The sequence below is a fragment of the Dromiciops gliroides genome, chromosome 3 (genome assembly GCF_019393635.1).
Source record: "Dromiciops gliroides isolate mDroGli1 chromosome 3, mDroGli1.pri, whole genome shotgun sequence".
NCBI lineage: Eukaryota > Metazoa > Chordata > Mammalia > Microbiotheria > Microbiotheriidae > Dromiciops > Dromiciops gliroides.
The window spans coordinates 296,582,163-296,825,955 of record NC_057863.1 but is presented as its reverse complement, the minus strand read 5'-3'; the positions used below and the strand labels follow the sequence as shown (position 1 = coordinate 296,825,955).

Here is a 243,793-nt window from a genome sequence, read left to right as displayed (position 1 = left end):
GTGAATATTAAGTTATAGTGAATTTGAGGCCTTTCTTTCTGTCACTGGTATATACTCCTAACAGTGGGACCTCTGGAACAAAAGTTACATATGTTTTAATCCCTTAAAACAAAATTTTTAGCAGTTTTTCAAATTGCTTTCCAGGATGGTTGAACTAATTCACAGCTCCAGCAAACATATACATGCCTGTTTTTCCAATGAATGTGTGGATCTTATTCAAAAGAAAAAATAGTTAAAAGGTGGGGTGGGGTAGCATTGTATTGAAAAAGGTATATTCATGTGGAAAATGCAGGAACCAGAGAGGAGATAAATGTATGCTGGTGAGCATTTGGGTGAAGATCAATGGAGAGAGAAACTGAAGAGACTTACTCATTGTCACATAAAACCGACCACTTGAACAAAAAGAGGAAATAGATGTGTAGTTCAGGAAATATATGAGCCTGGCACAGAGTATAGCAGTGATGGAGTCCTTCAACTATTTAGATATTTTCTGGAATTCTCTTGATTTGGCTTAATGATAATTTCATCCTTCAAAAGAAGGAAGAAACAATAGGAAATTCTAAATTGAGTCTTACTAACAAGAAGGTACTGGTTGGGGGCAGCTGGGTGGTGCAGTGGATAGAGAACCAGTCCTGGATTCAGGAGGACCTGAGTTGAAATCCAACCTCAGACATTTGACACTTACTAGCTGTGTGACCCTGGGCAAGTCACTTAACCCTCATTGCCCCACCAGAAAAAACGGTACTGGTTGCTGGGGCTGAAATAATGGGAACTTTTGGGGTAAGGAGGAAAAGGAGGGGAAAGCAACTAACTGGAATTTGTGATGAGAAGAAAAACTAGATTCTGAGAGAACATATTTAAGGGGGAAGATTTATGTTCACAAGAATATGATTCTGAAGACCCAGAGAAACAATTTCAGTGAAAAGTTAAAAAGAAAGTTGCCTGACAAGACCAATGTAATTATACAGGAAATTCACCAATAAACCTTTCTTGAGATTTTAAAAAGATATTTACAGAAGATAAAAGCTAAGGAATGAAACTGTGTGTGTGTCTATCTATCAATCTACACACACAGGGTAGACCAAAAGTCATGAAGGTGTTTCAATATTTAATAACTCCTTTATTTTTTGTTTCTAATTTACAATGCCATAGCATCATATACAGTATATATAGGAAATGAATTTACATTATATATGAAAAATCAAATCTCATAAATGGCAAAAAATAAATAAAAATAATTTTCAAAAAGTTATTTAAACATTGTGACTTTTGGCCCACTGTATATATGAATACTGTAGTGTTATGTAGAAATAATTAGAAATGCTAATCTCAGAATGAGCTCAGTCTGGTGAGGAAATCTAAGGGGGGAAAAGTAATGGATTTTTTTTTTAATCAGGGCAGTTAGAAGGATCAAAAAGGGATAAGACTGTTCTTTGGGATTAATCAGATGATGATAACTGACCATGAAAAAGAGGCAAAGCTATTTAATTTTTATTTTGCTTCTATTTCCTTTGTCACAGAGAATAAACTTTGCACTGATAACAGAACCCAAAAAAAAAAAAAAGCTAAGGGAGGATTGATAACCAAAATAAGGGGAAGTAATAGCACAGCTAGTTGCCCTTGATAAACCTGGCCCAAATTAACTACATCCTCAAGTTCTGAAGGAAAAACCCATCCTGGATGTGATTTCTAGACAATATTTTAAAAACTGGGTAGAATAGGAGGGGTACTCCAGGGTTGGAAAAGGGCAAATGTTTTTATTTTCAAAAAAGGGAAGAGAATAATGTTTGTAAACTATTGACCAGTTAGCTTGACTTTGATTCCTGTTAAAATTCTACAAGAGATGATTAAAAAGATGAAAAGTGGAAAAGGAAGCCATGATTCCAACCTTTATGCCATACTCATGTTGGATACCATATTTCTTTCTTTGACTGGGTTACTAAACCAGGGGAATATCACAGATACAGTACACTTAAATTTAGAGATGCGTCTCATGCTATCCTTTAGAAGAAGATGGAGATATGTGGACTGTGTGATAATATAATTAGATGGATTAGAAATTAGTTGAATTGCTGGACTCAAAATATAGTCATTAATGGATTGATGCCCAGTGTGGCAGGGGTTCCTCAGTGGAATGCCCCAGGGATTTGTGCTTGGTCCTGTGATGCTTAATATTTGTATCAATGACTTGTTTAATCAAATTTGTGGATGACACAAAGCTGGAAGGAATAGCCAATACAATGGATGACAGTCTGGATACAAAAATATGTTGATGGGCTAGAGTATTAGATAGACTAATAATATGGAATTTAATAGAGATCAATGTAAAGCTTTATACTTGGGTTCAAAATATTAACTTCACAATTATAGCACAAGGGAAGACATGTTTAGACAGCAGTTTGGCTGAAAAAGATCTGGCTTTAGTAGGGGCTAAGCTCAGTGAGTCAGCGATGTTATATGGCAGCAAAAACAAAACAAAAAACACCTAATGCTTTGTGGGGACAGGGCTGTATTAAGAGAAGCATACCTTCTAGGAATAATAAAGATAAAATGTGGTGATGATACTGTCCTCAGAACATATCCAAAGTACAATGTTTAGCAATGTGAACCACAGTGTAGTTATTACATTGATAAGCTTGAATGCATCTATAATAGAGGGATTAGGACAATCAGGGGCCTTGAATCCATGTCATATAAGGGTTAGTTGAAGGAACTGGGCATGTTTTTTTTTTTCCTTTTCTGGGTCAAATATACCTAGTTTGTTCAACTGATCCTGTGTAACTTACAACCTGGAGGCCTCTGGAATTCTACATTGTAGAAGATGAACTATGTAAACTGTGATATAGGAGGAAGAATACTTCAGCACTTGGAGGGGCTTTACAAAGTACAGGGCCTCACTGAATCATCATTCTGACTTTAAGTTTGGAAATTTACAAGTATTTTCTCTCAAGAGTCTTGCTAAGATGACCCTCCAAGCCTCAGAGAAATCACAGCAGGACCCATATATACAGATATGTTTGTAGCAGCTCATTTTGAGGTGGCAAAAAATTAGAAACTGAGAGGATACCCATCAATTGGGGAATGGCCAAACAAGTTGTAGTATATGAATGTATATGAATACTATTGCATTGTAAAAAATACTGGAGGGTTTCAGAAAAGTCTGGGAAGATTTACATGAACTGATTCAAAGTGAAGTGAGCAGAACCAGGAGAACAATGGATAAAGTAACAATATTGTAAAGATAAGCAAGTGTAAAAGACTTAGCATGACAACCCACTATAATTCCAAAGGATTCATGATGAAACATATTATCCACCGCCAGAGAAATTAGGGACTTAGATTGCAGGTTTAAACATAGGTTATATCTTTCTCTTTTTATTTTTTCAGAACATGGATAATGCAGAAATATATTGTGAATGATTTGATATGTATAATTGCTATTATATTTCTTGCCTACTCAATAGGTGGGGAAGAGAATTTAGAACTTAAAATAAGAATAAAATAGAATTTTAAAATATCATAGCTAGGAGGAAATTAGGTAATCTACACTACATCTCCTCCAGTTGAAATTATACTTGACCAGCCTGGATATCACCAGCTCTTCCTCCTGCAGGAGCCTTTCAGTGAGCCTTTCTGCCTCTGGTGAGAGTATAACCAATTCCCTTTGAAGAAAAGAGTGTAATTCCTTGGTGACATCGAGGAATAAAGACAGTAAGCTGTACCAGCTGTTTTGACTCATTTATTTTATCATTTTGAGCTGGGGCCTCTAAACCTGAACACACAGAAGCACACTTTTAAGAAAAACGACAGCCCCAAATGTGCAATTCTGCATTCATTTGTTTATAAATTATCTGGAGATTTTGTGTTCCATTAGGGAGCAGGAGTACAGAGGGAATGCAATTCCAGTGATGTAGGGTGTACAGCACCAGGACAGATGCTCAGGCTTTAGTATTACATTAACCCAGACAAGATCTCAAGTATGACATGTTTTCATTTAAATATGTGTGTCTATGTATATAGATGTGTGTGCACATGGGGGTGCATCTGCGTGTCTATGGATGTACTCCCTATGGCTTTGTCCTTGGATAGATCACAGTGACTTGATGAGAAGCTCAAGTCTAGAGAATGGCATGAGTAGCAAATGACACATTTTTTTTTTCTTTAAAGGACCCAATGTCATTGTTCCTCAAACCAAAACCAATATTGAACTGATGCTAAAGAAATATGGCCGTCCCCAGCTGTTTATATCTGGGCTCATGAAATTCAGCTGAAAATAGTCTTAGAAATGTAGAGGAAGTTGTCCAGGTGCTTGTCCCATCCCTCCCCCTAAGGATGGAGTTACAGTAACTATTCACCTAAGGCATAGAGAAAGATTGAATAATAACTACTGTGCCTGTGTTTTACAGAGAGTAGTCATCAACCAAACAAGCACAACTTTCATATTCTTTTCACTAAAGAAAGAAATTAGCTTGCCTCTGACCCATAAGTCTTTCTGATATTTCCTGTGTTAAGGAGGCAAGCTAGGCTGCCCTCCCATTGGCTCCCCAGCTGACAAGGAAGGGGTTCACTATTGTAACTATGAAAAGCTAAGTAAAAGGATGATGGTGGAAAAGCAAATGCTTGCTTTGTAAGACTGCAAAGGATATGTGCCAAGACCTGGCGTTAATGATTCCCTCTAAAGTTCATGGAGCTTTTTCCAAATAGCAAATAAGCTAACCATTCTTAGACTAGGAAAATCCAGAATTCAGTTGACTGAAACACACACACACACACACACACACACACACACACACACACACACACACAGAGTCAACATTAAAAACCTCACCATATTCTTGCCTGCTTTATTTTTTTTCCAAAAGCAAGTCCTCCATGTTTATTGTCCCATACATAATGAACCTTTTAGCTTTTTGTCTACTTCCCTTCCCCATCCCCATCTCCTCTCCATTACTCTGTGTCTATCCCTTCTGCACCACAGCCCCGTGTATTCCATAATGCTCCCCCTTCTTCTGCCTCCCTCAGTCTGAATCCACTCATTTCCTGGCCAAGAAGCACTTCATTTCTTCCTTCTCCTTGATTTTTCTAGACTCCTATTTCTCTTTTAGTTCTTCCAACCTGTTTCCTATTTTATTTCCTCATTTTCTTCCATGCCACCCATTCTTTGCTCTTCCTTGCCCTCTCTGCCTAAGACAGGATAAGATCAGGCACTCTAAGGAAACACCGATGCAAAAAACAGTGCCCCCATGCAGACAACCCCTGAGAGCTCAAGTTAGTTGGAAGATAGCTAAGCCAAGGTCAAAAGACGAGATGAGTAGAATCCTCCTCCCTGAACTTGTGCCCCTTCACCCACAGTGGTGCTGGAATAAAGAAGGCAGTATGTGGGTCATCATCGGATCGTCATCGTTTTAAGATCGAAAGGATATTAAAATCATACGCTCATTTTGTCAATAAGGAAACTGAGGCCCAGAGGGGGTAAGTGATACACAGAAGGTCACTCAGGGAGTTATGGGACTGAGATTCTACGGCAGACTCTCTGACTCCAAATCCAGTGTTTCTCTCCCCTACCCCGGACCCCACCATTAGGTTCTGTTTTAGTTCTCCCCTGGATCTGCCGTGGAGCTGCTGCTCTCCACAAGTGGCAAACCAAGCTTGGCACCAGACTTGCCAAAACATTCTTATGGCCCCTGTCTCTTAGGATATCCATGTGGTCATAACACCATTTGCTTCAAAACAGAACCGAGAAATAAGCTGATCTACCTTGAAGCCCTCCCAGGGTCAGGTTAGTTATTAAAACGTTTTAGTGACTAAAACCAAAAATTTAGTGCTAAAATAGGAAAAAAAACTCTTTGTAAGGCAGCTGGTCAGGAAAATGTAGCCACCCCATAGACCTTGGAGCCAAGAGAAGTGAGGCTTTAGGTGGCCTAAGCTCCTTCCCATGCCCAGTTTTTCTTCTCTGTTTCCCTTTCCTCATTTTCCTTTCTCTTCCCACTTCCCTTTTCCTTTCTTGCTACTATCACTCCAGCTTTTTCAGCTGACTCTCCTCCTTAACCGTTTGCTTGGCTGAAGCTTTACCCAAGCTGAAACAGCAGGCAGGGATGGCTGCAAGGCCCCTAAGTAACATGATGGAGAAGGAGCACCTGGGAGTCCTTGGCCCCTGTGATTTTTTTTTTCCTTGCCAGTGGCACTATGATCTTCACCCTCGTCTACAAGTGGAGATTTCACACTAAGCCCATTCCGTTGGCTCGACATGAGGGCTGAGTATGCGGTGCCCACCCACCCAGCACAGCAATGAGAACATGGTAGGAATGAACTAGGCCAAGTAGGTGGGCCTTTGTGGGTTTAACTATTCCACTCAGAGGCCTTCTCATTTTGTTTTCTAATCTCACTTCTCTTCAGGTGAGCGGAGAGGTAGCTTAACCCCATTGTAGCAGGGAGTGCATCATGCCATCTTTCTTTCAAGGGCGGGATCTCCCCAATGTGTTGAAGGTTGACACTCAAGAGCTGTGGTGGAAGCTACATCACAAGAGGCCCTGGACTTCCTCTGCGAAACTGCTGGTGTAGACCATTGCTCTATGTGCCAACTTAGGCTCTGGTTTTCTAGAGGCAGCCAGCAGGGCAAGCCCATTTCTACCCAAGGGCTGGAAATTCTAAATGTTTTCCCAATCATCAGTTTTTAGGAAGCAATAGCTTCCTTAATGTCAGTGCTATATGGGAGAAAGAACACAAGAGAATTGTTTCAGAGGACATACCTCCACAAATGGCCACCACCAAGAAGAGAAAAGAACAGAAGTGCAAAAAATGCCTTCTATTTCAACACCCCCAGCATAGGAATATAACTACACCAGCACCTGAATTATCTAAAAGGTTAAGATCACAACTGAGGTCCCAAAAAAGGAGTCATGGAAAAAACACTTCCTTTGTTCCTTCTGCTCAGATATCTTAAAGCAGTTGATCTCATTTCTTTGAAGGACTCGAAATAGCAAAGGACCTTCTAGTTTTGCCACTGAAGAACCGGAATCAGGAGGGAACCAAGTTGTACTTTATCCCAAGGATTCAAGCTGGGTCTAATGGGTAGGGTAGAAAGCAGGGGAGGAACAGCTTATAAAATGCACATACCTCGATATTCATATTGCATATGGGATACACCTAGATGGTGTACATGGTGCATACATAGAATAGGTCATACAAAGTCCCCATGCCCTGATTTGTGCACTGTGCCCAAAGAAAGCACAATTTCTCTTGAGGTCTATCAGGATGCCTGATCAGTCAGATGGGGAGGAAAGCAGCCTCACTCCAAAAAAGGCATTGCAGATGAACTAATGACTTTCTTTAAGGAGCTGCTCCAAGAGATTTTCAGTATCCAAGAAACTCAGATATAGTCAGATCAAAGTCACTTCTTTTGCTTAATAGTTTAACTTCCCCTTTGTATTTTCCAAACCAGAAGACCCATATTGAAAGTAACTTCTGAGAAAGTATTCCATACCAAATACGTGAAAAGAAAAAACCCCACAACAGGAGGGTTTAGGTCCTATTGGAAATATCACTTAATAAAACTGTGATTTCTGGTGCGGGGGGTGAGAAAGAAAGATGCTTCATGCTATATGACCCTTGTTGTTTGGCTTGAAGAGTGAGGCCCCTCCAATGGGCCATATTCACAACTGGAGAGTTGACACTTCTACAAGGTCAGGTCCCATTGAAGATAGTGGACAGTTGAGCTCGACCACTTAGCCTTTTTCTTTTTCCTATTTCTTGAACACCTCTGAAGGTTCTTGCGACAATGGTGGGACATTTCCTTATTCTAGTGAGCCTTGGGTCTACTAGGGCACCCAAGGAAATCCAAACACAGCCTAAAGTGGTGGGTGAGGGGAAACACTGTTCTTCTCAGTAGGCTGTTCATTAAGTTTGGGTCAGCAGAAAAAAAACAGAAGCAGAAAATAGCTCTATTCAGTGCAAATTCTTCCTGGTTCTCTCTGCCTCCCACGATAGTGATTAAAATAGCGCTGATGACTGTCCATACATTACGGTCAGTTCTGAGTTGCGACTGGCCAACTCCATGCTGAGCGTGTGCCTGAGGATGATGTAGAAACATGAGGGAACAGAGCTATTACTGAGATTCCTCCCATTAGAGTTCCAGGTCTCATCTTGATCCTTCCACCTGAAAGATGCTCACTTCAGACACTTGCTGTCAGTCCTTCTTGACCCCCCCCCCTCCCTATCCCTCTGTGTGCAAGGTCCAGTCATCCTTCCCTGTGGTTCTTGTAGCCAGTTTGCCAACAATCATTGCTTTACTTCTCATCCTCATCCCCCTCACTCATGCTGCTGATGGAGGCTGAGGCTGCTTTAGGGGAGGAAGGGGGAGAGGTTTTGTTTGGGAGCCATGGGAAAGTGGGAGAGGGGGAACGGGAAGGAGACCGCCCCCTTGTTGGGCTGCTTGTTGGGCTCTGCCTTGGCGATAATGCCTGTAGCATCCGTCCACTACGTTCTTGGAACATCTGTTTCTGAAAAGAAATTTGAGAGAAGGCACTTGTTATGGAATAGTTGAAAGTAATGGAAATAGGGGCAGCTAGGTGGCGCAGTGGATAGAGAACTGGCCCTGGAGTCAGGAGGACCTGAGTTCAAATTTGGCTTCAGACACTTGACACTTATTAGCTGTGTGACCCTGGGCAAGTCACTTAACCCCAATTGCCTCACCAAAAAAAAAAAAAAAAAGTAATGGAAATAGAACTTGGGCTTATAGAGAAAGGCAGAAGGGATGTATGTCTTCCCTTATGGATAGAATTTCAAGAGAATGTGTGTTCCTTCATACCTGCAGATCAATGTACCCTTGCATTGAATTCATTATATTTCATCACTTTATTTATGTTGATTAACAAAGTAAGATTTAGGTAGAATGAAATATTGATCTCTATAGTAAAATGATTATGTTAAATGTGGTAAATTGACCCAAAGTCCCAATGTCCCCTGAGCCAGTATCCATAGTGGGGCTCAAACATGCAATACCTGTTTCTTGCATACAACAATTATTTTCCACCTCCCATACCTTTGCATAAACTGTCCCCCATTCCTAGAATGCCTTCCATCCTCACTCTTGCTGCCAAGAATCTCTAGTTTCTTTTAAAGTTCCATTCAGGTCTTGCCTTCTAGCCCAGGCCTTTGCTAATTTCCCCAAGTACCGCTACCATTCCCCCCAATTTACCCTCTTTCTCCACAATTATTGGCCCACTCTTCCTCTTTCAATAACTTTGTATTGTTTTGTATATATAATATGTATTCACTCAGTTGTAGACTGATTGTCTTTCTTACTCTCCTTCCCTCACCAAGCTCCCTGAAGTCAGAGACAGTTGTTGTTAGTCTTTGTATCTGTACCTAGCACAAATTTCAGTGCTTAATAAGTGTTTGTTGAAATGAATTGAATTATATTGAATTGTACTGAATTACAATGCTGGTGTTGGGACTGAACACTGCCTGCAGATTAGTTTATGTTGGGCACTCACTGTATGAGAGGAGAACAAAGTCTGATCTCTATTAAATCCAGATCAGTATACTAATGAACCCAGTTCTAGTACAAGTTGTACCATATTTAATCTATTCCATACTGTCAATAAAAACAAATTTTACAGAAATTTATTACCCAGAGGTCTAACTGGTTTTCCTCTACATAACTGATACGGAAGGGGCTTCTATATCACCACATAAAGACTAAATTATATTAGTGTAGGTTGTAATTTGCTGTGTTCTAATTTCTTAAAAATCAATCACATTTTTATATTTTTTTAGCCAGATTATTTGACTAACCAGAATGCCTTATTCCCTGAAAATATAATAAAATTGTACTGAATATAGCTTTATCTTCAATATCACAACTTTTATTTTGTATTTTAAATGATGCTTCAAGTATTATTATTCCCATTTTTCAGATGAGGAAATTAGTACTCAGAGAGAATAAGTACTTGCCCATGGTAAAATGGTAGCTTGGATGAAGAGAGTGCTGGACCTGGAGTCAGGAACACCTGAATTCACTCAGGTATGTACTAGGTGTGTGATCCTTAACAAGTCACTTAACCTCTGTTTTCCTCAGTTTCCTCAACTGTAAAAATAGAGATGATACCAATAACAATTACCTCACAGGGCTGTCATGAGAATTAAATGAGATAATATTGATAAAAGCACTTAGCACAGTGCCTGGCACATAGTAGGTGCTCTATAAATGCTTATTCTTTTCCTTTCTCTTCCCTGTCTTAGTCAATGATGTGAAAATAAATAAAACATTTTGAACAGAAACTTGTCAATCTTCTGTGTTTCTCTTCTAATGTATGGCGTACTGGGGATTGGCTGATTTGGGAGAATGTGTTATGAGCCCAAAGCAAAAAAAAAAAAAAAAAAGTGCCTTGAAGTATTACCTTCATGTAACCTGGCACTCGCCTCCTGCCAGAGAGGTGATAAATTTAAATTGAAAGGAGACAAACATTTTCTAATGTGACTAGTGTGGAGATTTGTTATGTTGATTATGTTTATTTCTGTTGAGGCTTGTTCAGGGTTTGGAGGTGGGGTGTTTATTTGCTCAATGGTGTTGAGCAATGGGGGAGGAGGGATAATGGGAAGAACAAATAAACAAAAGAAAAAAATAAGTAGTTGAAAAAGAATGAGGGCAGTGTCATCAAAGACACCATATTTTGAGAAATTTTAAACCAAAAAACTAGCCCACTCAACATGTTAAGATGATTATTATGGTTGTTTTTATGTTATAAATATCTACGTGTTACATTTTATTTTATGTTTAAGATTGGTTTTCATGTTAATAAAACTGTATTAAATTCCAAAAAAGGAAATGAAGGTGATATAAAAACAAATTATACATATGTATACATAGAAATGTCAATAAAATGTTTAAGAAAAAATTTCATCTTCAGATGAAACATTTTTCCCTCCTCTCAGTAGAGGTGATGGACCACAAATACAGAATGACGCATACATTGTCAGATATGGATGACACTTGGGTTTGTTTCCCTTTGTTACAATGGAGGGTTCTACAAGTCAAAAAATATTTATTAAATGCCTACTATATAGCAGGCAGTGTGTTAAACACTTGAGATACAGATACAAAAAAAGAAAGACAGTCCCTGCCCTCAAGGAACTTATAATCTAATGGAGGAAGACAAAGCACAAAAGGGGAAAAGAGGGTGAATACCTGAAGTGGGTACCTATAATGTGGATGGAATTATTGGAAAGGGACAATGATGCTAAAGAAAACAAAAATCATCATTACAACATTTTAACAATGTGTCTTCTCCCTACTTTGAGTTGATGGAACCCAATGAAGGGGTATATATCCTTTGAAGCAGTAGTTGAAAATTCATCCCCACTTTATTGGGTCCTTTTATTTTCCATCCCAAGATGTCACATGTACAAGAGCTAGCCTTCAAAATCACAGAATGTTGAAACTAGACTTTCTAGATCAGAGGAAGAAACTGAGACCCCCCGGGGCAGCTAGGTGGTGCGGTGGATAAAACACCAGCCCTAGATTCAGAAGGACCTGAGTTCAAATCCAGCCTCAGACCCTTGACACTTACTAGTTGTGTGACCCTGGGCAAGTCATTTAACCCTCATTTCCCTGCCCCCCTCAAAAAAGAAAGAAAAAAACTGAGACCCACAGAGTTTGTGATTTGCCCAGGCCACATAGCTAGGTAATGACAAAGAATTCTCCCTCAATAGGAAAATACCAACAAAAAATGGAAACCAGTGATCCCATTTCACTTCCTTGTCCAGGCCTATTAATTTCTCTTCTTCCCTATATATTTCCTCCTATTTTCATCTTATGGACTCATGCCAGCCTCACCTTAAATCTAAGGGTAGCACGGCAATATGGAATGAGCATTAAATTTTCAGTCAGGAGACTTTGGGAAAGTCACTTTACTCCCCTGAGCCTTGTTTCCTTGTGCCTTGGGGGATAATGAAACAGGCATTATTTACCCCTTATGGCTATGCACTGTTGCAGAAAGTTTTTTTTATAAACTATAAATCTCTATAGAAATGTAAATTTTTGCTCTTGTTATTCAAGATGGCCAGGTCATTACCCTGAAATGGCCTAGTATACCACTGTGTATAATTCTTCTTCCTAATGGGACAGAATGACCACTACAAGTTTTGTACCTTAAGCCCAAAGCACAGCTTCAAAATTAGTGACTGGTCTTTGGAACATAAGACACCCTCTTTATTATGCCCTAGTCCCTTACTACTTAAATGGCATCCAATCTTCAGTAACTGGTACAAGACCACTTCATATGAAGATGCTTGGTCATTTCTGCTAAAAGACGACAAACTCATCTAAGAAAATCAAATGGGGAAAAAAAAAACCAACCAGTGAGAGTGGAAGAAGTAAGGTACAATGGTATTCCTTCATGTTAAGTCCATTTATGAGACAAAATCAAATGCCAAAAAGATTGGGTGGCCTATTATTAATATGAGCTTTCAGAAGCCTTGAACTTTTGGAAGGCACTTAAAATATGTATTTTATTACTATAATCTTTGTGTATATTTTTTCATGTCAGCCATTAGCCCTCCACTGCGAATGGATTTGTCAGCATTTCCATTAGCAACACTCTTTTTTCAAAAGAGAACTACATATAACTTGTTCCTGGCAGTTTGACTCAAGACTCTTGGTGAGACTGTTCTGCTTAAGAGAATGAAAGAGTTTGAATCATTAAGAAAACAACAGCATGGGACTTGCATTTACTGTTGTATTGGTGCCAAATATTTCTCTAAATCGGTTTTCAAGCACTTATAACTGATTTCTTCCTAATTTATTTTTGCAGTATGGGACACATAAAAAGCAGATGAATTGAATGGTCTTCAATGAGCTTCCTGGATAAAAAAGCATTTTATAAATGTAAAAAGGCAATTTCCTATGCCTTGATTTCTTCATCTGTAAAATAGATACACTGCTTCCAGCACTCCCTACTTTATAAGGATATTTGAATGTTCCTTAACTATAAGATAGTTGACAAGAAAGTGCTTTTGAAATGGGTTTTGAGTTAATTTAACTTTTTTTTTCCTTTATAATTTTATGTTTTTTTGGTTGTTTTTTTTTTGGGGGGGGGCTGTTGTTTGTTCTTTGTTTGTTTGTTTTACCATTTAAAGGCAATGATCAAAAGCCCTGAACAGGCAGGGAAGAGGCCAGGGTTCAGATACCAGCTCAAATGTCTGTTACTTATTTGATTGGGGAAGGGAGGAATCGTTTATCTCATCCTACCTATTCCAAAAGTTCTTAACCTTTTTTGTGTCATGGACCCCTTTGGCTAGTCTGGTGAGGCCTATGGAACCCCTTTTCAGAACAATGTTTTTAAATACATTAGAATACAAAGTGTTAAGGGCTAAAATTCTAGCTAAACTGTCTAAAATATCTAATGAGTGGATGCCAATAAATTATAAGCTTTAGCAAGCATTAGAGTTTTAAGCATTTATTAAGGAGAATAAGAATTTGGTAAAGAGAGAGAGAAAGGCCTAGAGTCCTATCTATTAAAGGGAGAGCACATTTCTAGCTCCGCTCTCCACCAGAGTCCAGAGGAAAAAAAGCCAGACAGAGCGCTAGTCTCTTCCTTCTTCCTCCCACTACCCAATGTCACTTCCTGATGCCAAAGAAAAGACTCCTGGTCTTGCCCTCAAAGACCTTCGCTTCATGGGCGGAACTCTTCTACAGTAAATCTCCAGCAAGTGGTGTCATTCCAATTGTTACAAAAGGAAATCAACTACTTTGAAATATAGTTATAAAAAAATGTTTTAAATATAAGGGCCCCAGGTTAAGAACCCTGGGCCTTAGTTTCCTCATCTGTAGAATGGGGATGATAATACTTACACTACATATCTCAGAGAGTTATTGTGAAGATCAGATGATATGATTTATGTGAAAGCCCTTTGTAACCATAAACCATTATATAAATGTGAATTTTTCTTGTGGTTACTTTCCAACCGCCAAGATATGGGTGGAGTTCTCTGAGTTTGGATCTGATACTATCTAACTCTGTTCTGACGGTCCCTCAGAGAAATATTAAGGTCCTGGGAAGCCTCCTACAAGGTTGAGCCTGTCTGTGGTTCTCTTAGAGTAGAAGCCTGTGCCATTATAGAATCCAATAAATGTTTTATTTGCGGATTTAGGAGAGGGCTAATTGAGTGTCTTACACTTACCAGGTGCTCAGTGACAATCTATTGACTTGAAGCGGATGACCTGGAAGCTCTGCCCGACCTTGTTATCCGCATTACACAAACAAACAAACCAACCTACCACTTAAGCATTCTTCTCAGCCTCAGAAATGGTGTTTTGACCTTGTCTAAGAGCAGGTTATTTTTGCTGGCATTTTATTTGCTGAGAATGCAGACCCTCTATTTTAAGAAGTGAGTCCCAGCCCCAAATCCACAAATAAAGAATTATTATAATAATAGCATATTCATGAAAAGCAAATTACTTATCTTGGAGTTTAACATCCTTGTAACTATTCCTGTGCTTTTAATGTCAACAGAAAAAGCAATGTCGAACTCTGGTTGATATGGCAAATTAATGTTAATAACAGTTTTGACATGAATAGCACGTTATTTAAAAAAAAAAGAAAGAAAGAAAGAAAAGCCTCTTATCTCTAAGCTGGGTTTCTTTCTTTCTTTTTTTTTTAATCCCCTCATCTCACAGTCAATGAAAGTTTCCCTAGAACAATGCCTGGTATGATTTTATCCTTCCCTGTGTGAATAATATGTGTGGTCGGTGAAATCCTGCATTCCCTTTCTTGCCTGAAGTTTGCATGTGGAGGGGTGGAGGTGGGAAGAAAGAACCCACCCCCTTAAGTTTCCATAGAGAAGGCTCCTCGCCAGAAATACATTTCATTGCCCCTGCCAGTCAACCCAATGACTATGACACAACTAAAAATGAATTGCTGTTTCTTCAGTGTTTTAAAATGAGGTGTAAAAAGCGTAGGTGTATATTATGCACTCTGGATAAAAGGGGGATGTTCAGGCCTGCCAGGCTTACCTAGGGAAATGCTTATCTCCACTTAAGCCATACCAACCCCTCCGGAACCCTCCAGATTCATCCTCTGCTACGTAACTGCTACTAATTTCTATCACTCTATTTATTTATTTATTATTAATTAATTTATCCATTCATTTATTTATTTTTGCGGGGCAATGGGGGTTAAGTGACTTGCCCAGGGTCACACAGCTAGTATGTGTCAAGTGTCTGAGGCCGGATTTGAACTCAGGTCTTCCTGAATCCAGGGCTGGTGCTTCATCTACTGTGCCACCTAGCTGCCCTAATTTCTATCACTTTAAGCTGGCAAAGTGATTTCCTGAAAACAACTATATGAGTTGAAGGGTAGAGAGAGTATGACTCCCACTCTACAGATGAGGAGATTGAGACTTAGAGTAGTGACTTGCTTACAGTTGCCCAGTTTGTGATTGGCAGAACTTATATCAGAACCCAGGTTTTCCTACTCTAAGGCAAGGGCTCTTCCCATTTGTTAAGTACCTACTTTGTGATGGAGCTGTAGTATAGTGGATGGGGAGCAGGCCTCAGAAGCAGGAAGACTTGGACTCAGCTTCCATCTCTGACACTGTAAGCATAGCATCCCACCTCCTAGAGAAAGCCTTCCTTAACCCCTCAATTCCAATGCTTTTCCCTCTTTTAGTTATTTCCCATTTATCTTATATATAGATTGCTTGGTATATATGTGTTTGCATGTTGTCTCCTCCTTTAGATAGTAAGCTCCATGAGGGCAGGGACTAACTTTTGACTCCTTTGTTTTTGTAACTCCAGCTCTTAGCATAATGCCCAGAACATATTAGGCACTTAATAAATGTTTATTGAATTGAGTTGAACATGAGTAAGTCACTTAACCTCTAAGAGCCCTAGGCAAACTCTGTAAGGCTATCAGGAGATGATTGAATATGGTCTACACTGATAGAGGGTGTTTCCTTATCAAGATTTCCCAGTACCAATCAAATCACAGCTGCTGTCTAAACATATTGAAGGTGTTACATCACACTGTCTTGTCACACTACAGGCATGACCTTGGGCAAATCTCTCCTTTTATGAATCTTGGGTTCTTCCTCTGTTCAATGAGGGGCTGGAAAGCTGTATTCAATCAACATGGCATTCCACCTCAGTCATTCCTTCTGTAATCCAGGAGTTTCATGACTTCCAACTCTAGAATCCTTGTTTTTGTCATTAGTGAAATGTTTTACACTGAATAATCACCTAATGAATGATCTGAATCAGCCAGGAGACAGCAGTGACAATCCATCAATAAAATAATGAAGCTCAAACAGATTTTGTTAAGAGACTTCATGTGTCATAATAGGAAATGTAAGATGACTAAGGAACTGGAAATCAAACAGGACCACCTCCTTTTCTCTCTCTCTCTTTTTTTTTTTTTTTTTTTTGCGGGGCAATAGGGGTTAAATGACTTGCCCAGGGTCGCACAGCTAGTAAGTGTCAAGGGTCTGAGGTCGGATTTGAACTCAGATACTCCTGAATCCAGGGCCAGTACTTTATCCACTGCGCCACCTAGCCGCCCCCACCTCCTTTTCTCTTAAAAGTCAACTCATGACACACAAAAAGTACCTTTGCAAACAGTTCCTATCAATTCTGCTGCTAATACCTGTCATTTTCTCCAGAGATAGAAGTATTATCTTTAGGTCTGTGAGGACAAAAAGGAGAATACAGGATGGCTTCTAAACATGTCCTTTTCCTCTTTCCTGCTCATTACCCAAAGTAGCCGGGAGGAAAGATCCAAGTAAGGGATCTCCCGCTTGAATTTTTTTTTTAAATAAAACATTTTTTTCCTCAGGGTTTGATACCAGGCCAATGGTTCCAACTTTCAGTGTTTTTGAGCACAGTTGTGTTCCTATGATGTCCAAAGTGAGGCTGGAAACATGAGGGACAGGGTATCACACCCCCAGGGCAGCATCCCATCCTTCCACCACCCCTCTAATCTGCTAGTAGATACATGTAAGCTCATCAGTTCCCTGGGGTCCAATGATCATCTTTATGCAGATGATGCTCACATCTATTTTTCCAGCCCTAAACGCATTCCTGATCTGCAGTCTTACATCTCCAGTTGCTTATTGGATATCTCAAACTCATAACCAAAACTAAACAAATCATTGTCTCCCCTAAACCCTCCTTTCTTTCTCTACCTTCCTCATTATAGAAGAAGGCACCATTTCTCCCACTCACTCAGGTTCTTAATTTAGGATTATTCTCACTGTCTTTCTCCTCCCATATCCAGCCAAGTTGTCAAGTCCTGGCGTTTCTATCTTAATAACATCTCTTGTATGCATGCCCTTCTTTCCTCTGACACTGCCATCACCAAGGTTCAGACCCTCATAACTTCATGCCTGAACTGCAAAAATCTGCTGGTTGGTCTCCCTGTCTCAAGTGTCTCCCTTCTCGAGTCCATCTTCCACTCAGTTGTCAAATGGATTATCCTTAAAGACAGGTCTAAAACTCCAGTGGCTCCCTATTACCTCCAGAATCAAATATAAAATCCTGTTTGGCTTTTAAAAGTGTTCCATAGGAGCAGCTAGGTGGCGCAGTGGATAAAGCACCATCCCTGAATTCAGGAGGACCTGAGTTTAAATCTGACCTCAGACACTTGACACATACTAGCTGTGTGACCCTGGGCAAGTCACTTAACCCTCATTGCCCCACCAAAAAAAAAAAGTGTTCCATAACCAGATCTCTTCCTACTCTTCCTCCTATCTTCTGGTAACTTATTCCCCTTCAGGTACTCTGTGATCCAGTGACACCGACCCCCTTGCTGTTCCTTGTACACAATAGTCCGTTTCCCACCTCCATGAATTTTCACTGGTTGTCCCCCATGCCTGCAAGTCTCTCCCTCCTCTTTTCTACCTCCTGACTTCCCTGACTTCTTTCAAGTCTCAACTAAAGTCCTATTTTCTTCAACAAGTTTTTCTCATTCTCTCTTAATCTTAGACCATTCCCTCAGAGGTTAGCTGGATTCTATCCTGTGTGTATATATGGTCTGTACACAGGTGTTTACATGTTGTTTCCCCCATTCATCCCCCAGTCCCTTAAGAGCAGGGACTGATTTTGACCCTTTCTTGTACTCCCCAAGTGCTCAGCCCAATGCCTGGCATATAGTGAGGACCTAATAAATAATGCTTGTTGACTGATTGGGAGAAAGGAGCACTCAGTTCATAGTGAGCTTCCACAACTGAGTGCACAGAGGGGGCATCCTGTCCACACCTGCCCTATGCTGGGCAGACTGCATAGACCCAGAATCCATGTGTGACTCTTTAGCACAAGGGTTCTTAGCTTTTTGTGTGTCATACACACCTTTGGCAGTTTGGTAAAGCCTATGGACCTCTCCTCAGGATAATGTTAAATGCGTAAAATAAACACATAGGATTGTAAAGGAAAACAATTATATTATAAATTGGGGGGGGGGGGTGTTGATGGCGATTGGGATTAAGTGACTTGCCCAGGGTCATACAGCTAGTAAGTATCTGAAGCTAGATTTGAACTCAGGTCCTCCTGATTCCTGGGCTAATGTTCTATCCACTGTACCACCTAGCTGCCCCCTATAAAATATTTTTAAATGAACCCCAGGTTAAGAATACCTGTTCTAGGGCAGCTAGGTGGTGCAGTGGATAGAACACCAGCCTTGGAGTCAGGAGTACCTGAGTTCAAATCTGGCCTCAGACACTTAACACTTACTAGCTGTGTGACCCTGGGCAAGTCACTTAACCCCAATTGCCTCACTAAAAAAAAAAAAAAAAAAAAAAAAAAAAAGAATACCTGTTCTAGCAGTGTAGTCCCCACAAACACACACATATAAATGTCCACACAATGTGGGGCCTTTACCTCTGCCTCCTGCCTATCTGTATTCTTCTTGCTGATTTGAAAAAAAATGGCAGTCTCACAATGAGGGCACAATGATACCTATAGTGTTCATGTCCTCTCCAGGGATGAATCCTTAGCCTTGCTCTGTTGTGCAAAAACAAAACAAAAAGTATCCCAAATTGCTGCTTAACCTAAGGTTGCCTCAATGCTTCAAGGAGACAGGATTTCCTTGATGAGTTGGATCCTACCACTGTAACTCACAGCTTTTCTACACTTTATTAGATCACCTTTGTGAGTGAATGTGGCTGAAAAGATTCATTCATTGACCAACCCTGGGATGATGAGCCCCTCCCTCTCTCTACTTAACTAGGCTTGCCCTCAGATGAGAGATAATGCAACCTGTTGTCAGCCTGTCCTGGGACCTTCCAGAGGTTTTTGTTCCATTGGCTCAGCCTTCTTGAATCCAAGCTCACCTCTCTTCCAAAATGAGGCATCAGGGGAGGACTTCGGTGGAAGGAAAGAATTTTATTCCCAACCAACGATATTGATCAAATTTGCTATTACATGTCTTCTTCAACTGAATTGGGCCAAATTTCCTTTTCTGGACTCACTTTTTGTATATTTAGATTCCTCTTTCTTTTTGAGTTGAAAATGAAATTAAAATGAATTGGTCTTATTGGTTTGAAAACCTCACATAGGACAATCCCAGGCTCATCAGTATAGGTTGGGAGAGTTCCTAAAGTAGTCCTCTAAGAGAAACACCCCAATAGCCAAGATTTCCCTGTCCTGGAAGGAAATCCTACCCGTACCTAAAATGACCATAATAAACAGATTTTATTTTTAGTGCATGTAGTAGGAAAACTATATATAGCCTCTCAAACCTGTAACGATTGGAATGATGCCACCTGCTGGAGATTTACTGTAGAAAAGCTCCACCATGGCAAGACCATGCATCTTTTCTTTGGTGTCAGGAAGTGACGTTTGCTTGTGGGAGGGAGAAGGGGGAGGCTGGCGCTCTGACTCTCTCTCTTTCCTGTGGACTCTGGCGGAGAGCGGAGCTAGGAATGCTCTCTCCCTTTAATAGATAGAGGAATCTAGGCCTTTCTCTCTCTCTTTATCAAATTCTTATTCTTCTTAATAAATGCTTAAAAGTCTAACTCTTGCTAATGCTTATAATTTATTGGCAACCACTCATTAGATGTTTTAGACAGACTAGCTAGAATTTTAGCCTTAACAAACCCTTAAACCTTTTTGTTTCCCCAATTCAATCCTCCCATGGTATGCATAGGCTTTTTCTGAAAAACTGTGCCATCACCCTTCTCATGAAATCAATGGAATATATGTCCTGCAAGTTCCTCCCCTAGAGAGAGAAGCCCTTGGGGTACCATTCTCAGGGAAATATATGATGCAAAGATGAAATCAACCACCTGATTTCCAATACAGAGGTTATGTGTTGTAGGTCTGGCCTGGATTGGCCTACTTTGGTGCTTCAAGTCACTGATTAGGATGAAATAATGTCCTTAATAGGACAACTGTAAATAAAAGGAGACTTATTAAACCATAGTTCAGAAAGCATACTCAGCAAGTGTACAGCACTGGTTCAGGTAAATGAACCTCTTCTACCTCACCTTGTCTCCATATAGAAATGTGTATGGTCAGCAAAGTATGTTGGATGTGGTGATTTGCATGGCAGTGGGATAGCTGCTGAATTTGAAGGCGCTAACTCTTCCTGTGCTGAACTTTTATGCTCCAAGCAACTGGAAAGATGAATCAGTGGGTGCAACCCTAGTGCCCTGAACCAACCAAGTCTCAGGGATAGCTTCTTTTTAAGGAAGCTTTTAAGGAAAAAGAAAAACTGACCTAGCCTATATGGCAGATGTTGCTCCTACCACACTAGGTATATGGCGGAGTAGAAGTTTCACTCATGGCCTCAGTGGAGAGATTACTTACCCAAGCTCCATCTGGTCCAAAGAGTTCTAGAAAGTTGCCAATAAACTCTCGAGATTTCTCTTCCCACTTCTGAATTAAATCATGGCTCTTTTCTTCCACCTTATAAACAAACTCCTTTGATTTTTCTTCTACATTCTTGACTTTTTCCTTCATTTTATCTACTTGGTTCTGGAAACGGTACTTCTTCTCCTGGTGAAAAGTATAGAGATTTATCCAATTAATCCAATATGCATTCAATCCTGGGTGTATTGGGACTATACAGAGACAAATCCCAGATCTAACTTTTACCAGTTTATGCCAAATGGATGTCACTTAACCTCACTAAACCTCAGTTTCCCCATCTAGAAAATAGACACAATAATACTGGTGCTACCTGCTTCACAGAGTTGTCATGAGGAATGTGTTTTGAAAGCCTTAGAGCACTAGAAAAATGTGAATTATTACTATCACTGTTACTTATACATCAAGGTTCATGATTATTTTATAGATGTGGGTCCTTCCTCTCTTGATTCCCTCTATAAAAGAAGTTCTTGGCGGGACAGGTAGGTGGCGCAGTGGATAAAGCACTGGCCCTGGAGTCAGGGGGACCTGAGTTCAAATCCAGCCTCTGACACTTGATACTTACTAGCTGTGTGACCCTGGGCAAGTCACTTAACCCCAATTACCTCACCAAAAAAAAAAAAAAGTTGTAACTTGGGGGGCCATGGACTTGTTTTTTAAAAAATACCTTGACAACTGTGTCTCAACATAATTGGCTTCTTTCATAATGCTAGGTATTTTATTTTATGTTTTTAAAACATTATTCTGAGAAGGGGCCCACCTAAAGATTTTACCCGACTGCCAAAAGAGTCTATAACACACACAAAAAAAGGTTAAGAATTATTTCTAGGGGCAGCTAGGTGGCACACTGGATAGAGCACTGGCCCTGGATTCAGGAGGACCTGAGTTCAAATCCGGCCTCAGACACTTGACAATTACTAGCTGTGTGACCCTAAGGAAGTCACTTAACCCCAACTGCCTCATCAAAAAAAACCCCAACCCCCCCCCAAAAAAGAATTATTTCTATAACTTAGAAGGTAATCTTTTTTTTTTCTTTTTTGAGAGTTGCTGTGGCCAAAAAAAAAAAAAAATTGCATCCTGTGTTGGCCAGTCTCCTGTTAATGAACCTTTCTGAACTTAGCATGGCAAACCTTGAGATGACAGAAAACGAACATCACCAGGCCCATGCTTGGTGTCTCTCTAGCTTGGTAAGGAACTTGTACTTCACCAGGGTAGCATTTAAGGAATCCAGAAATACTTCCACGCTGTGGTGAGGTTTTGGAGTAGGTCTTTAGTGCATGTATACAGTATGTGGACATTGTATTTTAACTCTCACCTCTTCCTAACCTTAAAAAGATGCACTCAGGGGCAGCTAGGTGGTGCAGTGGATAAAGCACAGGCCCTGGATTCAGGAGTACCTGAGTTCAAATCCGGCCTCAGACACTTGACACTTACTAGCTGTGTGACCCTGGGCAAGTCACTTAACCCCCATTGCCCCGCCCCCCCCAAAAAAATATGCACTCAGCTGTCAAATTGATCTTAAAATGCAAGTTTGATCATATCACATGCACACACACACACACACACACACACACACACACTCCTCATTTAATAAACTCTATATCAGTGATACAATGATCTAAGACAATCCCAAAGGACTATTGATGAAGCATACCATCCACCTCCAAAGAAAGAACTGATATTGATGGAACAGACTGAAGCATGCTATTTTTCACATTTTTACATTTTTTTTATGATTCAATTTGCTTGTAAAAAGTGACAAATATGGAGATGTTTTGCATGATCATACATATATAACCCATATTAGATTGTTTGCTGCCTCGGGAAGGGAGGGAAGGAGGGATAGTGATTGGAGCCGAAAACTATAAATAAAATAAATAAAAATAAAATAAATAAATAAACTCTAGTGTCTTCCTAAGTACCTACGAGATCAAATATAAAATCCCGTTTGGCTCTTAAGGCCCTTTATAACCAGGTTCCCTCCCTCCCCTTTCTGTCTTCAGATGCCTTTTTCCTCTCCACATAACTATGTGATCCTGTGAAACTGGCCTCCTGGCTATTCCTTGTAAAAAACAGTCCATTTCCCAGCTCCAACCATTTTCACACCTGCAAGTCTCTCCCCCCTTTTCCTCACCTCCTGGCTTCCCTGTCTTCCTTTAAGTCTTAGCCAAAGTCCCACTTTTTGCAAGAATCCTTTTTCAGTCTTCCTTAATCTTAGTGCCTTCCCTCCGAGATTATCTCCAATTTATCTTGTTTATCACACGTTGGTGCATAGTTCTTTGTATGTTGTCTTCCCCATTATACTTTGATCTCCTTGAAAGCAGGGACTGCTTTTTTTTGGGGGGGGGGGGCTTGTTTTGGGGTTTCAAAAAAAATTTCTTTGTCTCCCCAGTGCTTAGCACAGAGCCTAGCACACAGTAGAGACTTAATAAATGCTCATTGGCTTGACTCAATTTGACCATGTGTTGATTTTCTATGAGCCTGGTAAAATAGTGTGTGGGGAAAAAACACTGAAGATTGCCGGTCTATTGAAATATGTGACAAGAAGAAAGAGTTGATTTCTATCTTCTTTTTGTAAATATTACTCCATAAGAGAGAACTCTAAAGCACTGGCTTACTCATTATCATGAGCAGAGACATATTGAAGACATTTCCCCAACCATGGCTATCTAATGAGCAGATTGTATATCCTTTGTTACTGATTGTATTCATTTGGTTATGTATTTATTTTGGTGTGAAACTATGATTTCATTGTGTAGCTCAGCAAGTCTTAACTTTATGAGTTTTAGAGATTTGTTTGAGGCACTGTGAGGCTGACTTGTTTAGCGGTCACACAGTATGTGTCAGAGATAAAACCTGAACTCATATCTGTCTGATACCGAGGCTGGCCCTCTATGTATTACACTATGCTGTTTCTATTGAAAGCATATCAGGGGCAGCTAGGTGGCGCAGTGGATAGAGCACCCACCCTGGAGTCAGGAGTACCTGAGTTCAAATCTGGCCTCAGACACTTAACACTTACTAGCTGAGTGACCCTGGGCAAGTCACTTAACCCCAATTGCCTCACTTAAAAAAAAAAAAAGAAAGAAAAGAAAGCATATCAGCTTCTGCTACAATGACCTCAGAGAAATTATTATTATTTCATGCTGGAAACATATTATGGCATACAGAGAAATCATGATGTAATATAAAGATTATCAGAGAAAAGGTTCTCAAACTTCTTGGACTTAGGAACCATTTTCAGTCTTAAAATTTATTGAAGATGTCAAAGAACTTTTGTGTAGGTGGACTATCACTATTTACCGTATTAGAAATTAGTATTTAAATATTTATTAATTCATTTAAAAATAACAATAAATACATTACATGTTGACATAAGTAACATTTTTATGAAAAATAATTGTATTTCCCAAAATAAAATTTAGTAAAAAAAGTGGCATTGTTTTATATATTTTTGCAAATCTCTTTAATGTTTGGATTTTAAAAAGATAGGTGGTTCTCGTATCTGCTTCTTTGATCAATCTGTTGCAGTGTTGCTTTAGTTGAAGTATATGAAGAAAATCTGGCCTCATACATATATAAAATTGGAAACGGGAAGAATATTTTAATAGAAAAATAATGTCTTAGTATTGTTATAAAAGAAATTTTGACTTCAAAAACTGCCTGACAAAGTCTCAGGGATCCCCAGGGGTCTCTGTACCTCACTTGGAGAACCACTAGAGGCAGTGTGTCTGTGTCTTTGAGAAGATCTAGAGGGGCAGCTAGGTGGCGCAGTGGATAGAGCACCAGCTCTGGAGTCAGGAGGACCTGAGTTCAAATTCAGGCCTCAGACACTTAACACTTACTAGCTGTGTGACCCTGGGCAAGTCACTTAACCCCAATTGTTTCACCAAAAAAAAAGAAAAAAGAAAAGAAAGAAAGAGAGAAGATCTAGAGGCAATGGAGCTAGGTTCAAATCCTGCTTCAAATATGTATTAGCTTTGTGGACATGAACAAGTTACTTAATTTCTCTGAACTTCAGTTTCCTTATCTATAAAATGAGGACCATAATAGAAATGTGAATGATTATGTCAGATACTACTTGGAATATTTGGATCATTGGTGAGATACTAGAGCTTGGAACTCTGGCTATTCCAAGATTCTCCTTATAAAAGTACTCTTTATAAGGTCATTTCCTGGGATCAGAGGATCCTAGATCTAAAACTGGAAGGGACCTTAATCCCTGTTTAGCCAAGTAAGAAAATGTAGTTCACATTATAAAATGAAAGAAAAAAATGCCTCCCATTTTTGCACTGTGCTGACAATTTTATCTCCTAGTCTCTATCCTCCTAATCTTCCAGTTTCATAACCTTGGAATGATCCTCAATTCCTCACTCTCCTTCACTCTACTACTTAATCAGTTTCCAGAGCTTCTCATTTCTACCATCACAATGTCTCTCCCCTCCTGTCAAACAGACACCACCGTAGTTCAGGCCTTAAATCTAAATAACTGCAGCAGCCTTCTAATTGGCATCCCTTCCTCAAGTTTATCACCATTCAAGTCCATCCTACACACTGCTGCCAAAGTGATTTCCCTTAAGCAAATAAGTAACCATCTCACCCTTTACTCAATCAACTCCAGTAGTTCCCTACTATCTCTAGGATGAAATATCAAATCCTCTGCTTAATTTTAAAAATCCTATATAACCGGGGCAGCTAGGTGGCGCAGTGGATAAAGCGCTGGCCCTGGATTCAGGAGTACCTGAATTCAAATCCGGTCTCAGACACTTACTAGCTGTGTGACCCCGGGCAAGTCACTTAACCCCCCGCAGCCTAGCAAACCCCCCCCCAAAAAAAAATCCTATACAACCTATCTTTCCATCATGTCCATTGTTGTTGTTTGGTCCTTTTTCAGTCATGTCCAACTCTTCAGGACCCCATTTGAGGTTTTCTTGGCAAAGATATTGCTGAGGTTTGCCATTTCATTCTGCAGCTTATTTTACAGATAAAGAAAGGGTTAAGTGACTTGCCCAGGGCCACACAGGCAGTAAGCATCTGAAGCTGGATTTGAATTCAAGAACATGACATGGAATCATCCTTACTCCAAACCCAGCACTTAGCTACCTAGCTGCCCTTCCAGCGCACTCAAGGTGGACATCAATCGCCTTTTTGCTCTCTGGGAAGCAGTCAAGATCCAGCTCTCTGTTCCTCTCTTTACCTCTTTTCTCCATTGCTTTTTCACCCACCATTCCATATTCCTGAAAGGCAATCTCTTCTTTTATTTCTTTTATTTTATTTTATTTTGTGGGGCAATGGGGGTTAAGTGACTTGCCCAGGGTCACACAGCTAGTTAAGTGTCAAGTGTCTGAGGCCGGATTTGAACTCAGGTACTCCTGAATCCAGGGCTGGTGCTTTATCCACTGTGCCACCTGGTTGCCCCCAGCATTTCTTAACCTTCACTTGACAGAGTGTCTCTTTTCCTTTAAGGTGCAACTCAACAGCCATCTTCTGCATGAAGGTTTTGCTGACTGTCCCAACTACTCCTTCCCTAACTACCTTGTTGGCTCCTTCCCTAACTACCTTGTGTTTAACTATTTGGTTTTATTCTCTTTGTAATTATAGTGTTTTCACTTAAACATTTATTCATTATTTCCCTCATTAGAGTATAAGCCCCGCAGGAGTATTGTTGCTTCTTTGTGCTTGTGTCCTAAGCACTGAGTTCAGTGCTTGGCACATCGTGAGTGCTTAATAAGTGTGTGTTGTTGTGAGTTCTCCCTCTCCTGACTCCCCCTTAACATTTTTGTGTGTCATGGAGCCCTTTGGAAGTCTGTGAAGACTGTGGGCCCCTTCTTAGAATAATGTTTGTTTGTTTTTTTTCGTTCATAATTTAAGAAAATGCTAACTTTCAGTTAGAGGTTAGTGAAAATAAAGATTTTTTTCCCATCCAAGTTCATGGATCCTCAAAATCTATTTGCAGTCTCCTTGGTCATCATCATCTGTGGACCCCAAGTTATGGACCCCTGCTTAGAAGATAATCTTTGTGAGTAGCTGTGGCCAAAAAAATTTACTCATTAGTGGCTAGCCTTCTGGTGATAACTTTTCTGAGCTTGTTGATAGATTGAGTCCAACTCCTTAATTTTACATTTGAGGAAAGTGAGGCACAAAGAATTTAAATGACTTTCCCAGGTACACAGCTAGTATCTGACCTCCTGACTGTAGTATGATTCTATCCACTCTATCACTGGAAGCACACTGGGATATAACAAATACAGAATGAAGAATCTCATATCCAGGCAACATCTTTTTTCAGTGACATGATCAGAGGCAGTGCTGTGAGGAGGCCTGCATCTCCAGGACAGCCGGCTTTCCTTTCCAGATTACCCTGAGAGTACAGTCATTGTATCATGAAGGCAAGCAGTGATCAATACCACCCCCATTAACCATCACTCATGTTTGAAAAGGACCAGTGATCAATCATGTATGCCATGAGATAATTATAACTGCAAAGAATAGTAGTTTTCTAGATACCCCCTCCCCCTAAACATTTGACCTTTAGATTTTTTTTTTAAATATTGAAACTGGTTGTGGATTTCTTGTTTTAATATTCCTCCAAACCCAGGCAAATATAGCTATTCAGTCCTTCCAGTCCCTCTGGTAGGATTCTAGGCTGGCATCTTTTGCTTTTTAACACCTTGTTTTACTCTTATTATAGCTTGTTTGAACAATTGGTGTTTTATGGGAACAGTTAGTTTATGAGGCAGTTCTATGGGAACAACACAGCAGAAACACAAAAGAAGCCTAGGACTTTAGATTCTATTGAACCAACTGTTTAACTAAACTATGGAAAAACAGCTGAAGTGTCTAATGAACAACTCACTGACCTTGAAAAAATAAAATCAAGGAAGAGTATTCTGACTCATTAAATTCAGAAATATCTGCTGTTAAAGAAAAAGTCAATTCTTGCCCCACACCAATGGGATATCTAAAGGAAACTTTCTGCCTTAATCGGTCAATATGGGAGTTATAAATAGAGCAGAGGCAGGAAACAGGTAATGTCTCTCCTAGGAAGTGATATTTGTTATCAAAGCTTGTTCTAAGAGGGAAGAGGCAAATGTACTTACATTTATAAAACTAACATTCAGCTCTTTGGCTGTGTACCCTCTTTGGAGGTTACGTCGGGCATAAACATCATAGTCACGGACAATTCTGGTGATGATGTCTGATGTCGAGATGCCTTCTGTTCTCTGAGTTGGGACAAACATTCCTGGTCAATGTAGAAAAAAAAAAAGAAATAAATTAGATTCACTTCAGTTTTTGCCATTTAGCTCTAGTTGTTTGTTGGTTTTGTTATCTATTCCCCAGAGAGGCTCAGCATTACATTTTACCAAATGGGGAGAGGGAATCTAGTGCTATTCACTCAGAGTCTGAAATCAAGAGACATAACAGTGGGGTGCTAGACTACTTTCCCTTTATATAAAGAGTTTATTTTGCACTGCAGTTATACTACCCATAGGTGCCTTTAGATTTGATTGCCCATGAAACCAAATACATCCAGAAAAATACAGAAAGTAATAGGAAGTTCTTATAGACATTCTATAAAGTTACCAAAAGTTACATTCTCTATATTTGCACACAGTCATCAATGGGGGAAAACATTGCCAAATTTATTAGTCAGTTGTTGGTGGTTTGGTTGGGTGTGGTGGTGCATGCCTGTAATCTTTGCTACTGGAGAGGCTGAGGATGGTGGATCTCTTGAGCTCAAAGGTTTGAGTGGCAGTGGGCCAAGCTAATTGAATGTCTTAAGTTCAACATCAATGTGGTGGGACCCCAGGAGTGGAGGGCCACCTGGAAGAAAGGGGGACTCTCCCATGCTGGGAACAAAGCAGATAAAAGCTTCTGTGTACTAATTAAATACATGGTACAGAGAGTCGTCCATAAAAAGAAAGCTAATGGTCAAGAATTATGGACAATCAAGATGCCTCCCCCAACATGAATAGACATGTAAAATATAAATGGGGGACAAAGTACCTGATCAAATACCAGAAACCTGTAGAGATATCACTTAATTTGACGCTGCTATGGAGGGGGGAATATGGCAGGGATGATAGCTCCTGAAAGAAGCAGGAGGTCAAAAACTCCAGGATCAAAAGTCCCACATCTTATTTTTGTATAAAAATGTATTTTAAGCTTTAATCTTAAAAGTATTTTATTATTTTCTAGTTACATATAAAGATAGTTTTCAACATTTGTTTTTATATGATTTTGAGTTCCCAATTTTTCTCTCTCCCTCCCCAGGACAGAAAACAATCTGATATAGGTCATATTTATACAATGTATGAAAAAGTCTTCTAGCGACATATCGATGGGAGCAACTTCTACCAGTGGTCCATGAGCTAACCTGCCCCTAATGCCCCACCTTTCTTGGCACAGCAGGAAAGAAAGATTTCCATCTCTCTTCTGCCATAAGCTAAATCGAGCTAGCAGGAGATCTCATCAGGTCTCTTGGATCCTAAAGACAAGAGTTCTCCCTTTCTATGAAGTTGGGAAGTCAAGGTCTAAATAGCAAAAACAAAACAACAAAAAACCCTCTAAGTTGTCTACTGCTACTGCTGCTGCAAATCTGGGGCACGAGAAAAGATTTGCTTTGTCTGGATGAGAGGCAGGACTATGAAAGAAGCAGAGAATACGCTGGTGATATCTTTTTTTCCGAATCCTAATTATTGCTGTGCTAAAAATATTCTGTAATGAGCACGATCCCAGAACCTTTCTTATCATGCTTTGGTCTAGGTAGTTATTTTAGGAAGCAGCAAAGCGCATGTTAATGAAGGGAAACTTTCGATGGTAGTAGGGTATAATAGAATGATGATGAGTAATCTGGACCTTCCAGTCTATTTAATTTAAGCTACCTCTTTTTAGCAAGCTTTGCGATGAGATTCTGACATGGTACTGTGACGAGCAGAGCCAAGTACATTAATCCACATTTCAGTGTCTTTTGCTCCATTTGGAGTGATTTTAGGCTTTTGAATTAAGCCATTATCAGCGTGCAAAAGCCAAATGTGACTACCTGAGATGCTTCTGACTCTTCCCTCACAAATTGTCTATTATGCTCTCCAACAGCTTCTCCCCTGGCTGATCTCAACAGAGACTCGTCATTCAGGTAAACAATTGTGTGGTGCCCATCAGTAGGGCAGAGTAGAGCAAAAAATGTCTGTAGTTGGTTTTTATCTAATAGAAATACTTAGATCTAGGAAGACTCACATGTGATCATATAATCCAAATTATCCCATATTCCTGGGATAAATAATATATTGCTTGACTCTTTAAAATGGAAATAGCAGAGAGGCAGCTAGGTGGCACAGTGGATAGAGTGCTGAGCTTGTAGTCAGCAAGACCTGTGTTCAAATCTCACCTTAGACATTTACTAGCTGTGTAACCCTAGGCAAGTTACTTAACCTGTCTGCCTCAGTTTCTTTGACTGTAAAATGGGGATAATAATAGCACCTTCCTCTCAGGGTTGCTGTAAGGATCAAATGAAATAATATTTGTAAAGCACTTAGCACAGTGCCTGCTGCATAGTAGGCACTAGCTAGTATTTCTCTCATTAAATGGTATTATTGGACTTCTCAGAATTAATAAAATAAAAGAGGAGACCCATCCAAGCCAACTGGAGATTTAAGTACATTTCCCCCAAAGGGAGAAAATATCATTTTTACCATGTAATAGCAATGCAACCATAAAGACAATGGGTTTTATAGAAGTCTTTGTTAATTGAGAATTCTAATTTTTAATAAATTATAGGGTTGGGGCAGCTAGGTGGCACAGTGGATAGAGCACCGGCCCTGGAGTCAGGAGGACCTGAGTTCAAATCCGGCCTCAGACACTTAACACTTACTAGCTGTGTGACCCTGGGCAAGTCACTTAACCTCAATTGCCTCACTTAAAAACAAAAAACAAAAACAAACAAACAAAAAATTATAGGGTTTATCATGCTGTTGTAGCGGGGAATATGTGTGAGACAGCCTTCATGTAATGGCGCAGAAAATATGAGATTTTATTAGCTTTATTTGTTGACTATAAGACAGACATTTGATGTGGTAGAGCCAAACCTTACAGGCTCTTCTCCAACAAGATATCTCCTATGCAAATAGCAAAATCATGAAAGATTTTCCAAAAGATATAATAATTGAAATACCTTTGTTCAATAACCATCTAGTTATTATTATCATCACAAGGCATAAAATAGCAAAAGTTAAGCTCTCCAAAGGTGCTTGGCACTGTCATGGTGGATGTCCAATACTGGCTTCAAATGGAAGATGGATTTATTTTAAGTATTAAGGTCCTCCAGTTGCTCATGTACATGGATGGTGTTGTATTGATTGTATCAATTCCTGGAACACTGAAGAGCCTCCTAACTGAGATTTGATATACCACCCTGAGGTAGTAAGCAGATATAGGTTATATATGTGCAATTATGTAAAACATTACCACATTAGTCATGTTGTATAAGAAAACTTGAATAAAAGAAAAAATGAAAAATAGTATGCTTCAGTCTGTGTTCAATCAATATCAGTTTTTTCTTTGGAGGTGGATAGTATACTCCATCATTAGTACTTTGGGGATTGTCTTTTATCATTGTATTGCTGAGAAAAGTCATTCACACTTCTTCATCAAACAATATTGCTGTCGTTGTACACAACATTCTCTTCTCAAAGTCTCTTTAGCCAAGAAAAAACCAAGTGTATGAAACATGTTTATTGTTCACATTATGAAATGTTGAATGGGCAGTCAATCGAACCAGTCCCTGGAATATAAACAGGGTGTTCCAAAAAGTCTTAGAGAAGTTTTAAATTATTAAAGCTTTTCATTGAAGATTAAAACTACACTCAAATTTTTGGAACACCTTGTACATCTGGGAAAGAGACTGGGCCTAGAATTAAACAGAAAGAGGACAGTGGGCTGAATTGCCTTTGGGAAATGGTACTTTCATTTTAGTGATTCTAATCTTCTACCTTACACAAAGGCCTGTCTGTTTTTTGTTTTTTGTTTCTTGTTTTTTTTCCAGTGAGGCAATTGGGGTTAAGTGACTTGCCCAGGGTCACACAGCTAGTAAGTGTTAAGTGTCTGAGGCCGGATTTGAACTCAGGTACTCCTGACTCTAGGGCCGGTGCTCTATCCACTACGCCATCTAGCTGCCCCTGTTTTTTGTTTTTTAACTTTAGTATGCAGGCAATACTATAAGACTTCAAATGATGTGATATACCATCTCTATAGAATTAAAGTTGTGGATTACTCAAAATATAAGAGATTCGTGATGAGTGTAATTAGGCTGCAACATATTACCAATGAAGTACCATGCAGGAGAAGCTGCATAAAGGATACCATCTTAAGGATGTGTGATGTATGATGATGGAGGCCAATGATTGAATGAGTATTGTGGATGTACACAGAGTGTATCCAGATTACCCGGGGCACACCTTGGTGCAAGAATTGCCAGGAGTCCTTCTCCTTACCTTTAGGAGGGATATTGTATTAGTGCCATTTACAATCTAAATGGACAAATGGTGGTACCCATGACAGAAATAGGGAAATTTGTTAAAAGGAGGTGTTTTGGGAGAAAATGTGGGCCCAGTTTTGGACATGTTGAGTTTGAAATGCCTAGAGGACATCCAATTCACAATGTCCAATAGGCAGTTAGTGATAGAGGACTAGAGCTCGAGAGAGAGACTGGGGCTGGATATGTGTTTCCAGGAGTCATTTGCATAGAGATGATAATTGAACCCTGAGAGAGGATGAGGTCATGAGGACAGATAGAGAGAAGAGAATGACCCAGGAGAGATCCTTAGGATGCAGTCCCAGTTAAGGGGTGAGAACTGGATGATGATCTAGCATGCACATCCTGGGCAAGCATCATCCATTATCCCTAGGGATCATATGGCTTCAGTAGGTCCTGAGAGAAAGTGAGGCTAACCTTAGAGAGGGAATTGCTTGACTTCCTAACAAACCATCATTCTTTCCACTCGGAGGAAGGGTCAGTGGTAATGCTCACCCCAAGGTACGCTGGCACATCTAGGCACACAAGGCTCAGGTTTTATGCATTTATGCTGAGAATTAGGGATGACTCATAGACATTCCACCAATGTCCACTCCATGGAAAAAAGACTAAGAGGAAGTCAAATGGATCCTTTATGAGGAATTTATAGGAAGATACAATAAGAATGACACACAAGGCATGTGTGGGTTGTACAGTTGGATGACATTCACAATGACGAGATCAATGTTTGGTTTTAGTGAAAAATATATTTTATTATATAAGTAGTCCCCAATGTGTAAGTGAATTATGACCTGATGCTCATTTTCAAATCAGTTACTTGAAATGCAGAATGCACTATATCTCATAGAAACAATGTTTAAAATTATAGTCAAGGGGCAGCTACGTGGCGCAGTAGATAGAGCACCAGACCTGGATTCAGGATGACCTAAGATCAAATCCAGCCTCACACCCTTGACATGTGCTAGCTGTGTGACCCTGGGCAAGTCACTTGACCCCAATTGCCTCACAAAAATAATTAATTAATTAATAAAATAAAATAAAATTATAGTCAACAAGAACTTTGGTTAAATAATGAAGGCGCCACAATAATAATGATTCAATGGTCTAGGGTTTCCCCTAGAACATTAGAAATGGTTCATGCCCCCCCCAAAAAAGGCCTCAATAATCATGTAACTAAATTGAATACAGGATGGGGTTCACTTAATACAACAAAGAGCACAGAGGACTTATACCTGGTCCCATAAATTATTGTTTACAATGCCCTTTCTTTCCCATGTAGGACTCTACCTCTGCAGGTACCAGTGTAGTCTTACACTCAGCCCTCTTCACATTAGAAAAGAATTCAGATTTGCCAGGATGCAAAACAATCCATTTCTCTCTCTGGTGAGTCCCACCTAACCTCAAGTTCTACCCAGTACACCTGATTCATAACACAGAGATGGCTTCTGATTGTTTCCTCCATGTCGTAGATCCCTGTGATATCAATCTTTCCCCTTCATGCCACTGCCTGGTAGCAGCTCCTTCTCTCCTTCCACATCTTTGTCTAGAAATGGTTCCGTCTCTTTGCTCCCCCTCAGTAGGATCTTTCTGGAGCCTCCAGTCTCCTCCAGCTCAGGAATAGCTTTCTGAAGTTTCTGGTCTCCTCTCCCTTAGTAAGGCCTCTCTTCACTCGGACATTCTTCTCCAGTCCCCTTCTGTGTCTCCATCCAATGCCAGTTCCTTCATGCAAATGATGAGGACATAGGCCTCTTTCCAGGGAACCAGACCACCTGTGTATATCCACTTTTTAAAGTGCCAGCCCAAGAGCATAGCTGAGGAATAAGAACTAGAAAGAAGTTGAGTAAGTGACAGAACAAACTTGTCATCAGCAGGTAAGGATGGACACAAGAAAAGGGGAAGTTACAGCTTGTTTAGGGAATATATAATTTGTCCTGGAAACACAGGAAGGAAGAGGAGCTCCCCTCTGGGACATGGAAATGAATAATCATTAGAAGATGAAGCAGTGTTTTGGGAGAAGCAGGGAAAAGAGAAGTGATAGCAAGGCAAGAAAAGGAAAAAGAATATTAATGAAACACCTAATAAAACTACATAGAAGAGATCTAAAGAAAGTTCAGAAGGGGACACAGACAAAAGCGATGTTGGCACTACTCTATTAAAAGATGTTTACAAAAATAAAACAAGTTTTGCATGGTAGATTTATGGTTTCATATCCTTTTGTTCTACCCTTTGCATGAAGATATTCCCCTGTTTGTAATAACTGTAAAGTTCATAATACAATTATTTTGTTTTTGGTTTTTTTGTTTTTTAGCGGGACAATGGGGGTTAAGTGACTTGCCCAGGTTCACACAGCTAGTAAGTGTCAAGTGTCTGAGGCCGGATTTGAACTCAGGTACTGCTGAATCCAGGGCCGGTGCTTCATCCACTGTGCCACCTAGCCACCCCATGACCCCTGGTTTTTTTGGTTTTTTGTTTTTTTGGGTTTTTTTAGTGAGGCAATTGAGGTTAAGTGACTTGCCCAGGGTCACACAGCTAGTAAGTGTTAAGTGTCTGAGGCCGGATTTGAACTCAGGTACTCCTGACTCCAGGGCCAGTGCTCTATCCACTGCGCCACCTAGCTGCCCCCATAATACAATTATTTTTAAAAGAAAATTAATAATTGTTGTTTGTGTAATAAATAAATAATTGATATTTGTATATGTTTTCTAAATAATACAAATAAGTGATACTTGTTATTACCACATTGCTTTGTGGTAATTTTCTGTTTAACAGACTGAATAGCCACAGAAACCCATTCCATAATCTTTATGTAAGACGTAGATATTTAATATCTACGTCTTACATAGATAAGGGTTTATTTACATATAAGTACTACTATTACTACTGCTACTACTTTCAATTTTCAGCCTTCTCTTGACTTGTCTATAGTTTGTGACATTGTTAAGCACCCTTTTTGGATGCTCCCTTCCATTTTTGTGACCCTGCTCTCTCTTGGTTTATCTTCAACCAGTCTGACTGTTCCTTCCCAATATCCTTTGCTGAATCTTCATCTAAATCCTACCTCCTAAATGTATTGTACCCCAGTGATGTGTCCTGGGTCATCTTCTCTTCTCTCTATTCTTTCTCCACATCCTGATCAATTCTCAGGGATTCAATTATTATCTCTATACAGCTGACTCATAGTTCTCTATATTTAAATCTATTCTCCCTCTCTCCTTCCTTCTCTCTCTCTCTCTCTCTCTCTCTCTCTCTCACACACACACACACACACACACACACACACACACCTCTTATCACTAACTGCTTATTGGATATTTCAAAAGGAATGCCATGTAAGCATCTCAAACTCAAGATATTTAGATCAGATTCAATCAATTATCATCTCCCCCCCTGCTACCCCCTGCCCCACCAAACCCATAATTCTTCTATTCCTCTCTGTTTCTGTTTTGGGCATCACTATCCTTCCAGCTTCCCATATTGACAACCTTGCAGTTATCCTTTACTCAACCTTCTCCATCACAAATATCCAACCACTTGTTTAATTTTTCTCATTTCTATCTCCACAACATTTTTTGCATCCATTCATTTCTCTCCACTCAAATAGCCATCATCCTAATTCAAGCCCTCGTCACCTCTTATCTACACTATTACAATAACCTCCTAATTGGTCTCCCTGCCATAAATCTCTCTTCTCCAATTAATCTTCTCCAAAGGTGCCAAAGTGATATTTCTAAAGCACAACTCTATGTCACTCCCCTGCTCTCTGAATACCAGTGGCCTCCTAGTACCTTTAGAATCAAACATATATTTATTTAAAACCTTTCAGAACCTGACTCCAATGACTTTTCTGAGCTTATTATACATTACGCCCCTTCGATTACTATAAGGGTCAGACAAACAGGTCTCCTTGCTATTCCTCACTCAACATTTCCCCTCCTATCTCTGAGTCTTTGAACAACCTATTTCCCTCTGCCTAGGTTTTTTTTTTCCAAAAGGTCAATTCAAACACGATCTTCTACATGAGAACTTTTCTGATCCCCCAACTGTGAGTATCTCCTCTGAAAATAGTATCACCTACTATTTAGATATTTACATATATAGAGATATAGATATGGATATAACATATATATGCTATGGATATATAGATATAGCATATATAGATATATAGTATATGTTCTATGTATATATGTATATTGTATATGCATATGTATGTATATATATGTATACACATGTGTGTGTTTATATATATTGTGGTTGTTCAGTTGTTTCAGTTATGTCTGACTCTTCGTGACTCTCTTTGGGGTTTTCTTGGCAAAGATACTGGAGTGGTTTGCCATTTCCTTCTTCAGCTCATTTTACAGATAAGAAAACTGAGGCAAACAGGGTTAAGGTACTGACCTGCATTATTAGAGGGAAATTCCTCAAGTGGAAATTTCCTATATCAACAACATTACAGATCAATCCCTGACACTATTCTTTTATTTATGTGTGCCCATACTGTCTCTCCCCATAGAAGGTAAGTTCCTTGAGGACAAATACTATTTAATTTTTGTCTTTGTATCCCAAGTGCCTAGAATAGTGCCTAGTATATACCAGATACTTAATAAATTTTTGTTGATTGATTGGTACTTAATATTAATAATAATGTTCATTCATATTTATGTAGTGTTTTCATGCTTTAAAAGTTTCCACAGAACAACCTCATGAGATAGTTATTACAAGTATTATCCACACTTTACAGGTGAGGAATTTGGGGCTCATAGAAATTAAGTGACTTTTCTAAGTTCATGTAATAGTAAGGATGAAAGCAAGGATTTGAATGAAGGTCTCTCCTGACTCCAAGTTCAGTGTTATTTCCACTGTGCATGTATATGTATGAGTTCATTTAGTTTAATTTAATTTTTTAGTGAGGAAATTGGGGTTAAGTGACTTGCCCAGAGTCACACAGTTAGTAAGTGTTAAGTGTCTGAGGCCAGATTTGAACCCAGGTACTCCTGACTCCAGGGCCGGTGCTCTATCCACTGCGCCACCTAGATGCCCCTGTATGAGTTAATTTTAAATAATATAGTAGGATTTTTTTAAAAAAACACCAACCACCAACAATTCCCTTTCCCTTATTTTATTAATCTAAAACTCCTGTTTCAGTCTCTTCCCCAAAGCTTTTCCAAACATACTTCCTTGTGGTCCGAGACCCCTAATTTACAAGAAATAGAGAATAAGAGTAGAGATGGGAAATGCAATCACTGCCAGAAGGCCTTTTGCTCAGGGACAGAATGGTCAGGTGACCCTATAAATAATCTCACTTAGAGTCATAATGTCTTACAACTGAAAGGAAACTTAGAAATCATCTAATTTAATTTCCTTATTTTAAAGATCTTATTATGAGATTATTTTCAATTGGATATAGGCTAAATGTTAATGATAAATGTTTAACAACTAGCACTCCGAAAAAGGACACACTTTTAAATTTAATCTTCATTATTAACATTTTCTCTATCACTTTCTTAAGTCTAGACAATCACCAAAATAATAAACCAAGTCCTAAGTTGCTGATTTCTGAGATACAAATGCTCACACTGGAAATTTAAGTCTGTTCTCATGGGCCAGTGTTCCAGCATACCACTAAGCAATAATATCACAATTTCAATTATCTTCCATTAACCCATTTAAGGCAAATGAACTTAATACAATCTGGAGTTTGGAAAACTATTCTAGCAATAACTATTGTAATACATAGTTGATTTTCTGAAGCACCATAATATGAATGATTGAAATCAATGCAGTTAAATGAAGTGTTGGTGAAGCATGTGCAGCAGAGGCTGATTTTCACAAGATTCAGAAAAAGAGCTGCTCTTGTTGGTTATTTTTGCTCTTTGATTGTTGTGCAGAGAACTGAGGAACAGAGAAAACTGGGGCAAAGCATGTGTCGCTGTGTGGTACTCCACTATGCCCGAGGGAAAGAGCACAGCCCTCAGTTCTGTCACCCTAGAAGTCACTTGGAGCAAAAACTTAAGCCACTGAAATGTGAATTGTACAATATGAAAGGAGGTTGAAATGGCTTTGAAGTCCAGTCACAAGAAAACCACCATCAAAGGGAAAGAGTCAGAAAAGGAACAGTAGCAGAGTAAAAGGGAAAAGACTGAAATTAGCAAAGATCTCAGGAAGAAGAAAATTCAATTAATTACTTTGAACACAAGCAGAGAAGATATTAATAACCAAAGGGAATATGGTTCATGCTTCATTTAAGTATGTTTAGACATCTACAAGTAAATATTGCAAGATGAAGGAAAATTAAACAGCACCCGATGAGGCAAGGAACCTTGTGGATTCCCAAAGGAGCATGCAACCATCTCAAGAGATTCCTTAATGATTTAATAGAGGAAGAAAAGGTTCAAAAGAGGAAAAAAAGTATAATAGAAGAATGTGTGACCTGCACTTAGAAATAATTGGCAGAACAGAAGAATTTGAATCTATGGAGACAAGTTTCAGCAAAGAAACAATAAGAAGATAAATGAATGGGAATGCAAATACACAAATGTGAAGAAAGATTTAGAAAAAGCAAAAAGCAATAACATTAAAAGAAAACATGATCTCCACAGAAGCAAAACATATTGCTACCATTCAACATTGAAAGACCCATAGGACAATTCAGAGGAATTGTTGCATTGAAAAAAAAATCCATCCCTTTTGTGGAAGCAGCAAGGTACAAGGGAAAGAGAAACTCAGCCTTTGATGTTTATTATCTGTGTGACCTTGGGCAAGTCATTTACCTCCCTGTCCTCAGTTTATTAATCTATAAAATGAAAGGATTGGATTATAAGGACTCTGAGGTTCCTACGAGCTCTAGATCTATAAATTTATGTTTCTGAAACTGATGATCTCTTAGAGACTCTCCTAGCTTTAAATTAATTTATCATACCTGTTCTTCCAGGCCATCACTTTTCAGCTTCAGCAAGAGAGTATTGTATCTAGTATCAACAGGACTTTGCCATTAGCAGGCATTTATTGCTTCCCTTTGCAGTTCTTGAGGATATTATCATCACATGATTGAAAGACATGCTATAATAAGATGGGTCTTTCCCAAATAATTAGTGTGTATGTCTTTTACCTCATGGGTAAGAAATGAATCTTTTCCAAAAGCATAAAATGATTTATTCGGAGTCTCTATCTCTGCAAGACAGAACAGACTGCTACAGGAAGAAGGAGAATTGTTACGTCTGAACATGGTTAAAGAGAGAACTTTCCATGAGTGGGAAATAAGTGTCTACCACGGCATAGGCCATTGGTCTCTGGAGCCAGGGGACTCAGAAAGGCATTAGCCAAAAAGGGGAAAGGAAGGGAATAAATATTTATATAGCACCTGTTATGTGCCAGGTATTATACTAAGTACTTTTGACAAATATTGTCTCATTTGAAAAAGTTCCAAAATCATAGAGGCCAGAAGCAATGTAGCCATTATGCCCACCTAGTATTACTAGCAATTGTGAAGTAAAAGACAAATTCAGATCAGAAGAGTGTCTTTCAACCCCAAGATCAAATATTTTGACCTTCTAGTTCATCATCTTCTTCCACTCCCAAGCTCAGGAATTTCACTTCACCTCTGTCACTCCCAGGAATGACTGTACCTTTGACCTCACCATCACCCATTACTGTTTAACCTTCAAGATTCAGAACTCTGAAATGTCCTTCTCAGAGTTTAACTTTCTATCCTTCCATTTCTCCCTCCTAAACAATATCTCTTCCTAAACATAATCTTCATCCTCACTGTGGACTCCAATCATTTCAGTCCTCTCCAGTGTCCTTTCCTGTTTCTTTGGACTTTCTTTACCATGCTACTAAGGTATCCACCCTGGAAGTTCATTCTATGACCTCCCAGAACCTGCATTTAAAGGAAAAGTGCCCAGGCCAAGCATGGCTTCCTTTCATTCCTCTCCAGGCTTCATTCTTAACTATCTAGAGTTTCTCCACCATTCTCCCATAAGATTACCTTCCTACTCCACCCCACACCTTCCATGTTATCCTTGACTTCTCATTCTCTCTCCCCACCTACTTATCTAATCAGTTGCCAAATCTGGTCCTTCCTATTTCCACAATACCTCTCATGTCTACGTTTCCTTCTCTCCATTCACACAGCCACTTCCCTAGTTCAGACACCACCTCTCAGTGAATACTGAAATAGTGTCTCAATTGGTTTCGCTACCTAAAGTCTCTCCCCTCTCCAATGCATCCACAATTAGATTTAAATGAGGGAGAGGTCTGCAAAGGTGTCCAGTCCCACTCTCTCCTCCAGAGCCTTCTGGATCCAGAGGCAAGATATATATCAGGACAACTGGAAATAGCCTCTGATGTTTAAGGCAATTAGGGTTAAGTGACTAGCTTAGGGTCACATAGCTAGTAAGTGTCTGAGGTGACATTTGAACTCAAGTCCTCCCAACTTCAGGGGCAGTGCTCTATCCACTACACCACCTAGCTGCCCTAGGTATGTATGTAAGTGGAGAGAAGGGAGAAATATGAGTGATATTGTGGAGGTAAGAGAAGTGGAGGGAAAGAAAAGGGAATAAGCATTTATATATAGTGACTACTATGTGCCAGGCACTGTGCTAAGCACTTTACAAATATTATTTCATTTGATCATTTGATTTGCTAAAAAGGACCAGATTTGACAACTGATTAGCTAGGTGGGGTGAGGGGAAATGAGGAATTGAAGACGACACAGAGACTATGAACTTGAGTGACATGGAGGATGGTATTACTCTCAAAAAGAATAGGGAAATTTGGAAAAAGGGGAGATGGGGGGGCGGAGATAATATAATGAGATCAGTGATACAGATAGTATCTTATTCATGCCTGCTCATCCTGAATAAACTCACTGTCCACTAAAAACTGAGGATAGGAGGATAGAGAAGAGGCAGCTCTTCCTCAGCAGCCTCTATATCAGAGCACAGAACTCAGTACCTGCTAAAGCCACAAATTGATCTGGGGGACAGGATATGGATTTGCCAGGGGAGGGCTTTTTGCTCCCACAGCTGTTGCAGGTGCCTGGGTGGTGACTATAACTGCCGTAATGGGCTAACTCTCAGGCACAGACATAGGAATCCAGCAGTGGGGCTGGGTCGAAGTGACTGAAGAAGTGTTGAGCCATAATGGGAGAAAGGGGTGGTATTATTGTATTAGAGACAAGTTCATGATTGACTATTTCAGGAAGGAGCGCGATGTGACCCACTATTTAAGTCATGAGCAGCCTCCTCTTAGGTGACCATTGCTCTAAGTGATTTTTATCTGGTCATTTTTATATAAATAAGCCTACCCATGAATGTTCAGTTTTCACTTGTAGCCTTTGTATGTGCAAATATGACTGGCACCTTGTGGAAACAAGACCTTAACTGTTGTGACAAAGTGGTATGAATTGGAACAGACGAGAATCCTCACCTGCTTCCTTTATGTGCTTGTAAACATCATCAGAACCAGCAGAGGAATATGGAATGTCATCATGGGCCACAAAATCAATCTGTCCGGGAAAGAGAAAGGGAAATATCACTGCTGAGTTGGAGGGTGGGGGAAGTAGTACCTGAAGGCTTGGGAAGAGAGGAGTTAGGGACTTCCTGAATTTGGCATTAGGCACCTGAATTTGAAATTCATATTTGTGGTCAGAATCTTCTTATCAAAGACATTTTGTCCTCTCTATTTCCATCAACATTGGTGGGACCTAGACTAAAGAAGTTGAGTTTATATTCTCTGCTGGCTCTTCTTTCTCCTCCCACATTATAATTGTGTTCATGGCCAAGGGTTCTGTTCTTGGTCCTTCATTCTCTCCCTCAGATAATCCATCCATTTTCCTGGATGACATAATAATTTCTGTCCCCCATCCCAGAATACTTTCTGTCCTCATCTAACTTCCTGGCTTCTCTTGATTTCCTTCAAGTCCCAGCTAAAATCCAAACTTCTACAGGAAGCTTTTTCTGATCTGCTTTAATACTAGTGCCTTCACTCTCTTGATTATTTTCTATTAATCCTGTCTACATAGTTTGTTTGTACACTGGTTTTTTACATGTTTCCTCCCCCATTAGACTGTGAGGTCCTTGAGAACAAGGACTGTCATTTATCTTTTTTCATATCTCCAACACTTAGCATAGTGCCTGGTGCTTAGTAGGTGCTTAATTAAGTATTTATCAATTATTGACTGACTAAACTGTGAGCTCCCAAGTCTCTCTCTCTCCACTTCTGTCCCCTTTTCAGCCTCACAGCTAATAATAGTCATGTTTCATATGTCTGGACCACATCATACTTTATAAATCACTTTCACATCTGTTTTCTCATTTGCCCCTCACAGAGACCCTGGCCTGTAGGTATTATGCCCATTTTAGAAAAGAGGAAGCTGAGGCTTAGAGAGATTAGGTGACACGGGCCTTGTTACACATCTGGTTGGTGCAGGGAGAAGTAGGTGAAAATAATAGACCGGAGTCTTATGATTCCTGACTTCTCCCATTAGGTGCCACCTCCCTGTCAGTTCTAATTCAATGTGTCAAAAACTGAACTCATTTCCCTGTACCTCCTCTTGCTATGTTCTCTATCAGTGACACAATTATTCTTCCATATGCTCAGGCTCAAAATCTTGAAGTCAAATTGGACTCATCTCTCTCCTTCATCTCCCTCATTTAGTCAGTCACTGATTCCTGCTCATTCTACTTCAAAATATCTTTCTTGTCTATTTTTCCTTTCCAGTCACTGGCACTCCAGTCCAGACCCTCTTCCCGTCATGCCTGAATGACTACAGTGGCCTCCAAATTGACTTTCCTTACTTCTTGTTCTCCCTGTAATCTATGCTGTTTGCTGATGTTAGGAATATGCCTAAAACCAAGGCTTTCTTCATGTCATTCCTTGTTAAAACAAACAAAAACCATTGACAACTTTATGCCTGACTTTCAAGGCCCTCAAAAATCTGGTTCCAATTTACTTATCCCCTGGGCAGCTAGGTGGCGCAGTGGGTAAAGCACCGGCCCTGGATTCAGAAGGACCTGAGTTCAAATATGGCCTCAGATGCTTGACACTTACTAGCTGTGTGACCCTCATTGCTCCCCCCCCCAAAAAAAGGAGAAGACAAGATTGGAAGGGAGGGGGCATAGACCCTAAGATCTTAGTCTGGACATTAGAAAGGACATTAGAAAACATCTAATTCAATTTACTTATCCCATTTTTTCCATTCCTTTCCCAACTTATAATAACTGATAGTTACATGGGGCTTTTTATTTTATAAAACACTTTAAATACATAATCACACTTTAACTTCACAACATCTCTGTGAGGTAGGCAAAGTATCATCTCCAATTTACAGGTGAGGAAACTGAGGCTCAGAGAAATTATAAGATTCGCCCATGGTCACTGAGTTAATAAATTAGAGCACAGAATTTGAACCCAGGGCTTCTAAGTATTCTATCCGTGACACCACACTCAAGATTTAGGATTTTGTTTGTTTTCTTTCTGTGATCTGTCAAAAGCCTACTCTTCCTTTGTGGTCCATATCAAATTCTACCTCATTCATGAAGGTTTCCTAAATTCTCCACTCCTCCTACCCCACCAAAGGTGTCAAAACAAGAGAATGTGTTTTGCATCCTTACTATAGCATTGTCCTTCATGTTCTAGTAACCTGCATACTTAGAAGTAACATGACTTAGTGGATTGAGGGCCAGATTTAAAGCCAGGAAGATCTGGGTTCACATCCTGCTTCCAACTCCTATTGCCATTGTGACCGGGTGAATCACTCAACCTTTCAGTGTTCTGGGTAACTCTCTAAGACTATAGTTGCAGAAAATGTACTGCCCTACACTGGTAGAGGGGGTTTCCTCACCTGGGAGTTACCTGTGGCCATTGAAATCTCAGTGCCTGTCTCAATGCCTGACTTATCACTCTACTGGACCATCAAGCCCAAGGCAGCTAGAGCAGTGAGTGGCTTTCACACATTAAAGCTTTAACCATTTAAATTGAATGAAATTGAACATGTCACGGCTATATCTTCCTTTGCACATGTTGTTTTCCATGCCCCACTTTCTTCTGGCTCCCTACTCAATTTTTACTCATGTTCAATATTTAGGACCAGTCCAATCTCTTCCATGTGATTTTCTTTTTTTTTTTTTTTAGTGAGGTAATTGGGGTTAAGTGACTTGCCCAGGGTCACACAGCTAGTAAGTGTTAAGTGTCTGAGGCCGGATTTGAACTCAGGTACTCCTGAATCCAGGGCCAGTGCTCTATCCACTGTGCCACCTAGCTGCCCCCCATGTGATTTTCCTTGAGTACTGAATGCTCACTTGATCTCTGTCTTCTCTAAACTGTACCAGCAAAATGAGCACACCAGTTGCTTACACACTGACTTGTACTGCTCACTTTTGTTTTGTGTCAATTTTGTCTAGCTAGGAAGACAATAAGCTCCTTGAGGCCAAGGACTACATCTTTTACTTCTGTATCCCCCATCTTGCTGAGCATCTGCTGAACCTATAATTGTGCTAAAGAAATACTCAGGATTGACTGGAGAGAACCATTTTGTAGTTTCCCCTTTTCTTTCCTCCTCACTAGAAAATTGTTTGATTTTCCTGCTATTACACACATTCAGTGCTTGCTTCCCATTCTTTTCTGTGGAGCCAGTTTAAAAATAGACAGATCACTCAAATGGAGCTTAGCCTTATTTTTTAAAAATGCACACAAAGGCAGAGCACAGCTTCTCACATAAGGCTGGTAGGGGGATGTAAACAATATAATTTTCTGAAGACCAAACAAATGTCCCCCCTTTTCTCCCTGTTAAAGAAATCTCTTGTGTGTATAAGCAACTTCCAGGGATGCAAGGTCTTTTAGCATTAACTTGACCTGCCAGCTACCGGGCTCTATAGCTTCCCACGGAGAGGATAGGGATGAATGAGAAATACCTTGTGTTTTTCTAGGAACTCTGGTGTGAGTGTCCATGGAGCATCTCTGATGACTTCATCTACATAACGACAGTGCCTGAGAGCCTCGTATCTTTCTGTTTCATTCATTACTGTGAAGCCTTTGAATTTGTGAGTGAGGTCATCACTGCAAACTGGAAAAAAAAAACAACAACACAAGCAAAGTCATTGAAGATGTTCACAATGTCTAGGCTTTTGCCCTGCTTAATCAGATGTCCTTGAAGAGGATCCCACTAATTTAGCCCCCCTCCAAAAAAAAGGGAGCATCAGAGAACTGGAGGGGTTAGGGTGATCAGCCGCAGCTACCTTACAACCACCTACAGTAATGGAGGATAAGGGTGATGCAGAAAGCTGCAATCTCCTGATGAACTAGACGTCTCATCTGAGCTATTAGTTTCCACCTCATTCCCTGTCAAACCTTTTACCTGAGCTTTTATCCAAACTGCCCAATCTGAGTTTCATAGCCTTTTGCTTCCCCTTCCTACTGTCTTGGAAAATTGCTAATCAGAAAAGAAAAAGGAAAAAATGAGAGAGTTGGCCAGAGGGAGATAGAGAGCAAAGAAAATACTTGACTAATGCATGACATGGATATTCATGTATCATGAAGAATTCACTGCAGTTAGTTCCTGAGCTGTGAGGTGTGCTTCATGTTCACACATATGTACATATGTATGAAGACACATGCATTATATTTTTTTTCATGCTCTCCTTTGCACTGGATTGTATGAAAGAGTGATCCTGACATATCCAAACTGGGCAGCATGATCCAGAACACCAGAATGATCAAGGAAGACTTCATTTGAAGTCTTCAAAGCAAAAAGAAACACATCCATGTTATAGCCATGACTCTGATACAAGTCTCTTAGGTCTCTGGTTTTCAGTTTCCTATCTGTAAAATGGGATTGAGAATGCTGTTCTCCTAACAATCTTAGAGTAGATACTAGGAGGCCATATTTGAATTAATCTTATGAATAAAGAAATTATTAAAATGCTGACATCCACATTATCCAAAGCCTACTTCTAATCAGGAATGAAAACTTCTATAAGGTCTCTAACAACTGGGGAAAAGACAGTTTTAGGACAGTTTTAGAGGCAATAAGGCATAGTAGATAGAGCATTAGACTTTGAAGACAAAAAGATCTGGGACGCAATCAGTGGTACACTGGTCAATTTTTAACCCCCATCTGGAAAAATAAAAGTGCAAGACTGAGTTTTAAATTTAATCTGCATTATTGACATTTTCTACAGCCCTTTCTTAGGTCCAGACAATCAATAGAACACTAAATCAAGCCTTGATTTGTAGCATTTGCCAATTTCTGAGCTGTAAATACTCACACTAACAATTTAACAAGAGCTAGTAAGAGCTGGTCCCAGCACACCTCAGTAAGCATCCTGACTCAGATATTTCATTAGTTGTATGATCATGGGTGTGATAGGACCAATGGCAATCAGGGTTCCCATTCCTCCCACAAAAAGAGTTTTCTCTAAAAGTTGATGAAGCTGTTATCAAACCTAATTGTCCCTAGAGTCCTACTTCTCTTGCCCAAGCTTTCTGGTCACCCCAGGAAATAAAAAGTTCCATCCACCTGGGCCTTTCTTACTTGGTGGGTATCTGGAGACAATGCTAATCATTATATCCTGCCCTTTTGCTAACCTGGCAAGTTTCCAAATGGAGTCTGATGGAGGTGGTGCCCCTTCTATAAAAACCAAATTCCGTTTTATTCTTATATTTCCTTGCTATATTACCAAAAAGTAACCCTCCTTTTGGTAACTGTTTGATGACTACAACTGTCTCATTTCATCTCCAAACGGAACCTGTGCTATTAGGGTGCTGCTGGTTTAAGGTCTACTCCCAACAATGGGCAAGTCGCTTAATCTCTTTGGGGTTCAAACCTATATAAAATACAGAAAATGATAGCACCATCCCAACAGAGTAATTCTGAGTCTTAATCAAGATGAAGTGTCTTGCAAACTGTAAAATGCTTTATAGAGGTAAGTTATTAGCTCACTGGTTCTACTGACATTAAGATCCTCAAGTTGAGCTTGGGACATAGCCACAAAGTATACCCAGAAATAGTCCTACATTGTTTGGGCAAGTATCACAGATATGATTTTAAGAAAACATGATGATTACAATAACTCATATAATATAAATTTAATATTTTACAAAAATAGGTACAAATATAATATAGAAATTATGTTCTACCAAGTGCTTTCTTGACAACAACCCCATGAGGTAATTAGCACACATTTTTACAATCCCCATTTTATTGACTAAAGTAAGACTCAAAACAAGTTAAGTGAGTTTAGCAAGGATCATAGTACAGCCAGGAATCAAACCCAGATGTCTCCATTCTAAATTGATTCCTCTTTTCATTACATTTTGCTGCCATTGTTTATCTAGTTTAACTATTTCATCCATGAACCTGTTAACATCTATTTCTCTGTTCCTTTTGTTTGATGTTTGTTCTGTTTTTGATTTTCATCTCTTTTAGAGGAATGATCATGTTTTGTGTTTTGTTTTGGTTTTTTGTTTTTTTTTGTGGGGCAGCGAGGGTTAAGTGACTTGCCCAGGGTCACACAGCTAGTGTCAAGTGTCTGAGGCTGGATTTGAACTCAGATCCTCCTAAATCCAGGGCCGGTACATTATCCACTGCGCCACCTAGCTCCCCCGATCATGTTTATTTTTTAAAGTAGCCTCAAATCCTTTTTGGAAGTAGGTGGTGTAAAAGTCCTTAATACAGTAAAATTGGATAGTTTTTTGCCTGTTTTCTTGGACAGGTCAAATCTGTCCTACCCCTTGTTGGGATATATCAATTGATTCCAAGCATCTTGTAGCATCAGTGATACTGAAACAGTACAATTCTGATTTTGGTCACTCCTGAGATAAGGCTAAGCACAGAGTTGGCAGTTCTGCAGCTTACTAGAACAGTTGTACAAGTAAGGTCCTTACCAAGTATAATTTTTAAAGTTGTCATTTGTTGCTGTGTAATCCATTAATCATGTGACTCTCCATGACCCCATTTGGGACTTTCTTGACAAAGATCCTGGAATGGTTTGCCATTTCTTCCTCTAAAGATACCACAGTGCACTTAAAAAGCAGTACAAGTAACAGAGGTATCCATGACCAATATGGTCCTTGCATTCTGGTCATATGACAGTAATCCAGAATTCCTTTTGAGCTTTAGCACCTGTTAAGCATATTATATTTTATGGCCTAACCTAAGCCACTGATGCTTTAGTGCACTGATGTTCAGTTTCAAGATGAAAGATGTTAAACTAGATGAATGTAGCTAAAGCAGGTGGGGAAGAGGGCACTCAGGCCTCAAAATCATTCCACGCAGATGGAACAAGAAGTCAGCTCTAGCAGAGATCATGTGGTCCTCTAAAAGCGAACAGACCTATTCACAAGGTAGTATGTTTGTAGCCTTTAAATTAAGCACAGTTTTAATGTAGATAAGAACAAATGTTGATAAAAATGTGGCTATTTACAGTTGGGGTAACAAGTCCACTAGGTGGCAGTAATAGAGTGTCATATGATCCTACTAATTGCAATATGGATTTTTAAAAAGAAGAAATTCAAAATGGTGGAATCACCTCTTCTGTCTGAATGACAAGAATTGATTTTGTAGCATAAAGTGCCCTTCCTTTGCAAAATTCTGAGGACATAAACTCAAAGCTGAATCAGCACCACAAGTAATGGTTTCAAGGGTTACTTGATAAGTTGAAGCAGAAGTTATCAGGCTACTTACTTATTTGGAAGATGGACAAAATAAAGAGGAAGTGTACATAGAAACATAAACACCTGTATGTCTAATGTGTATCGTTCTAAGGAGGGTCTAGAGAGTGCAGGTGAACATTTATAGGACCACAGATTTAGAGCTCGGAGAGAACTTAGAGGTCATTCAGTCCACTCTCTTCATTTTACAAATGAGGAAACTGAGGTAATTCGATGAACCTTAACTGGTTTAAAAGCCCTTTCCCTCAGGAAACTATTCTATCTTGGCTTGGGAGAATTGGTTCTTAACCTTTTGTGTGTGTGTCATGGACCCCTTTGGCAATCTGGTCAAAATAATTTTTTAAAGGATTAAAATAAAATATATACCAACATATTCAAATAAAGATATATATATTTTTCCCTTTTCAGTTCACAGGTCCCCCCAAATATATCCATGAAGTCCATGGACACTGGGTTAAGAACCTGTCATTTAAGAAGGTTAGTCTCAATTCAGTCTTACACATACTCCTTTGGAAATCTTATTCAAATGATCAACTAGAGGACAAGAGTAGGAATTCAGCTTATGACCTGGAGGCAAGATCCTTGTCCTCTTTATTTGCAAAAGAGCTATTCAACCCTTCCAACCTTTCTGGGGGGTGGGGGGTGAGGATGGGAGGGAAGGTCTGTTTATTTTGTAATGGAAAACTTTCCCTTTTACATTTCAATGTCTCCGTCTTTTAGGGACCACAGACCTTCAGTTTTGCAGAAGACACACTGAAATATACAGGGAGGGGGCAGCTAGGTGGCACAATGGGTAGAGCACTGGCCCTGGAGACAGGAGTACCTAAGTTCAAATTCGGCCTCAGTCAGACACTTGACACTTACTAGCTGTGTGACCCTGGACAAGTCATTTAACCCCAATTGCCTCACCAAAAAAAAAAAAAGAAAGAAAGAAAAGAAATATACAGGGAGTCCCTAAAATCTTTAAGTTTTAAACTTAAAACTGCACTAAAACTTTTGGGATACTCTACATATCTGTCTGTCCATCTGTTTATCTAACCTAGCTATCCCTTTATCTTCTATCTTCCTTTCATCTATCTATACATGTGTGTGTATAATGCATGTATATATGCATCACATATGCATCTGTTTGTGCATATATACATATAGAGTGCTTTATAAAAGCACTATTTATATATTAGTTATTATATAAATAGGCCATCTTTTTTCCTAGTTGACCTTGTCTTTGTCCTTAAGGTCTCTGGTAATGTCTTTTAGAGCTGTATTCACATATGAATCACATGGAGACAAGATTTGAAGGAATTGAAGGGATTAGAACACCAAGTAGCGATGAGAATTGAGTGAACCGCCCTGATTCCATCTTGTGACTCAGTTCTGGTGCCAGCTCAGTTCCCTTTCTATTCAATTAGGAGTCTAGGCTAATTTCTGTCCTGTGAGAAAACTTTGTTCTGTTGTGGGAATTGGGAAGAAACTTTTTTGCATTGTTTGAACTTAGCCTTCCATGGCTGGGAAGCTAGACCACTCTACCTATTGTTTAGAGACGCTTAATTAAGGACCTAGGTTATGCTGACCAGAAACTCAGTCAGATCCAAAGACTGATGCGAGGAGTTTTCTCACAATTATACATCTCAAGCAACCCCTGTGTCTTATCTGAAAATTGGCCCCATACTGATCAATCAGTTATTGTTTCCACGTTCTTTTGATTATTTATGACACTTGAAGTGAATGGAACACGACTTTTTCTGATTTCAGGGAACTGCACCTGTTTTCTCTCCCCTCCCGAGTCAGAAAGTCCCTAATCTTTCCTCCCATTAGAAATCAGATCATCCTGGTTAATTGTTTTCTTTTAATTAATTGGTCTGATTTGATTAATTGTTTTTAATGCATTAAAGTCTGTCTCCCTCGAATTCGGGGTATAGTGCCAAAGTTAAGGAATGCTACTGGTCCTGACTTGTTGAACAGTTGGCATGCGTTGCTTAATAAATTGATGTCCTAAAAAGCTCAAACCTTTGTTTCCTCAGTTATTTCATTTTTCAACTGCCACAGAGGGTAGGTAGTAGGTCTGCTTAGGTTTGATACTAGAGTATCCTTGTTAAATATCCTGTCTATGCTATGGCTAAGTAAACTTTTATTTTATTAATTGGGGGGGGGGGGCAATGGAGGTTAAGTGACTTGCCCAGGGTCACACAGCTAGTAAGTGTCAAGTGTCTGAGGCTGGATTTGAACTCAGGTACTCCTGAATCCAGGGCTGGTGCTTTATCCACTGTGCCACCTAGCTGCCCCCATTTTATTAATTTTTTTATTAACTGTTGAATGACCTACAGACCTGAACTAACAGGGTCCTGGTCAAAGGCATGCACACCCAAATGGAGAAAAAAACTCTAAGACTCTCCTCAGTGAGGTAAATATTGAAGTTGGTAGAACTGGTTTCATCATGCACTCAAAGGGAACAAGAAATAGAATTTTATGGGACAGTTAGTCATCAACTTTGCATGAGGATGATAATGAGCATAAGCAGAGATGATCATGAGGATAATTGCAACTTGCTTAACAACATCTGTTTTAGAAGATAATAGCAGAAGACACAGCATGTGTTTGCAAAACACTTTACATGCATTATCTCATTTGATCTTCTCCACAACCCTGTGAGATTGCCTATTCTCATTTCACAGATGAGGAAATTGATGTTCAGATAAAAGAAATGACTTGTCTACAGTCATAGTGTCAAAAAGAAAATTTGTACCTATGTTTCTACTGATTCCTGGGCAGCTAGGTAGCACAGTGGATAGAATACTGGGCATGGAGCCAGAAAGACCTGAGTTCAAATCTAGCTATGTGACTCTGGGCAAGTCATTTATCCCTGTTTGCTTCAGTTTCCTCATCTGTAAAATGAGCTGGAGAAGGAAATGACCAACCATTCCAATATCTTTGCCAACAAAACCACAAATGGGTGTTATGGAGAGTCAGATACGACTGAAACAATTGAACAACAACAAGCTCTGCTGACTCCAAATCTAGTACAGCACCCTTTCTACTACACTATACTGAAGGAGTAGAGAATTTTTATTAAGAATTTGATAAGAGGGGCAGCTAGATGGCGCAGTGGATAGAGCACCGGCGCTGGATTCAGGAATACCTGAGTTCGAATCCGGCCTCAGACATTTAACACTAGCTGTGTGACCCTGGGCAAGTCACTTAACCCCAATTGCCTCACAAAAAACAAAACAAACAAAAAAATTTGATAAGAGTCCCTAAACTAAGTTAACACATACTTTGATATTCAATGATTCAAATGAAAAAATAGATACTGGTTAAAATGTCAACAATTATGCTTGAAGATATGGTTGAAGAACAAGAAATAGAACATTCCTTTATAACATGGATGTTTTCTTCAATAAGAATGAGGTTCCTTTATGTGTCGGTTTGTTTTTTGTTTCTCTGTTTTGTTTTTCCAAGATTGTTTATGGGCTACTGTGAGATATGTTTGCCAAAAGGAACAGTTTAGAATTTATTTTGTCATTTGATGGGTGAGAAAACTAAGGCCTAAAGAAGTTCAATGACTTGACCATGGTCACACAGCATCAGAGATGAAATGGGACTTAAGCACAGGCCCTAAGTGATGCCAAATCCAAATTGCACACCATTATTGAAGTACTTTTTCTCTTTGAATACAGAATTCAGGGAAGTTTGAAGGTCTAATGTTATAAGACTTTTGGTTGTTGTTCTGTCATTTTCAGTCATGTCCAACTATCTGTGACCCAGTTTAGGGTTTTCTTGACAAGGATACTGGAGTGGTTTGCCATTTCCTTCTCCAGCTCATTTTACAGATGAGGAAACTGAGGCAGACAGGGTTAAGTGATTTGTCCAGAGTCACACGGCTAGTAGGTATCTGAGGCCAGATTTGAACTCAAGAAAATGAATCTTCCTGACTCCGGGCCCAACACCCTATCCACTGTGCCACCTAGCTGCCCCTTTTATAGAATTTAGGGACCACCTATTGTTGCCTTTCTTAATGTCTTCAATGAATACTTGGATCCAGAGAAAGATGCTGATGGAATTTCACTGTTCCCCAGGACAGTAGACTAACTATGTGACTTTCCTGATCCCTGATTCAAAAGCTTTAGTGGCTCCCATCATCACTAGGATGCCTTCAGTTGGTATTTAAAGCCCTTCACATGTGGATAGAGCACTGGCCCTGGATTCAGGAGTACCTGAGTTCAAATCCGACCTCAGACACTTAACACTTACTAGCTGTGTGACCCTGGGCAAGTCACTTAACCCCAATTGCCTCACCAAAAACAAACAAACAAACAAAGCCCTTCACAATTTGGCTCCAAATGATGATAACCTACCTATTGAAGTTTCACTGAAACACTTGGAAAAGGAGCAAGAGCTAGGAATCCGGCTGGCTGTGGGCACACAGTCCCCTTTCAAGTATTCTCTAAGCTCCAAGGAGATTTTGGATTTGACCTGAGTGTAAACTATGTAAAGGGTTACTGACCCTGACCTTGGGGAAGGAGCCTGGTGATTCAGGAGAAGCAGATGTGAAAGCCAAGGACACAAGGAATGGAGAAGCAAACAGGAAGGAGAAGGAGGAAGTACATGCCACAGAGAGCAGATGGGAGGTTGAGGATGGCTGCGGGGAGTCCTGATGCAGGGCAATAAGGATGCTGCAAGTATCAATGAAGTCCAGGACAAATCCTAATACAGAGGGCTGGAAAAAAGGGACTGGTGATTTTCCATTACTTTCCCCTCTCTTCCTCCACAAATTAGGGTCAACTGTAAGAGTCACTTTTATATCCCTACCACCACCTTCCCTCCCAGATTGGGAGACATTTACCTTTGTTTTAAATGTTTACTTTCTTTCTTAAGTAGATAAATGTGAAAAGGCTGTTGATCAGCAAAAGTGCTGGCAACGAATCTGGGATTCAGAGAACTCAAGAGATGAACTTGTAAGTCTTTAAGAACAAAGGCTGCAAGAGAAGAAAAGCTCGCATCATCCTTTCCTTCTGTTTTAGCTATGCTTTTTGCCTGACTTTTAAAAGTGGAGGAGGTAAGTTGCTTGAAACGGAAAGCAACACCTCTAGAGGAGCAGCTAGATGCCAGGCCTGGAGCCAAGAAAACTCGTCTTCCTGAGTTCAAATCTGACCTCAGACACTTACCAGCTGTGTGACCCTAGGCAATTCACTTAACCCTATTTGCCTTGCTTTTGTCATCTTTAAAATGAGCTGGAGAAGGAAATGGCAAACTATTCCAGTATCTTTGCGAAGAAAATCCCCAACGGGGTCACGAAGAGTTAGACATGACTGAAGAACAACTGAACAACAACAACAACACCTCTAAAAGGGAGTGAGCTGCTAGGTAAGCTCCAACTACACAAAGGGAGAGAGACCAAGTTGTATGAGCATGCCAACTCAGCCTGCTGTATCCCTACATGGTTGACAGTATAGCCCACCTAGCTCCCCAGTGCTACCTGCTTCCTCCACTACTCTTCTAGACTTTTCACTCAACTCCTCCACATGGAATCTATGTTCGTTCTAATACAACTGGTCTGTTTGTTGTCCTTACCATGAAATGCTCCTCCATCAACCTCTATACTTTTGCCTGGACTGGCCCCCAGGCCTGGACTGCTCCCCCTCCTCACCTTTACCTCTTGTAATATGTTTTGCCAGTCAAGACTCAGATCTGCCAACCTTTCCTAATTCCCTGAGTGGTTAGCCCACCCCCCTCTCCTTCCTCCAAATTACCTTGTATATCATTTGTATTGACTTATTTGTGTGCATGTTATTCTTCTCAAGTAGAATGTAAGCTTCCAGTAGGGGAAGAGACTTTTATTTTGTCTTTGTAACCTCAGTACCTAGCACATAGTAGGTGTTTAATACATTCTTGTTTAATTAAGAGCAGAGAAAAGCTCTTATTAAGAGCATTAGTTTAGGGGGTAGCTAGATGGTGCAATGGATAGAGCACCGGCCCTGGATTCAGGAGGACCTGAATTCAAATTTGGCCTCAGATACTTAACACTTATTAGCTGTGTGACCCTGGGCAAGTCACTTAACCCCAATTGCCTCACTAAAAAAAAAAAAAAAAAAAGAGCATTAGTTTAAAATTAAGAGCAGGTGTTCTTTGAAGAAGCCCTCCCACATATGTTTGTGCATACTGGCCCCCATAAAATAGCTAAATCTCTTTCTCTGACATACTTTGTATAAATATGCAATTGAATTCAAATTGTTATTAAATTCTCAGTTTACACATAGCACTATATTAAATATGTGTAGAAGACAGCTACTATCCTTGCCCACAGTCATTCTGATTATTCTTGATTCTTATGTAAAAAATAGGAATAAGATCACTTTGCTATAAATCCTCTTAGAAATAAAAGATTATGCCTGCTAAATGATTGAATTTCATGGAGAAAGGCACTGTGGAAAGCACAGTTATTTCTGGTGATATTATGATCCCAGGATACTGAGAATAGGTGGCATCCTGTTACCTGATGATTTTTTTTTTTGAGGCAATCAGGGTTAATGACTTGCATGCAGCTAGTGTCTAGGGTCACATTTGAACTCAGGTCCTCCTGACTCCAGGGCTCTATCCACTGTGCTCCTACTGCTCTAGCTACTCCTACCTGATTTTTTTAAAAATTATTTTCTTTTCATAGACTGGACAAAAGAACACGAACAGGTTAGAAATTGTGCCATCACCATGTCACCTGAATTGAAAACATAACAATATTGTATTTTATTTTGTTCTGATGGCAGGCAGGAGATCTACTTAGGAACTACATAAGGGAATGAAGGAAAAGTTCAGGTCTTACCTCCTACCAGCAAGTAACTGTTGGGAAACAACGTTTTAGCCTGCATAAGTGCTCTAGCGTGGCCAGAGTGGAAGAGGTCGAATATTCCATCAGCATACACTCTAACGGGTCTGTCAACTGTGGACAAAAGGAAACAGTAATCAGAAAGGGGAAAAAATAATAATATTTATAAGTCTATTGATCAATAAATATTTGTTAAGCACCTACTATGTGCCAGACACTGCGTTTAGTGCTGGGAATATAGATAACAAAAAGAAACAATCCCTACCCTCAAGTAGCTCGCAATCTAATGGGGGAAGACAACACCCAAAAGGAAGCTGAAAAGTAGGGGAGGGGAAGGGAAGGTACCCTGCTCAGGGGCATGACCATGGAGATGTCCAGAATACAGCCAGGTGGAAGATGAAGAGACACTGGGTTTGGTACCATATTTAAACAGAGATTCTGGGAGGAGCTCTCCACAATCTCCTCCAATCAGAGGGACCCTAGAGGCAGAGAGGATTCTGATGAAGTGTGAGTTCCAGGGCTGAAGTAATCTTGAAGGATGAAGGGACAATTGACCTGGGAGTCTTCTTTGAATGCATATACTTCCACTTTCATAGTTTTATGCCTGTGTAAAGGTTTTAGGCTTGGAATCAGGAAGACAATGTCATGAGTTCAAATTTGACCTCAGACATTTACTAACTGTGTGACCGTGGGCAAGTCCCTTAACCCTCTATATTGAGCTGGAAAAGGAAATGGCAAACCGCTCCAGTATCTTTGCCAAGAAAACCCCAAATGGAGCCACAAAGTGTTGGACATGACTGAAACAACTGCACAACAACAAAAGGTTAACTTTAACAAGATATAATCTCTATCCTCACTGAGCTTTCCAATCTAAATATCAGTATTTAGGCTTTGTATAAAAATATTAATGTTGTTTAACAAATAGCACAGGTGACAGTAAAACACGAACATGGATTTTTCGTAAACATGAGGGAAGCAATGTGGGACAAGTGGAAAGATTACTAGCTCTTGGGTAAAAGATATCCCTTCCAGCTTTAGCTCTAAGATCTTAAGTCAAAGAACAATGCATTTCTATTCTTGTTTTGCTCATTTTTCATAGTTGTAGAGTCTCTTTTTCAACTCCAAATCAAAGCAGGAGAGGGAGACAGCAAGGTTAGAGCAGAAATGGTAGGAGGAGACAGTTGATAAACAGGAGTAGTTTCTAGGGTCCAAATCCTTTTGTCCAATACTCGCCGGTCTCACTTTTCATGGGTTACTCCTGTTAATTTGTACCTGAACAGGAATGAGCAATTGAAGGAGAAACATTTTTCTCCCAAGGACAGGAAGCAAGGAGGCTAAATGATAGAACGGTGTTCTCAAAAGAATAATGCCAACCCCAAGTTAATGATGTGATAGCTGTAGACCATATAATTCTTTCTAGACACAATACAATCTAATTAATTTAAAACACAAGAGATCAGGGGAAAGAATGCTGAATTAACTAGATTCACACTGTTCAGTATCTTTAAGAGCAAATCAAAGAGGACCAAGTCAGCTGTAGAATAGCAGTTACTTCAGATTATACACTATTTTTTTTTTGGCAGGGCAATGGGGGTTAAGTGACTTGCCCAGGGTCACACAGCTAGTAAGTGTCAAGTGTCTGAGGCTGGATTTGAACTCAGGTCCTCCTGAATCCAGGGCCAGTGCTTTATCTACTGCACCACCTAGTTGCCCCCCATTATACACTATTTTAAAGAAACACATATTGGCTTCCCATGACTTTCCTATACTCCTAAATTAGTCATTGAAAATAGAAATTACTTTGCAATATAGCAAAGCACCCTTGATTCCAATCATCTTATTAATTTCAACTTTGATTAAAGACTAATCATTATAATATATATACATGCACATATGCATACACTTCCACACACATATATGGAAAAGACATGAAAATTAGGCAGGATTGTCAGTTTTTTTACTATTGATTGAAAGTCATTGAGATAAATAAATTCAGGAAGCAAGGAATGGAAGAGTAGAACAACGTATATAAAGATATGCAATGTGTGTACAGCCACATCCTAACTTGGAACAGGGAATCTCAATCTCTCTTGAATGATGACAACCTGTCTTTGTTGCTCTGATTTTATATAATAAACTAAAATTGTATGGGATGTGTTCATGTTTTATGTCAAAGTGATTACAATATTTTGAGAATTCTATAATGTCCTTTTGGGTAAATAAGAAGTTCTTGGTGCACCATAAAACCAGGATTGACAATCATCACTCTCAAAACCAAGCAGAGCTTCTCAAACTTGGTAGTTTACTGGTTTACAAACAATGAGAAAAGAAACATAATAGGTTGCAAAGCATTCTTTCCACCTGGCATTATCAAAACAGCACTTGCAGCAAATTCTTGCACACACACAATCATTAAAGATAGGAATCTTCTAGTTAATTAAGTATTTCAGTTAATTTGGAATTGCCATGTATACACAATGTAGATGACTAGTTTTTAAAAACTTGAGATGTCATAAAAATATAATTGCTTCCAAAATAATATGGATCATAATTTCATATTTCTTTGATTCCAGGGGCATTTCAAGATCCTGCTGTACTTAAGGGTCAACGGTCCCAAATTGTGAAGTAGGACAAAATTCAGCTCATTTCAGTTTTCTGGTTTGTTGGATGTCGTATAAATAACAATTACTATCTGCTCATCGGCACAAGGTATTGTGTGGGGTGCTGTATAAAACCTCTGTGTAGTGTGTCTTTACTTCATTAATGTCCTGGAATCTAAGAATACAACGAGGCAAAATAGAGAAAATTGTGCAAATGCTTACTAAATATATACGCTAAAATATCTACATTCTATAGAAGGTTAAAGGAGGGAGTTTCCTTCCCCACCTCTTCTTGCCAAGATGGTTGCCTAAAGAGGAGCCAGGCCACCAGCTCCCATACACCTATACTAGCAAAATCCTGAAATTCATAACAAAGAATAATGATCAAGAAATCCAATGAGAAACTGCAGTGAGTGACATCATCTACAGAACTCCCCACAGGCAATGAGAAAGGGGGCCCCTTGAACAAAGTCAGCACAGGACCAATCAGAGATTGGATACATTGGAGCCTTTCAGGCTCTGGATTCAGGGGTGACAAGAACTAGCTCCTTGGGCTGAAGAAGCCGGATGGTGAGGACATTGGAAGCCCTATCTAGTGGCAGTGACTAGCATGGTGCTGACCACCTTGGGCCAACATGATGCTACAATGCCTAGACTAGAATAGCCTAACTATAAGGGATCTGAGGTCCCTAATGTCCTATACTGAGATGCCAGAAAGGGCTCTGAATATTTAGCATTTGGAATTCCAAAGGTCCAGAAGGAATCTAACCCTAGGAGGAAGAATTCTGCACAAGAACTTAAGGGATGGAAGGTGAGACGAAACAGGGCCCATACCAACCCACCTAACCCCCAAAATTGTATTAGGAGTTGGAACCTCAGGGGCAGCTAGGTAGCATAGTGGATAAAGCACTGGCCTAGGATTCAGGAGGACCTGAGTTCAAATCTGACCTCAGACACCTGACACTTACTAGCTGTGTGACCCTGGGCAAGTCACTTAACCCCCATTGCCCTACAAAAAACAAAACCAAAAACAAAACAAACAAAACCAAAAAAAGGAGTTGGAACTTCACCTTTGAACAAAGCCCTATAAGTCTGAAGAGATGATTAAATCAAAGAAAACATCAATTCAAAGTATTGCAAATCTAACTCTTTAGTAATTACAAGAAGAGACTCAAAAGAAAAGATGGATTGTTCACAGGGACTACACAAATACCTACAAGAAATAAAACAAAAGGTAAAAAAGGAAATAAAAGCTCTTGTGGAAAGAACTGGAAGGATAATGAGTAGTTTAGAGGAGAAAATTGTGTAGGAAAGATCTTTTAAGAAACATTGCACTCCTTGAAAACCAAAAAAAAAAAAAAAGTATGGACCCTATTTCAAGATATCATAAATCAACTTGCCTCAAATATATAGAAAGAATAAACCAATCAACTCATGAAAGGAAACCCCAAAGGAAAGGTCCTGGTACAGACTGGGAATTCTGAAGCTATGAACTAAATGCCAATGTGTAACAATAGAATATCCTTCTTAGACCATGGCAGTACCTGTGAGGCTCTCCTTTGGACAATCAGTGAGGGAGCCTAATATGGGCTCATGGGTAAGTCTATGTCAGTTTTGACTTTTCTTCCCTTGTATAGTCCACTCCTTTGTAGCAAAAATTTGCCCAGAATGCAACAAAAATCATCTCATTTTTATCTGGAAACAAAACCCCTTACCAAAGTACAAGTGTTAATAAACAAGGTCTAGAGTAAGTAGGAAACATCTGAGAGTTTCAGTGAGAGTTCATCTGGCAGCTACAAGGCAAGAAAGAGAGTAGGGAGGGAATAAACTTCACCAGGTACTATAGAGTCGCAAACAGGCACACCCAGACAAACAGCAAATTCTGTGCAAGTACATTATTCAATAAGTGGGCTGATAAGTCAGACAAAGTTCCTACTGCTCATGATTATATTCAATTCAGGGTAGCAGCAGCTCTCACCATTGGTGTACATTCACCCTACACCCTTCTCCTCTCCATCCAGAACAAACCTCTCATGATCTTTCAGTCCCTCCTTCTATTTACCAAAAAAAAAAGATACTTCCAATAAGTCACTTTGCTGATAATAAGCTACACATGTTATCTCTACTGCACTTTCAATGCTAAGTGTAGGCCCTCTTTTGTGGGATTTACCTAGGAGGGGTTTTACTAACTGTTTTTTATAGTGGTGCCTGATATTTCTAATCCAGTTCTTGAAAATGACTAAACTCATCCAAAAGTTAATTTTGCTTTTTGTTTTCCTCAATGACTTTTTTTTTCAGTGAGCATGTGCTGATTCTGCTATGTTAACTGACAATTGATACCAAGAACATTTCTTTTTTTTAAATTTTATTCATTTTATTAAAATATTTCCCAATTACATTTTTATCTTAATGGTATTTTATTTTTTTCCAATTACATGTAAAGACAGTTTTCAACATTCATTTTTGTAAGATTTTGAGTTCCACATTTTTCTCTCTCCTTTCCTTACCCCCCCCCAAGATAGCAACCAATATGATATAGGTTATATACATGCTATCATATTAAACATATTTCCACATTAGTCATGTTGTGAAAGAATCAAAAGGGAAAAACCCCAAGAAAGAAAATTTAAAAACAACAACAAATAAAGTGAAAATAGTATGCTTTGATCTACATTCAGACTCCACAGTTCTTTTTCCTAGATATGGAGAGCATTTTCTATCCTGAGTCTTTTGGAATTGCCTTGGATCATTGTATTGCTGAGAAGAGCTAAATCTATCACAGTTGATCATTGCGCAATGTTGCTGTTATTGTGTATGGTGTTCTCCTGGTTCTGCTCACTTCCAACAAGAACATTTCTAAAATGTTTCACATCTATGAGTACATTTTACAACTATATTCCATCTTTCTAGGTCAGGAAAAAGGTGAGATAGCTGTTGGTAGAGAAATGCTGGACAGTGGAGGCATGGGAGGGGGATAGATGGGATGCTGATTTTTTTTTTTAGAATATCATTAATCATTTTTATAACCAAACTACTAGATTATACATTTAACAATGACAAATAAAAAATCCTTATTGTATGTGAGTCTGCCTCTTAGAGGCTTATCAAATCAATATTCTATTTGTATGTTCTGTGTCACACTCTGACAACTACTACCTCTTATTTCTAAAGCAGTAGTTCTGTTTGAAGAGTGGAGAAGACTGGGGTCATCCAAGAAGTTCACCAGCACATCTACTGAAGTTTATTAGTATTATTAGTAACAATGGCTATCAAACCCTGGAAGTCATGGATCATTTTATATACTAAACACTAGACCCTGAATCCATATAAACAATACAACATCAATTAAAAAATCAATTAATCCATCAAAAAGTATGTAGTAAGTCCTTACTATGTGCCAGGCACTATGCTAAATACTGGGAATAGATTTTCTTTTTTAAAAAAAGCAAAAACAGTCTCTATCTTCAAATAGCTTACATTTGAATATGAAAGATTCTCTCCTGTGTGTGTGTGTGTGTGTGTGTGTGTGTGTGTGTGTGTGTGTGTATATTCAAAATACAAAGAATAGACAGAAGCTAACCTTAGAGGGAATAGAAGCTGGGGGAGGGGGAGGGACCAGGAAAGGACTCCTGTAAAAGGTAGTACTTGGTTTTTGTTTTGTTTGGGTTTTTTTTAGGGTTTTATTTATTTATTTATTTTTTTAGTGAGGCAATTGGGGTTAAGTGACTTGCCCAGGGTTACACAGCTAGTTAAGTATTAAGTGTCTGAGGCCGGATTTGAACTCAGGTACTCCTGACTCCAGGACCAGTGCTCTATCTACTGTGCCATCTAGCTGCCCCCAAAAGGTAGTACTTGAACTGAGTCTTAGAAGAAACTAAAAATTCCAAGAGTTGGATATAGGGAAGGGCAGCATTCTAGGCACAGGAAATGCAAGCAGAATAATGGAAATGGGCCCCTGGAGTACTCTATGAGAAGCAAAGCAAGTAGAGTATGATGGCTGGATTTTGGAATGTATGGAGTGGGGTAGAATGTAAGAAGATTAGGAAGCCAGGTAGTAGCCAGATTGTGAAGAGTTTTAAGTGGCAAAGGAGTCTATATTTGATTATGGGTGTAATAGGAAGTCGTTGGAACTTTGACAGGGGTTAGGGAGTGGGATGGTGAGTTGATCAGACCTACTCTTTTTTTTTTTCCAGGGTAATGAGGGCTAAGTGACTTGCCCAGGGTCACACAGCTAGTAAGTGTCAAGTGTCTGAGGCCAGATTTGAACTCAGGTCCTCCTGAATCCAGGGCCAGTGCTTTATCCACTGAGCCACCTAGCTGCACCGACCAGACCTAGTCTTTAGGAAAATCATTTTAGGGACTTCCAGGGCAGAGCCAAGATGGCGGAGGAAAGGCAGTGAGCTCTCAAAGTCATGACACGATCGCTACAAAAAATATCCAAATAATGCCATAAAACAATTTCCCACAGAAAAATGTGCTGAAAACATCTAACCAAGGACAGCTTGGAAGGTCAGAAGGAGGGAGCTGCTGTGCCGAGACAGGAGTGGAGACCAACCCCACAGTCACCCTGACACAGATCCAGTTCCAGGAAGGCCTTGCCAGAAAAAGAGACCCCCCCCCCCAGAGCCTCTGAATCAGCTGCAGCATCAGTGTCATCTGGAATTAGGGCTGAGCCCTGGGCAGGGGGGAGACTACAGGGGTCTATGCTAGTGCTAAAGCAGAACTTTGGTTTTTCACCCCTGCTGGGAAAAAGGAGGTGGGCTCGCATGGCAGTGGCCCAAGTAGGGGAGGGGTGCAGGCTTGTTGGAGTTGACAACAACAACACACAAAGCTGGTTGATTAGCAAGTTGGTCTGGGGTCATCTACAGACCAGGGAACAGACCAGGCTAGTGAAGAATCTGATCCTCCTTAAATCATACCACCTGGTACCTTCTGAAGCTTGGGATAGTGCAGCCTGGAAACAGTGCCCCACTTTAAGGAGCTAAAAGTCAAGTAAAAGAAAGGCAAGATGAGCAGACAGAGAAAGGTAAAGACCATAGAAAGTTTCATTAGTGACAAGGAAGATCAAGGTGCACCCTCAGAGGAAGATGTCAACGTCAGGGCCCCTATATCCAAAGCTTCCAAGCAAAATATGAATTGGTTTCAGGCCATAGAGGCACTCAAAAGGGACTTTGAAGATAAAGTTAGAGAGGTAGAGGAAAAAATGGAAAGAGAAATGAGGGTGATGCAGGAAAGACATGAGAAAAAAAAGTCAACAGCTTGAAAAGCCAAATTGGCCAAATGGAAAAGGAGGTACAAAAGCTCTCTGATGAAAATCATTGCCTAAGAATTAGGACTGAACAAATGGAAGCTAGTGACTTTATGAGAAACCAAGACACAGCAAAGCAAATCCAAATGAATAAAAAAAAAATAGAGGGTAATGTGAAATATCTTCTTGGAAAATCATTTTGCATCTGAGTGAAGGATGGATTATAATGGGAAAAAAATGAAGCAAGAAGACCAGTTGGGAAGCTATTGCTTTTTAGGTGAGAGGTGAGAGCTTGAATAGGGTGGTGGCTGTGTGAGTGAAGAGAAGGGGAATTCAGAATCATAGGACCTTCATTTGAATCCCAGCTCTTCTAAATACTAACAGTGTTTAATACTAAATTTAATACTAAATACTAACTTCCATATGCCATTAATATTCTCTAGACCTTAGTTTCCTCATATATTACATGAGAAGTTCTCAATCCTAAATTGTATGATCCAAGGCTGATTGACAAATGTAATGAGAAAAATGGGACTGGTTATACTTGTACATTAACAATAATAGTTACAGTTATGTGACACTTTCTAATTGTACTTTAATAATAATAGCTTACTAGCTGTGTGACCCTGGGCAAGTCACTTAACCCCAATTGCCTCACCAAAATAATAATAATAATAATAATAATAGTTTGCATTTATATATCATTTTAAGGTTTATAAATTACCTCATATATTATCTTTTCTAAATTCAATTTCATTCTGAGTTATGAATTATCTCTCTCTCCTCTCCCCAACCCAATGAAAAATAAATGTGTGTATATGTATATTATATATATAATCCTATATATATATTCTAACATATATATTATTATATATTATATCATATGATCTTATATAGATAGATATAAATATGTGTAGATAAATAGATTAAAAATTTACTTGTGTCTTAAAAAGGGGGGTAGCACCACCAAAATGAGCATCAGATATGAATGAGAGCTTGAAAAGTGAGTGTGAATTTGCCTCCAATCTTCATGAGGGTCTGAGGAATGGGACAAAGGAAACAAAAGATTTATTAAGTGCCTACTATGTGCCAGACACAGCGCTAAACACTTTACAAATATTTTCTCATCTGATCCTCACAACAATGCTGGGAGGCAGGTGTAATTATCATTCCCATTTTACAGTTGAGGATATAGGCAGAGAGAGGTCAAGGAACTTATCAGAGACAAAATTCAAACTCCAGTTTCCTGACTCCATGACTAGAACTCTATCTACTACAACACATAGTTGCCTCTATGGACTATAAAGACTTTTTTATGGAACAAATAAAATAATAACTTTAATTGCTTTAAAATATATTAAGTATCAGGGGAAAAAACATAAGCCTAGTCAAGCAAAATGAATGTACACAGTGGCCATGTTTAAAAATGCATACTCCAAAATATCTCATTCTTTTTTAATAGAATTTTATTTTCCAAAATATACGTAAAAACAAAATTTTAACATCAATTTTTTAAAAACCTTGTGTTCCAATTTCTCTTCCCCCCTCCATTCCCATCCCCCACCCACAAGAACTCAAGCAATTCAAAATAAGTTATACATGAGGGGCAGCTAGATGGCACAGTGGATAAAGCACCGGCCCTGGATTCAGGAGTACCTGAGTTCAAATCTGACCTCAGACACTTGACACTTACTAGCTGTGTGACCTTGGGCAAGTCACTTAACCCCCATTGCCCCACACAATAAAAAAAAAAAAAGTTATACATGAGTAGTCATGGAAAAATTCCCATATTAGCTAGTTGTGAGAGAAAACAGTCAAAAAAACCCAAACTTCAGATTAAGGAATTGTCAAAGAGGAAAAGAAAAAAAAAATTTTTTTAATGTGTTTCCATCTGTTTTCAGATACTATCAGTTCTTTCTCTTCAGATGGGCTGCAATCTTCATAAGTCCTTCACGGTTATATTGGATCATTGCCTTGCTGAAAATAACCACATGCTTCCCAGCAGATCATCCCCCACTATTGCTGTTATTTTGTATACAGTACATTTCACTTTGCTTCGGTTAATGTAGGTCTTTCCAGGTTTTTCTGATAGTATCCTATTCATCATAACCTGTATGTAGTACCTTAAGCTTGACAGAGAATTTTCTTCATAAAAGCCCAGCAAAGTAGGTACCATACATTTTGCCATTATCATACCTAATTGAGAGGAGTAATCTATTTAACCCTGCAGGAAAGTAAGAGGGTAAGAGGATAAGGAAGGAAGGGTGAAAAAAGGAAGTGCAGAGCGAGGGAGAGGATAGTCAGAAGTAAAACACTTCTGAGGAGGAATAGGTAAAAAGAAGATAGAGTAAATGTCATGAGAAGGGAGTGGGATGGAGGGAAATAGTTATGATGATTGATTATAATGACTATAAAGACTTTTAAAAGGTGGTACATTGAAGCAGCTAGGTGGCGCAGTAGATAGAGCACCAGCTCTGGATTCAGGAGGACCTGAGTTCAAATCCGGCCTCAGACACTTAACACTTACTAGCTGAGTGACCCTGGGCAAGTCACTTAATCCCAATTGCCTCACCAAAAAAAAAAAAAAAAAAAGGTGGTGCATCATCTCACTAGATCAGAAGTAGAGGGGAGAAGGTAAGGACACTACATACAGTATTTTCACTCTTGTTTCTTTTCCTCTCTCTTCTTTGGTGGAGCCACCAGATGAGGTTCTTCCTTTTCTCTCCCTGACTATGCCAAAATCAAAGTTCTCCTCCAGGAGAGTTGAGAGATATTTACACATTCCCTTCTTTCTCCCACTTGTTTTGAAGTTAGTGGCTCTCCAGACCTTATATTAAGGTATCAAGCTAATGACCCTTGGAGAGGTACCAATCCGTAACTTGATTCCATCTTTTCGTATGCGAGATTTGTGCATCTGCTGCATCTTTAGGGTTATTGTTAAGATTTACAATTCTTTATTTATAGACATTCTAAAAATAGAACTATATGTTCAGGTTAAGCTGTAAATTTCACTGAAAGTGTATGTGTAATATACTTCATTAAATGTCATACATATGTCCTCTCCACCTTCTTAAGGAAAGTAATTTTTTTTTTAATTGAGTGAGAGTCAACTAAATTTTGGATTCTATACTCCCACAGACTTTGTGCTTGGGAAAAGGAGTCAACTGAGTTCTAAAGTCACTTCCCAGTTCAGTGTTGGTCACATGGGCATTGTGCTTCCATGTGTTCATCTTCTCATCATTGTTTCTTCCCCAAAAAAACCATCATAACTGCTAAAACCTCTGAAACTTAATTGTAGTCTAATTAAAGGAGGGATTGGGTTTGGAGTGGGAAGTTGGTGATTTTTGTTTCTGATAATTTACTTATGCTGTTTCATAAAAATCAGATATTGCCTCATTGGTGTTTAATTAAACTTCATCCATGTCATTAATTACGGTAAGCCTTTTTTTTTTTTTTTTGGCAGTAAATTGTGGAAATAGTTGATCCATGTTGCTTTGTCTATTAAATTTTTGTTTTTTTGTTTTTTTTGCAGGGCAATGGGGGTTAAGTGACTTGCCCAGGGTCACACAGCTAGTAAGTGTCAAGTGTCTGAGGCCAGATTTGAACTCGGGTACTCCTGAATCCAGGGCCGGTGCTTTATCCACTGCACCACCTAGCCGCCCCCTTTGTCTATTAAATTTAACCATAGGTGAACAAGGTTTCAAAACCACTGGCTATCCAAACTTCTTTCCCATTGCTATCCAACCAGGGGATATCAAATCATCAGAACTCAACTTTACCCAGGCTTGTCTCCTTACTCCACCTGACACATGCCACATTCATTCCTACTTCGGTCCCAGTTTCCTGATACTATTACCACCATCTGAAAGGCCCTTCCCTTTTCTCTCTGTCTATCCAAATTTTATCTTTCCTGCAAAGGTCAATTTATATCCCACATTCCCTAAGTACACTAGGCCATACTGATCCCTCTATTCTCTAAATTTCTCTAGGACTTACTGCTTGTATCAATTCATTTTGGCAATAAATCACCTGTTGTACTGTTACTTAATTGTTTCATTTTAGTTCATTTCATTACTGTTCACTTAATTGTTTGATTCTAGAATCATAGATTTAGAAGCAGGAAAGGGACCATTTTATGCAAGAGGAAACTGAGAGATCAAATGATTTGTCTACAGGCTATAGCAGAATGGGAATTAGAATTATTCCAAATCTAGTGTTCTTTTTACCACACTATGTGGAGAGCAGCTTGTCTTCATTGCGCAGACTTAGAGGGAAGGGCTAAAGTCATATTTCACTTTTAAAATCCTCTGTGCCTAGCATGGTGATGAATTGAATGTATGTATCTGTTTAGCAAATCCCAAATTTACTCCCCTTCAAGACAATAGTGTTAAAAAATTGGTCCTTTATCTTATACATTACATGCTGATTATTGTGAATTTGTCCTATGTACTCTTATCATTGGTATTCTTCCATGCTTTGGCCCTGAAGTATCATTTATAAAGCCTAAGGGGGCGGGGCGAGACTCAGATAATGACATGCCTTCCCTGTTTTCATTTGTTTATCACTGGTGTCTTTCAAGGCAGCCAACATTCTGTGAATAAGATGAAGTGTGGCCTCACCTGGTGTTCCCAAGCGGGCCTGAGCAATGGTCAGTTTTTCATGGGGGGCTTGGCACTGGCAGCTGGTTTCATCTGCAAATGGGGCAGGTGCGGTCAGGGTCTAGAAGGGAAAAAGAAAAAGGGAATAGAAACTGACAAAGGTCCCTTATAAACTAGCTCCCCTTTGCAAATGTATTGTTATATTAGACCTCTCTGGTGCACAGGTGAGGGAAGAAACATATTACTATGAGAAAGTCAGCTATGATGTTTCTATAAAGGACATGAGCAGGGCTGGCATTGGGTGCTGGACTTTCTGGGCATAAACTTCAGTTATCCCTTGTAAGTCAGTGAGTTTTGGTTTTAGCACTTTGATAAAATCTAAATAACTGCATTCACTAGCTACCTAGGGATCCAAACGTGGAAGAAATTTTCATATCCCTGAGTTCTATACATATTCATGGGCACTCAGTTGAAAAACTTTAATAATAGACAAAATGACCAATACAGAAATGTTTTATATAATTGCACATGTATAACCTATATCTGATTGCTTACCACCTCAGGGAGGGGAGAGAGAAGGGAGGGAGGGAAAGATAGAATTTGGAACTCAAAACTTTAAATTTAAATGTTTTTAAAAAATGGACAAAATGTTTTTAGTGACCTACCCAACTTCAAGATACAAATCTTATACTCTTCAAAAGCTAAGAAAAAAATATAATTTTTATTTTAAAAAATGAATAGACTGGTGCTCAGCCCAGTATTATATTCAGGCTAATGTCATATATTTTTCACTTGATTAATTTGAATAGGAAGAAAGAGAATTCTAGGATATAATAGAGCCATTTTAAAAATAAAGCTTTTTACACTGTAAAGAAAAATAAATAAATAGACAAAAATTAACCCACAAACAAAATCAAACCAATCTGGCCAATATCAATTTTGCTGTCATATCACATGCAGTCTGTCCCATCTGAGTATCTTCCCCTCTCTGGGTTAAAACTGGAAAGTTCACAGTCATTCTGGTCCATAGGAGAAAAGCACTCAACAAATGAGTAACTGATGGAATACCTTGATCAGGTTGGGTTTGGTTGGTTGGGATGTAGAGAGAAGCTAATAGAAAGATCCAGTCATTTGGAAACACTCCCAGAAAAGTGGTATTGCACTTTTTGTCCAACTTCTTAAATAAGAATTTCATTCATCTCAGGTCATGGAATTAGTGGAGGAAATTTAGAAAACTGAAAATTTTCTGACCTACTCAGCCATCTTCCCAGAATCCTCTCCCCGGTCATGGAATTAGGCAAAGTCAACACTGGCTTTACAATTTTAGGAATTATCACTAAAACTGAGTGGTTCTATGTCTCTTATTCTAATCTCTCTAAAGTTCTCATTGAAATAATTGTACATAATTGCAACTCCCAATAGATGATTTCATAAACTGTTGTGACCAAAACAATGCATCATCATCAATTTACCAACTTTTTGGTGGGGCAGCTTGGTGGCATAGTAGATATAGTGCCAACCCTGGGGGAAGGAAGACTCCTCTTCAAATCTGCTCTCAGACACTTAATAACTGTATGACCCTGAGCAAGTCACTTAACCCTGTTTGCCTCAGTTTCCCCATCTGTAAAATGAGCAGGAGAAGGAAATGGCAAACCACTCCAGTATTTTTGGCAAGAAAAGTCGAAATGAAGTCATGAAGAGTTGAACATGAGTGAAACAACTGAACAACAAGGCTATGTAAACTTCAGTGAATATATAATCTCATCAATGTGACTGTGTCCTAAAGAGGTATCAATCATAACTCATCCACTCCTTTCTCTTCTTGTGAGATTTTCACCTTTCTATGCCCCATGGAGAACCTTTTCTTACTCCTTTAACATTGTGGTTGGATGTTTTTATCAGTGACTTGGATAATGCCATAAATGACGTGCTCATCAGCTTTACAGATGACACAAAGCCAAGAGGGATCGCAAGCAGAGGAGGACACAATCAGTATCTGAAATTATTGACAAGTTAAAAGGAAGACGCTGAGTGTAGGATTTGGAATCAGAGGAAATCTGATCAAATACCAGCTCTGCCACTTACTTTCTGTGAGACCTTGAGCAACATCCTTTACCTCCTAGATGGAGACGTGCACAGCATGCTTCATTAGGGTGTGCATGCAAGGACTTACATTTTTCATTTCTTTAAGCTGAACATTTATTGAATACTCAATCAAATCAAACTAAAGAAATGAAAACTTGTCAACTTAACTTATTAAAAAAATTTAACCACTGAACTACTTGAAAATATGAATTTTTAAAAAATGAGACACAAAACACCCATTTTATTTTGAAGCATTGGCACATGCCTGGGTACACTCAGCACACTCTCTGTGTAAACCTATGGTTCTAGATCTATTTCCTCATCTGTAAAATAAAGATACTGGAGATTACTGAAGGGTCTCTTCCAGATCTAAATTTATGATCCTAAGAGCCCTGAACTTTGCGACTTTGGCATCACACTCAACACTTCCCTTTGCCTCTTTCCTCACATTCAATCAGTTTCCAAGTCTTGTCAGTTCTATGTTCAGAACACATGTCTCATCTATCTTCTCTCTCTTGGCCATTGCCTAGTTCAAGCTTTCATCACCTCTCACCTAGACTATGACAAGTCTCTTACTTGAACTACTACTTTACAGTCTCTCCTCTCTACATTCAATCCTCTGCACTGCCACCAAAATAAATAATCTTAAACCACAAATCTGACCATTAAGGTACATTCAAGCCCCTTCTTACTCCTCTGGCACCAGCATTCCTTTCCAGGGTTATTTAAAATTATTCCCCTGCACATGCTTTAGGTTTCAGTCAAACTGGCCTATTTACTTTAACCCCTTCTTAGTTATTCATCTCCCACTTCCATGCTTTTGCACAGGTTCTCTCACATGCCTGTAGTCACCCCCTTCCTTGCCTTTGCCTCAGAACCTGTGACTTCCTTCCAGACTCAGCACCTAGGTCATCTCCAAGAGAAAGCCTTTCCTATTCTCCCAGTTAGGGTTCTCTTTCTCTTCAAATAATCATACCATTCCTATCTATTTATATATTGTATCCTCCCAAATAAAATGTAAGCTCTTTGAGAGCAAAGACTGTTTTTCATTCTGTCTTTATATCCCCTGTATCTTACACATCCTTTTTTTTTTTTTGTCCAGTTCTATGATTTCATCAGTTCAGGAAACTCAATCCTTCCACCAACTGACAACATGCCTATAAGTTCTCATCTAGGAGTGTTACCTAGAGTAGGGCTTCTTAAACTTTTTCTACTGGTGACCTCTTTTCACCTGAAAAAATTTTATATGACCCTGTGTGTATAGGTATGTAAAATAGGTATACAAAACCTTTTATAGTTGCCAAATTTTTTGTGACCCCCCACATTCAATTACACAAGCCTACATGGGGTCACAACCCACAGTTTAAGAAGCTGGGACCTAGGGCACTAAAAGTTTAAGTGACTTGCCAAAGGTCCCACAGGTATTGGGACCTTCTGTTAGAGACAGGACTTAAACTTGGTCTTCCTTTCTCTAAAACCAAATGTTAATCCACTAAGGATGATTACCCTTAGATTAGAAAAAAACAAAAAACAGTTCTAAAATACAAATGGGAAAAGGCATGAACAAACAGCAGGGTTTTTTTTCCTGTTTGTTTTTTAGTGATGGTGTCAGAGGAATAATGAACTGCAAATTCATTTTAAGTCAACAATATCATAATAATAGTTCAGATAGAGAAAGCTACTTTCAGCATGCGTTAACATAACCATAGTGTCCAGGATTAGAGAGGGGATGGTTCTGCTAAGCTATGCCTTGGACAGACCACCTCTAGTATATTGTGTTCGATCGTATTTGATACATTTTAGGAGGGCCATCAATATGGTGGAGAATATCCAGAAGAGGGTGACCATGATAGTAGAGAGCCTTTGAATTATGCCACATGAAGAGTAGTTAAGGAACAAGGGCTGTTTAACTGATACAAGAGAAGACTGGTTTGTGTTCACGTGTGCTGGGCGAGGGGGATGATGGTTACTTTCAAGTGTTTGAAAGGTTGTCATGTGAAAAAGTATTAGACGTGTTCCAGAGGGTAGACACAGTGGAAATTAAAGCAAAGAAAATTTAAGTCTAATATAAAAAACAAACAAACAAAAGGAGTAAAGGGTATTAAAAGGATATGGACAACAGGGGCAGCTAGATGGCGCAGTGGATAGAGCACCGGCCCTGGATTCAGGAAGACCTGAGTTCAAATCCAGCCTCAGACACTTAACACTTACTAGCTGTGTGACCCTGGGTAAGTCACTTAACCCCAATTGCCTCACCAAATAAATAAATAAATGAATGAATGAATAAATAAATAAATAAATAAATAAATAAAAATAAAAAAGGACATGGACAATTGAAAACTATTTTTTGCAGGGCAATGAGGGTTAAGTGACTTGCATAGGCTAGTAAGTGTCAAGTGTCTGAGGCTGGATTTGAACTCAGGTCCTCCTGAATCCAGGGCTGGTGCTTTATCCACTGCGTCACCTAGCTGTCCCCTGAAGACATTTTTACAACATGACCTTAGACATTGCAAACTGAAAGATTATAGCATGCTGACCTGGTCACCATGCACCAACACACTTATTCCCTACTATTATTCCCTAATAGTATATGGTCCAAATGTTAAAGATTCATTCATTCATTTAACAAACATTTATTAAGCACCTACCATATGCAACAATGTTAATAAGATATAAACAAGTACAATATTTTATTCCCATTTTAGAGATGTGAGCAGTGAGGTATGGAGATTTGACCTTTGTAACATCTCTCAAATATATGCTCTACTCTCCTCTGATACCACTCCAGAGCATGCCCTCATCTTCTCATGCTTGGACTAGTACAATAGCCTGCCACAAATCTCTCCCCATTCCAATCCATCTTCCACTCAGCTTCCAAAGTGATTTTCTTTTTAAAAAGCATAGGTCCATGTCACTCCCCTACTCAGTAACCTCCAGTGGCTCCCTATTACCTTCAGGATCAAATAAAAAGCCTTGTTTTGCATTCACAACTCTTTCTAATTTCCCTCTTTTCCAGTCTTCTTAACCCATACATCCCATTCCTTATCCTCCAGCATATTCTTCACTTCAGAGACATTGGTCTTCATTTTCCTGACAGGATATTCCATCTCTACACTCCAGGTCTTTTCTCTGGCTATCCCCATGCCTAGAATGCTCTCCTTCCTCATCTCTGCCTCCCAACTTCTCTGGTGGTTTTCAATTCCCAGCTAAAATTCTATCTTCTATAGGAAGTCTTTCCCAATCCATTCCCTCTCTTCAGTATTTTCTACTTATCACATATATCAGTATCTTGTTTGTATATAATTGTACCTAGTTGTTCACATCTTCTCTTCCCCCATTAGACTGTGAACTCCTTGAGATCCTTTGCCTTTCTTTGTATTCTCAGTACTTAGCATTATTCCTGGCACATAGTAGGAGCTTAATAAATATTAACTAACTGATTGACCTTAAGAACCTCGCACTGAGCGGAACTACCTAAGCCTTGGCTCAAGCCAACAAGTATGTCACTGAGTGTTTTATTAAGCTCAAAGCTATGCTGATACTATAGGAAGAGGTGTCACACATTGGAATGGGCACTGGCTCTGGAATTGAGAGGACCTGGGTTCAAATCCATCTTTCATACTTGCTATCTGTGTGACCTTGAATAAGTGATTTAAGATACATGCATCACACTTTCCTCATCTGTAAAATCAGAGGGTTGTATCATGTGGTCACTTTCATCTCTGATGAAAGTAAAAAATAATTTGAACAAGCAAAAAAGTATAAAATAAGGTAAAGACCACACAGGCATTAAATCTCCTATGTGTGTATGTCTATACATACATACATATATATATATATGTGTGTGTGTGTGTATACATATATACACACATATGTGTGTGGATATATAGATTATTTATGTGTATATACATACATATTTATGTGTGTATATACACATATGTCTAGTAAGCATATCCTTGCTCATATTTTTTTAAGGTTACTTTGGGTTTATAAATTAATTATTTGGGGACCATGAGAAATAAATAGTAGATCTTAAAATTGGTCTCTGGCCCAGTAGGTTCTTGGACTGCAACGGTTTCATATGTGCTAAGAAAACCCAGAATAGCCAGATGGCCGTGGGAACACACTAGCCAGAGTCTTTGGAGTGGAAGAATAACAGGCTTGTTCCAAGGACTTGTGCAAACATAATGTCCATTCTTTAGTGCACTCAGAGGAAGAGATGCTTGTAAACATGGGAAATAAAATCTCAGGTTATGCCTAGAAGATAGGAAACAAAACATAAATCATTTCCAAATGTGTGTTGGGGGTGGGGAGGGGGGAGAACAAGGAAGACTGATTTGAAAATTAACTATTATGCTTTTGAAGGCAATTAGCCATTATCAACAGACTGACTTTTAAATGGCCCTGTGAATATTTCAAATTTGTACTTTTTTTTTTCCCAAAAAATATATCACCAGGGCAGCTAGGTGGCACAATGGATAGAGCACCAGCTCTGGATTCAGAAGGACCTGAGTTCAACTCCAGCCTCAGACACTTAATACTTACTAGTTGTGTGATCCTGGGCAAGTCACTTAACCCCAATTGCCTCACAACCCCCCCCCCCAAAAAAAAAACCCCAAACAAAAAATATATCACCAGTCATGAATTCCTCTTTTCATTTCAAAGCTTCAAAACAATTTCTTTAGGAAATATTTGAGTTCAAAAGGTGATTCTTCTCATAAATTCTTATAGTTACATAAATTAATTTTTTTAAGTGCTGCCATATCTATTTTCATCCTTTGAGTAATCCTGTGAGGTAGGCAGGATAACTACCTCATTTTCCAGATGAAGAAACTAAGAAAAGGAGGTTGTGATTACCTCAAGGTCCCAATGACTATAACAACATATATTTTATGTAGGCTCAAATGGTTTCTATTAAAAGAGGCAAGCGGGGGCAGCTAGATGGCGCAGTGAATAAAGCACCGGTCCTGGATTCAGGAGTACCTGAGTTCAAATCCACCCTGAGACACTTGACATTTACTAGCTGTGTGACCCTGGGCAAGTCCCTAAACCCCAATTGCCTCACCAATAAACAAACAAACAAACAAATAAATAAATAAAAGAGCCAAGCAAGCCATCCTCCAAATTCAATTATACAGAGCATTAGGAGTATTAAAAGCCCCTGGTCCCAGAGCTGGTCCCTGCTAGTCCATTGGGCTCCCACCAATAAGAAGGAATGCCATTTTACCTGGTTCACTGCTGAGAGAGGAATGTGTAATGGATCTTGGTGGCCATTAACCCAGTTACTGGAGATACCCTGAAAAAATGGGGGGTCCTAGCAATCATATCCATAGAGCTTTAAGCCACACGGACCCCTTCCAGATCTTTTTCATTCTGTCTCTTTTGAGGAGTCACCCAAGCCCTGATGGTTTTTGCCCCTTTGGAAGTTTCTCTATATCTTAAGGTAATGCTTCAGGTCCTTGTAAGTTTTCAGATTTCATTTCTGGTGGGATGGTGTGGGCAATTCCTTTCCCAGAAGGGCTTGAGGGAGCAATGGGGTGCAGCAGGAGAAGAAAGTAGAGATCTTTCCCTATGTTGTACTCTCCAAGAAGCACAAGGGGAAGGAAGAAAAAGTGAACCTGGAGAGCTGAGTTCTTCCTCCTTTCTCAATTCTCATTCTTCATGACCTTTCTGAAGACTCTGAAACCATTGATGACTCTCTTCTCCTTGAGACTCTCTTCTCTCCAGGTTTTTAGGACACTCTTCTCTCATGGTTCTCCTATCTATCTGCTGACTCTTTCTCAGTCTCTTTGGCTAAATCTTCATCCAGGTCATAATGCCCTTTAATCACAGGGCTCTGGTCTGGGCCCTGTTCTCTTCTCTGCATACTACTTTACTTGATGATCTCATTATCTCTCACAGATTTAATTACCATCTCCATGCTGATGATTGTCCAGTCTTATTCTGTTCTAACCTCTCTGCTGACCTCCTATCTTGAATCTCCCATTGCCTTTCAGACATCTCAAATTAGATGTCTAGTCAACATTGTAAACTCAATATGTCTAAAACTGAACTCCTTCCTCCTAAACCCTCCCCCATCTTCCAATTCCCTTTTATTTTAGATGGCAACACCATCCCCAAATCCTTTAGGGTTACAACCTAGGTATCATCCTCAACTCCTCACTTTCTTTCTTATCCCCCATATCCAATCTTTTGCCAAGGCCTACAGAATTCACCTTTGTAACATCTCTTGAATATGTCCCTTTCTTTCCTCTAATACTTCTATTACTCCAGTGTAGGCCCTCATCACCTCATGCTTAGACTATTGCAATAGCTTGTTTGTGGGTCTGCTTGCCTCAAGACTCTCTCCATTCTAAGCCATCTTCCATTTATCCATTAACATGATTTTCTGAAAGTGCAGGTCAGATGATATCATCCTGCCTACTCAATAAACTTCAGGGGCTCCCTATTACTCCTCAGAGCTTTGTTTTGTTTTGTTTTATTGATACAAACAACCATGTTGCCTTTCCTCTTTCTTCATTCAAAACCACCTTTGTCCAAGAAAGCTAGCTAAGTTTTCAAATTGCTGACCAAAACAAATCAACACAATATACCCCCAAATGCAAATATTTAGATAAGCAAAAAGAAGGGGATAGTTTGTGTTCCCAATACCTAATAACAGGTTCCAAGCACTGCCTTTCTGCTACAAAAATGACTACAATTGGGAATCAGTTTCCTTTTCTGATCCTACATACTGAAACAGGGATTTCTAGTAGGGTATCCATTACAACAAAATTCCATTACAGCAAGCACTCTGGAGAGTACATTGTTAAGGAAGTTTACTTCCCCTCACTGTTGAGCTTATTAGGGATATAGAACAGAAAGTCTGAATGAGAATGGAAGACTAGCTCAGTTGGTAGTAACCAAGGTGTTTCCCTTCATGATGTTTCGATTAGTCTATTATTCTTATTATTTTCTAAATGTCAGTATAAATAACTCTCCATGTTCTTTTGTATGATGGTCAGGTATTAATCACGTGAATTACAAAGTTGAAAATAAAAATACCAAATCAAAGACTTTGCTGGGAGGGGAGGGGATTACATGGAAATGAATCTCAAGCACCATGGGCTAGCCACGTGCAGCACCACACATTATTACACATGATCACACCTCCAGGGCTCTCTGCTTTATGTTCTAATCACTGTTTTTTCCCTTCTGCCTTTGAGATTGTTTAGTGTGAAACTGTCTCTTTATCCCCAAGCAAGGTCAGGTTCTCCGGCATCCCATAAAGCCTGGTTCATGCTGGGATAAAGAGGAAGGTAGGAATGTTAAAACAATAATGGTTATGGTCTGAGGCCTGTAACGGGTAATCAGATCCTAGCAAGACAGAGGCTGTTTCCTGGGAGATTATTGGAAGAAAATAGGTCTAGCTTGCGATGACTTATTTTGTTCCTACCTTTCTTGCTTTTCTTAACCACTTCCCCTCTTCTCCACATGTTTCGGTGATCAGACAGAGTAAATCTTTCTCTGTATTTACTCCACTGTGGGACACTGAGAAGCTTTGCACTGTCACTGGTAAATGTCATAAAAGCTTCAAAGGAGGAGGCTGACTTGCTATGGATTGCCCTTTAAACCTCCTAGCCCAAAGCCTCCTAGTGACAATCTTACTTTTATAGGATCAGATGGGATTGAATGAGATAATATTTGTAAAGTACTCAGCACAGTGCCTGGCACATAGGTGGTACTTAATAAATGTGTATTCCATCCATCTAGATAAGGAAAATGCCCTGGTAGTAAACCTGCAATGTTCTCATTGATTTAAGCCTAATATGACTGAGTGCAAATTTACAAAACAGATAAATTGGGAAGTGACTGTTTGCATAATGACAGGACTCATTGGAGAGTTCCCTGGAATGAGCAGCACACTCAAAATGTGATTCAGTTTACACGCCACTTCTCAAGGACACATCCGATGAGCAAAGTGAGGTACCTCAGTGATGGCTGTCGGAATAATACTAATGATGCGTGTTTCCAAAGTGCTTCACAAACATCCATTATTCATATCTTGTCAGTATGTTTTTTATTCTCAGGCTTCAGATTTGTTTTCCTTTCAAGTTAATAGCACCTGAAGTAGGTGTAGGTTGGGGAGGGAAAGGGGACACAAGTTAAAAGGGATAAACAGTTTATTGATGCAACAGGTCAAACACGGTCTTATGTTGTTCTACGTTCTATGAGGATAAAAGCAAGATCTCTGCATCTTTAGGAAATTGAACAGAATACTGGTAATTTGGGTTCATTTACACACAATTTTTTTTTTCCCTGAAGATGAGGTGTAACAAAGGTACTGTACCAAATTAGGAGAATTATGAGTAACCATTTCACTTTTTACTATATTCCTTAAAGAATCAATAATAATAACATAATGTTTATTATTTATTAAATTCAAAACCATCCTTTGGATTATGGTGGGTCGTGTAATAGTTTCTCTTCCAGATTATCATTCATTTTATTATTGATGATAATGCTAAAAGTTCATGTTTTCATAGTGTTTTATGATAACAAGATACTTTTGCATTTTACAGATGAGGAAACATTCAGAGAGTTTACGTTGCTTAACAGAGGGCACATAATTCACAATTGACAGAACCAAGAATTTGGCCCAAGTCTTCTGAGTCAAAGCCCAAGGGCTCTTTCTAGTTTTTCTACTCTTTTTCCTTAAAATACAACTTAAATTTCCAACATTAGTATAATGTCATGAATTTGAATTAAAAGGGAAATGTATAGCCTGAGTTAATGAAAAGTCTGAATCATAGGTTAGATTGTTTGGGGTTTTTTTTTAATGAAATGAAGTTTTCTTACTTTCAGGTATATATAGGAACAAAGTAAACCACATGTGGTCTATTTGATGCCCTTTGAGGACCTCCTTTAATTGTTAAATAGATGAATAGCTTGAAATGAGTTTATTCACAGTGTCTATGTAAAAGGATTTTTTTTTTTAAGTTTCTGAGGATATTTAAAAAGTTTCTTTTCTTAGGTATTTTAAACTGATTTAAAACATTACTGCGCTGGGAGATCAGAAAGCTAGGGGACAAATCCATAAAAGGAGAACTAAATGATAAAGGTTTTGTAGGCTCCATTTGGATTGTGCCAGTGCAAACTGTCTGGGGCTCCAGGATCCCACATTTATAGAAATAAGAGATTATTTGAAAGCTAGAGAACAATCCCCAGGAGTTATTACTAGTAAATTGGGAGCCAGTAGTCACTCAGGTGGTTAAAGAAGGCACTTTTTTTTTCCTTTCCCCCAGAAAGGAGCATACTCACAGGACTTGAAAGAAAAACCACGTCCGAGGAAGGGAGAGAATTGCTAGGGAGACTCTACAATGGGAGGTGGGAGTGAGTTCCCCAGCCATATAGTCAAAGCTCAGGGAAGATTGTCAGCTTATTATGCTTTGTCCCCCAGCAGGGTATAGAGGCAGGAAATGGCAAGTTTGGAGAAGAATTTCTAGGCTTATTTATAAGTCTGGAATGTAGAGTGTGTATGTAGGGAAAATGTAAAATAGTATATGAAAATTAATTCATGAGGGTTTTCTAGATTAACCATTATGTGGTCCAATAAAATAACCATATCCTCTGAGAACCATTGGACACAGTGGGTGAAATTTTACTTCTGAAAGACCTAAGGGGAAGATAGATTTTCATTTGTCCATCTTCCTGACCTGAATGTTATAACACTCATTAATGCATTCAACAAATATTTTTGAGCATTGATGTGCTAGGTCATGGATCTCAGTACAAAATCTCACATTAACACAAATGTAATAGGATTCATGACTTTTCAGTTTCATCAAGTGCCCAATTCCTACAAGTCAATCTACTTCAGTTAATCCCTGAGCAGTCAGATAGGTTTTTGTGGTAGGGGTGATGGGATAGGGATGGAGGTAGAGGTGGAGATGATTTGGTTTAGAGCTCTAGGATCCATATTGGAACAGTTCTAACCTACTTGTATCCATTAAGATACCAAACCCTATATCTCCTCTGGATCAGGAATGACCCAGTGACCTAAGATTTGAAGTCAGATTTCCCAAGATAGTTTTAGACTAGCTATGGGACTGAGGATGGAACCAAACCAACATCTTGGAGGAATGGACGGATGTTACAAAGCATTATGTTTTAGAGCATAGAGCACTAGATATGAAGTCAGAGGACTTGGATTTTAACACTAGTTCTGCTACTTACTACCTTAGTGACTTTTGACAAGTCATTTTCCCTTCCTGGGCCTTTCCTGTTTTGTAAAATATGGGATGTTGGACTTTATGATCTCTAGAGCAAGAGTGTGCTAGAACCAGCTCAAACCAGCTCAAGAGAGCAAATTTTAAAGTTTTGGGGCATGAGCAACCTCAGAAATTGGCAAAGAATATGTCAGAGTTTGATTTATTGTTTTGTTGAGTGTCTAACCTTAAGAAAGTGATGGAGAGGGGCGGCTAGGTGGCGCAGTGGATAGAGCACCGGCCCTGGAGTCAGGAGTACCTGAGTTCAAATCCGGCCTCAGACACTTAACACTTACTAGCTGTGTGACCCTGGGCAAGTCACTTAACCCCAATTGCCTCACTAAAAAAAAAAAAAAATTAAAAAAAAAAACAAAGTGATGGAGAAAGCATTAATAATACAGATTAAACTAAAAAAGTATATCCTAAGTTTTGGGCCAGTTGTTAAATATTTGTCAGAACAATTCTATCTGTAAGGTAGGTATCTTCCAAGCCCAAACTCTATCATCACAACTACTACCTGATAGAACATTCAGTTCCTGGCCCTTCACGTTGACCCTTCAAATATGTGTTTGGAGGCAAGGGTTAGCATTATAATAAGCACACTACCTAAATGAGGGTGGCTTTATCACAGAATCTGGAATTTCCTTTTAAAATGTGAATGTAATCTGGATAAGATAACATATTAATGCAATATCTCCTGTTAATACCTTAGCCCAAATAAAGAGAAGATTCGTGAGCATCTAGAAAATGAAGCAATGATCAATGAAAACCATTATGGCTTCATCAGGTATAGGTCATGCTAGACTAATCTTATTTCTCTTTTTGACTGTTCAACTGTTAGATATGGGGAAATGATATACAGTTTACCCAGCTTTTCAGCAAAACATTCAACCACGTATTCCATGTTACTCTTATAGGAAAAGTGGAAAAATACAGGTTAGTCAATAGTTCAATAAATGGATTTACGATCAACTGAAAAATTGTAAAGAATAATTATTAATGGTTCTATGTCATCTTGGAAAGAGGATTACAGTGGAGTGATGGATGGATTTTTGTTTCTGGATTCAGGTTGTTTTTTGTTCTATTAATCCTTGTGCCATCACTGTAACAACATTTTGATGGACCCCACAGGTAGGAAGGGTTGTTATTTATTTGCAAAAATAGTTTAGACCTACCTAAGCATGCCATAATTTGCAATTTTGGGTCATCTCACTAGCCAAGCAATCTTGAATGAGGTAAATCAGAAGGACATGTGGAGAAGGAGAAGGGCCCAGAAGTTTCAATAGCCACCTGAAATGAAAGTTTCTCTTCCCAGGTCATAGCACAAGGAAGTCAAGATGAGGAGGGGATGATCAAAGAAATATAGACTGCTGTGTTCCTTTATTATGCTAAAAATAGTGCTTTGTGGAACTAGTTTGACATATCAGATTTTGTGGTGAAGCCAGGCATGTGTATTTCTTTGTATTCATTGGTTGGCAGAGAAGTAGGTAGGGGACAACTTTGGAAGACATTTGGAAGATTAATGACTTTGTCTAGACATAGTGACTTTTCCTAGATATAAAGGTTTTGAGTACAGGTTTATCTGTTACACAAGGATCAGGCTAGCTAAACACAGAAAGATTGGTTGTACACTGACCAATTCTCAAAGACTACCAACTCATTAATTAATTAATTAATTAATTCATTCATTCATTCATTCATTTATTTATTTTTGCAGGGCAATGGGGGTTAAGTGACTTGCCCAGGGTCACACAGCTAATAAGTGTCAAGTGTCTGAGGCTGGATTTGAACTCAGGTCCTCCTGAATCCAGGGCCGGTGCTTTATCCACTGTGCCAACTCATTTATAATAATTATTAGTATTTGGCAGCTAGGTGGTACACTTGGAGTCTGAAGACCTGACTTCAAATTTCCCTCAAATAATTAGCTATGCTGCCCTGGGCAAGTTGCTAAAATTTTGTCTGCCTCAGTTTCCTCATCTGTAAAATAAAGGTAATAAGAGCATTCAACTCATAGTATTATTGTGAGAATCAAATGAGTTAAGATATGCAAACTGTAAAACAACATATAAATGTTAGCAATTATCATTATTCATAAATGGGTCAAAATCTTCTGGTTGAAGGAGTACCCACACTTGTGAAAGTATAGCTTTTTGAGGATAGCTAGGTGACAAAGTGGATAAAGCACTGTCCCTGGCTTCAGGAGGACCTGAGTTCAAATCTAGCCTCAGACACTTGACATTTACTAGCTGTGTGAACCTGGGCAAGTCACTTAACCCTCATTTTCCTGCCAAAAAAAAAATTTAGAAAGAAAAAAGTATAGCTTTTTTTTTTTTTTTTTTTGCAGGGCAATGGGGGTTAAGTGACTTGCCCAGGGTCACACAGCTAGTAAGTGTCAAGTGTCTGAGGCCGGATTTGAACCCGGGTACTCCTGAATCCAAGGCCGGTGCTTTATCCACTGCGCCACCTAGCTGCCCCAAAGTATAGCTTTTTGAAATATAGAAATAAACTATGAATTACTCTACAGGTGTTTGCTTTTTGGTTTTTTTCCTAATTCCTCTGTCCAGAGACTGGGAATGTCTGTCAAAATTAAATGTTTATTCACACAACAAGGATTAAATATACTTAATTCCTGAACTTCAGCGGTATGTTGGCATAACCTCTTTTAACCCAAGGCTACCTGTAAGCCACAATGGAGTGCTGGAGGAGGACTGGCTATAATTTACATTTATAGTTATTGCTGTGCCTCATCCTTGTGTGGAAAAGACCCTGTGTTTTCAAAGGCTTCGCCAGCAGAGCACAAGCGCTAACAATTTCTAAAAGCTGGAAAGGCTTCATGCATAACCAGACAACATATCTTTCTGCTGCTAGCAGCCTCAGGTGATGACTATTTCAGCAGTGGCAAAAGGAAGGGGAGAACTACCTCAATAGAATCACAGGTCCTTGAAGTATTGACATGTAAATAAATGGTGTGGCCACATGCTCTGACTTGAGTGAAACACAGAGAGCAACTCAGCTTGCATTTGGATTGCTATCCTTATGGGGCACCTGTGCCAGTGGATATAAACCACCACCCTTCCCTATGATATAACCTTAAAGGTGAAGGAGGGAATTTGGAGAGACAATGAATTCTGGTACCAAAATGTAGTAGTCTGTCCCTCTGCTGCTGTCAGCATTCAATTTGTGATAGTCAGGCAGTAGCCTCTGTCTGATTCGTTAGAACAGTATCCTCTTTAGGTGCTGGAGTTACAAAGAAAGATAGGGGAATGAACTAGACTCTGGATCAGTGTTCCTGGTGCCCTGGACCTGGATCTGTCACCATAAGAATCACAGGAATTTTCACAGAACTTGTTCATCTTGTCATAAATGAGCTGCTGTGTCCTGTTCCTCTTTCACAAGTTGGTGGGACATCTACTAAGAGACAGTGAACCGGGGGCAGCTAGGTGGCACAGTGGATAGAGCACCAGCCCTGGAGTCAGGAGGATCTCGAGTTCAAATCTGGCCTCAGACACTTGACACTTACTAGCTGTGTGACCCTGGACAAGTCACTTAACCCCAAATTGCCTCACCAAGAAAAAAAAAAGAGACAGTGAACCTTTGAACAGCATGCTCTGTCATTCCTGTGCTATGTTGGGGACCCCGAAATGAGGAGGGAGTTGAGGGAATGTTCAAAAAGAATTTCTGCTTTGGGAGGGCTAGATTTGGAGAATGAATCAAATCTGCAAACCATGTTACATGCAATTGATACTTCTACATTTGCTATGCATTTACTAGTCTAATTAAATTCTATATTTAAACTAGGATCTTGAGTGAAGGTAGTTGGAATCTCTTGAAGGTATGAGAAAGAAAGAAGGATGCTCGAGGTGGGGACTGACTCAGAACGGTTGACACAAACTCCTAGGTAAGACCTGAGCACTAGTTGATGTACAAACACATGGCTTGGAGTCCTGACTCTGTAAAACTCAAACTTTTATATTTGTCATATACACTTACAAAACACTTTGTATATATTAATGTAATCTGAGAGATCATAATGTAATTATTCTTCTTTCTGCATTTTATAGGCTGAAAGACAAATTTCCTCTTATCTCTGTTTTTTATAGGTTGTGAGAGTAACTTACTTCAAAGGTAAAACCTTTTATTCCTATTTGATTTTTTTTCAAGTTATCATTACATATAATCCTTACCTAGAAGGAGAAAAACAGGGAAGGCAAACTCCAATGTGATGCTGTGTAAAGAGCATTGGCTCTGGAGCTATAGGAAGGAGTTAGGTTCTGATCCTACTTCTGGCGATTATTATCTGTGTCCTTGGGCAATGAAACACTCAACCTCTCTGTGCCTCAGTTTCCTCAACTGTAAAATGAATAAAGTTAACCAGATGGCCTTTCCAGCTCTAGATCTATGATCCTATGAGGACCTCAAAGTACTTTTCCATCGTGATTTGTGGTACCATAGATGCTGGAAGAGCTGAGGATAGGCTACTCTTGGATCCCGGTTCTCACTGTATTTTGTAATGAAAGAATGCAGCTGAGTGCTGTGTGACTGATTATGAAACAAAGTGGAAAAAGTGCTTTAGTCAGGAATGAGTAACTAAAATCCAAAATTTGAATTTGAATAAGGGGAGCGTGTTAATGTTTTAGAATGTAGGACCTAAAGCAAGTTGGGGGGAAAGTAGATTGGGTCCAGATCATGGAGAAAATGGAATGGGTGGACATCCCCAACTCACCATTCAAACCTCCATCTTTTTGAGAACTTTCCCTCTCTTTCTTGACCAAATCTTTTATTTTGCTCCCTACTGTGGTTAGTGTGGCTATACTTAAAAACCTGGTTAGCAACTCAGGATGCTTCTGACTATGATATTAGCCTAATGATTATTTTGTATTTATTTATAATACACACTTCTATAGAAATGGGAAAAAAAGGAAAATGAGACTGATCTGAGAATCACTTCCCTCTCTGCCTTCCTGTTATCCTGGTTAGGAGTTTAATAAAGCTTTAAATAAACAGTTAATAAGTGAATGAGTTTAGGAAAGGTAGATCATGGAGGCTGAATGCTTCAGACCTGTAGCTTGAAAATTATAAAAAGCATAGTTCATTTTATGCACTAGAAATTTTACTGAAAAGTTTTGCATCAACTGAGTTTTGATACATTGAATCATATTTTAAATGGGGGTAATTTGCTAATTAAAGCATTTCTGTAATGAAACCTTTTTCCAATTGAATCATTTTGTATATGAAGATGGATGGATAGATAGTTTTTAAATTCAGATTTTTCATATCTTGGGTTTATTTAAATCAGGTACACCTCTTATTCATTAAGTAGTAAGAATTTTCCAGGGGCAGCTAGGTGGCTCAGTGGATAGAGCACCGGCCCTGGATTCAGGAGGACCTGAGTTCAAATCCGATCTCAGACACTTGACACTTACTTAGCTGTGTGACCCTGGGCAAGTCACTTAACCCTCATTGCCCTGCAAAAAAAAAAAAAAAGAAAAAGAAAAGTGCCTACTGTGTGCCAGACACTGTGCTAAACACTGCGGATACAATTAATAAAAAGACAGTTCTTCCCCCCTAGGAGTTTATAATCCAATGGATTTGCTCCCCACTGAGAGTAGCTAGTGTGGCTATGCTCGGAGAGCTCATTTTAGCCACTCAGGACGCTTCTGATTATAGTATTATCCTAGTGATTACTTTGCAATTATTTATTAGTGTATATGTTATGAATACACATACATATACCCCAGGCCAAGAGGGTGTTTTCTAAGTCCCTAGTGGGCAAGGATTCTTTGGTTTTGTCTCTGTATCCCCAGGTCCTAATACCCTTTTGTTGTTGATGACTTGACCTGTGAATTCATCTGCATTGGTAGTACCTTGTTAGAAACTCCCTTTACCAAAGCAGATTAGAACCTTCTCCGTATAATCTTAGAGAGTTGTCTCGGCATTGAGAAATTAAGTAATTGGCCCAGTGTCATACATGTCATCATCTTGGAAAGCAACTCCTGTGGAGAAGAGGTCGGTCATCCTCATGAATTGCCAACCAAATGCCACCAACAGAGCAGGCAAGCCAGCCTGGCAGAGGTAAAGGGACCCCCTGAGGGAGAGAGAGAAGGCAGCATATGCCAGGCAAGCCAAACCACCAGTACAGCCCCCTTGGTCACCATATCCTCTCAGATCCTGATGGAGACAGTCCAGGATCGTGAACCCAAGGTCTTTGGGAATAGAAGTGTCTCCCTAACCAGAGATGTCAAACTCACTGCCTTCCAACTGCTTGCCCAAATCAGATTCAAATGTAATTGGGGGGCAGCTAGGTGGCACAGTGGATAAAGCACGGGCCCTGGATTCAGGAGGACCTGAGTTCAAATCTAGCCTCAGACACTTGACACTTACTAGCTTTGTGACCCCCGGGCAAGTCACTTAACCCCCATTGCCCCCCCCCCACAAAAAAAACCCACCGAACAAACAACAAAAAAAAACCCAAAAACAAAATGTAATTGGGAAATACTTCTCACAAAGAATACAATGTAACACAAATAATGCTTATTTGTGGTTTTCTAAATAAATATGTAGGGCAGCTAGGTGGTGTAGAGGAGAGAGCCCCAACCCTGGGGTCAGGAGGACCTGAATTTAAATCTGGTCTCAGATACTTCGTACCTGTGAGACACTGGGCAAGTCACTTAACCCTGTTTGCCTCAGTTCCTCATCTGTAAAATGAGTTGGAGAAGGTAATGGCAAACCACTCCAGTGTCTTTACCAAGAAAATTCCAAATAGGATCACAAAGAGTCAGATCTGACTGAAACAACTGAACAACAGCAACTAGCCTGGTGCCCTTAGCCATCATCCTGGGTAGCAAGCTCTAGAGAGATGCATTCTCACTACTCCTGCAAGTGCCATCGTCATAGCTATTAGACTCCACTATCTTTGGCACTATCAAATGGTTTGATAGCAAAAACCTATAGGATTTTATCAGCGAAAATGACATTAAAGAAGCATTAACATCTGTTTTGCTGCCGCATCCCAACAACTGTGGGACTTTTCCATCCAGATGGAAAACTTTCCAGATAATGTCTCTTCCATGAGAATGAGAGTCCCTTGGCAGCAGAAACTGTCTTCCTTTTCTATTTTTAGCCCCACCACTTACAACAGTGCTTTGCACATAGTAAGTGATAGAGAAGTACTTCATTCATTCATTCATTCATTCATTCATTCATTTCTGAGAAAACCTCTGAATACAGGTCTTCCTTATCCTGAGGCCAGATTAGCTCTCTATCTAACCCAGACTACCCCAGACTATCTCACTACCTGCTTGGTACATAGTTAAGGCTTAATAAATGTTTTTTGAATGAATGAATAAACCAGAATAAAAGATAAACCAGAAATTAATGGATAAACCAGAAACTTACTTCCTGGTTATGATTAAGTTATAATTTATTTGAGTCCAGGAATTGTGTCTTTTATGCCAACGAAAATGAATGTATTAAGTACCTATTATATGCAAGGAACTATGCCAAGCATAGGGGACATAAAGATGAAAAATAACATGGTTCCTAACCTCGAGGTGCTTATGATCTACTCAGGGAATATGACATGTTCACAGATAAGGATGATATGAGGTAGAGTATTATGGGGGAAAAGCAGAGAGAAAAGGGCAAAGTGCTTTAAGGAAAATGTGTTGAGGGAAATATCATTTTCTGAAGAGATCTGAGAAGGCTTCGTAGAGAATCTGGCACTTGATTTGATCCTTGAAGAAAACAAAGGATTTTGAAAGGTGGAAATGTGGAAGGAGGCTATTTTCGCATGGGCAGGGGTGGTGGGGGTGGGGAGGGGGATAGGATGGCCTTTACAAATGCATGGAGGCAGACAGATGGCATGTGAAGTTCAGGGAGGACTTTTTCCATCCATTAGTCCAGGTTGGCTGGAACACAGAAATGTAAAATAACATAAAATAAAACTGGAAAAGTAGGTTGGATAGAGATTATAGAGGGTCTGACAAATCAGCCTAAGGACTTTGCATTTTCTTTCAATGGCAATAGGGTGCCACTGGAGTTTTTTGAGCAGATGAATGAAATAATCCATCCTGGCCTTAACAATATCATTTTGATATATAGGGAACTAAATAAAATTTGTAAGAATGTAAGTCATCAGGGGCAGCTAGATGGCACAGTGGATAGAGCACTGTCCCTGGATTCAGGAGTACCTGAGTTCAAATCCGGCCTCAGACACTTAACACTTACTAGCTGTGTGACCCTGGGCAAGTCACTTAACCCCAATTGCCTTACTAAAAAAAAAAAAAAAGAATGTAATTCATCCCCTAATTGAGAAATGGTCAAAGGATATGAACAGGCATTTTTCAGATGAAGAAATCAAAGCTATCTATTGCCATATGAAAAAATGCTCTAAATCACTATTGATTAGAGAAATGCAAATTAAAACAACTCTAAGATACCACCTCACACCTATAAGATTAGCTAATATGACAAAAAGGAAAATAATAAATATTGGAGAAGCTGTGAGAAAATTGGAACACTAATGCATTGTTGGTGGAGTTCTGAACTGATCCAACCATTCTGGAGAGCAATTTGGAACTATGCCCAAAAGGCTATGGGACAGTGCATACCCTTTGACCCAGTAATAGCACTACTAGGTCTGTATCCCAAAGAGATCATAAAAAAGGGAAAAGAATCCACATGTACAAAAATATTTATAGCAGCTCTCTTTGTGGTGGCAAAGAATTGGAAATCAAGGGAATACCCATCAACTGGAGAATGGCTGAACAAGTTGTGGCATATTAATGTAATGGAATACTATTGTGCTGGTAGAAATGATGAGCAGAGGGGGCAGCTGGGTGACGAAGTGGATAAAACACCAGCCCTAGATTCAGGAGGACCTGAGTTCAAATCCAACCTCAGACACTTGACATTTTCGAGCTGTGTGACCCTGGGCAAGTCATTTAACCCTCACTGCCCCGGAAAGGAAGAAAGAGAGAAAGAAAGAAAGAAAGAAAGAAAGAAAGAAAGAAAGAAAGAAAGAAAGAAAGAAAGAAAGAAAGAAAGAAAGAAAGAAAGAAAGAAAGAAAGAGAAAAAAGAAATGATGAGCAGGAAGATTTCAGAAAAACCTGGAAAGACTTAAGTAGACTGATGCTGAATGAAGTAAGCAGAACTGGAAGAACACTGTACACAATAACAGCAAGATTGTGTGATGATCAGCTGTGATAGACTTAGCTCTTCTCAGCTAATCTCCACATCCAGAAAAAAGAACTGTGGATTCTGAATGCAGATTGAACCATACTGTTTCTACTTTTGTTCTTGTTTTTTCTTTTTTGAGGTTCTTCCCTTTTGTTCTGATTCTTCTTTCACAACATGACTAATTCAGAAACATGTTTAATGTGATGATTGTACATATATAACCTAAATCAGATCGCTTTCTGTCTTGGGGAGGAGGGAGGGAAGGAGAAAAATTTGGAACTAAAAATCTTATGAAAACAAATGTTGAAAACTATCTTTACATGTAACTGGAAAATAATAAAATTACTTTTATGATTTAAAATATATATATATTATTTTGGCAGCTTTGTGAAAGATGGACTGGAGAAGGGGCACTGTGGAGGCAGAGAGATGTCTTAGAAGACTCACAACAGTCTAGAGAAGAGCTGGTAAGGTGGTGAACTAAGGTGTGAGTGGAAAGAAGAGGACAAACAGTTCTTTTTGCAGTGGCTAAGAATTGGAAATCAAAGGAATGCCCATCAATCGGGGAATGGCTAAACAAACTGGTAGGTGATGGAATATTATTGTCCTATAATAAATGGCAAGCAGGATGACTTCAGAAAGGCCTGGAAAGACATGTATGAACTGATGTATAGTGAAGTGAGCAGGACCAAGAGAACATTGTGCACAGAGAAAGCAATATTGTTTGATGAAGAACTGTGAATCACTTGACTTTTCTCAACAATACAATGATCCAAGACAATCCCAAAGGACTATTGATGAAACATACTAACCACCTCCAAAGAAAGAACTGATATTGATGGAACAAACTGAAGCATGCTATTTTTCACTTTCTTTCATTTTTTTCTTTTAATCAAGTTTTCTTGTACAAAATGACAAATATGGTAATACTTTGCATAATCATACATGTATAACCCATATCTGATTGCTTGCTGCCTCAGGGAGGGGGAGGGGAGAGAGGGAAGGAGGGATAAAAATTAAAACCCCAAACTATAAATGAAAATGTTTATTAAAAAAACAAACAACCCCCCCAAAAAAAAACCACAGAAAGAAGAGGACGGATTTATAATGTATGCAAGATAAGGATGCAATAATTTGACAATTCTTTGGTGTCTTAATTTTAACAAATAATTTTCCTCATGGCAACTCTATGATGTAGGTAGTCTATGTATTCCCTTAAAGATAAAGAAAATGAGATTAGGAAATGTTAAACTGATTTGCCTTAAGTGACAGAGTAAGTAGAAGAGTCAAGAATTAGAACTCAGGTCTCCTAAATCTAAAGTCAATATTTTATAGAGTTGTAATATCACCCTTCTTCCTCCTGCATTAGAATGTAAGCTCATCAAAATCAAGGATTGTTTCATTTTGTCTTTCTTTCACCCAGAAGTGTGGTACAGTGGATAGAATGCTGGCCTTGCAGTTATGAAGAATTAGGCTTAAGCCTCATCTCCAGCACATCCTGACTGTGTGACCCTAGGCAAGTAATTTTTAACCTCCCAGGGTTGAACATATCTTTTTTTTTTTTTTTTTGGTAAGACAATTGGGGTTAAGTGACTTGCCCAGGGTCACATAGCTAGTAAGTGTGTAAAGTGTCTGAGGCTGGATTTGAACTCAGGTCCTGAATCCAGGGCCAGTGCTCTATCCACTGCGCCACCTAGCTGCCCATGAACATATCTTTCTAAAGACTATAAGTTGCAGTGGAGGTTGGTGTCAATTTGCATTGAGAGGGGATTTTTTTCATTGAGAATTCCCTATACCAATGGACCAGAAGTCTAGTGCCCTACCCCCTCCACAGCTTCTCCCTCCTCTGACCTCTCCCCGGCCCCCCACAAAATTCCCATCATTCAACACATTGCTTGCCCCAAAGTAGACATGGTAGATAATTAACTTTGACCCTGGGCAAGTCATTTAACCCCAATGGCCTCACCCCCCCCCAAAAAAAAAATAATAATAGCATCACCATTTCATGATACTCCTGGAATCAACAGAATTGGGCAGCTTACTAGTGTGTGTGCATCAGGGGAGACCAGAGAGTGGTAAAGCAGAGGAAAGACTAGACTCACTAGTTTCTCCCAGGTTTCAAGTGTAACGATTGGAATAACGCCACCTGCTGGAGACTTACTGTAGAAGAGTTCCGCCCATGAAGTGAAGGTCTTTGAGGGCAAGACCAGGAGTCTTTTCTTGGGCGTCAGGAAGTGACGCGGGCTAGTGGGAGGAGGAAGGAAGAGACTGGCGCTTGGTCTCACGCTCTTTTCCTGAGGACTCTGGTGGAGAGCGGAGCTAGAAATGTGCTCTCCCTTTAATAGATAGGAATCTAAGCCTTTCTCTCTCTACCAAATTCTTATTCTCCTTAATAAATGCTTAAAAGTCTAACTCTTGCTAAAGCTTATAATTTATTGGCGACCACTCATTAGATATTTTAGACAGACTAGCTAGAATTTTAGCCCTTAACACAAGCCTGGACACTTACTAAGAAAATGATGATGCTCCCAGCAATAGAAGATGTGACCACTTACTTCTTTTACAATTCTCCCTAGCACCTAACATCAGACTCATTGTAGATCTCATCCATCAAGACATGTCACTAAGACTGATAAGCTCTCCATTACAGGATAATGTGTTTCATACTACAAAACATATTATGATCACTTCATTATCTGAATGACAAATAGACATTGGATGTCTCACACTCTGGACCTTGCCAAAAAGTAAACTAGAAACAAGAAAGAGCATGACTTAGTGTATAGGGAGCTGGCTTCAGTGTCAAGAAGAATTGGGTTCAAGTCCCATATCTGGCACATCTCTGACTATGCCACCCTGAGTAAGTTTCTTAACCTTTCTATGTCCTAACTCCCTAAGACTATAAATTGCAAAGAAGATATTGATCTGTATTTTTAGGAGTTTCTTCACTGGGATTTCCATCTATTAATGAAATCTCAGGTTTAGTTCCCCAAGTCCCCTAAAAATAATATGTGGGGGGCAGCTAGGTGGCGCAGTGGATAGAGCACTGACCCTGGATTCAGGAGGACCTGAGTTCAAATCTGGCCTCAGACCCTTGACACTTACTAGCTATGTGACCTTGGGCAAGTCACTTGACCCCAATTGCCTCACCAAAAAAACCCCCAAAACATTTCTAAATAATAATAATATTATGTGGTTGCATATGATGTGGTCAAATGGGCAGCTAGGTGGTACAGTGGAAAGAGCACCAGGCCTGGAGTCAGGAAGACCTGAGATCAAATCCTTGCTAGTATTCAGTGTTTAGACACTTATTATGTGACACTGGCAAGTCACTTAATCCTGCTTGCCTCAGTTTATTCATCTGCAAAATGAGCTGAAGAAGGAAACAGCAAACCATTCCAGTATCTTTGCCAAGAAAACCTCAAATGTGGTCATGAAGAGTCAGGTGTGACTGAACAAAAACAAAAATGATGTGGTCAAAGGAAAGGGGAGATACAAAGTGCTTTAGGACAAATGTGATGTTGGAAAGGTCATTTTTAACTGGGGAGATCACGGAAGGCATTATGAAGAATGTTGTACTTGATGTGATCCTCAGTCAATCATTCAGTCAAATAGCATTTATGAAGCACCAGTTTGATCCCAGACGTAAATGTGAATGAGAAATTGAGTATGACAACAAGGTTGTGAGCTTGGGTGATTAGGAGGGAGGATGGTGGTTCTCAGCAACAAGAAAGTTTGAGAAAGGAGAGGGTTTTAGGGAAAAGATAATGAGTTCTATTTTGCATTTCCAGCCCAAGATGCAAAAAAAGCAATTGAAGTTATGAGAATGGAGCTCAGAACATAGTTTACTTTAAAGGATCCGGAATGGTAAGAAATTAGGAAGGAGTGTATTTCATTATACTAGGATGTCCCAGATTTGTCATGAATTAGATGTTTATTCCTGGACAAATGACTTCCTTCATTTGGTTCTTAGTTTCCTCATCTGTAAAGCAAAGGAATCATACTAGATGATCCCTAAGCTTGCTTGTACCTATAAAAATGTTTGGTGATGTGGTAAAATAAAGGAATTTGGCAGACGCCCAGGGGTCGGACTTGATTGATCTAGTAGTGTTTGAATTGGGTGTGAATGAGAAACTACTAAATACCCACTTAAAAGGATTAGATTTTGAGCCACACCGGGTCCACCCTGTTAACCTAGTCTAAACTTGGCCAACCCTGAGAAGGAGTGCCCTCAGAGGCTGTGGACTGCATCATCAACAGGGAACCAGTCTCAGCCACATAACTTGAAGGACCTCCCCTTTGGGGGAGGGAGAAAAAAGGTAGAAAAACCAGACTCCAACAGGAAGTAGCTCTCTCTCTGGCCTTGAAGGAGCTTGGAGTGGACTGGAGACTGGCTCCCATAGAAATTACAGACCCCTGGTGGTTAGTTAATAAAATCCAGCTCTTTGAATTAGCTGAACTGAAAGTGAGTTTGGGTTTGAGATAGCCTTTGCTAGAGCCAGGGAGATTATCCATTTTCCTCTTTCTCTATTCCCTTGTCCTAGACCTTTTTTTTGCAGGGCAATGGGGGTTAAGTGACTTGCCCAGGGTCACACAGCCAGTAAGTGTAAAGTGTCTGAGGCCGGATTTGAACTCAGGTACTCCTGAATCCAGGGCTGGCACTTTATCCACTGTGCCACCTAGCCGCCCCATCCTTGACTTTTAATAAAAACCTGATTTGTTTGTGGAAAAGAGTCTGTTAAGCTCCTTTCTTATTGGCCTGGGAGAAATAACTAAAAAAGGCAGTTCGGAGAGGAGGAAGCTTTGGACCTAGAAGTCCCTCATTATTTTCTGAACCCCAATATTACAGCGAGCCACCCAATTAACTCTCCCCATATTAAATTTGGCGCCTACAGTGGGTTGTTTTTTTTAATGTCTCTACCTCATTTTATAGCTGAGTCTAGTCTACTTAGATTACTACTTCTCCTGGAAAGAACTATAGCATATGGTAAAAAAGGGTCAGGGAAGAGGCATAGTAATTACACAAAACTGAGCAGTAACAATAAAAGTAGTTGATAGTTCCATGCCCCAAAGCTCTATTAGGAACCTATAAAGCATGAGTTTTGCATCTGATCAAGATGAACTGAAAGACAGCTAATTATCACTCCTGAGCAGAGGTCAAGTTAGCAAAAGTAAATGCCAAAGGAAGTTCTTTTTTTTTTACAAATTAAAATGTAACCAACATACCAAAAAAAAGCAGTACCCAGAAGGAGTGGGAATTTTTTTTTTTAACTTTTGAAGTTGAAGTAGTAATTATACCAAGTATCCATATCTCTTGACCCCCACCCCCACCTCTCATACAGGTCACAGGCTACAGTGGTTAAGTAAGTAATAAGAAAAGGAGAGGGTAATGACTTCTTTCTTTCTTTCTTTCTTTCTTTCTTTCTTTCTTTCTTTCTTTCTTTCTTTCTTTCTTTCTTTCTTCTTCATCTTCTTCTTTTTTTGTGGGGCAATGAGGGTTAAGTGACTTGCCAAGGGTCACACAGCTAGTAAGTATCAAGTGTCTAAGGCCAGATTTGAACTTAGGTCCTCCTCAGTTGAGGACCAGTGCTTTATCCACTGTGTCACCTAGTTGCCCGCCATGACTTCTTTTTAAAAACAGAGTCCCTCCCTCTCAGGCTCTAGTCTGGTGTGTCAGTCTCCTATCTATTGACTGCCCTGTTGCCCCTTCTCCTAGATAGCAGTATCTTGGCACACAGCTCTCTTTTGAAGCAAAGTCTAAAAAAAACTTATGCTAATCTGGAGTTTTGACCCTGCCTAGTCTATTTCAAGGGCCCTTTTAGTCCATTTGTGACAGATCTTCATCTCGTAAATTGTTGCTCACTTAAATTATAGTTTCCATTTTACAGTAGAGGAAGTCCTCAAAGAAAGCCCAAGATCTTTGCTTAAATAAATCCATGGCCATTCCTGGTTCGTTGTGGATCTACTTTGGTCAAAACACAGTACTAGGCATTGTCTGGAGTTTATCAAGGAACAAAGAACACAAGCTCATGCCTTCAAGGATCTAACAATACACCACAGTTTTTCCTCTAAGGGGAACCATTGCATCACACCCAAGGGTTTATCTTCTCTGGAAGCAAGGCTCTGAATCACCTTGCATGGACTGCATAATCAGAGAAATAACAATGAATTGAAAACTAGGAAAAGATCTAGAATAAAGGCTGTTGCAATTAGAGAGAATTGGCAGAACCCTTTCAAGTCAGTGCATTGGTGATGAAATCACCTTTCTAGAACTGCTAGTTCCATAACTTTCTGCCATTCTGGATCATTTTTCATAGTTTTGTTTCACATCTTCCCTAAAAAAAAAAAAAGCTTATTCATGTGCTTTTTTTTTTAATATTATAGACATTTACAGGTTACTTCTACTTTGTGAGAGGTCTCTTGTAACAAAATAAAGCAATTAAGTAAAACATCTAGTACAGTGACCTCATCTGAAACTGCATGCAATTCACATCTATAGCACCCTCCCCCTACTCTCTCTATTTTTCAAAAATGTATAGAAATTGAGGCAGCTAGGTGGCGCAGTAGATAGAGCACCAGCCCCGGATTCAGGAGGACCTGAGTTCAAATCCGGCCTCAGACACTTAACACTAGCTGTGTGAACCTGGGCAAGTCACTTAACCCCAACTGCCTCACCAAAACAAAAAAAGTATAGAAATCGATTGTCTCTCCTTCCCACTTCCTACCCTCCTGGAAAAGAAAAAAAGAAAAAACAGATTTCTTATAATAAATATGCATATTCAAACAAAACAAATTCCCTCAATGCCTGTATGCAAAAATGTCTCATTGTACACTCAAAATCCATCATCTATGATGGATAGTGTATTTCATTATTGATCACCTGGAATCATGAAGCTTTCAAAGTTGTTTATTTTTACAGTGTCATTATTATTTTGTTTTAGTGAGGCAATTGGGGTTAAGTGACTTGCCCAGGGTCACACAGCTAGTAAGTGTTAAGTGTCTGAGGTCGGATTTGAACTCAGGTACTCCTGAATCCAGGGCCGGTGCTCTATCCACTGCGCCATCTAGCTGCCCCCTTACAGTGTCATTATTATATAAATTGCTCTACTGGTTGTGCTCATTTCATTCTTAATCAGTTTTTAAAGTCTTCAAAATTAGTAAATAAATAGATAAATAAAAATGCACATGAATAACCTATACTGATTGCTTGCAACCTTGTAGAGGGGGGAGGGGAGGGAGGGAGGGAATGAGAGAGGAATAGAATTTGGAACTCAAAAGTTTAATTAATTAAATAAATAGACAGATAGATGAATAGATAAACAGATAAATAAATAAATAGATAAATGAATGGATGCATGAATAAATAAATAAATAAATGGATAAATGAATAAATAAAAGTCTTCAAAATTGTTCATTCTTATAATATTGATGTTAGAGTAGAAATTACTCTTCTGGTTCTGCTTATGTTACTGTATCACAGTTCATATAAAACCTTCCACGTCTTTTTTGAAGTAGTCTATTTCCTCATTTCTAACAGCACAATCAGGAGTGTGCTGGAGCCAGCTTAGACTATATTGTAAAAGCTGATTGTTAACTTTTCAGTGTGAGCATTTACACTTTGGAAATTGGCAAACTATAAATTAGGGCTTGATTTATTATATTGTTGATTGTCTAGACTTATAAAGTGATGAAAATTTTAATTCAGATTAAATTTAAAAGTGTATTGTAGGGGCGGCTAGATAGTACAGTGGATAAAGCACCGGCCCTGGATTCAGGAGTACCTGAGTTCAAATCTGACCTCAGACACTTGACACTTACTAGCTGTGTGACCCTGGGCAAGTCACTTAACCCCCATTGCCCCGCAAAAAAAAAAAAAAAGTGTATTGTGCCTACTTTTTTTTTGGGGGGGATGCTGGTTGTTAAACATTTGCCATCAATCCACTGAACAAAATAATATTCTATCACATTCATATATCACAACTTATTCAGTCATTCCTCGACTGATGGATATCTCCTTGGTTTCCAGTTTTTCTGCCACTATGAAAAGAGCTGCTATAACTTCTTCCTTGTTCTTTGATCTCTTGGTTAAAGGACTCCCTAACAGTGGTATAACTGGGTCAAAAGGCACACATTGTTTAGTATCTATTGGTGTGTGATTCCAAACTGGTTTCCAGAATGGTTGTACCATTCCAGTACACCAAAAGAATATCAATGTGCCTATTTTCCCATAGGCCCTCCAACATTTATGATTTTCCTTTTTCATTTTTTGGCCACTGTAATAGGTAGCTGTGAGTTGGAATCTCAAAACTGCTTTAATTTGCATTTCTCTAGTGATGATTTGGAGTATTTTTTTTTACATATAGTTATAAATAGCTCAGGAGTCTTCCTTTGAAAATTGCACTTTCTGGGGCAGCTAGGTGGCGCAGTGGATGGAGCACTGGATGGAGCACCGGCCCTGGATTCAGGAGGACCTGAGTTCAAATACGCCTCAGACAGTTAACACTCACTAGCTGTGTGACCCTGGGCAAGTCACTTAACCCCAATTGCCTCACCAAAATAAAAAAGAAAATTGCACTTTCATATCCTTAGATCATTTTTCAATTGGGGAATGCCTCCTTTTCTTATAAATTTCAATCAGTTCTTTATATATTTTGGAAATAAAACCTTTATTAAAGAAATATGCTATAAAGATTTTTTCCCCCTTTAGTTATTTCCTCCTATTCTTGGCTTTATTTGATTAGTGCAAAAACTTTTTAATTTTATATAATCAAAGTTATCCATTTCATCTTCTGTTATCCCCCCCTTCCTCGTATGGTCAAGAACTTTTCTTCTATCTATAGACCTTATAGATATTTTTTTCTCCATGTTTCTCCAATTTGCTTATGATATGACCTTTAGTATCTAGACCATGTGCCCATTTTGAGCTTTTCTTCGTATAGGGCCTCAAGTTTTGGTCTACATCTAATTTCTTCCATACTGCTGCCCAATTTTTCCTGAGAGTTTTTGTCAAATAGCTGATGGAAGGATTTGTCAAGTCCTAGGAACTGGACACATCATACATTTGGTTTTCTGTGTTGTATACTTAACCTGATCAATTTCTCTATTTTTAAACAATTATTAAATTGTCTTTTAATATTCACTGCTTTATATAGCTTGCTACTAGGAACTACTAGGCCTCCTTCATTCCTACTTTTTATTATTTCTTTTTTATATTCTTGACCGTTTTTCCTCCATAGGAATTATTTCTTCTCATTCTTTTATAGAATTTACAGGATTTTTATAGTATTTTATAGGATTACTTTATGTAATCCTTTGGGAGTTTGATTGGGTATGGCATTAAGTAAGTAAATTAATTTAGGCAATATTATCATTTTTATCACATTGGATCATCTTACCTATGAGCAGCTGAAAATTTTCAACTAATTAAGTCTATCATTAATTTCTGCACACAGCTGTTTGGAATTATACTTATATAGTTCTTGTGTGTATCTTAGTATCTTGTGTGTATCTCCTCTTCCTGTATTTTATTGGTGTCATAGAGGAATGTCAATGATTTATATGAATTCATTTTTTAACCTGCAGATTTGCTGAAGTTATAGATTGTTTCAATAATTTCTAGTTAGCCATTATATCTACAAAATGTGATACTTTTGTCTCTTTTTTACCTATGGTTATTCCCTCAATTTCTTTCCTTGGTCTTATTGTGATAGCCAACTTTTTTAGTATCATGTCAAATAAAAATAGTAACAATTTATATCCTTTTTTCATCCCCAAATTGGAAAGGATTCTAGAATATCTCCATTACAAATAATGATAGCTTTTAGTTTTAGATATCTATTATTTGTCAACTTAAGAAAAGGTCCGTTTATTCTTATGTTTTCTAGTGCTATTTTTTTTCAACAGAAATGGATGTGGTATATTGTCAAAAGCTTTTTTCTGCATCTATTGATGAGACCAATACAATATAAACAAACTTTTTTCCTCAGCATTATTTTTATTCTTCTTTTTTTTTTTTTTTAGTGAGGCAATTGGGGTTAAGTGACTTGCCCAGGGTCACACAACTAGTAAGTGTTAAGTGTCTGAGGTCGGATTTGAACTCAGGTACTCCTCACTCCAGGGCTGGTGCTCCATCCACTGCGCCACCTAGCTGCCCCTATTTTTATTATTCTTACTCTTCTCTCTCAGTCCTTCATTCCTGTAAGGCCTTTATGAAGGTGCTGTCTAAGTTGTTATCCATTTATTGGTATTTAAGGACAAGACAATATTCTCATTGTTTTGAAATCATAATCTATTGATATGTTCTAGCTGCCATCTTCACTGCAAAAAGAATAATAGAGCCAATGGCCCAGTACTAGCAGCTCTTACATGCCATTTTAAAACAACTCTATTGGATTACACAGGGTAGTTCATCATTAAAAGAAACTGTGTAGTGGTTGAGTTGAAGCACAAACACATACACATACATACACACACAAACTTTTACCAAGAGTGATAAGGGGAATGGGTTCATATTCTGGGCCACCAAGAAAGACTTTGTAGGCCACTTCTCTTGTCATGTTCCTAGGGTTTTAAATGGTAGATGGAGAGGACTGTGGGTCTCCCTTTAATTTCTTTTTTTTTTCTTTTTGGTGAGGCAATTGGGGTTAAGTGACTTGCCCAGGGTCACACAGCTAGGAAGTGTCAAGTGTCTGAGGCCAGATTTGAACTCAGGTCCTCCTGACTCCAGGGCCAGTGCTTTATCCACTGCACCACCTAGCTGCCCCCTTTAATTTCACAGATGAGAAAACTGAGTTAAATGACTTGCCCAAGGTAACAGATGGTAAGCATAAGAGGCGGGATTTAAAGCTAAGTCTATATGGGAGCCCTGCAGAGGATTACTCTACTTCTTATGGAAATACTAGGTTAGCAATGGCCCCTTGTTCCCCTTTGAATTTTTCTCTCTGAGTTTAGACTTGGGTCTCAGTTCCCTTATCTGTGTGTAAGGGAGCGGTCCTTGAGAGTATTGGAGTTGTGGGACTGTCAGTCATTCCTCACGTGGTTACCAAGAAGCAGTGGTGCTCCATAGAGCACATAACCCTATAGTCCTGAAAGTTTTACATGATGTCTTTAGGTATATAGATCAAGAGAGGACAGTAGAGCAACTAAGAAACATATATTGCCAGTCCCAAATGGCTGCAGACATCACACAGAAGTGTACAATTCCAGCTTCTTGTGTGTAAAGGAACGTACTACCAACGTGTGCCCCGTACTTGGAGAATATAAGCACTAGCTAACCCTTGGAATTTGTCTGCATTGACTTTCTGTCAAAAGAAAGAGAGAGTAAGATACCCCGGGTTCATCACTTTGGCATTTTTCTGGACTTCTCACTCTCTCTGTTCTCATATATCCAGTTTTTGTTAGCTAAGTGGTGCAAGAGAAAGAACTCCCGGCCTAGAGTCAGGAAGACCTGAGCTTGAATCCAAATGCAGGCCCTTAATAGCTGTGTGAACATGGGCAAGTCATTTAACCTCTGTTTGTCTCAGTTTCCTCAACTGTAAAATGGGGATAATAATAGCACCTCCCGCTGAGGTTGTAAAGCCCCTGGGACACAGTAGGTACTTAACAAATGATTATGCCCTTCCCTCTGTCTATCTCTTTCCAAACAGTTGCCAGATCTTATCATTTCTACCTTAACTTCTCTCTCATCCCTTCTCAACATTCACACAAATCCTTGTTGTTGTTGTTCAGTTGTTTCAGTCATGTCTTTGTGACTCCACTTGGGGTTTTCATGGCAAAGATACTGGAGTGGTTTGCCATTTCCTTCTCCAGCTCATTTTATAGATGAAGAAACTGAGGCAAAGAGAGTAAAATGACTTGTCCAGGGTCACACAGCTAGTACATATCTGAGGCCAGATTTGAATTCTGGTCTTCCTGACTCCAGGCCTGGTGTTCTATGCCCCATTCACACATCTACTACCTTAGTTTAAGCTTTCATTACTCGGATTATTGAAACAGCCTCCTAATTGGTCTTTCCCAATTCAAGTTCATCCTATACTTTACTACCAAAGTATTTTTCCTTTAGTTGCACATCTAACCATATGACTGCCCCACTCACTGGCTACTTAATGACTCTAGGATAAAAATAGGAACTTCTCCATTTAGCTTTTAAATCTGTATGCAACTTGGACCCAAACTTTCTTTCCATCCCCACTGGACATTACTCCCCTTCTTATACTCTGCTATCTAGCCAAACAGGCTTTGTTTCTCTGTTCCTCAAACACAGCACTCTATCTCTGATTTCTGTGTCTTTGTGCTAGCCATCCCAGATGCCTGGAATGTATTCCTGATGTAGGGGTTAATAGAAAAACCTAAGACCCAAGCTCTAATTCAGATATTAGCTCCAAAAGGGAGTCAGATCCCAGTCAATGGATAACTTATGTTAGGTTCTTGTACCCATAGTGATCAACATCCGTAACGGACCAGAACAGGTCAGGTCAAAATAACAATAAAGGAAAAAGACGACCTATAGAAATTCTAATGAAAAATGATTATATTTTGAAACTAACCATGGGAATCAGAAAGAGACATGCACAGAAAAGGCCAAATTTGTCCCCAGATTCACCTTATGATGTGTAAACCCCCAAAACATACCTCCACTGAAAAAGGTATCCAACTCGGGGGTTGGTTTAAGACCCCCAGGAACTCTAAATTAGGATAAGCCCTCCCTTGTAACACCCCTAGATGGAGAATATTATAATGAGTAGAACAGGCCCTCCCTTGTACCTCCCCAAGGTGGAGATTATTATAATGAGACTGATAATCAATTTATCTATACTATAAATATAAATGTCTTTTCTTTATTCGAGAGATACCTTTCCACTTTTCTGGTTCTCTCCCTGTGATCACTCACAGCATTGCAATAAAACTTGGTAAACTGAGTCACTGAGTCTTGTAATTCTTTTGGGACAACTTACGATCAACTGGACCTCAAAAAAATTACAAATTTCCTGGCCACATCATTCCCTTCCTCCCTCACTTCAAAGAGACCTTCTTTTCCTTTAAGTCATGACTGAAACACCATCTTCCGCAGGAAGCCCTTCCCAATTTCCCCTCCCAAACATTTAGTGCCTTCTCTCCCAAACTACTTTGCATTTAAATCCTTTGTATATTTTTGTATTTATTCACTATATATTTTTATTTATTCACTATATATGCATCTATATTTACCTATAGCATATATAGGAATATATGTATGTATAGGTATGTGTATATATACCTATACATACATATATACATACCTATACCTATACACACACACACACACACACACATATATATATATATATATATGGATATATGGGGTGGCAGAGTAGATAGAGTGCTGGGCCTGAAGTCAGGAAGACTCATCTTCCTGAGTTCCAGTCTGCCCTCAGACACTTACTAGCTGTGTGGCCCTGGGCAAGTCACTTAACTCTGTTTGCCTCAGTTTCCTCATCTGTAAAATAAGGTGGAGAAAGAAATGGCAATCTGCTCTAGCATCTTTGCCAAGAAAATCCTAAATGGGGTAATGAAGAATCAGACACAACTGAAAAATACAACCAAAGTATATGTATGTGTATATAGATGTATGTATATATAAATGAAGAACACATTTCTTCATGTATGTTGATTATATAAATGTATACATATTTGTGTATATAAAACATTTTACATATATATGCACACATATATGTATGTATATATGTTCTTTTATTCCATCATTAAAATGTAAGCTCTTAGTGAGTAGGAATAGATTAATTCTTTGTACTTGTATCTCAAGTATTTAGCACAATGTCTGACACATAGTAGGGGATTAATAAATGCTTGTTGATTGATCGATAAGCCACATTCTGGTTGAAACATTATTTTACAGTGGGTGTACAGGCATGTCAAACTAGGGACCAAGGCAGCTAGGTGGCGCAGTGGATAGAGCACCAGCTCTGGAGTCAGGAGTACCTGAGTTCAAATCCGGTCTCAGACACTTAACACTTATTAGCTGTGTGACCCTGGGCAAGTCACTTAACCCCAATTGCCTCACTAAAAAAACAAACAAACAAAAAAAAAAACTAGGGACCAGAAAGCTTCCATAGTCAGTAAAGGATTATGGGGAAAGAATGCCTCAATTCAGCCACCACCAGTGATTTTCCTAAAGCACAGATCTGGTCATGTCACCTCCCTACTCTATAAACTCCAGTGACTTCCTGTTGCCTCCAGGATCAAGTACAAAAGCTTCATAACTAGCCCCTCCCACACCTCTTACTCTCTGATCCAGTAACAAGGGCCTCGTGGCTGATCCATGAACAAACCTCCCTTCTCTCAGCTCTGGGCCTTCTCTCTGGCTGTCCCCTATGCCTACAATGCTCTCCCTCCTCAAAACTGACTACTGACCTCCTGGCTTCCTTTAAGTCCCAACTAAAATCCCACCTACTACAAGAAACTGCCTTCCCTCTTTTAATTATTCCCTATTTATCCTGTACATATCTTGCTTTGTATTTATTTGTTTGGATGTTGCCTCCCCCATTAGATAGTAAGTTCCTTGAGGGCAGGGGTCTGTCCTTTGTCTTTTTTTGTATACCCAGTGCTTAGCACAGAGCCAGGCACATAGTGGGCACTTAATAAATGTTTGCTGATCCATTGATTGAAACTGGTTGATTTACAGACTAGTCCTAGAACCTGGTAGTGGGTCATATGAAGACAATTCACTACAAACTACTTATTGCCTATAAGAGAGTCAACTAAGAGTTTTTCCAAAGACTCTGAACCACACAATGGCTTGGAAATTTCAAATGATGAAGACTTGATAGGTATGTAACTCAACCGCCAGTCCAAACAGGGAGTGAGGACCGAACCCATAAGCAACAACTTTTCTGCCTAGAATTTCAGTTAAAGAAATATTTTTGGTTCAGAGAGAGCCTACTAAACAATAATACTGCTGGTCAGCCTGGACTCTCTGCAAGTTCAAGTTTAGGGATGGAGAACTATAGTTCTGATGAGGATGATGATCAGCTCATACTATCAACTAGTTCAGGTGCAGGGACAGATAGGTCAGTGAATCACAGGAGACCCGGATCTATTCAACCTATGACCAGACTAACATTTTACAGGGGAAACTCAAGAAGTAGTTTTATATATATATATATATATATATATATATCAGATGGCAATACTATCATATTGTAAGATATGCCTTCTATGTAATGGTATAAGTTCTTTGACATATGTGATGCTTGCTAAATATTTGTGTACCCTAGATATATTTGCATGTTTGCAATTTGTCTATTTGCATATTTGCTGCTACTTATTCATGGCCTATTAATATGTATACTTATTAACATTTTTGCATTAGGTATTATATATATTTACATTTATGGATATGTATTATTGCTATGATGCATACATAATGCATCTTGCATGTAATTTAAGCCTCAAGTCACTAGAAAGCTTTCCATAATTTGGGACTCTGGACAACTATACCTCATCATACCCTGATTGTTTTACTAAATGTTTACCTGAAGTAGAAAGTAAAGGAGTGGTCCTTAAAAGCCCAAGGCCTAACAACAGAAACAATGATGAGATTTTAAGATAACTATAAAAGATGTGGCCACACCAGGTGATCTCTTTATGTGGTAGAAATAATTCCATTGAATGATTCAGAAAGGAAGCATCACAAAAGGATGAAGAATGGAGACCCCTAAGGCAATAATCCTGTATCTCTTTTTTCTCCTTAAGTACCTTTCTTGGGTTGCCTTTTCCTCTGGGTATGGAGGATGGTGGGTGAGTGGGTTAATTTATGTTTATTTGTTTTAAACTTTTACTTTGTTTTTTAAAAAATAGCATTAACTTTTGGCATTTGCTACTAAGAGTATACTTAGGAAAATATACTTGGGTGAAGGCAACTGAGGAGAAACACCCCCAGAGAAGAGACAGAGATGAATATAACACTGAAGGTGTTTGGTTTTGATTTTTTAAACCAGAAATCCTGTCTTTGGCTGGGGGTTCAGAGTTAGCAAAAGAGAATTTATAGATCCTTTGATACTACTTTCCAGAACAGAGAAGGAAATGCATCTGGGCAACAAGTCAAGCAAACTTTGATCACGACTTCATCCCTTTAACACTGCAACATGTAAAATAAAGGGGTTAGATTTAATGATTTCTAAGTCATTTTCTAGCTCTATATTCTATCATCCTACTTGGGCTCTGAAGTATAATTATAAAGAATAGATATGCTCATTTGGGGCAGCGAGGTGGTACACTGGATGGAGTGCTATGCCTGAAATCTGGAAGACTCATTTCCCTGAGTTCAAATCTGGCCTTGGGGACCCTTATAAGTCATGTGACCCTGGACAAGTCACTTAACCCTGTTTGCCTCAGTTCCTCCTCTGTAAAATGAGCTGGAAAAAGACATGGCGAACCACTCCAATATCTTTGCAAAGAAAATTCCAAATGGAGTGATGAAGAGTGGGACATGACTGAAATGACTGAACAACAACATAGTCATTTAATCTATAGCTCTACACCGGCAAATAAAATGCTCTTGTGAGAGATAGGATTTCAAAGAACATCTGTTCTAGACTCCTTATTTTGTAGAGGTGAAAACTAAGGCCCAGAAAAGGGAAATAATTTCCCTAGGTTGCAAGATCTGGAAATATAATCCAGATTAATTTCTCTTTCTAATGTACCAAAGTTGAAAGTGATTTTCCAGATAGCTATAGCCCCTATTTAATTAATGTCGATTTTTAATTACCCATGGTAATATTAGAAAATTGAAATCCAAAGATAGGTTACTGGAAGTAATCTGTTTAGCCAATAGATTCAACCTTCCCGCCCCCCCCCGCCCCCCACCTTGTCTTAAATTAGAGCTGCTAACAAGGAATAAAATAACTTGTGTCTCTCCTTTCCCTCATGTTCCCTTCAGGTAGAAACACTAGAGAGTAGTAAAATAGCTTAAATGTGGGTGAAGGAAGGAAAAGAAAGACAAGCAAGACACCAAAATAATGAACAACATGAATAGTCTGTCTCAGAACTGGAAGGTGATTTCCCTCCTCCCTCTTCCCTTTTCATAGGTAATTCTTTTAAAAGTAGATTAAAGGACAGTATAGACTCATACTTGAAGTATGACCATGATTGCCTGTCCTGTAATTATGGAGGATTACTTAAACATCAGTCTACAGTTTTTTAAAAATCTGGTTAATGATATAAATGACTTCTAGCATCATTGTTTCTATTTTCTAGTTCTAGACTATTGGAGAAGTGTTATAATCTGATGCTTTAGCAATCTGCCTTCATTTATGAGGTCTGCACTGGCATGGGGATTATGTGGTATCACTATCCATATCCTTCATAACATACCATAGTGTTTTGGTGATGTGATAGCAATTCTCTTATTGGCAGCTCAGAACAAGATACCCTCAGAAAATACATGGCAATCTCATGGAAGAGAAGAAGCCTCCAAAAGAGGAAAGAATAATGAACACAAATCTCTATCACATTTTCCCATTGTTCCCTGCTTTATACAAAGTTATTTAAAGCCTATCTGTGAATCTTTATTAGGAAGTCTACATTCTCTTTGGGGCTAGACTTTTAGTCTAAGAACATTTATTAATTTTGGAGGTCTTATAGTACATGCTACCTCAGAAAATTCTAGAAAACATTTCCACTTGAGCACATAGCATAGACATTCAATACCTTCTGGCCCTCAGTTTTCTCATCTGTAAAATGAAGGGATTAGACCAAAGATGGTCTACAGCCAGATTCCAGCTCTAAAGTGTATGATCCTATGTTTATAATTGACTTCCAAAGTAGAAAGCTGCTGGTGTCATGTCCCCTCCGTTGTTTAATAGGAAGAGAAGAAACAGAAGGCCGCCCAAAGTTTTACAGGACTTCAGACAACAGAAAATGAACCATACCTTTTAGGATTTTGCAGTTAGTAAGGCCTCACTCTAGGGGTCATGTAGAATGCACCCACAAATCCAAGGTAAGGATCCTGAACAGCAGCAGAGTAAGTTACCAAATTCAGGAGACCATAGATAAAAGGATTCCCCCTCCATTCTGGGGGGCTGATATCTTAGAACATACTATTTTCATGCATTCATTGTTAAATTAATATGGCTCTTTTCCAAATATAGCTTCCCCCACTTCCAACTACCTGAAGTGAAACCCTGCCAGTGTACTCTGGAAATCTCTTACAACTCCTTTAAGATCCAGGTGCGACGGTCATACCATTTAGAATACAGCTTTGAGAAGCTGTTTTCTTTTTTTGAGATGAATGTAGAAGTTTTACTTCTATGTCGTTTTTTCTTTTCCCAAATTAGCATTAAGTACACAATCAGGGAGCATGGATACCTTTGCTCCAATTCAGAATTTAAAGAGGGACTTCCCCAAAATAAATAAAGGAAATGCCATTTCAAAATTACATGGTCTCCTTTTCTCTTCAGAAGTGAGTACCCCACATAAGGATAACACCATCCCTTCCTTCCCAACAAACACAGAAACACAGTTTATTCAAAGCAGCCTGCTTCTCACCCAGCCAATACGATAGTTCCTTATAAGCTAAAAACATCTCCGTATAGATGTATTAGATAGCATTAGATTGTAGCTGAATTTTCATTTATGAAAATTCTCTAAGCATTGCTTTCCTTACTAGCTAAGACACCACAAAGAATTCCTTTGTGAAAATAAATTTATATGCAGAAAGAGAAAATGCATATATATTTTTTCATATATATACGTCCACATGTATATAAATGCATATGCATATGCATCCTTTGTCTTTACTTACCAATCGAGGCTGAGGACATGTGTGTTCTATTTCCTCCATGGTTTCTGAGGGAAGCTCATTAGAAAGGGATTTTGGGATACCTGTTTCTGACTCAGCATCAGTGGTGAGCACTGGCATGGCCAGTGAATGCTCCCGTCAGCTCTACCCCTTCTGTTGTTCTCCTTTCAGGCGGAAAATGTTTTCTTTGTCACATACTCCCCCACCCCCCTTCTTCTTTCTTCCTTCCCTGGAGGGACTAAAGGGTTTTGTTGTTTTGAGGTTTGTTTTTTTTTTTCCTCTTCCCCTTATTTCCAGGAGACGCAAGGCGGCAAGGCCTCACTTTATCACTATAACAACGAGCCGGTACTGAAGCAGCTGGTATGGGATACAGTAGTCTCATTTGCATGATGCTCTCTGGTTGGCTACTGTCATCATAGTACCACTCCATTGGAGGTATGTGCTCTATTGGGAGGGCGGCTGCACACAGCAGCAGAACTTGGGGCTTTTGTATCTCTTCTTTTTAATTTGGTGGCAAAGGACTGTCAGCCTGGGTGAAAGAAGTATAGCTGCACTACATAGATAAGAAGAAACTGTTTGCTGAGATGCACAAGGCAAGTCTGAGAAGAAATACCAGAATGTCCCTTCATGAAAGGAGAAATGTGACTGTGACCTTGGGGGTGTGCAGATGCATGCTCATTTGTACAGAAATTGCTGTCCTGTGATATCCCTGAATCTGAATTTAGTATTCAACAACACATTTATGTACAGAATACTTTGCTAGGTACTAGGGGAGACCTCTTACACCTTGGTAGGGAGCTAGACACATGCAGACAAACGAAATGTTACATGAGAAGTACATTCGAGAGGTACAAAACAAAAGTGCCTTGTGAAGTCCAAGACAGGAGTTCTCACTCATTTGGGGAAGCAGGGAAAATTTCATGGAGGAGATAGAAGAATACAAGGTCAGAAAGTAGTCTAATATGTAGCACAGAATATATGGATAGGTTCTTTATGAGATAAGGACAGAAAGGTACAGGAACACCAGACTGTGTGGAATTTGAATGTCATTACATTTACATTTTCTTCTTTCTTTTTGCAGGGCAATGGGGGTTAAGTGACTTGCCCAGGGTCACACAGCTAGTAAGTATCAAGTGTGCAAGGTCGGATTCAAAATCAGGTCCTCCTGAATCCAGGGCCAGTACTTTATCCACTGTGCCACCTAGCTGTCCCCCTGTTTACCTTTTTTTTCAGAGAGAGAGAGAGAGATGAGTATATATATATATATACACACATACATATATATATATACATATATATATACATAGAGAGAGAGAGAGAGAGAGAGAGAGATGGATAAATGTGTATATATGGAAAGAGGGCTAAAAATGGAATATATACATGTATACATATATAGAGAGAAGATGGATATATATATATACACATATATATGGAGAGAGATGGGTATATGTATATATAGAGAGAGGACTAAAAATGGGACATATGTGTGTATGTGTGTGTATATGTATACATATACATAAATACACATATGTGTGTGTGTGTATATATATATATATATATATGGAGAGAAAGAGAGAACATTTGTATTAAGTGCTTACTATGTGCCAAACATTGTGCTAAGTTTTGGAAATAAAAATATAAGTATTTGACAGTCCCTGACCTCAAGGGGTTTATTTTCTAATGGAGCACATGCTGGAAAGAGTAGGGAGGGAAGAACATAGGTAGCCAAATAAGGATAATGTAGCAGGTAAGGAGAAGGATGTGTAACCCAGAAAGAATGGAGGTGAGACCAAGATAAGTATGACTGAGGAACTTCCTAAAATGCCCATGGGGAAGGAATCATCAGTGAAGTGAGGAACCTTTCCTCTGCTCTAGGGCAAAGGTTTGCCAGTGTAGCAATGCAACCCTCAAAGAGAAGAAGATGGGAATGGACTCAAGAGCTATTGCAGAGGTGAAATCAACAGGATTTGGAAACTAATTGAACATGAGGAATGAGGGATAAGGGAGAGAGAAAAATCAGAGATGTCGCTAAGATTTCAAATTTGGGAGACTGGGTGAATGGTGGAATCACCAATGGAAATAATGAAGTAAGAATTAAAAAGTGAGTTTAAACACAAATAGATAATAAATTCAGTTTTAGATTTGTATTTGAGGTGCTAGTGGACCACGTTGGTGGAGATGTCCTATAGGCAGTTGACATACTGATCTGGAACTCAGAAGAAAGGTCAGGACTAGAGATGTAGACTTTTGAGACATCTCTAGAGAGTGAATGAGATTTACAAGAAAGTGTGAGGAGAGGAAAGGAGAAGAATCAGAGAATCTTGGGATTTAGGGTTGAAATGAATCTGATTTATCACGTAACCCATGGCTTCTTAAACTTTTTCTACTCATAACCCCTTTTCATCCAAGGAATTTTTATGTGACTCCAGGTATATAGGTATATAAATCAAACATTTACTGCCAAATTTTTCATGACCCCCACATTCAGTTACATGACTCCATATGGGGTAGTGACCCACAGTTTAAGCAGCTTTGAGCTAACCTATCCTTTTCATGTTATAGATTAAGAAGTTGATAAATAGACGTATGTATAGAATAGATAGCTTTGGTTTCTTCATCTACAAACTGCCTGTTCATATCCTTTGACCATTTCTCAATTGGGGAATGACTTGCATTCTTATAAATTTGATTTAGTTCCCAATATATTTTAGAAATGAGGCCTTTATCAGAAACACTGGCCATAAAAATTGTTTCTCAGCTTTCTGCTTCCCTTCTTCTAATTTTGGATGCATTGCTTCTGTTTGTACAAACCCTTTTTAATTTAATGTAATCAAAATCATCCATTTTGCATTTTGTAATATTCTCTGGTCTCTTGTTTGATCATAAATTCTTCTCCTCTCCATAGATCTGAGAGGCAAACTATTCCTTCCTCTCCTAATTTACCTATGGTATCACCCTTTATGTCTAAATCACGTACCCACTTTGACTTTATTTTAGTATACGTTGTAAAAAGTTGGTCTATGCCTAGTTTCTACCAAACCATCTTCCAGTTTTCCCGGCAGTTTTTGTCAAATTGTGAGTTTTTATCCCAGAAGCTGGAGTCTTTGGGTTTATCAACAGTAGATTACTATAGGCATTTACTATTGTGTTTTCTGTGCCTAACCTTTTCCATTGATCCACCACTCTATTTCTTAGCTAGTACCACTTTATAGTATAGCTTCAGATTTGGTACAGCTGGACCATCTTCCTCTGCATTTTTTGTCATTAGTTCCCTTGATATTCTTTGCCTTTTGTTCTTCCAGATGAATTTTGTTATTATTTTTTCTAGCTCTAAAAATAATTTTTAGGTAGTCTGATTGGTATGGCATTGAATAAGTAAATTAATTTAAACAGAATTGTCATTTTTATTATATTAGCTCTGACTATCCATGATCAATTGATATTTTTCCAATTATTTAGATCTGATTTTATTTGTGTAAAAGTATTTTGTAATTGTGTTCATATAATTCCTGGGTTTGTCTTGGCAGGTAGACTCCCAAATATTTTATATTGTCTATAGTTATTTTAAATGGAATTTCTCTTTCTGTCTATTGCTGCTGAGCTTTGTTGGTCATGTATAGAAATTCTGATAATTTATGTGGATTTATTTTATAACCCGCAACTTTGCTAAAGTTGTTAATTGTTTCAAGTAGATTTTTAGTTGATTATCTAGGATTCTATCATCTGCAAAGAGGGATAGTGTTGTTTCCTCCTTGCCTGGTTCTAATTCCTTTAATTCCCTTTTCTTATTGCTAAAGCTAACATTTCTAATGCAATATTAAATAATAGAGGTAATAATGAACATCCCTGTTTTACCCCTGATCTTATTGGGAATACCTCTAACTTATCCCCATTACATATAATGTTTGCTGATGGTTTTAGGTAGATACTGCTTATCATTAAAGAAAGCTCCATTTATTCCTATGCGCTCTAGTGTTTTTAATAGGATTGAGTGCTGTATTTTGTCAAAAGCTTTTTCTGAATATATTGAGATAACCATATGATTTTGATTAATTTTGTTACTGATGTGGTTGATTATGTTGATAGTTTTCCTAATGCTGAACCAGCCCTGCATTGCTGGTATAAATTCCACCTTGTCATGGTGTATTAACCTGGTGATAAATTGCTGTAATCTCCTTGCTAATATTTTGTTAAAATTTTTGCATCAATAATCATTAGAGAAATTGGTCTATAATTTTCTTTCTCTGTTTTGGCTTTGCCTGGTTAAGGTATCAACACCATATTTGTGTCATAAAAGGAATTTGGTGGAACTCCCTCTTCACCTATTTTTCCAAATAATTTATATAGTACTGGAATTAATTGTTCTTTAAATGTTTGGTAGAATTCACCTGTAAACCCATCTGGCCCTGGAGATTTTTTCTTAGTGAGTTCATTGATGGCTTGTTCAATTTTCTAAAATGGGGCTATTCAGGTCTTTTATTTCCTCATCTGTTAATCTGGGAGATTTATATTTTTGTAAATATTAATCCATTTCATTTAGATTGTTGGACTTCTTGGCATACAGTTGGGCCAAATAGCTCCTAATTATTGCTTTAATTTCTACTTCATTGTAGGTGAATTCACCCCTTTCATTTTTGATACTTTTAATTTTTTTAATCTCTCCTTTGATTTTCAGAATTTCTAATTTAATATTTAATTGGGGATTTTAAATTTGTTCTTGTTCTAGCTTTTTTAGTTGCATGCCCAATTCATTGATCTCCTCTTTCTCTATTTTATTCATGTAAGCATTTAGAGATATAAAATTTCCCCTAAGAACTGCTTTGGCTATATCCCATAAGTTTTGGTATATTGTCTCATTGTCATTCTCTTGGATGAAGTTATTATTTCTATGATTTGTTGTTTGACCCACTCATTCTTTAGAGTGAAGTTATTTAGTTCCCAATTAATTTTCAATCTATCTTTCCATGGCTCTTTATTACATGTAATTTTTATTGCATCACGATCTGAAAAGGATACATTTACTATTTCTGCCTTTCTACATTTAACTGTGAGATTTTTGTTCCCTAATACATGGTCAGTTTTTGTGCATGTGCCATGTACCACTGAGAAAAAAGTATATTCCTTTCTTTCCCCCATTCACTTTTCTCCAGAGGTCTATCATATCTAACTTTTCTAAAATTCTATTCAACTCTTTAATTTCTTTCTTATTTATTTTGCAGTTAGATTTATCTAGTTCTGAAAGGGGAAGCGAATAGCATAATATAATATATAATGGTAGCCATCTCTACAGCAGGTGGTGGGGGGGAAGAAATTTACATGATAATTTTATTGTATATTTGAAAGGAAGAGCCAGTTGTGCATAGTACATTTGCAGTTTCACGTGCAATCATCTTTTTTAATGTACTATTTTATGGAAATGCTTGTTTTATTCCATAAATTAAAAATAAAATTTACTTCAAAAAAGAAACTGAGGTTCAGAGAGATTAAGTGCTTTGCCTAAGCTCACATCAGTAGTAAGTAGCTATTCTGGGATTCAAGACCAGGTCCTCTGACTCTAAATCTATCATCACATCCTCAGCACTTAGAACAATAGTGCCAAATCTTGCATTTTTACCTTCACAGCATCTATCATATATACCCCTTTCTCTCCATTTGTATAGTCATCACCCTAGTTCAAGTCCTCATCACCTCTTACCTTGACTATTGAAATAGTCTTCTAACTGGTCTCCACTTTAAGTATCCGCCCACTCTAAAGGGTCTTCCACCCAGCTGCCAAAAGTGATTTTCCTACTAGGTAAAGACCATCATTTCATACCATATACCAAGATAAGCTTAAAATGGATACCTGGCTTAGAAGTAAATGGTGACATCAAAACAAATGGGAGGGAAAATGGAGAAATTAGCATTTAGATCCATGAATAGGGAAATAATTCATCACAAGATAAAGGAGATCATAAAAGATAAAATGGACAATTCTGATTACACAAAATTAAAAAGTTCTTTTCCCCCCACAAACCAGACCAATACATCTAAGAATAGAGGAGAAGCAGGTAACTGGGGGGAAAGTCTTTCCAACAAATTTCTCTTTTAAAGGTTTCATTTCAAAGATATATAAGGAACTGATTCAAATTTATAAGAATAAGAGTCATTGTCCAATCAATAAATGTTAAAAGGATATGAACAGGAATTGTTCAGTGTAAGAAATCCAAACTATCAATAGCCATACTTTAAAAATATCCTGAATCACCAGTAATTAGAGAAATGCAAATTAAAGCAACTCTAAGGTTTTACCTCACATTTATCAGATAGGTAAATCTGAAAAAAAGGAAAATAGCAAATGCTGGAGGAGCAATAGGAAAACAGATGAATTAAAATACTGTTGGTGGAGCTGTGAACTGGTCTATCTAGCCATTATGGAAGGCAATTTAGAACTATGCCCCAAAGGTTATTAGACTGTTCATACCTTTGGCCCAATGTTATCACTTCTAGGTTTGAATCCCAAAGAAGAAAAGGATCCATGAATACAAAAAAAAAAAATTATAATAGCTCTTTTTGTAGTGGCAAAGAAGTAGACATTAAGGGAGTGTCCATCAATTATGGAATGGCTAAACAAATTAATATAGGAATGTGTTAGAATACTATTTTGCAGTAGAAAATGATGAAAGAAATGCTTTTAGAGAAACTTGAGAAGATTTGAATGAACTGATATAGAGTGAAGAACCAGGAGAACAATTTAAACAAGAATAACAACAAATAAAAAATACAAATAATTTCAAAAGACTTAAGAATTCTGATTAATACAATGGCTAAGTATGATTCTAAAGGATGCTACCCACCTGGTAACAAAGAAGTGATAGATTCAGGGTACAAATTGACACACATTTTTGGGGGGATATAGACAATGTGGGAATTTGTTTTGGTTGACTATGTATATTTGTTATAAGGATTTTGTTTTTCTTCTTCAGTAGGGGTAGGTGGGATAGGAAGGAGAGATGGAGAATTTATGTTAACTAAAACATACAAATTATTTGGTTTTTGTCAAGTGAAGGAAATGTACCAACAACTAATGAAAATTTGGGGATTAGAGTGAAGGGTGAGATGATTATGGGAGCAATCTGCTTAAGAAAACCAGAGGAGATGGGATAAAAAAATACATGTAGAAAGGTTGGCCTTACCAATGAATAGGGTTACCTCTTCAACAGAGAGTAAAGGAAGAGAGAATGAGGCATGATCATTAAGACTCCCTATTTTTTTCCACATAGAGTTAGTCAATCCCCAATTTGCATTTGTCTATCTAGTTCTACCTCAATGTTCTATTATATTAATAAATCAAATGTATTAATATTAATAATATAAAAATGAACATAAATATATCCCTGGACCTCTGGATCTGAGATGGTGCTAAAAAAGAAATGTTTTTACCTAAATGAATTAAAACCAGTTTAAATAACATGATAAAAAAGCGTAAGTACAACATTTCATTCTGTTCTGCTTGAGCAAAACAGTTATGACAGCAACATTTTTTGCATAAATTAAAATTGCCCTTAGCTGGAATAAATTGTACTTATCAACATCAGCAGCTGTGTAGTCATGATGAAATTATTGTTATTATTACTTGTTAGTATTTATAAACACTTTTACTTTCTAAGTGCTTTACAATCACTTATTGTTTAATTATTATCTAATTATTTATTTACAAGCAATCTTACATGTAGTTCAGCTTAATCAAATCTCCAAATGCAGACTCCATCATACAGGAATAGTCAACATATTTTTCTCCCTCCCTGAAGGGGTTTAGGTCCATAGACACATGACTGAAAGACAGTGTGAAATAAAACTACATTTATCAAAGGATTTGAGCATAATACAGCATTTTTTTGTACATTAAGTAAACATTTAAATGCCAATTTGTGAATGATTTTGTGCCCCTGCCCATCCAGTTTTCATGCACATCTGACTTTTTCATTGGGGAAAAAAAATCACAAAATTAAATAGTAAGAGAAATCTGTATATTCTGACTGATCTGTTTTGGTAATATTTGTGAGGATGCTAAAGAGAAACATAGAGTATTTGGTGAATTTTGAGAATTTAGTTTCAAGTGGTGTAGTTCCAACTTAGTCCAAGATTGGACAATACAAAGACAGACTAGAACAGTATCCAGAGTAAGTGGCTATGAATCCAGTTCCTACAGGATTTATTTAGAATAGGAGTTTTTTACTTTTTTGGGGAGGGGGATCATGGCAATCTAGTGAATCCTGTAGACCCTTTCTTAGAATAATATTTCTACATGTGTAAAACAAAATATAAAAAATTACAAAGGAGATCAATTATATTGAAATACAGGGACTGTCTTTTGTCTTTCTTTGAATCCTCAGCATTTAGCATAGTGCTTGACAGATGGTGGGCACTTAATAAATGCTTATTCTGATGATGTGTCAGGCACTAAGCTAAGCACTGGAGATACAAAGAAAGGCAAAAACATGTCCTTGACCTAAAGTAGCTCACTTTCTAATTCTAGTACTTTGCCTGATTATAAAAACATTCTCTAGGTATCTAGGTAGCACAGTGGATAAAGCACTGGCCATGGATTCAGGAGAACCTGAGTTCAAATCCGGCCTCAGACACTTGATACTTAATAGCTGTGTGACCCTGGGAAAGTCACTTAACCCTCATTGCCTCACCAAAAAAAAAAAAAGAAAAAAAAAGAAAAGAAAAGAAAGAAAAAGAAAAAGAAAAAAGAAAAACATCCTCTATCAATAGGCACTTCCTTCTTTTATGACCCATCCTGGGCTTCCTGCCCTCTCGGGCACAAATTTGTTCCAAACCTTTCCATCTAAATTTAGTTTTCCTCAGATGTGATAATAGATTAATGTGTCGTTCCTTCCCAAAACACAGAGTATTTTGACAGGAGATTTCTGAAGGCAATGTTTTGACCCAAAGGAGTGACTTCAATGGTGAGAATTTCAGATATTCTGGTACATCAGTAGCGATGTCTTTCTAGGGAGATGAACCATATGATAGCTTTCAAATGATGATTTGAAACCTGTGTTGGTGGTTGTTGATTCATAGGAACACCTGGGATTCTCTAGGCTTACCTAGCTATTATAAAGGAACAGCTCCAATAATATGTCCTTAAATTATACTGTTCATATAGCTATTGCTCAATTGCATTTATGACATATGACTGAAAAATAACATGATTGATTTTTTATTCATATATTTTGGGTTTTTTACATCATCATAATTTCCCCCAGAATCCCTCTCCCTCTCCTTTCCAAAGAGGCATCCTATATACCAAACAGTATTTTTTTTTAAAGATTAAAAAAGGCAAAAGGACCAAAAAAATCTTCATAACTAATCAATGCATCAAAAATGTCTGCAAATATTTGCAATATTTGCAGACTTATCTGTTAGGGGTATCTTCCTTCTAGCTATGCTTGAAATTTTATAATATTCTTTTTTTGTATGTTTTTCTTTCCTTTTACATTGTGGTCATTGTGCATATTGTTTTCTTGGCTCTGTTTACTCCATTCTGCATCAGTTCATGGAACTCTTTTCATGATTCTCTGTATTTATTACATTCATTGTTTTTTACTGCAAAGTAATATTCCATTATATTCATATACGACAAATTGTTTAGCCATCACCTATTAGATGAGCAAATACTTTGTTTCCAATTCTTTTTTTTTTTTTTTTGCGGGGCAATGAGGGTTAAATGACTTGCCCAGGGTCACACAGCTAGTGTCAAGTGTCTGAGGCCGGATTTGGACTCAGGTACTCCTGAATCCAGGGCCGGTGCTCTATCCACTGCACCACCTAGCCACCCCCTCCAATTCTTTATCTAACAAAGAGTGTTGCTATAAATGTTTCTTTTTATCAATGGCCTACTTGAGGTACAAGCCTAATGATAGGATCTCTGAGTCAAAGGGATATTTTAGTCACCTTATTTAAATAATTCCAAATTGCTTTCCAAAATGGTTTACTAATTCACAGCTCTACCAATGGTGCACTAATGTGCTTATATTTCCACAACCCTTCATATGTTGACTATTCCCTTCATTTGTCATCTTAATAAGACTGATTTTTTATTAAGCAATTTCCACCTACAAATGGGGATTATTCCTCACAGTGGTTTAGGACTATTCACTTATTCCAGTGATAAAACCATTGCTCAAAACTCTTTCATAGTTGATCCAAGACAATTCCAAAAGACTCATGATGGAAAATGTTCTCCACATCCAGGAAAATAATTATGGAGTCTGAATGCAGATCAAAGCATACTATATTCAGGTTTGGTTTTTTTCCCCTTTCTCATGGTTTTTCCCTTTTATTCTGATTCTTCTTTCACAACATGACTAATATAGAAATATGTTTAACATGATTATACTGTATAACCTAAAAATAACAATAACTCTTCCATGGCCCCTTTTCTAGAAGTGCCTTCAGAGACACTTGATGAGCTCTAGATAACTAGAGGGTCATATTTCTCACCTTAAATAACAACAGCAAAACTAACAAAAAAACCTTAAAGAGTAATATTAAGCTTGCTCACCCCTATCCAGATCCAAGTCTTTATGCCTATAACCTGAATCAGGAAGGAGCATAGCATCCTAGTCTATGACATGCTGGCACATGAGCCCAGAGGACCCAGAAGTGATGTTTTGGATTTCTGAATCACTAGCTGTCTTATACATATATCCATGTGAATGTCATATGGCATCTCAACCTTAGTGTCCAGAATTAAACTAGTTACTTTTCTCTCCCCTAAACTGCCCAAGTTTCCTATTTCTATTGATTGTACCTCCATTTTTACCAATATAGAAAACCTCAGGGTCATCTTGGGGCATCATTTCTTCCCTGAGCTATTGTAATACCTTCCTAATTGATCTTCTGGGCTCCATCCTTTCCTCTCTCTGGGCTTTTCTGCATACCGCTGCCAAATTAATTTCACCAAGACGAAGGTCTAACCATGTTGCTCTTCTTTTCACAAGCCTTCATCGTCTCTTTCCTGCTACTGGGATGAAATACAAATTCTATAGCCTGGCACTTAGAGTCCTCTACAATCTTGCTGTCAGTCTGTCAATAAAAATTTATTAAGTACCTACTATATACCAGGTACTGTGCTAAGTGCTGGGAATACAAAAAGGCAACAGACAGTCCCTTTCCTCAAGGAATTCACAATCTAATAGAGGAGACAACTAGCAAAAACTATATCTATGGAGCAAGGTACATACAGGATAAATAGGAAATAATTAACAGTGGGTAGACACTAGAATGAAGAATTTAGGTTGGAAAGGCTTCTTGTAGAAGAAGAGATTTTAATTGGGACTTAAAGGAAACTAGGGAAGCCAGTAGGTGAAGATGAAGACAGAAAGTATTCCAGGCATGGGAAGAGCCAGAAAAAAATGCCCAGAGCTAGGAAATGGAGTGTCTTGTTCCTAGGAACAGCAAGGAGGCCAGTGCCATTAGACTGAAGAGTATGTAGTGGGGAATCAGGTGTAAGAAGACAGGAAAGGTAGGAGGAGGCTAATTTATGAAGGAATTGGAATATCAGAGGATTTTGTATTTTATCCTGTAGGCAATTGGGAGTCTCTGGAGTTTACTGAGTAGGGTGGTGATGTGTTCAGAATTATACTTGAGAAAAATCAGTTTAGTGACTGAATGGAGGACAGATTGGAGATGGGAGAGTTTTAAGGCACATAAACCCACCAGTAGGCTATAGCAGTAGTCTAGACAATGAGAGCCTGAACTACAGTGGTGGCAAATGTCAGACAAGAGAAGGGGGCATATTACAGAGATGTTGCAAAGGTGAAATCAACAGGTCTTGAAAACTGATTGGATATGGTGTGTGTGTGTGTGTGAGAGAGAGACAGACAGACAGACAGACAGAGACAGAGATAGAGACAGAGAGACAGAGAATAAGAGACAGAGACAGATATTGTGAGGAATCAAGAATGACACTTAGATTGTGAGCCTCCTATTGTAAGATACTGCCCCATTCTAATGTGGACATGTTATCTACCAAAAGGGGCAGAAAAAGGACATTTGTGTAAGAAACACAGAGAAAATCTGCTTGAAGAGATACAGGGGGAGAGCAGGAGTGGAAGTGGTCCTTCCAAGGCAAAAGTGCTTATTGATAGTTAAGATAGCATTGTTTTTCAGCAGTTAATTCATAAATTACTATTTTTTAAATTGGGGTTTATAGCTAGGAAACTCTGAATGAAAGACCTTTTGGGGGCAGCTAGGTGGCCCAGTGGATAGAGCACCAGCCCAGGAGTCAGGAGGACCTGAGTTCAAATCCGGCCTTAGACACTTAACACTTACTAGCTGTGTGACCCTGGGCAAGTCACTTAACCCCAATTGCCTCACCAAAAAAAAAAACAACGACCTTTTGGTGGACTATGTGACAATTGTATATTGACTATATGAGTCATATCTGACAGAACTGTAGATTTGTGTATTTTCAACATGTTCCATCATTCCCCTAGCATCCTTCTTTCTTCCATGGCACCCCCAAACATATAGCCTTTCTTAATCTTTCTTTATTATTCTTTATTATAATTTTGCTATATATCAAAATGTGAAACAAATGACCCACTTCCTTATCTTAGGAATTTGTCATGATCCAGCTTATTTCTTGAAAAATGAATTTCTGAATAAATACAGAGATGGTTTTAGGATAAAATCTTTCCGTTACTATGCTAGCTTGGTATTGCAAAGAAACTATCAAACTGTATTTAAAAAATACACTGAAAAAAAAAAGCATCATGTGGTTAATGTCACCCAAATTCTTAGATGGAGTCTTTCCTTGGTAATTAAATTTCCTGTTCTTCCCTCTCCTTAACCTACACATGGAGGTTATTAAAGTCGTTCTCAAGAGAACTAATTTAAAATGTGATTACTATAGCACAGTGACCCTAATTTGTTATTCATTTTTTAAAAAACTAGCAGTGCTCTGATTTTATTGCATTTTTAGTTTCACATACCATACTCTAACTATGCACTGATTGCCTCCTTAATTAATAGACTATGGAGGTAGGGCATTTCTTTATTAAACAGGGAACAGAATATGAAATCTTGCAGGCACTCTGCAGAATTTATTTACATAAGTCATATTGATGGGGTTGATTCAGTGGTAGAAAGAGAAGAAGGGAATTTGGAAGCTGTCTACCAAAGAGACAGGTTTCCATTGTTAAAACAGTCAACGCTGGTCTGGATAATATTGGATCCATCATGTAATTATTAAGTAGAAGTCTTCATGTTTAATTTGCTTTCCCTAGCCCAGCTCCCATGGGAACTGTTATATAATTGTGTGATGATGTTCATGGGTCATATTTGGTATTCTTATGTTGATATTCTTATGTCGTGTTCTGATAAAGAGGGAAGAGAGGGGAGAGACAAAGATGTTACAATTGTATGTTAAATCAGAGCAGACAATACTAAGTCTGTATCATGTATGTGTGTGTGTGTGTGAATGTGGATTGCTAGGGTGGGGTACAGAAGTTAGAGCTGAGGGAAACTAGATGGCATGGTGGATAAAACACTGGCCCTGGATTCAGGAGGACCTAAGTTCAAATCCGGCCTCAGACACTTGACACTTACTAGCTGTGTAACCTTGGGTAAGTCACTTGACCCTCATTGCCTTGCACCAAAAGAGAAGGAGGAGGAGGAGGAGGAGGAGGAGGAGGAGGAGGAGGAGGAGGAGGAGGAGGAGGAGGAGGAGGAGGAGAAGGAGAAGGAGAAGAAGGAGAAGAAGAAGAAGAAGAAGAAGAAGAAGAAGAAGAAGAAGAAGAAGAAGAAGAAGAAGAAGAAGAAGAAGAAGAAGAAGAAGAAGAAGAAGTTAGAGTTGAAGGAAGGGGGAGAGAGCTTGAATGCTGAGCTGCAGTAGCTGAAAAAACTTTGAAGTGATTGCTGGGTCCTAAATTTATTTCTCTCTAGCCACTAAGGTGGATGGGGTGTCTAACAGACCCATTGAGAGAATGATGTCAAAGATTAAATGGTTTTCTGTTGAATAGGGATCATTTCTAGCAGGACCCCTAATCCTAAGGCTAAGATGACCTAACAACCACTGTTGGTGCACACTGGGAAATGGCTACATGATATTCTGCCTGAGAGCTCTGGCCTATGGAGGACATAGGAACTTAGACTTTGGGCTGGAAGAGACCAAAGGGATCATCTAATCCAGAGGTTCTTAACCTGCTATCTATAAACTTGTTGTGGGTCTTAAAAATATATTTTGATAACTGCATTTAGATATAAATGATTTCCATTGAAACCTTATTTTATACCTTTAAAACATTTTGAGAAGGAGTCTGAAGGTTTCAACAGACTGCTAAAGGGGCCCATGATGTGGGAAAAGCTTAAAAACCCCAGAACTATTACAACCTCCTTATTTTACAGATGGGACAACTTTGATTCAGGGAGGTTAAGTGATTTGCACAAAGTCATAGCTAATGTAACGATTGGAATGACGCCACCTGCTGGAGATTTACTGTAGAAGAGTTCTGCCTATGAAGTGAAGGTCTTTGAGGGCAAGACCAGGAGTCTTTTCTTTGGCATCAGGAAGTGACATCTGCTTATGGGAGGAAAAAGGGAGGAACCTGGCACTCTGACTGGGGCTCTTTCCTGAGGACTCCGGCAGAGAAGGGAGCTAGAAATGCACTCTCCCTTTAATAGATAGGAATCTAGGCCTTTCTCTCTCTCTTTATCAAATTATTATTCTCCTTAATAAATGCTTAAAAGTCTAACTCTTGCTAAAGCTTATAATTTATTGGCGACCACTCATTAGATATTTTAGACAGTTTAGCTAGAATTTTAGCCCTTAACACTAATAAGTGAACAGACTGAGATTTGAACCTTGGTCTTCTAAATCTAAAATCAATACTCTTTATCCTGATATTTCAATAATTTTAATTCTGATAGTACTTATCATCTATGTCAATCCTTTGGCATTATCATTCACTTGTTGTATTATTGTATCGAAATGTATTTTATGTGCTATTAGTTATCTTCCTAGACATTTGTCTCATATTGCCAACTAGCTAACAGAAGATAAAGATGTTTCCTACAGAGCAGAGACTCCATTTATGTCCCATTGTATTTTCCTACCTTTCTTCATACAGTGCCTTGCACATAGTAGTTACTCTAAAAAATGCATATACACATACATTCATGTATACACACACACACACACACTGATTACTACTTTGACCAGTGATGGTCTATCCCTATCTTCCTCCTGTTCTCATTAGCCCAATGTTGCCATTACCCAAAAATGAAAACCAGAGGTTGAGTTGCTATAGTTGGAGGTAAGAAAGAAGGAAACAGAAAATCTATTCCATAAATCTAATATAAGTTCTTTAGTATACTCTATTTTTTCTCTATTCCTTTTCTCCCAAGACTTACTATTATATGAAAGACTCAGAAAGTTCATTCTCTGCTCCTGCCAAACCAATCTACTCCATGTTCTTCAAATATACTATAAACAAACCCGTCTTTACAGTTTTCCTGGAATTTTATCCTCTTTTTTTTCTATTTATAGAAGTCATTATGATGGGACTTTGTTGTTTGCCTTTTTATATCCTCCACATAGTAAACCTTCATCAAATATTTACTGAAAAAAGTAGTGTGGAGTAGTCTATAGACTATTAGGCATATGTATGTATGTATGTATGTACATGTACGTATACATACATACACACACACACACACACAAACTATGGCAGACTTCTCAATGCCCTAGGCAACTCTCAAAGGTTGTAAATTGTAAATCTGATGCTGGCCTACATTGATAGAGGGAGTGTCCTCATATAGTTCCCTATAACAATGAAATCCTGGGTTCAGTGCAAAAAACAAAGAAAACATCTCTGAAGTTCCTATTTTTATTTCATCTATGAGAAAATTAAATTTTAAAAGATATTTTTGCCATTTCCACTTAATTTATTCATTTGTTTATCTACCTACTAATCTATCCATTTATTTGTTTATTTATTAATTCATCTATCTATCTATCATCTCAGAGGGAGGACAGAAGGGGTGTGAGAGTGTGAATTTACAGTTCAGAAAACAAAAAGATTTTTTTTTCTTTCATTCCCTGAGAGGGTGGATGGGGTGGGAGAGGATCAAGGAGTTGAGAGTGCTGGTATTTTTACAACACATGGATCCATTGTGGGAATAGAGCAAAATTGCTTAATTTTATGCCAGTTCCCATTTTAAGTGGGAGTTAATTCTGGGGCATTAAAAGCTAACCCAGAAAAAATAATAGGAAGTAGAACAGTTCTGCTTCTTTCCTAATGACTGGCACTACGAAAAGAAGGGGAAAACCAGTTTTCACAGGGCCCTCCCAGGGCTAGCCAGACTCTTGCTGCACAGCTCTTTGTATTCTTGTGGGACGATTCAGTGAGCAAACTGAGGAAGGAGAGGTTGTCTGACTGCCAGTTTCTTTTTCTGAGGGCCCAAAAGGGTTAGGGACTGAATTTGTGATTTCATTTGTATTTCTATATATGATTTCTATAACACACAGCTTGTCGTGGTAGTTAGAAGACTGATGAGAGAGAGTTAAGAAAACCTGAATTCAAGTCCTGTGTCAGGTACGTAGTGGGTGACTTAATCTCTTCGTGCCCCAGGCAGTTCTCTAAAACTTGGAGTTGCAGAACCACTGCTGATTTGCCTCAATAAAAGATGTTTCCTCACTAGGACTTCCTTATACCTATGAATTTGCAGGTCTGAGCTCTACCCCTACACCCATTCTTCATCCCCTACCCTGCAAAAAGGTATAATCATGGGACAGCTAGGTGGAGCAGTAGAAAGAGCACCAGCCCTGGAATTAGGAGGACCTGAGTCCAAATGCAGCCTCAGACACTTGACATTGGCTGTGTGACCCTGTGCAAGTCACTTAACCCCCATTGCCCAGCAAAAAAAAAAAAAAAAAAAAAGAAAGGAAAAAAAAAGAAAAAACAACAACAAACAACAGGGGGTTCTCTATGGGTGGTAAAGGTGGCAGAGGAATATCTAGAAATGAGTGTGGTATAAAAAACAAAGCCCATAAACTTTTAAGATAATAGTTTAAATCACCAGAACATAAAGAAAGAACTTTTATAGCAAGAGTCTTGTGATTTCAACACCAAACTTCCCTATACATCCTATGTTCCAGCCTTAGGAGACTACTTTAAAACATAAAGGTCTGATGCTTTGTGCTTTTCTGTGCCTGGATTGCTTTCCCTAAAGCTCTTCCCTTGTTGAAGTCCTGCCCATCCTTTAAAATCCAAATTCCACCTCTTCCATTTTGCCATCCTTGATCTCCGGGTTGGGGAGATACCTTTGGTTATCTCACATCATTTTGTTTTTTCAATTATTTAATGTAATTGTCATGTAATGTGTCATGTAATAGTGTAAGTTAACTTTGGTGACTTCTCTCCCTACCAGACTATAAGCTTCATGAAGGTAGAGATTATGTATTGATTAAGATTTGTCTTTTCTATCTTGCCCTCTGCACATAGTAGGCATAAAAACTCTTTGAATGAAGTAGATTAATAATAATCTATCATTATCATCCCCATTTGACAAAGAAAAAGAAGCATAGAAAATCATAAAAACTGCTTTGACAGGATAAGCCATGAAAGGAGGAGTGGGAGGTCTCTTTCTTAAAATGTTACTTGGTATCCAGAATTTATGCCTATGACACTGAGGACAAAAAAGGTTAAATTGTTTTCCAAGTGGCACCCAGCATTCTCTGTAATAACTAGTGTGACACGAAGGCTCCCCTAACTCTTTTACCAAAATAGATGATGCGCTTTCAACATTCAAACTTTCTAGAATTAAAGAAAAAATGAAATCAACAGGAAGGGCTCAACTTTTTAGGGTCTAGAAAACATTTTGCTCAAATGCTTAGTAGTCTGAGACAAAGACCTACTTTATATAACAGACAATCATTAAGCCAGAGGCCAACAGCTTTTCAAAAACATTATAATGAGGTTCTGATCCCTGTTCTTCTATAGGCCAGGAAATAGAAGATCTGGCATACCTACCACTAGGCTCTGTCTTTTATAAATTGAAGAGCATGGCTAAATTTATACACAGTCAGAGGAATTTGAGACATGGGAAGGCTTCCCTTTCCCCAGAAATCCACCAAAATTCTAATGAGAGATTCATTTAGGTCAGTGTGTCCAATTTTTATTTTATTTTATTCATCTATCTATCTATCTATCTATCTATCTATCTATCTATCTATCTATCTATCTATTCATTCATTCATTTATTAAAATATTTATTCAAATATCTATCTATGTATCTATCTATTTTTGGTGAGGCAATGAGGGTTAAGTGACTTGCCCAGGGCCACACAGCTAGTAAGTGTCAAATGCTTGAGGCCAGATTTGAACTCAGGTCCTCCTAAATTCAGGGCTGGTGCTTTATCCATTATGCCACCTAGCTGCCCCCCAATTTTTTTTTTTTTTGGTGAGGCAATTGGGGTTAAGTGACTTGCCCAGGGTCACACAGCTAGTGTTAAATGTCTGAGGCTGGATTCGAACTCAGCTATTCCTGAATCCAGGGCCGGTGCTCCACTGCACCATCTATCTGCCCCATGCCCCCCAATTTTTAAATGGTACCTCTACATATCAAAAGAACCTCCTTGTTAAATTCTGGCAGTCCCAAAGCTTGGACCCTGAAGAAAGTGCCTATGTGAGGGTTCTGTAAACTCTATAACAGTGATGTTTTTCATTTTATGTATTGGTAACAATTTATTAAAATATTTTTCTATTGCTATGAGGATTAGATGTAGCAGTAAGTGGAGAAAGAAATGTTGGCCTGAATTTTATCATTTGTATAATTTAAATACAGAACTGCAATAGTTTACTTTTAGTACAGATAGAACAATGAAGCACATTATCTTTTACACTCACAGAATACTGTATTATTAACTTAAAAACTGTTTTGATAATCTCTTTGAAAAAGAAGCAGACACATCGTGAGAGAAGCATTCGTATTACCTTGCGTGACAATTTGGGAGTGTAAATGTCCCCCATCTTCTCTTCTGTCCTGCACTCCTGGCAGCCTACCATCTCCGCAGCTGGATTTTCTTACACCTTGATCTTGGTCCACTTCTTCAGGACTCCTTTGATTTCTCTGCATCAAGCAATGAAATTCCTGACTTTTTTATGGAAAGCAGCTGACCAAAGGTTATGCCCACCACCTATGTCCAAAGAGAGATTAAAGATCAGCTCAGACTAGCTATCAATGTTAAAACCATTGAATAAACTAAGCTCAAAGTTGTGTGTATTCTACCTTAATGCGAAGTCTTCAGTATCTTCTATACTGTGCTTCATTTATACTTGCAGTGCTCTGGCCAATAGCCCTATGGTTATACTGGGGCTACAATGAATGGTTGTGCAGGGACAGGCAGCTAAAGCTGTATTATTCTTTTTCTTTTTTTGGTCATTGTTTAATCTGCCCTGTCTCTCACTGGAGCTATGGCAACAAATTCTTTCTAATGAATAAACTGTGTCATTGTGGGCCAGCTCAACTACTTGTGCTGTCTGAATGACAAACATTCTTTTTTCTTCTCTCTCTCCCTCATTTTCTCCCTTCCTTCCTTCCTTCCTTCCTTCCTTCCTTCCTTCCTTCCTTCCTTCCTTCCTTCCTTCCTTCCTTCCTTCCTTCCTTCCTTCCTTCCTTCCTCCCTCCCTCCTTCCTTCTCTCCCTTTCTCCCTCCCTTCCTATATAAACTGGCCCCAAACCCGGAGCATTACTGTCCTGTTCAGAATTTTTTAAAGAAGAGATATGAAAACTCAATCTCTTCCTCTCTACCAAACTTATTTAAATCTATTCTTAATTCACATCAATTTAGCAAACACTTTTTCTCCTACTTTTAAGAATTTAAAAAAGCAAATGTTAGGCATTCTGCCAAGATTCTAATTGTGCATTTTAACAGCATTGTGTTTCAATATGATTTATATAACAGTATTTTCCTCATTGGACAATAGTAACTCACACTTATATAGTACTTTAAGGTATGGGAAGCACTTTATAAGAGCCCAATGAGGTAAGTAGCATAAAAATTATAACCCCCATTTTATAGATGAGAAAACTAAGACTCAGAGAATTAAAACCACTTACCAAAGACCATATAGTTCATTAGTGTAAGAGCTGAAATAATGATTATAATAACTGACTTTTATACTGGACTTTAAACTTTTCACAATTATATATATGTATGTATGTATCTATATGTATGTACATATTTTAAGGAGCTAAAACCCTAGCTATACTGTCTAAAATATCTAATGAATGGTTGCCAATAAATTAGAAGCTTTAGCAAAAGTATTTATTAAAGAGTATTAGGACCTAATGATTAGAGAGAAAGGTAAAAATCTAACTATTTCTAAGAGACTCCATCATCCGCCCTGCCATGGCAAGGTCAGGAATAAAAAGGACCCAACACCTCCTGTGAAACTGGGAACATGCACACATAGCTCCAAGCTAATTGGCTGGTAGCTTTGATAGACAGTCCCCATGAGCAAACATCACTTCCTGACATGGAGGAAAACCTGCATGGCTTGCCCTCAGACACCTTCTCCTCATGGCAGAGCTTTCCTACAGTAACTTTCCAGCAGGTGGCATCACTCCAATCATTTATATATATGTATGTGTATACATATACATATACACATACATATACATATACATATAGTAGACACTTGATTGGTTGGTTGTTGTCTTTTCTTCTCAAAGAGGACTAAAATAGCATCACTATGTTAGAATCAAGTTACAGTGTGTTCAACTGTGGCTGATCAGACCAGTATGAGCTCCGAAGGCTCTACCACAGGTGGGGCACAAATAATCTATGTGAACATTTGGGTTGCATCTTCTAAATCTGCGCCTCTTATGTTTCTTTTGAGCAGGTACAGTGCCTGGCATATAGTTGGCATTTGATAAATGTATATTGATTGACTGACTCTATGTCAAAAGAGCAATTTGAATAGCTAAAATAAAGGCAAGTTGTATCCACCTACTTTAAGGGTCACATATTCCTTTAAATCTCTTGACACTACAAATTAATAATAGTTAGTATTTATATGGCTTTTTTTTTTTTTGGTGAGGCAATTGGGGTTAAGTGACTTGCCTAGGGTCACACAGCTAGTAATTGTTAAGTGTCCAAGGCCAGATTTGAACTCAGGTCCTCCTGAATCCAGGGACGGTTCTCTATCCACTGTGCCACCTAGCTGCCCATTTATATGGCATTTTAAGGTTTGCAAAGAACTTTACATATGTTATTTTGTTTGCTCCTCATAACAAGGCACAGCACCTTGCACAGAGTAAATACATAATAAATATTTATTGACTGATTGACAAATCTATGAGGTAAGTACTATTTATCCCCATTTTACAGAAAAAGAAAGTGAGACAGTGTCAAGTGACTTATCCACACTTACAGAGCTAGTAAGTGTCTGAGGTTGGATTCAAATTCAGGACTCCAAGTCCATCACTCTTATTTGTGATCTTGTGGTCTTAATCCCAAAGTGATCTGGACCTTTGGCTTCTGGGAACTGAAAGTTACAAAATATTTCAGCTCAGGTGTAATACTGGGAACCAAGTTGATGAGCTCAGAATTAAAATGAATATTGCTAATGTATTTACTGTTCTTGCATTAAATTAAACAAACAGCCCAAAACCTCAGTTTAATTTTTTTTGTTTGTTTTTTTGCAGAGCAATTGGGGTTAAGTGACTTGCCCAAGGTCACACAGTTGGTAAGTGTCAAGTGTCTGAGGCCGGATTTGAACTCAGGAACTCCTGAGTCCAGGGCCAGTGCTTTATCTACTGCACCACCTAGCCGCCCCTCAGTTTAGTTTTTTAAACTCATTTTCCCTTCACTTTTCACATTTAATCAATTACTAAATCCTAATGATTATACCTCTACAATGCCTTGCTAATCTTCCCTCTCTTCTTTATTTCTAGTGTCACTCAAAAACAGATTTTCATTACTACTTGTCTTGATGACTGCAACATCCTCCTTACTGGACGTTCCACCTCTATCCTTTCTCTCTCCAGGTCATGATTTATTAATATACCTTGTAGACACATCTAATCTTATCACTCTTCTGTTCAAAACCCTTCCATGTCTCCCTATAGCCTAACAAGTATTGTTCAAACTATATTTTTGCCCTCTACATCCTAATGCTTCCCTGTTTGGGAAATTAACATCGGGTTAAGAAGATGCCTAAGAAAGAGGAAAAGCATTTTATGGAAGAAATTGAGTCAAAGAAGTCAAATGACTTGTTCACGGTCACATAGCTATTAAGTGTCTGAGGCTGGATTCAAACTCAGGACTTCCTGACTCCAAGTCCTTCACTTTTATTGGTCATATTCAACAAAAATATGAATAGCTTTGTGATGGCAAAGAACTGAAAAGCTAGCAGACATCTCTCCAATGGGGAAAGATTTTTTTAAAAATTATGACATGTGAATGTAATAGAATACTCCTGGGCCACAAGAAATGACAAAAAGGATGGATCCGGAGAAATTTAGGAAGATTTGTATGAACCGATGCAATATGAATGAAGTGAGTAGAACTAGGAAAACAATTTATGGTTTTGTTTGTTTGTTTGGTTTTGGTTTTGGTTTTTTGGCAGGGCAATGAAGGCTAAGTGACTTGCCTAAGGTCACACAGCTAGTAAGTGCCAAGTGTCTGAGGACGTATTCAAACTCAGGTCCTTCTGAATCTAGGGCCGGTGCTTTATCCACTGTGCCAACTAGCTGCCCCAGGAAAACAATTTATAATATAAAAAGACTGTAAAAATGAACAGATTTGAAACACTTACGGATTCTGAACAACACAATGACCAAACTTGATTCCCAGGATCAGATGAAGAAGAATGTTCTCCACCTCTTGACAGAGAGGTAGGTAATGGACTAAATGTGTGGGAGGAGAAATCCATTTTTACATATGGCCAGTGAGGAAATCTGTTTTGCTTGAGTATGAATATTTGTTACAAACATTCAGTCTTTGTTTTAGTTTTTCTTTCATGAGGAGGAGTGATGTGGGAGGGAGAGAAAATAAATTCTGAGAATGTTCAGTCAGTTAATCAATGACCATTGATTAAGCACCTACTCTGTGCCAGCTCCTGTGCTAAGTGATACTGAGTGGTACTAAGAAAGGCAAAAGACAGTCTCTGCTCTGAAGAAGTTGGCTATTGGGAGAAACAACCACAAACAATATATATGACATACATATGCATGTGATAAACTGGAAATAACCAATTAAGGGAGATCAGGTAAGGTTTCTTGTAGAAAGTGGGATTTTAGGGTAGTGAAATAGATAAAGCACTGGAAGTGGATTCAGGAATACCTGAGTTAAAATCCAGCCAGAGATACTTGACATTTATTAGTTGTGTGACCCTGGGCAAATCACTTAACCTCCATTGCCTCCCCCTTCCCCCCCAAAAAAAGAAGGTGGGATTTTAGCTGGGACTAGAAGGAAACCAGGGAAGGCAGGAGACAGAGATTAGAAGGGAGATAATTCCAGGAATGAGAGAAAGCCAATGAAAATGCCCAGAGTCAGGAGATACAGTATTTTTTTATTTTGTAGGGGGTACAGCAGGTCCCAGTGTTACTGGATCTCAGAATATGTAGGGTTAGTAAGGTGTAAGAAGACTGAAAAGGGCTAGGTTGTGAAGGGCTTTGAATGCCAAACAGAGGATTTTATATTTAATCCTGGAAATTTTAGGGAGCTACTGGAGTTTATTGAATTAGGGGGGAATATGATCAGACTTGTGATTTAGGAAGATCAATGTAACAGAATAGTGAAGGATAGACTGGACTGGGGAGAGACTGGAGGCAAGAAGCCTAGAGTTGGATTTATCCCCTAACCCAGATCTTTCTCCTATATCCACAGGTCATAGAAAGAGAAGTTGGGTTGGTGTCTAGGGCTGATCTATGGTCCTAGTGTGGAGCAATGAAAGCAAGGGTGAAACCAAAAGGTCTGGAAGTGAATTGGTTTCTTGGCTATCTTATCAGTCAATGAAGTTTTTGAAAATCGCCTGTCTTGTTTACCAATGTGGACTTGCTATGGCTTCTGCTCTCCAGACCTGATGTGCACTGCTCTTGCTTCTGGTCTAGTGTCATCTTACTCCCTACCAAAGCTGCTCCCAACAGAAATGTGTGACTGCCCTCAGCACCCATTGTGAAAGTTCTTAGTCTTGAGGACAAACAGCAAAAAGCTCAAAGGAACAAAGACAGAGCTGTGGGCAACATGTTCCAGATCTCCCTCCATCATCTCAGATGGCTTTGTCTTGCCATAAATGTGTACTCAGGACAGTCCTGATAATCTCCCAATGAGACAGAGGGGAAGACAACTTTCAAACAAAAGGAAATATGTAGTTGGGTCTTTGGAACATGCTCAGATGGCCTGCTTTTCCGAGTCCCCGAACATGACCCCTACAACCTAGGAGTTTGAACCATGGGAGCCTTGGAGCCAGGATTCCAGGGGGTTATTGTAGCACGCTAGCCTGGCAAGGAAGCCCTGAGAAGCAAGGGTGCCTGGGACTAGATAGGTATGTGTGTATGTGCGTGTGATCATTGAACTGGGACTGTGCTTTATGGAAAAGCTTCTTAAATTGTGGGTCACAAACCCATATGGGGTTGCATAACTGAATGTGGGGGTCATGAAAAAATTGGCAACAGTAAAAGGTTATGTATACCTATTTATACACCTATATACCTTTGGTTGTGTAAAAATTTCTCAGGTGAAAGGGGGTTGCAAGTGGAAAAAGTTTAAGAATCCTGCTCTATAGGAATCAAGTTAAGCTGTTTGTATATTTGTTTTATTTTTTTATTTTATTTGGGGGGGGCACTAAGTATTTATTAAAGTATATTAGGGGGCAGCTAGGTGGCTCAGTGGATTAAAGCATCAGCCCTGATTCAGGAAAACCTGAGTTCAAATCTGGCCTCAGACACTTGACAACTTACTAGCTGTGTGACCCTGGGCAAGTCACTTAACCTTCATTGCCCGCACCACAAAAAAAAAAAAAAAGTATATTAGGGGTTAGTAAAAGGAACACATGTAGAAAGGAAAAACCTTCGCTCCCTGCACCTGCAGCTGTTCCTCTTACCAACTCCAATGGCAAGACCTCTCCCCACTTCTCTCTTTGTATAGATTTTTATTTTCCAAAGTATATTTGTTTTATAATGCCAAAGTAAATATTTCTTTGTAAAAAAAAATGTAGTTAAATGGAACTAGGATGCTAGGGGGCCTTCCCTACACTTGAGGGGATACCATGAGTGGGGGCTAAAGTCATTTGCAAAGAGCCTAGATACTCCACCCTAATCCCCCTTTTCATGAGAAGGCAGAGAGAACTGATAGACAGTCACCTAGGAAAAGATTGAGAAAAAGAAACTGTCTACCACCCGTACAAAGACTTTCTGAACCATATATGATTACTGAAAATGATGCATCCAGTGAAGGAGACTCTGTATTATTACAGGGCAGGAGATTGGCACCCAAAGGCAACTCCTTTCCTGGCCAAAACTGCTACAGAGACTTCTAGACCACAGATTCAACCCACAGAACTTTACCATATTTACGGATAACCTGACATGGCTGCCAGCCTAGGTGTAGACACAGAAGTCCATAATGATCCTCCCGGTCAGCCTATATCAACTACTAGGTCCTGTATAGGACCTGAAAGATCAGTCAGTGATAAGAAAACTAGACCTATTAGATCAGTCACCAGGCTAAGTTATAATGTTACAGGTAAACCTGAAGATATAGTTACACATGTCTTTAAGGGACAATGCTAGGGATCACCCATGTGAAATGTATCGTGCATATAATTGCATATATTTATTGTTACTCACGTAATTGCTGCATGTTTGAGTGTGCTTGTTTCTTATTTTGCTGTTATGTTTGACTGTTTCATGTTATATTCATAGCAATGTCTGTTAATTGTTTTCTGTATAGACTAATGCTCATAGCTAAGTTCTATCTATCTATGCCTATGCTTTGCTTTGTTAGACACACTTGTGGCTTTTGATTGAATACCATATACTATGGATAGACATGTAGTTTCAAAATATTCATATGTTAGGTCATGTATATGGTTAAACATGATGTCACTATAGGCAATGCTCTAAATAGTGCCATGTCTACTGCATGTACTGTTAGTGTGCATTTGCTTTATTTTCGTTTCAATGGTACCAAAGATTAGTTGTCTGGGACTTCAGTAAAAGAACCTTATTGTTTAAAAGTGCTAATGTTTGTGTTTATGTTTTATAGTTATAAGTTTGGGGCTTGTCTCAGTTGATCTTTGTAAGGGACTGTGGATTTTTGGCCTGGGGAGGAATGTAACCTGAGCCCCAAATCCCATTGGTATGGCACTGGCTCCTCATTGATGGAGATTATTACCTCAGACCTGAATGGGGGTAGAGCAAAGTTGGTGAGAATAAGAGAGGAGAGATCTGGTCTCTGAAGTCTCTTTGGGCCTTTGAATTGCTTCAAGCTCTGTTGGCTTCTAGCTGTGAGAGAGAAGATGAATGATAACAACCCTACCTTAGGGTTTATTGAAGGGAGAAAAAGCTCTAGGAAAAAGTTGATATGAGAAGAGCTAGTAGTCTCCCATCATTTCCCCATCCCCAGTTTGTTATGCTAGAGACTTTATGGAAATTTAGATGAGACCTGGGACTCTGTCTTGGTTGATATGGGTTATCTCACTCCGAATGGAAGAGCTCCTTCACTCTGTATTATCTGGTACATGTACATATTATCTCATATGTATTTTTTCTCTGATTTTTTTGTTTTGTTTTGCGGGGCAATGGGGGTTAAGTGACTTGCCCAGGGTCCCACAGCTAGTAAGTGTCAAGTGTCTGAGGCCGGATTTGAACTCAGGTACTCCTGAATCCAGGGTCGGTCCTTTATCCACTGTGCTATTTAGCCGCCCCCTCTGATTTTTGTTTTGCTATCAACTTGGATAAATGAATTTTTGTCTTGTTTCATCTTTTTGGAATTTTATGTGTGTATTCATTGTGGAAGTGGCATTTGGTGGCAAGTAAGTTAAGCCTTGGACACAAAGCTTGGAGCCCCCTCTTCTCATTAATGTTTAGCAATTAAGAGTTTAGCCTGGGGGGCAGCTAGGTGGCACAGTGGATAAAGCACTGGCCCTGGATTCAGGAGTACCTGAGTTCAAATCCAGCCTCAGACACTTGACACTTACTGGCTGTGAGACCCTGGGCAAGTCACGTAACCCCCCATAGCCCCGCCCCCCAAAAAAAAAAAAGAGTTTAGCCTGAACCTGAAAAATACATCCTATAGGCTAGTAATATTTAAGGGAGCAGATAAATATGATTCTAGGCTAGTACTCTTCTCTCTAAGGACAAAAGAGTAGGGGCCCTTAATATAATCTCATTGAATTATAGGATTCAGGACTTGAGTTAAGCCACTTGAAATACTACCTAAAGTAGGATTCAGTGAGCAGAAAAGACTCAGAGGGCCCCCAAATGGGAAAGATAAAAAGGACAAGTTTATCACTATAACACTAAAACAAATAGAAAACATACATGCCCACGTGTAAAAATATGTTACTCTATTCTCTTTTTTTCTATTCTTAGCACAATGACTTACACACCAGTGGACAAAGTTATTTACATTGGAATTACTGAGAATTTATTATGTGAATGCTTATGTTCTAGGTACTGTGCTAGGTGCTGAGAATGGAAATACAAAAATGAAACAATCTCTGTACTCAAGGAACTTACATTCTATCAGGAGAGGCAGTCATATAATATACATGAAATATGTGTGTAACAGGGACTAGCACATGTGCCAGAATGCCTCTTATGGAATTTCCCTATATGGAAGAGGCTCTGGAGGCTGTTTATGGGAGAGTTGTGATGACATGGAATGGAAGTGCTTGGGAGAGACTAGAGTACATGTAGGCATTCTATAACTGGAGCAGCTGTTCAGCTGACCATGCAAATAAGAGAAGCCTCTGGCTACAGTTGCAGAACAGGAATGAAGTTCCATCAAAAGGTGGTCTTCAGCATTGGTCTCTTTTTTTGACTTCTTTAGTAACAGTGTCTGGTGAGATACAAGAAGAGCTCTTGGGATGTCTTGTTCCAAGGCTGACATTTGATTCTGTGAAAATGGACCTCTGTTCATCACCTCCCTTGACTTCTGTTTTTCTTTTTCCTTTTGGGTGAAGGAGATCATTTTGGAGGCTCTGACCTTGTGAATTCTGAGAGGTCAGGAGAGCAAACCTACGGTAATACTGGAATCTGTACGTTAGAATCCATGCTGGATTTTCAGCCAACCTAGCATCAATGAATGGAGGAATAAGGAATAATTTTTCACAATTGTCCTCTGTCAATAAAACTTTTCCATGATAGGCAACAGCAATCCCACCAAGGATGCCAGTTGTGAGGACTAGATATTTGTTGGAGGAAATAACAGCACAATTAACCTTTTTTTTGTGAGGCAATTGGGGTTAAGTGACTTGCCCAAGGTTACACAGCTACTAAGTGTCAAGTGTCTGAGACCGGATTTGAACTCAGGTCCTCCTGACTCCAGGGCCAGTTCTCTATCCACTGTTCCACCTAGCTGCCCCCATAATTAACAACTCAGAAGCAAATTAACCCCCCCACTCCCGCCAATAACAATTATTTTCATGGATGCTTGGTCTTATTCAATTATTTTTTTTTTCATACTAATGAAAGCATCATTTAGATGTATATAGAAAAAGGCCAACTGGGGACAAGAGATACACCTAGTGTTAGGGAAATGCCTGGACTGGAGACTCAGGAAACCCAGAGTCTAGTACTGGATGTGCCTCTAATTAGTTATGTGCAAGTCCCTTCACTGTTCTGGACCTCAGTTGTTTTATCAGTTGAATGATGGGGGTTAGATTGATATGGGGTCCTTAAAATGGAGTCTATAGACCTCAAAGGAGACCATGGATAAATTTCAGGGGGTCTGTGAAGTTAGATGGCAAAAAATTAAATCTTTATTTTCATTAACCTGTATTTGAAATTTAGCATTTCCTTCAAGTATTTAAAAATATTATTCTAAGATGGGGCCCACAGACTTCACCAGACTGACAAAGGAGTCCATGAGACCTCTGGAAAAAATAATCTCTAAGATCCTTTCCATTTTTAGCATTCTGATTTTCTTGGTTCTAACTAAGATGTCTTCCACTCTATTTGGAGTTAGAGGGCCTGGTTCAAATCGGTTTTATTGCTTATTACCCATATGTTTTCGGGCAAGCTCTCTGGTCCTCAATTTCATCATCTGTAAAATGGGAGGGAAAAGATGAGATAACTCTGAAGATCCCTTTTAATTTCTAATCTGTGATCTTGTGATCCCATTGTAGAATCTATTTTCAATGTCTACAAACATTTATGAAATACCTCACCAAGTGCAGAACACTGTGCTAAAAGCTTAGAAAGATAGCAAGATTAAATAAGAAATGATCTTTGCCTTTATGGGTGCTTTAGCTTGGGAAAAGGATATATGTTTGTGAATAACCCTAATACAAAATGACACATAACTGAGATGACTTGAGATGAGATTTTTGTGGGGGTGGAACTGATTGAACTTGACCAATGGTTGAATGTGAGGAGTGAAGGAGAAGGAAGAATCAAAGACAGCACCAGGTTCTCAAAAGTGGGAGACTGAGTGCATGGTAGTGCCAGTGACAAAAAGAGAGCAGGATTTGGGGGAAAGTTCATGCTAACCTTTTTTAAAGTCAGCACAAAATAACATTGAAGACATAGTCTCACACTTTTTCAGAAGACTAGGTAGGAGTGTCTTTTGTGAGATAGAAGTAGTTCTTTCTTTTTTTTAAATCAAATTAACCAATATTTTATCTATTTTATTGGTTTTTTCATAAAACCAGCTCTTAGTTTTATTGATTAATTCTATAGTTTTTTTGCTTTCAATCTTATTAATTTCTCCTTTAATTTTCAGGATCTCTAGTTTGGTATCTAATTGGGGATTTCTAATTTGCTCTTCTTCTAGCTTTTTAAGTTGCTTGCCCAATTCATTAATCTCCTCTTTCTCTTTTTTATTCATGTAAGCATTTAGAGCTATACATTTTCCCCTAAGCACTGCTTTGGCTGCATCCCATAGATTTTGGTATGTTGTCTCATTATTGTCATTCTCTTGGATATAGTTATTGTTTCTATGATTTGTTGTTTGGCCCATTCATTCTTTAGAATGATATTATTTAGTTTCCAATTGATTTTCATTCTACTTTTCCCTGGCTCTTTCTTACATGTAATTTTTATTGCATCATGATCTGAGAAGGATGCATTTACTATTTCTGCCTTTCTACATTTGACTATGATGTTTTTGTGCCCTAATACATGGTCAATTTTTGAAAATGTGCCATGTACTGCTGAGAAAAAGGTATATTCCTTTCTATCCCCATTCAATTTTCTCCAGACATCTATCATGTCTAACTTTTCTAGTAATCTATTCACCTCTTTCACTTCTTTCTTATTTATTTTTCGGCTAGATTTATCTAATTCTGAGAGGGGGAGATTGAGATCCCTCACTAGTGTAGTATTACTGTCTAATTCTTCTTGTAACTCATTTAACTTCTCCTCTAAGAACTTGGATGCTATACCACTTGGCGCATACATATTTAATATTGATATTACTTCATTATCTATAGTACCTTTTAGCAAGATGTAATTTCCTTCCTTATCTCTTTTAATGAGATCTATTTTTGCCTGTGCTTTGTCTGAGATAAGGATTGCTACCCCTGCTTGTTTTACGTTAGCTGAAGCATAATATATTCTGCTCCAGCCTTTTACCTTTACTCTGTGTGTATCTCTCTGCTTCAAATGTGTTTCTTGTAAACAGCATATAGTAAGATTCTGGTTTTTAATCCACTCTGTAATTCGCTTCCATTTTATAGCAGAGTTCATCCCATTCACATTCACAGTTATTATTACTGACTGTCTATTCCCCTCCATTCTATTTATCCCCTTTGTACTTTTCCCCCCTTCTTTCACCCTATTCCTCCTCACCGGCATTTTACTTCTTACCCCTGCCTCCCCCAATCTGCCCTCCCTTTTTATCACCCCCCTCTCTTTTCTTTACCCTTTTCTCCCTTGCTTTTGTCCTCCCTTCTATCAGTCCCCCCTTTCCCTTCCCCTTTTGCTTCCCTAAAGAATGCGCTAAGTTTCTTTATCCCAATGAACGTATATGTTATTCCCTCTTTGAATCAAATTTACTGAGATTAAGGTTGAAACAATGTTCACCCCTCCTTTCTTTCCCTCTATTGCAATAGCTTTTTTTTTTTTACCTCTTCATATGATATAATTCATCCCCTTCCACCTCCCCTTTCCTCTCCTCCCCATAGACTCCCTTTTTAACTCCTTAATTTTTTTTGTATCATCACATCAAAGACAATTTATATTTATACCCTCTGTGTAAAGTCCTTCTCTCTGCCCAAATACATTTACAATTCTTAAGAGTTATGAGTATTATCTTCCCGTGTAGGGATATTAACAGTTTAACCTAATTGAGTAACCTTTTTTTTTCCCTCTGTTTACCTTTTTAAACTTCTCTTGAGTCTTGTAGATTGAGATCAAATTTTCTATTCAGTTCTGGTCTTTTCACCAGGAAAGATTGGAAGTCCCCAATGTCATTAAATGTCCATCTTTTCCTCTGAAAGAGAATGCACATTTTTGCTGGGTAATAGATTCTTGGCTGCAATCCAAGCTCCTTTGCCTTCTGGAATATCATATTCCAAGCCTTGTGGTCCTTTAATGTTGAAGTTGCCAGGTCCTGAGCAATCCTGACTGTGGTTCCATGATATTTAAACTGCTTTTTTCTGGCTGCTCAGAGTATTTTCTCCTTTACCTGATAATTCTGGAATTTGGCTACAATATTCCTTGGAGTTTTCCTTTTGGGGTCTCTTTCAGGAGGTGATTGGTGGATTCTTTCAATGATGATTTTATCCTCTGATTCTATGATATCAGGGCAGTTCTCCTTAATAATTTCCTGGAATATGGTGTCTAGATTATTTTTCTGGTCATGGCTTTCAGGCAGACCAATGATTCTCAAATTGTCGATAGAAATAGTTCTTATATGTGAATGCTTGGGGATGGAATGCCTAAGAAAACATTGTGTAGGAGTTGGCACTTGCTGAGATAGTATTTGGACTCCTAGAGCTCAGGCAATGTAACCACAGTATTGAATGGAGCTCAGGCTGGTGTGAGTTTCTTAAGCAAAAGTGACAGTAGGCCCAGAAGAAACAAACAATAGGCTTTTGCTTTGGTTAGGGTCTCCTCAATGAAGGTGAAAGTGAGATTCCTACTGAGTAATTGGGATTAAAGGAAGACTTTTGTCAACAACAGGCTAACCACCAGTCTCCTCATAAGACATTGTTAAGGAGGTATTCACCTTCCTGAACACTAATGAGGCTATAGCTGTCTTTGTCTCTGTATCTCTGTCTCTCTGTCTCTGTCTTTGTCTCTCTCTGTCTCTTTCTCCTATGCAGGTACACACACACACACACACACACACACACACTCTTCCAACATTTAAATAAAAACATTCAATTTAGTGAAATTCAATAAAAAAGCATTATTAAAGCACTTTTAAAATATGTGCCTGATACTGTGCTGGGAACTGGTGATAAAATAACAAATTAAATAGTTTTTGCTTTCAAGGAGCTTACATTCTATTAGCATGTTCTATAGCTTCAGGAAGTATTTACACAGTTCCTTCACCATAATTTATACCTAGAGTTCAAGAAGTTCATATTTCACTAGAGTTAGGTAACTTTCTTGGTCACACAGTCTGGATGGATTATGAATGGACCCAATTTAGGCACTGATTATATAGATTGTTTCTTATCAGAAAGTTAAGTTCTTATGAGGAGTTAAGAAAGCTTTTATAGATAACTCATAGGGCATTCAAGGATAATAAAATCCTTCACATGATTGTTGAAGATGGGCCTATCATAAAATGAGCAGGAAGAGATCTTTTTGATGGTGAAGAAAGCCTTCGTGGCTGTGCTTCTGCTATGCCTGTCAAACCAGGGTCGCCCATTATTTATGAAGACAGATGCCTTGAGGCAGGTTATTGTGTCCACTCTGACTTTGTTAGGAGAGGTCAGGGTCCAAGTCTAAATGCCTCCCAAAGTCACTTATTTTCCCCCAAAATTTGGCTGGAATGAAAAAAATGCACTATGATACCCTTGGACTTGCTTACTATTGAAACTGAGCTGAAACTTAGCGGCACCATTTGGAAGGAACTAAGCTCTCAATTACAGTATTAATGGACCATGAGAACTTAGTTTACTTTAAGGTAATGTCCAGATCTTATCAGTGGGTCATGCACAGTGCTTGCTTTTCCTTCTTTGTTTTTGTTTTTTCTTTTCCTTCCTTCCTTCTGTGAGAATTAAAGTACTACCAGCCTGCTGAGAAAGATACTGCAGGGAAGTTCTGCGATGAAAAGAACACATATGACTTAGTGTCTAGAAGGTCAGATTGTCATCAGGAAGTGATGTCTGCTGCATGTGGGTAGTGTCAATCAGTGTTACCAGCCAATTAGATTGGAGCTCTGTGTGTGGATGGCCCTGCTTCCAGTTTGACAGGGGGCTTCTGGGAGAAGCTGTGGAGAAGTGAGGGTCTTTTGGTTCTGGACTTGGGGCTTGGTGGGAGGACAGATGCTGGTTCTTAGAGATAGCTAGATGAAGGCTGTTTTACTTCTCTCTCTCTCTCTTCACTAACTTCTAATACACTTTAATAAATACTTAAAAGGCTAAACTTTTGCTAAAGCTTCTAATTTAAGACAACCACTCATTAGATTTTAGACATCATAGCTAGAATTTTAGACCTTACAATTTGGCAACCACAAGGAGAATGCTGAACCCTGCAATCTTCTGATCTTCCAGTTGGGTAAGGATTTTCCTTTATTTCCCATGTGCTGTCTCTTTAAGTTTTAAATTAGCAGCTAAGTGTATACTTTACCTCTTAAGTACCTTTTTCTAATTTTAGCCTCCTATTTGCAATGGATCAAAAAAGTCTCCTGAGTTTTAGCATTTTAAGCTTCCTTTCCTGGTTATTCACACAGGCCAGGATTGACCTCATGTTTACACTTGGCCCTTATGAATTCAAATGTTCTATTCCTATTTTTATTTTTATTCTTACTTTTCTTTGTGTTATAGTGAGGAAATTTTTGAATGACAGGAAGGGGATTGATGATAGTACGTACCACATAATTCTGGGATCCCCCCTTGAGAAAATAATCACAGCATGGGACTCTTATAAGGTACTGATTTAGCCAGGAATGACAAAAGCAAGGCTTATCAAATTGTGTTTTATGTAGCATAAACAATATTTTAGCTTACTGGAAAACAAATGGTTAGAGAATGGCTCTTTTGACCACTTAACACTGAAAACTCTACAAATGATCCTTCACTTTGAGTCCCCCAAAGATTTAACTTATTGGAACCTCTGGAATGTAGCAAGTAAGGAATTGACCAAAGAGGGAGAAAAAGAGGAGGACTCTGAGCCTGAACTTGAATGTAATCCTGTCTCTCAGGCTGAAACATCAATCAAGGAAATAAAAAAGGAAAAAAGAGGAGACATAGAGGATAAAAATCCTTCCCCTTCAAGAGATCACCACCCAAGATAAAAGGGGTGTTGTAGTAAAGCTTAGGCGATATATACCTTTTGGCCCCAAAGATTTAAGTTTATAGAAATGAGAAATTCCTAAATTTGATGAAGATCCCACAGCATTTATCAGCCAGTTTAGGGCAGTTTTCAGAGAATACCAGCCCACTTGAAATGATGTTAATGATCTCATGGAAACGATATTATACCCAGGGGAAAGAGCTGATATAATAGCTGCAGCAAATGCCCTGGGAGCAATGGGAAAAGTTGATATTAGATGGCCTGTTCAAGACCTTGACTGGGACCCCAATATCCCTGGGTATTTTAATATGTTGAAGGATGCAAGAGAAACATTGTTGAATGCAATGGAATCCTGTGCTAGAAACACTGATAACTGGCAAAAATTTATAGATACAGTTCAGGGACCTGATGAGAGACCTAATAGATTCCATGCCAGGTTGTGTAAGCATGCCAGGCAATATGCTATGCTAGACCCATTAGATGCTAGAGATGCCCATGTTATCTGTTCTCATTTTATACACCAGTCCTTACCAGAAATTCAGAAATATTTTGAAAGGCAGTGTCCAGGCTGGAGTAGTTTGAGTCCTGACAGACTTAAAGAAATAGCAACATATATTTTTGAAGGAAATGAGAGGGAGGAAAGGAACAGACAGGGCATTTTAGCTCCAGTAAAGGAAATAACGAGGTGGCAAGGCTGGGCAGTTGGAAATCACTATCAACCCCCTAAATTTTGCCATTACTGCCATAAACAAGGACACTTTATGTGATTTTGTAGGATTATGAAAAGAGAACAGAACCAAAACAGATATAGTTTCTCTCAGAGGAGTACAGAGAGGCAGAACCAAAATAGAGATAGATCTTTTCAGGGGGGTACAGACAGACGGAGGCAAAACAGACCCTTTCAGAGAGATATAGGTGAGCAGAATGAAAACAGTTACAGGCTCTCTCAAAGAGGTACAGCTCAGAGAGATATCGAGGATTTATGTTGTATGGGGGTGGGGGAGGACAGTGGAATCTGATTTTACCTTTCTAGATCCTGAAATTTTTATCCCTCTTGTGCCAGTCCATTCCCCTCCCAAAAGTAACAAACCCCATGTAACCCTTAGGGTTGAAGACCCTTATTATGATTGTTTATTAGATACAGGAGCCTCAAGATAAGTCCTAGTGAGCAAACCTGACCCTGAATGTACACCTATTGGACCTCTAAATGTAGTGGGCATTTCAGGAAAAGCATAATCTGTTGTAAAATTAACCCCTCACATAGTGAATCTGGGCCCATTAACAGTAGAACATTCATTCCTTCTTATGCCTGACTCTCCTGCAAACCTATTAGGCCATGACCTCCTTTGTAAACTTAGAGCAACCATATCTTATTCTCCAGATGGTGGCATTTCCCTGGAAGTACCAGAGAATACTGTCCAATTACTGCCAATTTTTATCTCAGACTCTCAAGAAATAGTGGAGAATACATTTGAAATCCCTTCTGATATTCCTGAGTCCCTATGGGCTTCCTACTCTACTGACGTGGGTCTCCTTAAATCTGCTGTGCCTATTATCATTAAGACCAAAGGTGGCTCAGCACCATCCATTCCACAATATCCCTTATCTAGAGAAGCCATTGAGGGAATTTCACCTATAATTGAGGCTTTGACAAACCAAGGCATAATTGTTCCATGCCCTTATTCCCCATGCAACAGCCCTATTTTGCCAGTTAAAAAACCTAAACCTGTGCCAGATGGTAAGTCTATTTACCATTTTGTACAAGATCTGTGAGCAATTAATTCCTATGTTATACCTAGACATCCGATATTACCAAACCCTGCTATTATTATTTCCTCAATCCCATGTGAAGCAACATGCTTCACAGTGGTAGATCTCTGTTCTGCTTTCTTTTCTATACTGGTACATCAGGACTCCCAATATTTGTTTGCCTTTCCTTGGAAGAATAGACAGTGGACTTAGATCAGATTCCCACTGGAGTTTGTTGACAGTCTCACACTATTCTCTCAAATTTTGCATCAGGATTTAGCCTCCATTACCTTTAAAGGTTCTACTTTAGTCCAATATGTAGGTGACTTACTCCTGGCTGCACCTAATGCTGAGATTTGCCAGGAAGACAGTTGATACCTGTTATTAGAGTTGCACAAATGAGGCCATAAGGTCTGTAAGTCTAAAGTACAATGGTGTCTACCTCAGGTGGAATATTTGGGTTTTGTTTTGGCTGCTGGCACTTGATCCATCTCTCCTAAGCGTGTCTAGACTATTCAACAACTCTCTTCCCTCTCTACTAAGAAGCAGCTAAGGGCTATTCTGGGAGCAGCTGGATATTGCTGGATACCCTCTTTTGGTGAAATTAATAAGCCTCTTACATCTCTAACCAAAAATTCTGTCCCAGAACCTTTACAGCTGGATTTCCAGCATCTTTCAGTTACAAGAGAATTAAAATGGGCCTTGTTATCAGCATCTGCACTAGGACTCCCAGACTACAGTAAGTCTTTTACTCTTTTTGTACATGAACAGAAGGGAGTGGCTTCTGGGGTCCTGACTCAAAAATTAGGACCTGTCCAACGCCCAATAGCTTATTATTCCAGCCAACTTGATTTGGTAGCTGCTGGGGTGCCACCTTGCCTTAGGGCAGTTGTGGCTATAGCTCTTTTGGTAGAAAAAGCTTCTGATATGGTCTTAGGTAACCCTCTAATCATGCAGTGCCCTCATGAAGTTGAGGCTCTCTTACTGCGTCATAGGATACAGGCTTTTTCAGATCAAAAGCTCACTAGATAAAAAGTAACCCTACTAGGAAATGAAAGAATCACTTTAAAGCAAAGTCCTTAACCCAGCAACATTGCTCCGTGACCTGCCACACTCAGGGAAGCCTTTGCATGACTGCACCTCCCTAGTTGACATAGCTAAGAAACCTTGTGATGATCTTTTTGACACACCCTTAGAGAACCCTAATTTTATTTTCTATACTGATGGTTTGTCTTTTATGTGTAAGGGTACCCATTATACTGGGGCTACTATAGCTTCTGATTATGATACTATTTGGGCAACTTCTCTGCCTTCACATCTTAGTGTACAGGCTGCTGAACTTGTGGCTCTCACACAAGCCTGTTCTTTAGCCAGAGGAAAAAGTGCTACTATCTATACTGATTCTGGATATGCATTTAGTGTGTGCAATGCTGTAGGCATGCTTTAGATGCAAAGGGGATTTTTAACCTCTGCTGGAAAAGCTATTGCTAATGGAGAATTTATTAAAGATCTCCTATCAGCCTTAAAACTCCCATCTGCCTTAGTTATTGTTCATTGTCCTGCTCATACTGGAAAAGGTGAAGGGGACTGGAAAAGGGAAGGAACAAGCTGATACTGCTGCTAAGCTTGCTGCTTTGGAAGCCCCTGAATATGTATTTAATCTTTCTTCTTCTGATGATGTTTCCATTTCTCTTACTTATGATAAGCCTGAAGTAGAGAAGTGGAAAAAGAAATTCAAGGCTAAAGAAGTCAATGGGGTCTGTGTGACTCCAGAGTGGAAGCCACTTCTCCCCTGGAGTTTCTATTGTCAGGTATGCCTATCTAATCACAGAAAAGGCCATTTTGGCACACAAGGAATTGTGGACTCAGTAAAAAGGGTTTGGATTGCCCCTGGAGTCACTAATGTGGCCTCTAGGGTTTGTGCCTCTTGTTCAGTTTGTCAGACTTATAATCAATATGCTTTCTAGGCTTAAGCTTATGGAGGACATCCTTTAGCATATACACCTTTTGAGCATCTACAAATTGATTATATTACAATGCCTAAGGAAGGACGTTATAAGTTTTGTCTTATCATAGTTGATCAACTCACTTGGTGGATAGAAGCTTTTCCATGTTCACGAGCCACAGCTACCTTTGTTGCCAAAACCCTCCTTAAAGAAATAGTCCCTTGCTTTGGCCCACCAGCCCGCACTGATTCTGACAAAGGAACACATTTTACTGATTCTGTTTTATCCCAAATTTACTTTTTCTTGGGAGTTACTCTGAAATTCCATATACCCTACCACTCACAAAGCTCAGGCCAGGTGGAATGTATGAATAAAGAGCTTAATAGCATGATTGGCAAATTGTGCACTGAAATTCATTTGAAGTGGCCTGATATTCTATCCTTGGCACTGTTCTATTTGTGCAGCAGGCCAAGAGAACTACATATATCGCATTATGAGATGCTTTTTGGCCATCCCCCTATCCAAGCAAAACCTTTTCCCCCAGTATAAACATCATTGGTGGGGGGAGATACCTCTGTTGCTTCCTATATACAGGAATTACAAGCCAGACTACATGAACTCCACGAGGCAGGAGCAGCAGTACAGGCTGGCCCCTTGGACTTCTCCTTACATGATTTGAAACCAGGAGACAGTGTATATATATAAAATTTTCAGCAGACTAGTGGGACCCAGCCAGCTTGGGAAGGTCCTTTCCAAGTATTGCTAACAACTCTGACTGCCATCAAAATTGGAGAGAAGGACTCATGGATACATTGCTTCCATGTAAAACTGGTACCAGCACATGTAGATCATTGAATTTCATTGTCTCTTATTCTTCTTCCATGTGTATTTTGTTCTATTTATCTATCTCTCCAATTTTGAAACAATGTAAGATGGTTTTGATTTCATAATACAATGTTAATTCTGGGAGTACTATGCTCCCATATTCTAAATTGTTTTTTCCAACTGATTATTTGATCAAATTCTATAAAGCATTTCCCTGGCAAATTGGTTGGCATGGCAAGTATAAATTAATTCTAGAAGTATTATTTTTAATAAGCATATAAAAAAAGAGGGAAAAATTTGCAAAAGTTTTTTCATGTTCATGTAATCAAATTTATTATTGCCATAAATAGGGACACATTTTACAAAATAATAATATGCTATTTGGGTATTTTAGATATTTTTTTAAAAAGTCATTTCAAATGTTACATAAAGGTTTCTTTTTTATGCTATTGCAACTACATTTTTAACTCAATAGTATGGGCTTATTTTTGTAGAGATTCTTTTTTTTTTTTTTTAGTGAGGTGATTGGGGTTAAGTGACTTGCCCAGGGTCACACAGCTAGTAAGTGTTAAGTGTCTGAGGCCGAATTTGAACTCAGGTACTCCTGACTCCAGGGCTGGTGCTCTATCCACTGTGCCACCTAGCTGCCCCCGAGATTCTTATTATTTTAAGATTGTGTTTTAACTTGTATTAAAATATGTTCTGATTTTTCACAAAAGTAATTGTATACTTAGTAAAAAAAGTTATTACTTGGAATTATTGCATAATTGTATATTATATTCTTAGTCAAGGCACATTCACATTTTTTGCAATCATTATTATCCTTAACTTTTAAATGCATATGAATTATGGGAACTTATTATTTATTTAAGACAGTAATTGCCTTCTTTCTGAGTTATCAGATGCCAGTTGGCCAGGATGCCAGCCAATCACAAGAGGAATACATACGAGAGCAGACACTGAACTGTCACATGAGGGGAGACATGCAGGAAGTCCAGGTACTGCATTGCTTTGGGAAAGGCCAAGAAAATGGCTATTGGCAAACATCGAGGTTGGATCTTCTTGGTTTAATTTTCCTCCACATGTCACCGGGTGGCCGGGCTATGCCATCTCATTCAACACCTGACTTCAATTCCCTCTCCTATATGCCTGATGTCATGGACATCTCAAACCTATGCATCTGATTAAGACTGACTCAGTTATTTCTCTGTTCTTTTATGGAACCCCCATAATTATCTCAGGTGTCGTGATAAATACAATGTTGGATTTGGCCTTGACATCTGCTGCCAATTATATTAGATTCTTAATTTCTCATAATGACATGAGGATAATTAGGCAGATGATGCAATAAGTGATGAAACAAAGAGAGAAATTATTTTCTAAATTAATATCACAACTGTCTTCTCAATTTATCCTCCACAGGGGAGAGTGTAGTAATATTAAGTTTTAGAGGAGTGTAGTAATCAATTTTAGAGAATGTTTCAATTTTTTGTTTTTATTATATGTTTCATGTATAACAACTGGATAATAATTGTAAAATCTCAAAAGATTCTGAATTTCCTTACACATGCTTTTGAGAACTCTCATTATTTGATTTGATTATTGGCAAAGCTATTTAAAGTTGTGTTAAGCTCAATTTTGTAGGAAAATTTCCTGGCTAATTACCAGCATCTGAAACACCTAAAAGACTTCCATTCCACAACTACACCCAGAGGACATCCCAAGAATCATCTGAGAAAAGACTTCCAAAGACTTAAATGGACATTTTCCTGTTTTCCTTTTTCACATTGTACTGTTTATAATGTCAACTTACTAAAGGGGAGTGTCCCCTTTAGTTTTTCTGTTTGTAATGCCCACCTGCTAAAAGGGGAGTGCCCCCTTTAGCCTTTGTTAATGCGTCACTCAATTTCTTTTTCTCTTTTCATTCCCTTTACTTTGTTAGTCATAGGCATCTGTAACATTATTGCTTCATGTGAGGAAACCATGTTTCTTTGCATGAAGCACAGTGGGGACTGTGAGAATTAGAGCACTACCAACCTACTGAGAAAGATACTGCAGGGAAGCTCCTCCATGAAAAGAACACATGTGACTTAGCATCTGGAAGGTCAGATTGTCATCAGGAAGTGATGTCTGCCACCTGTGGGTCATGTCAATCAGTGTTGCCAGCCAATTAGATTCGAGCTCTGTGTGTGGATGGCCCTGCTTCCAGTTTGACAGGGGGCTTCTGAGAGAAGTGAGGGTCTTTTGGTTCTGGACTTAGGGCTTGGTGGGAGGACAGATGCTGGTTCTTAGAGATAGCTTGATGAAGGCTGTTTTACCTCTCTCTCTCTCTCTCTCTCTCTCTCTCTCTCTCTCTTCACTAACTTCTAATACACTTTAATAAATACTTAAAAGGTTAAACTCTTGCTAAAGCTTCTAATTTAAGGTGACCCCTAATTAGATTTTAGATATCACAGCTAGAATTTTAGACCTTACACTTCTCCAGGCAATTCATATAGCCAAAAAGAACATTCTTGCTTATGTATTAAAAAGAAGTATGGAACCTGTGGAAAAAATTGTCTGGGTAAAGTCATTATTTGTCTCTGAGGTATATGCAATATCAATAAGGAAGCAGAAAAGTCTCTGGATGTGGACTTTCAGAGATTGGTAATAATTCCACAACATTATGGAGAAGATGGCTTATTACAAATCCATGTTAGCAGGTCATCCAGGGAAAATGAGAACCCAAAATATAATCTCTTGCTAATGGTGGCATAGCTGGGCACAGGCCAGCTGGAATGTCCAAAGTTGTGAGTAGTACCAGCACATAAAGATATATGGAAATCATGAGGGCATCTACAGCCTTTGGTAGGACATTCTTGGCTATATTATTGGGTGGGACTTGACTTCTACAATCTATTCATCTCCTTGACAGAGGAGTACTACTATTCTTACAGTGGTAGACTGTTTCTCAAAGATGTGCTACTTGGAGCAGAATCAGAGAAAGAACATTTTGGACAATTGGAGAGAACAATTTATATAATGACTACAGCATTGCAAAGGAAAATGACTGTTAACAAATGTCAGAAATCTAATCAATGAAATTATCAATCACAATTCTAGAAGACTGATGATGAAGTGAAAAATTAAAGGTGCAGAATGAGACATACATTTTCAGACAAACCAATGTGTAAATTTGTTTTTCATGACTGTAGTTGCTTGTTACAAATGAAGGTTTTTGGGGAGGAGGAGAATGTTGAAGTGGAGGGAGGAAATGGAGGGGTAGTAATAGTGAAAATGATACTAAAAACAGAAAGAAAGGATGACATTGCATCATTTAAAATAAGAAATCGAAGAGATTAGATGTTCTGAAAGGGACACAGAAAAGCAAGGCACTATGGCAACTACCATATTATATTTAGAATATTTAAAAAGAAATTTAAACTGTATATAGTGAAGATTCACAGTTTTATATGCAGTTCTCCTTTTCTGTTTTATTTCATATATGGAAATGTTCATGTCTATTGATGTTTGTCAAATTCATAAAAATAAAAAGGAAATTGTATTTATTTTCTTTTTAAAATTCAAATTTATTTTTAGTTCCAAATTCTTTCCCTCCCTTTACCTCTTCCCCTAATGACTGAGAAGGCAAGAATTACAATATCCATTATACATATGAAGTTGACCAAATCATATGTCTACATGTCCTGAAAAAAAATAAGAAAAGGAAAGAGAAAAAATATGCTCCAATCTGAGTCCATTAGTTTTCTTTCTGGAGGTAGATAAGACTTTTTCACTGTGAGTCCTTTGCAACTGTCATGGATCACTATACTGATTAGTTATTAAGTCTTTCATAGTCTTTATAATATTGTTGTTACTGTGTAAATTGTTCTTCTGGTTCTGCTCACTTCATTCTGCATCAGTTCAAAAAAGGACATTTTTTAAAAAAGTAATGAACTGATTTCATGTTACAAGCTATCATCTGCCTCTACTAAGATGTGATTTTTTCAGAATGTCATTAACTTTTATATGTTTTCTCAATAAGATTGTCTGACTATGACCAAGATGATTTCAAAAGCGGGTTCAAAGTTCTGATGTTAATTACCCCAGCCCATAAGCTAATGGATTTGTAAAGTGTAAAAATGAGGATATTATATATTATTGATGCTCTCATACTACACTTTCAGCTGGACTGAGTTTGGTTCCTGCTAATGGGAGATTTTGTCAGGAATTATGATTGGAAATTGATTCTTTTAGGTATCCTACAAAATCTTCCCATGTAGATGACTAACAGACATATCAGAAATACAGCAAATGCCAACTTTGAAGAATTGGGAACCACATAGACACATTTAAGCATTATGACAGAGAAGCTGGGAAGGAAACTGTTGTGGGGTGGGGGCAGAGAATCAAGAATGGCTCCAAAATAGAAACCCAGAAATCAGGTCTGGCTAAAAAAAAAAAAAAAAGAATAAGTATTCCTCCCTGGCTTTAGATGACTGATATTCAACTCTCTTCATTATCTCTTATCATCTGAACTCAGTGATTTATGATCCAGCACTACTAATGACCCAGAAGACTTAGCTAGTCTTTCATTTAAAAAAAAAAATCTATTTCTACCATATTCATTTGTCCTAGATTTTCTAGGGCAGTCTCAATTTTAAGAAAAGAAAGTTTAAGAAGGCTTTGAAAAAGGAAATATCTTTTATCAGACACAGGTGTGAAATAGATACTTTTTCAAACTGGGTCAATGTTTTGATTTGTTTTGCTTAATTATTTCATTTTGGGGGACCTTATAGGGAGGTTAGGGTTGGAGTCACTGGCAAAGGAAAGCAACGTATAAAAAGACCTTCAAGAAAATACTTTTTAAAGATTCTGTCAGACCTTAAGTTGTCCCCCATATCTAGATTTCAAGTCTTTCTCATCTTTGCTTTTAAAAATCACTGACTACTTTCAAGATTCAGCTTCGTGTCCTAACTCCTACATTACTTTCTGTCACTTCTTATTAGTTTTGCTGTTGTTCAGTTGTTTTTTGGTCTTGTCTAATTCTTTCTGTGAGCATGTTTGGGCTTTTTTTTTTTTTTTAGCAAAGACAATGCAATGGTTTGCCATTTCCTTCTCCAGCTACTTTTATTGATGAGGAAACTGAGACATGGAGGGTTAAGTGACTTGCATAGGATCACACACATAGCTATGTGTCTGAGGCCATATTTGAACTAGGGAAGATGAGTCTTTTTTACTTCAGGTCGGGTGTTCTATACACTATGCCATCTAGCTGCCCTTCTTATTATTAATTTCTAATTTTACATTCTTAGGAAAATCAGTTTCACAAAAGAAAAAGAAATCATATTTTCACAAACTAGCATTTATTAAATATCTACTACACACCATGTACTGTGCTAAGTGTAGGTAATACAAAGAAAGAAAAAAAACAAAAAAATTGATTTGGATTAAAAACACAGACACAAAATTCAATGTCTTGAACTTTTAAATATGGTTAGTTTCTTCTTGCTGTAAGTCAGAAGAAAACAAAATCTACAAATTAGTTTGTATTTGATAAGCCTATGAAACAGAAGCTGCCATGTTAATTTAGAAATATCCTTGTCTCCTTTCAGGCTGAGCTCCAAAGAAGAAAGATATGCAGGGTAGTTCAGTGGCAGCTTTCCAAACTATGAGCCACATGAATGATGACTAAGCAGAAGTGCCAAAGAAAGAAAAAATTGTCTCTATGGTGGTATCAGTTGCCCTTGTTGGGGTGAGGGAGAAGGGAACCATCTGCCATGTGGGTAAGTTAATCATGGAACTGCTGTTCTTCACCATCAAGAATGATAAATGGCATTATAAATATTCACATGAGAGTCATGAAGAAAATAATAAAAGTTTAAATAGTGAAATAGTATTGAAATAAGCTTTTTTAATAGCCTTGACTAATGGAAGGCTGTCCTATTGAACACTTGGAAAAAAGTTCTTGCCACCAAAGTCCCTGGCATTATCAAATGGTTCAACATTAGAAATAGATATGATTTTATCAGTGGAAATGACTTTAGAGAGGATCCACTATAATCTGCTTTGTCCCCTAAGGATCTTGGGACCTTTTCACCTGACTCCCAGCTGAAACCTCCTATGTGTGTAGTCCCTCCCATTAGAATATGAGTTCTCTTTATACAAGGAAATTCTTTCTGTGACTCGGGGTGATTTGAAACACAGTAGATGGAGCAGTCTACTTGGGGCCAGGAAAGTAAGTTAAAATCCTACTTCAGACACTTAATAGTTCTGTAGTCCCACTGCAAGTCTTATCACCTTCTTCAGTCCCAGTTTCCTCATCCATAAAGTGGGAAAAATTGTAACATACTTCACAGGGTTGTGGTGAAGTTCAAATGAGATAATATATATAGGCAAAGTGCATTGCAAATCATAAAGCATTATATAAATGCTAGCTATTTTTATCATCCTTATTTTAAATTTTCTCTACTGTAGCTCTAACATCAAAACCCAGTATGGGGGGGGCAGCTAGGTGGCACAGTGGATAGAGCCCTGGCCCTGGATTCAGGAGGACCCGAGTTCAAATCCGGCCTCAGACACTTAACACTTACTAGCTGTGTGACTTTGGGCAAGTCACTTAACCCCAATTGCCTCACAAAACAAAACAAAACAAAAAAAACCCAGCATGGGGATTAAGATAGTGATTTCCCTTACAGTAATATCACATATTTGTTTGTCTATCGGCTCTCTCCTTAGATTATAAACTCCTTGAAGGCAGGGACTGTCTTTTGCTTCTTTTTTGTATCTCCAACACTTAGCACAGTGCCTGGCACATATTAGGAGCTTAATAAATGTTTACTGATTGATCGGCTTAATCCAGGTAACTCTCAAAGAGTCTGCTGATCTTCATTAATAGAGGAAATGTCTTCATCAGTGAGGCATTCCCTATACCAGGGCTTCTTAAAACGTTTCCCACTCTCCCTTTACGATGAAGAAAGAAATTTTTACTCGACCTGGGTATAAAGGTCTATAAAACAGGTGTACATAACCTTTTACTGTTGCCAAATTTTTCGAGATTCCCACATTCAGTTACTGGTCTTTTTATGGGATATTGACCCACAGTTTAAGAAGCTAGGCCCCATACCAAAAAAACCCCAAAACCCCCCCCCACAGGTCAGATACAAAAATACAACTAAAAATCCGTGCCTGGCATTTTCTTAGGAACTTGGAATACAAAAACAAAACAGTCCCTTATCCATAAAATGAAGGGCAAAAGAAAACCAGACTGGGGCAAGTATGCATCATTGACATTCCTAAAGTGGATACAAATTAGTAGTGACAGTATAAATCGATGGCTGTTTGGTTCCAAGGGACTACGTTCTAGGTGCATGGATGCTTTCAGATAGGAGAGAGAAAGAGGAGAGAAAAAAGGAAGAGAATAGAGAGAAAAGATAAAAAGAGAAGAGAACAGAGGAGAGAAAGAGAGAAGCCAAAGGAGAGTGATGACAGGAGGGGGGAGGAGAGAGAAGAGAAGAAAAAAAGAGGGAGGAAAAAGACAAGATAGACGAAGGGAGAGGGAGAGAAGCCAGAGGAGAGTGAAGACAAGAGAGGGAGGGGGGGGGGGGGGGAGAGAGAGAGAGAGAGAGAGAGAGAGAGAGAGAGAGAGAGAGAGTCAGAAGAGAGAAGAAAGAGAAGGGAGAAAAGAGAAACGAAACGGGAAAAGAGGGAAGGGAAAAAAAGAGAAAACAAAGAAAGTGAAGAGAGAAGAAAAGACAGAGAGACCGGTCTGGCTCCCTCGCTCGCTCTCTTTAGGTTTAAACAACCATCACCACCTGATCCGTCTAACAATAATGATATCGACAATAAACAACACGGCCACACAGCGTTCCATAGGGTGAAAAAAAAGCCAATAATCTCGCACAGGTAAACGAGGTCCCCTCAAGCATGTGGATACTGGTAGTGCCTCAAATCCACTGCTTTTCTGCCCGCCCGCGCCTTATTTCGGGAAATGCAAGTTCCAGAACCCGAGAGCCTTCCTCACTTCTAACCGTGCTTCTCGAGGCGTATGCAGATCTCCCCCACCCTCCCCGTCCCGGGACAATCTGCGCATGCGCTCACGCCCAAGTCTGACTTCTTTCAAGCGCCCGACCACTTTCTTTCTCTGCTCTCGCCCCAGCCAGTCTCCAACTGGTCTCTAAGGACTCCAGAGCGCGCGGAAACCCAGAGATACCAAGGAGGAGGGGCTAGGGCGGGGACATGACCGAGAAACGCCCGGCGACACCGGCCTTCCGGTCGGAAGTAGGAAGCTCTCGGCAGGCGCTGATTGGTTCTCAGGGAGGCGCGTGTCTCTGCCCCCGCGCCAGTTTCAGGCGCGTTGGCGCGGAATCCTGAGCCGGACCTTCGCGGACCATGGCGCCGGTGCACAGCGCAGAGTCCGAGCCCGGGAGCAGCGGTGAGCACCGAGATTGGGGCGCCGCGAGGGCTGCGTGTCCTCAGCGCGGCCGGAGACGGGGGGCACCGCTGGAGCCCATGCAGCCCCCAGGAGGGGAGGGGCAGTGCTGGCGGCGGGAGACACGCGAGGGTGGAGGCAGCCCGGGATTCCCTCCGGGATGCTCAGACCGCGCTTCGACATGTCCGGAGCGCCTGGCTCCCGTCTAGGAGCAAGCTCTCGGAGGGAGGCGGCGGTGGCGCTTCCAGAGCTTTGGGGAAGGGGAGGGAGCTGGAGAGTGCTGGTGCGGTAGGAGTAGGTTGCAGCATCACCAGGTGGCAGACCTGCGTTTGCAGCCTCGAGAGCCTCGAGGCCCCTCCTTTTTCATCCTGCCGTGGGGGGAGGGAGAAGGGGGGGGGCAGCTGCTGGGATAACGGGCATCCCCAGAAAAGGGAGAGACTTCTTTACTCCGATCCTGGCATCCTAGACTCTGGGATGTCAGTGCTGGTAAGGACCTTTGAGATCATCGAGTCCAATCCCTTCATTTTACAGAGGAGGAAACTGAGGCCCAGCTATGGGAGATAAGAAATCTGTTGCAGGCGTTTTTGCTTGAGAACCTTTTGGTCTCTGAGCATCGTGACACCCTTTTTCTATTTTCGTTCTCACCCTCCCTCATTCCCTCGCCTTTTTTCCTACACCTTGTTTCCCGGTTTAACTTGAACTTTGGGTGTCAAGTCCTCCACTTTCTCTGTTTTTTGGGCGCACTTAGTGTTCCTGCACATTTGCATTGTGATGCTTGGTTGACCCCATGCGACCCTGTGTCTGCATATCTCAACTTTAGGAAATGAACTTTTATTCTATTTTATGCCTGTTTCACTCAAATGCTAGTGTCTGAGAATGGGGTGGTTTATAACAATAGCACAACAAAATCACGTTGTGTATGGTGGTCATTATTACTACACAAGTACATCACATACAATGTTTCTTAAGTGCCACCACTAGGAAAAATGTGTTTTGGCTTTTAAGGGAATTGGATTCCACTTTGTGTATTTTAAAATGTTTTTCAGGTTCTTCTAAGGAAAGTGCTGGGAGTACTATATGTGTTAATAGTGTTTGCACTCTGGTCATTTGCTTATATGCTTAAAAATAATTCCATTACAAGTTAGTACTAGTATTTAAAGTATCCTTTTACCAGAGTAATGATCAAGAATTCTCTAAAATAGAGCACAATGACCCTAATCTAGATACTGGATTTTCAAAGTGAATTAAGTAATAAGTTCTGTTAAAGTCTTGAGCATTTTTTACTGGAAGAACTCTGATGACTTTGAAGGGACTTCGCCTTCTTGACCCAGTATTTTTATCTCTTGTCAAATTGATCACTTCATAATAATGAAAACTTTCTAATCAGCTTCCTTGTCATTTACCTAGTTGTACATTACAAATGTCAATTTGTTCTACTCTACAGTTTTAGAGAAATTGCTCCAGTGGCTATCTGAAGCATTAAGATGGTTGGTTTTGGGAGATGTCAGGACTGCATTACAAAGGAAATGTACGAACATGCATCTTGAACTATCACTTAAGCAGTGATTTGCTGTTAAGCCCTTCCTTTATCTTTTAAAAACTGAACTTCATCAGGCAGCATCAAAAATCACTCCTTGGATGATGCTGTGCAATCTAGAAACCACTCTTAAGTTACAGGCTGTCATTATGTTACTTTGATGGGCTGGTGACTGGAATGTTTCCTTTGGAACATGTTGAAAAATTCATTTATTGTGCTTTTGCAATAGGCTGGTGTCTATAGACTTTCTCTGGGGGTGCCCCAAATAGTTCTTTTTAGCCCCACATTTGTGATTGCTAAAATCAGCCATTTTTGTCTATTTGCTTGTCTTTTTTTTTTCCAAAACAAAACAAAAGCCTAATTTATACATGTGAAGAAATGGTGTTTAAAAAGAGAAAGTAGAATTATTTTTTCATGTTTAAATTGGAGAGGCAAGGCCCATTGTTTTCCTTAGGCATCAGAACATAGGTACAACTTGACATATTTTGAGAATCTCATAAGCAGTTGTTGGCCTAGACATAATGTTTTACCTTCTTGGAAAGATGAAAAGGAAAGTTTATAATAAAGTGTTGACCGTAAGCTTCTGATTATTACTGGTGCTGTGATAGGTGTATTATTGCTAAGTAATAATATCTAATAATAATAGCTAGCATTTACATAATGCTTTATGCAAGGCATTTAACATGTCCTCATTTATCCTCACAACCCTGAGAAAGGTGCTATTATTATTTTCATTTTACAGCTGAGGAAACTGAGGCTGAATGGTTAAGTGACTGGTGCAGGATCATACAGCTAGTTAAGTGTTTGAGGCCAGGTCTTCCTGACTTTGACATCAGTTCACTATCCATTGTGTCACTTAGCTTCAAGATCAAGTTCTTACACTCTCAGGCTTACACATTGACAGTTATAGGTATAGGATCCATCTGTCCATTGAAGGTCATGGATACTTTAATACATCAGAAGACCAATGATTTCATTCATGTGACCACTTGCAAATGTAGATTGCCGATTTCTTTTTTTAAAAAAATAATTAATTATTTTTAATTTTAGTTTTCAACATTTGTTTAGATAAGATTTCCAATTTCATATTTTTCTCCCTCCTTCCCCCCTCTCCCCTCCCCATGACAGGTAATCTGCTGTAGGTTTTATATATATGTGTGTGTATAACATTAAACATATTTCTGAATTAGTCATGTTATATGAAAAGAATCAGAGCAAAAAGGAAAAGCCTCAAAAAAGAAAAACAACAGCACCAAAAACAAAAGAAATAGTATGGTCCAATCAACATCCATATTCCACAGTTCCTTTTTTTCCCCCGTGGATTTGGAGAGCCGTTTCCATCATGAGTCCTTTGGAGCTTTCTTGTACTGTTGGATTGGTGAGAAGAATCTAGTCTAGCACAGTTGATCAACACATATGTTGATGATACTGTGCACATTGTTCTCCTGGTTCTGCTTTTCTCACTCATCATCAGTCCATGCAAGTCCCTCCAGGTTTCTCTGAACTCCTCCTGCTCATTGTTTCTTACAACACAATAGTATTCCATTACATTCATATACCACAACTTGTCCAGCCATTCCCCAATTGATGGGCATCCCCTCAACTTCCAATTCCTTGCCACCACAAAAAGACCATCTATAAGTATTTTTGTACAGGTGGGTCCTTTTCCCTTTTCCATGATCTCGTATTGCTGGGTCAAAGGGTATGCACAACTTTATCGCCCTTTGGGCATAATTCCAAATTGCTCTCCAGAATGGTTGGATCAGTTCACAGCTCCACCAACAATGCATTAGTGTTCCAATTTTTCCACAGCTTCTCCAACATTTATTATTTTCCTTTTTTGTCATATTAGTCAATCTGATAGGTGTCAGGTGGTACTTCAGAGTTGTTTTAATTTGCATCTCTCTAATCAATGGTGATTTAGAGCATTTTTTCATATGGCAATAGATAGTTTTGATTTCTTCAGTAGATTGCCATTTTCACATGTAATATAGGTTTCATGAATTTCTGTGTCCAGAAAAAAATGTTACTTGATAGCAAACCTTGTAGTGATGAGCTTCCCTGTGCTTAGCGAGGCTGGTCTTTGGTTATATTGGCCCTGGTGGGATTTTTTTTTCTTCGCAGGGCAATGAGGGTTAAGTGACTTGTCCAGGGTCACACAGCTAGTAGGTGTCAAGTGGCCAAGGCCAGATTTGAACTCAGGTCCTCCTGAATCCAGGGCCGGTGCTTTATCCACTGCGCCATCTAGTTGCCCCCTGGTGGGATATTTTTTCCACTCTTATGACCTCCAGGAATGCAGGTTCATCTCCATGTTGTGATCAGGCATTGGAGGACCTCAGAAGAGGATCTCACATATATGAGAAATTTCTTTATTGTTTCACTGAGATGCCTAATCTCATTGAGGTGGGATCATTGCACATTTCTCTCCAGTGGTACAGAATGCAACCCATCTATCTGTGTCTTCTCATCTTATGCTACTCTTTTCCATGTCTTCCCATAAATCCTTCACAGGTTATTTACCCAGTGTGCTGGAGGTCTTGATTTAGGTCTTTTAACATTATGTGGGTACTAGAGACACAATTAGTCTGTCTGTTCAATAGTCTTCATGTCTTCATTTTTGCTGTATAAGTGATCTACCTTCTTTCTAATCATCCATTTATTTATTCATGCACTCATTCATTCATTCATTCATTCATTTGTTTTGCGGGGCAGTGAGGGTTAAGTGACTTGCCCAGGGTCACACAGCTGGTAAGTGTCAGGTATATGAGGCCAGATTTGAACGCAGGTCCTCCTGAATCCAGGGCCGGTGCTTTATCCACTTTGCCACCTAGCTGCTCTCTAATCATCCATTTCTTGAATGATATCTTTATACTATACTCTGGGCTTGAGTGATTATTGGTATTATCTTGCACAAACATTTGAACTGACAATAGAATAAAAATGTCATAGCAACACATAAATTAACAGTAAAGTCAAGTGATTACATTTTTAGGAATAGGGGCATTTCTAAGTAAAGAAATGAAGTAGCCATCAGTGGGAATAACCTTAGGATTTTCTTTTCTATCTTTGGTATAGTCAGAAGAGTTTTCTGATCAGTCTGGGAAAATGTCTTGAAATTGTCTTTGTGTATGCTAGGGGAGGCAGAGCTCTTAATGGAGTGGGAAGATGGAATGAAAAGGAAAGAAATGTTTTAGGTGAATATCGTTTCTTTGGACAAGTCCCAAAGTAGGCATGGGGTAAAGTAGACTGAATAGATTTTCTAGAAGTGGGATGAGCTTAGGAAATGAAGGAAGTGCAAAAGCTTTTTGAAGGATTTTGAATGATCCGATCCATGTGAACTGGAAGTCATTGCAGGATATAAAAGAGGAGAATGCTGATTCAGTTCAACAAATAACTATTAAGCACCTGCTGTGTGTCAGACACCATTCTAGGCAGTGGAGATACAGGACAAAAAGAAAGCCATATTTGCTTTTAGTGAGCTCATATTCTACAGAGAGGAAACAACATATGCATCATGATGGTCAAAGTGACAAGCAGAGAAGACTTTGGTAGGGAAGGCTAGTTTGAAAAGTTGGTGACTGGGAGTCAGCATCACAAATGTTAACTTGGCCCTTGCTTTACAACTGGATTTTTATCAAATGTGGACTTTCTATTCCAGATTAGCTTTTTCTAGACAAAGAAGCAAATTCATTGGTTTGGATCCATATCCTTTTGTCTGTAGTGAAATGATGAGAGAACCAATGAAGAGGGAAATGGAAAAAAGCAGAAAGTAGAATAGGCAGAAGTGACTCAGCATCCCTTCTGTCATAAGTGTAAAAGCTGCCAGCATGGGATGGAGTTGAAAAGATGCTGTATTTGACACTAGAAAAGCTTGGTTCAGATCCCAGTCCTATTACATGCTACCTCTTTGACCTTGGGCAAGTTACATAGCTTTTCTGAGCTTAATTTTCTTCAACTGTAGAATGAGTGGATTGGTTGGGTTAGATGCCTCTCAGGCCCCTTCCAGCTCTATGATCTAGCCTGACTTCAAGTCCCTGGTGTTTTTCACATCCTCTTGCCTCCTCTCTGAAATTTGGATTCCTTACCTGTAAAAATGAAGTCGTGGTAGATGCAATCTAAGATTCCTTCCTGCTCTGATAATCTCTGGCTCGCTGAGGACTGTATACCATGGTTTACATAACACTTAGTGAATGAGCTTACTGGTGCTAGCACAAATGGAATTTTAATTTTTTTTAATTAAAAAAATGTTTTTTTAGCGAGGTAATGGGGGTTAAGTGACTTGCCGAGGGTCACACAGCTAGTAACTGTTAAGTGTCTGAGGCTGGATTTGAACTCAGGTCCTCCTGATTCCAGGGACGGTGCTCTATCCACTGCGCTACCTAGCTGCCCCTGGAATTTTTAGACTGTGGAATTAGGAGGATCACCAAAAGGGTATAGTTTTCCAGAGGCATTAGATTTCTGGCTGATTTGTCTTAGTGTTTAAGGTCTGTCTCTGTACTTCAGAATGTCTTATAGACTAGGGAGAGATTTAGATGATTTCTTCTCATAATCTGAAATTGCCCAAGTGAAACCTGGGTGGTACTACAGTTCTCATTGTTTAGTTTATTTTGGGGAATATATTTTAATACTTAAATAACTTGGCAAAATATGTTAATCTCTAGTCATTATTCAGTACTACCCTCACATATAGGATATGACCTGATTGTCAGTATTTTGCTTATGAAGAAAATGGACATCACCGAAATAGTAATAACATGAATAAAACTCATTTTGAGCTTCTTTAAAAAAAAAAAAAGCACCTTCTGCTGTGTAGGCCTGGCTTTTTTTTATTATTGTTAAGAGTTTTAGGCTGATATCCCTTTCTTAGTGTAGTCATTGGTTACTACTACTGGTTAAATTTTTTTCAGCCTACAATTAAAAAATGCTAACATCAGTACCATTATGGAGAATTTCTGAATTATCTGATTTATGGGAAATTTTACTATGTCTTTTTTTTTAAGTTGCTTAAATTTTCCATATGAATATGCATTTTTGGGCTAATGTAAAAAAATGCATGTTAATATTAGTCAGAAAACATCTGGGGAGTTTGGTTTGGAGATTGAAATTCTCCCATCTCATGACTTTAATTTGATCTCCTTCAGGTGTATCAGATTCAGGGCGTTCTATGGCTTCCCGTTCTCGGAGGGAAAAGAAATCAGCAAAAGGGCGACAGGAAGCACTAGAACGACTGAAAAAGACAAAAGCTGGTGAAAAATTTAAATATGAGGTAAGTATTCAGTTCTCTTGACTCAGTCTTGTGCTCTACGTGGCTCATATTCTGTTGGCTTTGTAGAAATCTTTTTACAGACTTAAAGTAGTGTTTTGTGTATCCTTCTCTTCATAGTCATTAATTTGTAACAATGTGCATTCATTGTGTGTGGGATTGAGAATTTTATGAGTTATAGGGAAATACTGCAATTGGATTTCTTAAAAGGTAACTAATATTTTATTCAAAAGTTTTATTTGCTCCACCCATTGAATCCTTCCCTTTAATGAAGAATAACATCTAAGCCGACAGTTGACACAGCAGCTGCCCATTATATCGTATTCCACATCTGTAGTTATCTCCATTAAGAAAGTGTGTTTACTTCTTAGTTCATACACATGTTCCCATGTTTCTTTAAATTCTTCAGTCATCTTTTCTCAGAGGATAATTCTTGTGTCTTTTCTTTTAAGAGCCATAGATGCCCTAAACTTTTTTAAAAAGTGAAAATACCCTTCTTTCTTCAGCTGATTTTGAAACTGGGATTAAGGTTCAGTTTCTCCTCCAATTACTGTTAATTCAGTCTATATAGACATATAGGCTGTTGGACTACCCTGGTTTGTACTTTTGCAAATTTAGATAGGTGTGCATTTAATTTAATATCATATTGACCCATGGAGTCTTTTTACTTAATGATTTTATATAGTAATGCCTTTTGAAAAGTTCTAAAATGGGGCAGCTAGGTGGCGCAGTGGATAGAGCACCGGCCCTGGAGTCAGGAGTATCTGAGTTCAAATCTGGCCTCAGACACTTAACATTTACTAGCTGTGTGACCCTGGGCAAGTCAATTAACCCCAATTGCCTCACCAGAAAAAAAAAAGAAAAGTTCTAAAATCTGTTGCCTGTACTGAAGGAGGATCTACCCACGTTTGGAGTGTATGAAGTTGTATAGGTGCAAACTGCTTGTGCAGTTTGTCAGTGCAGCTCTCAGGAGTATAGAGATGATAAGCTTTAATTTTCTAATCTTGAGAAGAAAGCAATTTCAAAATTGTCTAATTAGCTAGGATGCAAAAATCAGAAATGTACTTACTCTTAGGTGGTCTTGCTTCTAACCTATAGTGAGATAGTTTATTTCTAGCTTTGGCATATAGTCATTGTACAGTCTTTAGGTACTGTACTTTTGGTACTTAAGAGAAAAGAAACTAGTGATTATACAGTTGGCTCTCAATTACACACACTTGGAGAGGAGGAGCAGTAGTATAATTTGTTAAGAACGTATGGTCATTATATTGCAAGCATCGACAGTTGGGGGTCATTGTATCATTTATTTTTGTTTACCTGTTTCTTTTTGGTACAAGAGGGTCCATTTAGTTGGGGAGAGGGGTACGTGTCCAGAAATGACTCATGTAAAAAGCAAGCATCATTAAAACATGATTTAAAAAAAGATCTTTAAAAATACTTTTGTTTGGCTGTATAATGTGTTTCTTGGCTTTATTGTTGGGGGATTGGAAAGGTTAGATGCTTTACCTTTTTACTTATGTTTGGCTTGGTAGGATAATAGTAAAAGAAATTTCATTCCAACATCATCATTTGACATTGAAGGAGGAAACTAGTTCTGAAGCTTATAGGGAATATGGAAAACAAGCTTGAAAATTTCATGTAATAAAATTCCCAAAGCATATAATCAAGGGACTATAATTCAATTTGTTTTTGGTAAAGTAGATGAGTAATTGACAGTGTGACAAGCATATTATGCTAATAGAGCTGTTAAGTATTATTTAAATGGTTGGAGCTGGAAGGGGCCTTAGAGATCATTTAGTTCAGCCAATACATTTTTTATAGAGGAGGAAACAAGCCTAAAAAACGTGAAATTTCTTGTCAAAAGTCATATGACTAGTCAGTGACAGAACTCTAACTCAGATCCATTATATACTACATTGTTGTTATTCAGTTGTTCAATCATATCCAACTCTTGGTATTTTCTTGGGAAAGGTACTAGACTGGTTTGCTATTTCCTTCTGTAGTTCATTTTACAGATGTGGAAACTGAGGCAAACAGGGTTAAGTGACTTCACAGCTAGTAAGTACTGAGGCTGGATTTGAACTTAAGTCTTCCTGATTCCAGGCCCATAGCTCTATCCACTATGTCACCTAGATGCCCCACCCACTATGCCATGTTACTTCTCCCTATTTTAACATTCACTTTAAGGAAAACCTTATGTATAATGGCACTGCGTGTCAGATCTAAACTTGTTTTTGGTTGCAGCTGCTCCTTTCAGGATATCTTTTTAGGTCCTTGTTCTACTTTGTGTCTCAAAGTCTATGCTCAGCAGAACCTTTTATTGTTTTCACTTGCTCTGAATGTCATCTATGATTTTTTGTGATGTTGGCAGGTAGAGGACTTCACAAATGTTTATGATGAAGTTGATGAAGATCAGTACTCCAGAATGGTCCAGGCACGGCAGGATGATGACTGGATTGTGGATGATGGTAGGCCATACAAAATCCACTTTATGAATTCACTGTCATTCTCACTCATACTATGCAAATGGTAAATGTTTCTCTTGTGGAACATACATGTGAAGGTTTTTTGTTTTTTCTCTTAGGACATATTAAGAAAAAATATTATGACCATATCCTAACCTAAAATTCTCGAATTCACCTGAATTAAAAAAAAAATCCATAAAATAATAGACAGATAAGAGTTTGGAAGGAATTCTGACTCCCTAAAACAGATTAGGGTGATGACCAAATAAGAGGAGGAGCCATTTTTTATTAATTTAGTTAAGAGAAGTGTCTTTTGAGTTCCACCTTTGACTAGATTGAAAGGGTGATTCTTAGATAGAGTGATTGAAAAAGGGAATGTATATTTATCAACCAATGAAGCATCCCTTAGTTTTTCACAGACTAAATCAAGAAAGATGACTGACCCTTTGTTTAACTTAAAGGATTGGGGTGGAGGGAAGGAAGGCCTTTTGTTTCCTAGGAATATAAATCCAGCAAGGGTAGACAGTGATATTAGTATTTTAGTTCTGTTCCATAAATCAAACCCAGCTTTAACCTAGAATTTGTATCTTGCTTTATCTTGATGAAGGAATGTATTTTTTTCTTGAATACTATAAAATCCAAGAAGGCCTTGTTTGTGCTAGAGAAAATGTTATTTAACATGGGAAACTGCCGCTTTGGATCTCCCTTTAAGCAGTAAAGTTTATAAAAATATATACACATAAAATTTGCCTCTAATGGCCCTTAATATTTCCTCTCACATTTTTGAGTTGATATTCCATTTGGAAAAGTTTGTGAATTTTCATGTTACCTTGCTTAGCTGCTGGATGGGAAGGGATGCTTAAGTAAGCTTAGGATTATCACTTTTTGATGCCCTGTGATTCTTTGAGGGTTATATAGGAATCTGAAGGAGCAGTACAGTGTTGTTCTTGATTCCAATCCCAGCCTGCCTGTATAAGGGCTGCAGGATCTGGTTCGAGAAAAGCAAATTGTTTTTGGCCCCTTTCCTTTCCTCACAATTGATTTAAACTACCCTATTCACTTGTCATATTAAGGTGGAAGACTGATCTCCAGGTGCTTTTTTTTTTTTCTTTTTTGGTGAGGCAATTGGGGTTAAGTGACTAGCTAGTAAGTGTTAAGTGTCTGAGGCCAGATTTGAACTCAGGTCCTCCTGAATCCAGGGCCAGTGCTCTGTCCACTGCGCCACCTAGCTGCCCTCCAGGTACTTTAATATAGCAAACTAATAGCTATACTCTGAGTCACATCTACTTTGTGCTAAGTCATTCACCCAGTTTATCTAGTGTCACTTTTAATCTTAATTAATTAATTAATTATTTTTTTGTGGGGCAATGAAGGTTAAGTGACTTGCCCAGGGTCACATAGCTAGGAAGTGTCAAGTGTCTGAGGCTGGATTTGAACTCAGGTCCTCCTGAATCCAGGGCCGGTGCTTTATCCACTGTGCCGCCTAGCTACCCCCAAGTGTCTAACTTCTTAAACTGTGGTTGATGAATGTGGGGGTTGTGAAAAATTTGGCAGCAGTAAAAGGTTATATATACCTATTTTATATACCTATATACCCAGGATTGAGTAAAAATTTCTCAGGTGAAAAGGGGTCATAAGTGGAAAAAGTGTAAGAAGCCCTGACCTACTGCATACTAGGGCATCTATTCTAAGACCCCCCAGAGGATGCCTGAAACTACAGATAGTATTGAACCCCATAAGATAGTTTTCGCTTTAACTTTTTTTTGTTGTTTTTTTGTTTGTTTGTTTGTTTTTAGTGAGGCAATTGGGGTTAAGTGACTTGCCCAGGGTCACACAGCTAGTAAGTGTTAAGTGTCTGAGGCCAGATTTGAACTCAGGTCCTCCTGACTCCAGGGCCGGTGCTCTATCCACTGTGCCATCTAGCTGCCCCTTCGCTTTAACTTTTAACATCTGTTATCTTTATTGTACAGTGTTTTCTCTCGTTTTCTCTCTTGGCTTGGTGGCTTCTTCCTCCCCCCCTAGAAAAACCAAACACACACAACCCTCCAAACGAAAGCAGAATGATGTGCCATGGCTGCTTCCATTGGATCTGGGCTTTGGCTTGAGACCTGGAGGAATCCTTTATCTTATCCCCCTAACCCGCTTTGTCTTCATTTTCTTCCCCTCAGTCTCCCATCTGGGTCCTCGTGTTCTTGAACTGTGTGTCAGCACTCTTTTTCCACAAGTGCTTGACCCCCTTTTTGCTTCTCTCATTCCCCTGTAATTTGGGATTGACTGAAGGTAACAGAAATTGTGGAACATGAACCTGGGAAAGTCTCTCCCTCTCTGTAAGGCAGAAAATCTACAGAAGTTGTGTGATTGTCTCCTAGCAGTATATGCTATAACAGGATGTGTGATGTAGGAAGTGGCATCATATTAGCAGCATTTCCTTAGATAGGATTAAAATGCCAGAAACCACGACAGAAAAAAGTTGCTTACAGTGGTTTACTTTGTTCTTGCAGATGGTGTTGGCTATGTTGAGGATGGCCGGGAGATTTTTGATGAGGAGCTTGACGATGATGCCTTTGATGTCAGTAAGAAAGGTATGAACATATAATTTTCAAGAGCATGTTGTTGGTTGGTTAGAAGAGTTGTCCAGAATTTGAGATTACTTACTATAGTATTCTAGAGTTGTTGCCTTGTCACAGCTTTCTTGGGGGACAAAAGATTTTTGTCTTTAAAGTATTCATTCTTTTAAAATGCACATTTTTGTAGATACCATTTATTGATGTCATACAAATATCTCTCAGATACTTATCAAGATTGCTACTCCCAGAAAACTATCCCATAAAACAAAGAATATTTTTGAAGGGAAAAAAAAGAAAGAAAAAGGAAGAGAAAAAACCGAGTAAAACTGTTCATCATATTGATAAAGCCTGGAAATATAAGCAGTGTTCTACACCCATGGACCTCCCACTTCTGAAGAGGAGTGAGAGGCACTGTCATATCTTTTCTTTGGGACTGAGCTTGTTCTTTGCAATTTTGCAAGGTTCTTTTTCAATTATTTTGTGATTGTTATCTCTATTTGTATGGTTGTCATTGTATATGTTATTTTCTTGGCCTCCTTACTTTGCTCTGCTTCAGTTCATGAAGGTCTTTTCCTTGCTTCTCTGTATTAATCATATTCATTATTTCTTATGGCTGTGATATTATATTACATTCATGTACCACATATTCTTTATCCATTCCTCATTTGATGAGCATCTTTGTTTCCAGCCTTTTTCTACCTCAGAAAGTGCTGCTATATGTATTTTGGTATATATATATATATATATATATATATATATATATATAAGGGGACTTTTTTCTTATCAGTGACCTGCTTGGGGTATGTACCTATAAAGACTTTATTCTAGTGTTTAGAATCAAATTTATTTTACATAGGAAACTTAGAATCACAAAATCAATTAATCAGAAAGCATTGAGCACCTACTCTATGCCAAGGACTGTGCTTGGTACTGGGGATTCAAAGACAGATGTGAAATAGTCCCACCCTCTGAGGATCTTAAATCTAGCTGTGGGAGGCAATGTGGACACATAAAGATATATAAAAATAATAGGTGCTAAATAAGGTAAGTTTGGGGGAAGACACTAACAGCTAGGTAGGTTTCAGGGAGGAGGTGGTGCTTTAACCGACTCTTGGAGTAATTAGGTATTTAGTGATTCTAGGAGGTGGAAATGAGGAGTTAAGACATTACAGACAATGACATGACAGGAAAAATAAGACCAGTTTAAGTGGACTTAGCATTTGTTTGAAGAAGAGTAATTTTGGGGGGTAGTATTTTAATTTATTTTCCAATTATAGGAAAAGATTGTTTTCAGCATTCATTTTTGTAAGTTTTTGAGTTCCCAATTTTTCTCTTCCCCTTCCTTCTCTCCTCCCCAAGACAGCAAGAAATCAAGTATAGGTATAGATTCATGTTATACATATTTTCATATTAGTCATGTTGTAAAAGGAGAATCAGAACAAAAGGGAAAAACAAAAACAAAAACAAAGTGAAAATAGTATACTTTGATCTGCATTGAGACTCCATAGTTTTTTCTGTCTGTGGAGAGCATTTTCTATCATAAGTCTTTTAGAATTGCCTTGGATCCTTGTATTGCTGAGAAGAGCTAAGTCTTTCACAGTTGATTATCATTATAGTGTTGCTGTTACTGTATACAATGTTCTCTTGGTTCTGTTCACTTCACTCAACATCAGTCCACTTAAGTCTTTCCAGGTATTCCATTATATTCATATACTACAACTTGTTCAGCCATTCCCCAGTTGATGGGCATCCCCTTAATTTCCAATTTTTTGCCACCACAAAGAGAGCAGTTATGACTATTTTTGTTCATGTGGGTTTGAAGGAGAGAAATTGTGTGATAAAGTTGGAAACTTAGGTTTGGGCTGAATTATGAAGGGTGGAAGGGGAAAAGCATTTAAGTTCCTACTCTGTGCTAAGCACTGCACTTTTACAGCTTTTATCACATTTTAAATGCCTTAAAGATCAAATAGAAGTGTTTCTCTTTGGTTCTAAAGAAGGGAATAGATGGGGCAGTGAGGTGGTGCAGCAGATGGAGCACTAACCCTGGAGTCAGGAGGACCTGAGTTCAAATTTGGCCTCAGACTCTTGACGCTTTACTGGCTGCGTGACCCAGGGCAACTCACTTAATCCTAATTGCTTTTGCTTCCCTTCCCCCATCTCCCCTCACCCCCCCCCCCCAAGGTAACAGGAACTAATGGAGTTTATTATAGAGTTAGGGGAGTGACATGGATAGACCTTCACTTTAGGAATATCATTTCAGCAGCTGAGTGGAGGATGGTTTGGAGTTCAGTGAGACTTGACACTGGTAGACCAATTAGGAACCTATTACAATAGTTTTGGTGATGGGTAATGAGAACCTGAATTAGTGCAGTGGCAGTGTAAGTGGAGAAAAGGAAAAAGATATGAGAGATAATTTGTACTAGTATTATGAAAAAAATGCTTCATAAATTTCTTTTTAGCATCCAAAGCCTGTAGTTTTTCATATTTTATGGATGTTTTGAGTGTTAAAGACAGCAGAGCTTCAGGGCTAAGCAGATTTGGATTAAAGTCTGGCCTCAGAACACTTGTTGGCTATGTGCAAGTTGTTGTGTAACCTCATGGTATTCTAGTTAGCTCTCTAAGACTAAGTTGAAGACCATTTGTAGAGGGAGGTTCCTTAGTTTTTTGTGAGATAATATGTTTGTGATATTAATATTTTTTAAACTATACTTAAGGTCATTGAAGTCCATGATTTTTAGCCGTATGGCACCACCTGGAGTAAATACCAGTTGGGTATTAAAACAAAAATGGCTTTTTGCTGTAACAAGATTGAAAGTATTAGGTTTTCTCAAATTCAGTCCAACCTGATCATTCCGTAGTATGATAGGTAACCTAATGTAGTATAAGAGCCAGATGAAGGAGGGAAGCCTTCATTGGCCCAGATGAATCCTCTCAGGAAGACATAGCACTTGCATAGGATGAGCAAGTATCTAATAGGCATTTAGTAATTGTTTTTTGACTTAAATGAGAAGGCAAAGAAAAGTTTTGCTTTCCATCAGGGGAACCAGTGTTGATATTAAGAATATGTCAGGACTTAGAAAACACAAGTAATTGGCTAGTTTTATTCGAATTGAAAGTTGTATTTATGGAAATCATTTTAAAAATTATGTCTCTTCTTGCATTTAAGCCTTTGGTTAAAAAAAATTATTTTAGTAAAGAACTCTGACTTGATAATCTTTAGTACTAGAAAGACCAGGAATATGAATTGATGCAAAAATATTATTTGCTTTGAAATAAAAGTATCGTCCTGTAGTTTCTGTTTTCCTTGCCTTGTGGATAAAAAAAATGCACTATGGCAGTTGACTTAAATTTTGGTCCTTCTAGTGAGAACACAAAGAAGGTTCTGTTTGTTCCTAAAATGAAAGGGTTTAAACATCCTTCTAGAGTTGGAAGATATCTTTAAAATAATCTAGTTCAACCATCTCAGTTTACAAATGTGGAAACTGAGACTTAGAGAGGTAAAGTGACTGCCCAGGGTCTCACTGCTTGTAAATTGGGTAATTGAACCCAGACTCCTTCCCTTTCCCTAATTCCCAGGTTTTTTCCTTCTATGCCATGCTGCTCTTAGCAAGAATTTTAAGGAAAATGTCTAACTGGGTTTTATTTGGTTGTAATTAAGCTTCTTTCCTTTTGTTCCTCCCTAAATACAGTACATAAAATGGTATGATTGTTCATACTGAGCCCTTCAAAATATGTATCCTTGACTTCTGGTGCATAGGAGGAAGATGATGAGGTCTTTAATTTATCACAATTTATCACACAGGAAGACATTCCTAATGAATTTATATTCTGGCAGGAAAAGGTGATAAAGCAGTCAAAGACAAGAAAAACATAAGGAAGGCCGTGGTATCAAAGCCAAATAATATCAAGTCAATGTTTATGGCAAGTGCTGGAAAGAAAACTGCAGACGTGAGTGTTTCACTTATTCACTTTTTTGTCTTTTACATTCAGAAGTGAATTGAGTAGTCTTTAAAATATTAGTTTTATTGATGCCCTTTTAAAAAATGTTACAGTACTGCCTCCCTCACCTCAGTGGAATCCTCTTGTTTATCAGAGCATATAACTGTGCCCTCACCTCAGTGCATTTTCCACTGTTTGGCATCTCTTTTTCCCAACTTTTCTATCTAGGCGAGGGAGGTGTCTTTTATTAGTTGTCATCTGAAGTCAGTAGTGGTAGTTAATTCATTTAATTGGAGTTTCACTGCCTTTTAGTGTTTTTTTCATTGTAACCATTGGGTATATAGATCTGTTGATTTGGCTTGATTCAGACTTTATCAGTTCATACAAGTTTTCCAAGTTTCTCCAAATTCCTTATAGTCTTTCATTATTTTCTCCCCCCCCCCCCCCCCCCCCCCCCCCCCCCGTAATTTATTTGTAATTTAATCTCAGTGGTCTGGTGCAGCAAGGGGTTAAGTGACTTGTTCAGTGGCCACAGTTAGAACTTGAACCCAGGTCTCCTTGACTGAAAGGCCAGCCATCAGTTCCATATTCCACACTGATTTGTTGTTGTTTCTTTTGTTATAATAGTATTTCATGTTATCCATATGCCTTAATTTATTCAACCATTCCACAATGGATGGATGAGCATCCACTTTGTTTTCAATTAATTTCTACAACCAAAATTGCCACCAAGTATATTTTGGTAACTATCTGTCTTTGATGTTCTGGGATAATATATTTGCTGGTTGTATTGCTAGGTTGAAAGGTATGAGCACTTTTATTAACTTTGTCACATAATTCTAAGTTGTTTTCTGTATTATGTGGACCAGTGAATTAAAAATTCTTTTGGGCAGATGGGTATTCAGTAAACATTAATTGAATGAGGTTTTCATGAACTTAAACTAGAAAATTGGGCCTGAGTATGAAGAATTTCTGTTCTTTTAGGCAACATTATAATCAAGATTATGGAGGTCTACTGGGTGTAAATGAACTCAGTTTATACAGTATGAATGTTCAAGGGTGACAGGATGTCCAGATGCACATGTACTCTAGAGAGCCTGTGATCCTGGAATGGGAATGAAACATTAGGTCCACATGTATAAAATTGGACTTTCATATATGCAGGTGATAATTAGAACTGTGAAAGTGGATGAACTGTTAATAGGAAAAGATTAAGGAGCCAAGCACTAACTGTTACATCCTCACTTCATGAACATGTTAGCTTGACTATTAGGTACATGTACTAGACTTTTACATCTTTCTCTTATACTATTTTGCTAGCTTTGAGTCTATTCCTTGTGCACAGAGTGAAACACTTTTGTGAGAAAAGGTAAGCTACATGTTCTCAATCATCTTTTGGTTTTGTTTTCCAGAAAGTTGTTGACTTGTCCAAGGATGATTTGTTAGGGGACATTCTGCAGGATCTTAATGCTTCGGTAAGTTATGTATTCAATAACAGCAACAACAACACACCACTGACAACAGTGATAATAATAATAATAATAATAATAGACTTGGTTTTTAAAAAATTGTACTTTTGTATGGGCCTGTGATTTCAGAGGTGTAGGGACTCACTGAGGAAAGCTCTACCAATGCAGGTCAGCATCTGCTCTGCAACTTAGAGAGTTATCTGGGGCACTGAGAAATGAAGTGACTTGCCCAGGGTCACACAGCCAGTATGTATTAGAAGTAGACTTCAACCCACATCTTCCTAGGTGCTGCTTTGTGCAGTATATTTCACCACTTGTCTTTTAAAAAAAATTAAAAATAACCCAACTACTATTCAGTTGAATCACCTACTTATGCCATGTTGGGTGAGTAGTTCTCAGCAATTACCAGCTCTATGATTATGTAGTTTGATATGTGTAGGTGTATATTCAGAATAGTAAGAATATATGCAAGACTGTTCTACAAAAGTATATATCCTGTGTATTCAGTAGCTATAGTACATCTTATTCCTTAAAATAGGTTGAATCCTGTCAGTCTGAAACACTTTCAGTTAGGAACTATGTGCTTTCCCTGGTCTTAGGTGGGGACTGATGGAGAAGTCAGTTGCAAATGCCTGGGATCGATGACAGAACTCATAAGGACTGAGTCCTGGTTCTGAAGTCAGATTCCTTTTCAATGGCCAGTGTCTGAAATCACTATCATCTTCATTGTTTCCTCTCAGTTTTGTGCTGTCTTGAATTCAGCATCTTGGATGGAAAGAGTGTTTAATTTTTAAGAGAAATAATTGGTATGGGGTGGATTTGATGTCTGTTTCGGTTTTCCAGTGGCACTATGGTTCTGTTGCTATAGTAACCACTTTGCATGAGCATATATGTTGTATGGGGGGAGGAGAGACAGAAAAAAAGCATTATTTGTTGGGCTTCATTGGGTGAAGGAACATACTTTTTCTGTCTTGTGATAAGCCAAGCATGGCAATGAGTTTGTCTCACCCTTCCTTTCAGACACCTCAGATAACTCCACCACCTGTAATGATCCTAAAGAAGAAAAGACCCACTGGAGCTTCACTGAATCCTTTTTCTGTGCAGATACCCAAGGTAAATAAAGTGTGTCTCAAATAGATTCACATGTATTTTTTTCTACAAGAGGGAAATGCCTCTATATTTATTATTTTCTCCAGGTCTGTAGAGTTATTGCCTTTTGATTTTTTATTTTCAATATTTTTTCCTCTTTATTATATTGTTCCTTGTACCTCAAAAACATGTGCATGAGTATGTTTCTTTCTTGTACATTTTGTGATACCCTACATTTGTGGATAAGTACTATATTTAAGTTACATTGACCATGGTACTGAAAGATGAGAAAATTTTTATTCCTATATACCATTGTATTTCTGTATGTGTACTTGACTGAAATGACAATGAAAGCAACTATAGTCACATATTGTAAATAGGAATGGTTCTCTTTTGTTTTACTGGTGCCTGGTGGGTTCGGAGAGTCATGGGACCTAGATGTAAGACTTATTTTTTCTTAATATTTTTAGGCAACTGCTTTGGGGAAAAATGATGTGTCTGTTTCAAAAAGGGAATCTCCTGTGACTCTTGTTCATCTTAAACATGCTGATTATGTGACCAGGCCTGGTAGTGTAAAGCAGAAGACCAAGGACATTGAACAGACGCAAAGTGTGGTAGTTAATTCTGGTCCTGTGGAGGCACAACAGGAAGATGCTTCTGAAGGTATCATGTTGATTCTTTAAATTGTAAAGAATTGAAGAACTTGCATTTTGAATCATGAGGAAGCTTTTAAAAAATCCAATTCAGGCATTCATTTTGAAGTGAAAGTGTAGTTTTGTAAGAAGTGTGATAGTTTTTCTGTTTCTGATGACAGGTTGGGATCCATAGCTGCCATATCTGATTATCACATGAGTGTTTGATGTTTCTAGGAGAGGAGATGATAAAAGAGGAACAGGAACAGGAGGAGGAAAAGGGTTTGATGGATTTTGAAGATGGAGACTTTGATGAACCTATGGAAGATGAGGATGCTGACATTCTCCCCAAAGTTACCAAGATTCAGAAGGAAGAGAAGAAACAGGAAAAAAGCATGGAGCCAGAGTTGTCTCATTTGTAAGAATGTTGGTTAGGAATAAACTTTATCTGTTAGATTCAGCTCTAATCATTCTCTTGCAAATAGAATTTATATGTTTCTCATGTGATTTCTGCAGAGACAGTTTTCTCCCAGATGTTTCTTGTTGGGACAAAATGGATCAGGAAGATGAAAGCAGTTTACAAACCCAAGAAATCCAAGTAGATTCAAACCGCCTTCCACTGGTAAAAGGGACAGATGGTGATCAAGTCTTTCTGTTTTATTGGCTGGATGCTTATGAAGATCAGTATAGTCAACCAGGTAATTATGTTTGTACTCTATTGTCCTGGGAAAGAGTTTTCTCTAGAAATACCCTTTGAAGATTGTAACTAATACAAATGTACCGTTCCTGGGAAAACATCAATTCATTTAGTTTTACATTGTAAATAAGTATTCAGTCAGTACTTTATAGTATGTGCTTTTGGAAGGGAACAGAAGCTTAAAAATAAAAAAAAAAGTTGATTCAAAAATCGTTTTTATTTGATATTTACATGTGTTTCTGTTTAAAGAAAAATTATAAACTTAAAAGTCAGTAAAAAAGTCATACAAATAAGAGATCATATCTTATCCTAAACCTTTGTTTTTTAACAACATAGAACCAAATGAATTAACAAACAACAAATCAAGAAAATGTTTCAGTTTTCTGTTGCTTTCTGGATATGCTTGAAAGTCAGCCACTACTGGTTCTGTTTTCCTTCCCTTTTTCTTTTAAAAAAATAGAATTCAAGTTAATGTGTATAATTTTGGTTCTACTGATTTCACTCTTTTATCACTTTATACTATTCTTTCCATATTTCTTTGTATGCTTCATATTTATTATGGTACCAGAATGTTTTTTATATTAATATACCATGATTTGATCAGTTTTTTAGTTGTTGGACATTTAGGTTTTTTCTTTCTTTTTTTTTTTGGTATTACAAATGCAGCAGTTGTGGATATTAAGAATGTATTTTTCATATATACTTTGTACGTAAAACAGCATATGTTTAGGATTTCATGTTAGGCAAAATAAGGAAGACATAGTATGAAATCTTAATTCCAAAGGAGGTGGGAAGCTCTTCAGTTTTCCTATTTTGTCCTTTTGTTACTTATAGGATCATGGGATTTATAGCTGGAAAGGACCTTAGAGATAATCTAGTTTAACAGTCCTTTATTATTATTATTATTTTTTTAAGTGAGGCAGTTGGGGTTAAGTGACTTGCCCAGGGTCACACAGCTAATAAGTGTTAAGTGTCTGAGGCTGGATTTGATCTCAGGTACTCCTGACTCCAGGGCTGGTGCTCTATCCACTGCACCACCTAGCTGCCCTAACAGTCCTTTATTCTTTCCATTTTAAACCTATGTAAAATGAGGCCCAGGGAGTTGAAATAATTTAAGGACATATAGATATAGTAAATAGCCAAGTGGGGATTTGAACCCATGTTCTAAGACTCTTGAGTCTTTTCCCAAGTGAGTAAACTGCTTTTTCCTTTCCCCATCTATAATCTATTCTGAAAATGGAGATTCCCCAGTTTCTGAGACTAATGAAAAATTTCAGCTTAGTCAGAGTTGCCATCTCTCAGATGTTTCTAGGACAAGGAAGGTAGTTCAGTGTTTGGATTTCAAATTTTGGGTTTCCTTGAAAGCCGTATGCAAAATAGAAGGAATATCAACAAAGCAAGTAATTAAGCAGAGTAAAGGCTAAGTCTTAAAATTATCTCTAAAGGTGTTGGCTATAACAGAAAAAAACTGATTGGCAGAAATATTAATATGCTTTGGATTATATAGAAACTCCTGAGACCCACTGGAGCAACAAATTACTATTTATTAATTTGTTCAGTAAAAAATAGATTAACTTTATATTATATTAATTATATTATATATTATATTAATTATATTATTATATTAATTATATTAAAAATAGATTAACTTTGTAAGTAAATATTCACCCATTTTACCAGGGGAGGATAACAGGTTTTGCTAGGTGAAGAATAAGAATCCTTTTTTCATTTCTTTTATTTCCTCTAAACTGCCAGTTGAAGTTGAATTGGTAACAACTGTTGACTGAGACTGGTAAATGAGTTCTCCATATGTTTGTATGGAGCCAGTTCCAGGCAATATAAATAAAGTGGTTATTGCTGCTGTTGGGTCTGAGATTTGAAAACATGTATTGGTGATGATTTTTAAAAGATGGTTAGAGAAGGGTTACCATAGGGGTGGGTTGATTGAAATCAGGACAGTTTCCAGTAAAATAGACCCTCTTGAATAGTCCATTTAATTGATTAAGGGTCACCGACAAGGCTTGAGTTCATGAAACTCAAAATATTTTTTCTTTTCCCAGGTGAAAATGTGACTGCTATTTCTACTTCTTGCATCTTGAGCTTATCACAAAATAGTATCGTAGTTGGGAGTGCCAGCTAGGGTCATGGAAAGAGTCAGGAGCTACAGGTTTGAGTTCTAGCTATGTCACATAACTGCCTTGTGATCTTGGGAAAAATAATTTCATTTCTCTTAACCTCAGTTTCCTCATTTTTAAAGTAAAAAGATTGGACTAGAAGGTTTCTAAATTCTTTTCTAGCTCTAATCATCTGTGAATTTCTTTAGAAACACAAAGGTCCTGGGCAAGTCACTTAACCCTAATTGCCTCACCAAAAAAAAAAAAAAGAAGAAAAGAAACACAAAAGGTATGGAATGGTAGGTTTTAGAGATTCAGATTGAGAAACTGAAAGGACAGCTAACTAGAAAAACTTTGTAACAATTAACTTGTAGAGCTCATAGTTGTTTCTGAAATCTTAAATCTAATTTTCCCAAAAACTTTGATAGCATTCAAGAACAAAAATAAAATAACAACATTTGAACTATTTATAGTGATTTTTTTCAGAGGGGAAAATACTCTTATTTTTCTTTTTCTGGTCATAAGCTACAAACCAGGTATTTCCACATTAGAAATCATAGACCTGAGTAGAATATTAGAAATCATGTAGTCCAATTCCACCATTTTACAGAGGAGGAAAACAGGCTTAGAGAAATGAAGTTAGGGTTATACAGGTAGTAAGTGGGCCATCTGGAACCAGAACAACATAGATTAAGTGCCTGCTGTGTGAAGGGAACTATGCTAGCTATATGCTAGAGGAGGTAAGACTTTCTCCATAATACATGGTACCTGCCCTCAAGAAGCTTATAGTCCAGTAGAGGTTAAAACAATATAGATTCCAGTTAATACACAGTATTTAAGTGCCTGTGAGTGGTAGAAAACTATTAGGTTTGTATGTTGGGTCTGTGAGGGAAATGACACCAGTTGGGGAGAGAACATGTCAGGGATGGATGTGGAAAGAGGATCAAGATAGACATTGTAGAGGAGGTGGCATTTGGATTCGATTTTTTTTTTTTTTTTTAGTGAGGCAATTGGGGTTAAGTGACTTGCCCAGGGTCACACAGCTAGTAAGTGTTAAGTGTCCAAGGCCGGATTTGAACTCAGGTACTCCTGACTCCAGGGCCGGTGCTCTATCCACTGTGCCATCCAGCTGCCCCTGGATTGGATTTTAAAGGATAGGTCTGAGTTCAACAGGTAAAGATGAGAAAAAAGGGCATTGCAGATATTGGGAACTGTGTGAGCAAAAGTGTGGCAGTATGAGAGATCACAAGGCATTTTGGGGGTAGCGGTGGCTATGAGGTTCAGTTTCCCTGGGGTGCTTGGAAAGGATTGGTATGAAACAAAGATAAGAAAGTAAAGTGAAGACAGATTGTGAAGGACCTTGAATCTGGGAAGAGGAGTTTATATGTTATTCAGGAATGGGGAGCCACTGAAGATTTTATAGTAGAAGGGTGATGTGGCAAAAATATGAAGGCTGAATTGGAGGTCAGTACAGTAGAGGCAGAAAGACAAGGTCTTCTGGCTTGTAGTTCTGTGCTTTCTTATATTCTGCTGTTTCTTAGTTTGTCTTCTGCAGTTGTATATCTTTCTTCATGACTCTGATGGCAAGGGGTTAAAATAAGAGATTGCTTCAGAATTTTTTTTTCCTCTTTAATCTCAGGGGATTGAACAGCTTCATCATGATAGCAGGTAATGATCACTTGGTGAAATCAATGCCACTAATAGAAAATAACTACTCCAAAAGACCCTGCTATTGTTTCTCAGTCTCTTAGAGCTTCTAAGTAAGTCACTGGTTGCTGAATGCTACATAATTATGAAAAGATTTTTACTCTTTGCATATGGGAAGATATCCTGTCTTCATTATGACTTTTTCAAGGTTGAATAATCCTGACTGCACCTGGTTTCAGCGAGTAACTTTGGGGGGAATATTCTCTTTGTTTACCATGATCTTTTTGTGGCAAATGAGGCATAAACAGTGTCAAATGCTTTGCGTGAAGTGTGATATTAGTTTGACTATAAAATGAGCTGTTTCAATTTTCAAAGCTAGTTGTAGGGATTTTATTTTCCTTTGCTTGGAATTTTTTCTTCTATTTTTTAAACTGTTGTGAAATGAAACTTTATTTTTCCTAGCTACCTCATACTTTATCATCCCCTTTCTCCTTCCTTCCCAATTATTTCTTTTCCTCACCTTGCCACCCTTTCCTCTGAACTTTTAATTATGTACAGAAACTCCTTGAGGGTTTTATTTCTAAATACCTTTCTTTTTAAAAGAAAAATGAACATTATACTAACATGTAACAGGAACACAATCAACTAAACTTGCTTAGCAATTATTTACATCCGAATGAATATATTTCAGTAAATAGCAAAGCACTGTTTTAGTCAGCACCTCTAAGTCTCCATTAGGATTGCTTGCCCATTCATTCTCATTCACTTTTCCTCCCTGTGGTTGTAGTTACCGTTTATTCTTTTTTGCTTGTTTTGTTTTTCTTCCTCACTCTCTGCATTATCTCATAAAGTCTTTTTCAGCTTCCTTTGTATTACTCCATACTTTGTTGGTTTTAATTGCATTATAGCATTTGATAGTAATATACCACAGCTTTTTAAAACCATTCCCCTGTTATTGGGCGTTTTGGTTGCTTCCAATATTTTGGTAGTTAAATGTAATGTCACCATGAAAATCATGGAACAGATAGCTTTTTGTGTGTGTGCGCCTACTTTTAAGGTATATTTCCAACTACGGGATTATTGGCTCTTTAACTTTTCTGTACATGAAATACAGGTGTTCCTAGTTTTTCCAGAATCTCCTTCAATGATCATTGTCAAATACACAGTATTTTCTATATTTTAGGAAGTTTTGGAATGATTCTTCCTACTTTTTTGAGAAGTGGTGTGTTCACATGTGTCACAGTTCTTTTTGTACCACAAATAGGTTTACTTGATAAGTTTCCAGTGTCACTTCTATTTGAATTATTCAGAGGGTCTGGGAGCTTGCAGAGAGATACTCTATGAAGCTGACAGATGACTCTTTGGAGTCTGCTTGTCTTTGGAATTTTTTTCTGAGCAATGATGTGGCACCTGGGATGGGCGTTGTTACTTTTAGCGTATAATGTATGTTATTTAGGGACTTGAAGCTGTGTCTCTCAAAGCAGGGAGGTGTGTGACTTGTCAAAAAATATGCTGCCAGGTTGGTTACTGAACTGTCTGTCAAGCTCAATTAGTAGAAGAGAAATATGCATTGTAAAAAGGTACCTTTTTGGTAACTGGTCGGTTAAGTCTTTACTACTCATTATAAAATGATTTGTTATTATGTGGTTTGGGGTATATCATGAAGCAAATTATCCTCCCCGGAAAATTAAAATTTGTGTAATAAAAAACCAATATCAAAGTGTTAACCAGGCCTTAAGACAGATGTTGGTGCTATATCTAATGTTAGAGGTTCCATGATGTGCTTACGTTTTTATAGACTAAGTTTAGGTAGGATTAGTTGTAATACAGTTTGTTTACTCTTTTAAAAATTTTCATTTATTGTTATGAACTTGATAAACATCAACAAATATAAATTTTTCCTTTTTGTTTTTCCTTGTTCTATTAGGTGTGGTATTTCTGTTTGGCAAAGTTTGGATTGAATCAGCAGAGACCCATGTAAGCTGTTGTGTCATGGTAAAAAACATTGAGCGGACTCTTTATCTCCTGCCCCGTGAAGAGGTGAGCTAATTCTTACTTGGCTTTTGATTTTTCTTTTTTTTTTTTTTTTTGATATTTGTGCATTCTAGTCACTGCATACTCCCAGTATTCCTTCTTGCAATTTTTACTCTTCCTGCAGTAGCATCATAGTACCGTGCAGTAGAGTACTGCACCGGAAGTTAGGAGACCTAAGTTACGGTCTAAGCTCTGGCTCTGTGACCCATGGCAAGTCATTTAATCACTTTGGGCCTCAGTTTCCTCATCTGCATAATGACAGTTGGGCTGCATGGTCTCTGAGGTTATTTTACTATGTAAGCTCCCCCTTACTCCCAGTTTCTTACTTTATGTATAACTTTGCCATTTAGGAGTTGTTAGTTCTGTTTAAATGAAATGTCTATAACCTTGGTTTCTTTTTTTTGTTTGTTTTCTTGTTTCTTTTTTTTTTTTTTAGTGAGGCAATTGAGGTTAAGTGACTTGCCCAGGGTCACACAGCTAGTAAGTGTTAAGTGTCTGAGGCCAAATTTGAACTCAGGTCCTCCTGACTCCTGGGCCAGTGCTCTATCCACTGCGCCATCTAGCTGCCCCTTTCTTGTTTCTTAATAATGAAAGCTGTGAGTGCAAAAAAAAAAAAAAAAGACCTGAGTTCAAATAATGAATGCTGTGCTTATTAGCTGCCCTATCCCTGGTTTGGGTAGAATAGGGAAAAGTGACCAAAACTCACTGTGTTTTGTTAGTCACTCTGATGGATGAATGGTTGGTGGTGATGCTGGGAAAAGCTCATATTGTAAGATGTCTATTGCCTTTTATTTGTTCGTTTGTTTGTTTGGGGCAGGGCAATGGGGGTTAAGTGACTTGCCCAGGGTCACACAGCTAGTAAGTGTCAAGTGTCTCAGGCCGGATTTGAACTCAGGTACTCCTGAATCCAGGGCCGGTGCTCTATCCACTGCACCACCTAGCTGCCCCTATATTTGCCTTTTAACAATTAAAATGTCTCTCCCCATTTTCATAGGTAATTGAGAATTCAGAATGTACCACTAGGACACATAGCTTGCTGTTTGGCCCAACTGGCATGATTTAGCTGCTAGCAACAGATGCCTCCCATGCCATTTAAAGGAAAAAAGTCCCTCGTTTGCTCTTCCTGTAGTGTCAGGAATAAATAACTCTACATCTAGAATCCTCATTTTTGTCCTTATATTCCCATTGTGCTTAGCACAGTACCTGGCACATATTATATGTTTAATGAATGCTTTTTGATTAAATAATTATCTTTATCTCTCAGGTGTTTGAGCATCAGGAATAGCAATTGTGAAGGTGTTAGACTAGATCATTAGACTAGATCATTTCTAAGTTCCTTTTAGGGTCTAGATCTCATGATTGATGTAATTGATAGACCTGGCAAAGGTTTTTGTAGGCTTTTGGACTTATATGCCAGAGTATTACATAAATAACTAAAAGGGGTAAAGGATGAAAGAATTAATCTAAAAACTTGGATCTTCATGGTTGAAATTATTATATCCATATTTTTTCTTTTTTTTCCTTTGGGGAGAACAGCAAATAGATGTAACTACTGGAGAAAAGAAGGGGATTCCAGTTACAATGAAAGATGTTTATCAAGAATTTGATGAAAAAGCTGCAACAAAATATAAGATTATGAAGTTCAAGTCCAGGGTTTGTATTTGGTCATGAATTTTCTTCAGCTGTATTAGTCATTTCATTCATTCAACTGATAGCTTGTATAAATTGTACTCTTCTATTTAAAGTTCTTTTAGGTAGAAGACAAGATGTAGGTATAATATTTTGGAGGCTTACAAAAATATATTTTTTTCCATGCTCTTATTTTCATACTTCTTATCTATTTAAAAAGCAAGAGGCAAGATTGACTCAGCAAAGTAAACTATTTGCTTTTTTCCCAATAACAAATCTTTTGCCTTCTTTCGGGAATAACCAAGTCTTTGCTTTCTCTTTTTATAATTTCACATTGGTTGCTTACCGAGTTGATGAATATCAAGACCTAGGATAGGTATTATGCTTAAGAAGTAGGTCACAAGGTAGAATTCCTCAAAAAATATCAAAATTTTCTATTAGAATGCTATATATTTCTTTAAAGAATTTATTCACTAGTCCTTGAGTTGATACTCATAACCACCTCTGGGATTATTGTCCAGTCATCACAGTGGCCATTGATACTAATGTACACCCCCTTATTATTTGTTTATTGTATTCAGAAAGTTGAAAAGAACTATGCTTTTGAGATCCCGGATGTTCCAGAAAAATCTGAATACTTGGAAGTTAGGTACTCGGTGAGTAAGTAAAGCTACTTTCTTCTGATAGAAAATAACATTTTTCTCCTTCTTTGTCTTTGAACTTTCAAGTGGCTTTCACTTAATTGTTTTCTCAGAAAGGTCATATTTCCTTGTAAATAATAATGAAAATAGATAGTTAATTTACACAGACTGCTAAACTGCCTCTCTCTACTTCCTAAGCTATATCTTCAAATTAATAAGATAAAATTTTAAGGACCACCCCCCTCACCATATACATCAGTACATATGAGTATATATTGAGTAGATTTGGGGGCCTTTTTATAGTTGAATATCTTTAATCTGTTTTAAGTGTCCATTGAGAGTAGTAGTAGAGGTGAGCTGCAGCAGTGTCATTTTGATGCAGCTATCCCTGCACTGAGTAGCAAGGTTATATAGGATATTAATTACTGCATCTTCACACTGCTCTGGTGCTTTTGATCCTGTGATATTGATCCCTGAAAACAGAGGAAAATGTTTTTGACAATACCAGGAAAAGGGCACATAATGTATGTATATCAAATGGGACTTAGATTTGCATTTCCTTATTAGTGCTTCTTTTATCCTGGTAGAGTAGTGCTTGGTTTTTCCTAAGTAATAAGGCTCTTACAAATCAGGTCAGAACCAACCTCTTGGAAGGTCTCTTAGGCTGCTTTTATGTTTCCTAAGAACCATCTTAATGATCACTGTTTTGTTAGAGAAAAACAGTGAAATGCTTGTTTAATATGTAGCCAATTGCGTTTTAAGTTTCTCAGAGCATTTCTTGTGCTCTACAAAGTAACATATGTTTATTACATATAAACATTAGAAAATCTGTGTAATTTTGTTTTAATTATTTTTTTTAAGGCTGAACTACCACAACTTCCTCAAGATTTGAAAGGAGAGACATTTTCTCATGTATTTGGGACCAATACATCTAGTTTGGAACTTTTCTTGATGAACAGGAAGATTAAAGGCCCTTGTTGGCTAGAAATAAAAAATCCACGTAAGGAATAATTTTTGTGCAAAATTCAAACTAGATTTATTTTAAAAGGATAGTTATAGAAATCCACTCAGTTCACTTTTTATGTATATGGGGGGGGGCAGGCAGGGTTGGGGTTTTTTGGATGAAGTCAGTTTAGTTTAAGACACATTGACAAAAAATTGGTCCTTGTAATTTAGACATTTTAAGAGTGAAATATAGGTTAGATTGTTTTCAGTGGGATCTATTAAAGTGCTTTGTCCAGTTCACTGCAGTTTTGTTTGTCATAGCTGGATGGCTTTTGGTATTGCTGCAAAATTAGTATTTATTTTATTTGAAGGAGTCAACTCCAATGTCTATATTATATTTAAACATTCAAAAAAGTGTATAAATCTCTGCTTTTGTTAAGTATTTTCTAGGCTTCTTTTAATTTGTTTTAAACTTTTTTTTGGTTTTGTTTTGGTTTTGGTGAGGCAGTTGGGGTTAGACTTGCCCAGGGTCACACAGCTAGTGAGTGTCAAGTGTCTGAGGTTGGATTTGAACTCAGGTCCTCCTGAATCCAGGGCCAGTGCTCTGTCCACTGTGCCACCTAGCTGCCCCTAAACTTTTTTTTTTTAAACCGAACCCAGGTTTGATTCACTTTCTTGGCAAAATAAAAAGGCCAGAAGCAAGATGGGTCATCGGGTCTGAAGAAAACTTTAAAGGGCAATTCTAGTCCATCTTTCCTCTTTAGCCAGGATTTACATACGTTTTAAACATCCTAGACAGTTAAGAATCTTTGAGGTATCTCAGTTATATTTTATTTTCAGCCTTGCAAGATTGACAGTATAGGTATCACAAGGAAACTCCTCTTAAAATGACAAGGCTATAAAACTCTAAATTGTAATTAGACAAACATGTCTGAAATTTATAGTTGAAGGAATTAGAAACTTCAAATGCCTTTCTCCTACTAATGTTTTTTTTTTTATTAGGGAGTTCAGAATATAGATAATAATTATCATTGAATGCTTCCATGATATTTCCACTATGTTGGTATTGGTGTGGTTAGAACCATTTGATTATGATGGCATTTAGTGTGCCGTGGATGGTTGGTCAATCAGCAATTAGTGAATAAACATGTTGTGAGCATCTGCTATGTGCTTAGCATGGTGCTACCAAATGGTTGGCAAATTATAAGTAATAGTTGATCTTTAAAACAACTGGGTGCCAGAAGATATGTGACTATTTTGAGTGTTGATAACTGTGAATAAGACTTTATCTTTTTTGAAAGTTATGCATATTAGAAGACAGGGTTGAAAAATAATTTACCACTGATCCACTCTCTGATGAGGATAGTTTTTCTTCTATAAATAGCTATTGGCTTTTTTTTTTAATCCATTCTTTCCTAGAGCTCTTGAATCAACCAATCAGTTGGTGTAAAGTGGAGGCAATGGCTTTAAAACCAGACTTGGTGAATGTTGTTAAAGATATTGCTCCCCCTCCCCTTGTGATCATGTCGTTCAGCTTGAAGACTATGCAGAATGCAAAGACTCATCAAAATGAGGTGAATAAATAGCATGGAGCAGGTTTTATACTTTGTTATAGATGTGACAGTAACTGGGATTGTGGAAATTTTCAGCAAGAGTTTCTTTTTTGGGAAGGAAATGGAGTTTTAGGTTAGTGTTTCTGAACTCATCTGGAGCATATATTGACTTTTGGCAGCTGTGGGAATATTTTTTTAAAATAATAGCTTTTGAAAATCAAGTCACTCTGCTTTGAGATGTAGCATTTAAAAAATATACTGATGAATTGGTTTGCTTTTAAGTAGCTATTAACTTGGTTAGTATGGGTACAGAGAATAGCTGGTCAGGTATTGGGATAGAGCATAGGTAGGAAAAAGCTAACAATTAGCAATTCAGGTGCATTACAATGTGATTTTTAAAAAAAATTAGTTTCCCTGGTTGTGGTTCTTGGTTACAGGTTATTGCTTTGGCAGCTCTGATCCATCACAGTTTTCCTTTGGATAAAGCAGCACCTCAGCCTCCTTTTCAATCACACTTCTGTGGTAGGTATTTATTTGGCTGATTTGTTAAGATTTGATTTTCAATTTCCCTTTTTTTTCGACTCAGGCTGTAGCAACAGGAATCTAGATTTTTTAAAAAAATCTATTCTGCTTCATTTTACTGAGCTTTGTGATAGAAGTTCATTCAATGATGAAAACTGCCAAATTTTTTTGTAGTGTTTTTTGGGAAGTAATATAATCTGAGAATCCTTTTCTTGTGAATAACAAGGTCCTAATGACCCATCCCATTAGATTATGAGTTCCTTGCAGACAGGGACTCTTTATCTTGCCCAAGGTCACACAGCTAGTAAGTGTTAAGTGTCTGAGGTCGGATTTGAACTCAGGTCCTCCTGAATCCAGGGCCGGTGCTCTATCCACTGCACCACCTAGCTGCCCCCATCTTTATATCTTTAATGTGCAAGGGTACTTGGAAGGTACCCACAATTATTTACCAAATTGAATTGAACCACTACAATGGAACAGTTTGAAATCTTAAGGTTACTTTCTATCCAAAAGGGCTACAGAAAGTAAAGCCAGGAAGAAACATAGAAATTAAAATGATCATTATTGTAGTAAATGGGGGAGGGAATATAAATTTAAATTATAGTTTGATTGTGGGATGCATGAAATTACTAATGTGTAAAGATATCTCAGAAAGACTAATGTTATATGTTAATCCCAAGGAGTATTCCAGGCTTCAGTAGTTGCCCTTTCTTGAGTTCATTACTCATGGATGAATTCTTTTGGTGGTAGTGGTGAGCACTAGAATGTTGGTCAGTATTAACAATTCTTACTTTCCTGATATTTTTAGTTCAGATCTTTTATCTGGTACTTTGATTTGATATCAGAAGAGGGCCTAAAAACCCCCTTAAATGGGCAGAGAAAGTTATGGAGGCCAGCAGTGATTACAGTGCTTTGCTAGTTGGTGTGGGACAACAACAGCAACAGTAACAATTCAAATTTTTATATTTAAATTTTGCAGAGTACTTTCCTCACAACTACCCATTGAAATAAGGGTTACAAACATTATTTTCCTCTTTTTTGTATGAGAATACTGAGATTCAGAGGTTAAGAAGTAACTTGTCCATTACCATGGCAGGCTTGGAACCTAGCTTTCTGTTTATTTCACTTTCTGGAATACCCAGAAAACAGTGATGATAGCAAAACTCATGAAAATACATTTGACTCCCTTCTTGTCTCTCTGTGTTCTGGAACAGGGAAAATACTTCTTTTAGTTCTGGATGCTTCTCTTTACCTTTCTAGTTTTCACTGTGGTTGGACTAAACACCTCTGTTTTCTGTTGGCTATTTGAAATCATGGGAGTATCAGATTTTGGTTGATGCTTTAACAGTTTTTCCATTTTCCCTGAATGACTATAAGAAACTCTCTAGGGTAGTTTTTGATAATTGTGAGAACTTAGGATTCCACACTAGGCCATACTTTTAAGATCTACATACCTCATAGGGTGGTTGTGAGGAAAATGCTTTGGAAACATAGTTTGCTGTCATTTTAAAAACCTTTTGCATTGGATCTGGTCAGCATCTCACCTTGCAGATCCACCTCATTTTTTCAGATATCTTGATGATTTTAAATAAAAGCATAAATTTTATTAGTTTAATTATTATTAGTGCAATTTTATATGCAATTAACCTTATTTTCTCTCCTGTTCCTTTATTGAAACTAAGATGGCTGTTGTATTTCTTTTTTTTCTTGGTTAGTTGTCTCCAAACCAAATGACTGTATCTTCCCATATGATTTTAAAGAAGTTATTAATAAAAAGGTAAAGAACTTATTTAGTATTTGAATTGCTATGTTTTTTAAGAAACCATATCCATTTGTTCAGGAAATGGGGAAAAGGTTATATCTGGGAGTAGTTGAAACAGGTTATATTTGGGACTATAAAATTGTTCTTTGCTATATAACTTTGTGGCATTATGCAAATATGTGAGGAATCTGTAATTTCATCAGTGTAGGGAACTCCTAATGTTCAAATTTCCTTCACCAGATGTCTATGACTTAGCTAAGTGACATGCTCAGAGTTAGACAGCTAGTAAATGTCAGAGGGATTTATGGCATTAAAAATGCATTAGAAACATAACATAACAAAGCACATGATTTCTGAGCTTGGAAAGAAGCTATTTTGCACTGTATTAATAAAGTAACCTGTGCTTAAAGCCACCTTTGGATTCCTAAAGTGGAATAGTCTAAATCTTGTTTCACAGTGAAAAAGCTATTATGATTTTTTCCCCATGGTTAATGTAATTGGTGTCATTTCTGGCCCAAAAGGAGCCAGGGTTGGAATATCAGGGGCATTGTAAAGGAATTTTAGTGGAAAGGTTGAATGAGGCAGTACTGTCCAATTTACTGCAAACTGTACCCCAGCAGTTTAGATACAACGTTTAAATGCAAGTCAGAAATTTGTGTTTATTTTTTCACCTTTCACTGATGTTTACTGAATGTCCTCTGGAAGTCATATTACCTAGGAAAGCTCAGAGTAACTGCTTATAGCATAAGGTAATTGAAGTGTTTTAGTTAACTGAGTTGAGTGGGCCTCTCATTATTAATTGTAGGATCTTTATTAAAAGCAGCTGCTTCTAAACAGATCCAAAGTTTTTGCTAATTAGAGCTCTTGTTAGACTTGAATTACTTGACATTTTTAGACCATGTGTCTAAGGATATTTTTCTCTATATTTAACACACTGCAAATTATTTTTCATATATTGTTCATAAAGTGGTGGCTTATATGACTGACTGTAATGAAGCATATTGAGTGTGGATGAAGTTAGGACAACCTGGGCTTAGATCATGTCTCTGACACTCATTAGCTGTCTTGCCATGGGAAACTTCCTTCATCTCTCAGACCCTTAGGTTTCCTTATCTGCCAAATGAGGATAACCTTTAATACTTTCTTCATAGGATTATAGTGAAGCTTTAGGGAGACAAAGTCTGTAAAGCATTTTGCAAAACTTAAAGCACTACATGTAAATGTCAGTTATTTTAAATTTTGTTGCAGACTCCCCTTTTTACTGCCTTTGGGGTTAATTTACAACCTGAGGGAGGTGGTATTGTGTACATATGCCCACCTATGATGAAATTTCAATGACCACTCATAATTCCATATGGAAATGCCCTCATAGATCAGTGGTTGAAGGAGGACCTGTATGTATGTACAAGAATATCTCCATGGGGGATGCTTCCCATACCTGGGGATACTCAGTGCTAACAGTGCTTTGTCTAGTCGTGAGATAACAAGTAAATGGGTCACTGAGAGATTTTACACAATTATGGATGGGATGCCTTGAATTACAATAATTTTGCCATAGCCTGTTTTAACCCTAAGAAATCTGAGACTTGTTCAGACTGAGCATTCTTTAGAAGAAATAACAAAGTGATGTTTGTCCTACCTCATAGAATGTGAAGATTGAGATTGCTGCCACAGAGAGAACTTTGCTGGGTTTTTTCTTGGCAAAGGTTCACAAAATTGACCCAGATGTCATTGTGGTGAGTATGTTTGGTCTGACTTTATCATAGATAATTGACTGCTTCTAGGCATTTATTTAGATTTTAGTTCTTCTGGTTTATGTGATTTTGTTTTTGTTATCTCTGGTTGAATGGTCCAGTCCTGGAATCAAGTAAAAACACTGTTTGTGTTTAAGAACTGCTCTTCCAAACTGGAAAAATTCAACTTAAACATATCGTTCTTTTGATGTGATGATGTTGGCATATTTAAAATTAGGCATATTTCTTGAATCTTGTGTAACTTTTGTCTGCTGTGGCACTGTGGTTTTATTGTCTACAGTATGTCTGTTACATTTTTCTGCATAATTAGTTCTAATCCTTTGTGTAAGGGAGGCATAAAGGTGTGGTGGATAGAGAATCAGTCTTGAAACCTGGACAAATTACTTAACCTTTCAGTGTTCAAGGCAGCTTTTTAAGATTATAAGTTTCAGAGAAGGTGCTGATGTGAATTAGTAGAGGGAGTTTTCTCTCCTGAGAGTTCTTTGTATTGTTGAAATCACAGTTCAAGTCCTCATCCCTCTTCTTGCAAACTCTGTTATCAACTTCTTGTTGGATTTTCCTTTCTAGATTTCCTAAAGGCTTCTCTTAAATTGAACATGTATTAAGTACAACTTATCTTTCCTCTTGAGTCTGCCTGCCCGCCAAACTTTGCCATTTCAGTTCAGGTTAGCAACATTTTCACAGGCACCTATATTTATAAACTAGAGTCTTCCTTGACTCTTCTCTCTCCCCACATCCAGTGAGTTAATAATGCTTGTGGATGCTGTCAGTAAAATAGTTCTCATATCCATTCCTTTCTTTTCATTCAGTCATCATAAGTTCAGACCCTTATTCCTTCCCTTTTATCTAGATTAATGTAATAGTGATCCTCTTTCCATTCTTACCCCTCTCTCCAATTCATCTGCCACAGTTTTCAAAATCTTGCACAGGTCTGAACTTGTCAGAAATTTTAAGTGGAAGCAGCTCCCCATTTGCCTATAAAAGCCCTTCACAATCTTGTTGACATCTACCTTTTTTCATCCTTATACATTCCTAGGATCATAGATTTAGAGCTGGAAAGAACTTTAGAGATCATATTGTATAATCTCCTCATTTCATAGAAGAGGAAATTGAGACTCATAGAGTTGAAGTCATTTGCCCAGGTCCCAAAGGTAGCAGCAGCATTAGGGTTTGAATCCAGACACTTCAACCCCAAACTCAATGCTCTTCCCACTGTCTTGCAAAAATCTCCTTAACAGCTGACATCTACAAAATACTTCTTTCTTTTCATGAACTCTTTCTTCCAGCAAAGGAAGATTACTAGCTATTTTCAGATTTGGTAATCTATGTCTCACTGCTATCCATCCCTTACATCTAGAAACCCCTCCTTCATTGCAGCTTCCTAAAATCTGTGTCTTCTGCCAAGGTGCCACTTCCCCCATGCAACCTTTTTTGATTCCCCAGTATTGTGCTTTCCTTTATGAGTTTTCCTCATTCTCTGCTTATCTGTGTGATATATCATCCCCATAAGAGGCAAGCTTCTGAGGCCAGAGAGCATTTTGGTTTTGTCTGTATTCTCAGGACTTAGCATTTAATAAATGTTTGTCGAACTGAACTAATTTCGTGTGTGTGTGTGTGTGTGTGTGTGTGTGTGTGTGTGTTCGCGCACGCGCGCATGGGAAGGAATAAGCATTTATAAAGCACCTATTATTAAAAGCCAGGCACTGTGCTAAATGGTTTTACAAATATTATCTCAACAACTGGAAAGTAGGTACTGTTATTATCCCTCTTTTTACAGTTGAGGAAACTGAGGCATACAGGTTAAGTGACTTGCTCAGGTTACGTAGCTAATAAATATTTTTGTCTAGATTTGAACTCAGGTCTTCTTGATTTAAAGCACGGTGCTCTGTCTGCTGTGACATCAGCTAAATCAGTGATTGAGATATATTACAGCTTGGAAGAATGTTCTCCATCTTTTCTGTTTCCACATTTGCTATTAGATATATTATTTAATAGAATATTGATAGTAATGGGTAGGGAATGTGACTAGGAATTTTTAACTGTTGCTATTAATGAATCAGATACCTCCAAAATGTTTTAGGACCCATGATAGAATTGTAGGAAAATCCTGTCTGTATTATCTCCCTATTCTAGCTTTAGCATTTCCTGTAGCCCAGGCTTAGAGATAGGAATCCCTAATCTGTGCTTTGATTGCAGCTTCTGCATCTTCGAGTCATGATTGGCTCTCTGACGTATATAATAATTGCATCTTAAGTAGCAAACTAATAATAACATCCTAAGAAGCAAACTAATAATTCCTCTCCTCCTTTGTGGGTGTGAGAGCCATTCTAGTGTGAAGGCTTGAGTCTAGTATCCTGAAATGGGTAAAGCATTACTTGGGAAGGTCTCAGGTTCTCAAAGGTTAAATCTTGTGATCTATGAGCTACCAGAAGAAATGAAGTTGCTATATGATGGTCTTTTTTTATTTAAACTAATCTTCCTACTCATCTGGTTCTTTTAGGCTCCCCCCCCCCCCAAATACTAGACTTACTGGTTCCAGCACTTTTGCATGGTGGAAGTTTACCTTTATGATTCTTAATACTTTGGTTTTCTATTTGATGCTTTCCCCCTCCATAAATACAGGTTTGTTTCCTTTGTCTTCAGAAAATGTCATCTCTGAGCAGTTTAGCTAGTGTTGCAAAATTGCTTTGTGACATTTTGATTAAGGGTCTAAATAAGCAATGTTTGAACTCTTCTATAAGAAGATAGTAGATGTAGCTTTCCTTCGAAATCTTAACATTGAGTATTTCACAACTAGGTTAGTGTGTACTTTTAGTTTGAAGTGAAATTGTTTGAACACACCTTTTACTGATTAAATGAAAAAGCATATAGGGTATTCACATTTGCATCTGCCTCTCTGACTGTGAGGCATGAGACTGCAAATTAAAAGACATCATATGAACCTAGCATCAATTAGGTTGAAATAAAGTTTATTCCAGCAATCTACTGAGCAGCCTCGTTAATGTCAAGGCTAATGAATGCTGCTGATGAATAAATTCCTGAAGAAGAAAGGACTTCCAATCGGAGGTAGGCTCATGATGCCATCAATTAGAGACCGAAAAAAGAAAGGGCAAAGAAATTCTATGCATATGAAGATAAGTCCTCTAATTTGCATTTGTTATAACCTCCTCTGCTGTTTCCTTTTTCTGGTTAGGGTCATAATATTTATGGATTTGATCTGGAAGTGCTACTGCAGAGAATTAATGTGTGCAAAGTTCCTCACTGGTCTAAGATAGGTCGCCTAAAGAGATCCAACATGCCAAAGCTTGGGGTAATTAAAACAAATGTTTATTTTTTCACTTGTTTAGTTAAAATGTTAACAACCTTAATGTTTCTTGTAGTAAGCAATATAACTGAATGTAACTGAAATTTCTGTGTATAGATCCTGCTATGTATGCATTTTAACTTTTCTGATAAAACATCTTTGTCCTTTACTCTAGAGGATAAGCCTAGAGGAGGGAGCCCTGAAACAGGTATATCTCTCCCTAGCATTTAGTACTATGTTTAGCAGCTAATACATGATGATTAAAAGCTACTGGCATTTTCTTGGTAAAAACCACACATCTTTAGATTATGTAAGTTAGATGTTGAACTATAGCAGCAGCAACAAGCCCACGCAGAGTATATGTATTATCTCTGTCTGGCATTATAGTTTAGGGACTGTCATAAAGAGAAGTAGGAAGATAGGTGGGTGTCATCAACAAGTGGTAGGTTTGTAGTTCAGTATAAAGCACTTTCATGGTAACATGTTGACATAATTAGACATTTTTGACCTCATTCTATTATATTGATATCTTCATGGGTTTCTGCACTGCTAGTATTACTACTTACTATTGCCACCATACCAATAATTTTGGCCAAAACTGAATTTGTACCTAAAATGCTTTCATTTTAAGCTACTTAAATTTATTTTTGGGGGCTAATTATTTGCTACTAATTCATATCAATAGTGCTATAGTTATTAACATATTTTGATCTAAATGTTTCTCAGTTTCTCTATCTTCATTTCTCATTTCTTAGCTTTCCCTAAAAGTTCATGGCACACTCATTCTTTATGTACACATTTTATTTTCTGTCTCTTTGGGCCTGGGTTTGAATCTTGCCTCTGACATTTACTAGTCGTGTGATCATGAACAAATCAAAGCTCTCTAGGCCTTAATTTTCTTTGACTAGGATAACCTACCGTATCTCTTAGCAGGTTGACATGAAAATCAATTCAGATGAGGTGAAAAAAGTGCTTTGTAAACCTTAAAGTATTATATAAATGTCAGGAAATAGTATTAATGCTGTAACATGTATGAGAACATAGCCTTAGAATCCCAAGATCAGAGATTTATTTAGAACTGAACAGAACCTTAAACATAAGCTAGTCTAGCCCCCTTCTGTTACAGATCAGATTCAGAGCCCCTTTGAGGTTAAGAAATTTGCCCGAGGTCATACAGGTAGGAAGAGACAGAGCTGGGAATGCCCCTCTTTGACCAATGAAGAGTTCTTCCCATTTCACTGTGGTGCCCTTCTCATTGGTTAGTGTTCTCTGATGCAGTTTTGGTAGGAACTTTTAAAATTCAAATTCAAATTGAAATGGCTTTTATAGTCACAGAAATGAGGAAGGAAATTTTTTTGGTATGTATTTAGGAGGAGGGTAAATATGTTATTCTTTTTTTTTTTTTTTGTGAGGCAGTTGGGGTTAAGTGACTTGCCCAGGGTCACACAGCTAGTAAGTCTTAATTGTCTGAGGCTGGATTTGAACTCAGGTCCTCCTGACTCCAGGGCCGGTGCTCTATCCACTGTGCCACCTAGCTGCCCCTAAATATGTTATTCTAATCTTGTGTCTGCAGGGAACATCCTTTTTGTGTCTTTGTTTTACTACTATAAAACTTCAAAATGTCTTATAGGCCTTAGTTGACTTAGAAAAAGAAATTTTACAATCCAGCTATAAAATTTCATTAGTACTTAGCATTCAAATGTGTTTTTTTTAAGATTTCTCTGTGTCTTGTTCTGAATAATCTGCCTTAAGCATCTACAGGACATTTTGTACAGGACATATTGCTATTCTCTTAGAAGTATTATGGAGGTACAATTATCATGAACAGGGGCAGCTAGATGGCGCAGTGGATAGAGCACCGGCCCTGGAGTCAGGAGTACCTGAGTTCAAATCCGGCCTCAGACACTTAACACTTACTAGCTGTGTGACCCTGGGCAAGTCACTTAACCCCAATTGCCTCACTAAAAAAACCAAAAAACAAAAAAACAATTATCATGAACACTTCTATGCCTCATTGACACTTCTTATTATTGCATCCTCAAAATACATTACAAGAAATGCTTTCAGTGTCTGCTGTGTGTGAAACTTGATTTTTTTTTCTTTTGTATAGGGCCGGGGTGGCTTTGCAGAAAGGAATGCAGCCTGTGGCCGGATGATCTGTGATGTGGAAATTTCAGCAAAGGAGTTGATTCGTTGCAAGAGTTACCATTTATCTGAACTTGTCCACCAGATCCTGAAAGCTGAAAGGGTAACAATTCCATCAGAAAACATACGAAATATGTACAGGTATGTCTGAAAACATCTCCAGGTTTGGCCTGCTTTAATATCATGTTAGTTTAATTTAGATTTTTGTGTATTTTGTATTGTTTAACATAGAACATAATAGATTGGGATGTGGGATTAGAGAGGGATAGAGGGTTACCTCTGCAGCACTGTTGTGGTGTTTCTGACCATCAGTTTGGAATTATATATAACTTTGGCCATTGTAATGATTGGAAAATGAACCTCTTCTCCCTTCAATCTCCCATCCCCCATCTCCCTAAGCCCTTGTATGAGAAAGTTCTCATCATTCCTTTACTCCTTTTTTTTAAGTCATTGGTTTTTGGGGGGGGGGGGGGTTGGAGTCTACTCTTTTTTTTTTTAAATTTACATTGATTAGGTGATCATTTATCTTCTCAGTAGTGTAGATTTAATCCACTTTATTCTTCTTCCTTTTGTATAATAGAGGCTGATTGTAAGTTTCCTCTGCAAAATAATAGCAGTGTGCCACTGGAAGTATAAAAGATGAGAGTCTTCTTTTGAAATGATCAGAGACAGTTACCTAGGGTTCATGCTACTCCCAAGGACACCAGAGAGTACCTGGAGGGGCAGATATTTTCTCTGACTCCCACAAAGACCTTTTTAGTGTACAGTAATAATAATTTACTAAACATTGTCCCTGATGACTGGAAACGTTTCTGACCCTCCCCATCAGACTAATGGAATTGTAGTAGTGCCTTATCCTCTGGGGGAGTGTGATTGATATACATACTTTGAAAGATAGAGGATAAGCAGCATGTTGTCTCTATTACTTGTTTGGTAGAAATATTGTAGAAATAACAATGAAGTGTCATTTAGTTGCTTTACCATTTTTGTTACTGACTTTGTTATTTCAGGCAGATTTCACACTGATAACCCAAATGTATATTAATTTTGCATATAAACTTCATCTAGATAGTGTCTTTACTTTATTTATGAGCTTTTTTTATGTTGACCAAAAGATAATGGTCATAAGTTGTGGAAAGTAAGTACGCTGATGATGAGATGCTACCAACCTTGAAGTTTATTGTATTCAATTTACACTTGAATATTTTTTTGACTTGCTATGTAGTGGTTCTGCATTTTAATAGCTTGTCTCATTCTTTCGTATACAGTGACTCTCCTCATTTAATGTACCTATTGGAAAACACCTGGAAAGATGCCAAGTTCATTCTTCAAATCATGTGTGAGCTCAATGTCCTCCCATTAGCACTGCAGATCACAAACATTGCTGGGAATGTTATGGTAAATCCATTTAACAGATGGGGGGAGGGGGGAGGATTTTGTGCAGTCAATGTTTGGTTGTGGTAGATATATGGTAACATATCTAAATATATCCTTTGAAAATAAGTAACTTAGCATTCTGAAAAGTGTGTTTTCTTTGTTTTGTATAAAAGGAAGAAAAATACCAGGTGTGGTATGTTGAAATTTGGATCAACTTCACAAGGTTCCTCCCTCAAATATCTAAAACTGTCTGTTCAGTTCATTAGTCTAGGTGGGAGAGAAGAGATAGCTAGACAATTAATGTACAATTTAAGTATTCTTTTCACCTCTACTTCAGACAAAATAATTGAAAAAAATTTACAAAAGATTTTATATATTTGGTAGCAGCTTTTGATTTTAAGATTATTGAATGAGTTAAAGCATTTTGAAATTTTCCTCTAGCTTTTTGTTTGGTAGGGAATAGAATTAATGATGTTTTAAACTTTTCTATTTTGTAGTCAAGGACAATGATGGGTGGTAGAGCTGAGCGTAATGAGTTCTTGCTGCTTCATGCGTTTTATGAGAACAACTATATTGTTCCTGACAAGCAGAATTTCAGGAAGCCTCAACAAAGACTGGTGGGTCAAAGATGTGTTATGTTTTACTCTTTTCTTGACAACCTTTTTTACTGTGCAGATTTTAGGCAGTTTTTTTTTCCCTCTAGAATAACATCTACTTCTGAATAATTACATAATTAAGTCCTCATTTTTATAGAAGCCCTGTATGTAACAAGACTGTACCAGTTGTCTCTGTTCATTTTTCTTTTCTTTTTCTCTGTGCAAATAAAAATCTTTACAAGGACGTTGAAAAGGCCAGAGGGAAGGCATTTAGTGATGGCAGTATAATGTAGTGGGAAGAATCCTGGACTAGGAATAAGGAGACCTGGACTTGAATTGTGTCCTTATTGATCAATAGCTGTAGGTTTTTTGTAAATCTTCTACTCTCTGTCTTCCTCATTGGTGAAATGAAAGGAGTTGGATAGTTGAACCTCCAGGGTTTTATAACTTAATGAAAAATAAACATCAACATCTTATAGAAAATACTGAAGACTTAGTGAGTTGTTATATTTATTTCCTCTTCTTCTTCTTCTTCTTCTTCTTCTTCTTCTTCTTCTTCTTCTTCTTCTTCTTCTTCTTCTTCTTCTTCTTCTTCTTCTTCTTCTTCTTCTTCTTTTTTTAAAAGCGAGGCAATTGGGGTTAAGTGACTTGGCCAGGTTCACACAGCTAGTAAGTATTAAGTGTCTGAGGCCGGATTTGAACTCAGGTCCTCCTGACTCCAGGGCCGGTGCTCTATCCACTGCACCGCCTAGCTGCCCTTATTTCCTCTACTTCTTAAGCATAGGGTTTTCACTTTATGATCCATCATGAGATATTGGTAAGATTGGGATACATTGTCATGTACCTTTTTTTTTTTAAATGGTCTCTATAACTTTGTTTTTAGCTTGGTTAGGAAGTGCTATCAACAATATAGATTCTGGCCAAAACAGCTTAATTTAAAAAATGTGATACAGATATACTCTACAACCTATCTCATAATTGACATAGAAAACATTATTTAAACTCATTGATACTTAGAATTTAAGAGTTCTAAAGGGACTGTGGATGCCATTTAGTTCAACTTCTTCCATTTATAGATGAAGAAAGCTACGTGAAGTGACTTTCTCAAGCAAAAGTTGTGGCCAAACAAGCCAGGTTATCTGAGTCTTTTTGCAAACAAGGGGATTTTTCTGCTGTGTCTTGGGTATCTCTAAGATGTTGAGTCTTAAAATTTTGCAGAAGTGGTTAATGTTGGCCAATGAGGGTTAAAGTGACTTGCCCAGGGTCACACAGCTGGTAAGTGTCAAGTGTCTGAGGCTGAATTAGAACTCAGGTCCTCCTGAATCCAGGGCCAGTGCTTTTATCCACTGAGCCACCTAGCTGCCCCCAAACATTAGCCTTTTTCAATCCCACACTATATACAAAAATTTTATATGACCAAAATCTACCTACACAATTTATAGAAGAGTCAACATCACATAGTGGGAAAAGCTTTTTAAGGTCTTTAAAGTCAGAAGATGTGGATTACTAATTCAATTACAATGTGGTTTGTTCTGTGACCTTAGGCAGGCATACCTTTCTGAGCCTTATTTTCATTATCTATATAAAAGAAATAACAATAATTCTAATCATAGTTAATGGGGGGACTGAGAAGATGTACAGAAAAAGTCTAATGTTAGAAATAATGATTGAATGAAATATTTTTTAAATGACTTTTGAATGGTTCTTTACCCATTGTAACGATTATATGTTTGTCAAAATTGCATAGTGGGACTGAGGAAGACATATAATTGTCAATTTTCTTGTTCTTTTGTAATTCTTTGTGGTCAGATTTTGATTTTTCTTTGTTGATGATAGGGAGATGAAGATGAAGATATTGATGGAGATGCAAATAAATCCAAAAAAGGACGAAAGAAAGCAGCATATGCTGGTGGCTTGGTATTGGATCCTAAAGTTGGTAAGGTTTTTAGAGACTGAATGCAGTTGTTTTGAGGACACGGAAGCCAGCATGTTGAAACATTTTTGCCTTTTGAAAAATAACCGTTTTTCCCCTTCGGGAAATCCTTAAACCTGTTCAGAAAGATTCCTTTGGAAAGGAGAGTATTTTGGAGACTGAGATGTAGTTCGTGTCTTTTAGATTGTCACAGAAGTGTGTTGAGTATTTTACAGATCTAGAAGGAACATTTATTTTTTCATTTAATAGAAGACTATCCTTATTACTTTAAAAGAAAGGATATTTCTTTTGTTAGGCACATTTATGCAGCTGTGAAAATGCTGGATTGGGAGTCAAAGGATCTGTGTTCAGACTTCAGCTTTGCTCCTGACTCACTGACCTTGGGCAAATCACCTTATTTCTTGGGGCTCAATTTTCTTATCTGGAAATTGAGAGGATTGGTCCTTTCCGGGTCTACATCAGTGATTTAATGTCCTAGGCAACCTGAGTTAGGTCTTGAATCTCTGTTGGGTTATACAGTAGGCTTATTGAATTTGACTTCATCCATTTGGTGACCTGCTGGTGGTGTTTCTTTCCACTCACCTGCTTCTTTAAAAAGACCCGAGGGTCATTATGTTTATTAGGTACTTACTGCATAAGAGAGATTTTTGATAAACCATGATTTCATTATTCCTTTTAAATATTTCTCTTCTCATTGGACATTGGTCTTATTTCAGTTTCTCCTTCATGTGGAGGTAACTGATCCTGAGTGTCCTACATAAACACAGAAGCTATCTGTTCACTCTTGGAAAGTAAACAAGGGTTGAATCGTTCCACTTCTGACAAATCTGAATGAACATCTCCTGACTGACCTTTAGGAAAGATTATTGCAGCTCGCTCTATTCTGTGAACATATATTTGTGGAAAAGAAATGTTGATTGAAGTTTATATCATAACATTTTTAACAAGTTCCTTGGGAAAAGGTATGGCATTTTTTTTTTTCTGAAAAGTCAGAAGCATCATAAGGTTGTATCTAAGTGCATCAGTGTTGGAAAATGATAAGGGTCCTGTTGGAACTCTCAGGGAGAGGACATTGAATTGGGACCAAGGTGAAACACCACTTTACTGTTACTTCTGTTTTCGTGGGTCTTCTCTGCTCCTACTTTAGCCTAAATCAGTATTTTAGAACTAGAAAGCACCTAATAGTTTCCCTCTTTCACCTCTGCCTTGCTGGTGCTTATCAAATAATATTGTTTCTGATATGATGTTGACCTTGATCCATTTATCTCTTTAGGAATGAAATGAAATTCTTATGTATTCTTCTTTCTCCCTGTCCCTCCCAGGTTTTTATGATAAATTTATTTTGCTTCTGGACTTCAACAGCCTATACCCTTCCATCATTCAGGAATTTAACATTTGTTTCACTACTGTGCAAAGAGTTGCTCCAGAGAACCAAAAAATCACAGAGGTTTGTACTGAATTGATCTATATGACTTTATGTTGAAGTAGGTCTTGAGAATGGTTGGCATTCTGGTTTCTCCTTGGGAAGGTTCTTTTAGATGTGCCTTTTCTGAGTAGACAGCTCAGGAGGATTTGAGGTGGAAAGAGAAAAGGGTGGGTATAGTTAGGATTTGAGGAATAGGCAATAGCTGGTTGGATGATATTTGGAGGTTTTATAATTCTTTATCTGTTTTTGTTTTTTAACTGACAAACTCCTCCTTTGACCTCATTGAAATCTGAGACGGGTTATGAATGACTCTTTGGTCATATAATAAGACTGTAGAACCTCTTCAAGTAAGAAACAATTGTCCCACATATTTTAGCTAAAATCAGTCAAAAGGAAGAGGATCTGTTACGGTCTCATCTTAGCAGAAACATCTGCAGTGTTAACATTTGGTATTTTAGTCTTAGATAAAGAGCCAAAGATGGGCCTGGTGTGATCTGTTTCTTCAGCTTACTTAGGAACTTGTATAGTCTGTGGTGGCTGTTTTCAGATCTATAATTTGAATAAATTACCACCTTCAGGATAGAAGAATAAAGCTTTTTTTTTTTTTCCATTTAAAATTTTCCTTCTTAATGGTTTTCATAGCACACAATGTTGGATGACATTAGCATTCTCATAGCTTTCTGACTTAGTTCATGGGATTTGGGACCACAGGATCTTCCACTTGCTTTCTGTTTGTCCTTAGGCAAGTCATTTAACCTATTGGTCCTCAATTTCCCTATTTGAAAAATGAAAAAAATCTATTACTAGATAACCTCCAAGATCCCTTCCAGTTCTGTAGCAGTGGTCCTATGACTAGTATATTCAGTAAGTTAAGCATTCAACAAGTATTAAATGCTTACTGTATGCCAGGACGTTGCTAAGGACTGGGTATACAAATGCAGTGAATGAAAAAAGATATTTCTTTTTAAGTTGCCTGCATTCCATGTGGGCAATAACAAGGATATATAAATATGTATAGTATAAATATAAATATTCGCTGGAGAAACATGAACTTTCCTCTTCTATCCCATAACAGAGGATTCCATTTGCAAAAGTGGTTAATGGTGTTGCCCAGTACAAAATTGAAGTGGAGATTCATTGTCTTGATTGTCCTATTTTCACTCTTACTCTCTTAAAAAAATCTTCCAGATGACAGAGGTTTGACGTTAATGGTTTTCTTTTTAACTTATTATTTTATGAGAGTTGTCATTGTGACTGTAGTGAGTCACAGTCCATGAAGACCCCTGAAATGACCAGTTCAGGTCATTAGTGCATGTAGTATGCTAAAATAATATGTATACAGGCCAGTTAATCTTAATGTGTTCCATAGGTACAGACTAACTTTGCCATTTGCAAATGTTTGGTCATAAAGGGTTGGAAGCTAGGAAAAGTAGATGTGTATACATAAATCTGTCCCCTCTAATGGAAAAACAAGTCAAAATTATTTCTTTACCAATAGTCAATAGTATCATCCTCTTATGTGAAGGCGTATTTATTTATTTTTGTTTTGCGGGGCAATGGGGGTTAAGTGACTTGCCCAGGGTCACATAGCTAGTAAGTGTCAAGTGTCTGAGGCCGGATTTGAACTCAGATACTCCTGAATCCAGGGAGTGTGAAGTATTGGTTTCAGGATTCACATGCAATTCAAAACGAATAACAGAAAAAGTATTATTTTGCTTTGAAAATTAAGATTGTCTTTTAGGATGTTTCTTTAGTGTCATCCATATGACTATCAAGGAAAGATCCAAGCTTTCTGATATGAGATCACTGAACAACAACCTTCCTTCAATACTTCATTATTTTCATGCATTATTTCTTTCCTGTGTCTCAGAGGTGACATATCCCTTTTTGCCAAAGCTTATCACTTTTTCTGTCTTTGATTTCATATCTTCTCACCTCTTGAGTCCCTTACTCTTCCATGTATCTTTAATCTCTTTATCTCTATTGTCTTCTTTACTTTTGCATGAAAATGTGTTTAAGATTCCCTGATCCTAAAAGAAGCCACCCCTGGACCCTCCTCTTACATCAAGTTATCCTTCTTTCTCTTTCTTCCATGTCAGAATTTCTTGGAAAAGTTGCCCATATCTAATACTTCAACTTATTTTCCAGCCAGGCTTGTAATTTGATTTCTATTCACACTACTCTCTAGAAATGGTTGTCTCAGAGTTCCCCACTGACCTTCCTATCAACTAATTTCTTATCTCATTGCACTCTTGGCAATCTTTAACACTATCCATCACAGTCTTTTTCTGGATACTCTTTTCCTTTAACTCCCTAGATAATTCTACTCTCCTTGTTCTCTTGTCTCTCTATTGTTTGCTGGTTACTCTTTACTGTCCCTTAATCTTTGTTCTGCAAGCTTTTGCTTTTGACTGCTATTCATCCATCTCTCTCCCTTCCTCTTTAAGATAATGGATTACCACTTAGCACCTCAAACTTGATGTACAAAATTGCTCTTTTTTTTTTTCCTAATATTATTTCCTCTGAAATTTCTCTTGGTCAGTGGTACCATCATTCATCTAGTCACTAATGTTGGTGCTGCCTCAGGCTTTTCTTTAACCCTCATGTCTCCAGTCCACTGTCATCTCTTGATTTCCACTATTACACACACTTATACAACGTCTCATCATCACCTGCCTGAGCTATTCCATTTGCCTCATGCTTCCACTCTTGTTCTTTCAGCCTATTCTTTGCAGTGCTGTCTAATCGTGCCCATGTGACCTTCCTTATGCACACATTTAAACATGTCTTTTCTCTCCTAAAATCCTATTGGAGCCTCATTATTGCCTTTTGGGGGGGGGGCAGGGGCAGGGAAATGAGGGTTAAGTGACTTGCCCAGGGTCACACAGCTAGTAAGTGTTAAGTGTCTGAGGCCAGATTTGAACTCAGGTCCTCCTGAATCCAGGGCCAGTACTCTATCCATCCACTGCGCCACCTAGCTACCCCACTACTGGCTTTTAAAAATGAATTTTTATTGATATTCTTTGTTTTTATATTGGTGATATTTCCTTCTGTATCCCTTCCTCTCTCAAAGATCCAACACTTATAACAAAGAATTTTTTTTTAAAAAGGAAGAAAAAAATTTAGCAGAATCAGTCAGTATATGAAAATATCTACTATGTGCAGTATTCTACACTCACTGACTAACCACTTCTGCAAACGAATGAGAGGAGGTAACTTCTCAAATCTTCTTTGGGACTAAGACTGTACTTTGTAATTTTGTCATATTCATTTATAGTTTTATGGTAGTTGTTCTTTCTACTTACATTGTGGTAGTTATTGTGTACTGTCAGTTCTGCTATAATGTGACATATATGTTCCTACAAATCACTGTGGTCCACAAAATTGCACAATAAAAACCAGAGAGCTTATAGGAAAAGTGGTATTAGGGACACAACACTGAAAAACTTTATCAATGACACAAATGACTCTATCAAGAGACACAAAAAAAGATAGGAACCTAATAAAAATGGTAGCACCATATACCTTAAATGGTTAAGAAATACATATGTACTGCAATAAATAGTGACACTGTCTTTGACCTCAGGCTGATAGAGTTGATGGGCCAAGGACAAGAGGTCAGCCTACATGAGCTGCATGAAATTGCTCATAAGCAGACACAATTCATCTTATGATAAAATCATTCCCTTAAATCAGTTGTATTGAAACAAATTTATGTTTTCAAAACAAGTGTTATAGTAGAACTCATTATATTGCTTTCTTGGCTCTGCATCAGTTCATGGAAGTCTTTCTCTGTTTCTCTGTAGTCATTGTTTCTGAAAACACAGTAGCATTCTATTACATTCATATACCACAGTTTGTTTAGTTATTCCTTAATCAATAGCCATCTGTTTTGTTTCCAGATCTTTATGACCACAAAAACTGCTTTTATAAATATCTTTGTATATATGGGGACATTTTTTTGTTTTTTAATCATTGATCTCCTTGGGCTGTGTGTCTAGCAATGGAATCTCTGGGTCAAAGGGTATGGATATTTTAGTCACTTTATCTGCCTGTTTCCAAATCTTTATTGCCTTCTAAATAAAGCCTTGACATTTTGGGCGTTATTTTAATTTTCTAACTTCTTGGCTCAATATTCTCCTTTATATGTGTTGTGCTCTAGCCAAACTTGCAAGCTGGACTGCTTGTAATTCTCTAAACACATTGTGCTGTGTTTCCTACACTTGAGAATGCCTCTTCCGCCCCCTTCTTGGCCTGTTGAAATCCTACCCATCTATAAAAACCCAGATCAAATGCCATCTTTTCATGAAGTCTTTCCCTTGCCCCCCCCCCCAGTAGTCTCTTCTCAGACCTCATATAATCTTTTGTTTATATTGTTTATGTACTCATATCATTTCATATCATACTTAGTTGTTTATGTATTGTATTGGGCTATTAGATAGTGAGCTCTGTATACTATTAGATTGTGAGTTGGATATGGAAGGTTACTTTAGTTAAACTTTGTTTTTAAGACTGTGCCTTATTAATCTTTTTATATCTCTTTGTCTATCTCTCAGGACCTATTTACATAATAGATGCTTATTGAAAACATTTATTAAAGTTTAGCAAAAAAATTGGATTAATATAAATAATATAAATAAGTTTATTATTTATGTAGCTTGGTTAGGTAATTGATATAAAAGAAGCATGGTTTTGTATGAGACTCTTCTTTCTGGATTTTCTGTTCCTCACTGCTCTGTTGGAAAATAACATGTCCTTAGGACAGTACAAAGATGATTCCTGTGTGTGTGTGGCTTATTGTCAGTTTGTTGATACATAATAGTCACAGACTAAGCAACTATGTTAGCTCACAACAAACTGGCAAATTCTGGGTTCTCTACCTCTTATGTCACCTGGGCTTGACATCCTTTAAGCCAGAAGGTTTATTTTTAATTCTGAGCCTTTGAAAGGGCAAATGTGCCCTTTCTTTAACATAATCTGTAATACATTTGCAGAATTAATGGAGGCTTTAGAAAAAGTCTGTTTTCCTTGCAATACATGTTAACAAGACTGCTGTTTGCATTTCTTTTTTTTTTTTTTTGCTGGGCAATTGGGGTTAAGTGACTTGCCCAGGGTCACACAGCTAGTAAGGGTCAAGTGTCGGAGGCCAGATTTGAACTCAGGTACTCCTGAATCCAGGGCTGGTGCTTTATCCACAGCGCCACCTAGCTGCCCCCTGTTTGCATTTCTTAAATATTTTTATTCTTCTAGTGATTACAAAGTAATTTACAAATATGAAGTACTACACAAAAGATAAGGAACACCTTTAAAAATTAGACTTGTCATGTCTCACAGAACTATATATATTCACAATTTTAAAAGAAACCTTAACATATAGTTGAATTTTTACCCCAACCTCTACAAGAGTATGTACAGTTTTGAGTATTTTTCAATTCTGTAGTATGTGTGGAAGGATATATTGTCTAAAACAGGAATTTTTAATATGTGTTTGCTTGTCATGGACTCTTTTGGCAGTCTGTTGAATGATGCTTTTAAATGTATATAGGATTATAAAAGAAACCAATTTTATTTAAATATGGTTATCAAAAATACACATTTTTAAGTTCACAGACCCTAAGTTAAGAACCCCTCATATAAGATGGTATTTTTGAACATTTAATTTTCAAGCTCTTAGGATAATTTTCATTTTAAAAGCAAGCTAGGAAAAGTGGTAAGATTTTCTTGTTTACAAGAGAGCATGGTTAACAGATTTCTTTTGTTTCACCTGTTTCAGAAATCAAGTTCTCTTTGAGCCATGGTTTATCTTTAAATTTGGGGCTAGCTTCAGGGGAAAATGAGGTGCTACCAGGTGAAGATCAGAGAGTAACTAGGAACAAAAAAGGGCAGTGAGAAGAATGTTTATATAGTAGCAGGAAGGGAAGAAGTTTTCCAAGGTATCTGGGTCTAGCTTTGTAACTTCTGTCTAGTTGACCTTCTTTGTTCTTTCCTTAAGGGGTTTTGACATCTAGTTTCAAAAGAGATTTTTTTTCCTCCCCAAGGGTCCCAAGTTTTTTCTAATTTTTCTGACTTCGGGCCAGTCATCTCATCTCTTTTTAACATGAGATTGACAGGAATTATGGAATACATATTTAATATTTTTAATTAAAAATTTTAAGATGCTCTTAATGACTATCTGTAGACATTATTATCCCCAAAAGGAGGCAGTTTTATTTTAGATATGACTTTTAAAGAAATGTATTATTTTGCAGGATGAAGAGCAAGAAGATATTCCTGATTTGCCGGATCCAGATTTAGAAATGGGTATTCTACCCAAAGAAATTAGGAAACTGGTTGAGAGAAGAAAACAAGTCAAACAGCTCATGAAACAGCAAGATTTAAATCCAGACCTTGTTCTACAGGTACTGCTTTTTAGCAAGAAATGTTTCAGCAAGTCCTCAGTTTAGCCCATGGAATTATAATGATTCTAGGGCCAATGATATTTTGAGTCTTCATAAACTTGGTATACATGATGAAGTTCCCTATTGACAAAGATGCAAGAATGAGCAGACAGGTGCTGATATCTTCAGATGCAGAAATCTCAACGTCCCTTCTTTTGTGAAAGTCAGGTCCCTTGACCAAGTTTGCTACCAAGCATCTAGAATTCTCTTGAATTTTGTGAGACCTTCTTTCTGCTTGGTATTTTTAGGAGCTGTGGGAATTGAGTAATTGAAAGTGTAAAAATGTTACATGTATGTTTTGGAAGATAACGGAAAGATGTCTGTCCCCTTTTGTTGCTTAACCAAAGATGTGAGCTGACATAGTTGCTTGCATGTTTGTGCATTTTATGTATCAACAACTTCTGATTTCTTTCTTTTGGCCATGTTATGACCTTGCAGTACGACATTAGACAGAAGGCTTTGAAGCTCACAGCAAACAGTATGTACGGCTGTCTTGGATTTTCCTTTAGCAGATTTTATGCCAAACCATTAGCTGCTTTGGTGACATACAAAGGAAGGGAGGTAAGTAGCAGAATCTTGACATCTTTAAAAGTGGGAATTTTTTTTTTGTTTTTTGTTTTTTTTGGTGAGGCAATTGGAGTTAAGTGACTTGCCCAGGGTCATACAGCTAGTAAGCATCAAGTGTCTGAGGCTGGATTTGAACTCAGGTCCTCTTGAATTCAGGGCCAGTGCTCTATCCACTGCGCCACCTAGCTGCCCCAAAGTGGGAATTTTTCAACTAGTCCTCTTGTGGTAAAATAGGAGAGCATTCTTTTTTCCCTCTTTCGTTTTTGTTTTTGGGTTGGGTTTTTTTTTTTTTTCTTTTGGTTTGTTTGTTTAGTGAGGTAGTTGGGGTTAAGTGACTTGCCCAGGGTCACACAGTAAGTGTTAAGTGTCTGAGGTTGGATTTGAACTCAGGTCCTCCTGATTCCGGGGCCGGTGCTCTGTCCACTTCACCACCTAGCTGCCCCTTTCCCTCTTTTGTTAATGTTCTTTAATTGAATTATGCAGCTTCAAGTGCCCCTTGGAATAATTTTGATATTTTAAGGTTAGTGGGATTAAGAAAGCATTTGGAGTTGTCACTGGTTGCCAGACACAAACACTAAGAAGTTTAGGGTAAGTGTTCATTCAAATGTGGGCTTCATCTGCACTCATACTTTATACTGTCTTTCATTAATTTCCTCCAAACACTAAAGGATTGTGGTTATATTTAAAAAAAAAAATAAAATCTTAAATTAATGTTGGCTTATAGAGCTGCCTTGGCTTAGTCTTAAGAAATAGTGTCCATTGTATGAATAAGCATGATGAAGGGGTCCTCTCTTGGAATACTAAGCTTGAAAGACACAGGAATCAATGTTCAAACACATGGTAATGACCATCAGTTTACGTGTCTATATCCTAGTCCTAGCCTAGAATGTACTTTAGAGAGTTGTGATTCTGAAATTTTCTTGCCTCTCAGTTCTAGACAGCCATCCCATCTTGTTTGGGTAGGATTGGGCAGAATGTTTATCTGAAGATGTATGCATTTCCTTAAAGGAGATGATGGAAGTGGGTGTTTTAGAGGCTTTTGGAAGAAGGAGAGGATAATTTTGGTTTCTTACGTTAAGTTTACTTTAGAATTATTCAGATTTTATTTCTGTGCATGCATCCAGCAGTTCCTGATGGAATACCATCTTATTTTTGTATTTAGGAAATGCACTCACTATGCCCCAACTGGGTGATAATACATAGGTTGACTATTGAGATCGGATCAAGGTTACTCTTAAGTTTCTCATGAGAGGCAATAGTTGACAATTTACTCCCTTGGAGAGTGCCTCTTGCTGTTGGGAAATCCCTGTAGTTACATTTTCATCATTGGCTCAGAAACCTGCAAGCTGAACAGGGCACTGTGGGTAATGATAAGCCCCAAATCTGACCAGTGTTTCCCCCTCCCCCCAAATCTGTTATGTTTTAAGGACTGTATTTCTCATTGAGCTGGATTTAATAGGAAGGTTAAACTCAATTTTCATTTCTCTTAGAAAATAGAACAAAACCAAAATCCAAATTATTTTTAAAAATTTATTTCTTCCTTGTCTTTCCTATCTCTTTGCTTGAAAAATAGTCCAATAAAGAGGTATCTAGAAAGTCTTCATCCCTAACCATTATGTGACTCAAATCCCTGTGTTCTGGCTTTCCTTTTACTTGGGATTACTATGCCTATATCATCAACTGTGAACAAGAGAAGCTTGATTATAGTTGTGGTTATTGGGAAATACTAATGATACAGTTTAGCCCTGGAAACTTCGCCATAGGAGGGAGTGTCATTTAAAATCACATATAAGAAATATTAACTCTAATCCAATTATATTTTTTGGTGATTTAATAAGAGCATTACAAACCAAAAAGATTCTGTCTTTGGTTTTGATAATGTTAGGTGGTAATATTGGACTGCTGATTAGAGATTTGTGATTCGGAAATTCTTTTAGCTTGTCATTAAAGCAGCACCGCAAGGGAGGGCATCACCAAATGATAGCCAGTTTGCATAATGTTTGGTTATAAGACAATACCTTTGTAATGAAGCACACCTCTTTTTAAGCTACATACACTTGAAGAATAATTTTATTTGAAGAGCAAAGGAGTTTTTCAACCTTAAAAGCAATTATAGTATGAATTATTTTAAGATTTACATGAAAATAAATTGGAAGAACACATTTTAGTTTATTGTGATATCAGAATGACACATTAGAGTGTAGAGTTTGCATTAAAATACAACTTGACATTTACTCTGGGGAGGGCTAGAAATTTGTGTTCTTTTCACTATTTCAGAGGCTATTTTATACATGCTCATTAATTTTATTAGAAAGATGCAGGTTTAGATTTAATGACCTAATAATTTCTGTAATCAAGTATGTTGTGGGCTTAGTGGAGACTCAGCATAATTACTAATTGTACTTTTAAAGGCATGGTTATACTATAAAGGGCTGATGGTTTGTCAAATGGACATCAACATTACCTGTTTACAGGTATCATCCATCTTTCACCTTATCGTGTTTATAATTTTGGTCTCTTAATAATGAAGGAGCTCGTGTGGCTGAGGGAAAGTTGTATTTCCACAGATTCATGGGATATGCTATTTAAAAGAAAGGAGATTGGTGTTCTCAGTGAGATAAGAACGAAATCTTTAAAAAAAAAATGAAAATACATCTAGGTACACAAACATAACAAATTATGCATATCTTCTCTCTTCTCAGAAAGAGTGAGTGGGTGCATGCCCCCATACTTTCAACAGCATGGATTTCACTTAGGCAGATTCCTGTGCCATTAATGCAGGCTATCAATAGTGAAGTGGCTAGTGTAGTAATTGAAGTTCTTGTTCACTAGATGGCGATAGATACCTTGTGATTATTAATCAATTAAGGTTTTTATTCTGTGAACAATAGTGACAATCATTTAGTGACCTCCCATATGTCAAACATCTTCCAGACTTTTTTTAAAAGATTTTTTTAATGTAATAAAGACAGTGACTAAAACTGATCTGAAAAATTTCAGTCTTGTAATTATTGAATATTAAATAATAATGTGAATCTAAGGACTGAAATAGTTTCTGACTTTGGAAGATTTAAAATCCTTATACATAAGTTTTATTGGGTCAAAAGCAGTTATATTAATTTCATTATTTAACTTAAATTCTCTTTTCAAGCTAAAGCATGCTTTAGGTAGGGTTTTGCAAATGCAGAATTGCCCTCATTAGAATAATCCCTTGATTTATTTTCTTTTATGTATTTAGGATCAGCAAATCTGAAGACTAGTAGACTATTTGGGTGAAAAACTTTTGGAACTCTAATATCATATTTATATATCTACACCCCATTGTTTGGCACTAACAATTTTGATTATACAATTGTAAATGTTTTCATGAAAATTCTATAATTTAGCATTAGTGTTTTGACTTAGAGCAGGAGTTCTTAACTGGAAATTTATGACTTTTTTTGTTTTGAAATAAAATTCTTAACTGTATTCTACTATAATTGGTTTCCTTTGTAATTTTATGTATTTTATTTGTACATTTAAAAACACTGTTCTGAGAATGGGTTTATAGTATTCAACAGACTGACTGCCAAAGGGGTCCATCACACAAGAAAGGTTAAGAGCCCTTGACTTAGAGGAATCAATCAACAGAGCTGCAAGCCTTTTTTGGGGGAAGGGGGAGGTGACAGGAATGTGATCTATACTTTCTGTTATGTTTATTACCTTGGAAAAATATTGATTCTTGGACTGGGGATTTGATTCTTAACAGCATTCTCTCAGTCAAAAAATATATCATAATGTTCAAGTATAGAGTTATTCTGAAGCCTACTGACTTTGCATCTCATACATTTTCATTTTCTTTGCAGTTGCCTGAAATAAGTCTTTGCCAGCCTCTTTGCTGGTCTAGTTCTTGATTGCGTGCCTTTGTGCTGCTAGTAATGCAGTATGCATGTGGAAAAAATGCCCAGCTCATTGCATGTAAAAACATTCAGAGATGGGCAGAGCTTCTTGAGCATTTTTTTGGGTGTGTGAAAGTAATTTGAAAGGGATAGTAAGAGGTGGGTCTGACCACTGCTGTTAACAGTGGTTTTTGTTTTGTTTTTTTTGCAGGGCATTGGGGTTAAGTGACTTGCCCAGGGTCACACAGCTAGTAAGTGTCAAGTGTCTGAGGCCAGATTTAAACTCAGGTACTCCTGACTCCAGGGCCGGTGCTTTATCCACTACGCCACTTAGCTGCCCCCCTAACAGTGGTTTTTAAAAAAAAAGTTAGTGGGGCAGCTAGATGGCGCAGTGGATAGAGCACCGGCCCTGGAGTCAGGAGTACCTGAGTTCAAATCCGGCCTCAGACACTTAACACTTACTAGCTGTGTGACCCTGGGCAAGTCACTTAACCCCAATTGCCTCACTAAAAAAAAAAAAAAAAAGGAAAAAAAAAGTTAGTGAGAAGTAACTTTCTTAGTATATTTGGAAGCTGTGCAGAATAGTAGAAAAGGCTATGGGCTCAGAAGTTAGAAGACCTGGGTTCAAATCCTGCTTTACTTACCTGAACCTTAGTTTCTTTGTTAGTAAAGACGGAATAGTAATACTTAGAGTGTATTATATTGGATAGGGGAAGGGCTTTGGAGTTAGGAAGCCCTGTTTCTGACACATACTGATAGTGTGACTTTGAACAATCTACTTACCTTTTCAGTGTCCTAGGGAAAGACTATAAATTGTGAGATGATGATCTGCTCTCTTGGAGAGGAGTTTCCATTTCAGGGTTCACTATAGTGATGAAATCCAGGCCTGGAGAGAGAGACGGAGAGAGAGACAGAGAGAGAGAGAGAGCTGACCCTAACTGTTGAAAAGAAAGTGCTTTGTAAGTTATAAAACACTAGATGTATAGGTAGGAATTTTTACTGTTGATGTGCAATAGAGGAGAGGTGCCCATTTTGAAATTCAGAATCTTTTTTCTTTTGATATCTTAGCACATATGTACTGGGATTAATTTAGGAAAATATTTTAAAATTCTCATAGTGTGGCTGAGATAATATGGTACATATATGGTGCGATTTTCTTAGACTCCTTTTTACTTTTTGAAGATTTTAGAGGTCTCCCTTGCTCTTTTGTATTCACCAGATTGACTTTCTTTTAATCAGAAAACAGGCTCCATTTCTGTTTTAAAATAGACACATTTCTCTTTCCATTAAAAAACCCAGATTGTATCTGGCTAGATGAAGTTGAAAAGATTTTTATGCCATTTTTAGTAGTTGGAGACTGACAAACATTTTCGACTTCATTTTTCATTTTTTTTTTTGCTATGCATTGTCAGTTTACCTTCAAATAAAGGTTGTCTTAAATATTATAGTCTCCAACTTCAGTTGAACATGGGGGGAATTGTAAATACTTCGCACCCATTGGCTCCGTAATCTGTTTTGTGTTCTGGAACTGCCCCCTTACTGTGAACCGCTGCCATGGCTGTGCAGCTGTCCAGTTATATGTCATTAGATTGGGGTGAGGTTCTCTTGCTGGAGAATAAATTCTGCCTTTTGGATAAACTTGAATGGGAGAATAGTGTGGTCAAAAATGAATTCTTCCAAGAAATGCCTGTGATACAAATGATTTGTTTTTGTCCAGAGATGGTAGTGATGGTAGCAGTAAAAAGTATGTGTTGAGGGCACAGGGGAAGGTATCATTAGTCCTCGAGAATTCATTGACAGCATTAAATGACAAACTATATTATGCTTATCATGGAGGCAGCTAGGTGGCACAGCAAAGAGAGCACTGTACCTGGACATAGGAAGACCTGAATTCAAATCCAGCCTCATACACTTACTTGCCTTTTGACTTTGGGCAAGGCAAATAAGCTCTGTTTGCCTCTATTTGTTCATTTGTAAAGTGAGGATAATAACACCTACCTCCTAGGATTGTTGTGAGGATCAAATGAGATAATTGTAAAGTGTAAAAAAGTAAGTGCCATGTAAATGTTGGCTATTATTATCCTTGTATATCATTGTATAAATGTAAAAGCCATGTAAATGTTGGCTATTATCATTGTTGTTGTTGGGGAGGCCAAAGATCCTACCTTTAGTTAGAAGCATAGAAATATATACATATGCACAAAATATGCTATATCTTGATGACTTTTAAAAAGTGAAATTAGTATGAGTCTTTAGTAAAGAAAACAATGTTTGATTAGAATCATGAATTTTTTTTTTAAGTTCAAAGAATACTTTGGAGATAATGTGTCATCCCCCTGCTTTATCTTAGAGACTTAAAAGCTGATGTGCTTGGTTAGTCACACAGATTCTAAGGGACAGAGTTGGGATTCAGATGCACAGCTTTTGATTTCAGTTCTATTGCTATTTCCACTGCAGAGTTAATAGGGGAGGCTAGTGTAACTAATTCAAGTTCTTTATTACAGAATATTTTAAAAGAAAGGCATTTATTTATTTCCAGATATTATATAATTGATACTTCTCATCCAAGTTAGGATCAGATAGATGATAAGGCTAATTAATGAGTTTTTTTCTGTTGTAGCAGCAATGAATATAATATTTCTGCTTTTTTGAAGCAACTGAATAAAGCACATTTGATGCATAAAGTTTTGCAAAAATTATTTTTAATTTTTTTGAAAAAATTATTAATGTCATTCTTCACAAAACAAACTAAACTTTGTGTACATCTTCAAGTTCCAGTACTTAGTCATAGAATTTTAAACAAAATAGCATTTTTTTCCTCCACTCTCTGTGTGCATTTGTTTAACTTGTTGGTTAACTACTTTCTCTTGTTTCTTTAATGAATTTTACTATCCTACCCTTAGGTAAGGTTTCAGTGACTGGGTCTCTTGGTGGTGTATCTCTTGGCACTCAGTATTTTACAAAAATTATTAAAAGAGAGTATTAATCTTTAGGCCATTTTCAAATTATCAAGAATAACTAAAAGACTGCTAGAGCAAGGAAAATTAAACTTTGAAACTTTATAGAACCCGTTTTATGTCAGCTTTCTTTTCTTCCTGTCTTTCTTCTTTTCTTTCTGCTTTACTTTTTTGTGGTGGGGGGAAAGGAGGTTGGAAAGAGAATATTTTCCCCTTGCAATCCCATATATTAACTTAGGCTATTGGGAATGGAGCAGAGGATGGTGAAATGATCCCTGACAGACTGACATTGTGTCAGGGTTATTGAGCACCACTGTGGAAGATCAAATCTTACCACTGTGCTTCTGTATTATATTAATGGAATCCAGGAAAACTTCTCCCAGACTCTCACCAGAACAAGTGACTTTCTGTTAAACTAGAGTTCATTCTGTTTTCAGTCAGCATGCATATGAAAATTATATATAAATGCACTTTGGTGTGTGTTTCTTTTTCACAAGCAACGTGTTATTTGACAGGTGTTCTAAAGCTTCTGACTTTGGCGATGATCCAAGATGACTGAGCAGTGATTTAGAAACTGCCCTTCCTTCCTTGTTAGGAGATTCAGGGTGGGGGCAGTAGGGAGTGTGAAGTTATTAACTACTATTCACTAGTAGGCAGGTTGTATGAAAATCAGAATGAGAGCTAATTGCCTGAAACTTCAGACTGTATGTACATGAAGCCTCCTGCCTGATGGCTCTCTTAAGGAAGGCAGAAATCACATTTCTTCCCTGCCCCCCCCCCCCTTTTTCCATTTCTCTTATCCTTTTACAGAATGCTTTGTCTGGAAGTAACAAAACATTGACTTCTGAATTGTCCTAAAGTGCATTTGGTTTGGGGGGATTGAATCAGTATATTATAATTGTGCTTAATTAACACGGCCAATTAACAAGGAATTTGATAGACAGGTGTGTGTGTCTGTGTATGTTTGTGAAGTTGTAGGAGATGGCCATCTTGAAGCTGATTTTGGTGGGAGGGGAGTCTGGTTACTTAGAAAAGAATCATAAGCTATATTTTTTAAAAACCTATAATAACTTCTAATTGCTTTAGTAATGATTTATAATTGTGTATACATCCTGGATAGAGAGCTGATGTTAGAGTGATGAAGACCTGAGTTATAAGTCCTACCTATGACAAGTATGATACTGGGAAAGACACTTAACCTTTTAGTGCCCCAGGCATCTCTTTCTCTCTCTTAGATTAAAAGTTGCAGAAGTCTACCATCTGGTTTCATAATGGTATTTTACTCTCTTGAAGTTCTCTACCCCATTAGTTTGTACCAATACAAAAAGACAGCTATATGAGTGAAATAAACAAAGTGCTCTTTTATCTTGTGGTTCTTACAAATTAAAAACTCTTGGTTTGCAGTGTTTTGGTTTTGTTTTTATATAAAAGAGACTGAAAGTGAGATTCTCAATCCCCATCTCACTTCTTATTCTGTATTGTGGATGTACAAGGTTACTGGGTAGGACTGAGCCTTAGGTTGTTGTCAGTAGTTATAGGTCCCATGGACTACTTAGCTTTGCCCACTTCCTGGGGTAATCTATTATTGGTTAGACCCTGGACCCTATTTACCCTGGGGTCAGAGAACCAATGAGAGCTACCACAAATGCAAATGTAGAAAATATTTAATAAGTAGCTACTGAGTATAGGGTACAGTTAGGAAAGAGAGAAAATTGAGCTAAGCCATGGTCTTTGCTCTCAAATGCCTTACTGTGTAATAGTGAGATAAGAATCAAGATAATATAACAGAAGAGCAAAGAGTGCTTTGTGAGGTGTGATGGAAGGTAAGAAAGGGCTTCCTACATGAGGTACCATTTTACTTGAGCTTAAAGGAAGGGAAGGAATTCAATAAATGAAGGAGAAATTTAAGAGTTAGTTTCTTTTTCATGCTTTAACTGATTCTTCCTCTTTTCTCTGTTCCCAAATGAACTCTTCTTTGCTTACTGCATCCTTTTGGGAAAGTAGATCATTCTTTTGGTAGGACTTGGTTTAAGCCCACAATTCTCTCATTCCGGCTCATGCCTTGGCTGACCAAAGGCTTGTCTGGCTCACCCTATCATGAACCATTTCTGGTCCTGCTGTGAACTTAATTCATCAAGCATTGGCTGACTATGGCTCTCATCTTCTTTTGGGGTCTTTTCTGAGTTTATTGTCACATCTGCAGTTGTTGAATTCCTGAGCTTTTGATGATACTCATGCCCTTCTCCCTGCTTCTCTGCTATAATTGAGCCCGTGACATCTGGGTGTTTTCCTATAGAAATTGACTTTGGTCTTTTTATTTTTCAGGTGGTGCTGGCCTAGCAGACTATCTGTCCTGCTGTCACCCAGCTATACTTAAGGATAGTGTCAGTTGACCTTGCTCTTTTATTAAATTGCCTCTTCTACCTGCTCATTTAGGTTCGTATCAGTCTCATGACCTGAGTTGCAGAGGTTAGACCCCTCCTTGGTCCTTCCTTCTGCATAGGACACCAAGTGGCAGGAGCAGGGCCAGAACTAGAGCAGATCTCTTGACAAGTGGAGACTTCAGCTAGAAGCAGCATGGCAGGGGAGAGGAGGTATAAGTCAAGACCTGTGATCAGTGAGGTCTGGCATTTTTCAGGATTACAGTGCTGGTGTAAGTCTGAAGGGACCAGTTTAGCCACAAAGGGCAGAGCCACTTACTAAATTCCTTTTAACTTAAAAAAAGGGAAAGTAAATATCTGTTGTTATTTGTACAATCTGTTAGCCTAGGTAATATAATGGGTGATATGAGGAATATTGTAACCTTATAAGAGAGTCCTAGAATGAAATTCAGCCTGAACTTTCATGGTATGAGGGTTTAAGGTGACTACAAAAATCATGAGAGAGATTCTGTGAGCCATGTTTGAAAGTCAGAATTGCCCTGCACATAGTAAGTCCTTATTAAGTGTTGAATTGAATTACTACTTAACTGCAATACTCCCCTTGAACCTACTTTTTTTCTACCTTATCTGAGTTCAGTGTGTCCTTTAAAAAGTGTTCTATGTCTGTTGGCTTTCTTTAGGTGTTTAGGTGTTACAGTTTACTGTAGGGAAGATGTGTACATTACCATTTTGTGTATCATGATTCTCAAGGGACAGTGTGACTGTATAAGTTTGTCATTATGATAAATAGTGTTGAATTACATCAGACTGAGTTTGTTAAGATGTGGGAGTTTGGGGGGGGGGAATAGGGAGCCCATGGAAGAAAGATTTTATGTCTTTGTGTATGTTAGGAAGCTGCTTGATTTTATGCCAGGGATTCCTGAACCCTCTAGTAATAGTTTTAGAGATCTTGTTCCTTCTCTGAAAATTGGTGCCAATTTTGGGTCATGCAGCTGTCCCTGTTTGCTTTCAGTTATTAATTTTTGTGGTCGGAGTGATTCTTACCCTCTTTTGAACTCTGATGTATCAAAAAAAATTTTTTTCGTCTCTGAAAATGCCCTCCCTCTCTTAAGAAGTAAAACATAGCAATATGTAACTGAAAAGTGGTTCTTAACACCCTTGGGAAACTATGAAGACCTGTGCCACATTTATGTGCAGTTTGTATAATTAGTCCTTTTCAGGGGTGGGATTTGATTTCTAACTTTTGGCTTTACTACTTTATATATAAAAGAGGAACTACTTTCCAAAGACAGGTGACCTTTTTTTTTTTCTTATTGTAAGGAGCTTATGTGACACATAATCCAATTTTATGTCATAAATATGGAGTGTTAATCACTTGCCTCTATTTGTTTCAGATTTGTTTTTTAAGAGACTGCTGCTATAAACAAACACAGACTGCATTTTTTGACCAAAGCAGTAGGGTGTGTCTTTGGACTGAATAGAGGCTTGGGAAACTTAATAAGCTAGGGAACTATAAATAGTGTACATTGTTCTTAGGATTTCATCTAATGTTTCTTTGAACTTGCTGAAGGAGTAGGGTATATGTTCTATTTAAGTTGATCCACGTGATACGATGCTTTGGACAGCCGGCATTTGACTAGAAAAAAATGTTAGTGTCTTCTAGGAATGTCCAGATATTGTTGTGACCACTTGGTGTGGGGCAGAAAAAAGAATTTGTTCCCAGAAGATTGAGCTTACGTGGTCCATATTTTCTTTAATTACTAGTTCCTGCGTAATAGCCAGAAATGTTTCTGCTAAGAGCTACTGACCATGCACCACAGTGGGGAAAAGAAGATAAATGACATTGGCTGTGATCTCAAGGGTATGAGGGTAAACCTTAGGGAATGAATCCAATGGAACATTAAGAAAGCAGAAGAAAGAGGTCAGAGCAACATTTTCTTTACCAGGAGGCAAGGGAAATACTCATATGTCCATTTAAAAAATATTTCAGGGGGCAGCTAGATGGCGCAGTGGATAGAGCACCGGCCCTGGAGTCAGGAGTACCTGAGTTCAAATCCAGCCTCAGACACTAAACACTTACTAGCTGTGTGACCCTAGGCAAGTCACTTAACCCCAATTGCCTCACTAAAATATATATATAAATAAATATTCCAGGACAGTTAACATTAGAGCATAATTTTATTGAAAAACTCTCTGGGAAATTGTTTTGAACAACCATCGTTTAAAAAGGTGGATGAAAAGTGCATGTTGCCTAGGTTATGTCACATAGCTGAATGGGCAAATTATTGAGTTTAGATTGTTGGTATAAGTGTTTTGGATATTTACTGCAGTGAGACATTGAGTTGGGCCCATAATAGAGTAAGAAGAAGAGATAAGGCTGGATCCATATTTAGGAAACTGTGTGGTGCCTTTCAGTGTTTCCAAACTCATCAGTGCCTCAGAAGCCTACTATTAGTACCGGCATTCTCCTGGTTATAAAGGCATGGTTTGGATTATTCAGATTATAGATTACTCAAAGGGCACATGGTAGATGTAAAACTGCAGTGCATTACTAACAATAACTTGACAGTCAGTAAGAATTGATTTAGTAGTTAGTATGTAGGAGGCCCTGCCTTTAGTGCTGGGGATACAAAGAAAGGCAAAAACACAATCCTTGCTTTCAAGGAGCTCACACTTTAATAGGGGAGACAACATGCAAATAACTGCACGTAGGAGATTTATACAGGGTGAGAGGCTATCAAGGGAAAGGAAGGCAGTAGGAATGGGGGGATCCTGAAGGTCTCTTGCAGAATGTGGGATTGGAGCTGAGACTTGAAGACAGCTAGGGTGAAGAGGGAAAGCATTCCACACACAGTGGACAACCAGTGAAGAGGCATGGGATTGGGAGATGGTGGTGTATGGAAGAAGTCGTAAGAAGACCGTTGTGCCTCTATGTGCAGGGGATTGGGGAGGGGAGAGCGGAAAATGTATATGAAGTGCTGTAAAGGATATTAGGATATATATATATGACCAGAAAAGGATGTGGGCTAAAGGGGATCTCAAGAATGGGAACTAAGTGCTATTGTATTGGTTGCCACTGAGAAATTGAAGGAACCATAAGAAAGCATCTTTTATGTTTGTATCTTTTGTGATTTATGGGAAAACATGGAAAGGAATAATATATGGACAGATTAAGATGTGGAGGGGTTGCAGTTCCTGCTTTTGATGAGTCTCTCTACCAATGAAATCAAGGAGCCACTCAAGTACTGAAGTCCATCTTTGTTTCTGGTTCCAAGAAAGCTTTAGTGGTGCAAGGAGAAACCGTCTAACAACGCATCTTCTACTTTTCTTCATTCCTGAATCATCTAACAATCTTAGCATCTACCTTCTTTCCTCTTTTCTTAATCTCATTATTATAATACACATCCTTAACATACACTTTTCTACTTCCGAACAGCTAATCTTTGTTCTTTTCCTCATGTTGTAATCACCCCATTTGCTTTCGCAAATGTCATTTCTTCTATTCTCTACCAATAAAATCATCCCCCAAATTCACCGACCCCATGATGTCTATTCACATATCTACCTAATCACTCATTGAGTACTTATTACTTCAATTTGTATTTCTTTTAATTTGTACTAATTGATATGTTGCTCTGTAAACATATTCATTTGTTTCATAAGCATGTGTTTTGAGCTTTTCTAAGCACATCATAAAGCAAAGATTCTCTCTTTTATATACACTGATAGCATCTGGTATGGTACATTTCCTTGTCAAGAAAGGGTTTATTAGGTAAGTATGTTAGAGAAATGCTGTAAACATACAATAAACGTTGGATTCAGTAAAGCATTTGAGTAAAAACCATGTATGAGCCAATCAATTGAAGAAACAAAGGATGGAAGATTTTTTTTTCTCCTAGAGGAAAGAAAAGTTTTGAAGGACATGATTATGGTCTTTAGATATTTGAGATATTATCCCAGAAAGAATTTAGGCTTATTTTGCTTGACCCTAGAGGGTAGAACTTGGATCACTGGGTGAAATTCAAAGGGATGAAGAATTGGACTCAGAAGCCTAACAGTTATCTGGTGTACAGATTCTTGGTTGGTAATAAGCTGTAGGATATTTAGCCATCCCACTCATCTTTCTACTGCACTTTGTGGGGCTCACAACCTTAATTCTTCAGAAAGTATAGTATTCCATGTTTTCTAGCAATTTAGTATTACCAGATGACTACTGATATATTTTTTTGGTCAGGGCAATGAGGGTTAAGTGACTTGCCCAGGGTCACACAGCTAGTTAGGGGTCAAGTGTCTGAGGCTGGATTTGAACTCGGGTCCTCCTGAATCCAAGGGCAGTGATTTATCCACTGAGCCACCTAGCTGCCCCTACTGATTTTTTTTTTAAGTGAGGCAGTTGGGGTTAAATGACTTGCCCAGGGTCACACAGCTAGTAAGTGTTAAGTGTCTGAAGCCACATTTGAACTCAGGTACTCCTGACTCCAGGGCCGGTGCTCTATCCACTAGGCCATCTAGCTGCCCCAATATTTTTTTTAAAGTGGCATTTTGTTTCAGTGAGATGCTTAGGTTTATTTAAAGCACTGAGCAATTTCCCAAATGCAATCCAGTCCATTCTCCTGAGTCAATTTTTGGTCCATCTGCTGTCAGCTCAAGATAGAGATACTTGTGCTCTCTGTACACCTGCACATTATAGACAGGACAGTAGTCATTCTTCATCCACTTGATTGTTCCTGGGTAGATAATTAGGCCAAGTGATTATGAATATCATTTAGGATTCTGCAGTGTCCCAGGGCTTGATGCAGTTAGCATGGTGTTATCTGCAAACAGGAACATCTGATAATCTATAAGGAACCTCTAGCTTGCTTTTTTTTTTTTTAACTCAGATTTTGAATTTAGTTTTCAGCTTTTTGGAGATCAGTGAAAACTAAATGTGTTGCAAATACAATGATTAGTAATAAAGATGATTAGATTTGGAGAGTGATGGGGTCAAAAGTTAAAGCTTAAGAAAATGAAGTAAATTATAAATAGAATGTACTTCCTCTCCAGATTTATTGGTTGTTGATGACATGGGACCACATTTATTGATTTTTGTAAATGATAAAAACAGTTGTCAGCAATGTTGGCTTTTTCTCAAGTGTCTTACTTGTTTGTTTTCTTTTCAGAGGTTCCATTTTCCAGGCATTTGAAAACATGGAAATTAAATTATTTGTTGGTAAGCTGCAGGATTTTCTTTATGACAGGACTATTAGTGGGTAGAAATGATATACCGGATATACCAGAAACAGATATTAAGGATTTTCTGAACTCACAAGCCTTTTAAAAACTTTAAAAAATAAATTTATCTTTAGTTTGAGCATCCCTTTGGTAGCTGACATCACCAGTTCTTCACAGGTTATCTTCAGCTGTTATCAAACTGCTTTTCTCTTCCTCATTATAAACTCTTGTTGTGACCTTTTATTGCTGAAGCACTAAATCCATAGAGAAAAAGGAAAGAATCACCACTGTGAAAGCAGAAGAATTATACTTCCTATCTTCTTTTTTTTTTTCCTGCTGTTCCATTATCATAAAACCTGAAATTGCTGTTGACTCCTCTAGGTTCTTGACTATTTGTTTTAATGCATGTCATGGGATTTGGAGTGGGAAGGTAACCTTAAAAATCATCTAGTTCTACTTTCCTGTTTTATAGGAGAAGGAATTGAGGACTCCAGGGGTGATGTGACTTGGTTAAGGTTGCTTAGGTGGAAAGAGGAGGCATTTTGACTAGAAATCCAATTAAAGTGCAATTTCTACTATGTCTTGCCACCTCATTTCCCTAATATGAATATATTTTGTTTTAAGTGGGGGAAGAGAGATAGTGAGCACGAACATGCACACAAAAACTCATTAAAATTATATGTAAACTTTTTTTTCTTTTCAAATTAGATATTTAAAAAACATATTAAAGGAACTTGATATAAAGAAACCCTACAGGAATAGTCATCTAATTAGACATGCACTCCTCTACTAATATGAACAATTATTCCTAATTCATCTGTTTTCCCAGGTCAAATCTCTTAGTATGGCGTACCTTAATGAACTATGAGTTTGTGTACTGCAGTGGATTTTGTGCTTACATACCTGGTTTCTAATCTTCAACTTTGTATATCAAGTGGAATAAACAAGATCCAAGTGACCAGAAGTCAGACCAGGTGCTGCTTTTGCCATATGAGTACTTATGCTCTTAACTACTACCTTCACTTGGAGCAGCTTTGACCTTATCACACTTTTAGTAAGAAAACATATAGGGAGCAGCTAGGTGGCACAGTGGATAGAGCACCGGCCCTGGAGTCAGGAGTACCTGAGTTCAAATCCAGCCTCAGACACTTAACACTTACTAGCTGTGTGACCCTGGGCAAGTCACTTAATCCCAATTGCCTCACACACACACACAAAAAAGCATTTATTAAGTGTCTACTGTGCACAGGGCACTATACCAGGCTCTAGGGGAGATATTTTCTGCTGCCACCAAGCTTACTGCTTGTTAATACCTAGTATCTATTAATCATCCTAGTTTTGTTCACACTTATTCCAGGTCCTTTCTTGTACAGTTAGGACTTTGAAATCTATTTATTTTTTTTAAACACAGATCTTAGAGAATTTGAGTGGGTGTTCATTTCCTGCTTAAAATTAGCATGGTGGAGTGGAAAGAGCACTGGTTTTGGAATCAGAGGCCCCCAGTTCAAATTCTGAGTCACCTACATGACCTTGAACAAGCAATTAAAATTCCCTGGGTCTCAGTTTCTTCATCAATAAGATGGGAGGATTAATGACTGCTAAAGCCTCTTCCAGTTTTGGAATCTGTGATGCTGTGAAAACGTACACATAAAGCACTTTGTAGACCTTAAAGTGCTATATTACTCAACTCTTAAGTTCTTTTGAGGTAGTCCTTTTCCATGATTTGAGAAATGGGGCAAGAAAGAAAGAGGTTTGAGAGGCAAGGGCAAGATAGAAAGAGAGAACGGTGAGGATGAAGAATTGCCTTCCTTTATACTACTGGATTTTTTGTGGGGTACAGTAATGGTAATAGGGGCAGTCATTGAACAGTGACAATAGGTCCTGGAATGGCACCACGGCATGTCTTTATATAGATAGCACTAGGTGACGCCATTTATTGAATGATGATCAGAAACTGTCTTGAGCAGAATAAACATGCATTCAGAAAATGTATTCAGCAATCTGTGGTTAATGAACAGAAACCAATGTTCATGTAAGACAACTCCTCTTCTAACTTTTATTTACCAATCATAATGCAAAGGAAAAAGAAGCCTATTTTTAGAATAAGGTTCCCATTATGTGAACCAGGAAGATATTGAAATGGGACCTGATACAAAAGAGCAGAGTGACGTACGTTTGTGCACTAAAATTCTAAGACATTCACTGACTTTTTAGGATTCTGCACATTGAATATTAAGCTCCTGAAGTGTTTGTTGCCCGGAAACAGTGCTTCATTCTTTTACGTGCGGTATAATGAAATGAACCTGTGTTATAATTTGTTTCTTGTGAGGAGAGAGGAAGAATTAATACACATTTTCTGCCTGTTTCCTATTTTTATTCTCAACCCTCTCCCTTTCACTGCTGAAGTCAGTAGGGTAGGATATGCTAATACTACTTGCTGCCTCCTGTGTTAGTCACTAATTTTTCTTAATGTTCCACACAATGGGGGTTTCCAGTTTCTCAGTTAATTTGTATTGTAGTAGATTTGGCAGTATTTGGAGGCTTTTTTTAAACTTCCTTCATTTTGTGTTAGAACTACCCATTAGTTTTCCTACTCTTATTTATTTTTAATCACGTCAAGTGACATCTTTCCTTGGAAGGCCTATAATGAAACCCTTGAGATTAGTTCAGAATTCTTCGTGAATTTTTTTTCCCCCTGGGAGTGGATTTCATTTAGTGGGAGTTGGTGTCATATACCTTCTCAGTCCACTACTGCCTCTACATCATCTGTAGATTTGATACTCTACTGCCAGGTTTTTGTTAGCCCTTCCTGGAGTCAGCCTCATGGAAATGAACCTACAAGGCTGAATTGTTTTGTGATGGGAATTGTAAAACCTCCATCAGAGGCACCATGCTTCCTTACATCCTGATATCTGTATTCACCTTTCTCCTTAAAAAAGCCAGTTCTTGGATGGAGAGGTTGCTGGCTCTATTATTTGGTTCTAACTTACCTTTTTCTTTCTTTTTTTTTTTAGTGAGGCAATTGCCCAGGGTCACACAGCTAGTAAGTGTTAAGTGTCTGAGGTCGGATTTGAACTCAGGTCCTCCTGATTCCAGGGCCGGTGCTCTATCCACTGTGTCACCTAGCTGCCCCACTTTACCTTTTTCAAAGCAGTTTTGAAATGATATGCCAGAATGAGGCAAATAAAATTAAAGTGGGCAGAAGAAGTCAAAGCAAGATTTGGAACCCTAATATATAATAATGGAAAGGAAAGAAGTTTGGCAGGAGGAAGAATGGAATATATAGGACAATAAAAGATCCTAGCAGTAGGTATCAGTTGGTGGTTATGTCTTCACTTCACCATCCCATGTTGATTGCTGTGGTAGGCAGGAACCAAGAGAGGTAATAGTGTGAAGATGTTTCGAAGGGGTCAAAGAGCTTGAGAGATTTGAAAAGGCTATAGGGTTGTGATTGGTAGGCACTTGAGTAACTTGTAGTGCTCTAAATTTATTCTTTAACTCCACTTTCTCCATAGTTCCTTTCTGGACTAAAGGAGTTGAGAATCATTACTTGCATACTCTGAATAATTATCTCCACTCCTTAAACCAATCCCTCTTCCAGTGCCTGCAATCCTCTTCTCTTGTACTTTCTCAAAGACACAGTCTTCCCTCAGATAGTGTTCTCTCTCTCTCTCTCTCTCTCTCTCTCTCTCTCTCTCTCTCTCAATACAGTTTAAATTTCTCCCTCTGTACTGGTTCTTTCCCATCTGCCTTCAAATATGCTCAGGTTTCACTGCTCCTAAAAAATCCTTCCCCCAGCTCTTCTACCCCATTGAGGGACTTTGATCTTCCTTCACCACTAAATTCATTTTAGGAAAAAGTTATCTACAACCTGATGCCTTCACTTTCTCACTATCCAGTCTCCTCAACCCCTCGTAACCTGGGTGATGTCCCCAGAAATCAATACTGAAACTCATATTTCAAAGGTAACTAGTGCAAAAAAAGCAAACAAAAAACCAATCCAATGGCTGATTTCTGTCCTTATTTTCCTTGGCCCTACATGCAGATTTGTGTGATAACTTAACCATTCCTTCTGAATACCCTCCTTTGGCATCAGAAACTCAGGTCTTTTCTGGTTCTTGATTTTCTTTCCCTTTGTCCTTCCTTCGGCCTTTCAATAGAAAATAGAGTAGGAGTTAGAAGATTTGGATTCAAGTCTCAGCTCCATTTACTATGTGACCTTGGGTTTTATTTTTCTCAATTTTAAATGAAGGATGAGGTCAGAGAAAGACCACCTGCATTTTGAATCAGAAGAGCTGTTTGTTTGTTTGTAGGGCAATGAGGGTTAAGTGACTTGCCCAAGGTCACACAGCTAGTGTCAAGTGTCTGAGGCTGGATTTGAACTCAGGTCCTCCTGAATCCAAGGCCAGTGCTTTATTCACTGTGCCACCTAGCCGCCCCCTAGAAGAGCTATTTGAATCCTAGCTTTTTCCTAGGGCAAGAGACTTAATTTCCCCTCTAGGTCTCAGGTGCCTCATCTGTAAATTGGGCTTGATTCTCTCTGTGTCCTCATTTCAACTCTATAGTCCTAAAAGTCAAAGCTGTAGAAAACATAGAGTGTGAACAGGGGGTTGACATGTAATAAAAGCTCACTGGACATTTTTTAATAGAATGACAGGCCATATCCATACATAAGGTTATTCTGTCAGTTGCATGAAGTCTAGATTGGATGGTGGTGAGGAAGGATGTGGGAAAATTTGTGGGGATGTAATTAGACTAATGCAGGCCCCTCTTTTTGTTACTCTATTACTGCTCATCTAACTTTTTTGCTTATTCAGCGTCCCAGCAAAATTGGATTGCTTGCTGTCACCTGAATGTGACCTATACTTTCTAGCTCCTGTGCCTTTGTTCATGCTGTTCTCTTTGCTTGGAATGCTTTCCTTCTCTCTGAATTCCTACTTTCAAGTCCCACCTCCTCCCCATGGCCTTCCTTGATTCTTCTTGTTAGTAATGACTTTCCCCTTAATGCACTTAATATCATTTTGTGGTTTGGTTTTCTGTTTTATCATTCTACTATGGAGGCAGCATGGCTTAGTGGATAGCGAGCTGGTTTCAAAGCCAGGAGGACTTGGGATGAAGTCCTGCCTCTGACCCAGTGGCTGTGTGGTCCTGGGGGGCAAGTCGCCCAGTGCTCTAGGTAACTCTCTAACATACCATTTTGCACTGGTAGAGAAAATGTCCTTGGCTGGGAGGTCAGCATGCCAGTGTTTGGAGCCTAGGCCCTATTCTACCATATTATAAATTCCATGTCTCCCCAAGTACCCAGCACAGCACTCTGTACACAGTAGGTAGTGAATAAATGTTTATTGAATGAATCAATTTCCTCATCTACAAAATGAGTAGGGAGAATTAGATCTTCCCTAATGCCCCATTAATTTTTTTGGTTTTTTACAATTCTAAGCATGACATTAAATGTGCTAAAAAAAAAATCAGTTCATGTTTTCATTATTAGAGTGAAAATACTTCACAGCCATTGTGAACTCTACCTCATTAGACCCTTCTGTTATTCAGGATAATCTTCAAAGTGATATAAAGGCATTGAACTGGGAGTCCAGACTTTTGGGGTTTTAGCCTGTTTGTTGTATAATTTTGAGCCTTTCAGTTTACTCAACAATTCTTTTCCAAGTTTAGATCACTAAATTGGCAACTTGGTGAGAGAGGAAAGTGCTGGATTTGGTGTCAGGAGAAACCTGGGTGTGATGCCTCATAACCTTAGGAATTCATACAGATTCTCATTTGTAAAATGGGAATAATAATACTCATACTACTTATCTCATAGGGATGATGTGAGGAAAGTTCTTTGTATAGGTGCTAAATAAATGCTTATTAATTTTTTTTATACTTTCAAGTGAACTGCAGTTCAAAACCTTAGAGTCATACTTCACTTTTAATTTTTTCTTATCCTATATGTATTACCTACCCTATATATCCCTTTATCACCCTATATAGTTACCAAGTCTGGTTGATCAAATCTCAAATTAAGGGGTTCTTAACTTGGTTTATGTGAACTGTTTTTAAAAAATGTTTTGCTAATGTACTTTAATATAATTGATTTCCTTTGCAATCCTAAGTATTTTATTTTATGTGTTTAAAAACATTCTAAGAAGGGGGCCATAGGCTTCACCCAAATGCCCAGCAGTCCATGATATAAAAAAGGTATTCCCTACATCACAGCCACCCTGCTTCAAACCCTCATCAACTTTCACCTGGGCCATTGAAGTCGTCTCCTAATTAGTCTTCTTGCCTCATCTTTCCCCTCTAATCTTCCATACTGCTACTGAAATGATACTCTTAAAACCTACCATGGCATTTCCTCCCTCAAAATGCTTACCCTTTTACAGCATGGCTCTAGCCTGCCTTTGCAAATAGTATTCTCCTTCATGCACTGGTTATCTTTCTGTCTCTCCTTCCATCTCTGAGTCAGCACAGACTGTGTCACCCCTGATTGGCATTCAGCATAGCTCAGCCCCAGTGCTGCCTCTAACTTGAGGCCTCTTCTTATCCTCACCAGCTGCCTGGACCCCCATCCCAGTTACCTTGCTTCTATTTTGTAGTCCCTTTGTTTCTAATTTTATGTATACATTATTTCCTCCTTTGTGGGCAAGCTCCTTCAGGACAGGACAGTATTTATTTTTGTCTTTTGTGCCTTTTGGGCCTGACACATCCTGAGTACTTAAATCCTTGTTGATTAATAGATTGATAGAAATATAACTTTTCCTTTCTTTTGAGTAATTTGTCAGAATTAATGAACAAAATAATTTGAATGAAATGTGGTATTAGTACAAAACTAAGAAGTTTAAGGTATTTTATTAAATGGATAATTTTTTAAAAAATCAATGCAGTTTCCTCCTTATATTTATCAAATTAGGAAAGATTATTAAAAATGAAAATGTTCGGAGGGATTCTGAGAGGACAGGTGCTATTGGTGAAGCTGTGAGTTGGTGCAGCCATTCTGAAAGGCAAGTTGGAGACTTTAAATTGTGCATACCCATTGACCCATTTATACCTCTTTTAGGCAGCTGGGTGGGTCAGTGGTTAGCACTTGAATTTTGAGTCAAGATGACCTGAATTTGAATCCTGTCTCATATTTAGCAGTTCTGTGATTCCAGCAAGTCACTTAAGCTCTCAGTGCCTCATTTTCCTCGTTTATAAAATGGGAATGATGATAACATCTATCTCACAGGACTCTTGTGAAGATCAAAGTTAACATATGTAAAATGCATTTCAGACTTTAATTTGGTATATAAGTGTTAGCTCTTATTATTTTAGGTAGCTAGTGGCACAGTGGATAAAGGGCTAACCCTGAAGTCAGGAAGACCTGAGTTGGAATTTGGCCTCAGACATTTACTAGCTATGTGACCCCTGGCAATTCACTTAACTTCTTTCAGCCTCAGTTTTCTCAGCTGGAAAATGGGGATAATAATAGCACCTACCTATCAGAATTATTTTAAGGATAAAATGAGATCCTTGTTAAGTACTATATAAATGATAAATGTTATTATTGTTACTGTTATTAATATTATTAGATAGCCATACACCCCAAAGAAACCAAAGGAAGAGGGTAAGGAACTATATGTACTCTGTGTGTGTGTGTGTGTGTGTGTGTGTGTGTGTGTGTGTGTGTGTGTGTATACATACATTATATCAGCATTTTCTGTTATAGTAAAGAATCACTCAGTCATTCAGTAAGTATCAAGCACCTACTGTGTGCCAGGTACAATGCTAAGTGCAGGAGAAAGATGTACAAAGAATCGCATGCTCTCCACTCTCACTGAGTTTACATTCTAATGAGGGAGAGAAGCGTACATGAAATACATACAGCAAAAATATGAAGTTCACAAGTACTGTTTATAGAGGGTAATACAAGGGAGTTTGGGGGAAAGGCCACTAGTTGTTGAGATGCAGGAAAGACTTCATGGAGAATATGGTGTTTAAACTGATTCTTAAAGGAAAAGAAAAACCATGAACTGGAAAACTAAGGAGTAGAACAAATTATGGCATATAAATATAATGGAATATTAAACTGGGAAGATTTCTGTGAACTGATGAAGAATGAATTCAGCAGGGGGCAGCTAGATGGTGCAGTGGATAGAGCACCAGCCCTGGATTCATGAGTACCTGAGTTCGAATCCGGCCTCAGACACTTAACACTAGCTGTGTGACCCTGGGCAAGTCACTTAACCCCAATTGCCTCACCAAAAAAAAAAAAAAGAATGAATTGAGCAGAAGTAGGAAAACAATTTATTCAGTTACTACAATAATGTAAAAAAAAAAAAGACAAGAGAACTGCGATCAGCATAACAACTAATGATGTAAGTCAGTGTGGTTCGGGATTGTAATTGCAGAATGAGACATACATTTTCTACACATCACTAACATCCAGATTTGTTTTATGTGACTATACTTGGTATGGGGGGATTTTGGGGAATTGCTGGATAATGACAGTAATACAAAAATATTAAATAAAGTGCTCCAATGAAGCATCAAAAATCAGAAAAGATCAGAGATCAGAAGAAACTTCAAAAGGAGGCAGGACAAGCAGCTTTGGTACATTTGCTACAATTGTGTTAAATATATATATATAAAATTTTGGTGAGGCAATTGGGGTTGAGTGACTTGCCCAGGGTCACACAGCTAGTAAGTGTTAAGTATATGAGGCCAGATTTGAACGCAGGTCCTCCCAACTCCAGGGCCGGTACTCTATCCACTGCACCACCTAGCTGCCCCTTAAATTTAATATGTCTTTAAAAAAACAAGCTGTGTAATAGAAGTTCACAGTTTGATTTGCTATTCTCTCTACTTTTTGTGTATTAAAATACTCATTGGTTGACATTTACCAAGTTTAAAATAATTCGTTAATTAAAAAATATTTACATTCACACATTATGCTTTGCAAATTTTAGTGTCTTGAAAAAGTGATAAGACTAAGGGTCAAGAGATCTAGCCTATAAAGTCAATGTGGTACAATTGAAAGAAAGCTGGATTTGGAATTGAGGACTTGGCTTTGAATTCTGGCCCTGTTACTACTTAGTATGTCTTTGTACAAGTGGCTTAATCTCTCCAGTCTCAGATTCTTCTGTAAAATGAGGGACCTGGAATAAATAATTTTTAAAATTCCTGTCAGGTTCTGAGATTCTGTGAGGAAATCTAGAAAATTTTAGAACCCTTTTGTGTGTCTGTTCTTTAAAACATTTTTTAAAACAGCTTTAAAATGTTGGGAAATATTTGAGGAGAAAGTGCCTTTAAGGTCACAAAAAGTATAGAATTTTGAAAAAAGTACAGTGTTTTGAACTTGAAGGGTCACTTTCTTATTTTATTTGATGTAGCTGTTGCTTAGCTTTTTATTGATATCTGTGTTCTATGAAGCTTACTTTTACAAGAGAACTAGTTTTTGTGCTTGTCAGTAACCAGCTTGAGGAATTGTAGCTCTGCATACCAGACTGGTTAATTTGTTTTATAGGAAGCATCTGTGGAATTTTACAGTGGATACTTCTTTGCAGCCATATTAATTTTATCCTTTTCTAGTAGTATTAGCTTACCAGTTAGAATCCCGAGCATGCAAATGCATTATCAATACTGCTTTAAGACAATCATTCGCTGGCAATGAGCAAACTTTATGGGAATGGTTCTGATGCTTTCAAGGCCTACGGTCTTATTTCATGAATTTTGAGCTAGAGTGTTAAGCCCCTTGCTTTGAGAAGGGTTTTTCTTCTCTGCTCTTTTAATCTTTAGAATTTACAAAACTAACAGCTTGTAACCTTTTGTGGGAAGATTGTAGTTGGTGCCCAGGATTGTTGGAAAGGAGAAGCCATAAAAAAGACTAAGTTAAAGTGTTTCCTTGTTTCTTTGCCTTGCATTTATATTCATGCATTGAATACAAGGAAATTCAAGATCTGAACCAAAGTATTGGAGTGGAAGGTATTAGATGAATTTTTGTACTAAAAAAAAATTAAGTTCATAAGACAGTTAATTATAGAGGGACATGAGATCTTCAAGGAGCTATGTGGGCTAGTGACTCATTTTACTGGTGATGAAACAGATTAAATAACTTGTTCAGGCTCATAGCTTGCTAACAGTATAACCAGTACTAGAACATTTTTTTAGAAAATTCATTTCAAACATAGTGAATGAATTAAAAAAAAAATCCAATACAACTCACCATTGGGGGGGTGGGGCAGCAGTGAGGGTTAAGTGACTTGCTCAGGGTCACACAGCTAATAGGTGTCAAGTGATTGGGGCTGAATTTGAACTCAGGTCCTTCTGAATCCAGTGCTTTATCCACCTAGCTGCCCCCACAACCCACCATTTTTTAAAGTGCTTTCTGTGTGCAAAACACTTAGCTAAACATTGGGGGACACATTAAAAATCACAATACTTGCTCTCAAGGACCTCACATTCTAATGGGAGATTCCCCACATGTAAAAAGTTTGAGCTGCAGGTCAAATGGAAAGATCCAAGTCCTGTGGTCTTTAGACTAATGGGAGATTCCCCACATGTAAAAGGTTTCAGCTGCAGGTCAAATGGAAAGATCCAGGTCCCATGGTCTTTAGAGTACAGCAACAAAGTACATGGTAATACATCTTCTTTTCCACTGATTACATCATATCTACTTTTGATGTTGAACCTTTTGAGGAATGATGCAAAGATGCCAAGAACTTCTTTCTTGGGTCTTCAGGAGCTGTGGCTGTACTATTCTTAGCAGCTGTTGCCCAGGCCACATATCCACAGTAGTTGCTTTCCCAGATGATGGCTTTGGCGGAGGCTCCTCCCCACTCCCCCCCTGCCCTGTTGTGGGCTAGATTTCTCATTGGATGCTGTTGATCACCCCTTCTCTATACTCAGTTTTCAGACATTATATTTATGTGGTTCTCTTCCCCCATTTTCTCAACTGCTTAGACTTAAATCTTTAAATTGTCTTTGACTTCATTGATTTCTTTTTACTTCTTTTCATTCTTTCTGCGACTACTCTAGTTCAGACTTTCATCTTTTGCCTAAGGTATTATAGTAGCCTCCTAACTTCTTTCCTTGCCTCCAGACTCAACCCCTCCAATCCATCTTCCATACTGTTGCTAGGCTCTTCCTAAAACACAGTTAAAATTGCAACAATCCCCTGCTATCCATTGCCCGCCAAATAAAATAGAACCTTGCTCTATCTCACTTAAGGCCTTTTACCATCTGACACCAACCTACCTTTGTTTATCTTTATTCCTTTTCTTCCCTCCCTCCCTCCCTCCCTTCCTTCCTTCCCTTCTTTCTTTCTTGACAATCAGGGTTAAATGATTTGCCCAGGGTCAAACAGCTAGTAAAGTATTTGAGACTGGGTTTGAACTCAGATCCTCCTCGCTCCAGAGCTGGTGCTTTATTTATTGCCCCATTTAGCTGTCCCTCTTTACTACTTCTTATGCAGTGACATCTCTAGGCAAAACTACATGTCATTCTCCAATCATTTTATGCCTTCTCACCACCTTCATGAGTTTTGCTCGCTAGACTTCCTTCCCCATTAAAAATGTGACCTGTCCTTCAAAACTCAGTTCAGTGATTGCTGCCATCTAAAAAGTTATCCGTGATTCCTTGTCTGAGCTTGAACCTTTCCAATGTCAGGATCTCATGCCACTCTCTTTGCATAACTCTTACTTTTATTCCCACGCTTTACATTATAGTTAAACTCCTATATGTTATATTGCCTCCTATTTGAGGGCTGCAAGTGAGCTTGCAAAAGTCCTAGACCATACCAGATTAAAATGTAATTGGGGGGCAGCTAGGTGGTGCAGTGGATAGAGCACTGGCCTTGGATTCAGGAGTACCTGAGTTCAAATCTGGCTTCAGACACTTAACACTTATTAGCTGTGTGACCCTGGGCAAGTCACTTAATCCCAATCGCCTTACAAAAAAAAAAATGTAATTGGGAGGGGCAGCTAGGTGGCTCAGTGGATAGAGCACCGGCTCTGGAGTCAGGAGTACCTGAGTTCAAATCTGGACTCAGAACACTTAACACTTATTAGCTGTGTGACCCTAGGCAAGTCACTTAACCCCCAATTGCCTCACTAAAAAAAATAAAATGTAATTGGGAAATGTTTAACAAGATAAATGGAAATACAATACAATATAGATTATGTTAATTTGTGGTTTTCCAAGTTTTGTGCTGCCACAAAACCATTTTTATTGAGTTGGACACCACTGGTCTAATTCATGCACCTAGCACAGAATTCTGAAAGCAATGCAGCATAATGGAAAGCCTTGGAGATGGCGTCAAAATACCTGGATTCTAATGTCTCACTAGCTGTGTAATTATGAACAGATTTTTTAACTCCTCAGGGCCTTGATTTCCTCATCCATAAAATGGGGATGTAATAATAGTACCACCTTCTTCACAAGGTTGTATGTGTAAAGTTCAGTGCAAACCTTGTATTAAATAAATGAGTCATTCATACATGTCATTCAAGTGTTTGTTGAAAGAACAAAATTAAATTTGAGTATACTTAATATTCATCTATTAATATGGCATAGGAAGATTTATAAAAACAAAGTATAAATTGAGAAAATTGTCCAGAGAGGAGGTTCTTTTAGAGTTTGTATGGAAATAATTTAGCCGCTCTTGACTTTTGGTGCAGCTCTGAGTTTTCTGTATTTGTTTTGTCTACCTTTTCCCAGTTAGTGCAATGCTCCCTCTCATTGCCACTCAAAAGTCATCTGGAAGACTCATGCTGGCAATGTGATGCATGGTGAAGGGAGGGGGTAAAGTAGCAAAGCATAATTATTGTTGGGAAGAAAAAAAACCAACTCAAAACGACACAGCTTTTTCCTCTTTCTTTTTCTTTCTTTCCTCAGCTTGGTTAGTTGGACCCGATTTGTGGTGCTTTTCTTTTTTCTTTTCATTTCCTAAATTGGGTAAGGATGGCAGAAACTGCAAACTACAGGGAAGCAAAGGAAAAGGCAGTCGTTTGTCCCTTTGTCAACCTTGTTAGAGATGTGCAGACATTCTGTAATGTGCAAACTGTACTTAAATATTTTCTATTAGATAGATTGAGGGTGGATTCTTATCTAGTGTTGATGACTGTCAAAACAATGTACCTCAAGCAGTTGCCACATGGGACAGACCTATATTCACTCACTGGTGGGGAAACTGACCTGGCTTCTTCTCACTGTGGTGCTTCAACATTTTTATTGTTGTTTCAGAACAGCTTTTTATCTATTTGGAGAAACTTGTGGCTGAGTAGTTTGGGACAAACAATATGAGTTTGGAGAGTGAATTTTCTGGCTCTTTGTTTAAAAAAAAATGGATCTGATAAGAATTTGTTTTTTAAGTCTGAATGAAGATCTTAGATTGAGAGAAGCAGAGCCCATTGTTTCCTTTCCCTTCTCCTCAACTGGTTGCAGAACTATATGTTGTAAAATGTTGCTATAAATCCCTAGGTTTATCATTAATACAACAGAATTTCATTATTTTCTTGGTGGCTCAGGGATAAATTTGCAGGGGAGACTGTCTTATATATAAAACAAGGTTATTTTTATGCTTTTGTCACTGTCCTTTCCATTTGGGAGCAGCTGTATTGTCAGACTAGCCTTTTAGACTTTGCTTCCTTTTACTGTACTTGAAAACTTCAATTTTACCTGAAGTATATGCTTCTTGCAATAATAATTGCTTACATTTAGTGCTTGGTGGTTACAAGTTCTTTATATAATTTATGATTTCATTTGATCCTCACAACAGCCTTTTGTCCGTGGCATATCATTTGGTGTTATTCCCATCTTACAGGTGGTAGAAACTGAGGCTTAGACGGATGAAATGACTGGCTTAAGGTCACAAGGTAGGTAGAGCCAGGACTTGACCCCAGGTCTTCTGATTCCATGTCTAGTATTCTTTCTCTGCTCCTTCATGTGGCCTCAATAATAACATTTTACCATAGCTTTTGTGTAGCTATCTAAGGTTTACAAAGGGTTTTATGCATGTTAATTCATTTGATCCTCATAATTACCTGAGGGGCTTCTATTATCCCCATTTTACAGATGAGGAAACTTGGGTTGTGAGTGTTTAAGTAACTTGACCAGAGTCACAGAGCTACTTAGTGTCTGAGGCAGGATTCAAATTCATGTCTTCCTGACTCATCTAGTGGTCCTTTGTGCTACCCAGCTGATTTCTCCTTTGTCTTTCAATAAGAATTCTCCTTTTAAACATATATTTTAAAAAATATATACATTTTATTTTTGACACCACAGAAACATTGAAACTTCCAACAAAAGGCCTTCACCTTAAAAGATTTATGAAGACTACTTAAAAAAAATTGTTTGCAATTAATAGATAATGTCCTCTTACACTTTTGTAGTTTATTCTTTAACAGAAGAAAGTATATATGCTTTAACTTTAAGAGTTTGGTACAAACTTTTTATATTTGACCTGAGTTTTGTTACCATTTAATATTTTCTTTATTTACGTTGTTGTTAGCTATATTCCTTTGACTCTGCTTTTTTCATTCTGCATCATTTCATGTATGTCTTCCTAAGTTTTTCTGAATTCTTCCTATTAATCTTTCCTTTGAATACAGTCATATTCCAACCTTTTTACATATTTCCTTTGGCCCTGATAATAATCCTCAGTGACTTTCTGATATGATTTTGTGCGTATGTATAAATGGATAAACTTCCCTTACTCCCATCCTCCTATCACTCTACCGACAACTATTCCTGCTCATAGGGTGTCACTTAACTTACAGACAATATTCCTAAAATTTTGTGTGTCAGATCCAGTCCCTTCAACCTATTAACTGTTTGACTTGATCCTTAAGTTCCTTATCTGTAAAATCAGGGAGTGGCTCTAGGTGGTGATCTGTAAGGTCCCTTCTAGCTCTAAATGCTATGTTCCTTGGTTTTCCAACTATATTCTGAAGAATTCTAGGGCCATTTCACAAGGTATTTTTTGGTAAAAAATGCAGTCTTTGCTAATATGCTGAATTTCAGATACATTTATTTACTTTTAGCTGTACTGCATTTGGGGTTCTACTCAATAGCAAGGAGAAAAGTATGATAATTGACCAAAAAACACTTCTTATACCTTATATACATATTTGTCTCTTATGTACATATTTGTTAAATTTTCTGCCCTAGGGAGAAGTGTCTTTGGAATTTTGGTTGTACATGAAGCATTTAAAATAGTTAACAGTGGTACATGGTATACAAAAAGTCTTTGGTTTTAGAAGATTTAAGATTTTTAATGCCTTTTATTGTATTTTTGCCAAATGTTCCTGGTGAAAAAAATTAGAAGACATTATTATAAAATAATATTGTTTCAAGTTTAATTTTTTTTTCTTAACTTATTTTCTTAGATGTTCATTTTAGGTAAAGAAATGCCAGTGGAGTTAAAAACTAAACATAACACATTCACACATCAGGTAGAGGGTATGTACATGAATGATTAAACTAGTGGAAAGTTGTATGTGACATATTCATTTTAACAGCTAAAATGATGTATCTTCAGGCAGGGCATTTTGCAAGGTTCAACACCCACCTGTTCCACAATAAACACATCCTTTTTCACAATCTGATTTTCACTCTATATAAAACATCACAAAGGGAGACTTCAGGAGACTTTGGTTCCATTGCATGTTTGATATATCAGATGAGGGAGGATTTGCAGTTGATATGAAGGTAAATTCTAGCCTTAGATTTTCTGGGAATGAAAGTTGCTTTTATTCTCTACTCTAAACCAGCTCTTTCATAGTCCTACTTTAACAGAGGTTGTTAGCCCCCAAAAAACATCTCTTTGAAGTACTTAGTAGTATTATGTAGGAAACGTGACAGGAAAGAAGTAAGACTCTCTTCCAGTTGCAAAAGAGTAAGCAATGCACATGGGTGTTTTGGAGTCTTAGGAAGGGTGTTATTCCTTTGAACAGTAACATTGTGGGATCATTGAAGAAGGAGTAAAATGTAGCTCTTGTTCTGGTGTAAGGCATTTGCCTGGGCTTCTTATAGCATTAATTGCTTTCATGGGCCAAGTGAAATGAAAGTTTGGGCAGGCAGTCAATTGGGCAGCTAATGTAAAGAGGAAATGAATCAGGACGACACTTCATATTTCAAGAGTATGAATACACACAAAAGTAATTTTAGGTAGACTTGTAAATAGTTACATATCCATTGTGAATCAATATCCATAGTGCCAAGTTAGAAGGGCAGAATGTTGATTTGTTTTGGTACCTTTCCATGTTATGTAAATCGAAAGTGGGGGTGTCGTTTTTATGAAGTTTTGTGAACTGATGGTTTTCTATACCTTTTTTTTCTATACAACATTATCCTATGATGGCATTGATCTTAATAGTTCAGAGTACAGAAACATTATTGAATGTTTGTTGTGGTGCCGGAGTCAAGAAAAGCTTAGTCATGAGAGCAATAATACCAAGCCTTTTTGGTGTTGCTTCTAATAATCTATCATTTAATTTTGGTGATGTCTACCTAAAGTATTCTCTGGTATATATAATCATACAAAGTGCTATATAAATGTTAACTGTTACTATTACTATGGCTACTTCTTGATTTTGACAATTCCCCAACAACCCTAAACATAACTGCACATGTTTTGTATTTTTATAAAAGCAGAATTAGAAACCCCACATTTTATAGGCTTCTGAATTGTGTGACTTAATAAAGTTAGGAAGCACTAAGGACAGGGCACAAAACTGAGATTTTTGGGTATGTGGTTTAGTTGGAAGTTTTAAGGAAAGCCTAGGCAAAAATTCTTAGATAAGTCTAGGCAATTACAAGTGGAAGGAACCTCAGAATAATAATTTGGTCCAGCCCTGTCATTTTACAGCTGAAGATTTGTTCAGCAAAGTGAGTTAGTAATAGAGCTAAGACTGGAGTCCACATTTTCACTCTTTCTTTCCATTGTATGTTTTCTACTTTATACTGCATTACCTTTGAATAAATCATTTCCCCTTAAGATGCTTTGATGTTGGTTAAATTAGTCTGGGGTGCTGGTCTCAAACTCAGATTGCCGACTTATTATAAATTTATAGCATTCACTTACTTTCACTGCTTCTACCTAAATCTTTGTTCCTCTTGGCAATGACTTTAAATTAATCCCATATTCATCTTAGCAAAGATATAAAGGACTATGGGGATCTGGGGGGTTTGAAATACCTGGTCTGTTCCATTCTTTTAACAAAAAATGTGTTAAGGGACAAATACCGGTAACCCACCACCATATTTTTCAATCCCTGTTTGCTACGTTAGTTAATTGCTGCCTAATTAGTGCCTCTGTCTCAGTTCTTTGGAGGTCTTACTCTGTTGTTTCATTTTATCATAGAGGTGATCCCCAGTTCTTGAAGGTTTTGCTAAAAGTGCACAAGCTATAGCAAAACCTACCTGAGTGGGAGCACTTGTAAGCCAGTGGGCCTGGTGATAGGCTTGTACCCCAGGATTAGCTTATCTTAGTTTGGAGAGGCTCATTATTGGAATGTTTGCCCATAAGGCATGAATTCTTCTGACCACTGCAGCTTATAAAACCATGCACTCAGGTGCAGAGGGTTATCATTTGTGTAGAAAAATACCCATGTAGATAAAATCATAAGTTTTTGAACTATTAAAGAATCTGTTTTTATCACATTTATTCATTCATTTGCTACTCTCTGTCAGAGCCTCATACATACATACATACATTCATTCATTCAGAATATTATTTTATGCCAGTTTTAGCCATTCAGTGGAACATTTTTAAGCCCCTTTTTAAAAGTCTGTGTTTACAGCCTAGTGATTGTTTTTTATGGCTTCCCAATGAAGTGTGAAGGACCCTGATAACTGTCAACAGTGGGTCAAATAGAATGGCTCGATAGCATGTTATATTTCCTGGTAACCTTTTTTTGATCTGATACTATATAGTTTATGGCTCTGAACAAACTGAGTAGGTAGAGAATTGATTGAAAAGCAGAGCCGGTTTAAGGGGAAAGATAAGCAGCTTAGTTTTAGACATGATGAGTTTGAGGTGCTGGTGATGTATTATAGTAGCGCTGTTTCATTGGCAGTTAAAGATATATATTTAGAGCTTAGGAGAGCGCTGGAGATAAAAGATTTCAGTCATCACTGATAAATACTTAATAAATATCTGTTACTTTGAATGGACTGTGATTAAATTTATATCAAGTTTTAATAGAGTTCTATATTATATTCTCTGGCTTCAGTTTGTGATCAGTGTGCACAGGGTGTTAGATCCACTTATAGAGCTTAGAGCATAATTTTATTTTTTCCTTTTTATTACATTAATATGCATTTATGGAATGAAATGAGCATTTCCATAACATAATACAATAAAAAAGATGATTGTACATGGAACTGCAAATCTGCCATGCACAAATTGCTATTCCTCTCAAATATACAACAAAATTATCAGAGCATAATTTTTACTGTTTATTGTAGAAGTTTTTATGATAGTTTATTAGGTGCTAAGTCCATGGCCAGGAGCATAGCTCACAAATATAACATCATTCATAGGAGAAATTATGGTGTATGTGATGAGAAGAATACATTGTGGAACGAAGTGGAGCCTATATAAATATTTCTTTTCTGTTATTTTTCATCTACCCATTATATATTGATACATAACTTTTCCAATAGAAGGAAATGATCAAAAATTGGAAAATATGAAGGGAACATGGAATGGTGAGTAGGGGGTGGTAAGGGTCATTATAAACCTTTGTGGAAACACTAATGACCAACATATAATACTTTAGAGAAAATTTTGCCTACTTTCAGAATCAGTTTCAGATTCTTTTTTAGATGTAGAATGTTTGTTTCTAAGAAGCATTTCTGTTCAAAGGTCATATGACTATCCCAAGCTGTATACACCATGTTTTATATTTTCCATCATAATTTGAAAAGATGCTGTAAAGTATCTTAGCAGAAGAACTATGATTCATTCTTTCGTTTTGGGGGGGTTTTGTTTTGTTTTGTTTTTTTTCCAGCTTTCTTTTAGACCATTAACCAAACATAGATTCTGTGCTCAGGGCACAGCTCTAATAAAGATAAGAAAAGAAATAGGAGGAATGGTCCCTGAATTTGAGGAACTTATACTTTACCATCAGTGGTTGGTCTACTTTATTGTGTATAATGATGGTAGTGATGTTAAATATATTTGTATATGACATAGGAATTGTTAAGCAGAGTTCATGCCCATAATTATCAATGCTTGACATTTTAGTTTAAACCAAAAAAATAGATAGTCATTTTCATATGATTTGCGAGAGCTCTGCATACACAGTGCTATGTATACTATATACACCTGGATCATAACTCATTTCTGCGGTATTTTCCTCAAAATAGGGATCGTTACCCTAATTTTCCAGAAGAATAAACTGAGGTAGGGAGAGGTAAATCACTTGCCTTGTGTCACACAACTTGTGGGTGGGAGGGCTAGGGCTTTCATCCTGGGTTTCTTTGTCTATATTTAGTGCTCTTCCCACTCTGTAACTCTGTCTTCCCTTGTGATGCTCTAGTTGAGGAAAAAGCATTGTTATACCAGTATATTGACAGGGGAGTCAGAATTGGGGTCTAGACTTGGCCCTGTCAGTAATTTATTCGTAGATTATAGTGTTTCGTAATTTTCAGTTGCAAAATAACAGCAGTAGATTTTTGGCATTGTAAAGGTAGGCCTTTGTTTTTGGGAGTAGTTTAAGGCCATGAGAGAAACTTTTGCAGTTTTCTCAGGATAACTCAACCTGCTCTGCTCTTCCTTTTTAATTCTGTGGTCCAGCTTGTCTGTTCATTCTCTGTGTCCTAGATGTAGCATCATAGATTTTGAGCTGGAAGGGGCCTTAGAGGCCATTCAGCAGCCTCATTCATTTTACAGTTGAGGAAATGGAGGCCCAGAAGATGACATGTCGTGGTCAGAGCTATGCAGCTAGGGACGTGTCAAAGGCCGACTGGGAACCATGATGTTCTGGCTGTAAATCTAATGCTCCTTTCACTGACTTCCTGAGTAATAATGGACAAGCTCTATAATTTATCCATAGGGAGCATGTCCTTGGGTAACATACATTATTCATCCACAGGGCTTTGGTCCCCCTCCCATGGTTAGGCCAAACCTTTTGTTTCTTCAAGGAGACTCCAGAATATTCTGGGGTCTGATACATGAAGTCATCTGCAGGAGGATCTCGAAGACAGGGACTGTTCTTTGCCTTTCCTTGGATCCCCATTGCTTATTAGCATTGTGCATGGTCTGTAATAAGCATTTAATAAAAGCTAGTTATTGGGCTCACTCTTTAACTTGAACTTGGAGACAGGTTCCATTAAGACAGTTGTGAATATCTTTGGTCTCTCTTTTATGCCTTGTTTTTTATTTGTAGTTATTGAATAAAATTGTCTCTTTTGCATCATTTAAGGTATCTTGAATAGTTTGGATGGGGAGACATCTTGTTGGAAGGGAGCCTCTAAGACTTTTGTTCTCCTGAATCAAATACTTTTTCACAACAGCTAGGCGGCATAGTGTATAGAATGTTCAGGCCTGGAGTCAGGAAGATGTGTAAATCCAGCTTCTGACAGGTACCATCTGTGTGACCCTGGGCAAATCACTTAACCTCTGTTTCCTTAGTTTTCCCACCTGTAAAATGGGCATGATAATAGCATCTACCTCCCAGGGTCATTGTGAGAATCAAATGAGATAGTAATTATGAAGCACTTAGCATAGCATCCGGGAACATAGCAAGTACTAATATAAATGTTAGCTATTAAATATTAAGCACAGTGGTATCTCAGTATTCTCTGTATCATTCAGTCTCTTGAATGATTTAAAGATGTCCATTTTACAGTTTCACTTTCAGAAGACTGCCTGTTCCTACTAATACCCTTATTGAGAATGCTCTTGATTTGTGTAAAAATGAATCTCATAATGATTTTATATTTAATCATATAGGATGGTGGTTGTTTATTTTCTCTTGGTCACTTTTTTCCAGTTTTGATATAGCCTCATATTTCACCCCCCCCCCAACCTCCATCTTAGATATTTTTGCCTTCCTCAGAAACCTTGTAAATCAATTATTCCAACAGAACAATTGTGTAAACTCCTACACTGATCTCTTTTATTTATACTGGGTCCCTCTCTGATGCTTTCCCT

The 243,793-nt window shown here is 38.2% G+C and overlaps 2 protein-coding genes and 1 non-coding gene across 8 annotated transcripts in view; 2 read left to right on the top strand and 1 right to left on the bottom strand.

The window, feature by feature from the left end:
* Positions 1-1,225: 1,225 nt before the first annotated feature.
* On the bottom strand, positions 1,226-128,045 carry PCYT1B (phosphate cytidylyltransferase 1B, choline). 4 transcript variants are annotated; one of them, XM_043996176.1, is made up of 8 exons: positions 127,906-128,045; positions 127,611-127,813; positions 55,870-55,986; positions 45,299-45,450; positions 41,814-41,892; positions 27,958-28,100; positions 20,798-20,986; positions 1,226-8,498 (listed from the first exon to the last, which is right to left on the bottom strand). In XM_043996176.1, the coding sequence occupies exons 2-8, from the start codon at positions 127,750-127,752 to the stop codon at positions 8,286-8,288; spliced, it is 1,035 nt and encodes a 344-aa protein (XP_043852111.1). In that variant the 5' UTR covers positions 127,753-127,813; positions 127,906-128,045; the 3' UTR covers positions 1,226-8,285. The 4 variants fall into 4 exon arrangements, with proteins under 4 accessions (XP_043852111.1, XP_043852110.1, XP_043852109.1 ...); XM_043996175.1 differs by lacking the exon at positions 127,906-128,045 and adding an exon at positions 68,340-68,439 and having other exon boundaries at positions 127,611-127,812; XM_043996174.1 differs by lacking the exons at positions 127,611-127,813; positions 127,906-128,045 and adding exons at positions 68,340-68,439; positions 108,625-108,969.
* Positions 128,046-156,014: 27,969 nt separating this feature from the next.
* The window catches only part of POLA1 (DNA polymerase alpha 1, catalytic subunit), a 345,895-nt gene continuing 258,116 nt past the window's right edge, over positions 156,015-243,793 (top strand). The window contains exons 1-26 of one of the 3 annotated variants that reach the window (XM_043997406.1): positions 156,015-156,192; positions 162,868-162,992; positions 165,361-165,457; positions 167,956-168,036; positions 171,857-171,969; positions 173,373-173,435; positions 174,450-174,542; positions 174,989-175,181; positions 175,388-175,568; positions 175,667-175,848; positions 181,536-181,648; positions 183,179-183,295; positions 183,853-183,927; positions 184,774-184,912; positions 186,277-186,431; positions 186,848-186,932; positions 188,648-188,709; positions 190,341-190,430; positions 193,642-193,758; positions 195,863-196,038; positions 197,166-197,295; positions 197,772-197,891; positions 199,707-199,806; positions 201,126-201,250; positions 207,478-207,627; positions 208,105-208,227. In XM_043997406.1, coding sequence (XP_043853341.1) covers positions 156,150-156,192; positions 162,868-162,992; positions 165,361-165,457; positions 167,956-168,036; positions 171,857-171,969; positions 173,373-173,435; positions 174,450-174,542; positions 174,989-175,181; positions 175,388-175,568; positions 175,667-175,848; positions 181,536-181,648; positions 183,179-183,295; positions 183,853-183,927; positions 184,774-184,912; positions 186,277-186,431; positions 186,848-186,932; positions 188,648-188,709; positions 190,341-190,430; positions 193,642-193,758; positions 195,863-196,038; positions 197,166-197,295; positions 197,772-197,891; positions 199,707-199,806; positions 201,126-201,250; positions 207,478-207,627; positions 208,105-208,227 — 3,048 coding nt within the window. In that variant the 5' untranslated portion in view covers positions 156,015-156,149. Of the gene's footprint in view, positions 156,193-156,455; positions 156,676-162,867; positions 162,993-165,360; positions 165,458-167,955; positions 168,037-171,856; positions 171,970-173,372; positions 173,436-174,449; positions 174,543-174,988; positions 175,182-175,387; positions 175,569-175,666; positions 175,849-181,535; positions 181,649-183,178; positions 183,296-183,852; positions 183,928-184,773; positions 184,913-186,276; positions 186,432-186,847; positions 186,933-188,647; positions 188,710-190,340; positions 190,431-193,641; positions 193,759-195,862; positions 196,039-197,165; positions 197,296-197,771; positions 197,892-199,706; positions 199,807-201,125; positions 201,251-207,477; positions 207,628-208,104; positions 208,228-243,793 lie in introns of those variants that run through there. The other 2 variants (XM_043997404.1, XM_043997405.1) reach the window with 2 other exon arrangements.
* LOC122752384 lies at positions 200,499-200,630 on the top strand. Its single transcript, XR_006356134.1, has one exon.

Coding starts and splice junctions, on each gene's coding strand:
- PCYT1B (XM_043996174.1), bottom strand. CDS start 108,741: ATGCCAGTGCTCACCACTGATGCTGAGTCAGAAACAGGTATCCCAAAA. Junction 68,440..108,624: donor CATGTCCTCAGCCTCGATTG/GTAAGTAAAGAC, acceptor TTTCCCTTCTAG/ACCCTGACCGCACCTGCCCC. Junction 8,499..20,797: donor TTGGACCAGATGGAGCTTGG/GTAAGTAATCTC, acceptor ATTTCTTTTCAG/AAACAGATGTTCCAAGAACG.